Below are 288,358 nucleotides of genomic sequence, written 5' to 3'. Positions count from 1 at the left end.
TGAGTATGAGAAATCCAATTCTGCATTTAGCAAATCAAAATTATTGAATATTATGATGATACAATGGGAATTAAACGAAAAGATGGGGCAGATTAAGTCAATATTCCATAAGAATCTTTCACTTGGTGGTACAAGCACCAAATTTGGCACACATTATGTCCAGGATGTATTTCTATGAAAAGCACCTTATCCAGCTGAAAATCCAAGATGGCTGCCAGTATTCAAGATGGCCGCCTCGTCAAATGCAAGAAAACAAAACAACAAAAAGGTTTTCGAAGTAGAATTCAAATGTGTTAATGATCCAAACATCAAAATGAAAGTATTCTGACTCTAAGAACTTAATGGTGTTGGAATTGAATTCCAATATGGCCGCCAGTTTGCAAGATGCAGTTATTACGTGACTCAAAATGAGCGTTTTCGGAAGCTGTATGATCATAGATATTGTTGAAGGGCAACATCATTCGTTGATCATGCATTGAAATGCTGTGATCAAGCTCTATTGGTTTGTAATTTTGTATATAAGAGTGATGTCAAAGCACAACCAGGACACACTGGTGACATCACTGCTGTGAGACTCTGCATGGGGTTCAGTGTCGGCTTGTAGCGTAGCTGTAGTTGTGGTTTACTAACTGTTGTAGTGTACTCACTGTAGTTTGTCGTATACTTTAGTGTCCTAAATGCTAATTAGCCCCTGTATATATCTCCACTAGAAGTTTAGTTAGTTGTAGTATTGTAGTTAGATAGCCGCACCTGAATTGACAAGATGTGCCAGGAGGGAGAGCTGAGACAAGGGTAACGGGGCTTCAGTTACCTGGATGGTGTACAGATCGCACAGGACTTAAATGGCACTGGATGAACGGTCGGGCTAGGTGTAGGGCACCAGATGCTTGAACCTAGATCAAGGTTCAAGGTTGGACTTTATTGTTACATCTTATGTACAGGTATATAAGAGTAAAACTTCTTTTTGTTTGGCTTCCTTACAGACAATGCAGCGGCATAGATAGCATAATATTCAAACAACAAAAAAGCAAGCACAGCAAAACAAAGGGATAGAATAAAGAGTGCTAGAAAAATATTAATTAACATATGTACATGTTTCCCTGTAGTAGCAAAGTTAGGTAAACTCGCCCTGGTTCTTATCAGTGCGTTCATGTATCTGATTGTTTGGGGAAAGAAGCTTATTTGCAGTCTATTTCCAGTGGCTTCGAGACTGCGAAAACGTTTTCCATGTGGCAGCATCTCAAACAGTCTGCGGTTGGGATGGCTTGGGTCCCTCATAATTCCACGACGAGCTTTGCTGACACAACGATCGTCATACAGGGCTTCGATGGGGGGAGATCACATCCGCTGCACTGCACTCTTTGAATTTTTGCGTGTCCTTCACCAGGATCATTCTGAATTTCAGCTGCTCTCTTAGTGGAACGCTGGAGTTTCAGTTGCTAAACATTTGCCCGACAATTTTGGTGATACTTTGTACTGTTTTGCCTCAATGTATCCTCACTGCCACCTCCATCATCCAATCTGGATGAGTCTAACATGATGGGCAACAGGTGTATTGCCTGAAATACGGGGAGACTTCAACTCCTCTTTCGTATCTGTTTGACACTTCCTCCAATCAGTTTTAGTAGCGGAACATCTTGTGTTATACGGTTAAAGTCCGAGGGCTATATCCTTTTACCACCCAACCGTACAAAACATCAAAGCACATTGAAATATGGGATGCATCTAGGTTCAAGCATCTGGTGCCCTACACCTAGCCCGACCATTCATCCAGTGCAAGTCCTGTGCGATCTGTACACCATCCAGGTAACTGAATCCCTGTTACCCTTGTCTCAGCTCTCCCACGCTGACACATCCTGTCAATTCAGGTGCGGCTATCAACTACAATGCTACAACTAACTAAACTTCTATTTGAGATATACAGTATACAGGGGCTTATTAGATAGCATTTAGGACACTAAAGTATACTACAAACTACAGTGAGTACACGACTACAACAGTTAGTAAACCACAACTACAGCTACGTTACAAGCCGACACTGAACCCCATGCGGAGTCTCACAGCAGTGATGTCACCAGTGTGTCCTGGTTGTGCTTTGACATCACTCTTATATACAAAATTACAAACCAATAGCATTTCAATGAGTGGTGATGTTGCCCTTCAACAATATCTGTGATCAGACAGCTTCCGAAAATGCAAATTTTGAGTTGCGTAATAGCCCCCATCTTGAAAACTGGCGGCCATATTGGAATTAAATTGACACCATCGGAATACATTCATTTTGATGTTTGGATCAATGTGTGGATCACACATTTCTGTTCACTAAAGTTCTACTTAATAATTTGACGAGGTGGCCATCTTGAAAACTGGTCGGCCATCTTGGATTTTCAGCTGGAAAACATACTTTTCCTAGAAAGTACATCCTGGACATCAATTGTGCCAAATCTGGTGCTTGTACCACCACATGAAGGATTATTATGGAATATGGACTTAATCTGCCCACTTTATCGTTTAATTCCCATTGTATCATCATAATATTAAATAATTTTGATGTTCTAAATGCAGAATTGGATTTCTCATACTCAGAAACATATATTTTGATGTATAGGCCATCAAAATAGGATTTTATAGCTTAATATAACTCAAACACTGTTTAAAACCACCTCGAATGGCGGCCATCTTGAAAAATGGTGTCCATTTTGTTTTTTCAAGTGGACAACGTACTTTTCTGAGAGAGTAGGTTCCGAAGCACTTGTGTGCCAATTTTAGTGCTTGTATGATCAAGTGAACGATTCTTATGATATATTGACTTAATCTGCTCCACTATACGGTTGCTACTACAGGTAGTAGCAAATATAGTCCAGGCGCTTTTCAAGCACCTGGCAAAATGGGTTTTACATAAGTCAGCCTCCTGATATATAAAGGGCAGATATGAAAAATGCAGGGCAAATACTTTTCAGTGGCCTCTAGGGAGTGCGCATACAAAGTTTTACACAGATCACTGTGCATGCAGTTATAAGTAAAACAAAAATCGGCCTGTTATTGTGCCACCATGAGGCTGATTTGATGGCATATATGTCTTCCTCTGCCTAGTTTAATGTATGTGCAACCCTGTAAACTTTGGAAGGCAAGAGCCAATTGGGCTGGATGGGAAATATGACAGTGTTGATCACATGATATAGAGATCGTGTGTACCAATTTGCATTTAAAAAGTATAACATGTATAATAATAACAGACAGTACACCAACAATGTCTCGTGAATTTAGCACTGTCAAACTGTGAACCGTGTGATGCCGTTACAATGTTCTTGTGCAGATTATTTTAATACCATGTTAATATTTGGTTTTGATTTGCTTTGATGTATCCATGCCTCATTGGCTCAGATACACAATGCTGATTATTTATTTTACAGAGATGACCTTGACTATATGTGTGGTGGTTTGTGGCGTGTGCTAGCCTGGATCCAGCCCATAGACCCCCCCCACTCTCTAAGTGGAGTAGCTTCAAGAAGCTTCAGAGTCTGATACTCAGGCTAGGTGTGTGCTATATAATATTAGAGTCTGTCAATCAGAATGAAAGCGCTGTTGGAAATCAATAGCAAACCTTGTATGTAACATTACAACATAACATGATGACAACAGATAAAACTAGAACTGCACTCTGTCGAGTGCCTACTTGCGTTGCACACAAGTAGTGTGCAAGCAGAGGGTGCAAGTACTGTCGATCGCTACAAACTTTCAAATCTCAGCCTCTCTGTAAAACATTGAAATTAACTAGAACTGCACTCTGTCGAGTGCCTACTTGCTTGTTGCACACAAGTAGGCCTACTAGTGCGCAAGCAGAGCGTGCAAGTACTGTAGACCGCTACAAACTTTCAAATCTCAGCCTCTCTGTGAAAGAACGTTTCAATATTGAATTATTAGGTTTAGCTATTTGCTACGTACCTTGCTTTTGGAGGAAAAAAGGTAGTAGGAAATACAGTCCCATCGTTTTAGAAGTGTCCAGGATCCACTTGTAGTTTCTCAAAGAAAAATAAGTCATGGATATCAGATGAAAGAATATATATATTAATTGAAAAATAATATATGTTGTTACGTATACAGAATAATATTATTTATTTTAAACTCTCAATAACATTGCTTTCCTTGTCCAACTGTTTCATTTATTTGCTTTTCCTTACGTATTTTGGTTGTCCTTATGGTTTTGGTTTTTCTTTGTATCCATTTTTCGATCACACAGTTCTAGTTTATGAGTTTAATTTCTCCTCTAGTTTTTGTATTCCCATATTCTTGAGATTTTTGTTACGCATAACCAACTGTTCCTTTCGTCTTTCATCCGTTTCTTTTGTTCGGATATTTCAAAGTCGTCTGTTTCTCTTATGTTTTTTATTTTCTTGAATTTCAAGTGGTATTTTACTCAAAACAGACCTGCACAGTCTACTTCCGTATGTCCCGTGCCAGCATATGACGTCATATCATTATGCTGCTAAGGGACATTGGTACATATCTTCATCACGTCATGGGACATACGCTTCGTAGCATGAAGGAAAACATACCTGCGCGGTCTGCTTCCGTATGTGCCAGCATATGACGTCATATCATATGCTGCTAAGGGACATACGCATTGTAGCACCTGACTAATAACATTACTTGCACGCTCTGCTTGCGCAAGTAAATACTAAAGTCGGCTGTCAATGGTGACGTAATTTTGAAGTATGGTAAAATCTTCTATCTATATCTTAATTATGTCACCATCAATACCTACCAAGCATACACATGCATTCGTATCAGCACGACCACAATACTTGCGCGCTCTGCTTGCGCAAGTAATAAGATGCAGTGGTGTCACATACAAGTGAAGTCCTTCACTTCACATGTTCAATCATGTGCAAATTAGGTTTCTATAGTGACTTGATTGAGCATAGCTGCAGAGAGATACTTTGTATCACTTCATTGTACTTACACTATACCCAACGTGAATATTGAATTGACATAGCATGGTGTTAACAAAGTGGACAGACTTTGAATTCTAATGAAATGGCCCATAGCTTAGTGCTGAAACAGTCCAGAAACTGGATGGGAGATGATTGATGACTGTTGATGGGTTTGTCTAGGTGTGAAATACACCCAGATTAGGAGTGACACGTTGAAGTATTTCCTTCTAGCCTACGTACATTTCTTATATTCGTTTTATTTTGGTGCTATCTGGCTATGTCCATCTTTTAGTGTCTGTGTAAACACAAACTTTATCCTATTCCTAACACAAACATTAAATTAAATGTTATTGGCCACTTTTACGTCATTGTCCTAACACAAACATTAAATTAAATGTTATTGGCCACTTTTACGTCATTGTCCCAACACAAACATGAAATGCCATTGACAATGAATGGCCATTTTTTTTGCAAACATTACGTAAATTGTTATTGGCCGGAATGAGATGATGTATATATAATCAATCAATAAGGAGTCCATATCAACACAAAAAGACAAACAACATGGGAAAAGGATCAAAGTGAGCAATTAACACAAAACAAAGTACAGTAGTGCATATACAAGTACTGATCTACCTAATCAGCAGCAGGCTGCTGAGCCAGTGCTTGCGTAGCCTGGACATGACCCGTTAACAGCTCTTTATAGGGTTTGTTAGTGCCACTATGATAATGTTACTAGACACCTCCAGGCGTTGCATATAATTATACATTTTTATACAGTTTTCTTAAAAAAGCATCACATGTGGGCACACCAACAGAGGTAAACAACTGACTGGCACTGTGCCACCTAGGAACACGGAGAAGTAACCTCATGGCATCGTTATATGCCACTGAGCCGTTGCATGCTTTTTACTAGGTACGAGGATGTATGATAAGAGCGCCCCTCACTTCACACAGGTTTGATTTTATTGTCCCCACCAGGCCGAAGGCATGGGGAGAGAGTATGTTTTGCACTCCGTCCGTCCGTCCGTCCGTGTGTCCGTCCATCTGTGAACAGCTAATCTCTGGCACCGTTGGCTTGATCGCAGCCATACTCTGCACACACACTCCCTGAATGCCAGAGCTGAACCTCTGCTCCAAAGTTTTGGCATTGGCCTGTTATAGCGCCACCAGGAGGCCGCTTTGTGCAAAACAAATGTTTTGACAGTACACCTACAGATTTTGTCCAAACATTACGCAAATTGGTACACAGTCTCTCTAGAGCCATTCAACGAAACGAGTCTTTCAGATTTTTCAGACTCCTCCTGATTGGCTACGATTGGCTTCCAAAGTTCGCAGGAGTGCTCCGTTTCAAACAAAATGCTGCAAATCATGAACACATTGTGTGATTTCACGCACATTCCCACTAGGCAGAGGAAGAAATGCCACTTGAATATTTTCAACTCAGCCTCATGGTGGCGCTATAACTGGCCGATTTGTGTTTTTACCTATAACTGCACCGATCTGTGTAAAACCATGTATGCACACTCCCTAGAGGCCAAGGAAAAACCTTTGCCTGGAATTTTTCACATCTGCTCTTTATAGCGCCACCAGGAGGCCGACATATGTAAAACACATTTTCTAATATTACTCCTTCAGATTTTATCCAAATTTCACGCAAATCGGTAGACATGCTCTCCATAGTCATGTGATCATGTGATTTGTTTGATTTCTCATAATTATCCATCCTGATTGGCTACGATTGGCTTCTAAAGTTTTCAGGAGTAGCCCGTTTTGTACCCGTTTTGTGCAAATCGCCACAACTCCTCAACGCAGCGTCCGATTACGGTGAAACTGTGCATGCCTATTCCCACTACTAGGCTGAGGAAGAAATGCCACTTACAGTTTTCAAATCAGCCTCATGGTGGCGCTACAACAGGCCAAGTCACGTCACACACATACACACACACACACACAAAAACCCAAATAAACATGTTTATATTACTCCTAAACATTTTGCCAAACATCACACACACTCCTATCCTCCTGGTGGAGACCTGTGCCCAGAAGGGCACTTTTTCTAGTTACATTTGGTTTGGCAATCGATTTGTTTTCTCATGCCAATAATAGTCCACTTGCCAGAATGTGAACCCATAGGCATTGTTGAACAAAGCTAGCGTGTATAGCGTCAAACAAACAACAACCCAGAGCTAGCCGGAAACATGACGGAGGATAATAAAGAGACTCAGAGAGCAGATATGCCTTTGCTTCTTAGACCATGGCTGAGATGCGAGTGTGTTTATTTCACGTCATTATATACACGTCAACACAATTGACACATCCGGCATCCGGTTTCAGTATAAAAGTATATATAAATATACATACAATGACAATGATATATTTATATACACAGGCAATTAATGATCATGTTTAATACATCTCAACAGGCATGTTGGCTACACCAAAGTTTTATGTTCATACAACTCAAAGAGGACCTCCAGGAATCACTGGAGGCCTTAGAGGAGAAACTAGAGGACCTTAAAGAGATTAAAGCAGGATATCACCAAACAGCAGAATACATTAAGGTGCAGGCCCAACACACTGAGATACAGATTAAGAAACATTTCAAGAATATTCAGGATTACCTACATCAAGAAGAGAAGGCCAGAATCACTGAGGTGAGGGAGGAAGAGAAACAGAAAAGTCAGATGTTGATGGAAAAGATTGAGAGTCTGTGCAGAGAAATGGTGACTCTTTCCAACACCATCAGAGATGTCGAGGCAGATGACATCTCATTCCTGCATAACTATAAAACCACAGTGGAAAAGGTCCAGCGCACACTGCCAGATCCACAGCCAGTTTCAAAAGTAGTGATGGACATGGCCAAACACCTGGGCAACCTGACCTTCAGAACCTGGGTCAAGATGAAGGAGATCGTCTCCTACACTCCTGTGATCCTGGATCCCAACATCCAGTATACTGGATTCATCCTGTCTGATGATCTGACCAGTGTGTTGTACGATGTTGATGTACGTGAAGAGCTGTATACCAACCCGGACTCCCTGCACGTGGTCCAGGGTTCTGAGGGATTTAACTCAGGGACTCATAGCTGGGACATTGAAGTTGGATACAATAACTCCTGGGAACTGGGGGTGTTAGAAGAGTCTTTCCAGATAAACAATGCAGTTAATGGTTTGTTTTGGTGTTTAGGCTTTAGGAATGGCACATACACAGCAAATGTAGCAGGGTCGGCGACTGCTCTCTCGGTGGAGCAGAAACCCTGTAGGATCAGAGTCCAGCTGGACTGGAACAGAGGAGAGCTGTCCTTCTCCGATCCTGACACTAACACACACCTACACACCTTCACACACACTTTCACTGATAAACTATTTCCATTAATTTCTACTATGCACCATCTCCCTCTGAGGGTGTTGCCTGGGAATGTGATGTGTGTCACTATGGAACATGACTGTAATGTAATGACATTTAGATAAGAAACAAGAAAAAGAAAGAGAATTGTCCTCCCAGTCTTTTTATGGGTGTTGGAAATGTCTCTTAAGTGTAAATCCAGCAGGCTGTTTTTTTCATGTCAGTATTGGATATCACTGTTTTATATTGTATACTGTTGATAGTTTATTTTTAACTTTTTCCCATGCACAGTTTTTGCACGTAGGCAGTGTGGCTAGGCTGTAATAATGTCAGGGGTGGTATCATGGACCACAGCAACAGCTACCCTTTGCTGCTAGACTTAGTTTCACTGTATTTACTTATGACTTATGTTGTATTTTTGTCTTGTAATAAACATTCAGATAAAAGGTGATTTGTGGTGTGTGTGTGTTTTATTGGCATACTGTGTTCATGATAATGTCAGTCAGCAATTCACATGAATTACCATTTAGAAGTACTGTTATGAACACTACAACCAGGTTATTCCTTCACCACACCAGTTTATGTTGTTAATACGCACATCGACAGGCTAGGTGCTGGGCTAAAGAAACTTCAGTAGATATTGGATGGAGCCCGCACACCTGCAGGTACAAGAAAGACGTTCTTTATTGAAAATTCTGACAACGTTTCGATCTATTTGATCTTCATCAGGTCATGTGAACATACACAAAAGTTTGTACTTTTATAATAAGGGAGTGCCCCCATTATCCAATCAAAACACCACATTTTGGTGCCCCTCCCGTCACTGCAGGTGTGACACGTCAACCCTGAGTGAGTAGGTGGGGACCCAGACATATTGATATAAATATACTGTAATCTGTTCAGAAATGTTAGTGCACCAATTAAAAACATTTTAAAAACATTTTAAAACATACATGTATACCTATAATCATTTCACAGATACATCAAATCAAGATCTCACAAGTCCTATCTACTACAGTAGGTCTGTGGGCTTTTACATTTCCAATGTTTTTCCTTTTGTTGTATTGTTTCCCTTTTGTAAGGTAAACTCTGGCAACTAAACTGAAAAACTGAAAGATATGGATGTAAGATAGTATACTATGGAGACAAGAATTGATAAAGAACAATCAAGATAACAAACAATGAAACTACGGAAACCCCAAAAAATTATATAATACACACCAAATTATATACATGCAACAACAACATATGCACAAGGTTGGATTTATTCAACGCAGGAGGCCACCTTTTAAAGCTTAGAAACGTATATTTTTTAACCATATTTTTTACTTTTTAAATAAAAAATCAGTTGGAGAAGCAGAGCTTCACTCCTAACAAACCAAAAAGGTTTCTACAGAAAGTGTCTAATTTCATCTGCCTGGTTTAAGCCCCTCTGCATCATGGTTTGAAGAGTATGAATGTAGTAACTTTCTCTTCTTAATAAAAGGTTATAAACACCTTTAGATAAGCCAGTTCTGAAAGGAATGAAAATACACCGCACACTGTGTATCTGCTCGGTATATTTTCTTTTAATAATGCAACATTTCGGTCCCTCTGGACCTTCTTCAGGCAGTTCTAAAATACACTTTCTGGTGAGGATTTGTCTGAACTGTTGTCATGTTGTATTACAGTATAATTACTCACATTGGGTGAACTATATTGAATTTACATAGCGTGATGTTAACAAAGTGGGCAGGCTATTCAAATTGATATCAGATGAATTGAATTCCATTCTAATGAAATGGGCCATAGCTTAGTGCTGAAACAGTCCAGAAACTGGATGGGAGATGATTGATGACTGTTGATGGGCTTGGATGGGGGTTTGTCTAGGTGTGAAATACACACAGATGAGGAGAGACATGCTCTTCAGCTCTTCATCATCATGACCTTCATCATCTTTTATAATTTAAACTCTTTACACGTTGAAGTATTACATTTCTTATATTAGTTTTATTTATATTTTTGATGGGTGCTACCCCCCCCCCCCCTCATGTCCACTTGTCCAGCTTTTGAACACAAACTTTATCCTAACACAAACATTAAATGAAATGATATTGAATGTCATTGTCCCAACACAAACATGAAATGCCATTGACAATGAATGGCCAGTTTTTATGTTTGTGCAAACTTATTGGCCGGAATGAGATGATGTATGATAGCGTCCCTCACGGGTGTGATTTTATTACATTTGATTTGGCAATCCATTTGTTTTCTCATGCCAATAAAGCTTAAATTGAATTGAAAAAACAATGATGTGATACAAAAATGACACATTTATTGTATACATATCATGTCTTGTGTAAATTGACTTTACAATAATGTATTTTATTGTTCCTTATATTGGCTCAAATTCACTGTGCTGATTTATATCTAGCAGAGCTGTGTTGCATTAAGGCAGCTACCGGTAAATATGTTAATACATTATGAAGTAAAATATATTGGATACATTTTTCAGATCGAGAAAGCCACAGTTTGGTCAGTTTTCCAGAATAGTCTAGGAGGAATAGTAGAAATATAATATAAAGATAATGGGTAAATACAGACTTTAGCTGGCTTACTGGAATGATGGATTAAGTGGGGGTTAAGTGGGGGCAGGGGCTATTAACCAACAGTTCTCCAATACAGTTTCTGTCTATTGTTGGTGTGTCCCACCCTCCACTCTGATTGGCTCATCAGACCTCCTCTGTGAGTATTTAGCAGGGCTCTGTTTTATTTGGTGTCACTTCACTTTAATGTGTGTTGTTGTTAAGAGCTGAAATTCTCTCTTCTGGACTTGGTGAAGTTATCAGGTATGTTTATGATTTCATAATTCTTGTCTTCATTGACTTGCAGTGATTTTTTTGAAGGGCTCAAATTCTGGTTTCCATCTACTAGTACTGCTACTACTACAATTACTACTAAGGGTACAGTCACAGCTAACTTTGATTATACCTAATGTGTCCAAGACTGACACTGTTTGTCTTTTTGCAATCGTTTTAAATGGGAACGGAGTGCAACAAAACGCCCAATTCCCTTTGAAAATCATAGGCCACATATACAGAATCAAAGTTAGTTTAACAGTATCAAACCTGATTAATAATAATGAATAATAGTAATTAAACAACTATTACTACTAGCACCACTGCTACTCATAATGCTAACATTGTTGTTTCCCCTACAGAACGCAACGCAACACTGGTGACTTACAGCCATGTCAACCGCAGGGGATATTCCAAAGGAGGAAGTAACTGACAACATGGATTCCTATTTGACTCGGCAGGAAGAGGAACTCACCTGTCCTGTGTGCCGTGACATCTTTAAACACCCTGTTATCCTGTCTTGTAGCCACAGCTTCTGCAAGTCCTGTATGCAGCAATGGTGGACAGGAAAACCATCACAGAACAAGGCATGTCCTGTTTGCAAAACAAACTCCTCTCTAGATCAACCTCCTATCAACTTGGCGTTGAATAACCTGTGTGAGAACTTCTTAGAGGAGAGAAGTCACAGATGTATGTCTGAGGTTCTCTGCCCTCTACATGATGAGAAACTCAAGCTGTTCTGTCTGGATGATGAACATTTGGCATGCCTAGTGTGCCACGTTTCTGAAAAACATGCAGGACATAAGTTCAGACCCATTTACGAATCTGCAAAACAACTCAAAGAGGGCCTCCAGGAATCACTGAAGGCCTTAGAGGAGAAACTAGAGGACCTTAAAGAGATTAAAGCAGGATATCATCAAACAGCAGCATACATTAAGGTGCAGGCCCAACACACTGAGATACAGATTAAGACAAAATTCAAGGAGATTCGGGATTACCTACGTCAGGAAGAGAAGGCCAGAATCACTGAGGTGAGGGAGGAAGAGAAACAGAAAAGTCAGATGTTGATGGAAAAGATTGAGAGTCTGTGCAGAGAAATGGTGACTCTTTCCAACACCATCAGAGATGTCGAGGCAGATGACATCTCATTCCTGCAGAACTATAAAACCACAGTGGAAAAGGTCCAGCGCACACTGCCAGATCCACAGCCAGTTTCAAAAGTAGTGATTGACATGGCCAAACACCTGGGCAACCTGACCTTCAGAACCTGGGACAAGATGAAGGAGATCGTCTCCTACACTCCTGTGATCCTGGATCCCAACACAGTCCTTACTGGATTCATCCTGTCTGATGATCTGACCAGTGTGGTGTACAATCATGATGTACGTGAAGAGCTGTATACCAACCCGGACCAGCTGCACCTGGTCCAGGGTACTGAGGGATTTAACTCAGGGACTCATAGCTGGGACATTGAAGTTGGAAACAATGCCTTCTGGGAACTGGGGGTGTTAGAAGAGTCTTTCCAGATAACCAATGGAGTTGATGGTTTGTGTTGGGGTTTAGGCTTTAGGAATGGCAGATACACAGCAAACGCAGGGCCGGCTCTCTCTGTGGAGCAGAAACCCCGGAGGATCAGAGTCCAGCTGGACTGGAACAGAGGAGAGCTGTCCTTCTCCGACCCTGACACTAACACACACCTACACACCTTCACACACACTTTCACTGATAAACTATTTCCATTCATTTCTACTTATCACCATCCCCCTCTGAGGGTGTTGCCTGGGAAGGTGTGTGTCACTATGGAACATGACATTTATATATAGGAGCAATAACAAGAAAAAGAAAGAGAAGTTGTCCTCCCAGTCTTTTTATGGGTGTTGGAAATGTCTCTTAAGTGTAAATCCAGCAGGCTGTTTTTTTCATGTCAGTATTGGATATCACTGTTTTATATTGTATACTGTTGATAGTTTATTTTTAACTTTTTTCCCATGCACAGTTTTTGCACATAGGCAGTGTGGCTAGGCTGTAATAATGTCAGGGGTGGTATCATGGACCACAGCAACAGCTACCCTTTGCTGCTAGACTTAGTTTCACTGTATTTACTTTTGAGTTATGTTGTATTTTTGTCTTGTAATAAACATTCAGATAAAAGGTGATTTGTGGTGTGTGTGTGTTTTATTGGCATACTTTTACGTCATTGTCCCAACACAAACATGAAATGCCATTGACAATGAATGGCCATTTTTTTTGCAAACATTATATCACTGAGGTGAGGGAGGAAGAGAAACAGAAAAGTCAGATGTTGATGGAAAAGATTGAGAGTCTGTGCAGAGAAATGGTGACTCTTTCCAACACCATCAGAGATGTCGAGGCAGATGACATCTCATTCCTGCATAACTATAAAACCACAGTGGAAAAGGTCCAGCGCACACTGCCAGATCCACAGCCAGTTTCAAAAGTAGTGATGGACATGGCCAAACACCTGGGCAACCTGACCTTCAGAACCTGGGTCAAGATGAAGGAGATCGTCTCCTACACTCCTGTGATCCTGGATCCCAACATCCAGTATACTGGATTCATCCTGTCTGATGATCTGACCAGTGTGTTGTACGATGTTGATGTACGTGAAGAGCTGTATACCAACCCGGACTCCCTGCACGTGGTCCAGGGTTCTGAGGGATTTAACTCAGGGACTCATAGCTGGGACATTGAAGTTGGATACAATAACTCCTGGGAACTGGGGGTGTTAGAAGAGTCTTTCCAGATAAACAATGCAGTTAATGGTTTGTTTTGGTGTTTAGGCTTTAGGAATGGCACATACACAGCAAATGTAGCAGGGTCGGCGACTGCTCTCTCGGTGGAGCAGAAACCCTGTAGGATCAGAGTCCAGCTGGACTGGAACAGAGGAGAGCTGTCCTTCTCCGATCCTGACACTAACACACACCTACACACCTTCACACACACTTTCACTGATAAACTATTTCCATTAATTTCTACTATGCACCATCTCCCTCTGAGGGTGTTGCCTGGGAATGTGATGTGTGTCACTATGGAACATGACTGTAATGTAATGACATTTAGATAAGAAACAAGAAAAAGAAAGAGAATTGTCCTCCCAGTCTTTTTATGGGTGTTGGAAATGTCTCTTAAGTGTAAATCCAGCAGGCTGTTTTTTTCATGTCAGTATTGGATATCACTGTTTTATATTGTATACTGTTGATAGTTTATTTTTAACTTTTTCCCATGCACAGTTTTTGCACGTAGGCAGTGTGGCTAGGCTGTAATAATGTCAGGGGTGGTATCATGGACCACAGCAACAGCTACCCTTTGCTGCTAGACTTAGTTTCACTGTATTTACTTATGACTTATGTTGTATTTTTGTCTTGTAATAAACATTCAGATAAAAGGTGATTTGTGGTGTGTGTGTGTTTTATTGGCATACTGTGTTCATGATAATGTCAGTCAGCAATTCACATGAATTACCATTTAGAAGTACTGTTATGAACACTACAACCAGGTTATTCCTTCACCACACCAGTTTATGTTGTTAATACGCACATCGACAGGCTAGGTGCTGGGCTAAAGAAACTTCAGTAGATATTGGATGGAGCCCGCACACCTGCAGGTACAAGAAAGACGTTCTTTATTGAAAATTCTGACAACGTTTCGATCTATTTGATCTTCATCAGGTCATGTGAACATACACAAAAGTTTGTACTTTTATAATAAGGGAGTGCCCCCATTATCCAATCAAAACACCACATTTTGGTGCCCCTCCCGTCACTGCAGGTGTGACACGTCAACCCTGAGTGAGTAGGTGGGGACCCAGACATATTGATATAAATATACTGTAATCTGTTCAGAAATGTTAGTGCACCAATTAAAAACATTTTAAAAACATTTTAAAACATACATGTATACCTATAATCATTTCACAGATACATCAAATCAAGATCTCACAAGTCCTATCTACTACAGTAGGTCTGTGGGCTTTTACATTTCCAATGTTTTTCCTTTTGTTGTATTGTTTCCCTTTTGTAAGGTAAACTCTGGCAACTAAACTGAAAAACTGAAAGATATGGATGTAAGATAGTATACTATGGAGACAAGAATTGATAAAGAACAATCAAGATAACAAACAATGAAACTACGGAAACCCCAAAAAATTATATAATACACACCAAATTATATACATGCAACAACAACATATGCACAAGGTTGGATTTATTCAACGCAGGAGGCCACCTTTTAAAGCTTAGAAACGTATATTTTTTAACCATATTTTTTACTTTTTAAATAAAAAATCAGTTGGAGAAGCAGAGCTTCACTCCTAACAAACCAAAAAGGTTTCTACAGAAAGTGTCTAATTTCATCTGCCTGGTTTAAGCCCCTCTGCATCATGGTTTGAAGAGTATGAATGTAGTAACTTTCTCTTCTTAATAAAAGGTTATAAACACCTTTAGATAAGCCAGTTCTGAAAGGAATGAAAATACACCGCACACTGTGTATCTGCTCGGTATATTTTCTTTTAATAATGCAACATTTCGGTCCCTCTGGACCTTCTTCAGGCAGTTCTAAAATACACTTTCTGGTGAGGATTTGTCTGAACTGTTGTCATGTTGTATTACAGTATAATTACTCACATTGGGTGAACTATATTGAATTTACATAGCGTGATGTTAACAAAGTGGGCAGGCTATTCAAATTGATATCAGATGAATTGAATTCCATTCTAATGAAATGGGCCATAGCTTAGTGCTGAAACAGTCCAGAAACTGGATGGGAGATGATTGATGACTGTTGATGGGCTTGGATGGGGGTTTGTCTAGGTGTGAAATACACACAGATGAGGAGAGACATGCTCTTCAGCTCTTCATCATCATGACCTTCATCATCTTTTATAATTTAAACTCTTTACACGTTGAAGTATTACATTTCTTATATTAGTTTTATTTATATTTTTGATGGGTGCTACCCCCCCCCCCTCATGTCCACTTGTCCAGCTTTTGAACACAAACTTTATCCTAACACAAACATTAAATGAAATGATATTGAATGTCATTGTCCCAACACAAACATGAAATGCCATTGACAATGAATGGCCAGTTTTTATGTTTGTGCAAACTTATTGGCCGGAATGAGATGATGTATGATAGCGTCCCTCACGGGTGTGATTTTATTACATTTGATTTGGCAATCCATTTGTTTTCTCATGCCAATAAAGCTTAAATTGAATTGAAAAAACAATGATGTGATACAAAAATGACACATTTATTGTATACATATCATGTCTTGTGTAAATTGACTTTACAATAATGTATTTTATTGTTCCTTATATTGGCTCAAATTCACTGTGCTGATTTATATCTAGCAGAGCTGTGTTGCATTAAGGCAGCTACCGGTAAATATGTTAATACATTATGAAGTAAAATATATTGGATACATTTTTCAGATCGAGAAAGCCACAGTTTGGTCAGTTTTCCAGAATAGTCTAGGAGGAATAGTAGAAATATAATATAAAGATAATGGGTAAATACAGACTTTAGCTGGCTTACTGGAATGATGGATTAAGTGGGGGTTAAGTGGGGGCAGGGGCTATTAACCAACAGTTCTCCAATACAGTTTCTGTCTATTGTTGGTGTGTCCCACCCTCCACTCTGATTGGCTCATCAGACCTCCTCTGTGAGTATTTAGCAGGGCTCTGTTTTATTTGGTGTCACTTCACTTTAATGTGTGTTGTTGTTAAGAGCTGAAATTCTCTCTTCTGGACTTGGTGAAGTTATCAGGTATGTTTATGATTTCATAATTCTTGTCTTCATTGACTTGCAGTGATTTTTTTGAAGGGCTCAAATTCTGGTTTCCATCTACTAGTACTGCTACTACTACAATTACTACTAAGGGTACAGTCACAGCTAACTTTGATTATACCTAATGTGTCCAAGACTGACACTGTTTGTCTTTTTGCAATCGTTTTAAATGGGAACGGAGTGCAACAAAACGCCCAATTCCCTTTGAAAATCATAGGCCACATATACAGAATCAAAGTTAGTTTAACAGTATCAAACCTGATTAATAATAATGAATAATAGTAATTAAACAACTATTACTACTAGCACCACTGCTACTCATAATGCTAACATTGTTGTTTCCCCTACAGAACGCAACGCAACACTGGTGACTTACAGCCATGTCAACCGCAGGGGATATTCCAAAGGAGGAAGTAACTGACAACATGGATTCCTATTTGACTCGGCAGGAAGAGGAACTCACCTGTCCTGTGTGCCGTGACATCTTTAAACACCCTGTTATCCTGTCTTGTAGCCACAGCTTCTGCAAGTCCTGTATGCAGCAATGGTGGACAGGAAAACCATCACAGAACAAGGCATGTCCTGTTTGCAAAACAAACTCCTCTCTAGATCAACCTCCTATCAACTTGGCGTTGAATAACCTGTGTGAGAACTTCTTAGAGGAGAGAAGTCACAGATGTATGTCTGAGGTTCTCTGCCCTCTACATGATGAGAAACTCAAGCTGTTCTGTCTGGATGATGAACATTTGGCATGCCTAGTGTGCCACGTTTCTGAAAAACATGCAGGACATAAGTTCAGACCCATTTACGAATCTGCAAAACAACTCAAAGAGGGCCTCCAGGAATCACTGAAGGCCTTAGAGGAGAAACTAGAGGACCTTAAAGAGATTAAAGCAGGATATCATCAAACAGCAGCATACATTAAGGTGCAGGCCCAACACACTGAGATACAGATTAAGACAAAATTCAAGGAGATTCGGGATTACCTACGTCAGGAAGAGAAGGCCAGAATCACTGAGGTGAGGGAGGAAGAGAAACAGAAAAGTCAGATGTTGATGGAAAAGATTGAGAGTCTGTGCAGAGAAATGGTGACTCTTTCCAACACCATCAGAGATGTCGAGGCAGATGACATCTCATTCCTGCAGAACTATAAAACCACAGTGGAAAAGGTCCAGCGCACACTGCCAGATCCACAGCCAGTTTCAAAAGTAGTGATTGACATGGCCAAACACCTGGGCAACCTGACCTTCAGAACCTGGGACAAGATGAAGGAGATCGTCTCCTACACTCCTGTGATCCTGGATCCCAACACAGTCCTTACTGGATTCATCCTGTCTGATGATCTGACCAGTGTGGTGTACAATCATGATGTACGTGAAGAGCTGTATACCAACCCGGACCAGCTGCACCTGGTCCAGGGTACTGAGGGATTTAACTCAGGGACTCATAGCTGGGACATTGAAGTTGGAAACAATGCCTTCTGGGAACTGGGGGTGTTAGAAGAGTCTTTCCAGATAACCAATGGAGTTGATGGTTTGTGTTGGGGTTTAGGCTTTAGGAATGGCAGATACACAGCAAACGCAGGGCCGGCTCTCTCTGTGGAGCAGAAACCCCGGAGGATCAGAGTCCAGCTGGACTGGAACAGAGGAGAGCTGTCCTTCTCCGACCCTGACACTAACACACACCTACACACCTTCACACACACTTTCACTGATAAACTATTTCCATTCATTTCTACTTATCACCATCCCCCTCTGAGGGTGTTGCCTGGGAAGGTGTGTGTCACTATGGAACATGACATTTATATATAGGAGCAATAACAAGAAAAAGAAAGAGAAGTTGTCCTCCCAGTCTTTTTATGGGTGTTGGAAATGTCTCTTAAGTGTAAATCCAGCAGGCTGTTTTTTTCATGTCAGTATTGGATATCACTGTTTTATATTGTATACTGTTGATAGTTTATTTTTAACTTTTTTCCCATGCACAGTTTTTGCACATAGGCAGTGTGGCTAGGCTGTAATAATGTCAGGGGTGGTATCATGGACCACAGCAACAGCTACCCTTTGCTGCTAGACTTAGTTTCACTGTATTTACTTTTGAGTTATGTTGTATTTTTGTCTTGTAATAAACATTCAGATAAAAGGTGATTTGTGGTGTGTGTGTGTTTTATTGGCATACTGTGTTCATGATAATGTCAGTCAGCAATTCACAATTTGAAGCTATTGTATTTCCATATTAGTGATTTAATTTTCAATCATAGCTCAAGAAACTAAATAAGAAAAAACGACATAACATGCAGAATGGCCCAAAAGTGGTTCTCAACCATGTTCATGTCATTGTCCCTCAATTTGACGTGATGTGCACCCCCATTTAAAAAGATAGAGCATATATATTAAAAAGGGTATCTTTGAAAAACAAAGAAAAGGTCCCTGTCAGACACTTGCCAAAATGTTGCTCTTTTTTAGGTCAACGTTTTGGTCGATTAGACCATCAGGACAGACAATGTCACAATTTCTTCACTTATCCTTCAAAGTAGCAAATGTAGCATAATGATATGACGTCATATCATTATGCTGCTAAGGGACATTGGTACATATCTTCATCACGTCATGGGACATACGCTTCGTAGCATGAAGGAAAACATACCTGCGCGGTCTGCTTCCGTATGTGCCAGCATATGACGTCATATCATATGCTGCTAAGGGACATACGCATTGTAGCACCTGACTAATAACATTACTTGCACGCTCTGCTTGCGCAAGTAAATACTAAAGTCGGCTGTCAATGGTGACGTAATTTTGAAGTATGGTAAAATCTTCTATCTATATCTTAATTATGTCACCATCAATACCTACCAAGCATACACATGCATTCGTATCAGCACGACCACAATACTTGCGCGCTCTGCTTGCGCAAGTAATAAGATGCAGTGGTGTCACATACAAGTGAAGTCCTTCACTTCACATGTTCAATCATGTGCAAATTAGGTTTCTATAGTGACTTGATTGAGCATAGCTGCAGAGAGATACTTTGTATCACTTCATTGTACTTACACTATACCCAACGTGAATATTGAATTGACATAGCATGGTGTTAACAAAGTGGACAGACTTTGAATTCTAATGAAATGGCCCATAGCTTAGTGCTGAAACAGTCCAGAAACTGGATGGGAGATGATTGATGACTGTTGATGGGTTTGTCTAGGTGTGAAATACACCCAGATTAGGAGTGACACGTTGAAGTATTTCCTTCTAGCCTACGTACATTTCTTATATTCGTTTTATTTTGGTGCTATCTGGCTATGTCCATCTTTTAGTGTCTGTGTAAACACAAACTTTATCCTATTCCTAACACAAACATTAAATTAAATGTTATTGGCCACTTTTACGTCATTGTCCTAACACAAACATTAAATTAAATGTTATTGGCCACTTTTACGTCATTGTCCCAACACAAACATGAAATGCCATTGACAATGAATGGCCATTTTTTTTGCAAACATTACGTAAATTGTTATTGGCCGGAATGAGATGATGTATATATAATCAATCAATAAGGAGTCCATATCAACACAAAAAGACAAACAACATGGGAAAAGGATCAAAGTGAGCAATTAACACAAAACAAAGTACAGTAGTGCATATACAAGTACTGATCTACCTAATCAGCAGCAGGCTGCTGAGCCAGTGCTTGCGTAGCCTGGACATGACCCGGTAACAGCTCTTTATAGGGTTTGTTAGTGCCACTATGATAATGTTACTAGACACCTCCAGGCGTTGCATATAATTATACATTTTTATACAGTTTTCTTAAAAAAGCATCACATGTGGGCACACCAACAGAGGTAAACAACTGACTGGCACTGTGCCACCTAGGAACACGGAGAAGTAACCTCATGGCATCGTTATATGCCACTGAGCCGTTGCATGCTTTTTACTAGGTACGAGGATGTATGATAAGAGCGCCCCTCACTTCACACAGGTTTGATTTTATTGTCCCCACCAGGCCGAAGGCATGGGGAGAGAGTATGTTTTGCACTCCGTCCGTCCGTCCGTGTGTCCGTCCATCTGTGAACAGCTAATCTCTGGCACCGTTGGCTTGATCGCAGCCATACTCTGCACACACACTCCCTGAATGCCAGAGCTGAACCTCTGCTCCAAAGTTTTGGCATTGGCCTGTTATAGCGCCACCAGGAGGCCGCTTTGTGCAAAACAAATGTTTTGACAGTACACCTACAGATTTTGTCCAAACATTACGCAAATTGGTACACAGTCTCTCTAGAGCCATTCAACGAAACGAGTCTTTCAGATTTTTCAGACTCCTCCTGATTGGCTACGATTGGCTTCCAAAGTTCGCAGGAGTGCTCCGTTTCAAACAAAATGCTGCAAATCATGAACACATTGTGTGATTTCACGCACATTCCCACTAGGCAGAGGAAGAAATGCCACTTGAATATTTTCAACTCAGCCTCATGGTGGCGCTATAACTGGCCGATTTGTGTTTTTACCTATAACTGCACCGATCTGTGTAAAACCATGTATGCACACTCCCTAGAGGCCAAGGAAAAACCTTTGCCTGGAATTTTTCACATCTGCTCTTTATAGCGCCACCAGGAGGCCGACATATGTAAAACACATTTTCTAATATTACTCCTTCAGATTTTATCCAAATTTCACGCAAATCGGTAGACATGCTCTCCATAGTCATGTGATCATGTGATTTGTTTGATTTCTCATAATTATCCATCCTGATTGGCTACGATTGGCTTCTAAAGTTTTCAGGAGTAGCCCGTTTTGTACCCGTTTTGTGCAAATCGCCACAACTCCTCAACGCAGCGTCCGATTACGGTGAAACTGTGCATGCCTATTCCCACTACTAGGCTGAGGAAGAAATGCCACTTACAGTTTTCAAATCAGCCTCATGGTGGCGCTACAACAGGCCAAGTCACGTCACACACATACACACACACACACACAAAAACCCAAATAAACATGTTTATATTACTCCTAAACATTTTGCCAAACATCACACACACTCCTATCCTCCTGGTGGAGACCTGTGCCCAGAAGGGCACTTTTTCTAGTTACATTTGGTTTGGCAATCGATTTGTTTTCTCATGCCAATAATAGTCCACTTGCCAGAATGTGAACCCATAGGCATTGTTGAACAAAGCTAGCGTGTATAGCGTCAAACAAACAACAACCCAGAGCTAGCCGGAAACATGACGGAGGATAATAAAGAGACTCAGAGAGCAGATATGCCTTTGCTTCTTAGACCATGGCTGAGATGCGAGTGTGTTTATTTCACGTCATTATATACACGTCAACACAATTGACACATCCGGCATCCGGTTTCAGTATAAAAGTATATATAAATATACATACAATGACAATGATATATTTATATACACAGGCAATTAATGATCATGTTTAATACATCTCAACAGGCATGTTGGCTACACCAAAGTTTTATGTTCATACAACTCAAAGAGGACCTCCAGGAATCACTGGAGGCCTTAGAGGAGAAACTAGAGGACCTTAAAGAGATTAAAGCAGGATATCACCAAACAGCAGAATACATTAAGGTGCAGGCCCAACACACTGAGATACAGATTAAGAAACATTTCAAGAATATTCAGGATTACCTACATCAAGAAGAGAAGGCCAGAATCACTGAGGTGAGGGAGGAAGAGAAACAGAAAAGTCAGATGTTGATGGAAAAGATTGAGAGTCTGTGCAGAGAAATGGTGACTCTTTCCAACACCATCAGAGATGTCGAGGCAGATGACATCTCATTCCTGCATAACTATAAAACCACAGTGGAAAAGGTCCAGCGCACACTGCCAGATCCACAGCCAGTTTCAAAAGTAGTGATGGACATGGCCAAACACCTGGGCAACCTGACCTTCAGAACCTGGGTCAAGATGAAGGAGATCGTCTCCTACACTCCTGTGATCCTGGATCCCAACATCCAGTATACTGGATTCATCCTGTCTGATGATCTGACCAGTGTGTTGTACGATGTTGATGTACGTGAAGAGCTGTATACCAACCCGGACTCCCTGCACGTGGTCCAGGGTTCTGAGGGATTTAACTCAGGGACTCATAGCTGGGACATTGAAGTTGGATACAATAACTCCTGGGAACTGGGGGTGTTAGAAGAGTCTTTCCAGATAAACAATGCAGTTAATGGTTTGTTTTGGTGTTTAGGCTTTAGGAATGGCACATACACAGCAAATGTAGCAGGGTCGGCGACTGCTCTCTCGGTGGAGCAGAAACCCTGTAGGATCAGAGTCCAGCTGGACTGGAACAGAGGAGAGCTGTCCTTCTCCGATCCTGACACTAACACACACCTACACACCTTCACACACACTTTCACTGATAAACTATTTCCATTAATTTCTACTATGCACCATCTCCCTCTGAGGGTGTTGCCTGGGAATGTGATGTGTGTCACTATGGAACATGACTGTAATGTAATGACATTTAGATAAGAAACAAGAAAAAGAAAGAGAATTGTCCTCCCAGTCTTTTTATGGGTGTTGGAAATGTCTCTTAAGTGTAAATCCAGCAGGCTGTTTTTTTCATGTCAGTATTGGATATCACTGTTTTATATTGTATACTGTTGATAGTTTATTTTTAACTTTTTCCCATGCACAGTTTTTGCACGTAGGCAGTGTGGCTAGGCTGTAATAATGTCAGGGGTGGTATCATGGACCACAGCAACAGCTACCCTTTGCTGCTAGACTTAGTTTCACTGTATTTACTTATGACTTATGTTGTATTTTTGTCTTGTAATAAACATTCAGATAAAAGGTGATTTGTGGTGTGTGTGTGTTTTATTGGCATACTGTGTTCATGATAATGTCAGTCAGCAATTCACATGAATTACCATTTAGAAGTACTGTTATGAACACTACAACCAGGTTATTCCTTCACCACACCAGTTTATGTTGTTAATACGCACATCGACAGGCTAGGTGCTGGGCTAAAGAAACTTCAGTAGATATTGGATGGAGCCCGCACACCTGCAGGTACAAGAAAGACGTTCTTTATTGAAAATTCTGACAACGTTTCGATCTATTTGATCTTCATCAGGTCATGTGAACATACACAAAAGTTTGTACTTTTATAATAAGGGAGTGCCCCCATTATCCAATCAAAACACCACATTTTGGTGCCCCTCCCGTCACTGCAGGTGTGACACGTCAACCCTGAGTGAGTAGGTGGGGACCCAGACATATTGATATAAATATACTGTAATCTGTTCAGAAATGTTAGTGCACCAATTAAAAACATTTTAAAAACATTTTAAAACATACATGTATACCTATAATCATTTCACAGATACATCAAATCAAGATCTCACAAGTCCTATCTACTACAGTAGGTCTGTGGGCTTTTACATTTCCAATGTTTTTCCTTTTGTTGTATTGTTTCCCTTTTGTAAGGTAAACTCTGGCAACTAAACTGAAAAACTGAAAGATATGGATGTAAGATAGTATACTATGGAGACAAGAATTGATAAAGAACAATCAAGATAACAAACAATGAAACTACGGAAACCCCAAAAAATTATATAATACACACCAAATTATATACATGCAACAACAACATATGCACAAGGTTGGATTTATTCAACGCAGGAGGCCACCTTTTAAAGCTTAGAAACGTATATTTTTTAACCATATTTTTTACTTTTTAAATAAAAAATCAGTTGGAGAAGCAGAGCTTCACTCCTAACAAACCAAAAAGGTTTCTACAGAAAGTGTCTAATTTCATCTGCCTGGTTTAAGCCCCTCTGCATCATGGTTTGAAGAGTATGAATGTAGTAACTTTCTCTTCTTAATAAAAGGTTATAAACACCTTTAGATAAGCCAGTTCTGAAAGGAATGAAAATACACCGCACACTGTGTATCTGCTCGGTATATTTTCTTTTAATAATGCAACATTTCGGTCCCTCTGGACCTTCTTCAGGCAGTTCTAAAATACACTTTCTGGTGAGGATTTGTCTGAACTGTTGTCATGTTGTATTACAGTATAATTACTCACATTGGGTGAACTATATTGAATTTACATAGCGTGATGTTAACAAAGTGGGCAGGCTATTCAAATTGATATCAGATGAATTGAATTCCATTCTAATGAAATGGGCCATAGCTTAGTGCTGAAACAGTCCAGAAACTGGATGGGAGATGATTGATGACTGTTGATGGGCTTGGATGGGGGTTTGTCTAGGTGTGAAATACACACAGATGAGGAGAGACATGCTCTTCAGCTCTTCATCATCATGACCTTCATCATCTTTTATAATTTAAACTCTTTACACGTTGAAGTATTACATTTCTTATATTAGTTTTATTTATATTTTTGATGGGTGCTACCCCCCCCCCCCTCATGTCCACTTGTCCAGCTTTTGAACACAAACTTTATCCTAACACAAACATTAAATGAAATGATATTGAATGTCATTGTCCCAACACAAACATGAAATGCCATTGACAATGAATGGCCAGTTTTTATGTTTGTGCAAACTTATTGGCCGGAATGAGATGATGTATGATAGCGTCCCTCACGGGTGTGATTTTATTACATTTGATTTGGCAATCCATTTGTTTTCTCATGCCAATAAAGCTTAAATTGAATTGAAAAAACAATGATGTGATACAAAAATGACACATTTATTGTATACATATCATGTCTTGTGTAAATTGACTTTACAATAATGTATTTTATTGTTCCTTATATTGGCTCAAATTCACTGTGCTGATTTATATCTAGCAGAGCTGTGTTGCATTAAGGCAGCTACCGGTAAATATGTTAATACATTATGAAGTAAAATATATTGGATACATTTTTCAGATCGAGAAAGCCACAGTTTGGTCAGTTTTCCAGAATAGTCTAGGAGGAATAGTAGAAATATAATATAAGATAATGGGTAAATACAGACTTTAGCTGGCTTACTGGAATGATGGATTAAGTGGGGGTTAAGTGGGGGCAGGGGCTATTAACCAACAGTTCTCCAATACAGTTTCTGTCTATTGTTGGTGTGTCCCACCCTCCACTCTGATTGGCTCATCAGACCTCCTCTGTGAGTATTTAGCAGGGCTCTGTTTTATTTGGTGTCACTTCACTTTAATGTGTGTTGTTGTTAAGAGCTGAAATTCTCTCTTCTGGACTTGGTGAAGTTATCAGGTATGTTTATGATTTCATAATTCTTGTCTTCATTGACTTGCAGTGATTTTTTTGAAGGGCTCAAATTCTGGTTTCCATCTACTAGTACTGCTACTACTACAATTACTACTAAGGGTACAGTCACAGCTAACTTTGATTATACCTAATGTGTCCAAGACTGACACTGTTTGTCTTTTTGCAATCGTTTTAAATGGGAACGGAGTGCAACAAAACGCCCAATTCCCTTTGAAAATCATAGGCCACATATACAGAATCAAAGTTAGTTTAACAGTATCAAACCTGATTAATAATAATGAATAATAGTAATTAAACAACTATTACTACTAGCACCACTGCTACTCATAATGCTAACATTGTTGTTTCCCCTACAGAACGCAACGCAACACTGGTGACTTACAGCCATGTCAACCGCAGGGGATATTCCAAAGGAGGAAGTAACTGACAACATGGATTCCTATTTGACTCGGCAGGAAGAGGAACTCACCTGTCCTGTGTGCCGTGACATCTTTAAACACCCTGTTATCCTGTCTTGTAGCCACAGCTTCTGCAAGTCCTGTATGCAGCAATGGTGGACAGGAAAACCATCACAGAACAAGGCATGTCCTGTTTGCAAAACAAACTCCTCTCTAGATCAACCTCCTATCAACTTGGCGTTGAATAACCTGTGTGAGAACTTCTTAGAGGAGAGAAGTCACAGATGTATGTCTGAGGTTCTCTGCCCTCTACATGATGAGAAACTCAAGCTGTTCTGTCTGGATGATGAACATTTGGCATGCCTAGTGTGCCACGTTTCTGAAAAACATGCAGGACATAAGTTCAGACCCATTTACGAATCTGCAAAACAACTCAAAGAGGGCCTCCAGGAATCACTGAAGGCCTTAGAGGAGAAACTAGAGGACCTTAAAGAGATTAAAGCAGGATATCATCAAACAGCAGCATACATTAAGGTGCAGGCCCAACACACTGAGATACAGATTAAGACAAAATTCAAGGAGATTCGGGATTACCTACGTCAGGAAGAGAAGGCCAGAATCACTGAGGTGAGGGAGGAAGAGAAACAGAAAAGTCAGATGTTGATGGAAAAGATTGAGAGTCTGTGCAGAGAAATGGTGACTCTTTCCAACACCATCAGAGATGTCGAGGCAGATGACATCTCATTCCTGCAGAACTATAAAACCACAGTGGAAAAGGTCCAGCGCACACTGCCAGATCCACAGCCAGTTTCAAAAGTAGTGATTGACATGGCCAAACACCTGGGCAACCTGACCTTCAGAACCTGGGACAAGATGAAGGAGATCGTCTCCTACACTCCTGTGATCCTGGATCCCAACACAGTCCTTACTGGATTCATCCTGTCTGATGATCTGACCAGTGTGGTGTACAATCATGATGTACGTGAAGAGCTGTATACCAACCCGGACCAGCTGCACCTGGTCCAGGGTACTGAGGGATTTAACTCAGGGACTCATAGCTGGGACATTGAAGTTGGAAACAATGCCTTCTGGGAACTGGGGGTGTTAGAAGAGTCTTTCCAGATAACCAATGGAGTTGATGGTTTGTGTTGGGGTTTAGGCTTTAGGAATGGCAGATACACAGCAAACGCAGGGCCGGCTCTCTCTGTGGAGCAGAAACCCCGGAGGATCAGAGTCCAGCTGGACTGGAACAGAGGAGAGCTGTCCTTCTCCGACCCTGACACTAACACACACCTACACACCTTCACACACACTTTCACTGATAAACTATTTCCATTCATTTCTACTTATCACCATCCCCCTCTGAGGGTGTTGCCTGGGAAGGTGTGTGTCACTATGGAACATGACATTTATATATAGGAGCAATAACAAGAAAAAGAAAGAGAAGTTGTCCTCCCAGTCTTTTTATGGGTGTTGGAAATGTCTCTTAAGTGTAAATCCAGCAGGCTGTTTTTTTCATGTCAGTATTGGATATCACTGTTTTATATTGTATACTGTTGATAGTTTATTTTTAACTTTTTTCCCATGCACAGTTTTTGCACATAGGCAGTGTGGCTAGGCTGTAATAATGTCAGGGGTGGTATCATGGACCACAGCAACAGCTACCCTTTGCTGCTAGACTTAGTTTCACTGTATTTACTTTTGAGTTATGTTGTATTTTTGTCTTGTAATAAACATTCAGATAAAAGGTGATTTGTGGTGTGTGTGTGTTTTATTGGCATACTGTGTTCATGATAATGTCAGTCAGCAATTCACAATTTGAAGCTATTGTATTTCCATATTAGTGATTTAATTTTCAATCATAGCTCAAGAAACTAAATAAGAAAAAACGACATAACATGCAGAATGGCCCAAAAGTGGTTCTCAACCATGTTCATGTCATTGTCCCTCAATTTGACGTGATGTGCACCCCCATTTAAAAAGATAGAGCATATATATTAAAAAGGGTATCTTTGAAAAACAAAGAAAAGGTCCCTGTCAGACACTTGCCAAAATGTTGCTCTTTTTTAGGTCAACGTTTTGGTCGATTAGACCATCAGGACAGACAATGTCACAATTTCTTCACTTATCCTTCAAAGTAGCAAATGTAGCATAATGATATGACGTCATATCATTATGCTGCTAAGGGACATTGGTACATATCTTCATCACGTCATGGGACATACGCTTCGTAGCATGAAGGAAAACATACCTGCGCGGTCTGCTTCCGTATGTGCCAGCATATGACGTCATATCATATGCTGCTAAGGGACATACGCATTGTAGCACCTGACTAATAACATTACTTGCACGCTCTGCTTGCGCAAGTAAATACTAAAGTCGGCTGTCAATGGTGACGTAATTTTGAAGTATGGTAAAATCTTCTATCTATATCTTAATTATGTCACCATCAATACCTACCAAGCATACACATGCATTCGTATCAGCACGACCACAATACTTGCGCGCTCTGCTTGCGCAAGTAATAAGATGCAGTGGTGTCACATACAAGTGAAGTCCTTCACTTCACATGTTCAATCATGTGCAAATTAGGTTTCTATAGTGACTTGATTGAGCATAGCTGCAGAGAGATACTTTGTATCACTTCATTGTACTTACACTATACCCAACGTGAATATTGAATTGACATAGCATGGTGTTAACAAAGTGGACAGACTTTGAATTCTAATGAAATGGCCCATAGCTTAGTGCTGAAACAGTCCAGAAACTGGATGGGAGATGATTGATGACTGTTGATGGGTTTGTCTAGGTGTGAAATACACCCAGATTAGGAGTGACACGTTGAAGTATTTCCTTCTAGCCTACGTACATTTCTTATATTCGTTTTATTTTGGTGCTATCTGGCTATGTCCATCTTTTAGTGTCTGTGTAAACACAAACTTTATCCTATTCCTAACACAAACATTAAATTAAATGTTATTGGCCACTTTTACGTCATTGTCCTAACACAAACATTAAATTAAATGTTATTGGCCACTTTTACGTCATTGTCCCAACACAAACATGAAATGCCATTGACAATGAATGGCCATTTTTTTTGCAAACATTACGTAAATTGTTATTGGCCGGAATGAGATGATGTATATATAATCAATCAATAAGGAGTCCATATCAACACAAAAAGACAAACAACATGGGAAAAGGATCAAAGTGAGCAATTAACACAAAACAAAGTACAGTAGTGCATATACAAGTACTGATCTACCTAATCAGCAGCAGGCTGCTGAGCCAGTGCTTGCGTAGCCTGGACATGACCCGGTAACAGCTCTTTATAGGGTTTGTTAGTGCCACTATGATAATGTTACTAGACACCTCCAGGCGTTGCATATAATTATACATTTTTATACAGTTTTCTTAAAAAAGCATCACATGTGGGCACACCAACAGAGGTAAACAACTGACTGGCACTGTGCCACCTAGGAACACGGAGAAGTAACCTCATGGCATCGTTATATGCCACTGAGCCGTTGCATGCTTTTTACTAGGTACGAGGATGTATGATAAGAGCGCCCCTCACTTCACACAGGTTTGATTTTATTGTCCCCACCAGGCCGAAGGCATGGGGAGAGAGTATGTTTTGCACTCCGTCCGTCCGTCCGTGTGTCCGTCCATCTGTGAACAGCTAATCTCTGGCACCGTTGGCTTGATCGCAGCCATACTCTGCACACACACTCCCTGAATGCCAGAGCTGAACCTCTGCTCCAAAGTTTTGGCATTGGCCTGTTATAGCGCCACCAGGAGGCCGCTTTGTGCAAAACAAATGTTTTGACAGTACACCTACAGATTTTGTCCAAACATTACGCAAATTGGTACACAGTCTCTCTAGAGCCATTCAACGAAACGAGTCTTTCAGATTTTTCAGACTCCTCCTGATTGGCTACGATTGGCTTCCAAAGTTCGCAGGAGTGCTCCGTTTCAAACAAAATGCTGCAAATCATGAACACATTGTGTGATTTCACGCACATTCCCACTAGGCAGAGGAAGAAATGCCACTTGAATATTTTCAACTCAGCCTCATGGTGGCGCTATAACTGGCCGATTTGTGTTTTTACCTATAACTGCACCGATCTGTGTAAAACCATGTATGCACACTCCCTAGAGGCCAAGGAAAAACCTTTGCCTGGAATTTTTCACATCTGCTCTTTATAGCGCCACCAGGAGGCCGACATATGTAAAACATATTTTCTAATATTACTCCTTCAGATTTTATCCAAATTTCACGCAAATCGGTAGACATGCTCTCCATAGTCATGTGATCATGTGATTTGTTTGATTTCTCATAATTATCCATCCTGATTGGCTACGATTGGCTTCTAAAGTTTTCAGGAGTAGCCCGTTTTGTACCCGTTTTGTGCAAATCGCCACAACTCCTCAACGCAGCGTCCGATTACGGTGAAACTGTGCATGCCTATTCCCACTACTAGGCTGAGGAAGAAATGCCACTTACAGTTTTCAAATCAGCCTCATGGTGGCGCTACAACAGGCCAAGTCACGTCACACACATACACACACACACACACACAAAAACCCAAATAAACATGTTTATATTACTCCTAAACATTTTGCCAAACATCACACACACTCCTATCCTCCTGGTGGAGACCTGTGCCCAGAAGGGCACTTTTTCTAGTTACATTTGGTTTGGCAATCGATTTGTTTTCTCATGCCAATAATAGTCCACTTGCCAGAATGTGAACCCATAGGCATTGTTGAACAAAGCTAGCGTGTATAGCGTCAAACAAACAACAACCCAGAGCTAGCCGGAAACATGACGGAGGATAATAAAGAGACTCAGAGAGCAGATATGCCTTTGCTTCTTAGACCATGGCTGAGATGCGAGTGTGTTTATTTCACGTCATTATATACACGTCAACACAATTGACACATCCGGCATCCGGTTTCAGTATAAAAGTATATATAAATATACATACAATGACAATGATATATTTATATACACAGGCAATTAATGATCATGTTTAATACATCTCAACAGGCATGTTGGCTACACCAAAGTTTTATGTTCATACAACTCAAAGAGGACCTCCAGGAATCACTGGAGGCCTTAGAGGAGAAACTAGAGGACCTTAAAGAGATTAAAGCAGGATATCACCAAACAGCAGAATACATTAAGGTGCAGGCCCAACACACTGAGATACAGATTAAGAAACATTTCAAGAATATTCAGGATTACCTACATCAAGAAGAGAAGGCCAGAATCACTGAGGTGAGGGAGGAAGAGAAACAGAAAAGTCAGATGTTGATGGAAAAGATTGAGAGTCTGTGCAGAGAAATGGTGACTCTTTCCAACACCATCAGAGATGTCGAGGCAGATGACATCTCATTCCTGCATAACTATAAAACCACAGTGGAAAAGGTCCAGCGCACACTGCCAGATCCACAGCCAGTTTCAAAAGTAGTGATGGACATGGCCAAACACCTGGGCAACCTGACCTTCAGAACCTGGGTCAAGATGAAGGAGATCGTCTCCTACACTCCTGTGATCCTGGATCCCAACATCCAGTATACTGGATTCATCCTGTCTGATGATCTGACCAGTGTGTTGTACGATGTTGATGTACGTGAAGAGCTGTATACCAACCCGGACTCCCTGCACGTGGTCCAGGGTTCTGAGGGATTTAACTCAGGGACTCATAGCTGGGACATTGAAGTTGGATACAATAACTCCTGGGAACTGGGGGTGTTAGAAGAGTCTTTCCAGATAAACAATGCAGTTAATGGTTTGTTTTGGTGTTTAGGCTTTAGGAATGGCACATACACAGCAAATGTAGCAGGGTCGGCGACTGCTCTCTCGTGGAGCAGAAACCCTGTAGGATCAGAGTCCAGCTGGACTGGAACAGAGGAGAGCTGTCCTTCTCCGATCCTGACACTAACACACACCTACACACCTTCACACACACTTTCACTGATAAACTATTTCCATTAATTTCTACTATGCACCATCTCCCTCTGAGGGTGTTGCCTGGGAATGTGATGTGTGTCACTATGGAACATGACTGTAATGTAATGACATTTAGATAAGAAACAAGAAAAAGAAAGAGAATTGTCCTCCCAGTCTTTTTATGGGTGTTGGAAATGTCTCTTAAGTGTAAATCCAGCAGGCTGTTTTTTTCATGTCAGTATTGGATATCACTGTTTTATATTGTATACTGTTGATAGTTTATTTTTAACTTTTTCCCATGCACAGTTTTTGCACGTAGGCAGTGTGGCTAGGCTGTAATAATGTCAGGGGTGGTATCATGGACCACAGCAACAGCTACCCTTTGCTGCTAGACTTAGTTTCACTGTATTTACTTATGACTTATGTTGTATTTTTGTCTTGTAATAAACATTCAGATAAAAGGTGATTTGTGGTGTGTGTGTGTTTTATTGGCATACTGTGTTCATGATAATGTCAGTCAGCAATTCACATGAATTACCATTTAGAAGTACTGTTATGAACACTACAACCAGGTTATTCCTTCACCACACCAGTTTATGTTGTTAATACGCACATCGACAGGCTAGGTGCTGGGCTAAAGAAACTTCAGTAGATATTGGATGGAGCCCGCACACCTGCAGGTACAAGAAAGACGTTCTTTATTGAAAATTCTGACAACGTTTGATCTATTTGATCTTCATCAGGTCATGTGAACATACACAAAAGTTTGTACTTTTATAATAAGGGAGTGCCCCCATTATCCAATCAAAACACCACATTTTGGTGCCCCTCCCGTCACTGCAGGTGTGACACGTCAACCCTGAGTGAGTAGGTGGGGACCCAGACATATTGATATAAATATACTGTAATCTGTTCAGAAATGTTAGTGCACCAATTAAAAACATTTTAAAAACATTTTAAAACATACATGTATACCTATAATCATTTCACAGATACATCAAATCAAGATCTCACAAGTCCTATCTACTACAGTAGGTCTGTGGGCTTTTACATTTCCAATGTTTTTCCTTTTGTTGTATTGTTTCCCTTTTGTAAGGTAAACTCTGGCAACTAAACTGAAAAACTGAAAGATATGGATGTAAGATAGTATACTATGGAGACAAGAATTGATAAAGAACAATCAAGATAACAAACAATGAAACTACGGAAACCCCAAAAAATTATATAATACACACCAAATTATATACATGCAACAACAACATATGCACAAGGTTGGATTTATTCAACGCAGGAGGCCACCTTTTAAAGCTTAGAAACGTATATTTTTTAACCATATTTTTTACTTTTTAAATAAAAAATCAGTTGGAGAAGCAGAGCTTCACTCCTAACAAACCAAAAAGGTTTCTACAGAAAGTGTCTAATTTCATCTGCCTGGTTTAAGCCCCTCTGCATCATGGTTTGAAGAGTATGAATGTAGTAACTTTCTCTTCTTAATAAAAGGTTATAAACACCTTTAGATAAGCCAGTTCTGAAAGGAATGAAAATACACCGCACACTGTGTATCTGCTCGGTATATTTTCTTTTAATAATGCAACATTTCGGTCCCTCTGGACCTTCTTCAGGCAGTTCTAAAATACACTTTCTGGTGAGGATTTGTCTGAACTGTTGTCATGTTGTATTACAGTATAATTACTCACATTGGGTGAACTATATTGAATTTACATAGCGTGATGTTAACAAAGTGGGCAGGCTATTCAAATTGATATCAGATGAATTGAATTCCATTCTAATGAAATGGGCCATAGCTTAGTGCTGAAACAGTCCAGAAACTGGATGGGAGATGATTGATGACTGTTGATGGGCTTGGATGGGGGTTTGTCTAGGTGTGAAATACACACAGATGAGGAGAGACATGCTCTTCAGCTCTTCATCATCATGACCTTCATCATCTTTTATAATTTAAACTCTTTACACGTTGAAGTATTACATTTCTTATATTAGTTTTATTTATATTTTTGATGGGTGCTACCCCCCCGCCCCCTCATGTCCACTTGTCCAGCTTTTGAACACAAACTTTATCCTAACACAAACATTAAATGAAATGATATTGAATGTCATTGTCCCAACACAAACATGAAATGCCATTGACAATGAATGGCCAGTTTTTATGTTTGTGCAAACTTATTGGCCGGAATGAGATGATGTATGATAGCGTCCCTCACGGGTGTGATTTTATTACATTTGATTTGGCAATCCATTTGTTTTCTCATGCCAATAAAGCTTAAATTGAATTGAAAAAACAATTATGTGATACAAAAATGACACATTTATTGTATACATATCATGTCTTGTGTAAATTGACTTTACAATAATGTATTTTATTGTTCCTTATATTGGCTCAAATTCACTGTGCTGATTTATATCTAGCAGAGCTGTGTTGCATTAAGGCAGCTACCGGTAAATATGTTAATACATTATGAAGTAAAATATATTGGATACATTTTTCAGATCGAGAAAGCCACAGTTTGGTCAGTTTTCCAGAATAGTCTAGGAGGAATAGTAGAAATATAATATAAAGATAATGGGTAAATACAGACTTTAGCTGGCTTACTGGAATGATGGATTAAGTGGGGGTTAAGTGGGGGCAGGGGCTATTAACCAACAGTTCTCCAATACAGTTTCTGTCTATTGTTGGTGTGTCCCACCCTCCACTCTGATTGGCTCATCAGACCTCCTCTGTGAGTATTTAGCAGGGCTCTGTTTTATTTGGTGTCACTTCACTTTAATGTGTGTTGTTGTTAAGAGCTGAAATTCTCTCTTCTGGACTTGGTGAAGTTATCAGGTATGTTTATGATTTCATAATTCTTGTCTTCATTGACTTGCAGTGATTTTTTTGAAGGGCTCAAATTCTGGTTTCCATCTACTAGTACTGCTACTACTACAATTACTACTAAGGGTACAGTCACAGCTAACTTTGATTATACCTAATGTGTCCAAGACTGACACTGTTTGTCTTTTTGCAATCGTTTTAAATGGGAACGGAGTGCAACAAAACGCCCAATTCCCTTTGAAAATCATAGGCCACATATACAGAATCAAAGTTAGTTTAACAGTATCAAACCTGATTAATAATAATGAATAATAGTAATTAAACAACTATTACTACTAGCACCACTGCTACTCATAATGCTAACATTGTTGTTTCCCCTACAGAACGCAACGCAACACTGGTGACTTACAGCCATGTCAACCGCAGGGGATATTCCAAAGGAGGAAGTAACTGACAACATGGATTCCTATTTGACTCGGCAGGAAGAGGAACTCACCTGTCCTGTGTGCCGTGACATCTTTAAACACCCTGTTATCCTGTCTTGTAGCCACAGCTTCTGCAAGTCCTGTATGCAGCAATGGTGGACAGGAAAACCATCACAGAACAAGGCATGTCCTGTTTGCAAAACAAACTCCTCTCTAGATCAACCTCCTATCAACTTGGCGTTGAATAACCTGTGTGAGAACTTCTTAGAGGAGAGAAGTCACAGATGTATGTCTGAGGTTCTCTGCCCTCTACATGATGAGAAACTCAAGCTGTTCTGTCTGGATGATGAACATTTGGCATGCCTAGTGTGCCACGTTTCTGAAAAACATGCAGGACATAAGTTCAGACCCATTTACGAATCTGCAAAACAACTCAAAGAGGGCCTCCAGGAATCACTGAAGGCCTTAGAGGAGAAACTAGAGGACCTTAAAGAGATTAAAGCAGGATATCATCAAACAGCAGCATACATTAAGGTGCAGGCCCAACACACTGAGATACAGATTAAGACAAAATTCAAGGAGATTCGGGATTACCTACGTCAGGAAGAGAAGGCCAGAATCACTGAGGTGAGGGAGGAAGAGAAACAGAAAAGTCAGATGTTGATGGAAAAGATTGAGAGTCTGTGCAGAGAAATGGTGACTCTTTCCAACACCATCAGAGATGTCGAGGCAGATGACATCTCATTCCTGCAGAACTATAAAACCACAGTGGAAAAGGTCCAGCGCACACTGCCAGATCCACAGCCAGTTTCAAAAGTAGTGATTGACATGGCCAAACACCTGGGCAACCTGACCTTCAGAACCTGGGACAAGATGAAGGAGATCGTCTCCTACACTCCTGTGATCCTGGATCCCAACACAGTCCTTACTGGATTCATCCTGTCTGATGATCTGACCAGTGTGGTGTACAATCATGATGTACGTGAAGAGCTGTATACCAACCCGGACCAGCTGCACCTGGTCCAGGGTACTGAGGGATTTAACTCAGGGACTCATAGCTGGGACATTGAAGTTGGAAACAATGCCTTCTGGGAACTGGGGGTGTTAGAAGAGTCTTTCCAGATAACCAATGGAGTTGATGGTTTGTGTTGGGGTTTAGGCTTTAGGAATGGCAGATACACAGCAAACGCAGGGCCGGCTCTCTCTGTGGAGCAGAAACCCCGGAGGATCAGAGTCCAGCTGGACTGGAACAGAGGAGAGCTGTCCTTCTCCGACCCTGACACTAACACACACCTACACACCTTCACACACACTTTCACTGATAAACTATTTCCATTCATTTCTACTTATCACCATCCCCCTCTGAGGGTGTTGCCTGGGAAGGTGTGTGTCACTATGGAACATGACATTTATATATAGGAGCAATAACAAGAAAAAGAAAGAGAAGTTGTCCTCCCAGTCTTTTTATGGGTGTTGGAAATGTCTCTTAAGTGTAAATCCAGCAGGCTGTTTTTTTCATGTCAGTATTGGATATCACTGTTTTATATTGTATACTGTTGATAGTTTATTTTTAACTTTTTTCCCATGCACAGTTTTTGCACATAGGCAGTGTGGCTAGGCTGTAATAATGTCAGGGGTGGTATCATGGACCACAGCAACAGCTACCCTTTGCTGCTAGACTTAGTTTCACTGTATTTACTTTTGAGTTATGTTGTATTTTTGTCTTGTAATAAACATTCAGATAAAAGGTGATTTGTGGTGTGTGTGTGTTTTATTGGCATACTGTGTTCATGATAATGTCAGTCAGCAATTCACAATTTGAAGCTATTGTATTTCCATATTAGTGATTTAATTTTCAATCATAGCTCAAGAAACTAAATAAGAAAAAACGACATAACATGCAGAATGGCCCAAAAGTGGTTCTCAACCATGTTCATGTCATTGTCCCTCAATTTGACGTGATGTGCACCCCCATTTAAAAAGATAGAGCATATATATTAAAAAGGGTATCTTTGAAAAACAAAGAAAAGGTCCCTGTCAGACACTTGCCAAAATGTTGCTCTTTTTTAGGTCAACGTTTTGGTCGATTAGACCATCAGGACAGACAATGTCACAATTTCTTCACTTATCCTTCAAAGTAGCAAATGTAGCATAATGATATGACGTCATATCATTATGCTGCTAAGGGACATTGGTACATATCTTCATCACGTCATGGGACATACGCTTCGTAGCATGAAGGAAAACATACCTGCGCGGTCTGCTTCCGTATGTGCCAGCATATGACGTCATATCATATGCTGCTAAGGGACATACGCATTGTAGCACCTGACTAATAACATTACTTGCACGCTCTGCTTGCGCAAGTAAATACTAAAGTCGGCTGTCAATGGTGACGTAATTTTGAAGTATGGTAAAATCTTCTATCTATATCTTAATTATGTCACCATCAATACCTACCAAGCATACACATGCATTCGTATCAGCACGACCACAATACTTGCGCGCTCTGCTTGCGCAAGTAATAAGATGCAGTGGTGTCACATACAAGTGAAGTCCTTCACTTCACATGTTCAATCATGTGCAAATTAGGTTTCTATAGTGACTTGATTGAGCATAGCTGCAGAGAGATACTTTGTATCACTTCATTGTACTTACACTATACCCAACGTGAATATTGAATTGACATAGCATGGTGTTAACAAAGTGGACAGACTTTGAATTCTAATGAAATGGCCCATAGCTTAGTGCTGAAACAGTCCAGAAACTGGATGGGAGATGATTGATGACTGTTGATGGGTTTGTCTAGGTGTGAAATACACCCAGATTAGGAGTGACACGTTGAAGTATTTCCTTCTAGCCTACGTACATTTCTTATATTCGTTTTATTTTGGTGCTATCTGGCTATGTCCATCTTTTAGTGTCTGTGTAAACACAAACTTTATCCTATTCCTAACACAAACATTAAATTAAATGTTATTGGCCACTTTTACGTCATTGTCCTAACACAAACATTAAATTAAATGTTATTGGCCACTTTTACGTCATTGTCCCAACACAAACATGAAATGCCATTGACAATGAATGGCCATTTTTTTTGCAAACATTACGTAAATTGTTATTGGCCGGAATGAGATGATGTATATATAATCAATCAATAAGGAGTCCATATCAACACAAAAAGACAAACAACATGGGAAAAGGATCAAAGTGAGCAATTAACACAAAACAAAGTACAGTAGTGCATATACAAGTACTGATCTACCTAATCAGCAGCAGGCTGCTGAGCCAGTGCTTGCGTAGCCTGGACATGACCCGGTAACAGCTCTTTATAGGGTTTGTTAGTGCCACTATGATAATGTTACTAGACACCTCCAGGCGTTGCATATAATTATACATTTTTATACAGTTTTCTTAAAAAAGCATCACATGTGGGCACACCAACAGAGGTAAACAACTGACTGGCACTGTGCCACCTAGGAACACGGAGAAGTAACCTCATGGCATCGTTATATGCCACTGAGCCGTTGCATGCTTTTTACTAGGTACGAGGATGTATGATAAGAGCGCCCCTCACTTCACACAGGTTTGATTTTATTGTCCCCACCAGGCCGAAGGCATGGGGAGAGAGTATGTTTTGCACTCCGTCCGTCCGTCCGTGTGTCCGTCCATCTGTGAACAGCTAATCTCTGGCACCGTTGGCTTGATCGCAGCCATACTCTGCACACACACTCCCTGAATGCCAGAGCTGAACCTCTGCTCCAAAGTTTTGGCATTGGCCTGTTATAGCGCCACCAGGAGGCCGCTTTGTGCAAAACAAATGTTTTGACAGTACACCTACAGATTTTGTCCAAACATTACGCAAATTGGTACACAGTCTCTCTAGAGCCATTCAACGAAACGAGTCTTTCAGATTTTTCAGACTCCTCCTGATTGGCTACGATTGGCTTCCAAAGTTCGCAGGAGTGCTCCGTTTCAAACAAAATGCTGCAAATCATGAACACATTGTGTGATTTCACGCACATTCCCACTAGGCAGAGGAAGAAATGCCACTTGAATATTTTCAACTCAGCCTCATGGTGGCGCTATAACTGGCCGATTTGTGTTTTTACCTATAACTGCACCGATCTGTGTAAAACCATGTATGCACACTCCCTAGAGGCCAAGGAAAAACCTTTGCCTGGAATTTTTCACATCTGCTCTTTATAGCGCCACCAGGAGGCCGACATATGTAAAACACATTTTCTAATATTACTCCTTCAGATTTTATCCAAATTTCACGCAAATCGGTAGACATGCTCTCCATAGTCATGTGATCATGTGATTTGTTTGATTTCTCATAATTATCCATCCTGATTGGCTACGATTGGCTTCTAAAGTTTTCAGGAGTAGCCCGTTTTGTACCCGTTTTGTGCAAATCGCCACAACTCCTCAACGCAGCGTCCGATTACGGTGAAACTGTGCATGCCTATTCCCACTACTAGGCTGAGGAAGAAATGCCACTTACAGTTTTCAAATCAGCCTCATGGTGGCGCTACAACAGGCCAAGTCACGTCACACACATACACACACACACACACAAAAACCCAAATAAACATGTTTATATTACTCCTAAACATTTTGCCAAACATCACACACACTCCTATCCTCCTGGTGGAGACCTGTGCCCAGAAGGGCACTTTTTCTAGTTACATTTGGTTTGGCAATCGATTTGTTTTCTCATGCCAATAATAGTCCACTTGCCAGAATGTGAACCCATAGGCATTGTTGAACAAAGCTAGCGTGTATAGCGTCAAACAAACAACAACCCAGAGCTAGCCGGAAACATGACGGAGGATAATAAAGAGACTCAGAGAGCAGATATGCCTTTGCTTCTTAGACCATGGCTGAGATGCGAGTGTGTTTATTTCACGTCATTATATACACGTCAACACAATTGACACATCCGGCATCCGGTTTCAGTATAAAAGTATATATAAATATACATACAATGACAATGATATATTTATATACACAGGCAATTAATGATCATGTTTAATACATCTCAACAGGCATGTTGGCTACACCAAAGTTTTATGTTCATACAACTCAAAGAGGACCTCCAGGAATCACTGGAGGCCTTAGAGGAGAAACTAGAGGACCTTAAAGAGATTAAAGCAGGATATCACCAAACAGCAGAATACATTAAGGTGCAGGCCCAACACACTGAGATACAGATTAAGAAACATTTCAAGAATATTCAGGATTACCTACATCAAGAAGAGAAGGCCAGAATCACTGAGGTGAGGGAGGAAGAGAAACAGAAAAGTCAGATGTTGATGGAAAAGATTGAGAGTCTGTGCAGAGAAATGGTGACTCTTTCCAACACCATCAGAGATGTCGAGGCAGATGACATCTCATTCCTGCATAACTATAAAACCACAGTGGAAAAGGTCCAGCGCACACTGCCAGATCCACAGCCAGTTTCAAAAGTAGTGATGGACATGGCCAAACACCTGGGCAACCTGACCTTCAGAACCTGGGTCAAGATGAAGGAGATCGTCTCCTACACTCCTGTGATCCTGGATCCCAACATCCAGTATACTGGATTCATCCTGTCTGATGATCTGACCAGTGTGTTGTACGATGTTGATGTACGTGAAGAGCTGTATACCAACCCGGACTCCCTGCACGTGGTCCAGGGTTCTGAGGGATTTAACTCAGGGACTCATAGCTGGGACATTGAAGTTGGATACAATAACTCCTGGGAACTGGGGGTGTTAGAAGAGTCTTTCCAGATAAACAATGCAGTTAATGGTTTGTTTTGGTGTTTAGGCTTTAGGAATGGCACATACACAGCAAATGTAGCAGGGTCGGCGACTGCTCTCTCGGTGGAGCAGAAACCCTGTAGGATCAGAGTCCAGCTGGACTGGAACAGAGGAGAGCTGTCCTTCTCCGATCCTGACACTAACACACACCTACACACCTTCACACACACTTTCACTGATAAACTATTTCCATTAATTTCTACTATGCACCATCTCCCTCTGAGGGTGTTGCCTGGGAATGTGATGTGTGTCACTATGGAACATGACTGTAATGTAATGACATTTAGATAAGAAACAAGAAAAAGAAAGAGAATTGTCCTCCCAGTCTTTTTATGGGTGTTGGAAATGTCTCTTAAGTGTAAATCCAGCAGGCTGTTTTTTTCATGTCAGTATTGGATATCACTGTTTTATATTGTATACTGTTGATAGTTTATTTTTAACTTTTTCCCATGCACAGTTTTTGCACGTAGGCAGTGTGGCTAGGCTGTAATAATGTCAGGGGTGGTATCATGGACCACAGCAACAGCTACCCTTTGCTGCTAGACTTAGTTTCACTGTATTTACTTATGACTTATGTTGTATTTTTGTCTTGTAATAAACATTCAGATAAAAGGTGATTTGTGGTGTGTGTGTGTTTTATTGGCATACTGTGTTCATGATAATGTCAGTCAGCAATTCACATGAATTACCATTTAGAAGTACTGTTATGAACACTACAACCAGGTTATTCCTTCACCACACCAGTTTATGTTGTTAATACGCACATCGACAGGCTAGGTGCTGGGCTAAAGAAACTTCAGTAGATATTGGATGGAGCCCGCACACCTGCAGGTACAAGAAAGACGTTCTTTATTGAAAATTCTGACAACGTTTCGATCTATTTGATCTTCATCAGGTCATGTGAACATACACAAAAGTTTGTACTTTTATAATAAGGGAGTGCCCCCATTATCCAATCAAAACACCACATTTTGGTGCCCCTCCCGTCACTGCAGGTGTGACACGTCAACCCTGAGTGAGTAGGTGGGGACCCAGACATATTGATATAAATATACTGTAATCTGTTCAGAAATGTTAGTGCACCAATTAAAAACATTTTAAAAACATTTTAAAACATACATGTATACCTATAATCATTTCACAGATACATCAAATCAAGATCTCACAAGTCCTATCTACTACAGTAGGTCTGTGGGCTTTTACATTTCCAATGTTTTTCCTTTTGTTGTATTGTTTCCCTTTTGTAAGGTAAACTCTGGCAACTAAACTGAAAAACTGAAAGATATGGATGTAAGATAGTATACTATGGAGACAAGAATTGATAAAGAACAATCAAGATAACAAACAATGAAACTACGGAAACCCCAAAAAATTATATAATACACACCAAATTATATACATGCAACAACAACATATGCACAAGGTTGGATTTATTCAACGCAGGAGGCCACCTTTTAAAGCTTAGAAACGTATATTTTTTAACCATATTTTTTACTTTTTAAATAAAAAATCAGTTGGAGAAGCAGAGCTTCACTCCTAACAAACCAAAAAGGTTTCTACAGAAAGTGTCTAATTTCATCTGCCTGGTTTAAGCCCCTCTGCATCATGGTTTGAAGAGTATGAATGTAGTAACTTTCTCTTCTTAATAAAAGGTTATAAACACCTTTAGATAAGCCAGTTCTGAAAGGAATGAAAATACACCGCACACTGTGTATCTGCTCGGTATATTTTCTTTTAATAATGCAACATTTCGGTCCCTCTGGACCTTCTTCAGGCAGTTCTAAAATACACTTTCTGGTGAGGATTTGTCTGAACTGTTGTCATGTTGTATTACAGTATAATTACTCACATTGGGTGAACTATATTGAATTTACATAGCGTGATGTTAACAAAGTGGGCAGGCTATTCAAATTGATATCAGATGAATTGAATTCCATTCTAATGAAATGGGCCATAGCTTAGTGCTGAAACAGTCCAGAAACTGGATGGGAGATGATTGATGACTGTTGATGGGCTTGGATGGGGGTTTGTCTAGGTGTGAAATACACACAGATGAGGAGAGACATGCTCTTCAGCTCTTCATCATCATGACCTTCATCATCTTTTATAATTTAAACTCTTTACACGTTGAAGTATTACATTTCTTATATTAGTTTTATTTATATTTTTGATGGGTGCTACCCCCCCCCCCCTCATGTCCACTTGTCCAGCTTTTGAACACAAACTTTATCCTAACACAAACATTAAATGAAATGATATTGAATGTCATTGTCCCAACACAAACATGAAATGCCATTGACAATGAATGGCCAGTTTTTATGTTTGTGCAAACTTATTGGCCGGAATGAGATGATGTATGATAGCGTCCCTCACGGGTGTGATTTTATTACATTTGATTTGGCAATCCATTTGTTTTCTCATGCCAATAAAGCTTAAATTGAATTGAAAAAACAATGATGTGATACAAAAATGACACATTTATTGTATACATATCATGTCTTGTGTAAATTGACTTTACAATAATGTATTTTATTGTTCCTTATATTGGCTCAAATTCACTGTGCTGATTTATATCTAGCAGAGCTGTGTTGCATTAAGGCAGCTACCGGTAAATATGTTAATACATTATGAAGTAAAATATATTGGATACATTTTTCAGATCGAGAAAGCCACAGTTTGGTCAGTTTTCCAGAATAGTCTAGGAGGAATAGTAGAAATATAATATAAGATAATGGGTAAATACAGACTTTAGCTGGCTTACTGGAATGATGGATTAAGTGGGGGTTAAGTGGGGGCAGGGGCTATTAACCAACAGTTCTCCAATACAGTTTCTGTCTATTGTTGGTGTGTCCCACCCTCCACTCTGATTGGCTCATCAGACCTCCTCTGTGAGTATTTAGCAGGGCTCTGTTTTATTTGGTGTCACTTCACTTTAATGTGTGTTGTTGTTAAGAGCTGAAATTCTCTCTTCTGGACTTGGTGAAGTTATCAGGTATGTTTATGATTTCATAATTCTTGTCTTCATTGACTTGCAGTGATTTTTTTGAAGGGCTCAAATTCTGGTTTCCATCTACTAGTACTGCTACTACTACAATTACTACTAAGGGTACAGTCACAGCTAACTTTGATTATACCTAATGTGTCCAAGACTGACACTGTTTGTCTTTTTGCAATCGTTTTAAATGGGAACGGAGTGCAACAAAACGCCCAATTCCCTTTGAAAATCATAGGCCACATATACAGAATCAAAGTTAGTTTAACAGTATCAAACCTGATTAATAATAATGAATAATAGTAATTAAACAACTATTACTACTAGCACCACTGCTACTCATAATGCTAACATTGTTGTTTCCCCTACAGAACGCAACGCAACACTGGTGACTTACAGCCATGTCAACCGCAGGGGATATTCCAAAGGAGGAAGTAACTGACAACATGGATTCCTATTTGACTCGGCAGGAAGAGGAACTCACCTGTCCTGTGTGCCGTGACATCTTTAAACACCCTGTTATCCTGTCTTGTAGCCACAGCTTCTGCAAGTCCTGTATGCAGCAATGGTGGACAGGAAAACCATCACAGAACAAGGCATGTCCTGTTTGCAAAACAAACTCCTCTCTAGATCAACCTCCTATCAACTTGGCGTTGAATAACCTGTGTGAGAACTTCTTAGAGGAGAGAAGTCACAGATGTATGTCTGAGGTTCTCTGCCCTCTACATGATGAGAAACTCAAGCTGTTCTGTCTGGATGATGAACATTTGGCATGCCTAGTGTGCCACGTTTCTGAAAAACATGCAGGACATAAGTTCAGACCCATTTACGAATCTGCAAAACAACTCAAAGAGGGCCTCCAGGAATCACTGAAGGCCTTAGAGGAGAAACTAGAGGACCTTAAAGAGATTAAAGCAGGATATCATCAAACAGCAGCATACATTAAGGTGCAGGCCCAACACACTGAGATACAGATTAAGACAAAATTCAAGGAGATTCGGGATTACCTACGTCAGGAAGAGAAGGCCAGAATCACTGAGGTGAGGGAGGAAGAGAAACAGAAAAGTCAGATGTTGATGGAAAAGATTGAGAGTCTGTGCAGAGAAATGGTGACTCTTTCCAACACCATCAGAGATGTCGAGGCAGATGACATCTCATTCCTGCAGAACTATAAAACCACAGTGGAAAAGGTCCAGCGCACACTGCCAGATCCACAGCCAGTTTCAAAAGTAGTGATTGACATGGCCAAACACCTGGGCAACCTGACCTTCAGAACCTGGGACAAGATGAAGGAGATCGTCTCCTACACTCCTGTGATCCTGGATCCCAACACAGTCCTTACTGGATTCATCCTGTCTGATGATCTGACCAGTGTGGTGTACAATCATGATGTACGTGAAGAGCTGTATACCAACCCGGACCAGCTGCACCTGGTCCAGGGTACTGAGGGATTTAACTCAGGGACTCATAGCTGGGACATTGAAGTTGGAAACAATGCCTTCTGGGAACTGGGGGTGTTAGAAGAGTCTTTCCAGATAACCAATGGAGTTGATGGTTTGTGTTGGGGTTTAGGCTTTAGGAATGGCAGATACACAGCAAACGCAGGGCCGGCTCTCTCTGTGGAGCAGAAACCCCGGAGGATCAGAGTCCAGCTGGACTGGAACAGAGGAGAGCTGTCCTTCTCCGACCCTGACACTAACACACACCTACACACCTTCACACACACTTTCACTGATAAACTATTTCCATTCATTTCTACTTATCACCATCCCCCTCTGAGGGTGTTGCCTGGGAAGGTGTGTGTCACTATGGAACATGACATTTATATATAGGAGCAATAACAAGAAAAAGAAAGAGAAGTTGTCCTCCCAGTCTTTTTATGGGTGTTGGAAATGTCTCTTAAGTGTAAATCCAGCAGGCTGTTTTTTTCATGTCAGTATTGGATATCACTGTTTTATATTGTATACTGTTGATAGTTTATTTTTAACTTTTTTCCCATGCACAGTTTTTGCACATAGGCAGTGTGGCTAGGCTGTAATAATGTCAGGGGTGGTATCATGGACCACAGCAACAGCTACCCTTTGCTGCTAGACTTAGTTTCACTGTATTTACTTTTGAGTTATGTTGTATTTTTGTCTTGTAATAAACATTCAGATAAAAGGTGATTTGTGGTGTGTGTGTGTTTTATTGGCATACTGTGTTCATGATAATGTCAGTCAGCAATTCACAATTTGAAGCTATTGTATTTCCATATTAGTGATTTAATTTTCAATCATAGCTCAAGAAACTAAATAAGAAAAAACGACATAACATGCAGAATGGCCCAAAAGTGGTTCTCAACCATGTTCATGTCATTGTCCCTCAATTTGACGTGATGTGCACCCCCATTTAAAAAGATAGAGCATATATATTAAAAAGGGTATCTTTGAAAAACAAAGAAAAGGTCCCTGTCAGACACTTGCCAAAATGTTGCTCTTTTTTAGGTCAACGTTTTGGTCGATTAGACCATCAGGACAGACAATGTCACAATTTCTTCACTTATCCTTCAAAGTAGCAAATGTAGCATAATGATATGACGTCATATCATTATGCTGCTAAGGGACATTGGTACATATCTTCATCACGTCATGGGACATACGCTTCGTAGCATGAAGGAAAACATACCTGCGCGGTCTGCTTCCGTATGTGCCAGCATATGACGTCATATCATATGCTGCTAAGGGACATACGCATTGTAGCACCTGACTAATAACATTACTTGCACGCTCTGCTTGCGCAAGTAAATACTAAAGTCGGCTGTCAATGGTGACGTAATTTTGAAGTATGGTAAAATCTTCTATCTATATCTTAATTATGTCACCATCAATACCTACCAAGCATACACATGCATTCGTATCAGCACGACCACAATACTTGCGCGCTCTGCTTGCGCAAGTAATAAGATGCAGTGGTGTCACATACAAGTGAAGTCCTTCACTTCACATGTTCAATCATGTGCAAATTAGGTTTCTATAGTGACTTGATTGAGCATAGCTGCAGAGAGATACTTTGTATCACTTCATTGTACTTACACTATACCCAACGTGAATATTGAATTGACATAGCATGGTGTTAACAAAGTGGACAGACTTTGAATTCTAATGAAATGGCCCATAGCTTAGTGCTGAAACAGTCCAGAAACTGGATGGGAGATGATTGATGACTGTTGATGGGTTTGTCTAGGTGTGAAATACACCCAGATTAGGAGTGACACGTTGAAGTATTTCCTTCTAGCCTACGTACATTTCTTATATTCGTTTTATTTTGGTGCTATCTGGCTATGTCCATCTTTTAGTGTCTGTGTAAACACAAACTTTATCCTATTCCTAACACAAACATTAAATTAAATGTTATTGGCCACTTTTACGTCATTGTCCTAACACAAACATTAAATTAAATGTTATTGGCCACTTTTACGTCATTGTCCCAACACAAACATGAAATGCCATTGACAATGAATGGCCATTTTTTTTGCAAACATTACGTAAATTGTTATTGGCCGGAATGAGATGATGTATATATAATCAATCAATAAGGAGTCCATATCAACACAAAAAGACAAACAACATGGGAAAAGGATCAAAGTGAGCAATTAACACAAAACAAAGTACAGTAGTGCATATACAAGTACTGATCTACCTAATCAGCAGCAGGCTGCTGAGCCAGTGCTTGCGTAGCCTGGACATGACCCGGTAACAGCTCTTTATAGGGTTTGTTAGTGCCACTATGATAATGTTACTAGACACCTCCAGGCGTTGCATATAATTATACATTTTTATACAGTTTTCTTAAAAAAGCATCACATGTGGGCACACCAACAGAGGTAAACAACTGACTGGCACTGTGCCACCTAGGAACACGGAGAAGTAACCTCATGGCATCGTTATATGCCACTGAGCCGTTGCATGCTTTTTACTAGGTACGAGGATGTATGATAAGAGCGCCCCTCACTTCACACAGGTTTGATTTTATTGTCCCCACCAGGCCGAAGGCATGGGGAGAGAGTATGTTTTGCACTCCGTCCGTCCGTCCGTGTGTCCGTCCATCTGTGAACAGCTAATCTCTGGCACCGTTGGCTTGATCGCAGCCATACTCTGCACACACACTCCCTGAATGCCAGAGCTGAACCTCTGCTCCAAAGTTTTGGCATTGGCCTGTTATAGCGCCACCAGGAGGCCGCTTTGTGCAAAACAAATGTTTTGACAGTACACCTACAGATTTTGTCCAAACATTACGCAAATTGGTACACAGTCTCTCTAGAGCCATTCAACGAAACGAGTCTTTCAGATTTTTCAGACTCCTCCTGATTGGCTACGATTGGCTTCCAAAGTTCGCAGGAGTGCTCCGTTTCAAACAAAATGCTGCAAATCATGAACACATTGTGTGATTTCACGCACATTCCCACTAGGCAGAGGAAGAAATGCCACTTGAATATTTTCAACTCAGCCTCATGGTGGCGCTATAACTGGCCGATTTGTGTTTTTACCTATAACTGCACCGATCTGTGTAAAACCATGTATGCACACTCCCTAGAGGCCAAGGAAAAACCTTTGCCTGGAATTTTTCACATCTGCTCTTTATAGCGCCACCAGGAGGCCGACATATGTAAAACATATTTTCTAATATTACTCCTTCAGATTTTATCCAAATTTCACGCAAATCGGTAGACATGCTCTCCATAGTCATGTGATCATGTGATTTGTTTGATTTCTCATAATTATCCATCCTGATTGGCTACGATTGGCTTCTAAAGTTTTCAGGAGTAGCCCGTTTTGTACCCGTTTTGTGCAAATCGCCACAACTCCTCAACGCAGCGTCCGATTACGGTGAAACTGTGCATGCCTATTCCCACTACTAGGCTGAGGAAGAAATGCCACTTACAGTTTTCAAATCAGCCTCATGGTGGCGCTACAACAGGCCAAGTCACGTCACACACATACACACACACACACACACAAAAACCCAAATAAACATGTTTATATTACTCCTAAACATTTTGCCAAACATCACACACACTCCTATCCTCCTGGTGGAGACCTGTGCCCAGAAGGGCACTTTTTCTAGTTACATTTGGTTTGGCAATCGATTTGTTTTCTCATGCCAATAATAGTCCACTTGCCAGAATGTGAACCCATAGGCATTGTTGAACAAAGCTAGCGTGTATAGCGTCAAACAAACAACAACCCAGAGCTAGCCGGAAACATGACGGAGGATAATAAAGAGACTCAGAGAGCAGATATGCCTTTGCTTCTTAGACCATGGCTGAGATGCGAGTGTGTTTATTTCACGTCATTATATACACGTCAACACAATTGACACATCCGGCATCCGGTTTCAGTATAAAAGTATATATAAATATACATACAATGACAATGATATATTTATATACACAGGCAATTAATGATCATGTTTAATACATCTCAACAGGCATGTTGGCTACACCAAAGTTTTATGTTCATACAACTCAAAGAGGACCTCCAGGAATCACTGGAGGCCTTAGAGGAGAAACTAGAGGACCTTAAAGAGATTAAAGCAGGATATCACCAAACAGCAGAATACATTAAGGTGCAGGCCCAACACACTGAGATACAGATTAAGAAACATTTCAAGAATATTCAGGATTACCTACATCAAGAAGAGAAGGCCAGAATCACTGAGGTGAGGGAGGAAGAGAAACAGAAAAGTCAGATGTTGATGGAAAAGATTGAGAGTCTGTGCAGAGAAATGGTGACTCTTTCCAACACCATCAGAGATGTCGAGGCAGATGACATCTCATTCCTGCATAACTATAAAACCACAGTGGAAAAGGTCCAGCGCACACTGCCAGATCCACAGCCAGTTTCAAAAGTAGTGATGGACATGGCCAAACACCTGGGCAACCTGACCTTCAGAACCTGGGTCAAGATGAAGGAGATCGTCTCCTACACTCCTGTGATCCTGGATCCCAACATCCAGTATACTGGATTCATCCTGTCTGATGATCTGACCAGTGTGTTGTACGATGTTGATGTACGTGAAGAGCTGTATACCAACCCGGACTCCCTGCACGTGGTCCAGGGTTCTGAGGGATTTAACTCAGGGACTCATAGCTGGGACATTGAAGTTGGATACAATAACTCCTGGGAACTGGGGGTGTTAGAAGAGTCTTTCCAGATAAACAATGCAGTTAATGGTTTGTTTTGGTGTTTAGGCTTTAGGAATGGCACATACACAGCAAATGTAGCAGGGTCGGCGACTGCTCTCTCGTGGAGCAGAAACCCTGTAGGATCAGAGTCCAGCTGGACTGGAACAGAGGAGAGCTGTCCTTCTCCGATCCTGACACTAACACACACCTACACACCTTCACACACACTTTCACTGATAAACTATTTCCATTAATTTCTACTATGCACCATCTCCCTCTGAGGGTGTTGCCTGGGAATGTGATGTGTGTCACTATGGAACATGACTGTAATGTAATGACATTTAGATAAGAAACAAGAAAAAGAAAGAGAATTGTCCTCCCAGTCTTTTTATGGGTGTTGGAAATGTCTCTTAAGTGTAAATCCAGCAGGCTGTTTTTTTCATGTCAGTATTGGATATCACTGTTTTATATTGTATACTGTTGATAGTTTATTTTTAACTTTTTCCCATGCACAGTTTTTGCACGTAGGCAGTGTGGCTAGGCTGTAATAATGTCAGGGGTGGTATCATGGACCACAGCAACAGCTACCCTTTGCTGCTAGACTTAGTTTCACTGTATTTACTTATGACTTATGTTGTATTTTTGTCTTGTAATAAACATTCAGATAAAAGGTGATTTGTGGTGTGTGTGTGTTTTATTGGCATACTGTGTTCATGATAATGTCAGTCAGCAATTCACATGAATTACCATTTAGAAGTACTGTTATGAACACTACAACCAGGTTATTCCTTCACCACACCAGTTTATGTTGTTAATACGCACATCGACAGGCTAGGTGCTGGGCTAAAGAAACTTCAGTAGATATTGGATGGAGCCCGCACACCTGCAGGTACAAGAAAGACGTTCTTTATTGAAAATTCTGACAACGTTTGATCTATTTGATCTTCATCAGGTCATGTGAACATACACAAAAGTTTGTACTTTTATAATAAGGGAGTGCCCCCATTATCCAATCAAAACACCACATTTTGGTGCCCCTCCCGTCACTGCAGGTGTGACACGTCAACCCTGAGTGAGTAGGTGGGGACCCAGACATATTGATATAAATATACTGTAATCTGTTCAGAAATGTTAGTGCACCAATTAAAAACATTTTAAAAACATTTTAAAACATACATGTATACCTATAATCATTTCACAGATACATCAAATCAAGATCTCACAAGTCCTATCTACTACAGTAGGTCTGTGGGCTTTTACATTTCCAATGTTTTTCCTTTTGTTGTATTGTTTCCCTTTTGTAAGGTAAACTCTGGCAACTAAACTGAAAAACTGAAAGATATGGATGTAAGATAGTATACTATGGAGACAAGAATTGATAAAGAACAATCAAGATAACAAACAATGAAACTACGGAAACCCCAAAAAATTATATAATACACACCAAATTATATACATGCAACAACAACATATGCACAAGGTTGGATTTATTCAACGCAGGAGGCCACCTTTTAAAGCTTAGAAACGTATATTTTTTAACCATATTTTTTACTTTTTAAATAAAAAATCAGTTGGAGAAGCAGAGCTTCACTCCTAACAAACCAAAAAGGTTTCTACAGAAAGTGTCTAATTTCATCTGCCTGGTTTAAGCCCCTCTGCATCATGGTTTGAAGAGTATGAATGTAGTAACTTTCTCTTCTTAATAAAAGGTTATAAACACCTTTAGATAAGCCAGTTCTGAAAGGAATGAAAATACACCGCACACTGTGTATCTGCTCGGTATATTTTCTTTTAATAATGCAACATTTCGGTCCCTCTGGACCTTCTTCAGGCAGTTCTAAAATACACTTTCTGGTGAGGATTTGTCTGAACTGTTGTCATGTTGTATTACAGTATAATTACTCACATTGGGTGAACTATATTGAATTTACATAGCGTGATGTTAACAAAGTGGGCAGGCTATTCAAATTGATATCAGATGAATTGAATTCCATTCTAATGAAATGGGCCATAGCTTAGTGCTGAAACAGTCCAGAAACTGGATGGGAGATGATTGATGACTGTTGATGGGCTTGGATGGGGGTTTGTCTAGGTGTGAAATACACACAGATGAGGAGAGACATGCTCTTCAGCTCTTCATCATCATGACCTTCATCATCTTTTATAATTTAAACTCTTTACACGTTGAAGTATTACATTTCTTATATTAGTTTTATTTATATTTTTGATGGGTGCTACCCCCCCGCCCCCTCATGTCCACTTGTCCAGCTTTTGAACACAAACTTTATCCTAACACAAACATTAAATGAAATGATATTGAATGTCATTGTCCCAACACAAACATGAAATGCCATTGACAATGAATGGCCAGTTTTTATGTTTGTGCAAACTTATTGGCCGGAATGAGATGATGTATGATAGCGTCCCTCACGGGTGTGATTTTATTACATTTGATTTGGCAATCCATTTGTTTTCTCATGCCAATAAAGCTTAAATTGAATTGAAAAAACAATTATGTGATACAAAAATGACACATTTATTGTATACATATCATGTCTTGTGTAAATTGACTTTACAATAATGTATTTTATTGTTCCTTATATTGGCTCAAATTCACTGTGCTGATTTATATCTAGCAGAGCTGTGTTGCATTAAGGCAGCTACCGGTAAATATGTTAATACATTATGAAGTAAAATATATTGGATACATTTTTCAGATCGAGAAAGCCACAGTTTGGTCAGTTTTCCAGAATAGTCTAGGAGGAATAGTAGAAATATAATATAAAGATAATGGGTAAATACAGACTTTAGCTGGCTTACTGGAATGATGGATTAAGTGGGGGTTAAGTGGGGGCAGGGGCTATTAACCAACAGTTCTCCAATACAGTTTCTGTCTATTGTTGGTGTGTCCCACCCTCCACTCTGATTGGCTCATCAGACCTCCTCTGTGAGTATTTAGCAGGGCTCTGTTTTATTTGGTGTCACTTCACTTTAATGTGTGTTGTTGTTAAGAGCTGAAATTCTCTCTTCTGGACTTGGTGAAGTTATCAGGTATGTTTATGATTTCATAATTCTTGTCTTCATTGACTTGCAGTGATTTTTTTGAAGGGCTCAAATTCTGGTTTCCATCTACTAGTACTGCTACTACTACAATTACTACTAAGGGTACAGTCACAGCTAACTTTGATTATACCTAATGTGTCCAAGACTGACACTGTTTGTCTTTTTGCAATCGTTTTAAATGGGAACGGAGTGCAACAAAACGCCCAATTCCCTTTGAAAATCATAGGCCACATATACAGAATCAAAGTTAGTTTAACAGTATCAAACCTGATTAATAATAATGAATAATAGTAATTAAACAACTATTACTACTAGCACCACTGCTACTCATAATGCTAACATTGTTGTTTCCCCTACAGAACGCAACGCAACACTGGTGACTTACAGCCATGTCAACCGCAGGGGATATTCCAAAGGAGGAAGTAACTGACAACATGGATTCCTATTTGACTCGGCAGGAAGAGGAACTCACCTGTCCTGTGTGCCGTGACATCTTTAAACACCCTGTTATCCTGTCTTGTAGCCACAGCTTCTGCAAGTCCTGTATGCAGCAATGGTGGACAGGAAAACCATCACAGAACAAGGCATGTCCTGTTTGCAAAACAAACTCCTCTCTAGATCAACCTCCTATCAACTTGGCGTTGAATAACCTGTGTGAGAACTTCTTAGAGGAGAGAAGTCACAGATGTATGTCTGAGGTTCTCTGCCCTCTACATGATGAGAAACTCAAGCTGTTCTGTCTGGATGATGAACATTTGGCATGCCTAGTGTGCCACGTTTCTGAAAAACATGCAGGACATAAGTTCAGACCCATTTACGAATCTGCAAAACAACTCAAAGAGGGCCTCCAGGAATCACTGAAGGCCTTAGAGGAGAAACTAGAGGACCTTAAAGAGATTAAAGCAGGATATCATCAAACAGCAGCATACATTAAGGTGCAGGCCCAACACACTGAGATACAGATTAAGAAAAAATTCAAGGAGATTCGGGATTACCTACGTCAGGAAGAGAAGGCCAGAATCACTGAGGTGAGGGAGGAAGAGAAACAGAAAAGTCAGATGTTGATGGAAAAGATTGAGAGTCTGTGCAGAGAAATGGTGACTCTTTCCAACACCATCAGAGATGTCGAGGCAGATGACATCTCATTCCTGCAGAACTATAAAACCACAGTGGAAAAGGTCCAGCGCACACTGCCAGATCCACAGCCAGTTTCAAAAGTAGTGATTGACATGGCCAAACACCTGGGCAACCTGACCTTCAGAACCTGGGACAAGATGAAGGAGATCGTCTCCTACACTCCTGTGATCCTGGATCCCAACACAGTCCTTACTGGATTCATCCTGTCTGATGATCTGACCAGTGTGGTGTACAATCATGATGTACGTGAAGAGCTGTATACCAACCCGGACCAGCTGCACCTGGTCCAGGGTACTGAGGGATTTAACTCAGGGACTCATAGCTGGGACATTGAAGTTGGAAACAATGCCTTCTGGGAACTGGGGGTGTTAGAAGAGTCTTTCCAGATAACCAATGGAGTTGATGGTTTGTGTTGGGGTTTAGGCTTTAGGAATGGCAGATACACAGCAAACGCAGGGCCGGCTCTCTCTGTGGAGCAGAAACCCCGGAGGATCAGAGTCCAGCTGGACTGGAACAGAGGAGAGCTGTCCTTCTCCGACCCTGACACTAACACACACCTACACACCTTCACACACACTTTCACTGATAAACTATTTCCATTCATTTCTACTTATCACCATCCCCCTCTGAGGGTGTTGCCTGGGAAGGTGTGTGTCACTATGGAACATGACATTTATATATAGGAGCAATAACAAGAAAAAGAAAGAGAAGTTGTCCTCCCAGTCTTTTTATGGGTGTTGGAAATGTCTCTTAAGTGTAAATCCAGCAGGCTGTTTTTTTCATGTCAGTATTGGATATCACTGTTTTATATTGTATACTGTTGATAGTTTATTTTTAACTTTTTTCCCATGCACAGTTTTTGCACATAGGCAGTGTGGCTAGGCTGTAATAATGTCAGGGGTGGTATCATGGACCACAGCAACAGCTACCCTTTGCTGCTAGACTTAGTTTCACTGTATTTACTTTTGAGTTATGTTGTATTTTTGTCTTGTAATAAACATTCAGATAAAAGGTGATTTGTGGTGTGTGTGTGTTTTATTGGCATACTGTGTTCATGATAATGTCAGTCAGCAATTCACATGAATTACCATTTAGAAGTACTGTTATGAACTCTACAACCAGGTTATTCCTTCACCACACCAGTTTCTGTTCTGAAGGAATTTGAAGCTATTGTATTTCCATATTAGTGATTTAATTTTCAATCATAGCTCAAGAAACTAAATAAGAAAAAACGACATAACATGCAGAATGGCCCAAAAGTGGTTCTCAACCATGTTCATGTCATTGTCCCTCAATTTGACGTGATGTGCACCCCCATTTAAAAAGATAGAGCATATATATTAAAAAGGGTATCTTTGAAAAACAAAGAAAAGGTCCCTGTCAGACACTTGCCAAAATGTTGCTCTTTTTTAGGTCAACGTTTTGGTCGATTAGACCATCAGGACAGACAATGTCACAATTTCTTCACTTATCCTTCAAAGTAGCAAATGTAGCATAATGATATGACGTCATATCATTATGCTGCTAAGGGACATTGGTACATATCTTCATCACGTCATGGGACATACGCTTCGTAGCATGAAGGAAAACATACCTGCGCGGTCTGCTTCCGTATGTGCCAGCATATGACGTCATATCATATGCTGCTAAGGGACATACGCATTGTAGCACCTGACTAATAACATTACTTGCACGCTCTGCTTGCGCAAGTAAATACTAAAGTCGGCTGTCAATGGTGACGTAATTTTGAAGTATGGTAAAATCTTCTATCTATATCTTAATTATGTCACCATCAATACCTACCAAGCATACACATGCATTCGTATCAGCACGACCACAATACTTGCGCGCTCTGCTTGCGCAAGTAATAAGATGCAGTGGTGTCACATACAAGTGAAGTCCTTCACTTCACATGTTCAATCATGTGCAAATTAGGTTTCTATAGTGACTTGATTGAGCATAGCTGCAGAGAGATACTTTGTATCACTTCATTGTACTTACACTATACCCAACGTGAATATTGAATTGACATAGCATGGTGTTAACAAAGTGGACAGACTTTGAATTCTAATGAAATGGCCCATAGCTTAGTGCTGAAACAGTCCAGAAACTGGATGGGAGATGATTGATGACTGTTGATGGGTTTGTCTAGGTGTGAAATACACCCAGATTAGGAGTGACACGTTGAAGTATTTCCTTCTAGCCTACGTACATTTCTTATATTCGTTTTATTTTGGTGCTATCTGGCTATGTCCATCTTTTAGTGTCTGTGTAAACACAAACTTTATCCTATTCCTAACACAAACATTAAATTAAATGTTATTGGCCACGTTTACGTCATTGTCCTAACACAAACATTAAATTAAATGTTATTGGCCACTTTTACGTCATTGTCCCAACACAAACATGAAATGCCATTGACAATGAATGGCCATTTTTTTTGCAAACATTACGTAAATTGTTATTGGCCGGAATGAGATGATGTATATATAATCAATCAATAAGGAGTCCATATCAACACAAAAAGACAAACAACATGGGAAAAGGATCAAAGTGAGCAATTAACACAAAACAAAGTACAGTAGTGCATATACAAGTACTGATCTACCTAATCAGCAGCAGGCTGCTGAGCCAGTGCTTGCGTAGCCTGGACATGACCCGGTAACAGCTCTTTATAGGGTTTGTTAGTGCCACTATGATAATGTTACTAGACACCTCCAGGCGTTGCATATAATTATACATTTTTATACAGTTTTCTTAAAAAAGCATCACATGTGGGCACACCAACAGAGGTAAACAACTGACTGGCACTGTGCCACCTAGGAACACGGAGAAGTAACCTCATGGCATCGTTATATGCCACTGAGCCGTTGCATGCTTTTTACTAGGTACGAGGATGTATGATAAGAGCGCCCCTCACTTCACACAGGTTTGATTTTATTGTCCCCACCAGGCCGAAGGCATGGGGAGAGAGTATGTTTTGCACTCCGTCCGTCCGTGTGTCCGTCCATCTGTGAACAGCTAATCTCTGGCACCGTTGGCTTGATCGCAGCCATACTCTGCACACACACTCCCTGAATGCCAGAGCTGAACCTCTGCTCCAAAGTTTTGGCATTGGCCTGTTATAGCGCCACCAGGAGGCCGCTTTGTGCAAAACAAATGTTTTGACAGTACACCTACAGATTTTGTCCAAACATTACGCAAATTGGTACACAGTCTCTCTAGAGCCATTCAACGAAACGAGTCTTTCAGATTTTTCAGACTCCTCCTGATTGGCTACGATTGGCTTCCAAAGTTCGCAGGAGTGCTCCGTTTCAAACAAAATGCTGCAAATCATGAACACATTGTGTGATTTCACGCACATTCCCACTAGGCAGAGGAAGAAATGCCACTTGAATATTTTCAACTCAGCCTCATGGTGGCGCTATAACTGGCCGATTTGTGTTTTTACCTATAACTGCACCGATCTGTGTAAAACCATGTATGCACACTCCCTAGAGGCCAAGGAAAAACCTTTGCCTGGAATTTTTCACATCTGCTCTTTATAGCGCCACCAGGAGGCCGACATATGTAAAACATATTTTCTAATATTACTCCTTCAGATTTTATCCAAATTTCACGCAAATCGGTAGACATGCTCTCCATAGTCATGTGATCATGTGATTTGTTTGATTTCTCATAATTATCCATCCTGATTGGCTACGATTGGCTTCTAAAGTTTTCAGGAGTAGCCCGTTTTGTACCCGTTTTGTGCAAATCGCCACAACTCCTCAACGCAGCGTCCGATTACGGTGAAACTGTGCATGCCTATTCCCACTACTAGGCTGAGGAAGAAATGCCACTTACAGTTTTCAAATCAGCCTCATGGTGGCGCTACAACAGGCCAAGTCACGTCACACACATACACACACACACACACAAAAACCCAAATAAACATGTTTATATTACTCCTAAACATTTTGCCAAACATCACACACACTCCTATCCTCCTGGTGGAGACCTGTGCCCAGAAGGGCACTTTTTCTAGTTACATTTGGTTTGGCAATCGATTTGTTTTCTCATGCCAATAATAGTCCACTTGCCAGAATGTGAACCCATAGGCATTGTTGAACAAAGCTAGCGTGTATAGCGTCAAACAAACAACAACCCAGAGCTAGCCGGAAACATGACGGAGGATAATAAAGAGACTCAGAGAGCAGATATGCCTTTGCTTCTTAGACCATGGCTGAGATGCGAGTGTGTTTATTTCACGTCATTATATACACGTCAACACAATTGACACATCCGGCATCCGGTTTCAGTATAAAAGTATATATAAATATACATACAATGACAATGATATATTTATATACACAGGCAATTAATGATCATGTTTAATACATCTCAACAGGCATGTTGGCTACACCAAAGTTTTATGTTCATACAACTCAAAGAGGACCTCCAGGAATCACTGGAGGCCTTAGAGGAGAAACTAGAGGACCTTAAAGAGATTAAAGCAGGATATCACCAAACAGCAGAATACATTAAGGTGCAGGCCCATCACACTGAGATACAGATTAAGAAACATTTCAAGAATATTCAGGATTACCTACATCAAGAAGAGAAGGCCAGAATCACTGAGGTGAGGGAGGAAGAGAAACAGAAAAGTCAGATGTTGATGGAAAAGATTGAGAGTCTGTGCAGAGAAATGGTGACTCTTTCCAACACCATCAGAGATGTCGAGGCAGATGACATCTCATTCCTGCATAACTATAAAACCACAGTGGAAAAGGTCCAGCGCACACTGCCAGATCCACAGCCAGTTTCAAAAGTAGTGATGGACATGGCCAAACACCTGGGCAACCTGACCTTCAGAACCTGGGTCAAGATGAAGGAGATCGTCTCCTACACTCCTGTGATCCTGGATCCCAACATCCAGTATACTGGATTCATCCTGTCTGATGATCTGACCAGTGTGTTGTACGATGTTGATGTACGTGAAGAGCTGTATACCAACCCGGACTCCCTGCAAGTGGTCCAGGGTTCTGAGGGATTTAACTCAGGGACTCATAGCTGGGACATTGAAGTTGGATACAATAACTCCTGGGAACTGGGGGTGTTAGAAGAGTCTTTCCAGATAAACAATGCAGTTAATGGTTTGTTTTGGTGTTTAGGCTTTAGGAATGGCACATACACAGCAAATGTAGCAGGGTCGGCGACTGCTCTCTCGGTGGAGCAGAAACCCTGTAGGATCAGAGTCCAGCTGGACTGGAACAGAGGAGAGCTGTCCTTCTCCGATCCTGACACTAACACACACCTACACACCTTCACACACACTTTCACTGATAAACTATTTCCATTAATTTCTACTATGCACCATCTCCCTCTGAGGGTGTTGCCTGGGAATGTGATGTGTGTCACTATGGAACATGACTGTAATGTAATGACATTTAGATAAGAAACAAGAAAAAGAAAGAGAAGTTGTCCTCCCAGTCTTTTTATGGGTGTTGGAAATGTCTCTTAAGTGTAAATCCAGCAGGCTGTTTTTTTCATGTCAGTATTGGATATCACTGTTTTATATTGTATACTGTTGATAGTTTATTTTTAACTTTTTTCCCATGCACAGTTTTTGCACATAGGCAGTGTGGCTAGGCTGTAATAATGTCAGGGGTGGTATCATGGACCACAGCAACAGCTACCCTTTGCTGCTAGACTTAGTTTCACTGTATTTACTTATGACTTATGTTGTATTTTTGTCTTGTAATAAACATTCAGATAAAAGGTGATTTGTGGTGTGTGTGTGTTTTATTGGCATACTGTGTTCATGATAATGTCAGTCAGCAATTCACATGAATTACCATTTAGAAGTACTGTTATGAACTCTACAACCAGGTTATTCCTTCACCACACCAGTTTCTGTTCTGAAGGAATTTGAAGCTATTGTATTTCCATATTAGTGATTTAATTTTCAATCATAGCTCAAGAAACTAAATAAGAAAAAACGACATAACATGCAGAATGGCCCAAAAGTGGTTCTCAACCATGTTCATGTCATTGTCCCTCAATTTGACGTGATGTGCACCCCCATTTAAAAAGATAGAGCATATATATTAAAAAGGGTATCTTTGAAAAACAAAGAAAAGGTCCCTGTCAGACACTTGCCAAAATGTTGCTCTTTTTTAGGTCAACGTTTTGGTCGATTAGACCATCAGGACAGACAATGTCACAATTTCTTCACTTATCCTTCAAAGTAGCAAATGTAGCATAATGCTATGACGTCATATCATTATGCTGCTAAGGGACATTGGTACATATCTTCATCACGTCATGGGACATACGCTTCGTAGCATGAAGGAAAACATACCTGCGCGGTCTGCTTCCGTATGTGCCAGCATATGACGTCATATCATATGCTGCTAAGGGACATACGCATTGTAGCACCTGACTAATAACATTACTTGCACGCTCTGCTTGCGCAAGTAAATACTAAAGTCGGCTGTCAATGGTGACGTAATTTTGAAGTATGGTAAAATCTTCTATCTATATCTTAATTATGTCACCATCAATACCTACCAAGCATACACATGCATTCGTATCAGCACGACCACAATACTTGCGCGCTCTGCTTGCGCAAGTAATAAGATGCAGTGGTGTCACATACAAGTGAAGTCCTTCACTTCACATGTTCAATCATGTGCAAATTAGGTTTCTATAGTGACTTGATTGAGCATAGCTGCAGAGAGATACTTTGTATCACTTCATTGTACTTACACTATACCCAACGTGAATATTGAATTTACATAGCATGGTGTTAACAAAGTGGACAGACTTTGAATTCTAATGAAATGGCCCATAGCTTAGTGCTGAAACAGTCCAGAAACTGGATTGGAGATGATTGATGACTGTTGATGGGTTTGTCTAGGTGTGAAATACACCCAGATTAGGAGTGACACGTTGAAGTATTTCCTTCTAGCCTACGTACATTTCTTATATTCGTTTTATTTTGGTGCTATCTGGCTATGTCCAGCTTTTAGTGTCTGTGTAAACACAAACTTTATCCTATTCCTAACACAAACATTAAATTAAATGTTATTGGCCACTTTTACGTCATTGTCCTAACACAAACATTAAATTAAATGTTATTGGCCACTTTTACGTCATTGTCCCAACACAAACATGAAATGCCATTGACAATGAATGGCCAGTTTTTTTGCAAACATTACGTAAATTGTTATTGGCCGGAATGAGATGATGTATATATAATCTTTATTTCAGACAGGAGTCCATATCAACACAAAAAGACAAACAACATGGGAAAAGGATCAAAGTGAGCAATTAACACAAAACAAAGTACAGTAGTGCATATACAAGTACTGATCTACCTAATCAGCAGCAGGCTGCTGAGCCAGTGCTTGCGTAGCCTGGACATGACCCAGTAACAGCTCTTTATAGGGTTTGTTAGTGCCACTATGATAATGTTACTAGACACCTCCAGGCGTTGCATATATTATACATTTTTATACAGTTTTCTTAAAAAAGCATCACATGTGGGCACACCAACAGAGGTAAACAACTGACTGGCACTGTGCCACCTAGGAACACGGAGAAGTAACCTCATGGCATCGTTATATGCCACTGAGCTGTTGCATGCTTTTTACTAGGTACGAGGATGTATGATAAGAGCGCCCCTCACTTCACACAGGTTTGATTTTATTGTCCCCACCAGGCCGAAGGCATGGGGAGAGAGTATGTTTTGCACTCCGTCCGTCCGTGTGTCCGTCCGTCCGTCCGTGTGTCCGTCCATCTGTGAACAGCTAATCTCTGGCACCGTTGGCTTGATCGCAGCCATACTCTGCACACACACCTCTGCTCCAAAGTTTTGGCATTGGCCTGTTATAGCGCCACCAGGAGGCCGCTTTGTGCAAAACAAATGTTTTGACAGTACACCTACAGATTTTGTCCAAACATTACGCAAATTGGTACACAGTCTCTCTAGAGCCATTCAACGAAACGAGTCTTTCAGATTTTTCAGACTCCTCCTGATTGGCTACGATTGGCTTCCAAAGTTCGCAGGAGTGCTCCGTTTCAAACAAAATGCTGCAAATCATGAACACATTGTGTGATTTCACGCACATTCCCACTAGGCAGAGGAAGAAATGCCACTTGAATATTTTCGCCTCATGGTGGCGCTATAACTGGCCGATTTGTGTTTTTACCTATAACTGCACCGATCTGTGTAAAACCATGTATGCACACTCCCTAGAGGCCAAGGAAAAACCTTTGCCTGGAATTTTTCACATCTGCTCTTTATAGCGCCACCAGGAGGCCGACATATGTAAAACACATTTTCTAATATTACTCCTTCAGATTTTATCCAAATTTCACGCAAATCGGTAGACATGCTCTCCATAGTCATGTGATCATGTGATTTGTTTGATTTCTCATAATTATCCATCCTGATTGGCTACGATTGGCTTCTAAAGTTTTCAGGAGTAGCCCGTTTTGTACCCGTTTTGTGCAAATCGCCACAACTCCTCAACGCAGCGTCCGATTACGGTGAAACTGTGCATGCCTATTCCCACTACTAGGCTGAGGAAGAAATGCCACTTACAGTTTTCAAATCAGCCTCATGGTGGCGCTACAACAGGCCAAGTCACGTCACACACATACACACACACACACACACACACACACAAAAACCCAAATAAACATGTTTATATTACTCCTAAACATTTTGCCAAACATCACACACACTCCTATCCTCCTGGTGGAGACCTGTGCCCAGAAGGGCACTTTTTCTAGTTACATTTGGTTTGGCAATCGATTTGTTTTCTCATGCCAATAATAGTCCACTTGCCAGAATGTGAACCCATAGGCATTGTTGAACATAGCTAGCGTGTATAGCGTCAAACAAACAACAACCCAGAGCTAGCCGGAAACATGACGGAGGATAATAAAGAGACTCAGAGAGCAGATATGCCTTTGCTTCTTAGACCATGGCTGAGATGCGAGTGTGTTTATTTCACGTCATTATATACACGTCAACACAATTGACACATCCGGCATCCGGTTTCAGTATAAAAGTATATATAAATATACATACAATGACAATGATATATTTATATACACAGGCAATTAATGATCATTTTTAATACATCTCAACAGGCATGTTGGCTACACCAAAGTTTTATGTTAGAAATTTTGAGTATGGGTCCCCAGCATGTACAAACCTTTTATAATTGGCATAATATGTGACCATACCATTAACAAAGGGGGGGAAATCTTAATTTAAGTAGCATGTGATGTGTCAAACTAGGGGTTTTTCATGATGCTGAATCCATTACAAGCATTAGTTTTGCACAAAAACACTCCTTGGGCTAAAAACGGCCATAGCCGTCATCACAGCCAGCGACTGTGGCTCAGGAGGTAGAGCAGGTCGTCCAATTATCCATGGGTCGGCGGTTCGAATCCCGGCTCCTCCTGTCTACAAGTGTTCTTGGGCAAGACACTGAACCCCAAATTGCTCCCGATGTGCTGGTTGGTACCTTGCATGGCTTCCGCCGCAATCGGTGTATGAATGGGTGAATGTAATGCACAATCTATGTAAAGCGCCTTGAATGAAGGCACTATATAAATGCACCATTTACCACAAATGTGATGATGTCAGCAAATTGGCTATGGCTGTTTTTAGCCCAATTAGTGCCGTGGGTAAGCGTTGTGAGCTTGTAGATTAGTTATATTTGCCACGCGACACGCCGACACCAGCATACATTGAAGAATAAATCAGCTGCCTCGCACTCTTCCTAAACGCAGACTACGCAGGCTGGGTAGGTTCCCCGATTCACAAAAGGCCCCCGCCCGCCCTGCGCAAAGTCGGCAAAGAGCGCACTACGTTATTTGCGTACGGACGGTGCGCAAATAACGGTGAGCACAGGGCAGGCGGGGCCTTTTACGTTATTTGCGCAGTGAGTGTACGCTGCTCAGAAGGGTGAAATCTTCCGTCAACAGCGTACCTAGTGATCAGAATCAGAGACAGGCCTGGCCTACACCGAAACTTATTTTGCTTCGGTGTTGTTTCGGACGGACGGGAGAGTATATTTTTAGACAACAACACACAGATAGATCTATCACTCATCAATCTTCAATCATGAAGCGACTTTATCCTTCAGGAAATTATAAAAAGATAAATAAAATGCGTAAGGATGAACTGCGGCGCCGGTCCGGCAGCAGCAGCAATGCAGTGTTCTGTGAATTAATACTGCCTCAGTGCCGTGAAGTTTTACGGGAGAAGGGAGAATGCATGCGTTGTGTTCCAACTCGGTTTTCAGCAGCGCCAATGCGCGGAGAGAGAGAGTTGCGCCAGCAATGCGATCTTAAATGTTATGTCTCAGGTTGTATTGGTGTAAATATAATTATTAAAAAATACAAATGGCCCCGAATCGGAATCGAAATCCGAATGGGTCGAATTGCTCGAATCCACGTGGGTTTTTAAAACGAATATCCGAATGTAATTTTTGGACAATTCCGGCAGCACTAGTACTGTACTGTACTGTACTGGCACACCCGAACACTGCGTGAAAAGAGGAGTTAACGGGCAATTATGGGCACTGTATTTGCCCATAAACCTCAAGTTTAGCAGCATATACAGTTAATATACGCTAATATACAGGTGTGATGGTACAATTCGGGAGTTTACCGGAGTTTGTTGGAAAGTTTAACGTGAGTTTCCTGTAATATACACATCCGTATTCCATGCTTTTTGCGCAGTGGAAATCATCATATATACAGTTAATATGTGCATGTATGTTTGTGTGTGTGTTAGGTTGCGCACAGGTGGTGAAAAACAACCATGCTGTTTTCGTGCTCCGACCCACCCAGCCAGCCAGCCAGCCACCCATACACATAGCTCCGTAAGGGAGTGGTTGCACCACTCAAAAAACAAAACAACAACTAATGAATTATATACCTGTGAATTGATCCCAGTATCTACAATAAGATATAAAACGTTACTGGTTCCTCACTATAGGTTAAAACACCAGCTGAGTGTTAACTCTGTCTTTATGTATGTATCGTGAATCAATGTGACACATTGTGAGCTTGTAGATCGGCTATTTTCAAAAGATGTTTACGTACATTAACCGTTTCCGCGCCATTGCCATAGATCTAGGTCAATTGAAACCTATTATTGCGAACGCAGTGATTGCGAACGCAGTGATTGCGAATGCAGTGAGCATTTACTATGAGACCCAGCAGATCATGTCTGTGTTAACTTAACTTTAAAAAAAAAGTTAAAAAGAAAAAACTTTAAAAAAAACTTAACTTGAAAAAACGTAACTTAAAAAAAATCTTAAAAAAAAACTTAACTTAAAAAAAAGTTAAAAAGAAAAAACTTTAAAAAAAACAAAAAAAGTTAAAAAGAAAAACCTTTAAAAAAAAAAAAAAAAAATCTTAAACAAAAAAAATAGAACTTAAAAAAAAACCTTAAAAAAAAAAAAAAAAAAATCTTAAACAAAAAAAATAGAACTTAAAAAAAACCCTTAAAAAAGTACGTAATTTATTCTAATTGTTGTTATTGCAATTTACGAGCTGCGTTCGCTTCCCGTGTTCGCGCGTCTTACTTGTTTAATACTACGCTTACCGCCGTTGATCAATGGCAATTGCGCTTTTATAGCGCTTTCGATCGATCAAGCCATAATGCTACTTGCATTAGCATCGGGTAGCTACCTGTTGTTGTCATGACAATGGATCGCCCATCTTAGATCGTCCTCGCCATAATAATCCATTCTATCTGTTTCTTTCAATCGTCTGTATCTCCTATTCCTTGTCCCAGATGGCATTTTTGGTCAAAACAACGTTTCTTTGATGGCACAGAGCCGACGCTGTGGAGGCCTCCAGTGCCCCGGCATAGATCCATCTTGTAAACAACAGTTGAACGAGACCCGTTGAACTTACTAGGATATGTCTACTTCCGGAAGTCTGGAAATGTGGCTTTTCAAAATAAGAGCTCAACTGGGAAAAATGCTGGCGTGAATTAGATCCTAATTTTTCAATAAATGCTAGCGGGCTAAGTGTTAAGTACATTTGTATGCCAAAACCTTTGTGCTTTTACTCAAGTAAATTTTGAATTCCGGACATTTACGTCTAGGTTGCACTATTGATACTTTTAGTTAAGTAAAACATGTGAGTACTGGCCCGGGCGGTTAGCTCAACCATCTGGGCACCTAGGCTGCTGAGCCAGCCTGACGGCGTGCCGCGGGTTCGTGCCACGTGTCTTTCCCCTATCTCTCTCCCCATTTCCTGTCAGACTACTTTCATCATGTCAATAAAAAAGGCAGAAAAAGCCCCCAAAAAAGATCTTGAAAAAAAAGGTGAGTACTTTTTCCACCACTGGAGAGAATGTTGTCCTCATTGATTTGGAAGTTTATGTGGTACTTGTTTCCCTTTTTATATGCTTACTGGAGATTGGCTTTAGCTCCACTGAGATTCACAGCTGTTGAATCCCACTTCTTTTTCTAACTCATTTCTTGCATCCATTAGGCTCATATTTATCATATTGCATGTGGCATGGGACTAAATACTAGAATCATGCTAATCCAAACATTAGAAACAACCAATAGTGACAGTTATCATAACAGCTCGACATGAAATATGCAAATATATTCCATCAACAGTGTGATTGTCGGTATCCCCTTGTTGAGACATTAGCCTAAATGAATGTGTATGAGCATTTGATGTTTTTAATAGGCTTTGGTTCTCCAACGCAATATTATTCATTTCAAAGTTTGAAAACATATCCACATTCTTATTATCCGGGGTATACGGGATTAGTCCATGTCTACCATATTGTCACATTTGCAAAGTACACGTTTTAACATTAAACAACGGTTCCTTATGCATAACAAGGATTAATGCAGTTCCAAGGAGAAATTGCTTTCCTATTATTCTCAATTGAGTTAGTTATTCTGGGACAACACAATCGTTCCAATTTTGTTGATACTGATCCATAAGTTATTCATGGAGATTTAATGCAATTGAACAAACTAACAAAAACGAATCTTGACAAATGCTATCTTGCGGCCCTGGCAGCGCTAGCTGTTACAGAAGCTGGCAGTATTTCTCCTCATCATGTCGCCGTGCCATGCAGCATTCGTTCATTCTTCCTTCCCAGAGAAACTAGAAAGGTCAGAGCTGCATCATCACCAAGGCCTCCTCTTTCAAAATGTTCTCTCAGGTTGCCATGGCGCCAGATCCACCAAGTGAGCACAAGCGCCACATGTCCTGTGTGTCTGATGTGTGTCACAGTGGAAAAGTGATGCATGTGCATACTCTCCATTGCAGCATTAGTTTAAGTCACTGTTCAGCGTATTCTCCCCCCTGTGGTAAAGGGTTCACTGTCAGATCTATTAGTAAAGGTTAGGTCAGGGCAGGCCCTATAAACGTAATCCCGGTTGGGCCTGCCCTGGACCTTGCAGTCATTGAATGAATGAATGAATGAATGTATGAATGAATGATATAATATAATATCTGGGGGCAAAATTAATTATTGTATTTCATTTAGTTTCACTGTTGCTGGTTTGCTGGTCGATGCATGCATCAGCGCACAGCCGTGCTCACATGCACGCACTCACGCATGCACCTATGCACGCAAGAAATGTACACAATCATGCTGATTATGCAACTCTACCGAATTCCCACCTCACTCCCATGAATAAACACTCACACGGAGACACACGCTGTGTACTGCACTGCAGTGCACATGCACTACACACACACGTCCCCAAGGAAGCAAAATGATCCCCTGCTGGCATTATACAAAGCCTCCACTGATCTCCCCACTGAGAGGAGCCCCTGGGAGTTAGCAATCCAGTCCTCAGGCCTCCTCCTCCTCCTCCTCCTCCTCCTCCTCCGCTCTGGGGTGATACTCCCCAGTTCTGCTGGCCTGGTCCGAACAGGCAGGAGTTCAGGATAAATCCTCCGGGCCTTTACAAATCCACCTGACTATACCCTCAGTCCAGGAGGAGACACATCACAAACATGTCCCCCCCGGTATAGGGTCATGCCACTATAGGCTTGTTGCTGGAGCACTCTCCATATTGCAGCTGCAAGCATCCGTACAAAGCATGGCAGGGCCTCAACCACCCCAGCAGGTGAACGCTTTCAGTGTGAGGAGTACAACATTTTGTATACATTTGCAAACTTGAAATGGGACATTCTGTAGAATGATTACTTTTGGTACTTTAAGTATACATTTTGATGCCAATACTTTTGTACTTTTACTCTTGTACATTTTGAAATCCGGACTTTTACTTGTAGGCCTAACAGAGCATTTCTATATTGCAGTATTGAGTTTGAGTTTTTCCACCACTGGCAGCATCAGACAGCTCCAATACTCCATCATAATCCAACTCTTCTCAAGCCAAATAACTACTGTGCAGTGTGCACCCACCCACCCTGCTTGGCAACAATGCTAAACCTCCTCCACATGTTTACACTACACAAACAGAAAGAGCATTGCGAGGCCTGGGTGTGCATAAGCGGGCGTGTTTTTGAAGACTGTTGCACTGAACATTTACCCTCGGTGTGATATTGTTGTGTTTGGCTTCTGAAGACTTGGATTATGCCGCACAAGCTGTATATCAAATTGTATTGCAACTAAGGATTTTTGGCCAGTGTTCTGTTTTATAATTAAGTATTATTCTTGCCTGAGGCCACAATGTGATTACTCCTGCACAGTGCACACCGTGAGCTGGACTGTTTGTTGGTTTTGGTAGGTGAATAAAAACACCAAAACTACACGTATTCCTGGATTTCATCTAGTTTTTGGAGCCTGAATCATCAGCCAACCTTCTAGCCAACTTGAGCTAATGCTTTAAATAGAGATTGTCCCTGATCATTTTGAAGTGTACTGAAGTGAATGCCACTCGTGGTGAAATTAAGTGTAGGCCTAATCATAATTTGGGGAGAAAATTCTCTCTCTCTCTCTCTATCTCTCTCGTACTATTTCCCGGCACCACTCAGTGGCCTAACTGTGGACACACTGCAGAACAGAACACCCATGGCTGCAACAAACAGACGTGGAGACAAAACACGGCATGACCATTCATCAGCGCTAATAGGTCATAGTTTACACCGCTGACACCGATCATACATCATCACCTTGGACGCGGGACCAGGGGGAAATGGAACCTGAGGTGTGATGGCGGCGCCGGGAGTCTGGTGTGGAGACTGAATACGATGTCAGCTGCTTTCTGAAGAAAGCCAATCAGGGTCCTATCAGATCTATCGGTGGGGTAGGAGGTTAAGTCCTGCTCTTTGCACCAGCACACGGTAGCCTATGACCTTCTTCTGGCCTATCGGCCCCGGGCTGCATGCTCTCCTGTGCCTAACCATGTGCTTGTTTCCCCCTCTCAGCTGTCATGCTTCCTGCCAATAGAGAAACATTAGTAGCGGGTATCAAAAGTCGGCACATTCAAAAAAATCCATCTTAGATTCAAAATGAACTATAGTAGACCTATACAGCACAGTATAGCTCTATTGAGTCTATTGGCTCTACTGTTAACCTATTAACCCCTGTATTCTTAATTGACTGCGTCCTCCATTGGCCTAGACTTGATCCACTCAATTTTCCATCTGCATCCATCTATAACAACCTCACAAGTCACAACATGTCGATGGGCTTGTAGATCGGCTATCTTCACAGAATGATCGTCGATCATGATGACATGACCAGAATAGGGATGCTATGGGTTCTTGTGGTTAATTAAACACTGATACATCATCATCATCATCATCATCATCATCATCATCATCATCATCATCATCATCATACTATAATTCTGACAATGTCTGAATGTGTGTCTCTCTGTGTGTCTGTGTGTCAGAAACACTGCCGAAGCTCCTCACTGTTATTATTCCTGTCGCTAAAAAATCCTGTCTGAAGGAAAATAATGATTTCAGACCAGTAGCATTGACATCAATATAGTAATGAAATCATTAGAACGTATCATGGTAGGTAAATTGTGTGAGAAGGCAGAACACCTTTTACATCCTCACCAATTTGCCTACAATAGAGGTAGAGGTACTGATGACGCTTTGAACTCCACTACTCACACCTTGAGGATCCCTCAGCGTATGCTAGATTAATGTTCATGGATTTTAGCTCGGCATTCAATACAATTCTCCCTCAGACCCTGTTACACAGGCTGAAACAGATGGATGTCAACCCTTATATCATTAAATGGTACTGTGATTTTATTATAGAGAGGCAACAGCAGGTCAGGGTCAACTCCACTCTCTCTGACCTACAGGCCATAAGTACGGGAGCCCCGGCAGCGGTGGCCGAACGGATAGCTGCGCGGTCTTGATACCGGAAGGTTCCTAGTTCGAATCAGCCGTCCGACACGTTCAAATTACCACCGCTGAAGTGCCCTTGAACAAGGCATTGAACCACTACGATGAAATGTGTTCTATGAGCAGGGCCTGGCTGGAAACAAGTTCTTGAGCTTAGCCCAGATACCCTGGGTAAATATAGATTTCATTTCATTTCATTTCCCCCCAAGGCTGTGTAAGTTCGCCATTTCTGTTCATAGTATACACAAACCAACTGAGGAATCAGCATCCAAATGATTTAAGTTTTCGGATGACACAGTAATCCTTAGCTTATTGAAAAAAATCCTCTAACATCTTATATAAACAAGAGATAGCAGGGGCTGTAAGGTGGTGTGAGGAGCAAAACCTTATTTGAAATGTTACAAAAACAAAGGAGATCATCTTCGATCCAAGGTCTGTGGGGGATCATAGCCCAATCCTCGTCCACGAGGAGAGTGTGGAACAGGTGACCTCATAATAACAAGTACTTATTATTGTGTAATCCACGATCTCGACCGCGGTCGAAAAATGATGATGATGATGATAATGTGGGAGGGGTTAGGGTTATGATGTCACTAAAATCGTGTTATTTCGATTGGGCCTTTTGACATAAAAGGCTTTCAGCTTTCAGGAAGAAACCAAAAATACACAGGGAAGACATATTTGAATATTAATGTTAACTCCATAAACACATGCAAACAGTACAAGTACAAAAATCACAGCACGGCAACTTTAACCCAACTCTCTGCCAGTCCCCAGTCAGAGTTAGGAGTTTGAATGAATGTAGAAATATGTGCAGGATGTAATTTGTATATAGATGTGAGCATGATGGGACTTAATTTAACTGACTAAACGTTTTTGAATATTTAATTTGAAAAGAATGCCAATGCTGGCATCCCTGCTTAAGGTTGCCTACCCCTGCTGTACAGCACTGCTTCTCAAACACTGGGTCATGAGTCATGACCCATCTGTGGGTCGCTGACACCTTTTTATGGGTGCCTGTATTTTTTTGTATCCTACATTTAGTTTTTACTTTTTAATAATTATTTCAAAACATTTTCAAAAAAGTTCCCAAAATAAGCATTATTTTTCATGAATTTAGAAGAAAGTCAATGAATTTTGAAGAAATCCAACAAAAGTCTAAGAAATTCCATATATTAGAAAACAAATGTTTAAGAAGTATAGTGGAAATAGGTGATCTACAAGCTCACAATGTGGTGCAAGCTATTTTCACTAGTTTGGGTCTCTCTCTTTTGGGTCACGAGCTAAAAAGTTTAGGAACGACTGATATGCACAGCATACAAATGGAACCAAATGGACCCAAGTAATTTTGTTCCATTTGTAGTGCTCGCTTCAGAGTTGTTAAGTTAACAACCGAGGATTTTTATTCTGTGTTGAACTTGGCAGTGCCCTTGGCTAGCCCTTGATGTCCTATGAAAAGTTTTGAGTGAAAAAGTGTATTCATGGTCATACGCTGCTGCAGGTTGGAAAGATGTACGGTGAACTGAGTCTGACTCTGGAGGGACAGAGAGAGCTTGAGTATCTTTGATTCATCGTCTCCTTCAAAGGCTTGTTGGCTTTCTTCTGGGTGGTTCTTAGGCACTTTCTTGCTTTGGTTAAATTGGGTAAAAATGACTTGCTTCTAAGCTGTCACTCACTTGATCCTTATCCTTGCCGACACATCCATTCCTGCACTTCATTGCAGCTCACTACGTCTAACTCTGAGCAGCGTGCAAAGGAAGACTCCTCTGTTAATCTGTGCAGAGAGAGAGAGAGAGAGAGAGAGAGAGAGAGCGAGCGAGAGAGCGAGAGAGAGAGAGAGAGAGAGACATGTAAAAATCACCAACATGCATCTCCTAAATCCCAGAGAAGCAGAAGATCTCAATCTTAATGTTTTATTAGTGTGTTGCGTTTCACAGGGAACATCACATGGATGATCACAGAAGGATCTGTCTTGGCAGGGGTCTCGTCCCACGCCCCCTCCTCATTTAATAATGCAGTGGATTATTAGAAGATATTCTCTGTGTTTGATGATTGGTGGAGCCTTGCTTATATTGGTGTCCAGGCAGGTGCCTGTCATTAAGGTTTAATAAGACCGAGTGCATATATTCTCATTAACAGCTGAGCTGCCCATGGGGCATTCACATGACCTTTACACAGAAAACAGGCCCAGAAAGGGAGAGAGAGTCACAGGCCAACATGTCACGGTCTGTGCTCCACTACGGTGCACAGCAAACTGCTGCCTGTGAAATTTGACTTCAAAAGGCAAGCAATTACTAGTACAGTGAAAGGAAAGACTTTGAAATTCTGAATCCAAATATTTGAGCTGACCAAGAGTTTTGGGAGCTTTTTTTTGGGAGAAGTTCTCTGTGTAGGCCTGATAATGACTGATGTGGATGTGTGAATCTGTGTGTATAGACACAGACGTGTGCTCACACATGCACGCACGCACGCACGCACGCACGCAAGCACGCACGCGCACACACACACACACACACACACACACACACACACACACACACACACACACACACACACACACACACACACACACACACACACACACACACACACACAGAAACATTATTTCTCATTTCCAATACAAATAGAGACAGACAGACAGACAGACAGACAGACAGACGGTGGAAAAGGTACTCAAATGTTCTACTTAACTCATTCGGCACAGAGTTCGCCTTTTGACACCTTTTTTAATATCAATTGTACATGCTCATAACGCTCTGGTAGCGGTCCAATGGTGAAAAAAGTGAAAACCATCTCTGGCCCTGCATGGCCTTCAGCCAGCCAGGTGGAGATAATTAGCTATTTAATTAGTGCGCTTCATTTTATTTAATTTCCACTAATTCACAAGCCACCTTGTCCATTTGGCTGTAATGAGCATTGCCTCATGTGCCCACTAGCAGGGCTTTAGTACGACTTCTGCCCTGTTACAGTAAAAAGCCTGGGAAGCCAGGGAATTTGTTCCAAAAAACAGTTGTGCTTTTCCGGAACCAAAGTACCATGTCAGGGTTTTCTCTGACTCTCTGACTTATATTAAAGACAACTAGAGCTACTGTATACAGAAATTATTTGTCCAACTTTAAACACATGTTTGGCAATGCATGAGGCCTCCCCGCTTTGCATTAGTACTTCTGGGTTCTGGGTTCTCCAAACAACAATCTTGCTGGCATTGGGGGGCTTCAAACCTGGCTACTATGCTAATGCAATATGATGCACATCTACTGTACATGAGTTTGAATGTTCTTCGCTCTACCTCGCTCTCATTCCATCGCTCTCCCGCTCTCGTTCTATGCAATCCGCTATCCCTCTTCACTGCAGCCAGCATAACTGAATAAAGAAATGTAGAATCTGACAGAGATAGATTACAAGCTAACGGATACATGAAACAAATGGCCATCCTAACCAAATAATAAAATATAAATAAACAATGTTTCCTCATAATGGAGGGCTTGTGTTTGCTGTAAAACTGTCAAGAGTGAGTTGGCGAGGGGAGTGTGGGTGTGTGAATGACAAACCAAAAAAAAAAAGACAAATTCATTTTAAGTTCATCTCGCACACTGGGTAAAATGTAGTGGGATGCCAAATCTAGTGAGAATGAATTGGCATCAGATTTGCAGTAAGTACTGTAGGCTACAAAGAGCATACGGTAGAAATGTCAAGCACGCTCATGAAAAGGCCAAGTCTGTTGCCTTGTGTGATTTTCCACTGATCAGAGCCTCGTACAAAGTACCATCATGGCACAAAACAGCTTTTTTGACATTTCTAGAAATGTTCTACTTTTTATTTAAACGATATACCCAGCTAGATAATGACACTCTAGTTATAGGCTCTTGAGTTCTGGGCTTCACATTTTCAGCTACTATATGCACACAACAACATAAAAAAGAATCTGATATTCTGTTTCTTATCATACAGAGTTTCTTGCAAATTGAAAAATGAAACAAAATTCAATCTCTCTATTAAATCTGTAGCCATGCGGCGAGGCCCTCTCAATCGATAGATATATCTCTTCTCGCTATCAGTTCCAGGCGAGGGAGCATGGCGGTGGCATACTATTAGGTTATTACAAAAGCAAATCAATCAGCAGAATTAATTTTCTTGAAAAATGCGAGTCTGGCCAAAGGGAATTAATAACCATTGCTGGGCATGCACTGTAGTAGCTGACAGTGGTGGGAAAAGTACTCAGTTGTTTTACTTAAGTAAAAGTACCGACACTGCATTTAAGGTTTAATAAGACCGAGTGCATAGATTCTCATTAACAGATTCCCATGGGGCATTCACAATATGACCTTTACACAGAAAACATGCAGGCCCATAGAGGGAGAGAGAGAGAGAGGGAGAGGGACAGTGTCCCTCACTTTTGTGAGGGACACTTTTGTGCCTTTACTGGTAGAATAGCAATACAATCCAACTCACACACATGCACGCATGCGCACACGCACACGCACGCATGTGTGCAGTAAATGTCCGGAATTAAAATTACAAAGGTATTGGCATTAAAATGTACTTAAAGTAGTAATTACGCATTGTGAGCTTGTACTGTAGATCAGCTATTTTCAAATGGCCGAAATCTATATAGGGCTGAAGTGGTTAATGTAGCCTATTTTTTGTAATAATAATAATACAAATCTACAAAGTAACTATAGTAACTAAAGTTTTCAAATAAATGTAGTGGAATGAAAGTACAACATTTAGATCTGAAATGTAGTGTAGTAGAAGTAAAAGTATTGGAAATTGGAAATACCGGTATGTAAAGTACATAATACAAAATGAGTACAGCTGCACTATGTAAGTACTTAGTTACTTTCCACCACTGTAGTAGCTGCTGAATTTCCATCACCTCTGCCCAACCACACTACACTACCTACATTTGACTGAGGGACTGCCATTGGATTTTTTTGAGTTTTCGTGTTATCATGTCATATGAAAGCAGGGAATCATAGCTTCAAATTGACATATTGGTTGTCCAGTTTGACCCACCAGTTTTGGAGATATGGCTTACAGCGAGTTGAAAGGTTCACTTTTGTGGTCTCTAACATTACACCTAGCTACATGTTTGGTCATTTATTTCATATTCACATGTCGTTTTCAGCTCTGACACTTATTTCAGACATGCTCTAGTACAGTATGTGAAGAGTCACATACACATAAAAAAAAGCTATAATTTGCGCGATGGCAGGCTCTCAGTCAAATCTGGTCACCTATGTTCAGACATCTGAATCCTTTGATGATGTTTGTCTGTTGTTTATCATTAAATACATCCTGTTTAATAGGCAGGAGAATTTAGGACATTTACCAAGCAGAAATTCTCCAAGCAGTCTCTCTACCAAACACTGTCAATAGATCTATGTAACTATAATCTACTGTCAATAGATCTATGTAACTAGAATCTACTAACTACTAACTATATGTAACTATTATCTACTAAATACTGCAGTAGCTTTTGTAACTATACTATATTTTGTTTCATGGCATTGTGCAAACGTTGCAGACATTGGTGTCTCTCCGGTGATGTTCAGTTAGAACATGTTGGAGGTTCAAGAACTGCCAAAAAGCAACTTTTGCAACATATTAGCAAGAATAGGAATATCACGATAAGGTGATGGTGACTATATGAACCATACGTCTATAATCCACGTATCTCGAGAACCATCCTTCCGACCGACTTCAAATTCGCCACACATGACCCGATGAAGTACACTGCCCAGTGCCCACTGTCCAGAACTACCAGAAAAGGATCTGGCCGTGGCCCAAATGAGCCAATTGATTGCCATGGCAACCCCAGCCTAAACTTAATTTGGCTAATTCCCCACACCTGCCATTTGATTACTTAGTCAGTGTACTTCCAAGAGTCCGTTTGTACTCTTCAGACATTCTCCACATACAAAAGGACTTTCCACAACTCTGTGTTTTCTTCTGTGTTGCTTTTCAATGTGCACGCTGTATAATTTTATTGAGGTATATAAAGAGCAAGTACATTTCTGAACATTCCAAATGATGATCGTGAGACTGTCAATCATTGACAACCAAATCTTGCACCAGAAACAATGCCTGGCGCTGTTTAGATCACAGTAAATTTACTTTGTGTGCAGTTTGTGCACATCGAAAAACAAGTCTTCTTTTATATTCCTGAGACTATTATTATTATGTTATACTATAATATAACATAGTTAATGATTGTGACCTTTGTCATGTAATAATTATATGACAAAGGTCACAATCATTCATAAATAGTGTTAGTTCATAAGCTGGTCAGAGCCGGCTCTCATTGACTGCAAGTGCTTCACATGCGCTGCACGCTTCTGCCTTGGCATCCATTTGTTCGTCATAGTAGTAGTAGTAGTACAGTAAATGTAAGTGCAGTGTTGTTTATATACAATGTGGCATTGTCTGCATCTTCAATAAAACAATATTCTGCTGAACGTCGCTGCAGGTGCTACGATGATGAGGATGCACAAAGGTTGTCCTGCAATTACACTGGTCCATGACAGCTGAGCTAACTGAGTCTAAAACTAAATTCACAGCCAAATGTAAATGCTTGGAAGCTTAAATATTAAATATTTTCACAATTTCACAAGTTATGGACCATAGTGCAGTGATAGAGAAAGGTGCACTTGCAAATAACTGGCTTGACCAGCAATATCACATTATTCACATACAATAAAAAAAAAAATGCAGAAAATAGCAACTGATAAAGGAAACGGACAACACACAACATAAAACCCCAAAGCCCCTCAGAACAGTCTCAAAAACAGCAGCAAAAGTACACATCCTTTCCAGCGAAGAGCTCCCACAACCCATTCCCCACTTCCGCACCTACTGTACCTGAGGTCAAATACATTAACCAACCACATTGGTAATATTATTAGCATTTTATATGTTTGGGCTCCGGGGCTGCTGAAATCCCTGAAAAACTTTGTTGCATGTCGCATGCCAAAAAATAGCAGATCTATACAAGCTCACAATCGCAACATATTGTGACTCAGTTTTCGGCACACTTCACTGGTACACAACAAAGCATAAATCAGGCTTGAGGTGATTTCTGCCGAACATGCATGCATGCTGCTTCTACATACAAGCACGCAGATGAAGATGTAAAAGGCATTATAAATGCAAAGCCACACTGGCATCGGTTCTGTGAATAGCGTGACTGCAGTTGTGATGACCACATTTACATTCGACACGGATGCTGTGACATGTTTAGCTCCACCTAACCAATTCTGAGGAGTGAATAATAGTTTGAAGCTGATAGTCCGGGAGCCGTGGGGGTGAACGTGGTTTCGTCAGATAAAGTTTTTTTTTCAACTGATTCTTGTAGCTTGGGGTCACCTCTTAAGAATTCAAGAGGGTGCCCGGTGATATCCCTTGGGCATTTTTAGTTATTAACCCCTTAATGTCCAAAACACAAAAAATCCACCCAAAATAGAGTTTTATGATATTGCATGCAAGATACTTGATCTGAATACATCAAATTAGCTTTCTACAGTGTTCATGAATGTTGATATGCACAGTGTATTTCATTTAAGACACACAAACCTGAATTTGATCAGTTTTGTATTTGCACATTAACCACTTCAGCCCTATATACATTTGAAAATAGCCAATCTACAAGCTCACACTGCGTAAAGTCAGTTTGGCTGTTTTTAGCATCCATCGCTAGCCTCCAGGGCTCCCGTGGTGTGAACAGACTGAACACGCACGCACAAAGGACGATGTGTAGAGTTTAATATTACTTCAATCCAACCTCATGAGTGGTAAACCTTTGTTTACACTAACAGAACATGGCACACACTGTATATACTATCGCATCGCTGTTAAAATGTATCGTTAGACCCCTAGTAGGACCTACTCACAGTTCAAACTGTCACAGTAAAACAAGGAATATAGATGGCTTACTGGCTTATTTGATGCACATAACTGCATGTAAAGATTCTGCAGTTTGTGGTTCTTCCATTTCAATGTATTTGCGCATACTGCTGTGATCAAACGTGCTAATGGCCACCTATTAGGTATTGACTAGCTCAGATCACCTGTGAATGGCCATTATCATCATTAAAGGTGTGCTTCCATTGTTTTGTGGGGAAGCAACAATCTGTACCAATGATGGTGGCTCATTTGCAACAACTTGTTCTATTGTTCACCAAACCCTGAACACAGGACGTCAATGATGTCAAGCTTTGAGGCTGAGGGCATTACATTCTAGAAATGATTCTCAAAGGAAACGTGTCTGGACTGTACGACCACTTTTACCTGGGTCTCAATACAGAGCTCAGAGTCAAACACAACAGCCATCATTGTTGTGTTTGGGGGTTTAAAGAACTTACCAACAACAAAGCAGCATGCTTTAGTTACTCTTTGTATGTTTTGATTATTATTACAAAGCACATTAACCACTTCAGCCCTATATACATTACGGCCATTTGAAAATAGCCAATCTACAAGCTCACACTGCGTAAAGTCAGTTTTATTTAACTCATTTTGGGACGAGGGCCACATTGCGCGAAAGGTGACTTGATGAGGGCCGCGACCAGTTGCAGCTCATGTGCGTTGACTTACACAGTTGTCACTTGGCTTTGTTTTCTTTCTGTTTATTGACATAAATTGACTTTTTTGTATTACAGTTGTAGGCTACAAGACATTTTGTAGGAGGTGGTAGTAGTTGAATAGACTGTTAACGAGCCCGTCAGTGACAACATTCCACACCTGGGCAGAGACAAAGCCGTCAGGGAGAGGTCACCAGTTTGACACCCGTGTTCTAGAGAAATGATTCTCAAAGGAAACGTGTCTGGACTGTACGACCCCTTTTACCTGGGTCTCAATACAGAGCTCAGAGTCAAACACAACAGCCATCGTTGTTGTGTTTGGGGGTTTAAAGAACTTACCAACAACAAAGCAGCATGCTTTAGTTACTCTTTGTATGTTTTGATTATTATTACAAAGCACATTAACCACTTCAGCCCTATATACATTACGGCCATTTGAAAATAGCCAATCTACAAGCTCACACTGCGTAAAGTCAGTTTTATTTAACTCATTTTGGGGCGAGGGCCACATTGCGCGAAAGGTGACTTGATGAGGGCCGCGACCAGTTGCAGCTCATGTTCGTTGACTTACACAGTTGTCACTTGGCTTTGTTTTCTTTCTGTTTATTGACATAAATTGACTTTATTTGTATTACAGTTGTAGGCTACAAGACATTTTGTAGGAGGTGGTAGTAGTTGAATAGACTGTTAACGAGCCCGTCAGTGACAACATTCCACACCTGGGCAGAGACAAAGCTGTCAGGGAGAGGTCACCAGTTTGACACCCCTGTTTTGTCTGGACTGTACGACCCCTTTTACCTGGGTCTCAATACAGAGCTCAGAGTCAAACACAACAGCCATCGTTGTTGTGTTTGGGGGTTTAAAGAACTTACCAACAACAAAGCAGCATGCTTTAGTTACTCTTTGTATGTTTTGATTATTATTACAAAGCACATTAACCACTTCAGCCCTATATACATTACGGCCATTTGAAAATAGCCAATCTACAAGCTCACACTGCGTAAAGTCAGTTTTATTTTTCATCAATGTCACTTTGAGCCATCGTATAGTATAGTATTAGTATTTGACCGTGACAGGATTATATTGGGGTAAAATGGCGTCCTTCCATAATGTGATCATGAGCTGATCTATGATAACCAGTGGCCATTAACATGGTTTAATCTATACATTTGAATGTGTTATTGTTCACAATGAGGCAGCAGCCATCATCATTTAGATTTCAACCGTGATAGACTAGACTCTTCTAGAGAATCCTGGTGTCATTGTTTCCATTCAAAATGCATTGAATGAAATGATCAAAACCCTACTGACAACAGTCAACAGTCCTGTCAAAACTTGACTATTGTAACTCTCTCCTTACTGGCCTACCGGCATGTGCACTGAAGCCTCTCCAACTGATCCAAAATGCCGCAGCTCGCTTGGTCTTCAACCAGCCAAAATTCTCACATGTCTCCCCCCTGCTCCGCTCCCTGCACTGGCTCCCGGTCGCTGCCCGCACAGAATACAAAACTCTGATGTTGGCATTTAAAGCAACCAAAGGTATGGCTCCCCCATATCTTGCCAGCATGATTGAACCCTACAAACCCTCCCGCGCACTCAGATCAGCCAACGCAGGGAAGCTGGAAGTACCCTCACTAAAAACGCCGGGACAACGCTCCACACGTCCCAAACTCTTCTCCCTTCTGGCCCCAAAATTGTGGAATGCACTTCCCGTTGCAATCAGAACTGCAGCATCACTCCCGATCTTCCGCCGTAGTCTGAAAACCCACCTTTTCAGACTCCATCATGGCCCATAGCACTTACCCTACCCCCCTTAGACAGCACTTCTTAGACTTATATAGCATTTGAAACAGACTTATAGCATGTCATGTAGACAGCACAATAAGTGCATTGTATGTAGTCATAGCACTTCATAGTATATATATACAGCATAGTATAGCATATATGTATAGTTTATATGTATAGTGTCATTATATAGATATGTTCTAGTTATAGTTTATATGTATAGTGTCATTATATAGATATGTTCTAGTCACGTTCTTAGCTTACGCATGTTTCGCGATAAATGCATTTTTACATATGTGATGTATTCCCATGCTTTTTGTTCTTGCTTAATGTAAGTCGCTCTGGATTAAGAGCGTCTGCTAAATGCCTAAATTGTAAATTGTAAATTGTAAATTGTACTGAAGGTCATTTCACACATCACCACATTCCATTCCACTCAAAGCTTTGTCGTTTCATTGATATCATCAATGCAGAATAAGCTTAGCTACATATATTGGAAGCCCCTTTTCATTCTGGGCTGGTGAGTTAAATCAAATCAATTAAATTTAAAGGAGCTTCATTGGCATGAGAAAACATACGTTTACATTGCCAAAGCAAGTGTCAAAATACAATGAAAACGGTTGGATATGGGGAAAGTATATACAGTTGGATTTTGAAAAACAGAGCCATGTCACATTGCATCGTTACACACATGTTATAAAGGGTATAAAGCTGTTTTTTAAACAAATGGCAGCATTTGTTTGCAGTTACTTTGGGAAAATGGCAGCATTTCTTCTCAAGACTATTTAAGACAGATTTAAGATGCAGTGTTTAAAGGTAGTAGCTCTGTTTACATGTGCAGTAGGTCTACTTGGTACAGATAGTAGTATTATTAAATCACTTGGAAGTATAAAGTGATATGACTTCACTCAACTATTACTGTTCACACTGACAAGTATCACCTGCTGTGACCAATATTCACTTATTGTAACTGCTATACTTTTATTTTTCTCTCTTTAATCATAATTTATACTTTCCACTTCTTATGTTGCTGTGTACTTGTTTTTTCCATGTGAGAACACAAAGTCCAATTCCTCATATGTGGACATACCAGGCCAATATAAATACTAGTAGTTTTATTTTGGTCATCCCCCTCTATTTTTATATATTGTACACATATTCTCTTTTTCGAGGGGCGCAGGCCCCTATTATATTCAGCTATATTTCTGATGAATTGAAAATGGTGGACCTTGTTGTAAACAAGTGTAATGCTTTATCAGTTGGTTGTCCACAGTAACAGCCTTTGTTCTTTCATGTGAATTGAACCCATTCTGCAAACTGTTAATAAATACTTCAATCAATCCATCAATATAGTGTAGATTTTTCTCTAACATAAACATAAAATACCATTGACATTGAACGGAGAATTGACGTCATATGTGACAGCAAATCAGTAATTTTGTTTAAATTACCATTGTTGTTATGATGTTACGTCATGATGATGTACGATGATAAGAGTGCCCCTCACTTCACACAGGTGTGATTTTTGAACTGTATTTGATTATTCTTTTTACATAGGATGTCTATATTTGTAAATGGTAAATGGTGAATTTATCCAAGGCGCTTTACAGAGATTGTGCATTACATTCACACACCGATGGCAGCGGAAACCATGCAAGGCTGAAGGCACCAACCAGCACATCGGGAGCAAATAGGGGTTCAGTGTCTTGCTCAAGGACACTTCGACAGTAACTCTGGGGGAGCCCGGGTTCGAACTGGCAACCTTACGGTTACCATCCAGCCACTCTACCCCTGAGCCACCGCCGCCTGGTTGTATGTCTTTAATGTTGTGACAAATTCAAAATGGAGGACCCTGATGTAAACAAGTCTTATAGTGCTTTTTCTGGTTTTATCCTCTTAGCAGCTTTTGTAGTCGACCTGTACCTTCATTGAACTGTACACATTCTGCAAGATGTTAATACAATCAATCCCCCCACCCCCCTCACAGACACCTTGGGAAAGGTGTTAATGGTCAGAGAGGGGCCGGCCATGCTACTGTGACCAACCAGGTAACATCTTCCCTGAGTACCCTGACTAGACTGTCAAGGGTTAAGTGGGGGCAGGGGCTATTAACCAACAGTTCTCCAGTACAGTTTCTGTCTATTGTTGGTGTGTCCCACCCTCCACTCTGATTGGATCATCAGACCGCTCCTGTGAGTATTTAGCAGGGATCTTTTTTCTTTGGTGTCACTTCACTTTAATGTGTGTTGTTGTTAAGAGCTGAACTTCTCTCTTCTGGACTTGGTGAAGTTATCAAGTATGTTTATGATTTCACAATTCTTGGCTCATTAATTTGACTTGCAGTGATTTTTTGAAGGGCTATGTGGGGGTATCCGGCTCAAATTCTGGTGCTTGTAAACTATGTATCCAAAGTGCAACTTAGTTTAAACAAAGTGTCAACCAACTTAATTTCCGTGAAAGTTTAACATTATTAAACCTGATTAATAATAATGAATAATAGTAATTAAACAACTATTACTACTAGCACCACTGTTACTCATAATGCTAACATTATTGTTTCCCCTACAGAACGCAACGCAACACTGGTGACTTACAGCCATGTCAACCGCAGGGGATATTCCAAAGGAGGAAGTAACTGAGAAAATTGATTCCTATTTGACTCGGCAGGAAGAGGAACTCACCTGTCCTGTGTGCCGTGACATCTTTAAACACCCTGTTATCCTGTCTTGTAGCCACAGCTTCTGCAAGTCCTGTATGCAGCAATGGTGGACAGGAAAACCATCACACAACAAGGCATGTCCTGTTTGCAAAACAAACTCCTCTCTAGATCAACCTCCCATCAACTTGGCGTTGAATAACCTGTGTGAGAACTTCTTAGAGGAGAGAAGTCACAGATGTATGTCTGAGGTTCTCTGCCCTCTACATGATGAGAAACTCAAGCTGTTCTGTCTGGATGATGAACATTTGGCATGCCTAGTGTGCCAAGTTTCTGAAAAACATGCAGGACATAAGTTCAGACCCATTTACGAATCTGCAAAACAACTCAAAGAGGGCCTCCAGGAATCACTGAAGGCCTTAGAGGAGAAACTAGAGGACCTTAAAGAGATTAAAGCAGGATATCATCAAACAGCAGCATACATTAGGGTGCAGGCCCAACACACTGAGATACAGATTAAGAAACAATTCAAGAAGATTCGGGATTACCTACGTCAGGAAGAGAAGGCCAGAATCACTGAGGTGAGGGAGGAAGAGAAACAGAAAAGTCAGATGTTGATGGAAAAGATTGAGAGTCTGTGCAGAGAAATGGTGACTCTTTCCAACACCATCAGAGATGTCGAGGCAGATGACAACTCATTCCTGCAGAACTATAAAACCACAGTGGAAAAGGTCCAGCGCACACTGCCAGATCCACAGCCAGTTTCAAAAGTAGTGATTGACATGGCCAAACACCTGGGCAACCTGACCTTCAGAACCTGGGACAAGATGAAGGAGATCGTCTCCTACACTCCTGTGATCCTGGATCCCAACACAGTCCTTACTGGATTCATCCTGTCTGATGATCTGACCAGTGTGGTGTACAATCATGATGTACGTGAAGAGCTGTATACCAACCCGGACCAGCTGCACCTGGTCCAGGGTACTGAGGGATTTAACTCAGGGACTCATAGCTGGGACATTGAAGTTGGAAACAATGCCTTCTGGGAACTGGGGGTGTTAGAAGAGTCTTTCCAGATAACCAATGGAGTTGATGGTTTGTGTTGGGGTTTAGGCTTTAGGAATGGCAGATACACAGCAAACGCAGGGCCGGCTCTCTCTGTGGAGCAGAAACCCCGGAGGATCAGAGTCCAGCTGGACTGGAACAGAGGAGAGCTGTCCTTCTCCGACCCTGACACTAACACACACCTACACACCTTCACACACACTTTCACTGATAAACTATTTCCATTCATTTCTACTTATCACCATCCCCCTCTGAGGGTGTTGCCTGGGAAGGTGGGTGTCACTATGGAACATGACATTTATATATAGGAGCAATAACAAGAAAAAGAAAGAGAAGTTGTCCTCCCAGTCTTTTTATGGGTGTTGGAAATGTCTCTTAAGTGTAAATCCAGCAGGCTGTTTTTTTCATGTCAGTATTGGATATCACTGTTTTATATTGTATACTGTTGATAGTTTCTTTTTAACTTTTTTCCCATTCACAGTTTTTGCACATAGGCAGTGTGGCTAGGCTGTAATAATGTCAGGGGTGGTATCATGGACCACAGCAACAGCTACCCTTTGCTGCTAGACTTAGTTTCACTGTATTTACTTTTGAGTTATGTTGTATTTTTGTCTTGTAATAAACATTCAGATAAAAGGTGATTTGTGGTGTGTGTGTGTTTTATTGGCATACTGTGTTCATGATAATGTCAGTCAGCAATTCACATGAATTACCATTTAGAAGTACTGTTATGAACTCTACAACCAGGTTATTCCATCACCACACCAGTTTCTGTTCTGAAGGAATTTGAAGCTATTGTATTTCCATATTAGTGATTTAATTTTCAATCATAGCTCAAGAAACTAAATAAGAAAAAACGACAAAAAAACGACAAACATGCAGAATGGCCCAAAAGTGGTTCTCAACCATGTTCATGTCATTGTCCCTCAATTTGACGTGATGTGCACCCCCATTTAAAAAGATAGAGCATATATATTAAAAATCACACCCGTGTGAACTGAGTGGTGTAAGGTTTTATATAGCATGATCAGCTGTGGTCTGACGTAATGTCTGACGTAATGAAATAAGGTAAGGTATTATGTAGCCTGATCAGCTCTGATCTGACGTAATGAAATCACACCCGGATGTGATTTCACAACTGGCTTTTTTTGTGCAGAGAAAATGACCACGGTTGCTACGGTCATCCAGTTCACCCGGGTGTGATTTAATTACGTCAGAAATTATTTTGAACATAGCAACCATGGTCATTTTTTTATGCACACAAAAGCCAGTTGTAGGAGTGGTTTACACCACTCAAAAAAGCCAGTTGTAGGAGTGGTTTACACCACTCAAAAAGGGTATCTTTGAAAAACAAAGAAAAGGTCCCTGTCAGACACTTGCCAAAATGTTGCTCTTTTTTAGGTCAACGTTTTGGTCGATTAGACCATCAGGACAGACAATGTCACAATTTCTTCACTTATCCGTCAAAGTAGCAAATGTAGCATAATGATATGACGTCATATCATTATGCTGCTAAGGGACATTGGTACATATCTTCATCACGTCATGGGACATACGCTTCGTAGCATGAAGGAAAACATACCTGCGCGGTCTGCTTCCGTATGTGCCAGCATATGACGTCATATCATATGCTGCTAAGGGACATACGCATTGTAGCACCTGACTAATAACATTACTTGCACGCTCTGCTTGCGCAAGTAAATACTAAAGTCGGCTGTCAATGGTGACGTAATTTTGAAGTATGGTAAAATCTTCTATCTATATCTTAATTATGTCACCATCAATACCTACCAAGCATACACATGCATTCGTACCAGCACGACCACAATACTTGCGCGCTCTGCTTGCGCAAGTAATAAGATGCAGTGGTGTCACATACAAGTGAAGTCCTTCACTTCACATGTTCAATCATGTGCAAATTAGGTTTCTATAGTGACTTGATTGAGCATAGCTGCAGAGAGATACTTTGTATCACTTCATTGTACTTACACTATACCCAACGTGAATATTGAATTTACATAGCATGGTGTTAACAAAGTGGACAGACTTTGAATTCTAATGAAATGGCCCATAGCTTAGTGCTGAAACAGTCCAGAAACTGGATGGGAGATGATTGATGACTGTTGATGGGTTTGTCTAGGTGTGATACACCCAGATTAGGAGTGACACGTTGAAGTATTTCCTTCTAGCCTACGTACATTTCTTATATTCGTTTTATTTTGGTGCTATCTGGCTATGTCCAGCTTTTAGTGTCTGTGTAAACACAAACTTTATCCTATTCCTAACACAAACATTAAATTAAATGTTATTGGCCACTTTTACGTCATTGTCCTAACACAAACATTAAATTAAATGTTATTGGCCACTTTTACGTCATTGTCCCAACACAAACATGAAATGCCATTGACAATGAATGGCCAGTTTTTTTGCAAACATTACGTAAAATGTTATTGGCCGGAATGAGATGATGTATATATAATCTTTATTTCAGACAGGAGTCCATATCAACACAAAAAGACAAACAACATGGGAAAAGGATCAAAGTGAGCAATTAACACAAAACAAAGTACAGTAGTGCATATACAAGTACTGATCTACCTAATCAGCAGCAGGCTGCTGAGCCAGTGCTTGCGTAGCCTGGACATGACCCGGTAACAGCTCTTTATAGGGTTTGTTAGTGCCACTATGATAATGTTACTAGACACCTCCAGGCGTTGCATATAATTATACATTTTTATACAGTTTTCTTAAAAAAGCATCACATGTGGGCACACCAACAGAGGTAAACAACTGACTGGCACTGTGCCACCTAGGAACACGGAGAAGTAACCTCATGGCATCGTTATATGCCACTGAGCCGTTGCATGCTTTTTACTAGGTACGAGGATGTATGATAAGAGCGCCCCTCACTTCACACAGGTTTGATTTTATTGTCCCCACCAGGCCGAAGGCATGGGGAGAGAGTATGTTTTGCACTCCGTCCGTCCGTGTGTCCGTCCGTCCGTCCGTGTGTCCGTCCATCTGTGAACAGCTAATCTCTGGCACCGTTGGCTTGATCGCAGCCATACTCTGCACACACACTCCCTGAATGTCAGAGCTGAACCTCTGCTCCAAAGTTTTGGCATTGGCCTGTTATAGCGCCACCAGGAGGCCGCTTTGTGCAAAACAAATGTTTTGACAGTACACCTACAGATTTTGTCCAAACATTACGCAAATTGGTTCACAGTCTCTCTAGAGCCATTCAACGAAACGAGTCTTTCAGATTTTTCAGACTCCCTCCTGATTGGCTACGATTGGCTTCCAAAGTTCGCAGGAGTGCTCCGTTTCAAACAAAATGCTGCAAATCATGAACACATTCCCACTAGGCAGAGGAAGAAATGCCACTTGAATATTTTCAACTCAGCCTCATGGTGGCGCTATAACTGGCCGATTTGTGTTTTTACCTATAACTGCACCGATCTGTGTAAAACCATGTATGCACACTCCCTAGAGGCCAAGGAAAAACCTTTGCCTGGAATTTTTCACATCTGCTCTTTATAGCGCCACCAGGAGGCCGACATATGTAAAACACATTTTCTAATATTACTCCTTCAGATTTTATCCAAATTTCACGCAAATCGGTAGACATGCTCTCCATAGTCATGTGATCATGTGATTTGTTTGATTTCTCATAATTATCCATCCTGATTGGCTACGATTGGCTTCTAAAGTTTTCAGGAGTAGCCCGTTTTGTACCCGTTTTGTGCAAATCGCCACAACTCCTCAACGCAGCGTCCGATTACGGTGAAACTGTGCATGCCTATTCCCACTACTAGGCTGAGGAAGAAATGCCACTTACAGTTTTCAAATCAGCCTCATGGTGGCGCTACAACAGGCCAAGTCACGTCACACACATACACACACACACACACACACACACAAAAACCCAAATAAACATGTTTATATTACTCCTAAACATTTTGCCAAACATCACACACACTCCTATCCTCCTGGTGGAGACCTGTGCCCAGAAGGGCACTTTTTCTAGTTACATTTGGTTTGGCAATCGATTTGTTTTCTCATGCCAATAATAGTCCACTTGCCAGAATGTGAACCCATAGGCATTGTTGAACAAAGCTAGCGTGTATAGCGTCAAACAAACAACAACCCAGAGCTAGCCGGAAACATGACGGAGGATAATAAAGAGACTCAGAGAGCAGATATGCCTTTGCTTCTTAGACCATGACTGAGATAGCGAGTGTGTTTATTTCACGTCATTATATACACGTCAACACAATTGACACATCCGGCATCCGGTTTCAGTATAAAAGTATATATAAATATACATACAATGACAATGATATATTTATATACACAGGCAATTAATGATCATTTTTAATACATCTCAACAGGCATGTTGGCTACACCAAAGTTTTATGTTAGAAATTTTGAGTATGGGTCCCCAGCATGTACAAACCTTTTATAATTGGCATAATATGTGACCATACCATTAACAAAGGGGGGGAAATCTTAATTTAAGTAGCATGTGATGTGTCAAACTAGGGGTTTTTCATGATGCTGAATCCATTACAAGCATTAGTTTTGCACAAAAACACTCCTTGGGCTAAAAACGGCCATAGCCGTCATCACAGCCAGCGACTGTGGCTCAGGAGGTAGAGCAGGTCGTCCAATTATCCATGGGTCGGCGGTTCGAATCCCGGCTCCTCCTGTCTACAAGTGTTCTTGGGCAAGACACTGAACCCCAAATTGCTCCCGATGTGCTGGTTGGTACCTTGCATGGCTTCCGCTGCAATCGGTGTATGAATGGGTGAATGTAATGCACAATCTATGTAAAGCGCCTTGGATGAAGGCACTATATAAATGCACCATTTACCACAAATGTGATGATGTCAGCAAATTGGCTATGGCCGTTTTTAGCCCAATTAGTGCCGTGGGTACGCGTTATGAGCTTGTAGATTAGTTATATTTGCCACGCGACACGCCGACACCGGCATACATTGAAGAATAAATCAGCTGCCTCGCACTCTTCCTAAACGCAGACTACGCAGGCTGGGTAGGTTCCCCGATTCACAAAAGGCCCCTACGTTATTTGCGTACGGACGGTGCGCAAATAACGGTGAGCACAGGGCAGGCGGGGCCTTTTACGTTATTTGCGCAGTGAGTGTACGCTGCTCAGAAGGGTGAAATCTTCCGTCAACAGCGTACCTAGTGATCAGAATCAGAGACAGGCCTGGCCTACACCGAAACTTATTTTGCTTCGGTGTTGTTTCGGACGGACGGGAGAGTATATTTTTAGACAACAACACACAGATAGATCTATCACTCATCAATCTTCAATCATGAAGCGACTTTATCCTTCAGGAAATTATAAAAAGATAAATAAAATGCGTAAGGATGAACTGCGGCGCCGGTCCGGCAGCAGCAGCAATGCAGTGTTCTGTTCTGTGAATTAATACTGCCTCAGTGCCGTGAAGTTTTACGGGAGAAGGGAGAATGCATGCGTTGTGTTCCAACTCGGTTTTCAGCAGCGCCAATGCGCGGAGAGAGAGAGTTGCGCCAGCAATGCGATCTTAAATGTTATGTCTCAGGTTGTATTGGTGTAAATATAATTATTAAAAAATACAAATGGCCCCGAATCGGAATCGAAATCCGAATGGGTCGAATTGCTCGAATCCACGTGGGTTTTTAAAACGAATATCCGAATGTAATTTTTGGACAATTCCGGCAGCACTAGTACTGTACTGTACTGTACTGGCACACCCGAACACTGCGTGAAAAGAGGAGTTAACGGGCAATTATGGGCACTGTATTTGCCCATAAACCTCAAGTTTAGCAGCATATACAGTTAATATACGCTAATATACAGGTGTGATGGTACAATTTGGGAGTTTACCGGAGTTTGTTGGAAAGTTTAACGTGAGTTTCCTGTAATATACACATCCGTATTCCATGCTTTTTGCGCAGTGGAAATCATCATATATACAGTTAATATGTGCATGTATGTTTGTGTGTGTGTTAGGTTGCGCACAGGTGGTGAAAAACAACCATGCTGTTTTCCTGCTCCGACCCACCCAGCCAGCCAGCCAGCCAGCCACCCATACACATAGCTCCGTAAGGGAGTGGTTGCACCACTCAAAAAACAAAACAACAACTAATGAATTATATACCTGTGAATTGATCCCAGTATCTACAATAAGATATAAAACGTTACTGGTTCCTCACTATAGGTTAAAACACCAGCTGAGTGTTAACTCTGTCTTTATGTATGTATCGTGAATCAATGTGACACATTGTGAGCTTGTAGATCGGCTATTTTCAAAAGATGTTTACGTACATTAACCGTTTCCGCGCCATTGCCATAGATCTAGGTCAATTGAAACCTATTATTGCGAACGCAGTGATTGCGAACGCAGTGATTGCGAACGCAGTGAGCATTTACTATGAGACCCAGCAGATCATGTCTGTGTTAACTTAACTTAAAAAAAACTTAACTTTAAAAAAAAAGTTAAAAAGAAAAAACTTGAAAAAAAACTTAACTTGAAAAAACGTAACTTTAAAAAAATCTTAAAAAAAATCTTTAAAAAAAACTTAACTTAAAAAAAAGTTAAAAAGAAAAAACTTTAAAAAAAACAAAAAAAGTTAAAAAGAAAAAACTTAAAAAAAAAAATATATATCTTAAACAAAAAAAAATAGAACTTAAAAAAAAACCTTAAAAAAGTACGTAATTTATTCTAATTGTTGTTATTGCAATTTACGAGCTGCGTTCGCTTCCCGCGTTCGCGCGTCTTACTTGTTTAATACTACGCTTACCGCTTTTGCCGTTGATCAATGGCAATTGCGCTTTTATAGCGCTTTCGATCGATCAAGCCATAATGCTACTTGCGTTAGCATCGGGTAGCTACCTGTTGTTGTCATGACAATGGATCGCCCATCTTAGATCGTCCTCGCCATAATAATCCATTCTATCTGTTTCTTTCAATCGCCTGTATCTCCTATTCCTTGTCCCAGATGGCATTTTTGGTCAAAACAACGTTTCTTTGATGGCACAGAGCCGACGCTGTGGAGGCCTCCAGTGCCCCGGCATAGATCCATCTTGTAAACAACAGTTGAACGAGACCCTTTGAACTTACTAGGATATGTCTACTTCCGGAACAAAATAAGAGCTCAACTGGGAAAAATGCTGGCGTGAATTAGATCCTAATTTTTCAATAAATGCTAGCGGGCTAAGTGTTAAGTACATTTTTATGCCAAAACCTTTGTGCTTTTACTCAAGTCAATTTTGAATTCCGGACATTTACGTCTAGGTTGCATTATTGATACTTTTAGTTAAGTAAAACATGTGAGTACTGGCCCGGGCGGTTAGCTCAACCATCTGGGCACCTAGGCTGCTGAGCCAGCCTGACGGCGTGCCGCGGGTTCGTGCCACGTGTCTTTCCTCTATCTCTCTCCCCATTTCCTGTCAGACTACTTTCATCCTGTCAAAAAAAAGGCAGAAAAAGCCCCCAAAAAAAATCTTGAAAAAAAAAAAGTGAGTACTTTTTCCACCACTGGAGAGAATGTTGTCCTCATTGATTTGGAAGTTTATGTGGTACTTGTTTCCCTTTTTATATGCTTACTGGAGATTGGCTTTAGCTCCACTGAGATTCACAGCTGTTGAATCCCACTTCTTTTTCTAACTCATTTCTTGCATCCATTAGGCTCATATTTATCATATTGCATGTGGCATGGGACTAAATACTAGAATCATGCTAATCCAAACATTATAAACAACCAATAGTGACAGTTATCATAACAGCTCGACATCAAATATGCAAATATATTCCATCAACAGTGTGATTGTCGGTATCCCCTTGTTGAGACATTAGCTTAAATGAATGTGTATGAGCATTTGATGTTTTTAATAGGCTTTGGTTCTCCAACGCAATATTATTCATTTCAAAGTTTGAAAACATATCCACATTCTTATTATCCGGGGTATACGGGATTAGTCCATGTCTACCATATTGTCACATTTGCAAAGTACACGTTTTAACATTAAACAACGGTTCCTTATGCATAACAAGGATTAATGCAGTTCCAAGGAGAAATTGCTTTCCTATTATTCTCAATTGAGTTAGTTATTCCGGGACAACACAATCGTTCCAATTTTGTTGATACTGATCCATAAGTTATTCATGGAGATTTAATGCAATTGAACAAACTAACAAAAACAAACCTTGACAAATGCTATCTTGCGGCCCTGGCAGCGCTAGCTGTTACAGAAGCTGGCAGTATTTCTCCCCATCATGTCGCCGTGCCATGCAGCATTCGTTCATTCTTCCTTCCCAGAGAAACTAAAAAGGTCAGAGCTGCATCATCACCAAGGCCTCCTCTTTCAAAATGTTCTCTCAGGTTGCCATGACGCCAGATCCACCAAGTGAGCACAAGCGCCACATGTCCTGTGTGTCTGATGTGTGTCACAGTGGAAAAGTAATGCATTGTGCATACTCTCCATTGCAGCATTAGTTTAGGTCACTGTTCAGCGTATTATCCCCCCCTGTGGTAAAGGGTTCACTGTCAGATCTATTAGTAAAGGTTAGGTCAGGGCAGGCCCTATAAACGTAATCCCGGTTGGGCCTGCCCTGGACCTTGCAGTCATTGAATGAATGAATGAATGAATGAATGAATGAATGAATGAATGAATGTATGACTGAATGAATGATATAATATAATATATAGAAATAATATCTGGGGGCAAAATTAATTATTGTATTTCATTTAGTTTCACTGTTGCTGGTTTGCTGGCCGATGCATGCATCAGCGCACAGCCGTGCTCACATGCACCTATGCACGCAAGAAATGTACACAATCATGCTGATTATGCAACTCTACCGAATTCCCACCTCACTCCCATGAATAAACACTCACACGGAGACACACACCTGCTGTGTACTGCACTGCAGTGCACATGCACTACACACACACGTCCCCAAGGAAGCAAAATGATCCCCTGCTGGCATTATACAAAGCCTCCACTGATCTCCCCACTGAGAGGAGCCCCTGGGGAGTTAGCAATCCAGTCCTCAGGCCTCCTCCTCCTCCTCCGCTCCGCTCTGGGGTTCTAATCCCCAGTTCTGCTGGCCTGGTCCGAACAGGCAGGAGTTCAGGATAAATCCTCCGGGCCTTTACAAATCCACCTGACTATACCCTCAAACACAAAGTCCAGGAGGAGACACATCACAAACATGTCCCCCCGGTATAGGGTCATGCCACTATAGGCTTTTTGCTGGAGAACTCTGCCAGTTCTCCAGAGGCACTCTCCATCTTGCAGCTGCAAGCATCCGTACAAAGCATGGCAGGGCCTCAACCACCCCAGCAGGTGAAGGCTTTCAGTGTGAGGAGTACAACATTTTGTATACATTTGCAAACTTGAAATGGGACATTCTGTAGAATGATTACTTTTGGTACTTTAAGTATACATTTTGATGCCAATACTTTTGTACTTTTACTCTTGTACATTTTGAAATCCGGACTTTTACTTGTAGGCCTAACAGAGCATTTCTATATTGCAGTATTGAGTTTGAGTTTTTCCACCACTGGCAGCATCAGACAGCTCCAATACTCCATCATAATCCAACTCTTCTCAAGCCAAATAACTACTGTGCAGTGTGCACCCACCCACCCTGCTTGGCAACAATGCTAAACCGCCTCCACATGTTTACACTACACAAACAGAAAGAGCATTGCGAGGCCTGGGTGTGCATAAGCGGGTGTGTTTTTGAAGACTGTTGCACTGAACATTTACCCTCGGTGTGATGTTGTTGTGTTTGGCTTCTGAAGACTTGGATTATGCCGCACAAGCTGTATATCAAATTGTGTTGCAACTAAGGATTTTTGGCCAGTGTTCTGTTTTGTAATTAAGTATTATTCTTGCCTGAGGCCACAATGTGACTCCTGCACAGTGCACACCGTGAGCTGGACTGTTTGTTGGTTTTGGTAGGTGAATAAAAACACCAAAACTACACGTATTCCTGGATTTCATCTAGTTTTTGGAGCCTGAATCATCAGCCAACCTTCTAGCCAACTTGAGCTAATGCTTTAAATAGAGATTGTCCCTGATCATTTTGAAGTGTACTGAAGTGAATGCCACTCGTGGTGAAATTAAGTGTAGGCCTAATCATAATTTGGGGAGAAAATTCTCTCTCTCTCTCTCTCTCTCTCTCTCTCTCTCGTACTATTTCCACACTGCAGAACAGAACACCCATGGCTGCAACAAACAGACGTGGAGACAAAACACGGCATGACCATTCATCAGCGCTAATAGGTCATAGTTTACACCGCTGACACCGAGCATACATCATCACCTTGGACGCTAATAGGTCATAGTTTACACCGCTGACACCGAGCATACATCATCACCTTGGACGCGGGACCAGGGGGAAATGGAACCTGAGGTGTGATGGCGGCGCCGGGTGTCTGGTGTGGAGACTGTATAGCAGGGTTCCCCAATTCATTTTCCTCAAGGGCCATATTTTGACTAGGGAACCAGGCTGGGGGCCGAGTCCGCACGCGCGAAAAATTGGGTTTTTTATTTTTTCATTAATTAATTAAAAATTGTTCTCAACCAGTGGTCCGGGGACCACCAGTGGTCCTTGAGGGGGTGCCCAGTTTGAGGGGGTGCCCAGTTTGACATGCATAGCCTACTGACCCCCATTTAATGCCATTTATATCTGGGACACCCCCCCAAAACAAAACAAAAAACACACAAGGGAGCGCTCCGCGGGCCGCAAATGGCCCGCGGGCCGCCTATTGGGGAACCGTGCTGTATACGATGTCAGCTGCTTTCTGAAGAAAACCAATCAGGGTCCTATCAGATCTATCGGTGGGTAGGAGGTTAAGTCCTGCTCTTTGCACCAGCACACGGTAGCCTATGACCTTCTTCTGGCCTATCGGCCCCGGGCTGCTCTCCTGTGCCTAACCATGTGCTTGTTTCCCCCTCTCAGCTGTCATGCTTCCTGCCAATAGAGAAACATGAACTATAGTAGACCTATACAGCACAGTATAGCTCTATTGAGTCTATTGGCTCTACTGTTAACCCATTAACCCCTGTATTCTTAATTGACTGTGTCCTACATTGGCCTAGACTTGATCCACTCAATTTTCCATCTGCATCCATCTACAACAACCTCACAAGTCACAACATGTCGATGGGCTTGTAGATCGGCTATCTTCACAGAATGATCGTCGATCATGATGACATGACCAGAATAGGGATGCTATGGGTTCTTGTGGTTAATTAAACACTGAAATCATACTATATCATCATCATCATCATCATCATCATCATCATCATACTATAATTCTGACAATGTCTGAATGTGTGTCTCTCTGTGTGTCTGTGTGTCAGAAACACTGCCGAAGCTCCTCACTGTTATTATTCCTGTCGCTAAAAAATCCTGTCTGAAGGAAAATAATGATTTCAGACCAGTAGCATTGACATCAATATAGTAATGAAATCATTAGAACGTATCATGGTAGGTAAATTGTGTGAGAAGGCAGAACACCTTTTACATCCTCACCAATTTGCCTACAATAGAGGTAGAGGTACTGATGACGCTTTGAACTCCACTACTCACACCTTGAGGATCCCTCAGCGTATGCTAGATTAATGTTCATGGATTTTAGCTCGGCATTCAATACAATTCTCCCTCAGACCCTGTTACACAGGCTGAAACATTCAATACAATTCTCCCTCAGACCCTGTTACACAGGCTGAAACAGATGGATGTCAACCCTTATATCATTAAATGGTACTGTGATTTTATTATAGAGAGGCAACAGCAGGTCAGGGTCAACTCCACTCTCTCTGACCTACAGGCCATAAGTACGGGAGCCCCCCAAGGCTGTGTAAGTTCGCCATTTCTGTTCATAGTATACACAAAGCAACTGAGGAATCAGCATCCAAATGATTTAAGTTTTCGGATGACACAGTAATCCTTAGCTTATTGAAAAAAATCCTCTAACATAGACTTATATAAACAAGAGATAGCAGGGGCTGTAAGGTGGTGTGAGGAGCAAAACCTTATTTTAAATGTTACAAAAACAAAGGAGATCATCTTCGATCCAAGGTCTGTGGGGGATCATAGCCCAATCCTCGTCCACGAGGAGAGTGTGGAACAGGTGACCTCATAATAACAAGTACTTATTATTGTGTAATCCACGATCTCGACCGCGGTCGAAAAATGATGATGATGATGATAATGTGGGAGGGGTTAGGGTTATGATGTCACTAAAATCGTGTTATTTCGATTGGGCCTTTTGACATAAAAGGCTTTCAGCTTTCAGGAAGAAACCAAAAATACACAGGGAAGACATATTTGAATATTAATGTTAACTCCATAAACACATGCAAAACAGAACAAGTACAAAAATCACAGCACGGCAACTTTAACCCAACTCTCTGCCAGTCCCCAGTCAGAGTTAGGAGTTTGAATGAATGTAGAAATATGTGCAGGATGTAATTTGTATATAGATGTGAGCATGATGGGACTTAATTTAACTGACTAAACGTTTTTGAATATTTAATTTGAAAAGAAAACTCTGTCTCATGCCAGTGAGAGACCCTCCTCTGTGCCAATGCTGGCATCCCTGCTTAAGGTTGCCTACCCCTGCTGTACAGCACTGCTTCCCAAACACTGGGTCATGAGTCATGACCCATCTGTGGGTCGCTGACACATTTTTATGGGTGCCTGTAATTTTTTGTATCCTACATTTAGTTTTTACTTTTTAATATCAAAACATTTTCAAAAAAGTTCCCAAAATAAGCATTATTTTTCATGAATTTAGAAGAAAGTCAATGAATTTTGAAGAAATACAACAAAAGTCTAAGAAATTCCATAAATTAGAAAACAAATGTTTAAGAAGTATAGTGGAAATAGGTGATCTACAAGCTCACAATGTGGTGCAAGCTATTTTCACTAGTTTGGGTCTCGGGTAAACGTCTAATCTCTCTTTTGGGTCACGAGCTAAAAAGTTTAGGAACGACTGATATGCACAGCATACAAATGGAACCAAATGGACCCAAGTAATTTTGTTCCATTTGTAGTGCTCGCTTCAGAGTTGTTAAGTTAACAACCGAGGATTTTTATTCTGTGTTGAACTTGGCAGTGCCCTTGGCTAGCCCTTGATGTCCTATGAAAAAAATTGAGTGAAAAAGTTTATTCATGGTCATACGCTGCTGCAGGTTGGAAAGATGTACGGTGAACTGAGTCTGACTCTGGAGGGACAGAGAGAGCTTGAGTATCTTTGATTCATCGTCTCCTTCAAAGGCTTGTTGGCTTTCTTCTGGGTGGTTCTTAGGCACTTTCTTGCTTTGGTTAAATTGGGTAAAAATGACTTGCTTCTAAACTGTCACTCACTTGATCCTTATCCTTGCCGACACATCCATTCCTGCACTTCATTGCAGCTCACTACGTCTAACTCTGAGCAGCGTGCAAAGGGAGACTCCTCTGTTAATCTGTGCAGAGAGAGAGAGAGAGAGAGAGAGAGAGAGAGACATGTAAAAATCACCAACATGCATCTCCTAAATCCCAGAGAAGCAGAAGATCTCAATCTTAATGTTTTATTAGTGTGTTGCGTTTCACAGGGAACATCACATGGATGATCACAGAAGGATCTGTCTTGGCAGGGGTCTCGTCCCACACCCCCTCCTCATTTAATAATGCAGTGGATTATTAGAAGATATTCTCTGTGTTTGATGATTGGTGGAGCCTTGCTCATACTGGTGTCCAGGCAGGTGCCTGTCATTAAGGTTTAATAAGACAGAGTGCATAGATTCTCATTAACAGCTGAGCTGCCCATGGGGCATTCACATGACCTTTACACAGAAAACAGGCCCAGAAAGGGCGAGAGAGTCACAGGCCAACATGTCACGGTCTGTGCTCCACTACGGTGCACAGCAAACTGCTGCCTGTGAAATTTGACTTAAAAAGGCAAGCAATTACTAGTACAGTGAAAGGAAAGACTTTGAAATTCTGAATCCAAATATTTGAGCTGACCAAGAGTTTTGGGAGCAAACAAGTTCTCTGTGTAGGCCTGATAATGACTGATGTGGATGTGTGAATCTGTGTGTATAGACACAGGCGTGTGCTCATACATGCACGCACGCACGCACGCACACACACACACACACACACACAGAAACATTATTTCTCATTTCCAATACAAATAGAGACAGACAGACAGACAGACAGACAGACAGACAGACAGACAGACAGATGGTGGAAAAGGTACTCAAATGTTTTACTTAACTCATTCGGCACAGAGTTCGCCTTTTGACACCATTTTGAATATCAATTGTACATGCTCATAACGCTCTGGTAGCGGTCCAATGGGAAAAAAAAGTGAAAACCATCTCTGGCCCTGCATGGCCTTCAGCCAGCCAGGTGGAGATAATTAGCTATTTAATTAGTGCGCTTCATTTTATTTAATTTCCACTAATTCACAAGCCACCTTGTCCATTTGGCTGTAATGAGCATCAGCACAGCCTCATGTGCCCACTAGCAGGGCTTTAGTACGACTTGCCTGGGAAGCCAGGGAATTTGTTCCAAAAAACAGTTGTGCTTCTCCGGAACCAAAGTACCATGTCAGGGTTTTCTCTGACTCTCTGACTTATATTAAAGACAACTAGAGCTACTGTATACAGAAATTATTTTTCCAACTTTTAAACACAAAAATGGCAATGCATGAGGCCTCCCCGCTTTGCATTAGTACTGCTGGGTTCTGGGTTCTCCAAACAACAATCTTGCTGGCATTGGGGGGCTTCAAACCTGGCTACTATGCTAATGCAATATGATGCACATCTACTGTACATGAGTTTGAATGTTCTTCGCTCTACCTCGCTCTCATTCCATCGATCTCCCGCTCTCGTTCTATGCAATCCGCTATCCCTCTTCACTGCAGCCAGCATAACTGAATAAAGAAATGTAGAATCTGACAGAGATAGATTACAAGCTAACGGATACATGAAATGGCCATCCTAACCAAATAATAAAATATAAATAAACAATGTTTCCTCATAATGGAGGGCTTGTGTTTGCTGTAAAACTGTCAAGAGAGTGTGTGTGAATGACAAACCAAAAACAAAAAGACAAATTCATTTTAAGTTAATCTTGCACACTGGGTAAAATATATTGGGATGCCAAATCTAGTGAGAATGCATTGGCATCAGATTTGCAGTAAGATACTGTAGGCTACAAAGAGCATACGGTAGAAATGTCAAGCACGCTCATGAAAAGGCCAAGTCTGTTGCCTTGTGTGATTTTCCACTGATCAGAGCCTCGTACAAAGTACCATCATGGCACAAAACAGCTTTTTTGACATTTCTAGAAATGTTCTACTTTTTTATTTAAACGATATACCCAGCTAGATAATGACACTCTAGTTATAGGCTCTTGAGTTCTGGGCTTCACATATTCAGCTACTATATGCACACAACAACATAAAAAAGAATCTGATATTCTGTTTCTTATCATACAGAGTTTCTTGCAAATTGAAAAATGAAACAAAATTAAATCTCTCTATTAAATCTGTAGCCATGCGGCGAGGCCCTCTCAATCGATAGATATATCTCTTCTCGCTATCAGTTCCAGGCGAGGGAGCATGGCGGTGGCATACTATTAGGTTATTACAAAAGCAAATCAATCAGCAGAATTAATTTTCTTGAAAAATGCGAGTCTGGCCAAAGGGAATTAATAACCATTGCTGGGCATGCACTGTAGTAGCTGACAGTGGTGGGAAAAGTACTCAGTTGTTTTACTTAAGTAAAAGTACCGACACTGCATTTAAGGTTTAATAAGACCGAGTGCATAGATTCTCATTAACAGATTCCCATGGGGCATTCACAATATGACCTTTACACAGAAAACATGCAGGCCCATAGAGGGAGAGAGAGAGAGGGAGAGGGACAGTGTCCCTCACTTTTGTGAGGGACACTTTTGTGCCTTTACTGGTAGAATAGCAATACAATCCAACTCACACACATGCACACACGCACACGCACGCATGTGTGCAGTAAATGTCCGGAATTAAAATTACAAAGGTATTGGCATTAAAATGTACTTAAAGTAGTAATTACGCATTGTGAGCTTGTACTGTAGATCAGCTATTTTCAAATGGCCGAAATCTATATTGGGCTGAAGTGGTTAATGTAGCCTATTTTTTGTAATAATAATAATACAAATCTACAAAGTAACTATAGTAACTAAAGTTTTCAAATAAATGGAGTGGAATGAAAGTACAATATTTGGATCTGAAATGTAGTGTAGTAGAAGTAAAAGTATTGGAAATTGGAAATACCGGTATGTAAGTGTAAGTGTTTCTCCTCTGGTGAAAAGCTGTAATTTGCGCGATGGCAGGCTCTCAGTCAAATCTGGACACCTGTGTTCAGACATCTGAATCCTTTGATGATGTTTGTCTCTTGTTTATCATTAAATACATCCTGTTTAATAGGCAGGAGAATTTACCAAGCAGAAATTCTCCAAGCAGTCTCTCTACCAAACACTGTCAATAGATCTATGTAACTATAATCTACTGTCAATAGATCTATGTAACTAGAATCTACTAACTACTAACTATATGTAACTATAATCTACTAACTACTGCAGTAGCTTTTGTAACTATACTGTATGTATACGCATCAAATAATACTGTTCATTGAAGGTTCCACACCTTCTGTGTGTGTGTGTGTGTGTGTGTGTGTGTGTGTGTGTGTGTGTGTGTGTGTGCGTGCGTGCGTGCGTGCGTGCGTGCGTGCGTGCGTGCGTGCGTGCGTGCGTGCGTGCGTGCGTGCGTGCGTGCGTGCGTGAGAATAAACCATTTATGTGCTTTATCAAGATGAATGTCTTTATCTAGCCCTGTTCTACAAAGACAAGGGGTGATCAAGCATGGAATGGTGATGTGCAGAGAGATGAAAAGCCTTGTGGCTCTAAAGGGTCCAGCTGTCGTGAGAGCCAGCTGGTAGACTGGACAGTTCTACTGGAGGTTTAAAGTGACTATAGCCTTGCGTTAAGTGTCTGGTTGGGAAAACATCCTAGCCATTATCAAATTGTGAACCCTGTATTTTCAAAATACCACAGCATATTATCATAGCTTAATACGGCAGACAATTTAAATGGTACTCTTATAGGGGACATGGAGATTAAAAGGAACCATGTAATAACCATGGAATCATTTCCATACATTTGATTAATAATATACGGAAACATGCTTTAACCCATTTAGACCTGAGACCGATTCTAAAAACACCTTCTAAAACCTAACCTAAGGTTTCTGAAAACATATAACATACATACAACTAATGAGACACAGAGGTATAGCATCCGGATTGAAAGATATAACTTACAGTATGTTGCAACAGGTCTAAATGGGTTAAACTGCAACATTCTGGGAGAAAATGTACTTTAATCCCTATTTTATATTTTGTTTCATGGCATTGTGCAAACGTTGCAGACATTGGTGTCTCTCCGGTGATGTTCAGTTAGAACATGTTGGAGGTTCAAGAACTGCCAAAAAGCAACTTTTGCAACATATTAGCAAGAATAGGAATATCACGATAAGGTGATGGTGACTATATGAACCATACGTCTATAATCCACGTATCTCGAGAACCATCCTTCCGACCGACTTCAAATTCGCCACACATGACCCGATGAAGTACACTGCCCAGTGCCCACTGTCCAGAACTACCAGAAAAGGATCTGGCCGTGGCCCAAATGAGCCAATTGATTGCCATGGCAACCCCAGCCTAAACTTAATTTGGCTAATTCCCCACACCTGCCATTTGATTACTTAGTCAGTGTACTTCCAAGAGTCCGTTTGTACTCTTCAGACATTCTCCACATACAAAAGGACTTTCCACAACTCTGTGTTTTCTTCTGTGTTGCTTTTCAATGTGCATGCTGTACAATTTTATTGAGGTATATAAAGAGCAAGTACATTTCTGAACATTCCAAATGATGATCGCGAGACTGTCAATCATTGACAACCAAATCTTGCACCAGAAACAATGCCTGGCGCTGTTTAGATCACAGTAAATTTACTTTGTGTGCAGTTTGTGCACATCGAGACTATTATAATATAACATAGTTAATGATTGTGACCTTTGTCATGTAATAATTATATGACAAAGGTCACAATCATTCATAAATAGTGTTAGTTCATAAGCTGGTCAGAGCCGGCTCTCATTGACTGCAAGTGCTTCACATGCGCTGCACGCTTCTGCCTTGGCATCCATTTGTTCGTCATAGTAGTAGTAGTAGTACAGTAAATGTAAGTGCAGTGTTGTTTATATACAATGTGGCATTGTCTGCATCTTCAATAAAACAATATTCTGCTGAACGTCGCTGCAGGTGCTACGATGATGAGGATGCACAAAGGTTGTCCTGCAATTACACTGGTCCATGACAGCTGAGCTAACTGAGTCTAAAACTAAATTCACAGCCAAATGTAAATGCTTGGAAGCTTAAATAAATATTAAATATTTTCACAATTTCACAAGTTATGGACCATAGTGCAGTGATAGAGAAAGGTGCACTTGCAAATAACTGGCTTGACCAGCAATATCACATTATTCACATACAATAAAAAAAAAATGCAGAAAATAGCAACTGACATAAAACACAACACAACATAAAACCCTAAAGCCCCTCAGAACAGTCTCAAAAACAGCAGCAAAAGTACACATCATTTCCAGCGAAGAGCTCCCACAACCCATTCCCCACTTCCGCACCTACTGTACCTGAGGTCAAATACATTAACCAACCACATTGGTAATATTATTAGCATATTTATATGTTTGGGCTCCGGGGCTGCTGAAATCCCTGAAAAACTTTGTTGCATGTCGCATGCCAAAAAATAGCAGATCTATACAAGCTCACAATCGCAACATATTGTGACTCAGTTTTCGGCACACTTCACTGGTACACAACAAAGCATAAATCAGGCTTGAGGTGATTTCTGCCGAACATGCATGCATGCTGCTTCTACATACAAGCATGTAGATGAAGATGTAAAAGGCATTATAAATGCAAAGCCACACTGGCATCGGTTCTGTGAATAGCGTGACTGCAGTTGTGACGACCACATTTACATTCGACACGGATGCTGTGACATGTTTAGCTCCACCTAACCAATTCTGAGGAGTGAATAATAGTTTGAAGCTGATAGTCCGGGAGCCGTGGGGGTGAACGTGGTTTCGTCAGATACAGTTTTTTTTTCAACTGATTCTTGTAGCTTGGGGTCACCTCTTAAGAATTCAAGAGGGTGCCCGGTGATATCCCTTGGGCATTTTTAGTTATTAACCCCTTAATGTCCAAAACACAAAAAATCCACCCAAAATAGAGTTTTATGATATTGCATGCAAGATACTTGATCTGAATACATCAAATTAGCTTTCTACAGTGTTCATGAATGTTGATATGCACAGTGTATTTCATTTAAGACACACAAACCTGAATTTGATCAGTTTTGTATTTGCACATTAACCACTTCAGCCCTATATACATTACGGCCATTTGAAAATAGCCAATCTACAAGCTCACACTGCGTAAAGTCAGTTTGGCTGTTTTTAGCATCCATCGCTAGCCTCCAGGGCTCCCGTGGTGTGAACAGACTGAACACGCACGCACAAAGGACGATGTGTAGAGTTTAATATTACTTCAATCCAACCTCATGAGTGGTAAACCTTTGTTTACACTAACAGAACATGGCACACACTGTATGACTCATCACACAAACACTTCCTGTTCAATGAAAGAGTTCACAGCTGCTGTAGGCCCGAAAATTAAGGCCCGGACCTACCTGGGTTCTCATCAAACCCTGTACACTCAAGACACTTCCACCCGAACAAACAATGATGATTTCTATCCCTTACAGCATCTTCAACATTTCACAGAGGGTCATCATTTCCAATGTGATTATGCCAGTTTAGCTGAAACTCACCAGGCTGAAAAGCACCATCAAAACCCTACAGAAACAAATTCCAAATATTTCAAACAACTGAGAACAGCACAACACTTATCCCAAACCTTTTATTGTCAGGTTTCCCAAAACACATTGCTGTTATTGTTGATACTGTGCTGTTCACTGGACATGTAGTAGGCCTACATTGGTTGATAGAACACTTTATTAACAGTTTGCAAAAAGGACAGAGGTACAGTACACCAATGCATCAATTGATACATAAAATGCATTAAATACTAAGAAGCCATCCATAAAAGCAATACAATATAGCAATAAAGATATTTTTACATAAAAACAGTGACACTTTCTGATTGCTGGTGTTAGGGCGTTCCACATTTTAGTGCCATAATACTAGAACAGTAAAAGAGTCATACTATAACATTTAACACAAACTGTATGTATGAGTCTGAATTGGAACACTTATTGTGATACCTACTAAAATAGGCTTATATTATCATTGTAATACGACAGTAAAAAGGCCTACATAATAACTTGTGAAAAATCACCCCTTTATATTTTAAACTTTATAATCATATCTATCGATTTCGTATTGTATTGTCATAATGAACCAATAACATCCATGTATTGTATCGTCAACCATGTATCGTGATACTATCGCATCGCTGTTAAAATGTATCGTTAGACCCCTAGTAGGACCTACTCACAGTTCAAACTGTCACAGTAAAACAAGGAATATAGATGGCTTACTGGCTTATTTGATGCACATAACTAGTTGAGTTGGATACTCTCCTCACACTCTGATGCAGAAGGACATGGAGAGGCTAACCATAGTTGTTATAGCTCAGTAGAGTTTCATGTCAAGTTTCAAGTGAGGAATATATAGTCTACTTCCACACGATAGTCAAAGCAAAGAGATGCAAAGTGTCAGATTTAATGATGGCTACACCATGTCAATTTGCCATTTTGGATATTTTTGACAAAATAATAATTGCATTTTTAACTAGTCAATTTTCGAATGTTTTTTTGGGTATTTTTTTCCACCTCCTACAAAATGTCTTGTAGCCTACAACTGTAATACAAATAAAGTCAATTTATGTCAATAAACAGAAAGAAAACAAAGCCAAGTGACAACTGTGTAAGTCAACGCACATGAGCTGCAACTGGTCGCGGCCCTCATCAAGTCACCTTTCGCGCAATGTGGCCCTCGCCCCAAAATGAGTTAAATAAAACTGACTTTACGCAGTGTGAGCTTGTAGATTGGCTATTTTCAAATGGCCGTAATGTATATAGGGCTGAAGTGGTTAATGTGCTTTGTAATAATAATCAAAACATACAAAGAGTAACTAAAGCATGCTGCTTTGTTGTTGGTAAGTTCTTTAAACCCCCAAACACAACAACGATGGCTGTTGTGTTTGACTCTGAGCTCTGTATTGAGACCCAGGTAAAAGTGGTCGTACAGTCCAGACACGTTAACTTTGAGAATCATTTCTAGAATGTAATGCCCTCAGCCTCAAAGCTTGACATCATTGACATCCTGTGTTCAGGGTTTGGTGAACAATAGAAGAAGTTGTTGCAAATGAGCCACCATCATTGGTACAGAACAAAACAATGGAAGCACACCTTTAATGATGATAATGTGGTCATTCACAGGTGATCTGAGCTAGTCAATACCTAATAGGTGGCCATTAGCACATTTGATCACAGCAGTATGCGCAAATACATTGAAATGGAACAACCACAAACTGCAAAATCTTTACATGCAGTAGTTGAATAGACTGTTAACGAGCCCGTCAGTGACAACATTCCACACCTGGGCAGAGACAAAGCCGTCTACAGCAGGGCCGTTAGCGGGGCAGGCCCAGGGAGAGGTCACCAGTTTGACACCCCTGTTCTAGAGAAATGATTCTCAAAGGAAACGTGTCTGGACTGTACGACCCCTTTTACCTGGGTCTCAATACAGAGCTCAGAGTCAAACACAACAGCCATCGTTGTTGTGTTTGGGGGTTTAAAGAACTTACCAACAACAAAGCAGCATGCTTTAGTTACTCTTTGTATGTTTTGATTATTATTACAAAGCACATTAACCACTTCAGCCCTATATACATTACGGCCATTTGAAAATAGCCAATCTACAAGCTCACACTGCGTAAAGTCAGTTTTATTTTTCATCAATGTCACTTTGAGCCATCGTATAGTATAGTATTAGTATTTGACCGTGACAGGATTATATTGGTAAAATGGCGTCCTTCCATAATGTGATCATGAGCTGATCTATGATAACCAGTGGCCATTAACATGGTTTAATCTATGCATTTGAATGTGTTATTGTTCACAATGAGGCAGCAGCCATCATCATTTAGATTTCAACCTTGATAGACTAGACTCTTCTGGGCTGGTGAGTTAAATCAAATCAATTAAATTTAAAGGAGCTTCATTGGCATGAGAAAACATACGTTTATATTGCCAAAGCAAGTGTCAAAATACAATGAAAACGGTTGGATATGGGGAAAGTATATACAGTTGGATTTTGAAAAACAGAGCCATGTCACATTGCATCGTTACACACATGTTATAAAGGGTATAAAGCTGTTTTTTAAACAAATGGCAGCATTTGTTTGCAGTTACTTTGGGAAAATGGCAGCATTTCTTCTCAAGACTATTTAAGACAGATTTAAGATGCAGTGTTTAAAGGTAGTAGCTCTGTTTACATGTGCAGTAGGTCTACTTGGTACAGATAGTAGTATTATTAAATCACTTGGAAGTATAAAGTGATATGACTTCACTCAACTATTACTGTTCACACTGACAAGTATCACCTGCTGTGACCAATACTCACTTATTGTAACTGCTATACTTTTATTTTTCTCTCTTTAATCATAATTTATACTTTCCACTTCTTATGTTGCTGTGTACTTGTTTTTTCCATGTGAGAACACAAAGTCCAATTCCTCATATGTGGACATACCAGGCCAATATAAATACTAGTAGTTTTATTTTGGTCATCCCCCTCTATTTTTATATATTGTACACATATTCTCTTTTTCGAGGGGCGCAGGCCCCTATTATATTCAGCTATATTTCTGATGAATTGAAAATGGTGGACCTTGTTGTAAACAAGTGTAATGCTTTATCAGTTGGTTGTCCACAGTAACAGCCTTTGTGCTTTCATGTGAATTGAACCCATTCTGCAAACTGTTAATAAATACTTCAATCAATCCATCAATATAGTGTAGATATAGTGTAAGTTTTGAGTGAAAAAGTTTATTCATGGTCATACGCTGCTGCAGGTTGGAAAGATGTACGGTGAACTGAGTCTGACTCTGGAGGGGCAGAGAGAGCTTGAGTATCTTTGATTCATCGTCTCCTTCAAAGGCTTGTTGGCTTTCTTCTGGGTGGTTCTTAGGCACTTTCTTGCTTTGGTTAAATTGGGTAAAAATGACTTGCTTCTAAACTGTCACTCACTTGATCCTTATCCTTGCCGACACATCCATTCCTGCACTTCATTGCAGCTCACTACGTCTAACTCTGAGCAGCGTGCAAAGGAAGACTCCTCTGTTAATCTGTGCAGAGAGAGAGAGAGAGAGAGAGAGAGAGAGAGAGAGACATGTAAAAATCACCAACATGCATCTCCTAAATCCCAGAGAAGCAGAAGATCTCAATCTTAATGTTTTATTAGTGTGTCGCGTTTCACAGGGAACATCACATGGATGATCACAGAAGGATCTGTCTTGGCAGGGGTCTCGTCCCACGCCCCCGCCTCATTTAATAATGCAGTGGATTATTAGAAGATATTCTCTGTGTTTGATGATTGGTGGAGCCTTGCTCATACTGGTGTCCAGGCAGGTGCCTGTCATTAAGGTTTAATAAGACATATATTCTCATTAACAGCTGAGCTGCCCATGGGGCATTCACATGACCTTTACACAGAAAACAGGCCCAGAAAAATAACCTAGATTACAGGCGGAGATGAAGTTCAATCAGTGGGTTGAATCAGTAGCTACGCGCTAAGCTAACGATCCCCGACCCTACACTAACACTAGCAGCCTGTTTTTTATTTTCCCCCCGACTTCACGGGTGGCGCATTGGGATTGTGATGAGACACGAGACAGCAGTGTGCATTCTGTTGTGACTGTATATTATTAAACTGCATGGGTCTGGACTCCGGAGCATAAACAACATGTAGGCTACAGTACAGTAGCCTCCCTCGGCTCGGTCCCTCCCAGCCTTTACTCTGGCTGCCAGAGTGTTCCCCGATGCTGCGGTGCGGGGACTGGGAGCATACATTATAACGGAGGAGGGGTTTTCCACCCGGCCCAAAAGAAAAAAATCGTCCCGACTGTTTTTTTTTGGTGAACATCGACTGAGAGGTTGTCAGTCGACTGAGACCCGTTCCGATCGATTAGTCGACTATTCGACCAATCGAGGTCAGCCCTAGTGTATAGACACAGGCGTGTGCTCACACATGCACGCACGCACGCACACACACACACACACAGAAACATTATTTCTCATTTCCAATACAAATAGAGACAGACAGACAGACAGACAGACAGACAGACAGACAGACAGATGGTGGAAAAGGTACTCAAATGTTTTACTTAACTCATTCGGCACAGAGTTCGCCTTTTGACACCTTTTTTAATATCAATTGTACATGCTCATAACGCTCTGGTAGCGGTCCAATGGGGAAAAAAAGTGAAAACCATCTCTGGCCCTGCATGGCCTTCAGCCAGCCAGGTGGAGATAATTAGCTATTTAATTAGTGCGCTTCATTTTATTTAATTTCCACTAATTCACAAGCCACCTTGTCCATTTGGCTGTAATGAGCATCAGCACAGCCTCATGTGCCCACTAGCAGGGCTTTAGTACGACTTCTGCCCTGTTACAGTAAAAAGCCTGGGAAGCCAGGGAATTTGTTCCAAAAAACAGTTGTGCTTTTCCGGAACCAAAGTACCATGTCAGGGTTTTCTCTGACTCTCTGACTTATATTAAAGACAACTAGAGCTACTGTATACAGAAATTATTTTTCCAACTTTTAAACACATTTTGGCAATGCATGAGGCCTCCCCGCTTTGCATTAGTACTGCTGGGTTCTGGGTTCTCCAAACAACAATCTTGCTGGCATTGGGGGGCTTCAAACCTGGCTACTATGCTAATGCAATATGATGCACATCTACTGTACATGAGTTTGAATGTTCTTCGCTCTACCTCGCTCTCATTCCATCGATCTCCCGCTCTCGTTCTATGCAATCCGCTATCCCTCTTCACTGCAGCCAGCATAACTGAATAAAGAAATGTAGAATCTGACAGAGATAGATTACAAGCTAACGGATACATGAAATGGCCATCCTAACCAAATAATAAAATATAAATAAACAATGTTTCCTCATAATGGAGGGCTTGTGTTTGCTGTAAAACTGTCAAGAGAGTGTGTGTGAATGACAAACCAAAAACAAAAAGACAAATTCATTTTAAGTTAATCTCGCACACTGGGTAAAATATAGTGGGATGCCAAATCTAGTGAGAATGCATTGGCATCAGATTTGCAGTAAGATACTGTAGGCTACAAAGAGCATACGGTAGAAATGTCAAGCACGCTCATGAAAAGGCCAAGTCTGTTGCCTTGTGTGATTTTCCACTGATCAGAGCCTCGTACAAAGTACCATCATGGCACAAAACAGCTTTTTTGACATTTCTAGAAATGTTCTACTTTTTTATTTAAACGATATACCCAGCTAGATAATGACACTCTAGTTATAGGCTCTTGAGTTCTGGGCTTCACATATTCAGCTACTATATGCACACAACAACATAAAAAAGAATCTGATATTCTGTTTCTTATCATACAGAGTTTCTTGCAAATTGAAAAATGAAACAAAATTAAATCTCTCTATTAAATCTGTAGCCATGCGGCGAGGCCCTCTCAATCGATAGATATATCTCTTCTCGCTATCAGTTCCAGGCGAGGGAGCATGGCGGTGGCATACTATTAGGTTATTACAAAAGCAAATCAATCAGCAGAATTAATTTTCTTGAAAAATGCGAGTCTGGCCAAAGGGAATTAATAACCATTGCTGGGCATGCACTGTAGTAGCTGACAGTGGTGGGAAAAGTACTCAGTTGTTTTATTTAAGTAAAAGTACCGACACTGCATTTAAGGTTTAATAAGACCGAGTGCATAGATTCTCATTAACAGATTCCCATGGGGCATTCACAATATGACCTTTACACAGAAAACATGCAGGCCCATAGAGGGAGAGGGAGAGAGGGAGAGGGACAGTTTCCCTCACTTTTGTGAGGGACACTTTTGTGCCTTTACTGGTAGAATAGCAATACAATCCAACTCACACACATGCACGCATGCGCACACGCACACGCACGCATGTGTGCAGTAAATGTCCGGAATTAAAATTACAAAGGTATTGGCATTAAAATGTACTTAAAGTAGTAATTACGCATTGTGAGCTTGTACTGTAGATCAGCTATTTTCAAATGGCCGAAATCTATATAGGGCTGAAGTGGTTAATGTAGCCTATTTTTTGTAATAATAATAATACAAATCTACAAAGTAACTATAGTAACTAAAGTTTTCAAATAAATGTAGTGGAATGAAAGTACAATATTTGGATCTGAAATGTAGTGTAGTAGAAGTAAAAGTATTGGAAATTGGAAATACCGGTATGTAAGTGTAAGTGTTTCTCCTCTGGTGAAAAGCTGTAATTTGCGCGATGGCAGGCTCTCAGTCAAATCTGGACACCTATGTTCAGACATCTGAATCCTTTGATGATGTTTGTCTGTTGTTTATCATTAAATACATCCTGTTTAATAGGCAGGAGAATTTACCAAGCAGAAATTCTCCAAACAGTCTCTCTACCAAACACTGTCAATAGATCTATGTAACTATAATCTACTGTCAGTAACTATACTGTATGTATACGCATCAAATAATACTGTTCATTGAAGGTTCCACACCTTCTGTGTGTGTGTGTGTGTGTGTGTGTGTGTGTGTGTGTGCGTGTGTGCGTGCGTGCGTGCGTGCGTGCGTGCGTGCGTGCGTGCGTGAGAATAAACCATTTATGTGCTTTATCAAGATGAATGTCTTTATCTAGCCCTGTTCTACAAAGACAAGGGGTGATCAAGCATGGAATGGTGATGTGCAGAGAGATGAAAAGCCTTGTGGCTCTAAATGGTCCAGCTGTCGTGAGAGCCAGCTGGTAGACTGGACAGTTCTACTGGAGGTTTAAAGTGACTATAGCCTTGCGTTAAGTGTCTGGTTGGGAAAACATCCTAGCCATTATCAAATTGTGAACCCTGTATTTTCAAAATACCACAGCATATTATCATAGCTTAATACGGCAGACAATTTAAATGGTACTCTTATAGGGGACATGGAGATTAAAAGGAACCATGTAATAACCATGGAATAATTTCCATACATTTGATTAATAATATACGGAAACATGCTTTAACTCATTTAGACCTGAGACCGATTCTAAAAACACCTTCTAAAACCTAACCTAAGGTTTCTGAAAACATATAACATACATACAACTAATGAGACACAGAGGTATAGCATCCGGATTGAAAGATATAACTTACAGTATGTTGCAACAGGTCTAAATGGGTTAAACTGCAACATTCTGGGAGAAAATTTACTTTAATCCCTATTTTATATTTTGTTTCATGGCATTGTGCAAACGTTGCGGACATTGGTGTCTCTCCGGTGATGTTCAGTTAGAACATGTTGGAGGTTCAAGAACTGCCAAAAAGCAACTTTTGCAACATATTAGCAAGAATAGGAATATCACGATAAGGTGATGGTGACTATATGAACCATACGTCTATAATCCACGTATCTCGAGAACCATCCTTCCGACCGACTTCAAATTCGCCACACATGACCCGATGAAGTACACTGCCCAGTGCCCACTGTCCAGAACTACCAGAAAAGGATCTGGCCGTGGCCCAAATGAGCCAATTGATTGCCATGGCAACCCCAGCCTAAACTTAATTTGGCTAATTCCCCACACCTGCCATTTGATTACTTAGTCAGTGTACTTCCAAGAGTCCGTTTGTACTCTTCAGACATTCTCCACATACAAAAGGACTTTCCACAACTCTGTGTTTTCTTCTGTGTTGCTTTTCAATGTGCACGCTGTACAATTTTATTGAGGTATATAAAGAGCAAGTACATTTCTGAACATTCCAAATGATGATCGCGAGACTGTCAATCATTGACAACCAAATCTTGCACCAGAAACAATGCCTGGCGCTGTTTAGATCACAGTAAATTTACTTTGTGTGCAGTTTGTGCACATCGAGACTATTATAATATAACATAGTTAATGATTGTGACCTTTGTCATGTAATAATTATATGACAAAGGTCACAATCATTCATAAATAGTGTTAGTTCATAAGCTGGTCAGAGCCGGCTCTCATTGACTGCAAGTGCTTCACATGCGCTGCACACTTCTGCCTTGGCATCCATTTGTTCGTCATAGTAGTAGTAGTAGTACAGTAAATGTAAGTGCAGTGTTGTTTATATACAATGTGGCATTGTCTGCATCTTCAATAAAACAATATTCTGCTGAACGTCGCTGCAGGTGCTACGATGATGAGGATGCACAAAGGTTGTCCTGCAATTACACTGGTCCATGACAGCTGAGCTAACTGAGTCTAAAACTAAATTCACAGCCAAATGTAAATGCTTGGAAGCTTAAATATTAAATATTTTCACAATTTCACAAGTTATGGACCATAGTGCAGTGATAGAGAAAGGTGCACTTGCAAATAACTGGCTTGACCAGCAATATCACATTATTCACATACAATAAAAAAAAATGCAGAAAATAGCAACTGACATAAAACACAACACAACATAAAACCCTAAAGCCCCTCAGAACAGTCTCAAAAACAGCAGCAAAAGTACACATCATTTCCAGCGAAGAGCTCCCACAACCCATTCCCCACTTCCGCACCTACTGTACCTGAGGTCAAATACATTAACCAACCACATTGGTAATATTATTAGCATATTTATATGTTTGGGCTCCGGGGCTGCTGAAATCCCTGAAAAACTTTGTTGCATGTCGCATGCCAAAAAATAGCAGATCTATACAAGCTCACAATCGCAACATATTGTGACTCAGTTTTCGGCACACTTCACTGGTACACAACAAAGCATAAATCAGGCTTGAGGTGATTTCTGCCGAACATGCATGCATGCTGCTTCTACATACAAGCATGTAGATGAAGATGTAAAAGGCATTATAAATGCAAAGCCACACTGGCATCGGTTCTGTGAATAGCGTGACTGCAGTTGTGACGACCACATTTACATTCGACACGGATGCTGTGACATGTTTAGCTCCACCTAACCAATTCTGAGGAGTGAATAATAGTTTGAAGCTGATAGTCCGGGAGCCGTGGGGGTGAACGTGGTTTCGTCAGATACAGTTTTTTTTTCAACTGATTCTTGTAGCTTGGGGTCACCTCTTAAGAATTCAAGAGGGTGCCCGGTGATATCCCTTGGGCATTTTTAGTTATTAACCCCTTAATGTCCAAAACACAAAAAATCCACCCAAAATAGAGTTTTATGATATTGCATGCAAGATACTTGATCTGAATACATCAAATTAGCTTTCTACAGTGTTCATGAATGTTGATATGCACAGTGTATTTCATTTAAGACACACAAACCTGAATTTGATCAGTTTTGTATTTGCACATTAACCACTTCAGCCCTATATACATTACGGCCATTTGAAAATAGCCAATCTACAAGCTCACACTGCGTAAAGTCAGTTTGGCTGTTTTTAGCATCCATCGCTAGCCTCCAGGGCTCCCGTGGTGTGAACAGACTGAACACGCACGCACAAAGGACGATGTGTAGAGTTTAATATTACTTCAATCCAACCTCATGAGTGGTAAACCTTTGTTTACACTAACAGAACATGGCACACACTGTATGACTCATCACACAAACACTTCCTGTTCAATGAAAGAGTTCACAGCTGCTGTAGGCCCGAAAATTAAGGCCCGGACCTACCTGGGTTCTCATCAAACCCTGTACACTCAAGACACTTCCACCCGAACAAACAATGATGATTTCTATCCCTTACAGCATCTTCAACATTTCACAGAGGGTCATCATTTCCAATGTGATTATGCCAGTTTAGCTGAAACTCACCAGGCTGAAAAGCACCATCAAAACCCTACAGAAACAAATTCCAAATATTTCAAACAACTGAGAACAGCACAACACTTATCCCAAACCTTTTATTGTCAGGTTTCCCAAAACACATTGCTGTTATTGTTGATACTGTGCTGTTCACTGGACATGTAGTAGGCCTACATTGGTTGATAGAACACTTTATTAACAGTTTGCAAAAAGGACAGAGGTACAGTACACCAATGCATCAATTGATACATAAAATGCATTAAATACTAAGAAGCCATCCATAAAAGCAATACAATATAGCAATAAAGATATTTTTACATAAAAACAGTGACACTTTCTGATTGCTGGTGTTAGGGCGTTCCACATTTTAGTGCCATAATACTAGAACAGTAAAAGAGTCATACTATAACATTTAACACAAACTGTATGTATGAGTCTGAATTGGAACACTTATTGTGATACCTACTAAAATAGGCTTATATTATCATTGTAATACGACAGTAAAAAGGCCTACATAATAACTTGTGAAAAATCACCCCTTTATATTTTAAACTTTATAATCATATCTATCGATTTCGTATTGTATTGTCATAATGAACCAATAACATCCATGTATTGTATCGTCAACCATGTATCGTGATACTATCGCATCGCTGTTAAAATGTATCGTTAGACCCCTAGTAGGACCTACTCACAGTTCAAACTGTCACAGTAAAACAAGGAATATAGATGGCTTACTGGCTTATTTGATGCACATAACTAGTTGAGTTGGATACTCTCCTCACACTCTGATGCAGAAGGACATGGAGAGGCTAACCATAGTTGTTATAGCTCAGTAGAGTTTCATGTCAAGTTTCAAGTGAGGAATATATAGTCTACTTCCACACGATAGTCAAAGCAAAGAGATGCAAAGTGTCAGATTTAATGATGGCTACACCATGTCAATTTGCCATTTTGGATATTTTTGACAAAATAATAATTGCATTTTTAACTAGTCAATTTTCGAATGTTTTTTTGGGTATTTTTTTCCACCTCCTACAAAATGTCTTGTAGCCTACAACTGTAATACAAATAAAGTCAATTTATGTCAATAAACAGAAAGAAAACAAAGCCAAGTGACAACTGTGTAAGTCAACGCACATGAGCTGCAACTGGTCGCGGCCCTCATCAAGTCACCTTTCGCGCAATGTGGCCCTCGCCCCAAAATGAGTTAAATAAAACTGACTTTACGCAGTGTGAGCTTGTAGATTGGCTATTTTCAAATGGCCGTAATGTATATAGGGCTGAAGTGGTTAATGTGCTTTGTAATAATAATCAAAACATACAAAGAGTAACTAAAGCATGCTGCTTTGTTGTTGGTAAGTTCTTTAAACCCCCAAACACAACAACGATGGCTGTTGTGTTTGACTCTGAGCTCTGTATTGAGACCCAGGTAAAAGTGGTCGTACAGTCCAGACACGTTAACTTTGAGAATCATTTCTAGAATGTAATGCCCTCAGCCTCAAAGCTTGACATCATTGACATCCTGTGTTCAGGGTTTGGTGAACAATAGAAGAAGTTGTTGCAAATGAGCCACCATCATTGGTACAGAACAAAACAATGGAAGCACACCTTTAATGATGATAATGTGGTCATTCACAGGTGATCTGAGCTAGTCAATACCTAATAGGTGGCCATTAGCACATTTGATCACAGCAGTATGCGCAAATACATTGAAATGGAACAACCACAAACTGCAAAATCTTTACATGCAGTAGTTGAATAGACTGTTAACGAGCCCGTCAGTGACAACATTCCACACCTGGGCAGAGACAAAGCCGTCTACAGCAGGGCCGTTAGCGGGGCAGGCCCAGGGAGAGGTCACCAGTTTGACACCCCTGTTCTAGAGAAATGATTCTCAAAGGAAACGTGTCTGGACTGTACGACCCCTTTTACCTGGGTCTCAATACAGAGCTCAGAGTCAAACACAACAGCCATCGTTGTTGTGTTTGGGGGTTTAAAGAACTTACCAACAACAAAGCAGCATGCTTTAGTTACTCTTTGTATGTTTTGATTATTATTACAAAGCACATTAACCACTTCAGCCCTATATACATTACGGCCATTTGAAAATAGCCAATCTACAAGCTCACACTGCGTAAAGTCAGTTTTATTTTTCATCAATGTCACTTTGAGCCATCGTATAGTATAGTATTAGTATTTGACCGTGACAGGATTATATTGGTAAAATGGCGTCCTTCCATAATGTGATCATGAGCTGATCTATGATAACCAGTGGCCATTAACATGGTTTAATCTATGCATTTGAATGTGTTATTGTTCACAATGAGGCAGCAGCCATCATCATTTAGATTTCAACCTTGATAGACTAGACTCTTCTGGGCTGGTGAGTTAAATCAAATCAATTAAATTTAAAGGAGCTTCATTGGCATGAGAAAACATACGTTTATATTGCCAAAGCAAGTGTCAAAATACAATGAAAACGGTTGGATATGGGGAAAGTATATACAGTTGGATTTTGAAAAACAGAGCCATGTCACATTGCATCGTTACACACATGTTATAAAGGGTATAAAGCTGTTTTTTAAACAAATGGCAGCATTTGTTTGCAGTTACTTTGGGAAAATGGCAGCATTTCTTCTCAAGACTATTTAAGACAGATTTAAGATGCAGTGTTTAAAGGTAGTAGCTCTGTTTACATGTGCAGTAGGTCTACTTGGTACAGATAGTAGTATTATTAAATCACTTGGAAGTATAAAGTGATATGACTTCACTCAACTATTACTGTTCACACTGACAAGTATCACCTGCTGTGACCAATACTCACTTATTGTAACTGCTATACTTTTATTTTTCTCTCTTTAATCATAATTTATACTTTCCACTTCTTATGTTGCTGTGTACTTGTTTTTTCCATGTGAGAACACAAAGTCCAATTCCTCATATGTGGACATACCAGGCCAATATAAATACTAGTAGTTTTATTTTGGTCATCCCCCTCTATTTTTATATATTGTACACATATTCTCTTTTTCGAGGGGCGCAGGCCCCTATTATATTCAGCTATATTTCTGATGAATTGAAAATGGTGGACCTTGTTGTAAACAAGTGTAATGCTTTATCAGTTGGTTGTCCACAGTAACAGCCTTTGTGCTTTCATGTGAATTGAACCCATTCTGCAAACTGTTAATAAATACTTCAATCAATCCATCAATATAGTGTAGATTTTTCTCTAACATAAACATAAAATACCATTGACATTGAACGGAGAATTGACGTCATATGTGACAGCAAATCAGTAATTTTGTTTAAATTACCATTGTTGTTATGATGTTACGTCATGATGATGTACGATGATAAGAGCGCCCCTCACTTCACACAGGTGTGATTTTTGAACTGTATTTGATTTTTCTTTTTACATAGATGTCTATATTTGTAAATGGTAAATGGTGAATTTATCCAAGGCGCTTTACAGAGATTGTGCATTACATTCACACACCGATGGCAGCGGAAACCATGCAAGGCTGAAGGCACCAACCAGCACATCGGGAGCAAATAGGGGTTCAGTGTCTTGCTCAAGGACACTTCGACAGTAACTCTGGGGGAGCCCGGGTTCGAACTGGCAACCTTACGGTTACCATCCAGCCACTCTACCCCTGAGCCACCGCCGCCTGGTTGTATGTCTTTAATGTTGTGACAAATTCAAAATGGAGGACCCTGATGTAAACAAGTCTTATAGTGCTTTTTCTGGTTTTATCCTCTTAGCAGCTTTTGTAGTCGACCTGTACCTTCATTGAACTGTACGCATTCTGCAAGATGTTAATACAATCAATCCCCCCACCCCCCTCACAGACACCTTGGGAAAGGTGTTAATGGTCAGAGAGGGCCATTGTACTGTGACCAACCAGGTAACATCTTCCCTGAGTACCCTGACTGCATATAAAGAGTGGTCAGTGTTTCCTTCAGAGCAGATCATTTGAACCTAGGAAGCAGCAGGAGAAAGAGGACTCGACAAACACACCATGGATACATTAATGACCACGAGACAACAGGAGAGCAACAGATTAAAACTCAAACTAGAAGGCCTGAAAAACCATCGCTTTGCACCATACCAGCGCTCTTCAAGGACATGTAGGCCTACAGGTAAGGGTTAATGAACGAATTAAAATGCATGCAGACACGCAAACTCTGAATACAAACACTAATACAATAATCACTCAAATAATATTGCAAGCGTTTTCATGCTCAACTGTGACCATAAGAGCTTGTCATTTAATATGGTGGCATGCAGCCGCATGATATGTCTTCATGTCTTTATATGTTGTGATGTTATAATGAAAATAAATAGTTATGATGGCATTTTATTAGATTTCAAGTGAGGCTACTCGAGCAAATGAACTGTTAAATGTGATTGATTGGAAGCAAATTAACTGTTGAATGTGATTTATTGGATACACAACAGTACAGATGTACAGTTTACAGTTCATACAATAATGACAAGGAAGCTAATAATCAGTGTGACAAAAGCCTAAATAATCAGTGTGATCATGGCTTCTCTGGTCTGGTATTTTGTTTTAAAATACACAATGTGGTCATGGGTGGTGTGGGAAGGAAGGGAACTGTAGATCTGGTTGATTCTTCTTGTGTGTATAATGATAACTTCTCCCTCTGTCTCTTCACTCTCTCTAGGCACCAAGAAAAAGCAGCAGCTTTCTGAACCCTCCATGGACAAATCCGTGTTGCCCCGACACTCCAGCATGTCCAGCTCCAGTGGATCTGAACCAGAGTTGGACACAGGTGACCAAGGGACCACATCGGCCCCCCAACAACACGCCGTCGTGTCCTGCTCAGCTGTCTCTTCCCCAATGACGCCACTGACCAAAGTGATCACCAGCTCCTCCCAACACTATGATGGACTCTTGGATTCAGAGAGTTGCATAGTCGAGCAGGACATGCTGGATGGAGGCCAGTACGTCGTCCAGAGCTTCATGGAGGAAGGGAGCTATGGGATGGTGGCCAAAGCCATCAACACGCGTACACATGACAAGGTGGCCATCAAGATAATAAAAAAATGCTCCAATTACGATGAAGTGGCAGAACACGAGGTGAGCATGGCTTTGAGAGTTTTGGCATGGTTTAGTACCTGTCTAAATAATACGACCAATGATGATTTTTAATACCTGTCTCTAAATCTGTCTTCTTGAATTTGCAGATTACCATGTTGCGAAAGCTGCAAGTCCTGGACCCAGACGCGTGTGGAATAGTGAGATATTTCGACAGCTTTGTGCATAACGGATTTAAGTGCATGGTGTTTGAGTCTCTGGATGTTGATCTCCTGGAATTCGTGGAAGGGAGAAATAATCCAATGTCCATGACGGAGATGAGGCCCATCATACGGCAGGTATGAGTTTGAAATGTGATACAAAAACAAAACATTTGGTTAAATTTCACACCACCTTGTGTTGCACATATTCATATTAATCATGGTCTTTATTCTGGACTTGCAGCTTGCCATTGCACTCCAGGCCCTGAAGGGCATCGGTCTGATCCACACAGACATAAAAATGGAGAACATCATGCTGGTGAACCAACGAGAAGAACCCCTCAGAGTTAAACTCATTGACTTTGGTCTGGCCGTTCCTGCCTCCGGGCAATGGAGGATTGTGCCAAATCTTGAGTATAGGTATGTGTGCTACATTTATGTGTTGAATTGTATTTATCCTGGCCTTATCTGCTCTCCAGAAAGAACAAGAATTGTTATACAGTTATTATACCGCTAACATTCTGTTATTTTAAAACCCACAGAGCACCAGAAGTATTCCTGGGTCTCCCGCTCACAGAGGCACTTGACATGTGGTCACTGGGCTGTGTCGTGGCCAATGTGATGCTGAGCCGGCATTTATTCCGTGGAAAGACTGAATATGATTTGGTGAGTAATCTACAGATGCACATTACAACACGCATTCTTAAGTGATCACACATGATTATGTGAAATATATCCTGGTGTTTTTTTCTGCAGGTTCAATCCATCTTCTTGACACTTGGTATGCCAGAGCAATCTCTCTTGGATGCTGGAAAAACAACCTGCAGCTTTTTCATTCAGGACGACGATACATGGAGATTCATGGTATGACACACACACACACACACACACACACACACACACACACACACACACACACACACACACACACACACACACACACACACACACACACACACACACAGAGAGACAAACATTGTTCTTCATTCAAATCACTGAAACTCTAACTTTTTGTTTATTTATGTACTTTGTCTAGAAACCGGAGGAGTATTCCGCAGTGGTAGAGTTTGGAGCAGAAGATGAAGACCTCTTCTTGGACGATAGCTGCTCCCTGGAAGAAGTGTTCGCCTCCCTGTGTGACGATGCTGATGAAAGCGGCAACGCGTGGGTCTTCATGGACCTATTGAAACAAATGCTTCATCTGGATCCAGAGGAGAGGATAACACCTGACCAGGTGTTGGACCATCCCTTCATCACCACCAAGCCAAGTCCCACCAAACCACTGCGTCGTAGCAAGTCCACACAATAGTGTGCGATCTTGAGGTGGAGGTTTTTGTTTTGAGGAACAATTAGAACTTTCGACCGAATCAATGGAGAGATTACACTCCACTGCTGTTGCACTGGTACTGTCATGTACAGTGATATTTCTCCCACCTGTACAAGAGACTGCATTGATATCTCTGCTGCTACTCATTGCTGCTGCAAATCTTTCTCTGTACTTGTGCAAGAATTTGTCAAATTTGACCATGCATACTTGATATTGTAACTTGGACATTGTATATTGGACCATGCAGCTTATAGTATATAAGACATTTTATATTAGACATTTTATATTTATATTAGACATTGTGGCACAAGTGAGTGTTGTGATGTGGTCAAATGTGGTCAGTGACACAGAAAAGACCAGGTGTTTCTTCCACCCTCTGCCAGTTCTCTGGTTTCTGTTTCACATCATTGTCTGCATTCCAACTGAGAGAGAAGAAATTAGCATATAAATGCATTGCATAAATGTTTTTGTGATCTATTTTGTAAGCCCAAATCGTAAGCATGATTGAAATAAAACTTGTTGAAGGAAATATTGTGTACTTTCTTATTGTGGTACAGCCTGTGGTTTCATAGTTTCTTTAAGACGCATAACTGTTGCTTAATTACATTTCATTATAAGGGATATTTATTGGTTAATTTTAATGTGTACTATATCAGCTTCACAAACACCTGCACATCCAAGTATCTGTTAAAATCATCAAATTTCATCAGATATAACAGATTTAACAGATTTTTGAGAAAACATTGAGGACTATAATTTTTATTTTTAAACTTGTTTTTATCCATGGTATAGTTTCACTGAGCACCAGGCCTAGAATTCCGTCATTTTAGGGGCAAGGCCTTTTATTTAATTATTTATTATATGATAACCAGTGACCATTCACATGGTTTAATCTCTGCATTTGAATTTGTTATTGTTCACAATGAGGCATCAGCCATCATCATTTAGATTTCAACCTTGATAGACTTGATTGAGTATAGTCCGGGAGCCGTGGGGGTGAACGTGGTTTCAACTGATTCTTGTAGCTTGGGGTCACCTCTTAAGAATTCAAGAGGGTGCCCGGTGATATCCCTTGTGCATTTTTAGTTATTAACCCCTTAATGTCCAAAACACAAAAAATCCACCCAAAATAGAGTTTTATGATATTGCATGCAAGATACTTGATCTGAATACATCAAATTAGCTTTCTACAGTGTTCATGAATGTGGATATGCACAGTGTATTTCATTTATGATTAATGCATTATTAATAAATGCATAATAACCCCTTCATGTCCGAAAACCCTCAAATCCCATAAAATCTATATCTTTTGAGATCTAAATGCATCAAATGTACTTTCTGGAGTGTTTATCCATGAATGTGGATATGTACAATATTTGATTTAAGAATAGGGCATGTTTTTATATTAGCCCCTTCATGCTTAACGGAAAAATCCCATAAAATACAATAATCAATGTAAATGCATTCTAAAAAAATGCTTATTTGGAAGTGGTCATGTCCACCACATCTCCTTTCTTATGAATTAATTATTTCAGGCCTGTCATGAGCATTCTACACCAAAACATCAACAGAACATTATGTGAATGACTATGTACACAGGTTTTCGCTCTTACTTACAGCCACACTTTATAATCTTCAGGTAGTGGTAGGGCTCAGTGACCTGATAGATCTGTGTATTTCCATTCAAATTACTCTGGGTCCCATGCTGGTGGAAGATGCCCATCAATATTTTGCCACAAAGCTGCTTAAAAGTGGGCCTTCTGTTTAGTTTGTAAATACATCAAAGATGCGAATATAATCCATTTCTAATGGATGCCTTGGCCTGGAAGAGAGGTCATCAGGTGGTCTCCAACCTTCTTAGAGAGTTTCAACCCTCAACCACTACACTCTCCAGTTGGCGGGTCAGCAGTGATTGGCCAAGTCACTGCTCCTCTAGGCTTCCAGCTATAGACAAGTCTACGGAGGGGCACCCCGCGAGCAGCCATCACCGAGGCGCAACCTGCACCGGGAGAGAGAGCCACACCCGGCCAACAGGGAAGTGCGAAAAACCTGCCGGCCAGGTGCAGCAAACCAGTGCTGACCACACCCCAGCGACCGCCGCGCCCAGGGCACCCCCTGCGGACCCACCCACTGTCCTTTCTCTCCTGCCAGAACTAGCAGGAATCTCTCTCTGCCTTGTGTGTTCTTGGGGGATATCAGGCACTGAGAGGCCTCCTGCCTAGTGTCCTCCTACGTCTCACCAGACTGTTCATCTGTGCGGTGTGCATGTTTGTTTGTTTGATTGATTGATTGATTGATTGAAATATTTATTAACAGTTTGCAGAATTACAGTACATTTCAAGCACAAACTCAATACAAAGGCTGTTAACTGTGAGTGGACGACCCAATTAAGCATTACACTTGTTTACAAGAGGGTCCACCATGTTCAATTCATCAAAACATTTAGAGACGTACAAATTTCTCTATAATATAGACAAAGAACAGAACAGGAATTCATCATAATGGAGGTAAAAAGGGAAAAGAAACATATACAGAGAGGGAAAAAGGGGGGGGGGGGGTATTCACGTTCAGCTCCGTTCCTTTGTTTGTTTGCCTTGGAGGAGCTGCTTTGGGTCCAGGGTGGAATAGGAACGTTACACAACGCAGCTGTAACTTTATATTTTACTGAATCTGATTGCACTTTTATAATGTTTCATTTTCTTAATGTTTTATATAAAACACATTGCATTGCCTTGTTGTTGTGAGCAGTGATTGGCCAGTTTTGTTCTTGGTGTGTCCCTCCCCACTCACTCTGATTGGCCCACTGTTAGTATTTAACAAGAGCTTGGTCTGCTTGGTGTCACATTAATCTCTGCTAGTTGTTAAGAGCTGAACTTCTCTCTGCACTAGCTGAAGCATTTAGTCTTTGTTTTGGTTCTACTTTACTACATACTTTTATAATATTTGCGCTCTATTTAAAAATCTATTTGGGCACGTTTTGAGTTATGGCTTTACTAGAAACATTGAAGTCATTGGTCAACCAGAGAGTATCTGCTGCGGCTGAAGAGATATTTGGGGTCGTTGGAAGAATTCTAACAGAGTACGAGGATGAAGCTTTCCACATCAAGCAAGAAACTGACCGCCAACGCAGACTACTGGATATGGTTTTACAACCAATCGTCAAACTATACAGAGCCGGTTGGTAAAACCTTTACTATGTTTAATCTAACCGTTAATGTTTGAACACAGTTGGAAGAGGAACTGGTTGAAACTTTGCATCGATCCATTCATGTTAGGGTTAAACTTGCATTCAAAAACATTCTCTGTGGATATATCTGATAGCAATAGGTTGTAGCTAATGATACATTATATTTGAGGAACAAGGCGCTTGTTTTAGAAATGAAGCGTTATTGAGGTAAGAAACAATCATTTTGTGACACTTCACACTGGAATCAAAACAACATTAGGACCGATACGGAACTAACAGCAGAAGTTTCATGTAATAATGTGTTTCTATTCTGTATCTTCTGTCTAGACTCCATACACCTCCTTGTGTGTAAAGAGGAGGTATTTACTGAGCAGCAGCAGGAGAGAACCTCCAGTCTGGTCAAAGAGGAACCAGAGTCTCCACAGATTAAATATGAACAGGAGGACAGAACCTCCAGTGTGATCAAAGAGGAACCAGAGTCTCCACAGAGTAAGGATGAACAGGAGGAGATAACCTCCAGTGTGATCAAAGAAGAACCAGAGTCTCCACAGATTAAAGATGAACAGGAGAACGAGGATGAAGCTTTCCACATCAAGCAAGAAACTGACCGCCAACGCAGACTACTGGATATGGTTTTACAACCAATCGTCAAACTATACAGAGCCGGTTGGTAAAACCTTTACTATGTTTAATCTAACCGTTAATGTTTGAACACAGTTGGAAGAGGAACTGTTTGAAACTTTGCATCGATCCATTCATGTTAGGGTTAAACTTGCATTCAAAAACATTCTCTGTGGATATATCTGATAGCAATAGGTTGTAGCTAATGTTAAATTATATTTGAGGAACAAGGAGACGCTTGTTTTTAGAAATGAAGCGTTATTGAGGTAAGAAACAATCATTTTGTGACACTTCACACTGGAATCAAAACAACATTAGGACAGATACGGAACTAACAGCAGAAGTTTCATGTAATAATGTGTTTCTATTCTGTATCTTCTGTCTAGACTCCATACACCTCCTTGTGTGTAAAGAGGAGGTATTTACTGAGCAGCAGCAGGAGAGAACCTCCAGTCTGGTCAAAGAGGAACCAGAGTCTCCACAGATTAAATATGAACAGGAGGACAGAACCTCCAGTGTGATCAAAGAGGAACCAGAGTCTCCACAGATTAAAGATGAACAGGAGGAGATAACCTCCAGTGTGATCAAAGAAGAACCAGAGTCTCCACAGCTTAAAGATGAACAGGAGAGAACCTCCAGTCTGGTAAAAGAGGAACCAGAGTCTCCACAGATTAAAGATGAACAGGAGGAGATAACCTCCAGTGTGATCAAAGAGGAACCAGAGTCTCCACAGATTAAAGATGAACAGGAGAGAACCTCTAGTCTGGTAAAAGAGGAACCAGAGTCTCCACAGATTAAATATGAACAGGAGGAGAGAACCTCCAGTGTGATCAAAGAGGAATCAGGGTCTACAAAGATTAAAGAGGAGCAAGAGGAGAGAACCTCCAGTCCAGGAGTCTCTACATATTAAAGAGGAACATGATGAATTATTTCAAAGATCAGAGGAGGATGGTGGATCAACAGAGACATTACTGTCAGTGAAACATGAAGATTATAAAAACATACCAGCAGAACCTGAACCTGTAGCCAGCACCTCATCTAAACACATGGAAACACAAGCTGATGTAGAGGATGGTGGAACATCACAACCAACTAGTGATGACCAGCTCCTGTCTTCACGCTGTTCTCAATCTGACATCACTGAAGACAGTGACGAGTGGGATGAGACCAGGGATGACCAGTCAGGTTTAAACCGGCTGAAATCACACAATACACAACACATGGGAGGAAATAGTTTGTCTTTGAGCAACAAGCTGCTCCATGACCTCAAACCACCAAAACAAAGTCACTCCACAAGGAGTCACACAGGCAAGGAATATTTTAGTTGTGCAGATTGTGGCAAAATGTTTAATCATAAGGGAAATCTGAAGATACACACAGTGATTCATTCAGGGGAAAAAACATTTATGTGTACAGTTTGTGAACAAGGCTTTAGTCAGAAGTGCAATCTAAAAAGACACATGAAGAGGACTCATAAAGAGGAACATTTTTTTTTCCATCATCATAGTGTATTTCATCATTGACTTAGTTTGATTATATGTTTAGATTATCTGTATTATGTTGTCTTCATAAAATGTATTATTTTTCAAATAAAAGGTTGACAGCTACACATCCTTTGTGTGTTCATTACAGAAAGCTCACCACAACACGTGGTGCTTCACCTCCTTTAAATATGGACATCTTGTACTGTGAACAATACAGTGACACAAACGTCTTCATTTTACATCATGCATACCAAACTAGTACTAGAGCATGATAGGAGTATTCATTAAATTAAACAGTCTACACATATTTTACTTGAACTTTCTACATTGAACATGACAGGAGTTAAGTATTAATGTTACAGTGTGCTTACTGTCCATTGTACTTAACCTGTAACTACATGTAGATCTAGCTAGCATATAATAAGGAATGTTCTTCATGTTCTAACAATTGTGTGTAAGGATGGTGACACATCCCTTAGTCATACTGTGATGATGGTCGAACTATGACAGAATAATAGTAGTTGTGGACATGGAGTTGATATGTTATCTGACAATTGGTATGAATGAAACATGTGAAACATGTCTTTCAGATTGACCATTTACTCTTGATGGACAATTGAGTCAGTTGTGTGTAGATTTGTCTTTACATGTACGGTAAGCATGACGCTACTGTACAATACCAGTGCATTGTTATTTCTAGTCGTAGGCTATGGGAATTCCACCTAATCCTAAATTCAAAGCACCCACTGCACACAGCAATAGTCATTGTATGAAGTCATTCTCTCATGGTCAAATAGACATTTCACACATGCATGTTTTAATGGCCACTTCAGCCTCTTTGCAACCATATCTTTCCTGGGGGGTTTATGTGGTAATTTGTGTTTTTAGACATTTATGTCTCTTTCTGAGACAACATGTAGTTCAGGAAGGAAGTGAGACCAGTGCCCATGACATCATTGGCACTTTGAAATACTAAAATATCTAAAAACACATATTACACACAACAAGTGTGTCTTGTTTCCCAAAGATCATTAAAATAAGATATGGTTGCAAAAGGGGTGAAATGGCCATTTAAACGCAAGACAGACTCAACTCGAGGAGGCGCAGGGCCAGAAATGTCATTGGCCAGCGGGCCATTGTTGAGGTCCCCGGCCAGCACCGTGGGAACAACACAATGTGTGCTGTAATGAACCACCATGGGATCATGCCCACCTAGGGGCCTAAGATTAAAGATGAACAGGAGGAGAGAACCTCCAGTGTGATCAAAGAGGAACCACCATGGGATCATACCCACCTAGGGGCCTATAACACTGCCCCTTCTCTTCGCCTTCCTAGATGGACTGCATGAGCTGCTGGTACCACCTGACCACATCATGACCAACAGCGGATCGATTTTGTCGTCATCTGGGACAATGTGAGCTTCCACCGGGCTGCTCAAGTGTGTGTGAGTGGTTTCAGCCCCACCCATATTTTTCCGTTCTATTCCTTCCACCTTACTCTCCTTTACTGAATCCCATTGAGGAGTTATTTTCAGCTTGGAGGTGGAAGGTATATGAACGGAACCCACAGAGCCGGGTCACACTGCTCCATGCCATGGTGGAGACTTGAGGCCTGACAGGGCTTATGCGCCACTCAAGGCGTTTCTTCCAATGCTGCTTGGACAGGGAGAACATCGCCTGCGATGTGGATGAGGCCCTCTGGCCAGACAGGACCCATGGGCATGGTGCCTAAATTAAAGTATTTTTTGTGGAGAAGCTGAGGGTGTTGAAGGTGGACACTGGTACCAGCTCAGTGGCCTTGTGGTTAGAGTGTCCGCCCTGAGACTGGGAGGTTAGGGTTCGATCCCCGGCCGGGTCATACCAAAGACTCTAAAAATGGGACCCAATGCCTCCCTGCTTGACACTCAGCATCAAGGGTTGGATTGGGGGTAAGTCCCTGCGACATACTAGCGTCATGTCCAGGGGGTGTACTTGTACATCAAGCTGCCTCACGCTACAGAAGCAGGAAATAGGCTCCTGCCCCATGGGCCTCATGGCTCGGCAAGGCTACTTACTACTGGTACCTGCAATTGGATCCTGGATTTGTGGAGAAGCTGAGGGTGTTGAAGGTGGACACTGGTACCTGCAATTGGATCCTGGATTTCCTGTCACAGAGGAGGCAAACAGTCAAAGTAGGCAACAAAACATCTAAAGCCATTGAAGTGAACACAGGATCTCCTCAGGGATGTGTTCCAAGTCCCCTATTAAGGCCAGGTTCAAAAGCAACATTCTTGGGAGTGCTGCTGACGGACAACCTGGCCCCAAGCAGCAACACCACTGCCATCATAAAAAAGGCCCAGCAGCGTCTCTATCCCCTCCGTCAGCTGAAGAGAGTCGACATGCCTGTCCCAGCCCTGACCATGTTTTATAGAGGCACCATTGTAGCATTCTCACCTACTGCTTTACCTCCTGGTATGGAAACAGCACAGCTGAGGAGAGAAAACAGTTGGACAGGACGGTGAGAACAGCTAGCAAGATCATCGGTACCTTGCTGCCCTCCCTGGCAGATATACCAGCAGAGATGCATGAGGAGAGCAACTGGCATCATTGAGGATGCCACCCACCCCTCTCACAGCCTGATCTCCCTTATGCCATCTGGGAAACGGTACAGGAGCATCAGTACCAGGACGGAAAGGATGCAGAGCAGTTTCTTTCCCCAGGCGATCAGACTTTTGAACTCTAGTCTCCCTGGCAGATAGGACATGAACTCTATGTTCAGTTTTTAAATGTTTTTTATTATGTATCTGGCTGTGCTTTTTTTTTTTTTAAGGATTCCTGTAGAGTATTGTCTTGCACTTGATATATTTATTCTTGTATGAGTCTGTGTTGTCTTTTAACTAGGAGAAACATAATTTCGTTTTTTTTCTGCTGCTGCAGTTGGAAAGTGACAAATAAAGCAATCTTGAATCTTGTGAAGGGGGGCGTGTTGAGCAGGCCGGTTTACAGTAATGTAAAATAAAACATGTTTTGGCTGCATATTTGTGTGCTGTTTTATGTTTGACTATGAAAAAATATCTAGGCCTACACTGATTTTACGGAGAAAATAAATGGCTCATTCTCCAGTCATTGTGATTCTTGTGTGTGTTCCATTACTATGATTGTGTTTTCAATTTTGCACTTCATTGTGCTGTAAATGCTTGGTAGTGTGCAGCAAATGCTTAGTTGTGTGTGTCATTTGAAAATATGGCCAGTGGCGTGCACAGATAAGGGGGCAGATAAGGGCAGGGGGTGCTAGAGTACCCCCTGCCCTTTTGAAAAAAAAAGTGCCCTTTTATTTTTGTACACTGTACAAGTGTACAGTATATGTGGACCATGGTGACATTGATCAATGCTTGATAAAAAGCTTCTAATATATTATTTAGGCCCCTAAATCTCAAGGCAACCGGCCGGTTCCACGCGCTGCACAAGGTGCCCCTTTTTTCACTTGAGCACCTGCCCCTCTAAATGTCTGCACGCCACTGAATATGGTTGTGAGTACCAAGGTCCGTTCGCCATTGAGTTAATTAATTCCAAAATACTTTTTGTAAACGCGTTCATGATCATCGGTTGTTTAGTTTCTTAGTTCTAACCTGTGGTCCGTTGTTTTAAGTTTTTGACGGACGAAGGGAAAATAATATGGGAGGCAATCTTTTTTTCCAGTTTATTTATTTATTTTCCTTCCGGTTCAATGGTCGGCTCTCCTAGGTAACAAAGGCCCAATTCCAATCCGCTCCCTTGCTGACTCAATGAGCCCTCACTGACTTAGGTGCACGTTCATGTGAAGTCTGTGGCGTACACACATATCAGACGAACATGCTCTGTGCTGTCTGTGTTTCATGGCCGCCTCAATGCTTTTCAAATGGAAGTCACGTGGTTTGACCAAACAGTTGTGTGTGATGGGGGAGGGGGGCAATCAAACACAAGTGTTTGGTCAAACCATGTGACTTCCATTGGAAAAGCATTTGGGCGGCCATGAAACACAGGCAGAGCACAGCACAGTTGTTCTTTATGAGTCGACGGCCTATACCCTATACCCTGGAAAGAGTGTCAGGCATAAGTAAGTAAGTAAGTAGGCACTGGCTGTGAATAAGGATAGTTTTTATAAAGTGATGCAAAGTGTCATGAATGGCGGACTCATATTTAAGTGCTGTCCCATTCACAACAATTTGGAGCCCTTGCCCTGACGTCACTAAAGTCAATGAGGGTTCAGGGCTCAGGGCTTGATCGGGAGGCAATTGGGATTGGTCCATAGGATACTATGTGTGGGTTGGCAGTTGTCCGACCGACATCCCCCACTTAAAGCAGGCACCACTGTCAATGCACCAATGAAATCATGAAACATGTTGTTAGGAGCGGAACAGGGCTGCAAAGAGTGTATTTATTCTTGACTATTTGTTCAATGGGGATGGGGGCGCCTAGTCACCCACCAGAGATTTTATTTGATTTCTGTATTTTTATTTGATTTCAGAAAAATATATTTTTGGAGGGCTACAGCGCTGCCCCTAATGACCTGGCGCCCTAGGCCCAAGAGCCGGGCCTGTAACACATGACATCACATTAATTGAGGGTGTTTAGAGCCAGTCCCAGAGCTGGAAATAGCATTCAACCTGGCATTATAATAATAGGCAAAAACTAAATTCAGACTTTTTCCAAAGTGGCAGATCTACATGTTTGTGAGCTTGTAGATCGGTTTCTTGGTAGACACCATGAGAACTGGTTGTAAAAACAATAATAGCCTATACTTTATTACTCCAGCAGAGTAAGCAAATACAGTCTAAATGTCTGTTTAGTTTCTTGCTGCTTTGCCTTGCATTGCCGTGTGTGTGTGTGTGTGTGTGTGTGTGTGTGTGTGTGCGCATGTGCGTGAATGTGCATGCTTATTTAGTTAGAGGACAGCATGAAATTGTGCCCTGTACACGTGGGCGGGGTGCGAGGGAGGGAGACAAATGCTGGTATAAATGTGAAGCATTGCGTTCTGCTTGATTCAACACCAAACCTGTGATTAATGAACAGCACAACAATGCCAAAGCTTATTTTACCCTGAAAGTGTGATCCATCCACCCCATTACAAGCCTGACGCTTCACAAAACAAAACAAAACACTGAACACTTGTTCATACAATCAGAGCGGATCATTTGAAAGTGAACAGTCCCATTCTGTATGTCTAAAAAGATATTAAATGATGAGAAGCAAAATGATAAACAAAGAAAGAAAGAAAGAAAGAATCCACAACATGCAGACAAGAAATACGTAATAGTCTATTTTGTGACAACTTCATAAATAACATCACGAAACCCTCTGATTTTGCAGACGGCAACGCGACTAAAACTAAGAAAATAGGGTGGAAAAATGCCAGTGTCAGGTTGTGTTTGATAGACAATAGCTAAGCTTAATTAATTACTTAATACCTGACAGTCAAATTATGTTAAGGGAAATTGAGGCCCAATGCATTACAATGGCGGCGGTGCCGCGCAGGCGTCCTCCTCCGAGATGTTGTTGTGATCACCACTTTGGAATACTTTTCAACACTACGACAAGCGATTACACCCCTTTAAAGCGGATTTTCATGACAAGCAAAGTCGGCACAGTGGTCAGAGATCTTGAAACACGATTGTTTAATTACCGCAGGGAAACTGAAAACAGCAAAACACATTCATCTCTTGGAAAGATAAAGTGTTCTTGTCCATTCTTATAATTAAGAGCACTTTCAGAGTTCTATCGTGGCTGTCTGAGACAAGGAGTATCCACTGGGATTGTGTTTTTCCGGTGATCAGTTGACTTAACCGTATCACTGCCACCTGGTGGACGCAAGTGCCAACTGTGTGCTTGACTGCCGACCCGGATCTACTTTGTTATAGTGTGATGCGCGTCCGGTTTGGGCGTCCATTTTAGATACTAAATAATTTGCGTCAATGCTAGCGAGCTAAAATGAGGCCATCCTTGCTCTAGAAAGCACCAATGTTCCAATCGGGATCACCAGACAATCAGAAATAACCTCCGAACATCACACGTTTTGCCTAAACCATGGAGTTATTCAGGTTTTTAGTCCGCCTGTATACAAGAAGTGAACGGCATTGCGCATGCGCAAAACCGGCCTAGGATCGCTGAAGAATTAAGGAAAGGCCAAGAAAAAAAAAGAAATCAGCGATCCCGTTTGATATCAATAATAAAGCTTAACCTATCTGATGGAACGTTCCGCCAGAAGCAGTTGCCGGTTGCATTCTATATGGCGGAACGTTCCGTCACGAGCAGTTTTTGTGTTAAGTGTCGTCTGAAACCAATCAGCCTTGAGTGGAAGTGGCTTATAAAGCCCTCAAGGGTGAGTCTATGCTGATCTAAACTCGATTGGCTTGTACAGCTCTCTGAGCTGTCCGAATGGAAAAGGCGACCTACAAAGAGTAAAGTACCACCACAAATAAATGACATTTGCGTTGTGTAACTGCTCCAAAACAATCTTCATCTGATGCAGAATAGACAAAGCTCCAACTGATGTTCACAAGTAAAGTGCTCTTTATTTACCCAGTGTGAGACACTGTGAAAAACTGTAAATGAAATCAGAAAACAAAACACCCTTTAACACAATGAATTATAAACACCATGAATTATGAAATGTCCATGAATTGTCCATGTTGATGCAATCCACACGTCACACAAACAAATACACGATGCAATATAACTGTACAAACAAAATGACACGTAACATATGCGCCTTCTGCACGGATTATTTTCAGTTTCAGAGTTCTTGTTCCCTTTTCATATTTTCTTTGTTTATCAAATAGTCTACCATTATCCAACACGGATTTATCACCTTTATTCAAACTTGAACGCTTGAGTTAACAAATAACACAACATAAATATAGCCCCTTAGATGTTGCAGAGCTAGATCTCACGTCAGTGTTTGTTCTATAGGACCTGAAGGCACTGCCGCCGGCACTGGGACGGACCAGGGGGAGCAAACCCCAGCCACATGGACTCTTTGGGAGGATATGCATGAGGCAGTGGGGTGAAAGCCATCTGTGACCCCAGCTGTCACCAAGTCCATGCTACCTCCCTCTGGTCCGTCAACCCCCACAGCACGGGCGACCCCCACTATACCGCCAGCGACACCCGCGGCACCATCTGCCACCCTGCCATCCACAAGCGCCATGGTGTCCACCCTTGACCTCTACTCCCCGCCTGCAAAGAAGAAGGAGGCATCAGTCGATGCTATTCTGGATGTCCTGGTCCAGGAGGCGGAGAAGGAAGAGACCAGATCTTCCAGCAGCTGATGGAGGAGACCAAGAGGTTCGTCAACATTTTTTTAAAGATTGTGGACAAGATGTAGCCTTGTAATAAAAATCACACCCGTGTGAACTGAGTGGTGTAAGGTCTTATATAGCCTGATCAGCTGTGGTCTGACGTAATGTCTGACGTAATGAAATCACACTCGGGTGAACTGGGTGACCGTAGCAACCATGCTCATTTTTTTAGCACAGACAGACAGACAGACTAACAAAGCCAGTTGTAGGAGTGGTTTACACTACTCAAAAATGGCTACATCTTGACCACCATCTTTAATAAAAATGACTTTAGTTACTGAAGTGACCAATAGTGCAGGGGCCAACACTGCTATTTTCATGAATTGGTACACAAATAAATGAAATTATAATGACAATGAGCATGCCTAAGAAGAGCAGCATCCTGTTTCTGGACACACTGGAGAGTGTTTTTGTTGCTGTTTTTAATTCCTGTTGTGTTGTCCCCTGTATTGTTTATTGTTATGGACCTTGGAGCCTGAAATAAAGATTAATTGTCTGGAAGACCAAGAGCACAAACATCCCAAATGGCTTCCTCCTCCTCTTCACTCATATCATGGCCGAGCTCTTTCTTCATTTTGCATCTAAGCAAACATACAGGAGGAGCATTGTGTGATTTGAACTTTGACCCACACAAAGTCCTTTGCATTTGGACTGCAGAGTCCAAACTGCCAGATGAAGTGTGATTTGTGTCAATTTGCATTAGAAATCTAACTTAGTATTAATGCGAAATGTATTTTAAGGTGAATAAGAGGCTCTGTGAAGCCCTGGAAATGGAGCGCAGCTTCTCCGCACCATAGGCCTACCATCCCCAAACAAATGGCCAGGTGGAGAAAATGAACAGCACCATCCAGAGGTAATAAGTTAATTGCATCTCTGTCAAATTGGCAGATACACCCACACAACTCATGTTGTAGAATGTAGACTGGTGTAGACTACATTAAATGCATCTGAATGTCTGCTATTATGTATATGGACATTTTCAGGTCTCTGGCACTCTCCCTCCTCTGGCAGCCCTGTGTGCCAAACAACCAAACAAGTTGGACAAATACCTGCAGGCCCCTGTGTTTGCCCTCAAGACAAAAAAAACATCTGACTACTAAATACTCCCCCTACTACCTCATGTTTGGTAGAGGCGAGATATCCCTCGGGGGTCCTTGTGGACTATGATGTAAATGGCTCTTTTTGTTAGCACCAAGTCAGTTCAATTAACCCCCTTATACATTTGATATTTGAAAATAGCCAATCTACAGTCTCTCAGACCCCCAACTCAATGCAGATTGAGTTGGGGGTCCTTGACATGAATACAATTGAAAACCATGTGATGCAGGAGAGGGTCTTTGAGGGGCTTGAGGATGGTTGGATCCCTCTTAAAACCTCCTAAATGAACCAGCAGCAAGCAGGACTGCAGCCATCCATGGGTTTTATTATTGTCTCCAGGGTGGGGAGAATTGAGCATGAAATAAAATAAAACAAACTAAATATTCTAATCCTAACTGAACTACCCCAAATTAGTAAACCAAAATACAATCACTACTCTGCCTCCTGTTAATCAAAACATGAGCATAAAGGGGACCCCAAAATGAATAAACTCCCCACGGCCCCACCCTTACCAAACCCAGCTGTTAAAATCATTATAAGGTGATATCACTCATATCCGGGGTAATAGTTCAGTTCTTTCAGTTCAACAGTGATGTGCACCACTTCAATATGAGGCAGGCAAACCATTTACATCTCCCAAAGTTCCGTACTGGTCAGTTCTCCATCAGATACAGGGGGCCCAGCTATGGAACACCTATACAGCAATCTCATCTAATTCTATTTCATTAAATAATTTCAAACATAAGTTTAGGACCCACTTAACTGACCAGATCACTTAATTATATTTATTTGTATTATCTCTTCTTTTCTCCAATCATGTAGATAACCAAGTATTCTAATCATGTTGTCATTTTTTCTTGTTTTTTATACTGCAATCATGTATTCTGGATATTCAATATTTCTTGTACAATGTTTCATTGTGTTTTACATAGGTAGAGGCCTCGTATAAGCCCCTTGGGCTTTTTGCCTCCGCCTAGCACTTTACCCTTCTTATATTTGTATGTTCACTGTATTGTTTTTATACTGTGCTGAATAAATACATTAAATAAAAATAGTAGGCACCTACAGAGCACACAACTATGAGAGGTGGGTTGCTGGCAGTCCACAAGGGAGTGATGAGAGGACACCTGGTGTTGAACAGAGCTGGCCTTTTATCCTCCTCCAACACCAGCCAGAGACCAAGCACCTCCTCAGGCTCTGAGTCACCACCTACTTTCTCAATCATCACTCACTCCCTCAGCTCAGCCTCACACACCTGTCACACATCACTCTCAGCAAGTCACCTCATCCCAGGAAGAATAATTCAAGGTTGCATTCCAACTTCCCATTTAGCTATACCAATTGCATACATTTTGCCTGCACCCTGTGAATAAAAAAGGCTCTAGTGCCAATACCTTCATATTGTGATGTGTCTTGGTTTTAATAATTTAAGCACTTAATTTAATATGGTTCAAGAAAGGAAAATATAACTACAAGGTAGAAATGTTTTGTGATTAGACGTACATTTATGCAAAATAAAAAAAAGAACAAGTAAACATTTGTATTTTATCACAATATTGTGTTATACTTTTTTGTAAAGAAGCCAGAGCCAGAGAGAGGAGCACTATAGGCAAGTTTATCAAACATTCTATCAAAGGCTGGAGGGATAATTTGGAACATCCCATCTCTTTGTTGTGGCCATGAAATAATGTGCATGTGGTCTGCTCACTTAGAAAAATCAATCACAGTACTTTTGGGTCCACAAACCTGATCAGATAAATAGTCAAAAGTCATTGTGCTTGAGCTTGACTAATGCAAATACTTGTCAATGAGAGGGACAGATGGGGCACCCATTGTGACGAGAGATGGAAAATGAAGCTTGCAACGGCTTCCACTTGCCGCGGGGGCAAGCGTTTCCGGATTTCTGGCCGACGCAGCATTTTGCAGCGTGGGTGGAGCTTCATTTCCATCCACCAGCTGTCTAAAAATCAGGAAGAGACTCCTGCCGCAAGCATCTTCATGACGAGACTGTGCAGAAGCACCTATGAGCCCTCAGGCCTCATACACACGTATCGTTATCAAACGAAAATGTATACTCTATTTCACCAGCAGAACAATATTGGAGCACATTCCTTAATTCTGTTTAGGCCGATACAATTTCTTTTTTATAGGCTGTTTTGAGATACCATTGAGACTTATTTTTTTTGTGTTTTTTGTGTCTTGTCTGTGTTTAATGGCAATGTTTTCCAGTGGGAGTCACATGGTTTGACCAAACATTTGTGTTTGATGGCTGCAGTGTTCTGCACCCCTCCCCCCATCAAACAAAAATGTTTGGTCAAACCATGTGGCCTCATACACACATTTCAAACGAACATTCTGTGTTCCATCTGTGTTTCATGGTCGCTCAATGCTTTTCCAATGGAAGTCACATGGTTTGGCCAAAAACTTGTTTGATGGGGGGGGGGGGACGACGGGGGACGACGACAATCAAACACAAGTGTTTGGTTAAACCACGTGACTTCCATTGGAAAAGCATTGAGAACAGACGGAACACAGAATGTTTGTTTGAAATGTCTGTATGAGGCCTGTGACTCCCCACCCAAGCATTGTGGTGGCCATTAAACACAGACAAGACACAGAACATGTGTTTGATATGTGTGTATGGGGCCTCAGGTGACTGGGGACAGAACAATATCAGAAGTGCGTGGCTTCAGTAACTGTCTCTGTTTTGATTACAGTACGGTCATACAGTACAGTCAAACACTTCAGATGCACACAATATGTAACTGTTTTTAGATTGTTTTAAATTTGTCTTGGGTTTTTATTAGTAAACTAATAAAAACTACTATATTTCACATTGTATTACTCAAATGCAAATGAGTTTAATTACTCAGTGTATTTTTGGGAATAAATAAAACTTGAATGAATGAATGAATATCTCCGGAAAAAAGTCCTTGCAGTCTTAACTTCCATTCAGGTCCTGGGTATTCAATTCATAATCATGACGTGAAAAATAACAACAAAATTCAAATTATCATAACAAGAAATAATAAAGTGTACAGGTTGGGTGAAAAGAGGAGGGTTATAGAGGTGGGGGGTAGTCACTTGACTATGGGAGGAGAAATCCTTTCCTCTCCCTTTGGCTGCTGAAAGGTGGTCTAGTGGTCTAGACATCCGACATTGAGTCCAAACTTCACAAGTTCAAACCCCACGGAAAGGTGGATGTTTAGTGTCAGACATTTTGGTTGTCATCGATAGGTCCTAGTGGTTTAGGTACAGGTGCAGTTACTGTCTCTGGTCAGACATGAGGGAGACGGTAATGGCAAACTGTCACTTGAAATGTTTTTTTAACTGTCTTCTGTTTCTTCTTCGTTGGAAACACAGCCGTTTTGCAGCACGAACAAACCTGATGAAAAAAAGAAAGAAATCTAAGGAAATACAGTTTCATTTTGTGTGCTATAAACTACCTCCTACCTCTGCCGATGTTGTTAGGGGACATATAATAGCGTGGCACAGCCAGACGCTGTTATCAAGTTACTGTGCTGTGTTAGTTCAAGTTTAATAAAGAAGGCATCAAAACATCTCTGTTTGGTTTGGTTAACGTGGCCAGATTTTGAACCATCGTGTTAGACATTGTCACGTCACGTTCCTCCTCCTCCATCTTGTATCACAGTTGTAGTCATAGAGTAATAAAAGGATAGAGACCGAACCGGAGCGTTAGCCCCACCCCCCCACCATTAATTTCGATGGAAGTTGCTCAGTGGCGTTTTGAAGCACCCGGAAGACTGTCGGAAGTACAATTATAACTCAATGGCTCGAGTGAGCGGAAGTTAAGCCCGGACCTCAAATTTGAGGTCCGGGCAAACTGTAATAGTTTGCCACTGATATAGATGCTATCAATATACAAACAACGATTAACAATACAATTTACTAATGAATTATAACAGCACAAGTCAGTGTTTAAGCCAAATTACACTAAGATTGCTTCCTGGAAAATAGAATCAAAACCATGTTGATTCAGTAACAGTTTCATATCCAGAGGTCAAGTATTTATTCACAGAGTTTTAGGCTAACTTGTTCTCCTTTTGAGATGAATATACAGTGTGGTTTAAAGTTATGGCTCATGCTATAGAGCAGTAGAGCAGAGACTGGGAGACACAAATCCAAATGAACTGCCTTCACACAGATACTCCCTCATTGAGGGTAATGTATAGCTGTTGGACGGCACAGGGAGTGCAGACAAGGTACATGAACCTACGAACCCATCCATGTGTGTCAGAGAGCCAAAGTGATCATAGAAAATAATGGAGACCACAACCTTGACTCACTCTCATACACTCTCTCTCTCTCTCTGTCTGTGTCTCTCTCTCTTTCTCTCTCTCTATCTCTCTCTCTCTCTCTCAAGAATTTATGTACTTTTCTTTTTGTACGTTTGATTTGTAGAGATGGAAAACTGAGAACGACATTTTTTGAAGAATGTCAGACCTGCATGGAAATGAATAATAGCTCAATTTAAGCTGCTATACACAGCTCTAGCGTTTGCAGACGCGCGCACACACACACACACACACACACACACACACACACACACACACACACACACACACACACACACACACACACACACACACACACACACACACACACACACACACACACACACACACACACACACACACACACACACACACACACACACACACACACACACACACACACACACACACACACACACACACACACACACACACACACACACACACACACACACACACACACACACGTAGGCCTCAAAGTAAGCAGTGGTCTCCACCATCGGGAACGACTGGTCTGTCTGAGGGATCAGGTCATTTGTGTTACTCTATAGCAGGGGTTCTCAACCTTTTTGGCTGCGCATTGTACTCACGGTGACATTTTTTTCTTTTTCAACAGAAAATTATACTTATTGTCACGTAAACAGTGGTGCTACCATGTATAAGCTGTGTAACATTTATTACACAGCTTCTTTCTTTAGAAAAGAAAATTACTGGGCCAGGATTTGAATGAAACAGTGTTGATGACCTCATGCATCCTTAGCAACTAGCAAGTGTCTAAGGACATGCCACTTTTATCATCTCACCTGTATTGTCACCAGCTTGTCTCTGCTCTCCATTAGACACACTGTAGGGTCTCACCTGTATTGTCACCAGCTTGTCTCTGCTCTCCATTAGACACACTGTAGGGTCTCACCTGTATTGTCACCAGCTTGTCTCTGCTCTCCATTAGACACACTGTAGGGTCTCACCTGTATTGTCACCATCTTGTCTCTGCTCTCCATTAGACACACTGTAGGGTCTCACCTGTATTGTCACCAGCTTGTCTCTGCTCTCCATTAGACACACTGTAGGGTCTCACCTGTATTGTCACCAGCTTGTCTCTGCTCTCCTCAGAGAAGATAAGCTGGACCCGGCCATTCTGCAGCTCTTCAGGGTCACGCTGTGACACCGTGGCCAACAGGAAGGTCGTGACACACGGAAGGCAGACCAGGGACCCGTAGAGCAGCCTCTTCCAGTTCTGCCAGCGTACAAACTGTTGGGAGAAAGAATAGGGCGGTACTATATTACCAAATTATATTACATGTATTTGTCATATACCGTATACAGTCAAACAAAGTCTGTCAATATCTATCAATTCTAGAGGTTGCAACAGATAATTGAACAACTGCAATTAAATTAATTATGCAAAAACATTTGAGCATAGGTGAAAATGCATGTTTAAATGTTTAAAGGAGCATTCAGTGATTTGGGTGATTTGGAAAACCACCCAGTCCGCCCGGTAACATGTAATGTGCACATGCACGCTCTACAGTGGGGGGAAGTGCAACAGGCCAACAGCATGTGCACCCCACATGCGAATCCCTTGACTCCTTCAAAACCGCTCTCAAAGGGCACCTACGGATGGCTGCAATTCGAAACTGGCCCCCGTAAAATCTGAATCCCCCCCCCACCGCCCCCCCTTTTTTCCCCTCACTGTATATGTTTCTTTTCCCTTTTTACCTCCATTATGATGAATTCCTGTACTGTTCTTTGTCTATATAGAAGTGTCTATTTGTACGTCTCTAAATGTTTTGATGAATTGAACATGGTGGACCCTGTTGTAAACAAGTGTAATGCTTAATTGGGTCGTCCACTCACAGTTAACAGCCTTTGTATTGAGTTTGTGCTTGAAATGTACTGTAATTCTGCAAACTGTTAATAACATTTTCAATCAATCAATCAAAACACCAAGGCCCGCCCCCACTCGATCATGATTGGAGGAAGGCCCCTCTCATCCTGATTGGATGAAGGTTTTGCCACCCGCCACCAAAACTGAAACTAGGGTTTTTTGACCCCAGGGGCTCACTGGGGACAGGGAGGATTTCCTTATATGGTCAGCACACTCTATAGTAGGGAGGATTATCCAGAAAAAAAGAAAAAATAAGTGATATTTGAATTAAGTCAAATCACTGAATATACCTTTAATAGTTGTCAGTTTGCTGTATATTTTTGCATGACACCATTATACAACAAAGTATAAATTAAATACGGCTTAAGTGGTTAATCAGACTAATTCATTATAAATCAATCAGCATTGTTTTGCACTGATTCAGCGTTTCTTCATTTTTTTATCAATCAAAACTAAATATTTATATTATAATCAATAGTCGCAGCCCTAAGCAATTCCATAAAGAAATGTGACGAACGTGTAAGCATATCACAGTTATAATTAATTAATATCTTTCTATTTATCTATTGTCTTTTCATATTTCTAGAGTCATATCGAGGACTAGACAATTTGACATTAAATGTTATTTTTCCACAAAATAAGTCATGAAGAATGGGGGTCGTCTTATATTCGGCATATTGAGTTGGCTCTCTGTGATTGTGTACATTTTTATTTTGATCTACTATTGGTGATGAGGTGACCACCTCACCACTGAAACTGTGGTCACCTCATCACCTAAAACTGGAGTATGAATAGGCCTTCAGTCGAACGCTCGAGGGTCGGAGGAGGAGGAGGATATAAGAAGTAACCTTACAGGCAGAAGAGCACAGCGGAGAGTTTTCAGGTCTCGGGCACAAACCTAGCTCGGTGCTAGGACCCCTCCTCCTCCTCTGTGTTCCCCGGGGGAGCGTAGTAGCCCGCCAGCTGCTTGAAGCGCGGCCCCCAGTCACCGAGGTAGGAGAAATCCTGCTCCGAGGTGGTGGACAGCGTGTGGATGGAGCTGAGCGAGAGCGCCGGCGAGCTGTTGCCCTCGAAGGCGTACGTCTGGAAAGAGTCGTACGGCGGGACCGACAGGTCTGCGTCCGCCTGCTCCACCTTCTTGCGGATGTAGCCTTTGAAGACGGTGAAGTCCGCCACCGCTGCCCCACCTCCTTTTGTGCCGCCCCCTCCCGCCCCCGTCCGGCCTGCCGTCTGGACCCACTGGGGCAGCGAGCGTAGGTCCGCCGGCCCAGAGTCGGAGGAGCAGCTCTTGGCCTCGGGGAAGTCGTAGAGGTTCCTCAGGGCGCTCATGTCGTACGCCTGCGTGTCCTGCTCACCTCCGCCCTCGTCGTTGTACTTGATGACGTTGTCGCGCATGTCCTCCTCGTCCTCGGACATCCGCTGGACCTTCCTGTGCCGCTTGAGGCTCACGATCAGCAAGACCAGGACTTTGAAAGAAAGAGGGAAAGGGGAGTGAGAGGTAGCGAGAAGTGGCCGTGAGAGAGACATAAAACTAAATATTACCATCTGGCGGGTATTGTGATATTAAATCACATTGAGAGTGGATGTTTATGTAATGGGTTTTTGTTCAGCATTACACACGTTGTTAAATGAGGCGCCCGATATGGGTTGAGGTTAATGCACAAATCATGATGTTGAAAACTGTCATTAAGTGCTTTGAAATCATGTGACTTGAATGAGGTTCAGGGAGTGCATAATATATTTGGAGTACGAGCTTTCAGGCAAAAGGTTTGAAGAGGTTGATGGAAAAGAGGAAGTGCACTTCATCAAAGTAAATATAAAGACATAACCAACTGAACCCCTGGGATTAAAATGCAAAGTCAGGTCCTTCAATAAGGTTTCTGTCAAACAGGTTTTACTGGAATGTGCAAAATTGTTTAATGTGAGTATGAAAATTTACTTCATGGAGGCTAAAATCACACACGTTCTAATTTGTGTAACTTACTTTGATTCCCCCCCTATAAAGACCATTAGCTTTCTCAAATAATATTTCATTTGCATGAGAATTGATTTTCCACAATCCTAATTGCTTTGCCCAGAATCTTAAGGAATGTCAATCTTTCCTTCAATAATTATGTGAGTCCACCAGAGTTCAAGTTTACTGTACATCACTGAGAAACAGAGGACACCAACTACTGTACCTACATCGATAGAACAATGGCGAGGTCAATAAAGTATGGATATAAAAAAGAAAATAATATAGATGGATCCCTTAATAGACTAATGAGACGAGAGGAACACAAAGGCTGCACGCATCTAAATAAATCAATGAAGGTTTAATCTGAGTTTAGGTATAAATCTGGATAAATAAAAAAAAAAGAGTTTGGATGGATCTCTTAATGGACTAATGAGATGAGGAAAACAAAGGCTGTATGCATCTGGATAAATCAATGAAGATTTAATCTAATTTTAGTTATTTTAATGACTACATACAGTATGTGATTAAGCCGATCTCAATTCACTCAGACGCTCGAGCCACTAACCGCCACACACACACACACACACACACACACACACACACACACACACACACACACACACACACACACACACACACACACACACACACACACACACACACACACACACACACACACACACACACACACACACACACACACACACACACACACACACACACACACACACACACACACACACACACACAAGCAAGACCCAGTGGAGAACAAACAAACCCGTTCCAAATGGATTACGTTGTTAATTTTGAGACTTTCGTAAAACATTTACAGCCCGGTGCATTTTATAGCCTACTTTGTCGCACGACGATATCATGCGCCGAAAATAGCCGATCTACAAGTTCTCAACGCGTCACCACCGCAGCGCGTTGTAACCCTGTAGATCAGATATTTTGGCCACGCGACCTATACCTCAGAGGATATTGGAATTCATCCCATTGCACCGAGCCGGCTTTAACAGCTCAGCTGTGTTGACTGGTGATCGAGACAGAGCCTCTGTGACAGAGAGCTGCTACTTTGAATCAACAGGGACTATAATGCCTCAGTCAGATCAAACTCTTCTATTTTTTTATTTTGATAGTTCATTGCCCCACAATATGAATACACTGATGTGTTTTGCTTTGTTGGTAACTGTATAATCACAATATTACACTCGTGGGTGTGCTTTACCTAGATTATTGGTTCTTGAGTGATACTTGCCACATCACTGCCGTGCCAATAATCACGGTAAAGCACACCCTTGAGTGTAATATTACTTAATTCAGATCCTTCCCCAATCCCCACCTACAGACAGTTTTACAAATATGTACTTAATCTAATCTAACAACTATAAGATATTTTATGGGTGTCCCGGCCTGGCATCAAATCTTTTGAAATGGTGGTCCGCAGCACAATATAACATTTGGGTGTTTGAGAACCACTTTCCACCAGCTTTCAGGAAGAAACCAAAAATACAATATTCTAACCATACCTGGGGGTCTATTAGTAATGTTAACTCCATAGACACATACAAAACAGAAAATCACAGCACTCCATCTTTAAGCCATCTCCTTAGGCCACTTACTGTAGGTGGAGCCCGTAGAATTGTGGCTCAAACACAGGACCGGTGGGATTCTAGATATTAGTATGATGACAAAAGACTGAGGTTAAAGGACATGGCTGTTTAGTTGTAACAACCGTGTGGAATGATTGTTGGGCTTTTTATGTTATCATTAACATCACTGCATACAAATGTGAATCATTCACACTAAAGTGTTCTTTTATCAACCAAGGCCTTAGGTTACCTAGTAATAATGGGAATTATATTGCTTTAATCTTGTGTGATCATTCATTTTACAAGGGTAGATGTCAAGTCAGATTGTTTTGAAGCAAGGACTCTCCATGCGTTCCTTAATTTTCTCTTCTCTCTCTCTCTTTCACAACAGGGACCTTGAGCAGGACCCCACTTTGAGAAGTATGCAACCCCACGTTACCTTGGAAGTTGGTATGTGGCTCACGATATTTGTTTTACCCTTTTTTTCTCCAATTCTGGGTCCTTCCTTTCCACTCACTAAGCACTAAGAGAGTCTGTGACAAGCATATTAATCTATACAAATGACTTGTTGCAGGTCCCAGGAATTGTCTTTATTTGGTGTAAATGACCTGAAAAATAACTTAATACTGAGGGGAAAACGGCCCGCTCGGAAGAGCGGCGCCCGGGCGAAGAGGAAAAACTCACTGAAAAGCGTCTGGGGGCTTTTTATGCAACATCTCTGACTGATAATGTACAATCACACTCATTGTTTGGTGCGTTCCGTCGGGACCGCCAGCATCTCAGCTCATTGTGTTTATTCTCCTCCTCTATAAATGGGTAGAGTTAATTGCCACAGGGTCCAGGAAGCCATCACAGCTACGTGATAGGCTCTGGAGCGTGCCAAGCATTCGCTCAGACAATTACTCTCAATTCTCACTGATGAGGAGAGTAATGGGAGGTGGGGACCTTGACACTGCAAACTGTTTTGTACATACAGATCAGCTGCTTCCTGTAAATGCAGGCCATGTGATTTCCATCACATCGCACTGCGGGTGGTGGTAATGTGCTTTTGTTTGGGGATAATTATAATTATTTATTTTACTACGTATACTGCATGCTATTGGCAGGATTGGTAAAGGCAAGATCATTTAATGTCAGGCTGTAATCAAAGTGGCTTGTGTAAAACAACGGGATCAATAATTTACAGTCTGACATTCACTTTTGACTTAAATCTTTCCAGTGTGCGTGCGTCAGACTCATACATCACTGTATCTGTTATGAACACCACAAACGCCAGAGGCCCACTACTGCTGCCACGGGTTGCCTACAAGATCTAGCTACAGGTACACAAATAGCATGTCCAAGGTAATGTACAAGTGCATAGCTACATGCTCTACCTCTGTAGGAACCATAATGTACCTGTATACATCCATTACCTCCACATACAATGGCCCCGGCCCCCCTTGTGTACAGGTGTTTCGATAAGCGTTCCTGACAAGACGGCTCATTTCCCCTTGGGCCACGCTGGCTGAGCGAGCCCAGGAGTTCATCACGGCAGATGGGTGGTAATTGGAACGGATACGTGCAGATGCTGCAGCGCAGTGGAATGGATTCATCACAGCGGGCCCCCTTAAATTAACTGATAGCGGGACTGTTTGCTTGTAGGGTAATTAGGCAGAAAATGTGTTTTCATTTCTCTCATCAACCAACAATTGATGTAATAGGGGTGGTCCGGCCTCGGGAGAAAGAGCGCGCTCTCTGCTTGGGCTAGGTGGTTAATGGCTGTGTGCTTGTGTGGGCGGGGCTGCTCCCTCAGTCCCTCACTACTATGCAGTTATGCACTTACTTACTTACAGATTTGACATACATTTTCGATATTCTTTTTTATAAATGTTTCGCCCAAACTTTTGGACTCCAGGGATAAATCCGTTAAGGGTGGAAAGATGCTTTTGTGTCCGTATATGTGTGCATTGGAAGTGTGTGTATTGTCCGTGCAAGAACAGGACAAAGCATATCCATCTGTGTGTACATTACAGTATGTATGCTTTTAGAGGGAGCAGCAAAGTATTGGCTAATATGATGATTGCTGTAGCTTTCACATGGCGGCTCACTCCAGTCCAGCTAGCTACTCTATTAATACCAGCGAACAACTGTTGGAACACTGCTGTCCATTTTCATTCCCCTGAGCCCGGCACTTGCAGCTCCTACATTCTACTGTCCACACAGTGGACAGTCAGGCAGCATCAGGTGCTTCCACTCAATCTGTGCCTCCAGCCGTGAGGGAGTGTTTTCTACCACTCAACAGCACTCAGTGGAATCTGTGGTGACTGGTTTGTCACAACCAGTGCAATCCGACTAATCCGATTAACTGTTGCAAGTGCAACAGTTAATACGACTAATTGATTCAATTAATTTAAATGAATAATACCAATAATAATGATACTCAGATTTACAAAATTCATTGATTTTGGAGGACTTTTATTTTATTTTATATATAATTTAGCTTTTTCAAAGTATCGGAATAATTAATTATGAATTAATTATTATTATAGAATATAAGAATATAATTAATAATTAACCATTAATAATATAATAATAATAATTATATTATGAATTAATTAATTATTAATTAATTGTCAAAATGATTGCTAATTTGCAGCCCTAAATCTGACACCATGACATAAAGAAAGGAGTCTCCATAGGGAACCACTGCACGGTAGTTAAATTATTGGCTTAGGAATGTGACAAAGAAAACAAAAAATATATATACACATATCAACAAATTCAAGTGTCCATGGGCTGAGTAATCGCTAGACAAAAAAAGGGGGGGGGGGGGTGAACTTGAGCTTCTTGGCAAGTTTAGACGCTTACATTAAGTTTGTTTGTATAAGTTCCAGAGGCCAGAGCAACAAACCTTGGCGCTTTACCAACAACAAATATATATAACCTCTGGAGGCCAGTGTCTACATGTTCCATACAGTATGCAGCATTTCTGGCTTTTAGAAACTTGATGAATAAATCATGCTCCTTCTTTCGACGTCGCCACACCGGAATATGTCTTAACACGGCTTTAACTCGCCTCATTACAGAGGCTGTTTCAAAGCAAGAAAGCAAAACAAAACAAGCAACCCGTTATTCAAAGTTGAAGCGAACCCTGTGTCACGCCATCCATCATTCACAGCCCACATAATGTAAAACATATGTAAAGTGTTGCGCGCCAGGGAGACAAAACATCTTGATTCTTTATCTGTGGCTCAGAAGAGCGGGATGAGGAGAGTGAGAGAGCCGGCTCATCAAACTTTCAGTGATGACAATACTAACCCTCTCAGGTCCTCCTCTTCCTCTGAGAGAGAGAGAGAGAGAGAGAGAGAGAGAATGTATGAGTATGTGTGGTGCGTGTGTGTGTGTGTGTGTGTGTGTGTGTGTGTGTGTGTGTGTGTGTGTGTGTGTGTGCTCACATGTTTGTGTTTGAGTGTAATATATAGCATATGTGTTAGTTTGTGTTTGTATGTATCTGTGTGCACGTTGGGGTGTGTGTTTGACGCGTGTGTGCGTGCGTATGCGTATGTGTAGGGCTTGCGTTCGTACAACTTTGTAACAGAGAAAGTGAGGAAAGGCTTGTCTATTTAAAGCCTTCTGTTCCAGAGGGATACAGTGCTGAGGCAGCTCTTTTTGCCTGTTTGCAGCCCCCCTCCCCCCTCTTCCATCCCATCTCCAGTGTACATGGCACAGAACAAAGTGACTTGACATCACTGATAAAGCCAGGCGGCATCGGCTGTACGTCGTACAGGCAGAAGAAGCTGTCCCTTCGTAAAAAATAGCACGGAATGTCCGACGTGAGTCACCCGTGAAGGAATGATGGAAAATGTATCCCCTTTCATGTATTTTTGTCCCTTGTTTTTCTGCTGCTTTGCGTGTGTGTGATTTCAATGCTGAAATATAGATAACTTCAAAAAAGTGGCTGTTAAAGTATGCTTGGTTGCATGAATTTCTGAGTGGAGTGAACCTTTTTACAGTACTTTCTTCATACACAGCATGTAATATCTGACCCTAAGAGTCCATTTGGTTAAATGTATACACTGTGAGTTACAGCACTTAGCACTCAGGATTTCACTGTTTACTGTCATATTAACAGAATTGCGGGAGTGATCTTGGAGCTTCACCGATGGCTGATGGCTGTGGTTCTTCACAATGAGCGCCCAGGGGTAGCTGTTAATTGCCTTGCTCAGGGACACTTTGACACATAGACATGGGCTCGCCGGGAGGCGAACCGATGACTTTATGATTACCACTAAGCTACGGTCGCCCCTAGAAACCGTTTATTTCCACTTTAGAGCACCTTTCTGACGGGAAATGTGATGGACGTGCTGTTGTTGAAGGTGTGGTCCGTGATGAAGAGGAACCCTGTGCCCCTTCATCATACTTATGATGAACACTTACCGATAAGGATGAGCATGCAGACCAGCAGCGCTATGAGAGCTCCGGGGCTGAGAGCAGCACTCATCACATAGGCTGTAGCGTTGCAGGATTGGATGGCTCCATCTGTAGTGCAAAGAGACAGAGAGAAAGAAGCACTCCATTTGTATTCAAAAAGCGGCCCTTGAATCTTACTAATGCACCGCCATCTACCGCTGTGTTTTACCACGTTTTGACACCAGTTATTATTACATTCCCAGTGTAAACTCAATCATACCCCAATGTAGGTAGTATAATATCCAACATGACTGATTAATCCCAATCAAGGTCAAGTCTTAATCACAGTAAGCAAGCTAGAGACACAGCTATTAGAGTTGTACAGTTCATTACTCACACCATTATGCCAATTGGCAATGGAACTGTCATGAAACTTATAGTGCTCCAGGAAAATAATTAACTGTTGGATTGAAAAGGTCAAACGTAAAGGTCCCAATCAAAGGCAAGGTAAACATTGAGGACAGAGATCTCACAATTGTATAGGATTAGTTAGAGGATGTATGCACTCGACTGCAAGACTGCAAGTGCAATGTTTTTAGTTTCAGCATATAAACTCCATAATCAGATTTTGTCTGATTTTGTTTGTTTGTTTGTTTGTTGTATGTGTAAAACATCACTGGACACAGAACGAGAACAGCATCATATTCAGGAAAGAATATACATAAAAAGCCACTGTACAGGTATAGTATAATCTATGTATATACGTGTACTATGGAATCTCGATCACCAATGGATTATGCTGTAAAGCATTCAGGAATATAATATTACTAGTTAGTTGCAATTACACACCACAGGTAAGCACTTTAAATTACTTATTGCTGTAGGCCTAGTGTAAACCAATGTTTTACTGTCATTTGAGTGTTATGTGTTCACATGTAAGAGATGCAGTAAGACTTAACTGACTTGACTTAGTCCTCTTTGCCCCCTTGGGAGCATAGGGCATCCACCATGGATCTCCACATCACTCGAGACGAGAGCCAACTTGATGCCGTAACTTCCGTAAGGATTGGCCAAAAAATAGCCGACCCATAATGTTTGGTTATTTATGGGTGTGCGAGATTTGTACTCATAATGAGAAATTATATATTGGGTCAGATTGATTGGAGATATAAGCAGCTCCTCTAGAGTGGGAGAGCTCAGGTCCCCACATTCCATTCTACAAACAGACCGGTGGTTTTCGGGGGTTTTACGGCCCTCTCCTGTTGTAAGACAGGCCATTATTGACTCCTTTCACAGGGCAGAGTCAACTCAGCTAGAACATACAATATTGAAGTAACCAATCTTTAATTCCTCTTCAATTGTTTAAATGTGTTCTAATAACCTATTATATATTGGGTTGGTAAAAAGGCTAAATGATAAATACCTGTAATAATCTAAACAGTTTAAAGTAGTTGGGCATTACAGAGACTGTAATAGGAGCTGGCTGCTGTAGCCAGAGGTGCAGGCAGGATGGTCTGTGGCTTCTGATTGGCTGAAAGTGTTAGCATGAAGGTGTGACTTCAGTCAGGGCCCACTGTGACTATTCTGTATGGCACAAAGTGTAATTAGATTCACCAATACCACCGAACGTGATGCATGTAGCAGACAGAGACCAGCGGTAATTATATGCTATAATGTATTATGCGATATATAATTGTGCATTATTAATAATTGATGTGATATGATGTAGATGGTAACCAAGTGTTATTTGTGTCTCTTTTCTCCATTGATTAGATTTAAAACCACTTCACTTAATGTGCCACACTTAATGTACCATTAATGTGTCACTGAACTAAGTCTGAGAGTCAACAATGACAAGCTAAGCTGTACCATGATCTGGGAGATTAGAGTGTTCAAATGATAGCTAGAATTCCTACCAACAGAGCAGATAGAACTGTACCAATAGGACTGTAACCCAGAATCCGGGATACTGAATTCATCTTGTGTTGGGGGAAGTTAGGGGAAGTGTGAACAGAACGTGTGAATGTATGATTGTAAGTGTTTATGATTAACATGAATTAATAAAAACCCTATAAAATGCACGTTTGAGTTCATCAAATATAAGCTATCATTGGAGCATTTAGTTCACTGTGCGTGTTAGTCACTTTAACTCTGCCTACTGCATGGGCTGGTCGGAGCCCGGGCACAACATCGCCAAATAACCGAACAGTTTTAAATCGTTGCTGGGGGTTTAAAGCGTAATATAGCCTATAATCTAGGCATATTACGGCTTTAAATCGTTGTGCACTAAAGTGCACAGGTTTAAATCATAGCGCTACTACAGCGCACAGTTTTAAATCGTAGTGCGTCACTGACGTGACTTGACTTAAAACAAGATTTGTACCGTGCGCATCAGCGCACAGTTTTACATCGTGGCCGGGCGGTTTGACTCGTAATATAGCCTATAATCTAGACATATTACTAGTTTTAATCGCTGCGAGCAGCGACTTATACTTTAAAGCGGAATACAGTTAAACTGAGACAGTTTAACATATTCGGTTTTAAAGTGCTGCGCTACTAAAATGCGCAGTTAGCTCGATAAGGCCACTACGAGGCCTACTGTAACCAAATTAAAGTAATTCGCCGCCGTGCGAAAGTTAATTCGCCGCCGTGCGAACTGTTTAAACCATAGAGCCACTAAAGTGCCTAGTTTAAACAGAAAGAAAGAGCCGTACGCTGGGATCAGCGTGCAGCAGCAACACGCGCCCGGGCATATTTAAGATATAATATAGTCTGAACCGAAACCGTTTGACATATTACAGTTTAAATTGCTACCGCGTTGTAAAGGGCTTTAAATAGCAGTCACTAAAGGGATCTGCAATTTAAAGTTGTTTAATTCAGAATATAGTTCAACTGCGACGGTTTGAACTTATTCGGTTGCCGTGCTGTTTAAACTAAACAGCGTAGATCGGTGTATAGTCACTAAAGTGACCACAATTTGTAACAAAAATAAATTACCGTGTGTTGGGACCAGCACACAGAGTTGAATTGTGCCACACTAATAACCACAAGTGTGGTTATTATTGTCTGGTGTGACGTTATTCAACTGAAATTTAAGCCGTGCGTTGATAGCAGCGCATGTGAATGCGATGCCGCAGTCGTTAGTATCCACAGGATTAAATCAAACTATAAATGCTGCCGTGACGGCATGCCGTTTTGATTTGTGCTACTAAACTAAGCGACACCGTTAAACTGTTTTCATGTGGGTATGGGTCCATGTGGAGACAGCTGTTAAAACCGTAAGCCACAAAAGTGACTGCGGGTTTAACAATAGTTTGGGAGTCATTGTTCGATAGGGCAAAGTTCTAATCGACGGTCAGTTTAGGAAACTGATTAGAAAGACTATTTGTAACCAAACATAAAGTTTAATTGAGACCGGTTAAGACACCGGTCGTTTAAACCAAGAGAGGTGCTTTTTATAGTAACCACAATAAAAGTGTTTTCCTGCTGGGTGCTGAGACCGCACCAAGAAGAACAGCAGTTTAGTGCATGTGAGGGGGGGGGGGGGATTCCTCTTTCCCACTGTCATGCAAATGTCCCAATGTGTCACTGGAGTGACAGGGGGACTGGTAATTACTGCGGCGGTATAATCTACCAAAGTAGTAATTAATAGCGGTGATAAATGTTTAGAACAAAATAGGGTTTTAAACTCAGCATTAAAGGCGATGTAATAATCTTACCAGTCAATAATGTTTAACGCTGAAAGCGTGCTTTGAAGTGCGCATAAAGGAAGGGCGTGTCTATAATAACTGTTGCGTGACGCATCTAGCAAAACCTGTGATCCAGGTTTACGGAAGGCTATAGAGTTTGACCGCCCACGGCCAATATAAATCTAGATACTTATATTATATATAATCTATATAATATAAAAAAGGTTTATTTGGTGAAGGTATTAACAGGGAAGTATGGGCTTCTCTGAGTACAAATAATAGGCACATTTGTGTCAGAGTCCGCTAATTAAAGCTGGGCAAAAAACTAACCATTTACTTGAGTGAATGAATGATTTGTGAAGTCGACTAAACCACTAACCCAGTCCAATTAGTTCCTGTACTGTTGTTAAGGGGAGGGACAGAGGGGGTGGAAAAATGGCTTCTTTAAATGAGCTACAGATACAGAGCTCACAGGCTCAAGCTATGTTTGATAGCACAACCTATAGGGTGGATCTTTGTATTGACAAGGGTTCATTCAGTGAGATAACTGAAAGTTTTGCTGAGCTGGACAGGGCGATGGACGATGTGATAGACGCGTCGTCAGATTACGAGATGATCCTTCAGGAGCAAAACGAAGATAGACTCGCACACATAGAAAATGAATTACTGAATTGATATATTAAACAGTACAACAGGGAAAGTTACCGTGTAATCAGGGCTGCTATCTGTCAGGAGAAAGGCAGGGTAGCCAAAGGTGTCATATTCACCACAGCAGGGTGCCACCAGATAGGCCTCTGTGAGTGTCCTGCAGAAAGCAGGAACAAAGAAGCCAAGGAGAGGGGCATCCAGCCCGCAGACGCAGCGCCGTGGGGAGACGGATGTGACATCCAGCCTACCGTGCCAGCGGGGACCGAGTCGACCACCCCAGAGGGGCGAGGAGAGGACACGGTGCCAGGGCGAAGAGACGGGTCAGCTACCAGCCATCCAGGCTGGGAGCAGATAGAGCCTGTCACAACGGAGGAGCCTGGTGCCTGCAGTATCCATGCAGGGAAGCCAGAGCCCTCTACCGTGGGCAACGAACCCACGACAGGACAAGCCCTCAGTCAGTACCGTAGCAGGCCAAGAGCGGCTACGGGCAGAGCTGAGGGAACCGACGAGAACCACGCAGTTCCGCAGCCTTCGACAGAGGAGGAATGGCCGAACATCGAAGTGGGAAACCAACGAGCGGCAGACGTCGCACCTGCGAACGACGCAGGACAAGCAGAACCGACAGCAGCAGCAGAGCAGCTGTCAACAGGAGCGGAACAGGTGAGCAGCCTTCCAGAGGAACTGGAGGCTGCCTACGCCTCACCGTTCATCATCAGAGCCATGCCCGCAAACGTCGTGGGCAAGGCCGACGGGTCGTCGATCCTCATCACCACAGAAACGCTGAGCGTGATTTGTGGCATTACTGGTGCCAGTCTACGCGGTCAACGGGCGGAGGAGCATGACGCACACACCAGGAAACCTGGGGTGACTTTCGTGAGGGGTCACCCGAAGATTGCCCCCGTGAAGGGTGGCAAACCGGGAATGGCAAAGTCCAGTCTGGTACAGAAAACCGCAGTGTCGACACATTTGTTGTGTCGAGTGTGTAAAGCGGCTGAGAAGAATGCCACGATGGCTCCTGTCCTTTTAGATCCTAGAAAAGGAAAAAGATGGGGGTGGGTGAACGCTTTCATGCCAGCGAGATCAGAACTGGGTCAGAAAGAGTAGCATGTGAAATGCTTCTCTACCCACTTTGTTCCTACAGCAGGGAACACTTGGGGCTTCAGTGACAACAAGATGTCACACAAACAGCACACACACACACACACACACACACACACTCACACACGAGATGTGTGTCTACCAGTGCATATAAATGTGATGATGTATGTGGGTTCATTATATCTGTACTAGAACGAGTAGCAGATAAGTGGATTTAATTTGTGCCAATTAAGTCCTTATGGAAAATGGACAAAGGTAAAAAAGAATGCTGGTAAAATGATTACGTTTCCTTCGATTGGGAGGGGGGAACACTGTCTCTCAAAGTGCAAGTGGGTTTTGTGCGTGAGCGCGTGTGCGCGCACGCACAAACTAACACACAGACACGAGCACAAAGACTGCATGTGTGAAAGACACATAATGTGGTTAAATATTGCAAGGATTTGCAATTTTCAATTGGGTTGCTTTTGGGAAAGTCAAAGTAAAAAATCCAAAAAGTCAAATGACACCAAGTTGTTGAGATGCAAAATCGATTATTTTGTTAAAATCACAATTTGAGGTTCCTAACACGGTGACAAAATACTAAGGCAAGTTTGTGATCATGATTGGTTAGGAAACAACCAGGGGTAATAAACTGCATTGTTTAAACTTTGTTAACCAACTGGGCCCGTTCTGCAACCAAGAGTCGTTTGCAGAGGTGGGGGAGCACGGGAAGAATGTTTCTTAAAGATAAGGAACCAGTCTTGTGTGGAAAATAAACTGTCTTCTTCCTCAAAACAAGGGGGTTGTTTAGATAAGTCTGAAGCTTTGTCCGGGCAAACAGCCATCAAATTAAACGGACAGGTGACCAAAAGTTCATGTCAGTTAGGTGACCCCTAACTGACATGACAGAAACAGCTTCTCTCCTACAAAAGTGGAGATGCACTGTATCACATTATTACAAGTATACATAAGTTTGATTAGCTGTAACTGAATTTAATACTTAAGGGTGCGTTGGGATAATTACAAAAAATGTCCACGATATCGACGCATGTAAACCTTTTATTATTTTCATTGTTTTATTGATTTATGCAGTTAATGGGTTGTGTTTTATTTTAATGTGTTTTTCAAAGTTGTATAATGTTATAACTTCAGTATGTGGATCCAGTATTATTTAACAGGTTCCGAAATTACTAAAAATGGCATGCGCCCAAATATCAAAAAATAATATTTCCGAAAAAAAATTAATATCAAAAATAATCTTTCAGTTTATGAAAAATGAATATCCAGATCAATTTTCATCACTGACGTGAGGAGTGTTTGGTTATTTATGGGTGTGCGAGATTTGTACTCATAATGAGAAATTATATATTGGGTCAGATTGATTGGAGATATAAGCAGCTCCTCTAGAGTGGGAGAGCTCAGGTCCCCACATTCCATTCTACAAACAGACCGGTGGTTTTCGGGGGTTTTACGGCCCTCTCCTGTTGTAAGACAGGCCATTATTGACTCCTTTCACAGGGCAGAGTCAACTCAGCTAGAACATACAATATTGAAGTAACCAATCTTTAATTCCTCTTCAATTGTTTAAATGTGTTCTAATAACCTATTATATATTGGGTTGGTAAAAAGGCTAAATGATAAATACCTGTAATAATCTAAACAGTTTAAAGTAGTTGGGCATTACAGAGACTGTAATAGGAGCTGGCTGCTGTAGCCAGAGGTGCAGGCAGGATGGTCTGTGGCTTCTGATTGGCTGAAAGTGTTAGCATGAAGGTGTGACTTCAGTCAGGGCCCACTGTGACTATTCTGTATGGCACAAAGTGTAATTAGATTCACCAATACCACCGAACGTGATGCATGTAGCAGACAGAGACCAGCGGTAATTATATGCTATAATGTATTATGCGATATATAATTGTGCATTATTAATAATTGATGTGATATGATGTAGATGGTAACCAAGTGTTATTTGTGTCTCTTTTCTCCATTGATTAGATTTAAAACCACTTCACTTAATGTGCCACACTTAATGTACCATTAATGTGTCACTGAACTAAGTCTGAGAGTCAACAATGACAAGCTAAGCTGTACCATGATCTGGGAGATTAGAGTGTTCAAATGATAGCTAGAATTCCTACCAACAGAGCAGATAGAACTGTACCAATAGGACTGTAACCCAGAATCCGGGATACTGAATTCATCTTGTGTTGGGGGAAGTTAGGGGAAGTGTGAACAGAACGTGTGAATGTATGATTGTAAGTGTTTATGATTAACATGAATTAATAAAAACCCTATAAAATGCACGTTTGAGTTCATCAAATATAAGCTATCATTGGAGCATTTAGTTCACTGTGCGTGTTAGTCACTTTAACTCTGCCTACTGCATGGGCTGGTCGGAGCCCGGGCACAACATCGCCAAATAACCGAACACATAAACTCAAAATGCATAATGCGTCGCGACGTGTTGTGAACTTTTAGATAAGCTATTTCTGGTGCATGACACCCAGAAGAAGAACACAACTTAGTATAAATGGCGGTTAACTCACCACGGTCGCAGCCACATATGCGAATGGTCAGCGTGCCTGTGGAGCTGAGGGAGGGAGGCCCACTGTCCACCACCAGTATGGGCAGGAAGTAGACGTTCTGCTCATGGCGGTTGAAACCTGAACGCTGGGTGCGGATACCAGCCGTGTTGTCTGGCATGGTGGGGGCGGAGGAAAGGTGACAAATAGATGGGAAGAGAGAGAGAGAGAGAGAGAGGGAGAGAGAGAGAGATCAGAACTGCAGCCTCACTCTTCCACCGTAGTCTGAAAACCCACCTCTTCAGACTCCATCATGGCCCGTATAACTTGTCCTAGCCCCGGCGACCTTACAGGCATATGCAAAGACTCAACTTATGTAACTTAGATAGCATTTCATACAGACTTATAGCATTTTATGTTTTATTTTATTTGTTTGGTCCAAAACATTGTGTAAGTTGTCATGATTTGTCACAACTCCAGTTGGCTTTGTCCGCTGCGTAACTTTTTGAAATGTCTATGGGAAAAATGCATTGGGAATCATTTCCTGGGCCTGGCGTCGTCATGAAAGGGGGCGGGACTGCGACGCTCTATAAAGTAGTACTATAGTATTATTATTTTTTATTATTTTGCAACTGAATGGCGGGGTGGGGGGTGCGAGACATGGCCAAAGCATTGCCAAAAACGTTGAGAACCCCTGATGTAGATTAGTCATGTACTGCACGTTTACGCTCTTCTCTCTATATATCTTTTAACTGCAATGATGAGCTGCACAACCAAGAATTTCACCCACGTTACTTCAACCGTCGTTATTTAAATTTACAGCCTTTCCCAAATGAAGTCCTATTATTACTGCAAGCAAGACAGTGTGCTACTGAACGCTTCTAGCCTCGGCTCACATCCTCACTCAGTCCACTTTCAGCACCCTGACATCCAGAACGTCGATGTTAGCGGCTGATTACTAAATCGTCGCTACCTCGCGATTACAATATTAACAGTTTTAATACCGGTCAATTAACAGTAAATTAACTCGTGTTCATGAGTCAAAGTGTTAACGCTTCGGATGACTTCGGATGAAAAATACGGCAGCCAAATTAGTTTTGGCCGATTTAGCTTGTGTTTCATTTTGGGGTGAATGTTGGGGTCTTCAGAGAAAAACATGTGGCTGCATGGCTGCGGCAGGGAAGGGACTACAGACTGAATCAATTCTAACAGTAAATGAGTTCAAGGTATTGTATAATTGGGTCCCTGATTGGATGAGAGGATGTTGTGTTTGCTGTGTGATAATAAATACATATATTTTTGTAGTCCTCGTCATCGCTGGAGCGGAAGAGTTTTTGTTTTGTTCACTGCATGGCGACTCGAATAAACAAACAGGAACGGAACAAAAGCGTGGCATGACAAACCCCAGAGATAATCCAACAATATAAGCAGTTCAAGGACCACTCCATCTGGGGGAGCTGGCACAGCCTAGGCATTGTCACACTCAGGGTTGAATCATTCCAACAGCAAAGTGAATTGGCTGCGTGGTGTTAACATTCACCGGGTAATCTTTTTCAGTCAAATAAAAGGAAGGGTCACTGTTTGAAAATTAAACTTCAGCATGTGTGTGTGTGTGTGTGCATACACACTCTTCACAGGAGACATAGACAAATGTATCACAGCATATACGGGAGGAGGATTTGACAAATAATAGTCAGAGCAGCTTCTGTGGATAGACTCGGATAAGGGATACAAAGCAATCCATCTCCTGGGAACATATATCACTGTCATTCTCTCCATCCACAAGCACTTCTCTGGCACGTGTGGTGTACAATCTTCATGTTACTGTTTATGCAGCGGAACTTGTGCTGAGTGCAACTCCCATGACATTGTCCTTTTGACTTTTACACAGTGGTCTCGTCCATCAGTCTCTCCATCTGCCTCAGAGGAGACTCCCTCTTGTCTTACGCTTCATTGACACTCCATGGTGTGAGGATGTCGCTCGCTGAAAATAGCTGATCTGCAAGCTCACAGCGCGTCGCAACACTGTCATTTGACAAAGCATAAATGAGGCTTTAGACAGTCTATAGGACAGATTCAGGCATTTTGGCTTGACTATTTCCAGCGACTCCACTAAACTTAGCATTAATCAACACACAAACAAGTTTGATTTAAACAGTTTGACTAAAATGATCAATAATGTAAAAGGAAAAGAAAATATCTCCTTTAAATCATGCATTTAAAGCATCATTTTAAAAGGAAGAGTAAAGATCCCGGATTTTTAGCGACGTTTCTCCATCGGTTTTCCGAAAAACGCGTCCAGTGTGCAACCACCTTTAGTATTATGTTTTGGTTAAAACAACAAGTTTTTTGTTAAAAGGTTAAATCACTATATTCTGATAGTAATCATTGCTATCAGAATTTCAGCCAATTTCAGCCAATCAGGAGAGAGCAGCTATTTATGAGCTTAATTTTTTATAAAGGTCCAGTTCCAAATTTGTCTGCTCATTTCTCTGTGTCATCACTTACAATTCCACTTGTTTAATCTGTATCCTGACTGCGTACTCTACCCTGATTAGATAAAATTGGTATCCCAGTTTCAGTTTCAGTTTCTGAAAATGCATTTTCTGTTTAATAAAAAGCTGGAGAGACATGGAGACTCCTGTACAGCACTCTATACAGCAATGAGTACTATGACAATATAGAGCTTTTTAACACTGATGTTAATCAAAGAAATTCACTTCCATTTTAGGGGTGAAATGTCACATTGTCAAGATAATTGAATTGACATTATGTTTGTCACAGGTACGGAGACATGAATGTGATGTGAGGCCGTGATAGGGAGAACACGACAGTGACAGATTGAGTGTGACAGGTTGACAAATGTAGAGAAGACACTGGAGTGGAAAATAGGGAGGTGGGAGGATAAAGGTCTGTGCTGCGCTCTGCCTGTCTTTGTGAAGATATACATATACCGTATGTTGTAGGGAGAGACAGACAGACAGACAGACAGACAGACAGACAGACAGACAGACAGAGAGAGAGAGAGAGAGAGAGAGAGAGAGTTAACCCTAACCACAATTTAAAGATGAATTCCGGATTTCCTTAATCTGATGTTATTACAGTATATCCAATAACAGATGGTGCGTTACACGACAACATCCAGAGCACAGCACAGCTCTGAGCGTGCACGCTGGGTCTTAAAAAGCCCAAACCACACCAGTAGAGACTGCTTGGGACTAAACCGTTTTAAAGGTCAAACACACTAATGCAACTCGTTGCAACTCAATGAGTTGCATTGGTGTGGTTGACCTTAAAACGCTTTTGTCCCAAGGAGTCCCTACCGGTGTGGTTTGGACTTTAGGCCAAATTTCTTATTTTGATCGCTCGGATATATTTCATTTCTTTCCCAGGCACCCGCAAACATCGAATCCAACTTGGCTCTAAAGGCACAATGTTTTTTAATAACAGTACACAGAGGCGGCCAGGCGGGAAAAAGTTTATGTCCAAATAAAGTGGCAGCAGTATGAGGGATCTTTTGTAGCCTTACATTATGCAGTTGCATCAAAAACAGCCCGGGTTACTCAGCAATAACGTGAAACAGAACACACCCGATGAGTATATTTGGCTACACGCAGTCTCTCACTCTCTCTCTCTCTCTCTCTCTATCTCTCGCTCTCTCTAGCATGCATGTGTGCGCTGCTGCGCAATGTCTGTGACTGTGAGACTGTGACACAATAATAATATATATAGCATAATAGGCCTAATAAAACACGTTTCCTCTATCTGTGACTGTGATCAGCTCCTCACACACATAACTCCTCTCTCGTGCATGCACGCCTTCTCAATCTCAGCAACTGTTTGGGTAAATTTATTTTTTATCCCAATGGAAATATTGCTTAGCAGGACGAAACGATACAATTGCCGGATGGTGCGGGACTAAATGTGACTTAATTTTTTGTTGTGGGCAGGCGCTCACCGCGGGCGGTCAAAAATAAAATCATTGCGGGCGCGGGCGGGATTGGTCTGAAATTCAATGGGAGCGGGCAGGATCAATAAATCACTCCCACGCAGGGCTCTAATGTGGAGTACCGAGTATGCAATTATTGGGAATTTACTGCAACAGGGCAGGGTAAATGGTCAGTTACTTAAAGAATTGTAGTGGTCTTTAAATACTTCCCTGTGATTATGTAAACTTTCTGAAACACCAAAATTGTTCTGTACAGCAACCATATCCGCCATGTTACTACTTGCCAAGAAAAACTTATTCACAAACGCTATTTGGCTCTATAGTTTCCCCTTTAGGTATTCACTTGACCTTTGACTTTAACTCTTGTCTTGTACAGTAGTTCCCTGGGAGATAAATGGTTAGTGCAACTTGATGTTAACACATTGCTCTCCAGTCAGTATGACCTTATGGTGAAATGTCAGTGAAATACAGCAGTGTTTATCATTATGTAGTGTAGTCGGCTACTGTGTACTGTTCAGTTTCTCTTATTTTACATTTTACTACTGCCTGCCACATTTTACTGCTGCCTGCCACGTCTCTGCCAGTAACCTTTGCCCTCTCACCTTTGACATCCCAGAGAGTGAAGTGTCGATTGCTGGAGGCTTCGGGGGCCAGCGTGAAATAGAAGCGATGTCCAGACTGGGGTTCATCTCTGTCCACCACGCTGATGGTGTGGATTAACTGGAGAGTGAGAGATGGAACACATAGAGAAGAGAAGAAGTGTCAGTAAGACACAGGTTTACCCCCCCTGGCGCCTGATGGAGGGGAAAGGAACTGGTCGGAATAATGTGTTCCTTCCACACGCTACGTCCGGCCGGGAAACTCTCCCCTGTCAGGTGAAAATAATCAGCTTGGACTTTTCATGCATAGATGGAAGCATGAGGTCAGTCCGCTGCCTCCCCAGGTTGACAGAGGAAGTGTAGCGCCCAGGATTACATTAGATAATTGACACTGGGTGGAAAAAATGGGTTGCAAAATCGTGGGATAAAAAAAAAAAAAAGAAAGTAAGAAATGCCACGTGAACATTTTCAACTCAGCCTCATGGTGGCGCTATAACTGGCCGACACAGGTTGCCACTGGGGGCCAGTTGTAGACAGGCATTCATTTTTTTAATTATAATGTATTATCTATTATTTTCTGTGCAATGTTACTACTTATTATTAAATTATTATTAAATTATAAATATATTCACAAACGCGATTTGGCTATTTGTATTATTATTACTATTTTTTATTTTTTTACCCGGCCATTTCACACACCTGGACACTATTGCTATTTTGTGGTCCACTATTTTGGTGGAAACACTGATAATAATATACAGTGCAACATAAATTAATACTTTAAAAAGAAAGACTCAACTTGAAAGCTTACAGTATGATATATTAATAGATTTGTAAGTAAGATTGTAGTAAGAGGTTTTTGTCTGTGGCCTACAGCATATGGCTCTGACTCTTATTCCTTACTCCTAAAAACCTTTTTTTAATTGTCTCCACCAGGCCGAAGGCATGGGGAGAGAGTATGTTTTGCACTCCGTCTGTGTGTCCGTCCGTCCGTCCGTCCGTCCGTCCGTGTGTGTGTCCGTCCGTCCGTCCGTCCGTCTGTTAACAGCTAATCTCCGGCACCGTTAACCTGGTCGATGCCAAATTTTGCACACACACTCCCTGGATGCCACCAATATGCCCCAAATTGTCCTGAACTGGCTGTTATAGTGCCACCAGGAGGCCGACTTTTGAAAAACATTTTTTTTGATAATACTCCTCCAGATTCTGTCCAAAGATCCCGCAAATCGTTACACACTATCTCTATAGTCATGTGTTCAAGCCAGAACTGTCCGATATTTCATATCCCATCCTAATCGGCTAACGTTGGCTTTCAAAATTTGCAGGATTGACCCGTTTTGAACAAAAAGCCTCAAATCATGAACGCAGTGTGCAATTTAAGTGAAATCTTTCACAGACGTTCCTACTAGGCTGAGGAATATATCCCACCTTTTTCACATTGGCCTGTTATAGCGCCACCAACAGGTGGATTTTTGCAAAACACATTTTTGGAACAAAATACTTCAAATCATCCAATTGCCATCCAAGGCGTAAGAAGAAATGGCACCCTTTTCACATTGGCCTATTATAGCGCCACCAGGAGGGCACAACCTGACCTGCCCTGGTGGAGACCTGTGCCCCGAGGGGCACGTTATCTAGTTGACACTCATTCTATGGTCACACTTAAGTTAAGTTTCATTTATGGTCCATTGTACAATGTTGTTTCTTCCTGGAAAAATGATTTGGCTTGAAAATAGTTCCTTTCGGCAAGCGACACCATTGCAGAGTATAAATTAGGCTTGGCTAACCGTATAAAATAGCCTACAGTGTTATGTAAAACAATTTCCTATGGTTGATGTACTGTGTCCTCATTGTCTCCACCAGGCCGAAGGCATGGGGAGAGAGTATGTTTTGCACTCCGTCCGTCCGTCCGTGCGTCCGTCCGTCCGTGTGTCCGTCCGTGTGTCCGTCTGTGAACAGCTAATCTCCGGCACCGTTAACCCGGTCGATGCCAAATTTTGCACACACACTCCCTGGATGCCAACGATGAACCTCTGCCCCAAAATTTCCAGAACGGCCTGTTATAGCGCCACCAGGAGGCCGCTTTGTGCAAAACAAGTTTTTGGACAGTACACCTACAGATTTTGTCCAAACATCACGCAAATTGGTACACAGTCTCTCTAGAGCCATTCAACCAAACGGGTTTTTCAGATTTCTCAGACTCCATCCTGATTGGCTAAGATTGGCTTCCAAAGTTCGCAGGAGTGCTCAGTTTCAAACAAAATGCTGCAAATCATGAACACATCGTGTGATTTCCGTGAAATTGCGCACGCACATTCCCACTAGGCCGAGGAAGAAATGCCACGTGAACATTTTCAACTCAGCCTCATGGTGGCGCTATAACTGGCCGAAAAGTGTTTTTACCTCCAACTGCACGGATTTGTGGATAACTTTGTATGCCAACTCCCTAGAGGCCAAGGAAAAACCTCTGCACATCTGCTCTTTATAGCGCCACCAGGAGGCCGACATATGTAAAACACATTTTCTAATATTACTCCTTCAGATGTTATCCAAATTTCACGCAAATCGGTACACATGCTCTCCATAGTCATGTGATCAAGACGGGTTTGTTTGATTTCTCATAATCCACCTTCATTGCCTATGATTGGCTTCTAAACTTTTCAGGAGTACCCGTTTTGTACCAATCGCCACAACGACTCAACGCAGCGTCCGATTGCGGTGAAACTGTGCATGCATATTCCCACTAGGCTGAGGAAGAAATGCCACTTGACAGTTTTCAAATCAGCCTCATGGTGGCGCTACAACAGGCCAAGCCGTCACACACACACACACACACACACACACACACACACACACACACACACACACACACACACACACACACACACACACACACACACACACACACACACACACACACACACACACACACACACACACACACACACACACACACACACACACACACACACACACACACACACACACACACACACAACACTAGTGAAGAAAATATATTAAATGAATGTTAAATTTGCATGGTTGCCTCTGACATTGGTGCAGAGACGAAATGTATTTATAATCATCACGAGGGCCCGCTAAATTGCGCCAACGGGCGCGGCGCGACCTGGTGCGGTACAAACGGGACGAACCGAGGCGAATATATATATCCAGGTCTAATTTCCCATGGGGGCTGGAGCCCCGCCGCCCCACAGAGTCTACGTCACTGAATGGGTGAATGTTATGCATAGCTGGTTCACGCATTTAGCATTTAAAGCAACAACAGTGACCTGTGCTTGAAGTCGGACACAAAGGAAAACATCCTGTAGGAGGAACTGCTGGGCAAACAAATGGCAAGCTGTCCCCCAGAGACGCCTCTCGCCTCAACGGAGGTGAGAATTCATCCACCCTCTCATCCCACCAGCCCTTTAGCAGCATCAGAGCACAAGCTGATACTGTAGGTGACGTTCACACCCCGACTGTGCAATCTGTTTCCTTAGTAGTGGAAACAGTAGTATGGCAAAATTGTTTTTGCACATAAAGGCTACGTCTGGACATTAGATTGGCATTTACCATATTACAGAGTTTTTCAACCCAAATTCTCAGCTCCGTAGGTTGCTGGAACTATCGCAGGCATCACCACATGCAAACGCTGCTGGTGAAGATAGAGGGAAGCCAGCCAGAGTTCTGGTCAAACTGAGACATTGGGCCAGCAAGCCCCTTCTGCCCGTCATCCTACTGGCAACAATTTATGTAAGGTATGGCCATGTAGCCAATAGCACCAGGAAACAAGGGACAACTTCAGTAGTTCAGTAGTCCAGGTCCTACTCTACTAAATCCGGCTTTCAGAAATGACATCATGTGGCAGCCAAGTCTATGAATTTAATGTCCCAAAAAAACAGGACCCCAAGTGACGGGTGCTCTTATCATCATACATCATCTCATTCTGGCCAATCACAATTCAATTAAAAAACATTCAATGTTTAACACTCAAAGCTGGCCATGCCTAGCGCCCCTCAATTCTATGGAAATAACAGGACCCCACTGGCGACGTCATGTGGCAGCCACAGTGGGTGCCCCTCACTTCACACAAGTGTGATTTTTATATTTCTGTGGCAGGAAACTTTAACAAGGCTCATAAGAAAAAAAACTCTCCTGAAATATTATCAACCACTGATGATGGTAGAGCTGGCTGAATATCACACTGGCCTTAGAGGAATCCACAGAGCACTGCCCTGTAGCTGTGGTGCCACGCGGTGGATCGCACTTATGCTCTGTCTTCGTCTATAGGCTTCCTGTACATGTGTTGAATGAACACATTTCTGTGACACGGTGTGATACAATGTGCCTCAGGCTTCCAGGGGATTCTCTTTTTTTTGTTTTAGTTGATGAGTTATATCATCCTTTCTGATGTCACTTTATTTCTGTCATTCATGTATTCTTCCTTGTAATCAGAGCCATCAGATGTGTATGGATAGACTTAACAGCATAATGCAGTCATTAGGTAGTCAACAACTGTCAACTGTCCTCCGTGTAAAATATCATATGTACTCATTTAACAACAGTACTGTAGATAATGGTATTCTAGAGTTGCCATGACAACAATGAGGTCAAACTTCAAAGTAAATCAACACAGCAGTGGACACAGTGATCATTAGTATGCTGCCAGAATGACAATCACTGAAAGCATAAGCTGTTGATCAACTGTGATCATTGCCAGTTGCAACACTAGCAAACAGCCAGCTATAATCTGATGATGACTAAAATGTGTTTACTTGCTAGATGATCCTGCTTTCCTATCCATTCACATCATCCAGAGTGTTAAATTAGCCCTGAAAACACTCCAGGTTTTACTGTGTCAAATGTGGCACAAACAGACCAATGCCGAACACCAGCAGCGGCGAGGTTCAATAACCACATTGACCATGTGGACAGGAGCAACTGACACTGTCCCACTGTGTGGCGAGACAGTGAGAGTGGCAGCCAACCAAAAGCACGTTTTGCTCTGACGTACTGTAGGTGTGAACTAGGCATACACACTCGACACCACAGAAACTGACTTGGAAGTATAGCAACTATTGATTTGATTTAATTGATTGATTGTAGCCTATTTATTCATGACGCCAGCAGCATGACTGCCTGTTGCCGTCATATGCTACGATCACCACAAACCAAAACAAACAGGATTGCCAGATTTCACATAAACAAGCAATCAGATCTACGAAACGACATACTTTGGCCATGGTTGCCAGATTTTGTGCTTAGAGCAAGCACATACTTTGGCCATGGTTGCCAGATTTTGTGCTTAGAGCACACACACACACACACACACACACACACACACACACACACACACACACACACACACACACACACACACACACACACACACACACACACACACACACACACACACACACACACACACACACACACACACACACACACACACACACACACACACACACACACACACACACACACACACACACACACACACACACACACACACACACACACACACACACACACACACACTAGATTTCCCCCTTTTCATCCAGATACAGTATATACACGTTTCCCTACCATATTTACATGCCATATAGTAACAAAAACTCCAAAAACTGTAGCATATTTGTTCATGATGCCAGCAGAATGACTGCCTGTTGCCGTCATATGCTACGATCACCACAAACCAAAACAAACATTTGTCTGTTTGTTATCAGAGCCTGATCTCCCAATAAATCTATCCTATATTGAAACTGGCTACTGGGAGGGCTGGCAGAAACATGGCCACGTCACCTTGAGTGACAGATTGGACCACTATGCCCATATGAGATGAGATGATGAGATATACTTTATTGTCCCACAAGGGGAAATTTGTCTTGGGCAAAAGTGCAGTAGTACATCAACGTTTTAAGGACGCAGACAGACATTACACAATAGCAGCATTGTACAAGGTAAGCTATAGTATCACAAGAGAACAGTGCAAATTTGCAATCCGAAAAGGTATATGAATATAAAAAGTACAAGAGTATTCACAAGGTAAAGTATCACAAGAGTATCACAAGGTAAGAACAATCAGATACAGACGAATGGTCAAGAAGTCCCTTCCCCACTAAGAGCTATGAACTATGTGGCGGTTGTTCAGTAGAACAATTGAAGTGGGAAGGAAAGAAAGTTTATTATGTGCATGCAACGGCATGCACATAATGGTCATGCACATAATCCACCTATACGAGACAGACCGTCTTCAAACTGGGCTACTATGAATCCGCATATATGAGACTGACCGACTTCAAACTGGGCTACTATGAATCCTCATATATGAGACTGACCGACTTCAAACTGGGCTACTATGAATCCGCATATATGAGACTGACCGACATCAAACTGGGCTACTATGAATCCGCATATATGAGACTGACCGACATCAAACTGGGCTACTATGAATATGCATAATATGAGACTGACCGACATCAAACTGGGCTACTATGAATCTGCATATATGAGACTGACCCGACATCAAACTGGGCTATCCTATATTGAAATTGGCTACTGGGCGGGCCATGTCACTCAGACATAACCATAAACAAACCCATATATATAATGGTGGTAGTGTCTCACACTCAGACATAACTATAAACAACTATAAACTGTGTATCTGTCTGTCCTTGTCCCTTTCATGTCTTAAAGAGTTAGTTCCCATTTTTTTACTTAAAGCGTAGGACATACTTGCCATTAATATAGTCGTTGCAAATGTATTAATTGATTGCCTGGGGTGGGAGTTCTGGTCTGGTTTTGGTGAATATTAAGTAGTTCCGGTCATTTTGCGGGGGGCACTGGGGGCCACCCATTACAAAATGTATTAATCCACACAACTAGCGTTGTTACCGCAATTTCCTTCTTCCTATTTGCGACACGTGGCGCTAGAAGTGAGCGGGCTGAAGGCCTGCGAATTTCTAGTTCGAAGACAAATGTAATTTGTCTGTTTGTTATTAGAGCCTGATCTCCCAGTAAATCTATCCTAGCCCTTGAGCTCACTGAGGTGTGCACTGTTCGTAGAGCCTCTGCGTAGAATTCTCACTCTGCAGAAGTAGAGAAAATGAGGTAAAGACTCACATCCTATATTATTATAATGTACCATCCTTGAAATATTACTTCTGTGTCCTATTTATGTGGTTCCTATATGTGCATTCATGCACAGGCACCTGCACGCCTGCACGCCCACACACAGACACAAGCACAAAGCAGAGGCAAAAATCATAATGACGCAAACCATCTGTGACACAAAATCGAACTTCTTTCCATGCACACATTATCGACAGCGATGTGTTCACGCTGCAGCAGAGAAAGCATCGTACTTTATGCTCAACCAGCAAATGGCTGACTGGGTCAGATATGCACCCCATGCAATGATACATGTAGCATATACTTCGTGAAATAAGAATATGGTTGGGACCAGTACTGCTGTCAGAAGTAGGTGTAGTGGTAGAAGGAATTTGCATTGAAATCATAAAGAACCCAGGAGACTGAAAATTATGCTTAATATGATATTATTATTGAAAAACAAAAGTAAAACAAACAACAACAATCAATCAGATAAACAAAGTAAATTCAGGTCGAGGTCAGAGTCAATTGTTCAGCTTCAATTGTTCAAAGTCAAGGTCAGAGGGGTAATGTGTGAGGCAGTGTTTTGAGTGTATGGAGTAGTTATGGGGGGGGGGGGGGGGGGGAAGTGTGTGTTTGAGTGCGTTTCAGGTTCTTGGACTTAGCTCGCCATTGTATTCGTCTTCATCATCATCATTCATGGTTTCATGGAGTAAGGGGAAAAACCTGGCCTGAATACAAAAAGGCCAAATTAAATATCTTGTAAAAATAATCAAAGTAGCATACAAATCAAACATTTACAAATGTCAAATCAAATAGTTCATCAAAAACATCAAATGAAAATAACCAAACAAAACAATTCAAACATTTCAAACAAACAATAAACTCACCAATTCAGTCAATTCAATTCAGTGCAGGTGCATCCAGCTCATCCGTTCACCAGTGTGTATTGAGGTCTAAAACCAATGTTGATCAGTGTTAATATAGAGTTTGGTAATAAAGATTGGTAAATAGTAAAATGTTTGTAGAGGGGATACAGACCTGCCACAGCCAGTGATGTGCACCTCTCTGACTGAGACAAAAGTGCTGTGCTTTATACTAGGGTGTGGTGGTGATTGCTGATTGCTGATTTCAAACTGGTGTGACTGAGTGAGTGAGTGAGTGATCGGTGTGATGAGCTGTGACCTGATGCAGATGGCACCGTGACCATACAAAACAGGGATGCAAATACAGACAATACAGACAATTATAAACCTGGGTTACATACAGGAAAAACAGACATAACCATAACCATCCATTACTATCCTATATTAAAATTGGCTAATGGGTGGGCGGACGGTGCCGTGCCATTGTTCCGACATCGTGTTTGGACCGACTCGCCGCATTAGTAACCCTATATCTAACCCTATAACCCTAAACCTAACCACTCACAAAGCCATGTAGTCGGAGTAATGGGATGTCGGAATAATGGGCAGTCTCCGGACGAACAACATACACCGATGACAGATACAAACAAAAAATATAGCTGCAAGCAGCGATAAAGCGGGACCAAGATAGAAGAAGAACAATGCGCAATAAGAACAATATGCACAAATAAGACCGACGAGCTGAGTTGTCAGAACCGGGATTTGAACTCACAACCTTGTGGACCGAAGGCGGGAGCTCTACTGACTGAGCTACACAGAGACAATCAGGGACTACATTGTAAACTGTAAAACAATTCAGTGATTTGGTAACAAGAAGGTGTGCTCATTTTGGGCATGTCTTTATCGATTACTACAGTGTGTTTTCACGCACAGTTAAGCTGCCTGCCTGCCTGCCTGCCTGTCTGCCTGCCTGCCTGCCTGCCTGCCTGCGTGTTAGGCAGACAATCGTTCATAACTACTTCAATATTTCTATAGTTGAGTCATCACAAATCTTGCAGCACACAATGCATACACTGAGTTGTCTTTACCCAGATTTGAACACACAACCTTGTGGTCCAACGGCGAGAGCTCTACCAACTGAGCTATGCAGACACAGTCAGTTGACTCATTCTAAACAGTAACATCATTCAGTATAAACTTTAGTGTGTGTGTGTGTGTGTGTGTGTGCGTGCGCGCAATTTTCATTGGCTCATAAAAACTTCATTTTTTCACTTAGAAAAAATGTGCTACGATTATTTGTCCGTATAGGTCCAAAGTTCACGTGTAGAAGTTTGCGTGCATTTTGAGCAAAGATTCTGGGAGGAGTTACATTTGAACTTTTTTTCATATAATTCAAAATGGCGGGTGATCTAAAGGTCAGAGGTCAAAAGTCAGAACACGAAAGTTGTTCGGCATGAGGAGACACATATGTGTATCAAAGTGTCATTGCCAACGGTCAAACGGTTCATGAGATATGCACGTTCAAAGTTTGCAAGTTTGCAAGTTTTGCATCAATTGAGTGCTATAGCGCCACCATTTGGCCAATCGTGATGGGCTTCGCATAGTAAAGTGACATAAGCATATGTGTGTATTAGAGGTAGAAGAATAATTTTCACAAACCAGCAATTTTCATTGGTTCATAAAAACTTCATTTTTTCACTTAGAAAAAATGTGCTACGATTATTTGTCCGTATAGGTCCAAAGTTCACGTGTAGAAGTTTTCGTGCATTTTGAGCAAAGATTCTGGGAGGAGTTACATTTGAACTGTTTTTCATAGAATTCAAAATGGCGGGTGATCTAAAGGTCAGAGGTCAAAAGTCAGAACACGAAAGTTGTTCAGCATGAGGAGACACATATGTGTATCAAAGTGTCATTGCCAACGGTCAAACGGTTCATGAGATATGCACGTTCAAAGTTTGCAAGTTTGCAAGTTTTGCATCAATTGAGTGCTATAGCGCCACCATTTGGCCAATCATGATGGGCTTTGCATAGTCACCGTTTGGCATGGTCTTCTATCATGTTGACAAGTTTTGCGAAAACCGACTGCACGGTTCAGTCAGAACAGCTATTTTTGGCGGAAGGAGAAGGAGAAGAAGTACTGATCATATAATTCAAAATGGCGGGTGATCTAAAGGTCAGAGGTCCAAAGTGAGAACACGAAAGTTGTTCAGCATGAGGAGACGCATATGGGTATCAAAGTGTCATTGCGAACGGTCAAACGGTTCATGAGATATGCACGTTCAAAGTTTGCAAGTTTGCAAGTTTTGCATCAATTGAGTGCTATAGCACCACCATTTGGCCAATCGTGATGGGCTTCGCATAGTAAAGTGACATAAGCATATGTGTGTATTAGAGGCAAAAGAATAATTTTCACAAACCAGCAATTTTCATTGGTTCATAAAAACTTAATTTTTTCACTTAGAAAAAATGTGCTACGATTATTTGTCTGTATAGGTCCAAAGTTCACGTGTAGAAGTTTTCGTGCATTTTGAGCAAAGATTCTGGGAGGAGTTACATTTGAACTGTTTTTCATAGAATTCAAAATGGCGGGTGATCTAAAGGTCAGAGGTCAAAAGTCAGAACACGAAAGTTGTTCGGCATGAGGAGACACATATGTGTATCAAAGTGTCATTGCCAACGGTCAAACGGTTCATGAGATATGCACGTTCAAAGTTTGCAAGTTTGCAAGTTTTGCATCAATTGAGTGCTATAGCGCCACCATTTGGCCAATCGTGATGGGCTTCGCATAGTAAAGTGACATAAGCATATGTGTGTATTAGAGGTAGAAGAATAATTTTCACAAACCAGCAATTTTCATTGGTTCATAAAAACTTCATTTTTTCACTTAGAAAAAATGTGCTACGATTATTTGTCCGTATAGGTCCAAAGTTCACGTGTAGAAGTTTTCGTGCATTTTGAGCAAAGATTCTGGGAGGAGTTACATTTGAACTGTTTTTCATAGAATTCAAAATGGCGGGTGATCTAAAGGTCAGAGGTCAAAAGTCAGAACACGAAAGTTGTTCAGCATGAGGAGACACATATGTGTATCAAAGTGTCATTGCCAACGGTCAAACGGTTCATGAGATATGCACGTTCAAAGTTTGCAAGTTTGCAAGTTTTGCATCAATTGAGTGCTATAGCGCCACCATTTGGCCAATCATGATGGGCTTTGCATAGTCACCGTTTGGCATGGTCTTCTATCATGTTGACAAGTTTTGCGAAAACCGACTGCACGGTTCAGTCAGAACAGCTATTTTTGGCGGAAGGAGAAGGAGAAGAAGTACTGATCATATAATTCAAAATGGCGGGTGATCTAAAGGTCAGAGGTCCAAAGTGAGAACACGAAAGTTGTTCAGCATGAGGAGACGCATATGGGTATCAAAGTGTCATTGCCAACGGTCAAACGGTTCATGAGATATGCACGTTCAAAGTTTGCAAGTTTGCAAGTTTTGCATCAATTGAGTGCTATAGCACCACCATTTGGCCAATCGTGATGGGCTTCGCATAGTAAAGTGACATAAGCATATGTGTGTATTAGAGGCAAAAGAATAATTTTCACAAACCAGCAATTTTCATTGGTTCATAAAAACTTAATTTTTTCACTTAGAAAAAATGTGCTACGATTATTTGTCTGTATAGGTCCAAAGTTCACGTGTAGAAGTTTTCGTGCATTTTGAGCAAAGATTCTGGGAGGAGTTACATTTGAACTGTTTTTCATAGAATTCAAAATGGCGGGTGATCTAAAGGTCAGAGGTCAAAAGTCAGAACACGAAAGTTGTTCGGCATGAGGAGACACATATGTGTATCAAAGTGTCATTGCCAACGGTCAAACGGTTCATGAGATATGCACGTTCAAAGTTTGCAAGTTTGCAAGTTTTGCATCAATTGAGTGCTATAGCGCCACCATTTGGCCAATCGTGATGGGCTTCGCATAGTAAAGTGACATAAGCATATGTGTGTATTAGAGGTAGAAGAATAATTTTCACAAACCAGCAATTTTCATTGGTTCATAAAAACTTCATTTTTTCACTTAGAAAAAATGTGCTACGATTATTTGTCCGTATAGGTCCAAAGTTCACGTGTAGAAGTTTTCGTGCATTTTGAGCAAAGATTCTGGGAGGAGTTACATTTGAACTGTTTTTCATAGAATTCAAAATGGCGGGTGATCTAAAGGTCAGAGGTCAAAAGTCAGAACACGAAAGTTGTTCAGCATGAGGAGACACATATGTGTATCAAAGTGTCATTGCCAACGGTCAAACGGTTCATGAGATATGCACGTTCAAAGTTTGCAAGTTTGCAAGTTTTGCATCAATTGAGTGCTATAGCGCCACCATTTGGCCAATCATGATGGGCTTTGCATAGTCACCGTTTGGCATGGTCTTCTATCATGTTGACAAGTTTTGCGAAAACCGACTGCACGGTTCAGTCAGAACAGCTATTTTTGGCGGAAGGAGAAGGAGAAGAAGTACTGATCATATAATTCAAAATGGCGGGTGATCTAAAGGTCAGAGGTCCAAAGTGAGAACACGAAAGTTGTTCAGCATGAGGAGACGCATATGGGTATCAAAGTGTCATTGCCAACGGTCAAACGGTTCATGAGATATGCACGTTCAAAGTTTGCAAGTTTGCAAGTTTTGCATCAATTGAGTGCTATAGCACCACCATTTGGCCAATCGTGATGGGCTTCGCATAGTAAAGTGACATAAGCATATGTGTGTATTAGAGGCAAAAGAATAATTTTCACAAACCAGCAATTTTCATTGGTTCATAAAAACTTCATTTTTTCACTTAGAAAAAATGTGCTACGATTATTTGTCTGTATAGGTCCAAAGTTCACGTGTAGAAGTTTTCGTGCATTTTGAGCAAAGATTCTGGGAGGAGTTACATTTGAACTGTTTTTCATAGAATTCAAAATGGCGGGTGATCTAAAGGTCAGAGGTCAAAAGTCAGAACACGAAAGTTGTTCATCATGAGGAGACACATATGTGTATCAAAGTGTCATTGCCAACGGTCAAACGGTTCATGAGATATGCACGTTCAAAGTTTGCAAGTTTGCAAGTTTTGCATCAATTGAGTGCTATAGCACCACCATTTGGCCAATCGTGATGGGCTTCGCATAGTAAAGTGACATAAGCATATGTGTGTATTAGAGGCAAAAGAATAATTTTCACAAACCAGCAATTTTCATTGGTTCATAAAAACTTCATTTTTTCACTTAGAAAAAATGTGCTACGATTATTTGTCTGTATAGGTCCAAAGTTCACGTGTAGAAGTTTTCGTGCATTTTGAGCAAAGATTCTGGGAGGAGTTACATTTGAACTGTTTTTCATAGAATTCAAAATGGCGGGTGATCTAAAGGTCAGAGGTCAAAAGTCAGAACACGAAAGTTGTTCATCATGAGGAGACACATATGTGTATCAAAGTGTCATTGCCAACGGTCAAACGGTTCATGAGATATGCACGTTCAAAGTTTGCAAGTTTGCAAGTTTTGCATCAATTGAGTGCTATAGCGCCACCATTTGGCCAATCATGATGGGCTTCGCATAGTCACCGTTTGGCATGGTCCTCTATTATGTTGACAAGTTTTGCGAAAACCGACTGCACGGTTCAGTCAGAACAGCTATTTTTGGCGGAAGGAGAAGGAGAAGAAGTACTGATCATATAATTCAAAATGGCGGGTGATCTAAAGGTCAAAAGTCAGAACACGAAAGTTGTTCAGCATGAGGAGACGCATATGGGTATCAAAGTGTCATTGCCAACGGTCAAACGGTTCATGAGCTATGCACGTTCAAAGTTAGCATTTTCAATTGAGCGCTATAGCGCCACCATTTGGCCAATCGTCTTGGGCTTCGCATATTCACCGTTTGGCATGGCCCTCTACCAGATTACCGCGTTTCGCGAAAACCGACTGCACCATTCAGTCAGAACAGCTATTTTTGGCGGAAGGAGAAGGAGAAGAAGAAAAAATATAGCTGCAAGCAGCGATAAAGCGGGACCAAGATAGAAGAAGAACAATGCGCAATAAGAACAACATGCACAAATGAGACTGACGAGCCGAGTTGTCGGTACCGGGATTTGAACTCACAACCTTGTGGACCGAAGGCGGGAGCTCTACTGACTGACCTACACAGAGACAATCAGTGACTATATTGTAAACAGTAAAACCATTCAGTGATTTGGTAACAAGAAGGTGTGTCCTCATTTTGGGCATGTCTTTATCCATTACTACAGTGTGTTTTCACACACAGTTAAAGTGTGTGTGTGTGTGTGTGTGTGTGTGTGTGTGTGTGTGTGTGTGTGTGTGTGTGCGTGCGTGCATGCATGCGTGGCTGCATGCGTGCGTGTGTGTGTGTGTGTTAGGCAGACCTACATGCTCATAACATGTCCCGGTACGGTACAGTACAGTACGGTACGGTACAGTACGGTACAGTATGGTACAGTATGGTGCAGTACAGTACGGTGCAGTACGCTACGGTACAGTACAGTACAGCACAGTATGGTACAGTACAGTACCATATGGTACAGTACGGTACAGTACAGTACGGTATTACACATTGCACTTATTACACTATTACACTATTACACTACTATTAAACTATTACACTACTATTACACTATTACACCTATTACACTACTATTACACTATTACACTATTACACTAAATACACTTATTACACTATTACAAAATTTGACTCAATACACTATTTCAATATTACACTATTACACTTATTACACTATTACACTACTATTACACTATTACACTACTATTACACGTATTACACTATTACACTACTATTACACTATTACACTAAACACACTTATTACACTATTACAAAATGAGACTTATTACACTATTTCAGTTACTAGTAACTCTATTATTGTGATGCCATGTGCCTGATGGGTAAAATGTAATCTACTTCAATATTTCTATAGTTGAGTCATCACAAATCTTGCAGCACACAATGCATACACTGAGTTGTCTTTACCCGAATTTGAACACACAACCTTGTGGTCCAACGGCGAGAGCTCTACCAACTGAGCTATGCAGACACAGTCAGTTGACTCATTCTAAACAGTAACATCATTCAGTATAAACTTTAGTGTGTGTGTGTGTGTGTGCGTGCGCGCGCAATTTTCATTGGCTCATAAAAACTTCATTTTTTCACTTAGAAAAAATGTGCTACGATTATTTGTCCGTATAGGTCCAAAGTTCACGTGTAGAAGTTTTCGTGCATTTTGAGCAAAGATTCTGGGAGGAGTTACATTTGAACTGTTTTTCATATAATTCAAAATGGCGGGTGATCTAAAGGTCAGAGGTCAAAAGTCAGAACACGAAAGTTGTTCGGCATGAGGAGACACATATGTGTATCAAAGTGTCATTGCCAACGGTCAAACGGTTCATGAGATATGCACTAGAGACTGACATTTTGTCGGGACTCCCGCGGGTCACGGGATTCCCGCGGGATTCCCGCGGGATGGGATTAATATTTGTATTAATCCCGTGATCGTGACGGGACGGGATTGAAAGTCAACAGGAGCGTGCAGGAGCGGGAATGACATCGATGTAGTCATCTTTCTGTGAGCCAACACTACATTACCCATAATCCAGCAGTGCTAGTGCTTCCACAACACAAACACCTCCTCCAATTGCAAACCAGTCGGGCTGGACGTCTTATAAAGTTTTATATGAAGACATCGTAATGCGGCCGTGTATGATTCTGCATCGCGCCGGTGCCGTGATTTAATCGATTATTTATAGCCAGATCATCCTGATGCATTTGTTTCCCCTGGCAGTGGCAACGTTGCAACTTTCAATTGTGATGCTATGTTAGCTACATGCTAACGCTGTTACAGCTCTCTGAACAGCTGTTCTGTTCTGAGCGAATGTTCTACAATACATCGTCTCCTTTCTTTCTCCCAACCGAGTCCCATACACCAGTGGTTCCCAAACATTTTCATGTCAAGGACCCCTAAATCGACATTTATTAGCCCGCAGACCCCCATTTGAAAAGATGCCAGGGGCAGGGACCCCCATAAGAGAAGATTTGTATTACGGTTCTAGCTGTGATTCTCAACCATTTTATTTTCAAGGACCCCCAGTTTGACATGCATTAGTCTATGGACCCCCATTGAATGGCATTTTTATCGCTGGGACCCCCAATTTATATTGTAAAATCTATGTTAATTTAACTCTTGAGTGTACAAATGGAACAACATTTGGTTCCATTTGTACACTCCCATAACATAATTTGTTACAGACCCATAAGGGTCCATTTGGTTCCAAACTATTAATTAGCTGGGGACCCCCTGGAGCTCTCTCAAGGACCCCTGGGGACCACTGCCATACACATAGACTTGTACACTGAATAATTAATCATATAGAGTTAAATTGACACTGAGGTTTTTTTTTTAATCTTAATTGACAAAGCACTTGTTAACTGTTAAGCTTTAAGTTCTGTTCAGGGAAAAACCGTATAGGACTTAAATTAAGTGCCATAACTGTATTTGGTAGTCAAAGTTAAATCCAACATTGCCCACTTTATTTATTTTAATTAGATAGATAGGCCTATAGATAGATAGATGGATAGATGGATCGATCAATCAATTGCCTTTCCTAATGACTAACATAAAAAAAAAAAAAAAAAAACAGGAGCGGGATGGGAGCGGGAGTCATTTCGAGTGGGAGCGGGATGGGATCAGGAGTCATTCTACAGGAGTGGGACAGGACAGGATTTTTTTTTAAACTCTGGCCCAGGATTGGGACAGGACAGGATTTTTTCTGTGGGAGTGGGACAGGACAGGAGTGAAAATCCACTCCCGTGTCAGTCTCTAATATGCACGTTCAAAGTTAGCATTTTCAATTGAGCGCTATAGCGCCACCATTTGGCCAATCGTCTTGGGCGTCGCATATTCACCGTTATATTCACTGCGTGACTTCTTGGTCCCTAATAAACACAAAAACAATAAGTGACCAAAGTCACTACGTGACTTCTTGGTCCCTTAATAAACACAAAAACAAATATAGCTGCAAGCAGCGATAAAGCGGGACCAAGATAGAAGAAGAACAATGCGCAATTAGAACAACATGCACAAATGAGACTGACGAGCTGAGTTGCCGGTGCCGGGATTTGAACTCACAACCTTGTGGACCGAAGGCAGGAGCTCTACTGACTGAGCTACACAGAGACAATCAGTGACTACATTGTAAACTGTAAAACCATTCAGTGATTTGGTAACAAGAATGTGTGTCCTCATTTTGGGCATGTCTTTCCATTACTACAGTGTGTTTTCACGCACAGTTAAAGTGTGTGTGTGTGTGTGTGTGTGTGTGTGTGTGTGTGTGTGTGTGTGTGTGTGTGTGTGTGTGTGTGTGTGTGCGCGTGCGTGGCATGCGTGTGGCATGCGTGGCATGCGTGTGGCATGCGTGGCTGCATGCGTGTGTGTGTGCGCGCGTGCGTGCGTGGCATGCGTGGCTGCGTGTGTGTGTGTGTGTGTGTGTGTGTGTGTGTGTGTGTGTGTGTGTGTGTGTGTGCGTGGCATGCGTGTGGCATGCGTGGCTGCATGCGTGTGTGTGTGTGCGCGTGCGTGCGTGGCTGCATGTGTGTGTGTGTGTGTGTGTGTGTGTGTGTGTGTGTGTGTGTGCGTGCGCGCGTGCGTGCGTGCGTGCGTGCGTGCGTGCGTGCGTGCGTGCGTGCGTGCGTGCGTGCGTGCGTGGCTGCATGTGTGTGTGCGTGGCTGCATGCGTGTGTGTGTTAGGCAGACAATCGTTCATAACCATGGATTTGGATTGAAGATCATCTCTTTAGTTTTTGTGGTGTTTAACATAAGGTGGCTATTATCACACCAGTCTTTAAAGTTATTGATCTCACTGATATAGCCCACAGGGCGTTCAACAATATGTACAAATACGACTGACAAGCTGAGTTGTCAGTAGCTGGATTTGAACACACAACCTTGCGGTCCAAGGGCAAGAGCTCAACTGACTGAGCTACACGGAGACAATCAGTTACTCCATTGTTAACAGGAAAATCATTCAGTGTTAGTTCAGCATAAGTACTCAAACTTTAGTGTGTGTGTGTGTGTGTGTGTGTGCGTGTGCGCGCAATTTTCATTGGCTCATAAAAACTTCATTTTTTCACTTAACAAAAATGTGCTACGATTATTTGTCCATATAGGTCCGAAGTTCACGTGTAGAAGTTTTCGTGCATTTTGAGCAAAGATTCTGGGAGGAGTTACATTTGAACTGTTTTTCATATAATTCAAAATGGCGGGTGATCTAAAGGTCAGAGGTCAAAAGTCAGAACACGAAAGTTGTTCGGCATGAGGAGACACATATGTGTATCAAAGTGTCATTGCCAACGGTCAAACGGTTCATGAGATATGCACATTCAAAGTTTGCAAGTTTTGCATCAATTGAGTGCTATAGCGCCACCATTTGGCCAATCGTGATGGGCTTCGCATAGTCACCGTTTGGCATGGTCATCTATCATGTTGACAAGTTTTGCGAAAACCGACTGCATGGTTCAGTCAGAACTAGGGTTTAATGCCGGGATCCCGGGATTTCGGGTCTCCCGGGCATAGGTCACGCAATTTCCCGCCCGGAAATTTCTTCGGGACCCGTCGTCCCGGAGTTTTTTTTTTTCTTGTAGGGAAATTACACTAAAGGGGTTTTCACACAGTGCGCGTTCTTTCCCCTTATCTATGAGTGATCAAATGTCCAATCTGAACCCTCCCATCATTTTCAAACATGTTTGATGATATTTATATGGAATTATGGATTACACTCGAGGGCTGCAATGGGAACTGGAGCCAGCGGGACCCAACGTAAATGTTGGCGGCGCGGGCGGTATTTAAATAGCCTACCTGCGGACGGGCAGGCACGGCCGGTCAAGATGAAATCAGTGGGACCCCGCAAATCCTGCATCCTCCCGCAATTAATCAGATAGGGCCTACCGAGTTTATATACACTTTAGCAAAATATGAATGTCTGACAGTCAGACATCTTCAGGCACGCTCCCAAAGCTGCTGCACCTGTCAATCATTAGCCTAATCAGTCACTCTGTGAGAATTGTGTGTTTTACGGACGGAGCGAGGAGTTTCGTTTCTCTGTGATGGACATTGTCACTTTTTGCTTTTGCCTGCATGTGTGCAGCAATAACGTGAAACGGAACACAAACAAAGATGAGTAGGCTACACTTTGTTTTATAATAACCACCAGCACGCAGCGTCTCTCTCTCTCTCTCTCTCTCTCTCTCTCTCTCTCTCTCTCCCTCTCCCTCTCCCTCTCCCTCTCTCTCTCTCTCTCTCTCTCTCTCGCTCTCTCTCTCTAATAATCAGTGTGCTGTGCACTGGACGTGCTGGCTAATTTAACACCCAATCGGACTTTTCATAAAGTACAAAGCGGGATGATCACATTCTCTGCAGCGGAGAAGGGGTCCGGGGACCCACTGCATGCTCAAAGGGTGAAAGACCATAGCTAAGGTATCTATGTGAAAGACGTGAGGTCGTTTATTTTTTTCCCCGTGCTTAGTCACATTAGTGCAAACTCCTGTGTCCCTTTTTCTGAATAGCGTAGTAGGCCTAATACATTATTAATATTTTAATGTAATACTTTTATTGTAGGCTATATGTTCATATTTCGTTCAAATAAAACGTTTTAAACCAAAAAATATCACTATTCTATTGAACATATGAAGTATCTATACATATAAATGCATTTTGGTGGGCACTTTCTTTCTTTTTTTTCTGACGGGAATTCCCGCGGGAGCCCGGGAAAAGGTCCGCAAATTCCCGGGAATTAAAATGAGCCAAATCCGGGAAAATATTAAACCCTAGTCAGAACAGCTATTTTTGGCGGAAGGAGAAGGAGAAGAAGTACTGATCATATAATTCAAAATGGTGGGTGATCTAAAGGTCAGAGGTCAAAAGTCAGAACACGAAAGTTGTTCAGCATGGGGATACGCATATGGGTATCAAAGTGTCATTGCCAACGGTCAAACGGTTCATGAGCTATGCACGTTCAAAGTTAGCATTTTCAATTGAGCGCTATAGCGCCACCATTTGGCCAATCGTCTTGAGCTTCGCATATTCACCGTTTGGCATGGCCCTCTACCAGATTACCGCGTTTCGCGAAAACCGACTGCACCATTCAGTCAGAACAGCTATTTTTGGCGGAAGAAGAAGAAGGAGAAGGAGAAGGAGAAGAAAAATAAACACAAAAACAATAAGTGACCAAAGTCACTGCGTGACTTCTTGGTCCCTAATAAGTGACCAAAGTCACTGCGTGACTTCTTGGTCCCTAAAAACATTGCCTAATTTGCCAGATTTGTGCATGTGAGGCGCTCTGCCATTTTTGGTGAAGAGATCACACCCAGTGTGAAGTGAGCGATGACTTTGATGAGTTAATTTCATTAAAGTACAGGAACAATATTAACAGTATCACTGCCACCTGGTGGACGAAAGTGCCAGCGGTTGACTGCCGACCCGAATCTACTTGGTTTTAGTGTGACGCACGTCCGCTTTGCCGGTCCATTTTAGATGCTAAATATGTAGCGTCAATGCTAGCGAGCTAGAATGAGGCCATCCTTGCTCTAGTCTAGAAAACGCCAATGTTCTAATCGGGATCACCGGACCATCAGAAAAGACGGGTGCAAACAACAAACCTAGTAGAGCCCTGGCAGCAAAGAGGAGAGAACAATCCTCTTGTTTTCAGTTGAAATATCAACAGTATTTCTCTGAAGGAATACGAGCATCAGAGGATGAGGCGAGTCATGATCTGTTTTGGACGACGGTGCCCTTGCATCGTCTCAGGGTCCTGAGCAAACCACAGAGGCCAATGTGTGGGAGTTTATCGAGTGGCAAAAGCTCTCTGAAGCACAATCACCTAATTCAATTGCAAGCGGTTCCCTTGTCTGACCTCCTTAAATCTCTAGCATCATTGGAAAGATGGACACAGAAGACTTCACCAAAACTATCCCATCTGTGGAAAGGCCATCCATGGGTCAGAGAGGACAGCAAGGGCAGCCGCTTTCTTCTCGGAAAAAGACATTAACTACTTTCACACAACGGCTGCAGCAACAGAACTTGAAAGGAAGAGAGGCGCTCAAAGCAGCTGTTTCTAGGATTAAGCCATCAAAGTAAAGTAAGTTAAACATTGAATGCTGTAATTGAATACAAGTATTCAAGGCTATAGCGTTGGAGTGCCTTTGTTCATCTGCTGGTAGGTCTGTGTGTTTGTCTGTATGTTTGGTTCATCATTCAAGTCCATGTCCACAGCCTGGCCTGGTGTGGTTCAATTCCTCAGAAGAATCATCCATGTTCAATAAATGTATATGAATTACACATTTTCCAGGGTTGATGAATTATGTGTACGTTTGATATCATATCATCTGTCGGGTGGAAACCCCATGTCCACATCTGTTACTTTTCACGATTCAAGTTCAAAAACAGCAAAAGTAGCAGATCTACAAGCTCAAATGCTGCTTCGCCCAGCGTTTCGAACGGCACCTTTTGTATGACGTTGTAGTATGATCGAGTGTAGGGCATTCATTTACGAAAACAGAAGTTTGAATAATTATGGGGATAAGAGGTTTCTGCCTGACAGCAACGATAAGCTGCTTACTTGCACTTCTCCCTGTGGATATTGTCTGTGTATGAGTTCTTCAGTGTGTGGGTGGAGGAGGTGGTCCCAGGTCCCTAGCATTGAGTGTGTGGTTGGAGGAGGTGGTTCCAGGTCCCTATAGCATTGAGTGTGTGGTTGGGGGTGGTTCCAGGTCCCTAGCATTGAGTGTGTGGTTGGGGGTGGTTCCAGGTCCCTATAGCATTGAGTGTGTGGTTGGGGGTGGTTCCAGGTCCCTAGCATTGAGTGTGTGGGTGGGGGTGGTTCCAGGTCCCTAGCATTGAGTGTGTGGTTGGAGGAGGTGGTTCCAGGTCCCTATAGCATTGAGTGTGTGGTTGGAGGAGGTGGTTCCAGGTCCCTAGCATTGAGTGTGTGGGTGGAGGGGGTGGTCCCAGGTCCCTAGCATTGAGTGTGTGGTTGGAGGAGGTGGTTCCAGGTCCCTAGCATTGAGTGTGTGGTTGGAGGAGGTGGTCCCAGGTCCCTAGCATTGAGTGTGTGGTTGGAGGAGGTGGTTCCAGGTCCCTATAGCATTGAGTGTGTGGGTGGGGGGTGGTTACAGGTCCCTAGCATTGAGTGTGTGGGTGGGGGTGGTTCCAGGTCCCTAGCATTTAGTGTGTGGGTGGTTTGAGGTCCCTATCATTGAGTGTATGGGTGGGGGTGGTTCCAGGTCCCTAGCATTTAGTGTATGGGTGGGGCGGGTGGTTCCAGGTCCCTAACATTGAGTGTGTGGGTGGTGGTTCCAGTTCCCTAGCATTGAGTGTGTGGGTGGGGAGGTGGTTCCAGGTCCCTAGCATTGAGTGTATGGGTGGTTTGAGGTCCCTAGCATTGGCCCTTTCTCATCATCATCATCATTTTTCGACCGCGGCCGAGATCATGGATTTCAAAATGCCATGCCAGACTTCCCGGTCCTTCATTGCCATCCCCAGTTCCTGCTTAATGATGCATGTGTCCCTAGCGATGACATCAGGGAACGACCTCTGGACTGCTATGAGGAGGAAAGCAGGATTCCAGAGAAAAAGGGAAGATGATCAGCTCTGTAGCAGTGGCCAGCAAACTGTGTTCTTCTGGATCGTACTACTGAACAAACACAAGGTTGCCGTATATTAGAGAAGTTGATGGGTGGCTCTTCCAAGAGAGATGTTGCGCTCTCATTAGAAGTCGGCTGTTACAAAGTGTCATCTAGTCATTTCTCTAATTTCTTTGAAAGTGTCCATGTCTCTGAGCCATAGAGTAGAATCGGCTCAACGGTCATCCTAAATATTCTTTACTTTTTGAACCTCTTAGTAAGCTGGGATGATCTTATGCATATCATTGCAGGCTGATCAGGCCATACCCTTCCTACTTTTTACTAGCTCTCTGAGAAGAGGAGGCGGAGGATGGAAGAGGTGAGGAGGCTAAGCATGAGACGTTCCGTCACGGTGACCCACCCGGCCAGCCGTGAGACGGCTAGGCAGAACTGACAGGTCTCCGTATCCCCCAGGGCACACTTTGTATTTGGCTTCCTCCCTGCGCACACACACGGCACTATATGGTATCTGTCCCTCTGCATTCAGTCAGACAAATACCACAGGGTGGGCGAAAGAGCTGTTCAAGAGACCAAAGTTATTTCGGTGCGAAGTGTCAGGTAAGGTTAGATCAATAAAACAAAACACATACGATGTGGGACATCAGAACATTCACAAATTATGAGGGTGCATGTAACAGTCAGTAAGAGTCAAATGTGATTTTACTGTCTAACCACTTAAGCTAGATCTTATAATTTGACATGCTCAAACTAGGGACACCAGATTGAAAGTGGTTAAGTGCCCTTAGTAGAAGAACTTGGCAATGTCTGTTACATTCTGCCATTCATGTGTGGATGAATGTGAACGGCGTGTTGTAGTACTCCAGTCCGGTCTAGAGTCCACATTTTCATATTCTCAGTCTTGTCTCGGTCTCACACATCATTTTATTTGGTCTTGACTCGGCCTCGCACCAAGGGACTCTGTACTCTTCCCCCACCTAGTCCACTCGAGGCTCACGAGTCACTACTATGCAATGAAATAAATGTATTATACAGTTGGAGGCCATCGATATTGTCCTTTTCTTTTTGCTGAGGTTTGCGTGATCTGCGCAAAAGGACAGTTAACCCATTTTGGGCGGGAACCCCTTTTGTTATAATTTAGCTATTGAAAAATAGCAGATCTACGAGCTTGTAGGTCTGCTATTTTTGAAAAATCGTGAAAATATTTATTTCAGAAAACTGGAGGATTTAGAAGGATTTATTTTAAATTTTGAGGTCAGGCCTAAATGGGTCAAATGATAAGGGACAATATCGGTGGCACCCAACTGTACCCATATTATGAGGAGCCCATTCACATTAACATTATAAGAGAGCTGTCTGGCACTTATAGACAGCCATCTTGTTAAGTAACGGATGTAGCTGACGTGCCTGCCTGCTCGCAGTGTTTTCTGTACCCATCAAATGACAAAAAAGAAAGAAAATCTGGTCTCGTTCTCGACTCAGTCTCGACTCAGGCTCGACCCCCTCCGACACTCGGTCTTGACTCGGACTCTCCCCCCTCAGACTTGGTCTTGATGGACTCGACTACAACAACTGGCAGTAGAGGCAACCATGCAAGGCACCAACTTGTGAACAGTTCACAGGTTCACTGTCTTGCACAAGGACACTTGGCCCATTATACGGGAACCTTCCAGTTCCCAGATGGCCGCTCTACATGGCAATCGTGGCATCCCCCTACACCCAAAAATGCCTCATTCCGTGACTCTCTGGCATGTCTGAAGATCCACCTGCATGAGTCCTAAAGCTATTTGACACTCTGTGTCGCACCCCTGGCTTGAACTGCGTTTCCGAGCTAAAGCTGCTTAGCTTCTGTCACCGGAGCGGCGTAGCCTTTTATTCACTTCTCAGGCAGCCCTCTCCCATCTCCCACTGGATGCGCTTTGCCTCTAAACACAAACAGTACGCTAGTGTTGCCAGCCCCTCAAATGGGATCAAACCCAACGCAGTTAAAAGGCATAGGCTAATCTAATTTTCTCTGTGGTTCCACCGAGAAACCTAGAGCTGAGCCTCGGAGCTGACACTCCACTTGTGACACAGGGTGATAACACAGTACAGGAGAGGAGTCAATGGATAGATCCTCATTAGCCCAGTCAATTCAAGGCTGATCTGAAAACAGGCTAATATGAGGGTAAGCGTGTGTGTGTGTGTGTGTGTGTGTGTGTGTGTGTGTGTGTGTGTGTGTGTGTGTGCGTGCGTGCGTGCGTGCGTGCGTGCGTGCGTGCGTGCGTGCGTGCGTGCACGTTTGTTTACACACAGATTTGGGACAGAGAAAACATAATATTTCATGAATAGACACAGGTTGTTGCATGAAGAAGACAACATGGAATGCAGACTCTTCGTTCACTAGCAACGGTTGTTTTACGAACAGAGTGGATGCATTTGTGTTTCTGCACTGTTCAAAAGGACACAGAAGAAAACATTGTTCTAATAACAATATATTTGTTTTACATGAAATGATAATATTTGTTGCAGAGAAAGATCAGTTGAAGTACTGTAGGCTAAGAAGCAAGTTCTGTGTTCATTAGTTTTTTAGACTTGCTGATTTTCAGATTCAACTTTGTTAGTGAGTTTGTGGCAATTTTGTAAGAATACAAAGTTTCTAAAAATCTGCTGAGCAAAGAGCACTTTAATTTAAAGACAACATTATTTAAAATTCTGGCCTAATTAAGTGCTGTTTTGTTGTGGTTACACTGCTGTGAGACTTTTTTTAAGTGAGACTTTTCTAAGCAAAACTTCAAACATAGCCTGTTTTTAGTTGTGTTTATAACAACGGTCTCATTACTGATCTGGTTCATTATTTTTTAAATGCAGGGTTTGTGCAGATGTTTTTTGGGAGGTGGGTGAATAGCAAACAGTGTGGTTGACGTTAGAGCTGACCTGCACAGCACTAAATCCAAACTAAAGCAGCAAACAGTGTGGTTGATGTTAGAGCTGACCAGCACAGCACTAAATCCAAACTAAAGCAGCAAACAGTGTCAACCTCCACTCTATGGATATGTCAAAAAAAGACTTGTTTTTGTTCTCCATCACAGAACAAACAACAACACAGGAAGGTTATTTACATAATACTGGCTTCTGAATGCAGGGCAAGAGACCCCTCAGACAGTTAACAAACTTAACATTCACCAAATATATGCACTACAGCCATTTGTGGGTGTAAAATAAATGAGTTTGCTTCTAATTAGTCACACTTAAGTGCTATTATGAATGATCCCTGCTGGGTTTAGCTTGACATCATGTACTGTACCACAGCATGTTTCTTCTGAGTGATGTGTTTAATGCATGATTACAGCACTCACTACATCGCTCACAATGTCATGTGATGCATTGTGAGCTTTAGTTGTGTATTTATTATATATTTTTTTACAATTTGGGTTTATTGGGCCTGGTTTATTGGAGTTTTCTGAATGTAAAAATTGTCACCTGGGACACTACTTTGGAAGTGGTTAAAAGAAAATAGAAACACTAGTCTCTCACAGAGGTTTGACAAAGTGATCTAAGTGCATTTTCTATGGGCACAGGGGAGGAACACATATAGCATTAAGAACTGCCATTAAGAACTGCCATTATACAGCAGATGAAATAAAAAACTGTGATCATTTGGCGTGCTTCTGAGAATGTTGACGTCATCGATGTTTCCAAACTCATTAATGGCGTTCGGGGTAGTTGATGCAAAAATGGCTTATATTTTACAAGCAAACAACTGCTGACTGCTGCTTGATGCCTGCACCTCTGGGAGAACCGTTTACTGAAGAAATAAGAGCATTATAAAAAACAGACACCCCAGCACTTCAGAATGGCATGCCGATAGCACATTGTTATTACCATTATCAATATTTGTATTACTGCTGTTCTATTGTTTAGATCCAAGACTTAAATCTGACTTATTCCTACTTGGAATATACGAACGGTGGAACCCTCACGCGGGCGCCAGGATTTCTACTCTTGCGCTAAACAGAGAGCCCATTTGGGAAGGCGATATATTTCCCTTTGAGCTTTATGCAGTACCTCTTGTCAAGAGGTACTACATAAAGGTCCTATACCCAGGATCTAAATGACCACCTCCACCCAATGCAGAAGTTATTGTATTAACATAGCCTACGCTAAGTTTGATAACATGCTAGTGTCCATATTCTGGGCATGTCATAATAAGCGAACATTCAGGAAATCATCATATATACAGTTAATATGTGCGTGTGTGTTTGTGTGTGTGTTAGGTGGTTGCGCGCAGGTGGTGAAAAACAACCATGCTGTTTTCGTGCTCATACCCAGCCAGCCAGGCAGGCACCCACCCAGCCAGCTATACCCAGCCAGCCACCCACACATAACTCCGTAAGGGAGTGGTTGCACCACTCAAAAAGGAAGGGGCCAAATACACAGACCCCTGGCGGCCTGTACTGGGGTCTGGAGTTTAAGTGGTTAAAATTGTATTCACTGAAAAGGTTATGGATTGAAACGTTAATGCCCTAGACAAGCCAAGACAACATCATCATGTTAATTGATAGATTTCATCCACATGCTCATCAAACAGATAGCATCAACCTGGCACAGATCTTAAAGCTGCTCTGCTATCAGATAGTGTCTGATGTACCGACGGTAAGAGACGGCCCTCTTCATCGGGAGATTTCTAATGGACAACAGAGATTCATCAGCCATTCATGCTTCTGCTTTGAGACACGATGAGAAGAGATCATTTTGCCAAGAAGATAATTTTTCCCAAGAAAAGTGGCATCTGTTGGTGAAGATATTTTTGCAGTATTGGGCAGATTACTGGCAGATTAAAGCCTGGTTCAAATCAAAGATTGAGGGTATGTGCATAATCGAGTGGCAAAGTGAGTGAGTTATGACTTCATTGCTGCCAGTCGCTCTCTACGGGGAGGTTTGTTTTCAACCACCATCTATATGGCTGGAGTAATTCATTAATGGATTGATTCAGTGATTCAGTTTTCCCTGAGCGCTGGAACTTGATCAATACAAATAAAACCCTATCCCTGCCACAAAAACAGAGCGAGAAACAATAAACTACCACTGTACAGTAGCTCTGCTGCATTAAAGACAGAGACCTGCACAAGGCAAATCCCTGGGTCTATAACATTATTACATTCTAAAACATACGCCCAACCGTCTCATTTTTCATTATTATTAGCTTTTGTTTTGTTATCATAAAAATAAAAAAATAAAAAACAACAAGATGGAAGAGACAGCGTTTCCTCAAAGGCTCAGCCGGTTGTATTCCCTCAGGGGCGAGAATGATCGCTGGAAAGTCTCTGACCCCAGGCTAACACATTTTCAATCTCAGCAGTCAAGTCTGACAGAACTCCCCAGAATATATATTAAAAGGACAAACACAGGGTTAGAGAGTGAAAGACCACAGGACTGAGACACTAAGTGCAAAACCAATTGTACGACAGACAGACAGACAGACAGACAGACAGACAGACAGACAGACAGGTGTGTCCCTCCAGGTGTGCAGATCTTTCTTCCTCTGGCTCATAATTACTCTGTGAAATATTTAAGTGCATTCCTCTCTGATGAGAACATTAACAAACCTTTTTTTTTTTGGTCGGAAGACTAATTGTCTCTGTATGATTAGGAGTTGAAGGTTAATGTGGCCTCTCCCAGATGGAAGACGTAGCAAGGTGGGAGTGAGCGAGATCAGACCAGACAATGTTCATGGGGGGGGGGGGGGGGGGGGGGGGGGGGTGCAGAGCCAGGTGGTGGGGTTGCGAAGGCACAGAGAAGCTATAAGCAGTAAAGTCTGCAGATCAAGAGGAGGGGAGGCCTAAGCCTCATTACACATGTAAATGTAGCTTCCAGCATGGAGGGCCCCACTTTAATGCCTTGCTTTTTTAATTATTCCTCTGCTCTGCAAATGTTAATTGGGTCCAACTGAGCCTCGGGCCTGTTGACTATAAGTACAGAGAGTAAAATACTGTTTCTAAAGGTGATTGGTGGGAGGACGCAGGAGGTATACGGCTACTAAACAATTAAACTACACATGGACTGTTCTTCAGACTGATTAGACAGATTGTTTTTGTGTTGTTTAGTGACCTTTTTTAACTTAAGTGACCCTTGAATTCAATTTGATTATGCATTACGCACCATTTAATACGATTATTATCACTGGGACCCCCCAATCTACAGTGTTATTTAAACTCTGAGAGAGTTTAAATGGTTACAATATCATCACGGTCCATTTGGTTCCTAACTATCAACCATTTAGCTGGGAACCCCCAATCTGCAGGGAACCACTTTCTGGCATCCCGTTGTGGAAAAAGTACTCACATGTTTATCTATCAATACTGTAATATATTATAAATAGTAAAAGTAAAAGTCCGGAATGTAAAATGTAGTAAAAGTACAAATGAACCTAAAAGTACCATGTACCCGTTTCATGTTTTCAAATGTATACAAATTCATTGTGAGCTTGTAGATTGGGTATTTTCAAATGGCCAAAATGTATATAGGGCTGAAGTGGCTAATGTATGTTTTGTAATAATTATAATAATAATAATAATAATCAAAATATATTTTATTTTATTTATTTAACCTTTATTTAACCAGTAAAAACCACATTGAGTCTCTTTTACAAGTGTGATCTATAAAGTAACTAGTAACTAAAGTTTTCAAATAAATGTAATGGAGTAAAAGTACAATATTTGGATCTGAGATGTACAGTAGTGGAGTAGATGTAAAAGTATTGGAAATTGGAAATACTCCAGTAAAGTAGCATAAAAGATACCTCAAAATTGTACTTAGGCTAACTGCAGTACTTAACCGCCTGCCCGCCGCAAACGAGGAACAAGAGGGTGTAAATTAGTACCCTAGTCCGCCAAACCCGAGATTCTCGGGTTTGTATTGTTTAATCAATTTTTTGATCGGATCGTAATGCTAGCTGATGTTGCTACCCGCATCAACACAGTGGGACACTGTGGCCGCGGCCATTTTGAACATGCGCGCGCATCCACTTCCAGTCTAAGCCAACCATTCACAGCTCTGTATCTCAGAAACGACATTGAGGGGCCGTTTCTGGTGAATACAAGGGTTTTCAACGGGCTGTAGCAGGCGGGCTGACACTCACGGTCGCCTTTTTCCACCACCGACCGACACAACAACATCCGGGCATGAGACCACACATAGCAGTTTGTCATTGTAACATGACATTACGGATATACGGATACGGAGTGTTACGCGTGATAAAACCTTGGCAATACGCTAGCGAGGGATTAATTAATGCTGGCGGTTAAAGTATTAAGTAAATGTACTTAGTTATTTTACATCACTGCTGGCACCAGTACACTTTGTCAAATTGTGCCTTCCTGCGCCCAACGGCAGAGTTTCTAAATTGCCTCTGGAACAAAGTGTCAGATAGATCATGCTGTCCAATTGAAAAAAGAGCCAAACCAGCAGCATGCCATAATGAAACAGTTCAGACAAGCGAGGCGAGGCATGGTGATTGGCTGTCGTAGTAGGAAGAAAACAAAAGAAGAAGAAGGAATATAAATGACAAGATGATTGCTCTCCAAACACCAGTACCTGGCAAGACCCTGGTGGAAGTACAGCGTCTGAAATGATTTATCAGAGGTGGATACATACCATAGACACGTTATCTTCACCAGAAACAATGATTTATCAGAGGTGGATACATACCATAGACACGTTATCTTCACCAGAAACAGAATGATTTATCAGAGGTGGATACATACCATAGACACGTTATCTTCACCAGAAACAATGATTTATCAGAGGTAGATACATACCATAGACACGTTATCTTCACCAGAAACAATGATTTATCAGAGGTGGATACATACCATAGACACGTTATCTTCACCAGAAACAGCATTTCCTATTTCTGCACAAACCGTGTATTTCCATATTTCAATGTTTTATGTTTGAGATTTGATGATCAAGATTTGATGATCTAGAACTGCTATTTTTATTTTATTCGTTTTGCGGTGCCTAACCACTCCAATGAACAGGTATGTGTGTCCGTGTGTAAGTATGTATGTCTCTGTATGTCGGCTTGAATACGGCAATACCGTTCGGTGACCTAAAGTGGCACTGTTGAGCTGCCTAGTAATTGGGGCGAGTCGGACCAACGCGCCATCGGAATAATGTCGCTAACCTGAGTTAATGTGACAAAACAAAGTATATCAAACATGCCTAAAAATATAGTGCCTACCGCCTACCTCACTTTGACTATGTTCTTTTATATTTTACTGTAGTTTTACTATTGCTGCTACAAGGCTGTGCTGGGGAATCCAAATCAAACTATTTTATTCACTTCTTGAATCTTTGACATACAGGAACCAAAGGCACCAAGGCTAGGACAAAGTGCTCACAAAGCGCTCGTGATTCTGTTTCCGGACCATTTTGAAAAGCCTACCTGACCAGGCTTGGCGTCTTCACAGATGGAAGCTTCATATGGCGTTGCCAGTTCTGGAGGATTGTCATTCACATCCAGGATACGGATACTGACCACTGAGTGGGACATCATGGTCTGGTTATCTAGAGAAGACAATGAGACATCATGGTCTGGTTATCTACAGAAGACAATGAGACATCATGGTCTGGTTATCTAGAGAAGACAATGAGACATCATGGTCTGGTTATCTAGAGAAGACAATGAGACATCATGGTCTGGTTATCTACAGAAGACAATGAGACATCATGGTCTGGTTATCTAGAGAAGACAATGAGACATCATGGTCTGGTTATCTACAGAAGACAATGAGACATCATGGTCTGGTTATCTACAGAAGACAATGAGACATCATGGTCTGGTTATCTAGAGAAGACAATGAGACATCATGGTCTGGTTATCTACAGAAGACAATGAGACATCATGGTCTGGTTATCTAGAGAAGACAATGAGACATCATGGTCTGGTTATCTAGAGAAGACAATGAGACATCATGGTCTGGTTATCTAGAGAAGACAATGAGACATCATGGTCTGGTTATCTACAGAAGACAATGAGACATCATGGTCTGGTTATCTAGAGAAGACAATGAGACATCATGGTCTGGTTATCTACAGAAGACAATGAGACATCATGGTCTGGTTATCTACAGAAGACAATGAGACATCATGGTCTGGTTATCTACAGAAGACAATGAGACATCATGGTCTGGTTATCTACAGAAGACAATGAGACATCATGGTCTGGTTATCTAGAGAAGACAATGAGACATCATGGTCTGGTTATCTAGAGAAGACAATGAGACATCATGGTCTGGTTATCTACAGAAGACAATGAGACATCATGGTCTGGTTATCCACAGAAGACAATGAGACATCATTGTCTGGTTATCTAGAGAAGACAATGAGACATCATGGTCTGGTTATCTAGAGAAGACAATGAGACATCATGGTCTGGTTATCTACAGAAGACAATGAGACATCATGGTCTGGTTATCTAGAGAAGACAATTTTGAGGTTTTTGTACTTTACTTGATTATTTCCAATTTCCAATACTTTTACTTCTACTCCACTACATCTCAGATCCAAATATTGTACTTTTACTATTTATTTGTATTTTTTTGTATTTATTTATTCAGCACAATATAAAAAACAACACAGTGAACAGTGTTGAAGAGGAGTAAAGTGCTAGGCTGAGGCAAAAAAGCCCAAGGGGCTTATACGAGGCCTCTACCTATGTAAATAAAAAATGAAACATTGTATAAGAGATATAGAACATCCAGAAGACATAATTGCAGTATATAAAACAAGAACAAAACAAAACAAAAAAACAACAAGAACATGATTAGAATTATTGGTTATCGACATGATTAGAGAAAAGAAGAGATGATACAAAGAAATATAATTAAGTAATCTGGTCAATTAAGTGGGTCCTAAACTTATGTTTGAAATTATTCAATGAAGTAGAATTTGATGAGATTGCTGTATAGGTGTTCCATAGCTGGGCCCCCCTGTATCTGATGGAGAACTGACACAGACCAGTTCGGAACTTTGGGAGATGTAAATGATTTGCCTGTCTCGTATTGAAATGGTGCACATCACTGTTGAACTGAAAAAAGTTTTTACATGGCAAAGAAAATGAAACTGGCTGGAACAATACTTTGAAAATAAAGTTGCAGGTTTGGTATGTATTTAAATTAAAAATTGGTAAAATATTGAGTTGTTTGAAAAGAGGGGCAGAATGAGCAGACCAATCACTGTATGTGGCAATCCTGCAGAATCTTTTTTGCAACATGTGGAGTTTGTGAAGATGAGTATTATAAGTAGCTCCCCAAATGATATTGCAATATATAAGATATGGATAAATTAAGCTATAGTAAAGAGTTGGGAGACAGTTTTGATTTACCAGACTACGGAATTTGCCAATAATGCCAATAGATTTTGATATTTTCTTACAGACATGGCTAATGTGGTTTGTCCAGCTTAGTCTTTCATGGATAATTACACCAAGAAAGGTTGTTGATGTAACCTGAGAAATTGGATCATCTCCTATAGACAGACAGATGTTAGAATTACAATACTTTTTATTTTTTGATGTAAATATAATAAAATTTGATTTTTTTATGTTCAGTGATAATTTGTTTAATTTAAACCATTTTGAAATATTTTCAAGATCGTGATTAGCCTTTGCCATTAGAGCTGAGAAATCAGTATGTGAAATAAATAAATTAGTATCATCTGCAAAAAGTACAGGAACACAGGAAGTACTCCACTACATTTATTTGAAAAGTATAGTTACTAGTTACTTTGTAGATTTTGATTATTATTACAACACAAGAAGATGAAGAAAGAAAATTAACCCCATTTTGTTCATTTTCTTGTGAACCTTTTTTTTGTTTATGGACTTTCATGCTAGCCTCTCGCATCCATCTTCAGTCCTAGTAAGCCTTGAATTTACAGTGCAAACTTCTCTATATTTTGACCATTCAGAGTCAGACATCATTTCCATCATGAGGCAGCCGGTTGAGGTTTGGCATTGGTGCTGAGGGATAAGAGGTTTTAAATCTCAAGACTCCAAAAGTTCTATCCATGACCTCAATCACTTTCTAGACAAACCTTAAAGCTGCAATCTGTGAGATTCACCTCCTACCCATGCAGGATACAAACCTAGATCCCCCACCCCCACGCCAGCACCACAATTTATACTGTTGTTCTACAACTTGGCAACGACTCAACGAGTGACACAAGCATCACCCCTGTGAGCCCATTTTCACTCCCCGGGCCTTATACGAAAAAGTCCTTCTGCACACCTACAAAGGACAGGTGCGTCGGATAACAGGAAACTGATAGGTAGAAAAAAGAGAATCCCGCACACTGTCTTCACTTAGGTTGGTTTTTATTGCAACGTTTCGGTCGTCAGACCTTCATCTTTAATTAGTTGAAGTGCAACAGACACCTCTTGGTTTGAATGCTAATGACAAATAAATGTCACCATATGTTGTACCTTTTTCTTTTAAGATTAAAATTAGTGCAATAATAGAATATAGTTAGTTAACACACGCAACACCCTCAAAGCTATGGCTACAATCTTAAACATAGGAGGCAAGAATATTGCCTAATTAACACAATTAAAACGCACTTCAAATTTGCTTTGTACTACTCCTTGAATCTTAATTCCCATTGTTAATCGCATGATTAAGAGAGAGAGGGGGAGAAAGCGGGCGAGGGAGGAGAGATTTAAATAAAGGACCCATTCTCCTCTAAATAAGTCATCTACTTTCTTTATGTGCGATCACCCCCTAATTGCAATAGCCACAGGGTGTAGATATGCTGGCTAATTACAGCATAGTTTATGTGTATAACCAACAGCTGTTACCATGCGGTTAATGTACTTAATGCACTTTGAGCAGCACTTTCAAACCGAGAGGATGACGCCTGGGTAATACTTAACTGCACACAGTTGAGCGTGGGTGGTGTGCACAAAGAAAAGCCGATCTACAAGCTCACAACAACACGTGCACATCTCTGGCGCACAGCTAAGTATAGTTATGGATCACAGCAACAGGGAAACTGGCACAAACTGTATACTGGTGGAAAAAGTACTCAAATGTTTTACTTAAGTAAAAGTATCAATACTGCAATACTACAAGTAATAGTCCCAGTATTCAAAATGTACTTGAGTAAAAGTACAAAATAATTGGTAACAAAATGTACTTAAAGTACCAAGAGTAAAAATACTCATTATGCATAACTTCCTCAAAGTGTTAAATCCAGTACACACGTGGCGTCGGCATCTAAAACAATAGGTCTCGAGTTTTTACTTCCTTTACTAATAACATATTGCTGCTGTTTTATCTTTTCTTCACTGGCTCCCAGTTAATTTTTTTTTTTTTTTTTTTTTTAGATATTTTTTTGCGGCTTACGCCTTTTATTGGTTTTTGAAGGGACAGACAGTAGGCTGACAGGAAACGGGAGAGAGATGGGGGAAGACATGCAGTAAAGGCCGTGTCGGGCTCGGGAGTCGAACCCGCGGCACACTGCGACTGGATTACCAGTCGGGTGCCCAGACGGTTACGCCACCGCCTGGGCCAGTTAATTGTTTTTAATAGATTTTAAAGTGCTTCTCATTGTCTTTAAATCTATAAATGGCTTAGCTCCTTCCTATGTTTCTGACATGCTTGACCCATACATTCCAACCAGAACCCTTAGATCAGAGGTTCCCAAAGATCGCAATCTATAGATCACAAAGGCTGTCCAGTTAGATCACATGACATGCTAACATCTAACTGACATTATATAATTATATAATTTAAAAATAATAATAATAATAATTTGGCATTTGACACTTGAAGTAAGGTGACTTGATTGATTGATTGACATACAAATTGTGCCTGTTAAGCCACAATGGAATACTGTTTTCGAGACTGTTGAGCACAAACATCAAAAAGTTACAAAAACTATTTCCATCTCCCCTCAAAGTGAGTTTGTCATGTTATGTAACACCAGCTCCGCTATTCCAAAGCCCCCTCAGGTACATTTTTTTAAAAACTATTTTCAGCAATGATATGAATATCTTTTGGTGGGTAGATCTTGTTGAGCAGGTAATTTTGAAAGTACAATACAGTACATACAAAGATCATACAATCTCCTCACTAAGCACGGGACAAACTCTACATCAGGTTATGGTGCTTTCAGTCACTATGGTCCCACTCTGTGGAATTCTATACCAGTTGATTTAAGGTTTGTTACAACATTGTCTTCTTTTAAAAGCAAACTAAAAACCTACCTATTCTCACAAACTTTCAGCTAGGTGTGTAGTTATTTTTAAAAACTCGACTTTCTTTTTATTAATTCATTCTTGCATGTTAATCATATGTAATTGTGTTAAATTTGTGTCACTGGTGACTTTTGCATTTTATTATTTTTTTAAAGCACATTTAGTCTGTGCTTGTCATATGAAATGTGCTAATAAAGTGACTTGATAATAAAATGGCAATTCAGCTATTTCTATGTCAGTAAATGTTTATGAATTTCCACAATGGGACCAAATTAATGTAAAAGTCAATGAGTTGCTCTTCATATAGCTTTGAGTGCCAGGAACTTAATGGACGCGTTGCAGTGGCACTCCATGTCTCTCATTAGAAGCAATACAGCCAAATGAATCCCAGCTAACACTCACATGTACATAGGCTACGTAGTATACTGTACTTAAAACACTTCAAAACTACACATGGAGGTTTGACCTGGTCCTCCGCACCAGCTGAGAGCTGTTGACAACGAGCTCATGTGGATTGGCAGATTTGACAGTCTTTATTTGGCAGATTTGACAGTCTTTATCGTCCCAGTGGGACAGTTTGGTTTGCAAACTATTAGGCAGTCACAGGGGCCAATAGGCCTATCCCACAGCATTTCCCCGCCCCCTTTCCACGCCCCCTTTTGGAGCTAGTGGTGTTATTTTTTTTGCGGTCCATAGGCTTCCATGTTAAAAGAGGTATTTTCACAAGCCACAAACTACCATTTTGTAAAGGTAAGGTTTATTCTACTTATTTGAGTTGTTATACCATTGTGTTTTCTTCATATTATTATCAGTCTTTGACATTTTAACATTAGGAAATGTACTTAGATTCTCCAGAGAAAAAAAGTGTAAATGCCTAATGTTAAATGACACCACTATCTACCGGAAGTGGGCGTGGAAAGGGGGCTGTGAGATAGGCCAATTGGAAAGGAGAAGAAACAAATACATATATAAAAACATTAAAAATATATATTTAAACATAATTTAATTAAAATAAATTATTTATCTAGCAAATAAACGCTCTGCAAGTTGTGTTGTGAACTCTTTGATAGGCTATTGTTGATATTTTCATCTTTTTAAAGTAATTACACAATAACAGTGTAATGTAGTGTAACTATTTGGGGGCCTTTCCTCTGCTTTCAACTGCATGCAGCCTCACATCCTCTGCACTATAAGCTGAAAGATCTCCAGGTTGATCCCCACACGATCCTCTGGATAATAGATATCCTCCTCAAAAAGGAGCAGTTTCTTTAAGGTCAACAACTCCTTTCCTGTCACAATCACATTGACAGGTGTCTATGATGCAATAGGTTTGGTAAATAAAATAAATGGTAAATGGTGCATTTATATAGCGCCTTTATCCAAGGCGCTTTACATAGATTGCGCATTACATTCACCCATTCACACACACATTCTTACACCGATTGCGGCGGAAGCCATGCAAGGTACCAACCAGCACATCGGGAGCAATTTGGGGTTCAGTGTCTTGCCCAAGGACACTTCGACATGTAGACAGGAGGAGTCGGGATTCGAACCGCCGACCCATGGATCATTGGACGACCTGCTCTACCTCTTGAGCCACAGTCGCCCTATATGGGGAGTGGCAACAGTTAAGGCTGATTTTTTACTAGGAGTGCCGTGGCTCGTGACAGTGCAGTAAAGGAGACAACCATGCAGTACTGTGGCTCGTGACAGTGCAGTAAAGGAGACAACCATGCAGTACTGTGGCTCGTGACAGTGCAGTAAAGGAGACAACCATGCAGTACTGTGGCTCGTGACAGTGCAGTAAAGGAGACACCCATGCAGTACTGTGGCTCGTGACAGTGCAGTAAAGGAGACAACCATGCAGTACTGTGGCTCGTGACAGTGCAGTAAAGACAACCATGCAGTACTGTGGCTCATGACAGAGCAGTAAAGGAGACATGCAGTACACGTGTATGTGTGTGTGTGTGTGCGTGCGTGCGTGCGTGCGTATGTGCGTGTGCGCGTACGTGTGTATGTGCGTGTTGGCTACTTTCCAACACCCTCAGGGTGTGCCACAGAGTTGTGCCACTCTGTGGCACAATCCCTAATTATTCACCTGCACCACAGGTGTTCAAAGGGCCAATTGGAAAGTAGCCAAGAGGTCAGGGTGTCACCCTGTCCTCTTGGCTCTGCAGGCTTATAATGGCTGAGCTCTACTATGAATAAAATAAGAAAAATACTAAAATAACAAAATCACTATGGAGAAAATTAAGCCTTCAGTCAAAAATATTCTTATACTTTACTGCTTCACACCCCCTCTTTCTCCCACACACGCCTTCCTTCACTCTTTTGTCTATCTCTACACCTCTCTCTCTCTCTCTCTCTCTCTCTCTATCGCTGCTCATAGCACACTCTGGACTCAATGAGCAAGTTGCAGACTTGCCGATAAGCAACGCAGGCCCATATACAGGATTGTAATTCCGATGGAATCAACCAATGACTCCACTTGTCTGGAAGTTTCCTTCAAATGACAGTGCGAGAGGCTTTATCTGTCAAGTACAGGCTTGTGTGTTGTGTTTATGCTCAATATTGGAAGCGCGCGCACGTGTGTCTGTTTGTGTATGTGCGTGCGTGCATGCATGTGTGCACCCTTGTGTTTGTGTGTCTGACAGCCAATTAACATTAAAATGTGCCTACAGTCATGACAAGCATAAAGAGGAATACAAAATAACACAATTTGTCTTGAGAATTATGGCTCTAAATTTATGCCTCACAAAACTAATTTAAATTTCATTTGAAAATGTTTTGCTGAGGGGCTACAGTTGCATTTTATTGTTTGCATGAATCTATTGTATCTATGGCTACACGGGATGGTAAAAAGGAACCAAGAGACGTAAGGAATTCAGAGGAAGAAAGACTGCTCCATTTCATCGTGCACTCTCTCTCACCTGGTGTCGAGCAGGGGAACTATTACAATGCAGAATGCAATCTCTTTTGCATTACATACAATCCCCAAATCACTACATCCACTCCTTAGAGATTGCATAAAGGTAGAGAATACATACAGCCATCCTTCCACGCACATAGATGCACGCACGCACACACTCATTCACGCACGCGCACGCACGCACGCACGCACGCACGCACGCACGCACGCACGCACGCACGCACGCACACACACACACACACACACGCACACGCACACACACACACACACACACACACACACACACACACACACACACACACACACGTAAAGGTTACTGCGAATGCCGCAGCATATAGAGTTATTGCATTGTTCACTCTCTGTCTATCTCTTACTTATGACAAAACTATCCCGGAAGATCAAGCGAGATCACAGGATTGTTTCCACTCACAAGTCGTGAGAAACAATAATGTTTTCTTTCTCCTCTTCCAGAAAGACGGATGCCATAACACCAGCAGAATATTGCATTACATATTGAATTTATGCTACAATGATGTATTAACCAATTAAACCCTAGATACTTCCCATTGCCGCCCTCTTTTTTTCCCTCTACACTTCTCTTTGCCAAAGATTTGCCACACTACAAATCCCTAGGGATGCTGCATGGGTTCATGTGGTTATTAGACAAAGATTACTGTAGGAAAGACTCAACGCCATGCCCTACACAGTAGACTACAGACATACATTGTGCTCGCATGAAGAACATCTAACTATTGCATTATAGAATGGTTTATTTTATTCGTGTTCCTATTCCATTATATTTTCAAATCAGTGACCCTTATTTTCCAGTGGGTGTCAGCCCTGCAGGGGGCGCCCTAGGGTGACCGTCTACGTGGTCCATGTCTAGAACCGCCCCGGGGAAGCTGCTGGCTATTTTGGCAGCTCGAGTCAGAAAGTGTTTGGACGCTTGATTCGACAGGTGCAATGATTTGGCAGTCAGTGAGTCTGCGTGCTTTAACTGCGTTAACAAAGCCAACTTTACTTTTTGAGAGAACAATTTTAAATGTAAAATAATCCCCCTCAGAGCCATGTTTTTCCCATAAATTGTGCGTGGGCTTTTCCTTGATTTTCTCCATCGAACGATTTAAGCCAGGAGGCAGGAGCACATTCGCCTGCCAGACATTTAATAATTGTTGTTTTTCATTTTGTTTGCTAATTAGCGGATCACTTGGGCACTGACTAACTAGTTGTGCAACGTGCATTTGGAATGCATAAACATTACTGTTTTCTAATGTGTTACATTTGTCAAGATGCAACATGGTCACAATACTGATCACTGAAGAGGAAGAGTTATTATTTCTAATTTCTCTGATTCAAGCCTTGAAGCTTGAATTTGCTTCATTTTCTAGGCTCAATGTGGTGGTCATTGAGGGAGTTCCAGGGCATCCCAAGCTAACCATTTGACAGAACTGACAACTATATAAACCAACTGGAACTGGTCCATTAGGTTCTTTTGTAAACGTTGCTATTTTGCACGTCTTAATTACCAGGTCTTACGTATTAACTTGAGACCTGGAGGCGTGACCAAGGCTATAAGGCCATTCAAAATGGATAAACAGCATCGACCAAGCCTCCAGATCTTAACGCCATGAGACCTGATAATTAGGAAGCGCAAAGGGGGTCTGTCTGTGGTCATACTGGGGGTCCTGGAAATACAAAAATGTAATCATTTGGACCTCAGAATCCACATTGGAACAGCGTGGCTCCATTGTGGATCTCAGACATCAGTGGCCAGTCTGTGACATCAATCATCTATGGGCAAGGTGTCAATCTGATCAGAGGACCACGTTTGACGCAATCAATCAATCAATCAATCAGACAGACAGACAGACAGACAGACAGACAGACAGACAGACCCCACACACACACACACACACACACACACACACACACACACACACACACACACACACACACACACACACACACACACACACACACACACACACACACACACACACACACACACAGACTCTCCTATACATGGTAGCTAGCCTATATTCCTACAGAGTCAAACTGTACAAAATAAAAAAAGAAGTGAGAATCCCTGTTGAGTCTAACAGAGTGTGGGAGGGAGGGGAGAGTACAGCAGCTGCATATCCCAACCTTGATTCACCTGATGTGCAGCTGAGTTTCATTCACCGTACATCACGTCACGGAATGTATAACTTTGAAAGTGTACCGAATGGACCCGTTTTACTGTGCCTAACGCTAACCGACAATCACACAGCACTTCTACTGAGATGAACTGTCTGGAGAGAAGTGCAGAAAATGTACTGCTGTAAAATAATGGAGTCACTATAGGGGAGGACTTTGATGGTGTCTCGAACACACTGGTTCTCACTGAGGGATACCAGGACCCCCAGGGGGTCCTTGAGGAGGTTCCAGCCTGGGAGTCTCCAGCTAAATGACTGAGAGTTACCAACCCAGTTAGTGGACTGCAAGAAGTGGTAGGAAAGGTACTCAAATGTTTTGCTTAAGTAAAACTATCAATACTGCAATATATAAATACAGTAAGTATTGGCATCAAAATGTACTTAAATACTACAAGTAAAAAAGTACTCATTGTGCAGAATGTCCTATTTCAAGTTTTCAAATGTATAAAACAATGTAATAAGCTCACATTGCGAAACAAATGTTGAGCTTGGAAGTTGTTGTCTCCACCAGGCCGAAGGCATGGGGAGAGAGTATGTTTTGCACTCCGTCCGTGTGTGTGTGTGTGTGTCCGTGTGTCCGTGTGTGTGTCCTTCCGTCCGTCTGTTACCAGCTAATCTCAGGCACCGTTAACCCGGTCGATGCCAAACTTTGCACACACACTCCCTGGATGCCAACGATGAACCTCTGCCCCACATTTTCCAGAACGGCCTGTTATAGCGCCACCAGCAGGCCGATTTGTGCAAAACAAGTTTTTGGACAGTACACCTACAGATTTTGTCCAAACATCACACAAATTGGTACACAGTCTCTCTAGAGCCATTCAACGAAACAGGTCTTTCAGATTTCTCAGACTCCATCCTGATTGGCTTAGATTGGCTTCCAAAGTTCGCAGGAGTGCTCAGTTTCAAACAAAATGCTGCAAATCATGAACACATCGTGTGATTTCCGTGAAATTGTGCACGCACATTCCCACTAGGCCGAGGAAGAAATGCCACATGAACATTTTCAACTCAGCCTCATGGTGGCGCTATAACTGGCCGAAAAGTGTTTTTACCTCTAACTGCATGGATCTGTGGATAACTTTGTATGCCAACTCCCTAGAGGCCAAGGAAAAACCTTTGCCTGGAATTTTTCACATCTGCTCTTTATAGCGCCACCAGGAGGCCGACATATGTAAAACACATTTTCTAATATTACTCCTTCAGATTTTATCCAAATTTCACGCAAATCAGTACACATGTTCTCCATAGTCATGTGATCAAGACGGGTTTGTTTGATTTCTCATAATCCACCCTCATTGGCTACGATTGGCTTCTAAACTTTTCAGGAGTAGCCCGCTTTGTACCCGTTTTGTACAAATCGCCACAACTACTCAACGCAGCGTCCGATTGTGGTGAAACTGTGCATGCATATTCCCACTAGGCTGAGGAAGAAATGCCACTTGACAGTTTTCGAATCAGCCTCATGGTGGCGCTACAACAATTACTCCTACACATTTTGCCAAACATCACACACACTGGTGGAGACCTGTGCCCGGAAGGGCACTTTTTCTAGTTAGTGTATGTATTGTAATGATAATCAAAGTAACTAGTATCTAATGTTTTCAAAAAAAATTATTTGCCTCTGGAATGTAGTAACTCCACTACATAAGAAGAAGTAAAAGTATTGGAAATACTCAAGTACAAATACCTCAAAGTGGTACTTAAAGGGACACTTCACCCTTTTTGCAAAAAATATCTTAATGACATTTAGAAGATTTGGAACACTTTCCTGGGGGTCTATGTGTGTAATATGTGGTTTTAGATATTTTAGATTTTAGCAGTGAGCCCGGTGTCTCTGATGTCATGGACACTGGGCTCACTTCCTTCCTGGACTACAATTCCCATAATGCTTTGGTGCACTGCTCCTCCTTGTGGATAGGGGGAGGGCTGTCTTACTGAGACAACATGTAGTCCAGGAAGTAAGTGAGCCCAGTGTCCATGACATCAGAGACACTGGTCTCACTGCTAAAATCTAAAATATCTAAAACCACATAAGACCCCCAGGAAAGTGTTCTAAATCTTCTAAACGTCATAACGTCGGCAAAAAGGGTGAAGTGTCCCTTAAATCGGCCTACAGTACTTAATAAATAAATGTAGTTACTTTCCACCACTGTCTGCAAGTCCATGGGTCTAAATTCTCAGAGTTAAAATAACACTCACAGTGTAAATCGAGGTCCCAGAGATAAAACCGGAAATCTTATCAACTGGTCGCCCATTGCGTATCAAACTAAAAAAGGAAGCCTTTGAGGATGACTCTAACAGGTCGGCCTGACCAGTACAGTATGAGGACGTAATCCTATTGAGTGCCTCTGTTCACTAAGCTCTACAGGACATGGAAGGTGATGCACCTGCTTCCACTGCAGTCACTGTGATGTTGTGCCAGCCTGCAGTCTCTCACCTGCTTCCACTGCAGTCACCGTGATGTTGTGCCAGCCTGCAGTCTCTCACCTGCTTCCACTGCAGTCACCGTGATGTTGTGTCAGCCTGCAGTCTCTCACCTGCTTCCACTGCAGTCACCGTGATGTTGTGCCAGCCTGCAGTCTCTCACCTGCTTCCACTGCAGTCACCGTGATGTTGTGCCAGCCTGCAGTCTCTCACCTGCTTCCACTGCAGTCACCGTGATGTTGTGCCAGCCTGCAGTCTCTCACCTGCTTCCACTGCAGTCACCGTGATGTTGTGCCAGCCTGCAGTCTCTCACCTGCTTCCACTGCAGTCACTGTGATGTTGTGCCAGCCTGCAGTCTCTCACCTGCTTCCACTGCAGTCACTGTGATGTTGTGCCAGCCTGCAGTCTCTCACCTGCTTCCACTGCAGTCACTGTGATGTTGTGCCAGCCTGCAGTCTCTCACCTGCTTCCACTGCAGTCACTGTGATGTTGTGCCAGCCTGCAGTCTCTCGATCCAAGACCTTGCCCAGAGTGATGGCACCCGATACGGGATCAATATGGAAGATCTTCTCCTGGTCCGTGCTGTGATCAATGGAAAACCTGCAACCGGAGACAGAGACAGAGAGACACACAGAGAGACAGTAAAGCATGAGGAGCACAATACTTACAATTACTCACAATACTTACAAGTGAAATACCAATTCTGAGACATTTAATGAATACAGTCCTTTTTCTTTTCTTCTCACGTATAATTATTTTTGGGCTCTCCTTCCGTTCGATGTGACAAACAAAGAGGTTATCTAAGGACTGGCAGAGTTGATATCAGGTTACTTTGAGCGGGAGCAACTTGTAAAAAATATTTAATGATGAGAGAGAGAGAGAGAGAGAGAGAGAGAGAGAGGAGGGTGAGGGGGAGAAGAAAGATAGAGAGAGGGAAAAAAAACATATCCACCAAAGAAATGGATAAAAATAATCATCTGTTACAGTGCGTTTATTAGAAAGCTGTCACAGTGTGTGCGACCCTGCTTAGTTACTCACTGCCCACCCCGGAGCAAGAAAGCAGACATTCAAATTTCATAGTGCGCTCCAGCAAAATCAAAACACATCATCGGGAAGTCAACAGAAAACCCAATGGCGGTTTTCTTTTTATTTCCACTTTCCAATTTTCTCCTTTCTACTACAGTATTCTGGCTGACTCGCTCATGCCCACAGAAACCCTAAACCTAAACCAGCGAGGGCAACGGCAGCTTTTTAAATATCTCTCCCACAAAGGCTCCTCACAGTCACACCACCCCCGCAGCCATCGTATGACAGCTAGAGTTATATAAAGTATTATTAATAAAGAGAATGTCAACAGCATCATGTACTGTTCTCAAATACCATTCATTTGAGAGGAGTGATGCTTTCAACACTTGAAACACAGTCCACATCGTAGTCAACAACTGTGCAGCTCTAATATCTGTTCTCTCTCTAGTGGCACTGTGCAAGTTTTTGCGGTGGAGTTATCCACTCTCTCAGTTGTGTCCAGCGGTGGAACAAGTATCTTAACACCCCGAACGCCCGGGGTTATATAATCCATTAAATCAGAGTGCCCAGCGATTTATAGCAGCGGAGCACATTTAGCGACGGACCGGATGCTATCCTGGATGTGGCTGAAGTAGCTTGATGTAGCCAAAACACTCTCGATGCGTTCGACAACAACGGGAGGTATGATTAATTCTAACGCGACTAGCGACGGGACCGTGATGGGCTGTCTAACACATAATCTTTTCTTAGAATTGAACGGAATGATTTAGTTCAAGAGTTATTCACGTTTTAAGATTTTCGATCTCGTCAGCTAAAATGGGGGGGAACATTTTCTATGATGTCCCAACGGAAAATAACATTGAATGTTGCGCAACAGACACTCCCAGCCTGTGGAGCGATACGATCGGTTTTGATAAATAATCTCCGTCCTTTTGATCAATCTCTGTCCTGAGCGCTGGGCGTTACTAATTGATAGGACGGAGAACTCCGTTCATGCCGCTCGGGGTGTTAAACAAGTACGTACGTAATACAGTAGTACTATATTAAAAAAGTTTACTTGAGTATTTTGATTATTATTACAAAACTGTACCAGTTAAGCCCTATTTTATACTTAGGCTATTTGAAAATAGCCGATCTACAAGCTTAGGTCTGCTACTTTGGAACGATTTAGATAAATATGGTACTGAATACAGGACATTTCCTCGGAAGATGGTATTTCTACATTGTGGTATTGATCTAAAGAGCTGCAGAGACAGGGAAACTCCCGTTACCCAAAACGCTATATCAATACTACTCAGAATCAGAATATTGAGCTATAACTACTTATTTTAACCAACAAAATACCACTTACCCTTCCTTAGTAAAAACATCTGAGTTTTTTAGTTATTATTATTATTATTATTATTACAATACACAAATCACATTAGAATAAAATAGATACACAATGTACAATATTATGTACATCTAACTAATAATTTAGCGCTCGCTCGCTCGCTGTCTATTTCGCTCGGTCGCTGTCTTTCAGTCAGAATACTTCCTTAGCATAGAGCAAGACAGCTGCTCGCTTCCAGCGCCTCCTCACAACGCCACGACGCACGGATAGCCTCACGGAACCTAGCGCCGCACAGCCCTGTCCTCCAACCTCAATCTGCCCTGCATTACACATCTTAATTAAATTAATTTGCGTCAAAAACAACTCATCTGCCCGCACATCACGTGTCACCAGTGTCACCAGTGTCACCAGTGAAATGCATGTTGGGACGGACACAGATTAATACTGGGACACACTTTTCCGCGCAACCCACACGGGGAAAACAACTCGGACCCTGATACTACAGCTACTCTTGCGTCAGTCGACATAACATCTTCTTTGGGGAAGCATCGCGGCCAACGCGCAGGTTGCGTGGCACAGGCACCTGAAAGCCAGCTCTGACAGTTGGACGGGGGCATGTTAACGTGAACACACGCGCTGTTTCGACACCACACTGTCCGCTCCCTCCTCAACCACCGTGCCATAGGCTACATGCACGCTGAAAGCCTGGACACTGACTACAACAGGTTACAGCCCTGCACGCACCCAGCGTGACACACTGAACATCACCATCACAAGTATTCATATGTTATGATCCAACAGATATACAAGTGCACAGGATTGTAACTGTTGCCAAGGCAATTAATTCCCCCCTCCCTATCACATTACCCACACTGAACATCATTTGCTGTTCATATATTCAGAACGGGTAAGGACTAGTAAATAAATATGTACTGTAGGTACTAGGCCTACACAGAGGCTAGTACACGTCCGGACATGTGCAAATGTTGGAGTGTACATCTGAGGTGATCCTTTTGAAACTACTTTTTTTTTTCCAAGGCCAATTTGAGTCTGGTCTGCAGGTCGTTCCACGACCAGGGGGGCCAAATATATTTTTTACCCCCCTCAAATGTAAACGAGGGTACTACACACCGTAGCCTGGCATTTCATCTGAGGTATGTATGAAATGTAGAAAGGGAGATCACCAACAATAGCTTTGCAAATTAAGATATAAATGATGCAGCCTGCGAGATGTCAATGACAACCAGCATACAGCGTACAGTGATGAGTTCTGAAGGGTAAGGTTGTTATGAACCTCTGTGCAGCATGGTACAATTTGGCCAAAGTGGAGGAACAAGCAAACCTATGTATCATCATAGTCCAGCTGGGACAGAACGAGGCCACTGATCAACTGTTTGCGAGAGGAAGGGGTAAAACAAGCATTTTTAAGCTAAAAATCAATATGAATTTTAAAATGTAGGTGTTTATCCAAGCAGAAACCAAGGTATTTGTAGCGCCCCACGGTCTCCACCCACTCCATGGGAGTTCCATTCAGAGTGGTGATATTAACAGTGATATGAACCAACATAGGCATGCACAATGTGGCCTCAAGATCAGTGGTTCCTAAACGTTTCTGGTCAAGACCTAGAAGAGAGTAGACGTTGTGAGCTTGTAGATCGGCTATTTTCACTACTTTTTTCGTTTTGATTTTTTGTTTGTTATAAATGATGGACAAGAACATTTATTTTTACTCGACTTGTGACCTATAAGAATTGGTCTGTGACCACAAATGGGTCCCAACCCACTGTTTGTGAAACAGACATGTACACTGAATGTTCACCTGCTCATTTAATATATGTACTAATGAATATCAAGCCACTGAATTATGACAGCATAATTACATAATTACGACAGCAGAATTATGACAGCATATCAAGGTTCAAGAGGCATTTCAGGTTCAAGAGGCTATAATACAAATGTCAACATGCTATTAGTACACACACACGCACGCAGCACGAATGACCGGACGAACACAACGCACACACCACACTGTACGCACACACATTAGAGAATATATGTACAGTGTATACTATATTATAGTAAACAATATGCTTATGTTCTTACTACGTATATATGCAGATGCTTGCACGCACGCACACACACACACACACACACACACACACACACACACACACACACACACACACACACACACACACACACACACACACACACACACACACACACACACACACACACACACACACACACACACACACACACCTTTGCGAGCCCATTTGTGTGTATGCCCATTTGTGTGTGTGCGTGCGAGTGAGTGATAATGCCGGAGGCTCTGATGGGGCATTGCAGGCTGTTAGCTGGCTATCTCTGCCCAGTAGATAGCTCATTGCCAAATGATTTCTCTCTCCCTCCCTCCCTCCCGCACGCACACACACACGCACGCACGCACCTTGACACCTGAAACCTGGCTGCACTGGAACTCTTTCAGATCAGCCTCATGCATTTTTAATGGAGGTAATTTGCACGGGGCCTGCGTGTGGTGTCACCGCGTGTCTGTCTTAGTATTCATCTACATTCCTCCTTTCACACCTTGCATTTGTACCTTACGTCTGAGGAACACTGCATGGGTCACAGATCTGGACACTGAAGACTGCTTTTCTTTCTTTTTTTATCCCACCATTTTGCAACCCATTTTTCACCCAGTGTAAATTATCTAATGTAATCCCTGGGCTCTACACTCTCTCCGCCAACCTGGGGAGAGCAACGGACTGACCACATGCTTCATTGAATGCATGAGCGTCCAAGCCACTTCTGTTCACCTGACAGAGGGGAGTTTCCCCGGTTGGACGTAGCGAGTGGAAGGAACACGTTATTCCAACCAGATCCTTTCCCCTTCAGGTGCCCTGGCTGGCCTGGGGGAGGCAGTACAGAGACATATATGCATTCTGTACAGTACCTGACAGGTGCGTTCTGTACAGTACCTGACAGGTGCGTTCACCACAACAGGGTCCTTGTTGGTACAGTACCTGACAGGTGCGTTCACCACATCGGGGTCCTTGGCGGTGACCGTCCCGACCAGCGCTCCCACCTTGGCGTCTTCCTGCACCTCCATGACGGCGCCCTCTGCCGGACTGAAGGCGGGCGGCTCGTCCTCGTCCGACACGCTCACCCGCACGATGGTCTGGTCCCGGAAGGAGCCCAGGTCCACGAAGCGAGGGTCTGCATGCTTGTTCACTGCCTCCACCACCACGTTGTGCGTGCGCTTGCTCTCAAAGTCCAGGGCCTGGAGATGAATGAAACAAGGTGGAGACATCAAGGAGGGGGTTGTGTGGAGGTCGCATGACGTGGACTCCCAAACAATTGGCAAAACACTTGACTCACTCACGGCCAAGGATGAGTTTTTCCTCAAAGGCGCTCCCTACCAAGGACTCATGGAGCAAAATGTTCTGTGGGTCTTGAAAGATTAGTACTAAAAACAGTGGCGGTGTGAGCAGACTGTTCTAGAGAAACTGTAATGTTTACCCACAACCCATAAAAATGGTTCCATGATCCAAACATGCAGGTCCCGACCCAGTGTAGAAAACTACAGCATATTGTTTTGAAGACCTTTGGAAGATGGCCTGCGATCATTCTAATTATCGCCATACTGTGGAATAAAATTCATTGACAGATGCAAAAAAAGAGCAGGATCACAACTATTCTGAAAATCCCTTTGAAAATTGTACATCTAACTTGTGAAATGCTGGAAAGTATTTGCTTCTTACAGTACAAGGTCAATAAACATCCTTATCTTCATTGATATTTCTGGAATGATTCACAGAGTAAAATCCAAAAATCGATTTTGACATTAACAACAACGCGAAAAACAGTAACAATGTTGTTACCACTAGCCTGCAGTAGCCTGGCCAGTACAATACCTTGCTAAATGGCTAACCTTGTAGTTTACAGATTGTCCCCTCAGTGAAACCTGCTAGACTTCCACCAAGGCTGCAAACAATACATCCAATGCAATGCATGATGGCTGCCTTAAAGACAACACTAGAGAAAATTAGGTTGTGTGATTTAATGATTTCCCTTCTTGGGCTGAAGGTCAATCCATCTGCAGCCCTTCACATGCAGAACTGTGTGTAACTTGAGTGACAGGTTGGATACATCTGGGTAAGATGTAAAAAGGCCATATCTCCAGCTGCACAAACTAGGAACTGCATTCCTTTATCAATGCTGGGTAAGTCCTTTGTGCTTTGCTAACAAAATGGAAGTGAAAAAAGTGGATATTGCAGTCTGCTGAGTCTGACTGCTTCTACCTCAAATCCAGTTGACAGCAGGTGCTGTGAATGTTTTTAATCTCACGAGGAACACACCATGTGGCCAATAGCATTTCAAAGAAAAGAAAGGCAATGTCACAGCTGACTTCAAATCTATAAAAAATAATGAGTAGCGACAACCTTTATGGAAATTGAGAATTGAGCATGCTAGGATTGACAAGATCAGTAATGCGTCAGCCCAGGTTATAAGATTTGTGGATAAAACAGAGAGGCGAGTAGCTAAACCGCTAGCTATGCTCCTCTGTGTCCCTGTCCGGTCTTGGCTTCCGAGGCCGGGTCTATTTTCTACCCAAGGCCGGGGCTGCATGGACAGGGCCTACCAGAGCTACTGGGACCAGTTAGCCACTTTGATTAGCGCCTATAGCTCCGGTTTCTGTGTTTCAGGGCAATTTTCCGCTCTGTTGTGCGGCGGCGCTTACATGCCTACTTACATTACTAATATAATATGGTAATACGGTATACCTTTACATGCCTACTTACATTACTAATATAATACGGTAATACGGTATACCTTTACATGCCTACTTACATTACGCCCTGCTCTGCCTTTGACATTTTGCGGTGACATCGATGTTACCCTGGTTTTTAACCAGCCAAAATTCTCTTATGTAATTTAGATGGCATATTATGTACACATAGTCATTGTACAGATATTCTACTGTATGATAGGTTCTTAGTTTGCGTATGATCCTTGATGACTATTTTTTTATATATTTCATGTATCATGTGTTGTTCTTGCTTACTGTAAATCACTCTGGATTAAGAGCGTCTGCTAAATGCCTAAATTGTAATCGCTGCCACCACACTACCACCCAAGTCTCGGCTTGTGTTTCAGACACGTTGGCTGAACACATGTGTGAGTCCAGCCTCAGGCATCAAGCTCTTTCCAGGGAGACACATTTCTAGTGTGTGCCATTTTCACGCATATGCAGTCATCATAATCATCATCAAGTATCAATATTATGGCGGCAATTACATATCTGTGCTAATTTTGTAGAAGGCTTATGGAACCTCCCAGTGGGCATGCAGTGTATGTCTGCATATCACATAGATAGACTACCACTGATAATAAGAAGCAGAGCTGCTAGCTCAAGCGTATTCAGCCTTTCATCTGTCATGTTATCTAATGTTGTAGCTTGAAGGTTTCTTGCGTTAAGCATGCAAAGGTTGCTATGCTCCATATAATTGCTAACTATCAGCTGTAATGCTTTACTTAGTGATGACAGCAGACTAAAGAGTCCACTATTGGATGTAATGAAATGGACTTCCCTACAGCTTTAGGAATGGAGCACCGCTGACCAACTGCTAACAGAACCCTTACCTTTTTGACGGAGATCACCGCCTCCTGCGTATGTGGGTCTGTGGTGACCTTGAAGAGCTCCCCTCCCTCTTGGTCTTTGATCAGGTAGCTCATGTCTGTGTTCTCTCCCATGTCGGCGTCGGTGGCGATGACGCGGCCCACCGAGGTCCCCACGGGCGCCCCCTCCGAGACCGCAAACTGGTACATCTCTGGTTGGTGACCCGGGTAAGTGTTACAGGAGGAAAGAAGGGCAGAAGGAAAATAAATAAGTGATGGAAGGTGTTACGAGGAAGAAGAGGAAAGGTGGATGACCGGAAGAGGGTGAGGTTAGAGGGAGAGTGCTTGTGGAGAAGATGAGACAGAACAGACAAAAAATTAAGCAGGCACAGGAAAAAATAAATATCACGTGTCAAAGAGATGAATTGAAGAAACAAGAGGGGAGAAAGGGTGAGAGAATGCAATAAAGGAAAGAGATCAACGGGATCAGGGTGAGTTAAGCGAGGTCTGTGGTCAATATGTTCACAGCATACCATCCAGTTCAATTAAATTCATGTTGAACATAATACTGTATAACATTATGCCATTGCTGTTAGCTGCACTGACAGCTCCTATTGAGTTCCTGTCAGGGGTTATGCACTACTATATCTCTGGCAGGTTTGAGTGTTAATAGTGCATATGCTAAACTGTCAGTCCATGTCAGTATTAAGACTTTCAGTACTGTCTGCCAGGGTTCATTCACAACACTGAACATAACAACTGGTTTATATATTCAAGCACATTCTTTTGTACAGTTTGCGAGGTGTGCATGGATCTGCTTTCCAAACTGAATCTGTGGCCATACAGCAGTGAGAATTACTGAAGCTAGCCGTATTCACACAAGCAGCTACAAAAGTGACAGGCTACTATTCCAATGGAAGCCAGCAACATAAAGATGACACTCGTAACTTCTGACACAGGTCTGCTACAAAAAAGATGAAATGGCTTCCACATTTTAAACACTCTTTTTCCAATGTAAGTCGATGGGAATTTTGTATTCACTAATACATTAATTATTAATTTAAAATTGTTTAAATGGGGAAAAGGGCTCTCTTAAGACGGCAATGACAGTGTTTCAGATATTCAGACATTCATTCATTCATTCAGACATTGAGTGAATTTTAGTTAGATGTTTATGTTTGATCAATTCCACTGATCTTGCACTGACTTTGTCGTCGGCCAGTTCCCAGTTGTTTTTAAGCTGAGCCTTTCTATGTTCCTTCATTGTTTTTCTCACTCGCTCCCACACAGACACACTTTTTGACAAGATTAGTTGCGCAACAGTGACTCATCGGCAATGTAGCTCGTTTTTCAGCTTTTGTAGCGGCTAGCGTGAACGCACCATGAGGTGAAACATATATATATTAATAATATAATTTCACAGAAAGTAAAGAAAACCAGTGACACAACCTAAGCTACACAAAAACCTGATCTAAAGTAACACAGCAAACAATACAACTTTATTGAGCTAGCTTGACAACTCTTGATGAGTTGAGAAAACAGGCTTGAAAGGTTCACTTCTGTGGTCTCTAACATTACACCTAGCTACATGTTTAAGCATTTATTTCATATTTACATGTCGATTTCAGCTCTGACACTTAAATGGTAAATGGTGCATTTATATAGCGCCTTTTATCCAAGGCGTTTACATAGATTGTGCATCAATTCACCCATTCACACACACATTCATACACCGATGGCAGTGGAAACCATGCAAGGCACGAGCCAGCACATTGGGAGAAATTAGGGGTTCAGTGTCTTGCTCAAGGACACTTCGACACTAACTCTGGGGGAGTCCAGGTTCGAACTGGCAACCTTGTGGTCCCCATCCAGCCACTCTACCCCTGAGCCACCGCCACCCCTTATTTCAGACATGCTCTAGTATGTGAAGAGTCGGCCTGTGCTATTAACTCATTTTGAAAAAGAAAAAAAAGCGAGTAATGTTTTAGAGACAGGGAGAAAGAGAGACGGAGTCTTATGTTGTACTTATATGAAATTAATATTATTATGGAATATTATTCCATAATACTGCAGCCCTTTTCTGATAATTGTATACTATCTTGATGTTTTTGTCATAGTTCTTTTGCCCTGTACCTATTGTATTGCGCATAATTGTCTCCACCAGGCCGAAGGCATGGGGAGAGAGTATGTTTTGCACTCCGTCCGTCCGTCCGTCCGTCCGTCCGTCCGTCCGTCCGTGTGTCCGTCCGTCCTTCTGTCTGTGAACAGCTAATCTCTGGCACCGTTAACCCGGTCGATGCCAAATTTTGCACACACACTCCCTGGATGCCAACGCTGAACCTCTGCCCCAGAATTTCCAGAACGGCCTGTTATAGCGCCACCAGGAGGCCGCTTTGTGCAAAACAAGTTTTTGGACAGTACACCTACAGATTTTATCCAAACATCACGCAAATTGGTACACAGTCTCTCTAGAGCCATTCAACGAAACAGGTCTTTCAGATTTCTCAGACTCCATCCTGATTGGCTAAGATTGGCTTCCAAAGTTCGCAGGAGTGCTCAGTTTCAAACAAAATGCTGCAAATCATGAACACATCGTGTGATTTCCGTTAAATTGTGCACACACATTCCCACTAGGCCGAGGATGAAATGCTACATGAACATTTTCAACTCAGCCTCATGGTGGCGCTATAACTGGTCGAAAAGTGTTTTTACCTCTAACTGCACGGATCTGTGGATAACTTTGTATGCCAACTCTCTAGAGGCCAAGGAAAAACCTTTGCCTGGAATTTTAAACATCTGCTCTTTATAGCGCCTCCAGGAGGCCGACATATGTAAAACACATTTTCTAATATTACTCCTTCAGATTTTATCCAAATTTCACGCAAATCGGTACACATGCTCTTCATAGTCATGTGATCAAGACAGGTTTGTTTGATTTCTCATAATCCACCCTCATTGACTACGATTGGCTTCTAAACATTTCAGGAGTAGCCCGCTTTGTACCCGCTTTGTACAAATCGCCACAACTACTCAACGCAGCGTCCGATTGTGGTGAAACTGTGCATGCATATTCCCACTAGGCTTTGGAAGAAATGCCACTTGACAGTTTTCAAATCAGCCTCATGGTGGCGCTACAACAGGTCAAGCCGCATCACACACACACGTTTATATTGCTCCTAAAAAAATTGCCAAACATCACACACACACTCCTATCCTCCTGGTGGAGACCTGTGCCCAGAAGGGCACTTTTTCTAGTTCCTATTGGGATTGACTGACGGGTCGACAGTGAATTTGGCATCTAAGATGACCTTAATTCACTAAACTAAATCTAAAATTACCACAAGAGCTGTGAGGATAAAACAAAACATCAGTGTCACTCTCTTGAATATTGATTCAGACCTCTCTAGAGTCCCATGTACCGGGCCAGACATCAGTTCCCATCACTTGATGGCCAGTTATGGGTTGAGTGTTGGACCAGCACATGCATTAATATGAAATGATTTTCTCTGACAGTATTTGGGCCAGTCAGCACGGCTGAGACCATTCCCTGATTGGTGTTAGTGCCTCTCTCTCTCTCTCTCTCTCTCTCTCTCTCTCTCTCTCTCTCTCTCTCTCTCTCTCTCTCTCTCTCTCTCTCTCTCATTTTATTTTAATTTCTTTGCTGAGTGGAGTGGTTTCTCCAGCAAAATCTCTGGGACAAATTATGTCAAAGCATGTTGGGGATGATGTAAACAAACGATCCGTGGTAAAATAAATAAATCAGCACTCCATCACTGTAGCACTGTATACAGTGGGCGGGTCTAACATTCAGAACTCAGAGCCCATAGGGGCCCATAGGGGCCACTGCTCATTCTCTCTCTCTCTCTCTCTCTCTCTCTCTCTCTCTCTCTCTCTCTCTCTCATCATGCACCACATTTCCACTAATTTTCTTTTCAGGAAATGCAAAAAAGAGCCAGTGTTCCAATGGATCCGATATAATTATTATTTTGTCACAAGCACTTGTTAATACTTAATCGCTAGAAAAGACAAAATCTCGTCTTTGGCATTGTGGACAAATTGATAAATGACGAGAAATCTGTAATGCTCACAACGCAATGAATCTCTGAAGACAGAATCTGCTAACAGCAAGCTCTGTCAGCACCACTGCCTTAAACATTGTAACATTGTTGTTAGCAGGAATAGAGGAAAAACTGTCTTCACTTACAGAATTAGATTTATTGAGCAACGCTTCGGTCGATCAGACGGTCGATCAGGCAGACCTTCATCTGATGCCTGATGAAGATCTGAACGACTGACACGTTGCTCAATAAATCTAATTCTGTAAGTGAAGACAGTGTGCGGGATCCGTTTTTCTCTACTTCTACCGTTATCCAACGCACCTGTCCACTGTAGGTGTGCATAATGGCTTTTTTCTTCTAATGTTAGCAGGAATAAACACAGATCTGCACCAGGAGGAAGTGTAGCCTACTAAGAAACTGCGTTTTTAAACAAAAAAGAGGCATGAACTGAATGGGTTCCCAGATTGCAATTCTGTGCGTTGTCGCACATTTTGCATGACTTGAATTGTATGATGAAGAAAGTCATTAATTCACAAAAATATAAGTTGAATATATTATATATTAAGTTGAAATATGGAGATACAAGGTTTCGGCCCGACAGTGATGATACAATTATTCTGCCCCACAAGATGAACACTAATCTCTCTCTATCTCTCTGTATCCCTCTGAAAATATGTGTGTGTGTGTGTGTGTGTGTGTGTGTGTGTGTGTGTGCGTGTGCGTGCGTGCGTGCGTGCGTGCGTGCGTGCATGCGTCTGTGTGCAAGAGGCTCACTCTGTGGAAAGCGTGGAGGGTTGTCGTTAACGTCGGTGATGACGATGGTCACCGTAGTGGAGCCAGAGAGACCGCCCAGTTGACCCGCCATGTCCGTGGCCTTGACCACCAGCTCGTAGCGGTCCTGGGTCTCACGGTCCAGGTCTGCCACAGCTGTCAGGATGATCCCTGATGATGGCGGCATGGAAAGGGACACATGAGAAGTGGGAGAGAGAGAGAGAGAGAGAGAGAGAGAGAGAGAGGGGGGGGGGGGGGGGGTGGGGGGGGGACACCGAGAGAGACAAAATAAAAGTACACAACAGTTGTTAGAATTCCTGCAACTTGATAATATCCCTGACGCCGCCCATTTTGAATATCAACTTCAGCTGAGCACTCTATTACAGATGAGACGCACTAGTGCAGTGCATTCCAATTCCCCTCCATGAGCCCTCCGGATAGACGAGATTGTGTCTTTGTTTCCCTTCTTCTTTCTTTCTTTACCTTTTTTTCTCTTTTTTTTTTAAAAACACTGTGCTTATACCATTATAGGACTGGGCTGTATTAAAATGAATAATATATAGGCAACGGAATGAAGGCCTGCCTCTGCCAGAATTAAGCTTCAAGACAACTGCTCTATACGGTGAAAGCCAAGCCTGTGTCAGGATGTACCTCTATAGTGCAAGCAGTGGGTTGTAGACAAAACAATCACAATGGCTTCTCTTAATCTGCCCAGGGAGCGCATTCAGTAGTTGCATTTCAACAGGCTCTGTGCTGAGTTGAAAACAGGCTGTCTACTGCGTTAAGCCACACCAGTCTTACACTTCAAAGAGAGGAAAGAGTTCTGCAGAGTTTGAAAAGAAAGAAACAATCCAATCCTCTGCATGCTTCCAGAAATTGGATATTTGTGAAAAGATGACTGCAGTGTATTGGTCGCTGTGACTGACCCACTATGTGGACTAACTACAGTAGCAACACTCAGGTCAGGTTGCCCTGTCCAATCACAGGCAGCTGGGGATGTCATGGCTGACATTGTGACCAAGACACAGGAGAAGAATGGGGGGAATTTCAGCTCCATATTTTTAGTTTTGCATTTTAGTTTGACAATAGTATGGCATAATACCGGTAAGCTCTGTATAATTGGTTGATTGACAAACAGCAACATGTATAAGCTCACAAGACATCATAATGTATATAGGCATTGGGAGCTTGTAGATTCTTTATATAAAAAAAAGTAATGTCAACTTTCATTTATGTAGGTTTTGTATAGCAGCACATTGCAGCAACAAGGCAATTCAAAGTACTTTATGTAAAACATCAGGGCATTAAGATATAGAAACTCTATTGTAAGCTCTAATCTTCTTTTGTGAATAAAATGTTATTTTGTCCAATAGTAGAGTATGTGAATACAATATAACCTATACAATTGGGCTGGTTGTATTGAGCCATTTAGATCCTGTGTCTACAGTCTAGGTTGAACACAATCCTGTTTCTGGTTTGACCCGAAGGTCAAAATAATATTTCTCCCCAGAGCAAGCAGTGCTAAAAATGTCAGCACTTTTGCAGGAGTGCCTGCGTCATTCTGGCGAGAGACACTGGCGAGAGAAACTAAAACATGATTTGTTTTAGTTGTCAAAAACACTTGTTCTCTCCTCCGCACCCATACCCTAGGTGGGGTTGGTGAAAGGCCTTTCTGTGAGGAGTTTACATGTTCTCACAAAAAACATGCAGTAATCCTGGTCTCTACTGCACCCCCCTGGTCAGCTGGGGCACCTGATGGAGGGGAAAGAAACTGGTTGTAATAACATGTTCCTTCCACAAGCTATGTCCTACCATGGACACTCCCCCCTGTCAGGTGATAAAAAAGCGGTCTAATCACTCCTCGTGCATTGAAGGAAGCATGAGCTCAGGTTGGCAAAGGGAGAGTCATGCCCAGGATTGCAGTCTAGGTAATTGGAACCGGGTTAAAAATGGGTTACAAAATCCTGGGGTGGAAAACATTTATGTGGAATGGTTAAAGTGAAAGACCATTCAAAGAGTGTGAAAATACATTTGTTTAGAAAAATTCAATGGCATGATAATATCACTGCATTCCATGTGGGAATAATATTACACAGTCATGCACACTGCCACACACTGCCACCCGCCAGCCCTACAGCGGTGGCACAACAGAAGCTAGCCGCTTCACTGGGTGGTAAGATAATATTTATATTCTGCCCCTCTCCTGGGATTTTACATGTCAAAATCTATTGTTGCATTTCCTGGGCTTGTGCTCCTCTCCCTCCCAGAGGTTTACATTGTGTTGAATACACAACTCAGTGATTCTAGTCACATTTGGCTCCCAAGTAGCTCCGGGTCATGTTTGTATGCGAGTAGCCAAAAGTACATGCAGCAGCGGAGCTAAGGAGGAAGGCAAATGACATGGTCCTCTTTCATCCACAGGAAGCCAGAGGGGATGCATTTATGATGCATTTCCCCCCTATCTCAACCCTAACTCCCTGCATTGAATAAGATTTTATTCAACACATTTGAATGTAAAATTCCGTTACAGGATTTATATTCATTATATGTCTCCCATGCTGACTGAAAATGAACGTACACGACACAGGGGGAAGCCAGTGTGGACGTCAAAAACGCCAAAACCCTAGTTATTAAGGAGCTCGGAAAAAGCTAGCCTACATAGGAAAGGAAAGAAAAGTGAGCATGAAATGTAAATGACGATAGCTCTATTTCTTCCTCAACAGAACTTGGTCTGTGAATCCACAACCGACCATGAATGGCAGTGTTTCGCTTTTGTTCAATTCATCATACTGTCTCTTGAAACATAACACATGATCTGTGGAGAGTGGTATTGCCTTCATACACAATATCATAACAAAACAATCCCTGAGAGAATTTTCTTTACAGAGAAAGACACAAAGAAAGATGCCTCAATACTGTCATAACAATCCAACATGTGAGAGATGTCTTTACATAGACACCGATTCTTAACCGTTTTCATTTCAACGACCATCGGTTTAGATTATATTTTATCTTTATTGATCCCACAAGGGAAATTCAGTTGTCGGGTACTGCACTGCAGTACCGCACTATGAAGCATAGGACAGATCAGAAATACATCTATATTATCTATATTACATTTTGTGACATCAACTGTCCAATCATATGAGGGCAATAATGTATCCTGTGGAATTTTAGGCAGGGGGGTGTAATTGTCGTACAATCAGAGGAGCGAAAAAATAAATAAATAACAATAACAATACAATAATAGTTAGACCACGGATCCTCATTTGATACAGTAGCCCAAGTCCTTCACCGGCAGGTCGTGAGACGAGGAGCTGGTCTCCCGGCTAGCCCCACCGAGGCAGAGCCATTTATCATCCCGGCACCGGGGCCGACCGAATCAAAGCAGCAGGGACCAAAAAAAAGAGGGATCATTAAAAGTTTAGCGCTTCTCCCACGGGGCCATTTGCAGGAAACACCAACGCTGGGCTATGCCTGAGAGATCGCGGCTCAGGCCTTATCCCCGCCATCCGCCTCACCAATAGAATACCAGCAGGGAATTCAGCCATATCTGCTGACTGGGGACGCACGTCTCTACAGTGACACTATCTGCATCTTGGGGGATATTCAACGTATAACCCTCTGGAGATTTAACTGTCTGTGCCCAATTAGCATTTTTATTTGTGGAAATTAATGATGGGTTTAAGTGTTTAATAGAACACAGGGGTGATTGCCAGTGCATTGCAGTATATCTGCTGTAGACTAATAGTTGTGTCTTAGATGGCAGGGCTTATTTCTTATTTTTGAGTGTCCATACCATGCAGGAAGGTCCGTCTGAACTGAGTGATGCTGAACTGTACTTGTTGTACTGTACTCACAGTGTGTGTGTGTGTGTGTGTGTGTGTGTGTGTGTGTGCGTGCGTGCGTGCGTGCGTGCGTGCGTGCGTGCGTGCGTGCGTGCGTGCGTGCGTGCGTGCGTAATGCTGTGCAACAGTGACACTTGGTGGTGAAAAAACGCTATTTCCATGCACAGACAGACAGACATACAGACAGACAGACAGACAGACAGACAGACAGACAGACAGACAGACAGACAGACATGCCTTGGGCACATAGTAAAAAGAAACTAACATTGCAAGTAATTAATGCTTACGGCTATATACGGCAGTGCATAAATCTCCTTGAGCAAGTTGGTTAATCCTTCATCTGTATGCCTGTGAATATATGGGGAGGCTGTATCCGTGTAATGATCATTTCTGCAACTTGTTTAGCTCTGCCTAACTGTTGTCCCTGCCTATGTCTAACCTCAAGTCACCAGGCTTTCCACCTCAGAGGTGGTTTAGATTGGATGATAAGAACATTGTCGCTACAAGTTGGAATAAAAGATGAATATACCAAACAAACTATTCCAGGAAGCACTTGAAGAAACCTGTTGGATTCATACGCTGCATCAAGGCTTTTATTGGGTCTGACCTAAAATGATGAGGCCCTCGATAGCAGGGGATTATTTAGGGTAGTCCTTATTACCGGTTTGGGTTCCAGCCTTATGACTACAAACCAGTGACTACAACATGATGTGTAAGATCGAGAGAGAGAGAGAGAGAGAGAGAGAGAGAGAGAGAGAGAGAGAGGTTATGTACATGGTAAATCAAGCAGCTTACCAGTGTGTTTCTCCACAGAGAAGAACTTCTCCCCGTCCAGAACGCTGTACACCACCCTGGCACTGCTGCCATACGTCGGGTCATCTGCATCCGACGCTATGACCTTCATCACGGATGTTCCTATTCAGAGAGAGAGAGAGAGAGAGAGAGAGAGAGAGAGAGAGAGAGAGAGAGAGAGAGAGAATGAGAACACACACACAGGCTCAGATGAAGAGAAGTTCAGAGCCAGGCCACCTGGGATTAAGCCACAGACAGACACTGACATCTTAAAGAGTCAGGGCGAGAGAGAGGATAGTTTATGTACAACAGCAAAGCAGGTGTTTGGGGACCTCTGGGTTCTCCATGTCTGTGTGTTTGCTGCGTGTGCCTGAGTGACTGCATGCCTACTGTAGGACTTATTATACTAGAGAGAGAGAGAGAGAGAGAACAAGGTTAATGCATTGAGGAACTGGCACGCCAGGGAAACGATTCATCTCTATGTACCTAATTTTCCAAACACATTTTTTTATGTTTCAAATTACCTCTTGCCACAAAACCGCCGCAGACGGTTGCTCGGCCTCTCCCAGGCACACAAGCTGTGCTCGGAAGATGAAAGGAAAACATCAACTTATTTAACATCTCTATCTTCAAAGTCCGATATAATATAAAGGTGCATGAAATCCACAACAACAAGCAATTATCGCTGATTGCTGGCACTTATGGAAATATGGCGGTAATTTCCATAAGAACCTACTGTTCTATATTATTCGTCAGCTGTGTGCAAGCCTCAGGCAGCCAACAAACAAGCACATATTTACATTTAGTCACACGCTTTAGTTAAAGCTCAGATAAAGCCTGTAAAGCGTAATGGGCAACAGCTTCCTCTAACTGCTTTGGGAAAAGAACCAACCACTGACTATAGCCTTTTAGTGGCTGAGCTGTTTCCCTCCCTATAAATAAAAACACCTTACATTAAAAGGGCGGAAGGACAACAAATTAGGGAAAAAAATGAAAACGAGAAAAGAAAAGGCACAGAGAATCCTGGCACAGGCAGCCATGAGTCCTCAAGGACGAGGAGTCTGTCTCCATTCCCCTGGCAAGGTCCATAGGTAATTACTGACAGCTGGTGTTGTCCACCAAAGGTCACAGCTGTAGCCTCTCTCAGAGCCCTGTCATGCTACTGTCCAGCCACATAATGGCCGTATGCTAATGATGCTAATTAGCAGAACGTGTCAGAGCACTGTTTGTTTCCTGTCGTCCATTGGTGCTCCCAAGGGTCGGGGAGGGAGGAGACAGGTAAGACAGAACAGTGGATTATCATTAAAGCCACAGGGCCATTACCAGCCCAGATCACTATCCTGCTGCTGTCGCCAACAGCAGCATTCCCTCTCTTTTTACTGGAAGCTGGAAAGCTTGCATGCAAACACAGCTAGTGCCATCTATGCATATGCTCATAGAGCAGGGGTGCCCAAAAGGTAGATCGTGATCTACCAGTAGATCACACAGGCTGTGCAGGTAGAACAAATGACATGGCCCCTAAAAATATACAATTAAAAATAAATAATAAACTATTTTTGGCATCTGCCACACATTAAGGTGACTGCACTTGATTGATCGACATCAAAAAGGGCAGCGCAAACCCACAATGCAACAGGCCTACCGTGTTTTCAAAAGTGTTCACACAAACATCAATATTACAAAAAAGGAAAAGAAGTGCATTTGTATTTTCAGCAATGGGATAATATATGTATATATTTTTGGAGGGTAGATCTGGTTGAGCTGGTCATTTTGAAAGTAGCTCTCAAGTCTAGAAAGTGTGGGCAACCCTGTCATAGAGTCTAGGGCATACACATGTGAGGCAAATATTACAGTTAAATCCAACAGCAGCTGTGCTTTTCATCTCCTGCTGTACTGTACCTACCGCAGTATGTATGTATATGTGTGGTTCTTAATGCATGCTCAAACAGTATAAGTAACATAATTCACTCATTATTATCTCGCCAGAATATGCAATTAATTGGCCCATGTCTGCCTGATCCTTAGAAGATCACGCACACGATATACTGCACGGTTGGAGGAAGATCAATGGGATACAGTGTTTCTCATATTGAAAACAGAAAGCCATATAGAGACAAGGCAGTTTCATTACTGGCGACAGACAGAACCCCTGCCTTTGCTAATTCTGTCTACCTGGTTGTCTCTGTGCGTCCAGCAAAGCCATTTCCATCCATGGGATTATTCTCTTATCTTAATTTTCCCCGGGTATAACAATCAGCTCGACACTCAGCTGTTTCTGGGTCCTAGCTGGCAGCTTGGAGGAACTATATAAATGCAAATGCTACTTTATTGTGTTTATATTAAAAGGGAAGGGAAGCAGGGAGTTTGCTGCCTGCCTGGGTCATTACTAACGCTCTGGTTGGCTTCTGTTTCATTAGGAGAAGTCGTTACTAGTTGGCAGCTCTCAGATCCTACTGGTGAGGGATCTCTACAGCAGTGAGTCGTTACTAGTTGGCAGCTCTCAGATCCTACTGGTGAGGGATCTCTACAGCAGTGAGTCGTTACTAGTTGGCAGCTCTCAGATCCTACTGGTGAGGGATCTCTACAGCAGTGAGTCGTTACTAGTTGGCAGCTCTCAGATCCTACTGGTGAGGGATCTCTACAGCAGTGAGTCGTTACTAGTTGGCAGCTCTCAGATCCTACTGGTGAGGGATCTCTACAGCAGTGAGTCGTTACTAGTTGGCAGCTCTCAGATCCTACTGGTGAGGGATCTCTACAGCAGTGAGTCGTTACTAGTTGGCAGCTCTCAGATCCTACTGGTGAGGGATCTCTACAGCAGTGAGTCGTTACTAGTTGGCAGCTCTCAGATCCTACTGGTGAGGGATCTCTACAGCAGTGAGTCGTTACTAGTTGGCAGCTCTCAGATCCTACTGGTGAGGGATCTCTACAGCAGTGAGTCGTTACTAGTTGGCAGCTCTCAGATCCTACTGGTGAGGGATCTCTACAGCAGTGCTTCACAAACGTTTTAGCCCACGACGCAAAAGAGACATTTGATGTTTGCCCGGGATCTAGTGAAAATAGCAGATCTACAAGCGCACAGCATGTCGCTTCGTGCCACATTAATGAGCTTGTAGATCGGTTATTTTCACTACTTCTTTGTTGTCTAATTCGTGGAATGTCTTAAATTTGTATTTGATTTATTGAAATTACTTTCGTGAAATCATTGAATTTGTCTTTAATTCATGAAATATTTTAGACACAGAAAAATGTGTCCGTGACCCACAAATGGGTCCCGACCCACTGTTTGGGAACCAGTGCTCTACAGTAGGGATGGAAGTTTCTGAATTGACAAAAAATGTAACACAAACTGTTAAATAAGGAGAAAAACGAAGGGAAAAAAGTGTGTCTAAGTATGGCTAATGAAGACCATTTCTCATTATTAAATACATATTTTTCTCTCTCTACAGTACAGTAAATAAAGATAAAGAGCATGGTAAATTGTTCTGAGATGACACAGTAGTCGCAGCAGCAATGATTTAGCTGTTTGTCGTAATGGTGTAAAGCAGCATATAAACAAACATGTTTTCCTCTGTGCCTCTTCTTGAACACACCTTTTTTTCTCAATTCCTCAAATTACTTTTTCCTTTCTTTCTTTTTAAATTACATTTTTACCCCATTTTTTGGTGCTCATTATGCTAATTAATCCTCCCCACACATTTGTGTTGCCACTGCTGTTGTACCTACCAGTGAGGAAAGCCCACTGGGACACCACTGCAACCAGCCATGTATAAGTATTAAGTAAACATAAAGCGACGTTGTTGTATAGTGCAGCTTCACAATGTTTTCGGCAGCAGTAATTTCACTTTGTGTTTCCTAATCACAGCCAGTAGGCCACAGTAGAGCTTGCACCATTGCATGGTCTTGATGAGTAACCTACTGGTGATTATGGGCTGATAGCATTCAAAGTGGGTGTGCCAGTGCTGACAGGTGCCGCTCCAGCCCGTAAGATTAGGTGCATCGTGGTGGGCCCCCTGCTCCACCTGAGCACCCCCAATTACTCAAATTACTAATACTAAGTACCACTACCTGACATGAAGCTACAGTATAGCATGCATTACTAATACTATGTAGTAAGTACCACTACCTGACATGAAGCTATAGCATGCATTACTAATACTAAGTACCACTACCTGACATGAAGCTATAGCATGCATTACTAATACTAAGTACCACTACCTGACATGAAGCTATATCATGCATTCCCAACTAGGTTGGTGCACGTGTATAAATAAGCCATTGATTGTACTATCTAACGTTATTAGTACTCTGGTAACGGGTACTATACACTGGGGGTGTTCTAACTACACATTGGGTATTGCATAACCTGGTGCGGCATGCATTCCCAACTTGTATCGTTCCCAACTTTCCCAAAAGTGTTCCTGACTTGCGTGGTCAGGAAGGGCATTGGTCTAGTTTATATGAATAATTGCTTATTTTCTTGACACTACATTGAGAGGAAGCTCAAAGTGCAAGAATGTTTGCAATGTTACGATCAGCTCTATTGCATATGCAGGTGAAAATGAAAGCCTTGCTGTATTTGTCTTGCATCCCTAAAATAAAGTGTTCCACTTGGGAATCACAGTCGTTGTCATTGTCTCTCATGACGGGGCAGCAGCAGCATGCAGGCGGGTACTGACTCAACATGATGTCTGTGTCCATCTCTATTAGGTGTCTGAAGTGGGACCCAAATTGGACATCCATGTCCCCAATCTCACTCCCTATAGAACTTGTTCCCTGTTCAAACAGTCCAAGCTAATTATGTTCGCCTGGCAATGTCATAAAAGTTACATTAAAACGCTGAAGCTCCAATTCTGTCATTAGTGTTCTCTTCTCTCACCTGCTTCAGTTAAAGTTGTCTCTTCGCTCTGCAAGTAAGTTGCATATAACCCCTGAGGCCTAGATCAGGGCTGCTGAGCTCACAGCCATCTGCATACTGCCCAACAGGCTTAATGTAGAAGTGGATATGGCTTAGCTATTTCAATAGGATTCAATAACAGGGAGAACTAGAAAAAGTGCCCTTCTGGGCACAGGTCTCCACCAGTGTGTGTGATGTTTGGCAAAATGTTGAGGAGTAATATATAAACGTGTGTGTGTGTGTGTGTGTGTGTGTGTGTGTGTGTGTGTGTGTGTGTGTGTGTGTGTGTTTGTGTGTGACGCGGCTTGGCCTGTTGTAGCGCCACCATGAGACTGATTTGAAAACTGTCAATTGGCATTTCTTCCTCAGCCTAGTGGGTATATGCATGCACAGTTTCACCGCAATCGGACGCTGCGTTGAGTAGTTGTGGCGATTTGTACAAAACGGGCTACTCCTGAAAAGTTTAGAAGCCAATCGTAGCCAATGAGGGTGGATTATGAGAAATCAAACAAACCCGTCTTGATCACATGACTATGGAGAGCATGTGTACTGATTTGCGTGACATTTGGATAAAATCTGAAGGAGTAATATTAGAAAATGTGTTTTACATATGTCGGCCTCCTGGTGGCGCTATAAAGAGCAGATGTGAAAAATTCCAGGCAAAGGTTTTTCCTTGGCCTCTAGGGAGTTGGCATACAAAGTTATCCACAGATCCATGCAGTTAGAGGTAAAAACACTTTTCGGCCAGTTTTAGCGCCACCATGAGGCTGAGTTGAAAATGTTCACGTGGCATTTCTTCCTCGGCCTAGTGGGAATGTGCGTGCACAATTTCACGGAAATCACACGATGTGTTCATGATTTGCAGCATTATGTTTGAAACTGAGCACTCCTGCGAACTTTGGAAGCCAATCTTAGCCAATCAGGATGGAGTCTGAGAAATCTGAAAGACCCGTTTCGTTGAATGGCTCTAGAGAGACTGTGTACCAATTTGTGTGATGTTTGGACAAAATCTGTAGGTGTACTGTCCAAAAACTTGTTTTGCACAAAGCGGCCTCCTGGTGGCGCTATAACAGGCCGTTCTGGAAATTCTGGGGCAGAGGTTCATCGTTGGCATCCAGGGAGTGTGTGTGCAAAATGTGGCATTGACCGGGTTAACGGTGCCAGAGATTAGCTGTTCACAGACGGACACACGGACGGACGGACACGCGGACACACGGACACACGGACGGACGGACGGAGTGCAAAACATACTCTCTCCCCATGCCTTCGGCCTGGTGGAGACAACAATGTGTTCATTACAGACCATGTTATAGTATTGTTATTGTTGGTTGTTTGCTGCCAGTTATAATGATCTATTCCTGTCGTTAGAAGGCCTGACTGAGACGTGAATAAGCTACTAATGATAACACAGAAGGGGTTACAAACCATGTACTTACTGTAAGTAACCCTACACTGGTTAATGAGGTGGAATAAGGTCACTCTTTAACCCTACACTGGTTAATGAGGTGGAATAAGGTCACTCTTTAACCCTACACTGGTTAATGAGGTGGAATAAGGTCACTCTTTAACCCTACACTGGTTAATGAGGTGGAATAAGGTCACTCTTTAACCCTACACTGGTTAATGAGGTGGAATAAGGTCACTCTTTAAGTAACCCTACACTGGTTAATGAGGTGGAATAAGGTCACTCTTTCCAAGGTATTGGTTTCTTTCCAATGTTTGGGTAATGTATAATTTCAATCGATCACACTTTAAGACAAGCACAAAATACCAATGCATTGGATTAGGAAGAAATAAACAAATATGGATTTTAATTAAAACCTAATTTTGGGGGCCATCTCCTGTGAAATAAAGTGAGGAAGATTTTCCTTCGAGGGAGGACAGTGATAGCTTTATATCGGCCCCTACCGACTAAGATTTATGCATGAGTTCTGTTTAATGGTATCAACACAGGCGGTTGGAATGGCTTCCCCTCACCATTTCAGCACTCTGGGAGAGACGGTTTAATTACCGATAGGCGAGCCACAGGAGTGCACCATGTGTGAAGACACTAGACTGACAGCTATTTAAGAGGCAGCCTCGTAAAAGAGATTTGTGCCCAACTCGACTGGTGCGGTGGCGACACTGGCTCCGGCGGAGGGGGCATAACGGCTGAGCTGGTGACTTTCTCTCCGGCTTCCTCCCGCCTTAATCTGCAGGACTGAGTGCTCCCCGCCCGCATTATGGATCATTTTAGTAAAGACATAAAAGCTGAGGTGTTTTCACATGAAAGGTTATTTCTTCACTACTTCCAACGTGATTCATTCCTATCATCATTCCTAACATCCACATAAATGCACATAAAGAGGGGGGGGGGGGGGGGGGGCATGTGGCAGACAGAGAGAGGGACAGCTTAAAGCGCAAATAACATGCATTTTAAAACTGCTTTTAATATTTAATATCATATTGTCTATGTCCCTCAAAGTTATTTCTAATGGTTTGAGCCTTAATCACAACTCTGATATGCAGTCCTTGTCATTTCTTTCTGGACTTTGAAAGCAGTTTTAGCTGCAGTACCACAATGTCCTGAGGTGGTGGGGGTGCTGATATGCAGATTATTTAATATTTGAGTCATTATAATACTGATAATACTGATGCTAGATAAACCCAGGCTTGTTTCCATTCCATGCCAGCTTGGAAAATCAACAATGGTGGACATTGTAAACAAAGTGGAAATGCAAATTTGGAACTGCAGACTGTAGAAGAGGAGGAATTATACAAAGTAGGGTGACATTGATGACATCACGATGAGGACAAAATCAGTTGAGCTGTTCCTGAGAGCAATTTCCATTAAACCACCTATATTATATGAAAGCCTGATTGTTCAACATTGGTTATTTGTGGGGATAGAAAACACATATGGGAGCCCCAAAAACACAAAATAAATTGAAGGTTGAATTTTATGTTATAGGTCCTTTAATTAAATCTCGACCGTAAAATGATGCCGTCTCCTTTAAATCATCTTATAAAGACATGGCCCTAGTTAAACTGCCTGGTGAACTACAAGGTCTAAAGACATGGCCCTAGTTAAACTGCCTGGTGAACTACAAGGTCTAAAGACATGGCCCTAGTTAAACTGCCTGGTGAACTACAAGGTCTAAAGACATGGCCCTAGTTAAACTGCCTGGCGAACTGCAAGGTCTAAAGACATGGCCCTAGTTAAACTGCCTGGTGAACTGCAAGGTCTAAAGACATGGCCCTAGTTAAACTGCCTGCAGTGCCTGGTGAACTACAAGGTCTAAAGCACATGGAGCAAGTGCAAATGGTCGTGTCCAACTCCAGTTATGCTAGTTTAATGGCATATAATCTGGGTGCAAAGGGGTCGTGTTTAGTTTCTAAATGAATCATGGGAGTGTCTCCCATTCCCTTTAGCCAGGTGCACCTGCACAATGCTATTTAAGCAGGTTGGAGGAGACGTGACCAGGAAATGGGTGCTGCTGCTCATGCACATCTATGGGAGCAGCAGGTATCCACCAAACAGGAGGTAGCGGTGACTGTGAGCAAGCATGTCCATCTTCTGACATCACCAGAACGGATGTCTGGTGATGTCAAAGTGATATGAGATGGACAAAACACAAGCTCTCTGCTCAACAAAAACATAAAGTGGAAACAGGAGGTGGACCACGGCTATGCTGGGAATATTAAGGGATTTCAGTTCAGAAGCGTTCACTAATATTAATTCCTGTAGTGTGTCTGAAATTTATGTCCAAGAAACATCTTTGAAATCTTGACATTTGAACTTTAATATTTACATGCTCAGCTTACTGCATGGCAATTCATTCACACCAAGAATGATAATTTGAACTATAATGATGATGATGTGAACATCCACACTGATTAACTAACGTTCTGTAACCACTGGCTGTGTCGGAGCCTCAACATGTATATTGATGACTTCTCCAATATTCATAGTTATCATTATAGTTAATGTTCTTGGTGTGGATGGAGGCAGATAAAGAACACCAGAAGGGCATATGTTCACAAAATGCTTTAAAGATGAGAGGTCCTTGAACAGATTTCATAGTCGATTGGATATTCCTTTGAACGTGTTTTCTATCAGCAATAAAGTGTACTTATTGAAATAAACACCCCGCCTCTCTATCTCTCCTCCTCCATGGTGCTGAAAGACACACACCAACCAGTAGATACATTTTAACTGGTATCTCATTCTCATGGTGAGTCTCACAGCAATTGCATCTGCAATGTTTAATGTGAGTAATGTGTTGAATGTTACGCCCTGTACATTTGGATGAGTTCTGATTATAAGCAGAGTGCGTTATATTTATAAGCAGAGGTGAGCTTAACATCGCACGCTTTAAATTGTGGGTAAGTCTACAGATCTCAGGGAAAACTGTTTTAAAAATGTGGGTCATGTGATAAAATCAATGCTTTTAATAGCGTTTCACAGTGCGTTCCCTTTACTGCTACATCTGCAGAGTGGATGTGGTCTGTTTTTTCTTCCTATACATATTCTACATGTCATTCTGACTTTCAGTCAATTACAATAACCTTGATTTTTCATTGTATAGCGTTCTCCATATTTGTTTCATTTGGGAGCTAGGATCTCTGGAAGCACTTAGTGTAGGCAGTTTTACAATGATATTGTAAAACTGCCTACACCTTTGACACAGCAGCATTTGACACAGTGAACCACCAGCTGCTCCTAGACACCCTAGCTGATCTAGGCATTGGTGGGACGGCACTAAAGTGGTTCTCCTCCTACCTAACCGACCGGACCTACCAGGTTTCTTGGAAAGGTTTGCTATCATCCCCCATATGATATGATGATGCATATCCTTGTAATTGTTTATAGGGAGTATACGTGAGTTTGCCATGTTGGACGTCTCTGTTGGGGGTGGGGCAGAGTTAGCTGTTCAAACACTTTTTTCAATTGTATAAAACATGAGAATGCCAAATTAACATAAGTTGTCCTCTGAAGGTGAGGCGAAGGTTGCGAAACGCCCGCGGACACGCAGAAAATAGAGCAAAAAGGATTCACACGCGGAGCTTATGCACAACCTGCACACCGAGTTCCATTGGTTATAGTGGCAGCGTCAATGCTGTCCCCAGTGTAGCCCGGGCCTTAGGCATTGCAAAAGTAGAAAGAAGAAAAAAATCCCCAATGCTAGTTTCACACCTCAGGCAGCGGTCAGAAGTTGCTTTATAGATTTGTACATACAGTACATTGCATTGCTATAAATAAACACACACACACACACACACACACACACACACACACACACACACACACACACACACACGCACACTGACCTAAAAAAGTTCCTAGCCATCCCAATGAAAGCAAAGTGACATATATAATGCAGTTCTTCTTCAGGTAGTACAGTGTTTTCTCATCTTCTGTGTACTACTTTCAAAGGTAAATCATGTTCTCACATCCCGAGCCTCACGGCAAGCATTTATCCAACCACACAGCCCCACCCCCAGGCCTTTTAGCTGTTCCACCTCCTACTATGTTTGGCCTTTACAAACTGCACAGGTCTAAGTGGACTCCATGAATACTATTCAACCATTCAGTGGGCCACAGGGCGTCGTCAGGGCTTCACTACATTAGAGGAATTTGAAAAGTAAAAGCCCTCCTCATTTTAAATGGACAGACCTGTGCCTCTCAGCAAATGGACAGCTTTTAACATGGCAGGTGATTTACATTACGGTGACATCCACTTTTGGAAAATAAAGAGGTTGGCGAACCATAATGAGAAACATGATGACCCCCACAGTTTTTAAGTGAGAAACCATTTATCAAAGAGGTCTATATGTAGAGTACAGCCTGCAACACTTCATTTGAGAGAGATATGCATGGCGGCAATGAACCGAACAGCTGCATGCAAACCACGGTAAAACAAACAGAAGAAGAAGAAGAAAAAGAAGAAGAAGAAGAAGAAGAAGAAGAAGAAGAAGAAGAAGAAGAAGAAGAAGAAGAAGAAGAAGAAGAGAGAGATATGGATCTCTCTGTCCAATTAGCCATTGTCCAAAATGTTATCACTGAAGTAATAGTACAATATTTGGAGTAGAAGTAAAAGTATTGGAAATTGAAAATACTCAAGTAAAGTACGGTACTTAAATGTACTTAGTTACTATACACCACTCAAGCCTCATGGTAAATGGTAATATAGCGCCTTTATCCAAGGCCCTTTACATAGATTGTGCATTACATTCACCCATTCACTCACACATTCATACACCGATTGCAGCGGAAGCCATGCAAGGTACCAACCAGCACATCGGGAGCAATTTGGGGTTCAGTGTCTTGCCCAAGGACACTTCGACATGTAGACAGGAGGAGCCGGGATTCGAACCGCCGACCCATGGATCATTGGACGACCTGGTCAACCTCTTGAGCCACAGTCGCCCCATCATTCATCATTAATTTATTGACAGTTCACTTTGCCTGTCCTCATCATTGAGTTAACCAAGGCTAAACAAAAACAGCTTTTGAATGATGTGTAAACTATTTTAATCTTTAGTAGCAGATGCCAGTCAAACAGACAGACAGACAGGCAGGCCAGGCCGCTGCCACTGCCCAGTCTCTGCCCAGTCTCTGTGTGTGTGTGTGTGTGTGTGTGTGTGTGTGTGTGTGTGTGTGTGTGTGTGTGTGTGTGTGTGTGTGTGTGTGTGTGTTGTGTGTGTGTGTGTGTGTTACTCTGAAAATGAATATGCCCAAGGCAGCTTCCTGATTACTTTCTCATTATAATGGCAGAGCGTTTGTCATGGCGCTGGGCTCTACGGTTGGCCATGAAACAGCAAAGTAAGCATAGCTCTAGTGTGGCTATAATGCTTGCAACCTGCTGCAAGTCTAAAGCCTCGCTTCACATCAATGGTTCTCACATTTGTCCGATTAGGTTGCACACGATCATTATCCTTAACTCCATGGAATTGATTGGCCCAACAGGTGCGATGGCACCACTACAAAGGCAATTAGATCAATGCTTGTTCAAGTGTCAGATAGAATTCAGACCAGTTGCACTAATATACGAATAGTATCATTTAACACCAGGAGACGATGGATTCGTCATTACCTCCTGCAAAGACGTTATTATTAGACATTACTAAACAGCCCAACGGTGACAACAAATAAATAGGCACACAATAGTCACAAAAACAGGATATTTTGCTGCTATAAATTATTTAAGTGCAATATAGGCTTGTGCAATAACATGAAGTATGGTTGTGTGTGTGCATTTGTTGTACTAGTTTTATAGATTTTTAGCTTTTAGTGATTTGATGAACTGATCGGTTGGCACTTTTAATTTCGTTATACACATTGCAATGACAATAAACATCTATTCTATTCTATTCTTTCTTACAATACTGTTTAATATTACTGCGTGTGAACTTTGTGAAGATAGTGATTTCAAGTCAACCTTTTTTTGAGGGGCGCTAGCCACTCATAAACAGCTTTTTGTCATAACTCGTGTCACATTTGCCATTGACAATGAAAGGCGAATTCACGTCAGATGTGTCTGAGCAAATCGGCTAACCGGCTATGTATATCATTCTCGTTAATATTATTTGCGTCGGTATAACATGACCGAGAAGTGGTATAGTGTGGTGTAATGCCCCACACTTACCCGAGACGTGAAAGAACTAGGCCATGTGGAGGAGGTCGGCGAAGATGATAAGAGCGCCCCTCACTTTTGAGTGGTACAACCACTCCTAGACAGCTATGTGTGTCCCTGGGTCTGTCCCTTGGTCCCTGGCTGGCTGTGTTCAAGCACGAAAATCCACCACACGGTAGGGCTGTCAGTTCACCTCTATAATCCAATTCGAATTTCATTGCTTCATTATTTGTAATTTTCGAAAATATTCGAATATTTACATTGTTTATTTTAGCTCATATTTAGCCTATAATAATACACAGAATAACAAGGTTGACGATGCACGTTCTGTCCACTAGAGGGCCCCCCCATCCAAACGACAAAGCAGTACTTTCAGCACATGTAATAATGGTTGTCACGGCACAAAATAGCGTTTAAACTGTTGTTTTATTGAGAACAGTGCACTCAGCACGGTCAGATTGTTGTCTGTCTATAGTGCAAATGCATTTCATCATCCTAGCCTGCTTTATCCTGGGTTCGTCCATCTCCGCCAACGCTGCAAATTCAACGGGGTGTATTGTGGCAGCATGATTTCTCAGGTTGCTTGTTGTTGTGTGGTATTTCATTTCGACCCGGCATAGTCTGCAGATGGCGTGATCTCTTGTCGTAACTTTTCCGTTTTTGGATGGAAAACCAAAAATCCTCCACACATCACTCCTAAAATGTTCAGGTGTGGTTATCTCTGGTGCAGCCTGAGACGATTCCTCCCCGTCGCTTTGAGCCTCTGCCATGTTTGTGTTTACGATCCGCGCTTGCTAAAGTTGCTTGTTGTCTCGCTCAGGTACTACTGTTGATATCACGTGACCGGACGTGCACCTTTTCACATGCAGTGGAAGCGGCCGGGGAGATTTCACAGCGGTATATTCGTTACTCAATACATTTAGTGAGCGGGTAAAATAATATAAAACAAAATAAAAATATGAAATAGAATTAATAAATGATAAAAGCTCCATTCGAATGGCAATTTTAGCTTTCGAATATATATATATTTTTTAATATTCGAATTTCTTTCATATTATGAAATTCGTTCTGACAGCCCTACCACACGGTAACTCTGTCATTTCTCAACCATTTCGGACGCTGGACAGCTCGCTGGAACCGGGCCGCCCCTCTGGGCGCGTTACTGTGGGTCAGGAACTTCCGGGGACCCCCACACAGAGTTGCACCACTCACTTCACACGGGTGTGATTTTTTTCTTCCACATTATTCAGACTATTTTGTGTAATTCCCAACTGGGCATTCGTTTCCCCTGCATCCTCCTCACTGCAGACACTGCAGAGCTGCACAGAAAGCCTGTCTATATTTTGGAACTCCTGCTAATGACGCTCGCTCATGTATTGAGGTGTGTGCCCACCTGTTGGTGCCATCAGTCCTGCAGCTGACAGGCAAGCGGGTGGGCAACGTGAAACAGCTACAAACAGCAGGTGGGCAACGTGAAACAGCTACAAACAGAAGGTGAGTGATGTCTAGCGTATGTCAGCCCGTCCAGCTCTACGCACACACACCGCAACACTGATTAGCATAGTTTAAGTAATTCAATTCAATACAGTACGTTTTAACAGCGGGCGACAGCCTAGTGTATTTTCCGAAAGTGCATTATTTGTCTATGGGATGCGGCAACTACTGGCGATAGCAAGCGAAGAGGTGATAGTCGAAAAGTGGGCGGAGGAACGTCGTTCAAAAACAGGAAAATATTTTATCTTTGGACGACATCGTCCGACGATAGCCAATCAATGCGCACACACACACACCCACACACACCCACACACACACTCTTATCCCATTAGGTCAGTTGCTCCAGTTCTATGTTTTAAACATGACCCAGGGACACACATAGCTGTCTAGGAGTGGTTGCAGGCTGTGAAGTGGAAGTGATTTGAACAGGGGGAGGTGCTGAAGGGTGTATTAGCATTAGTTAATGAACATTCACTTCAACAAACCCTGGTCCCTATAACTGGGTTTTTCTCTCCCTCTTCTCTTTGTGGATAAGATAAGTTAAAGCTTCTGCCGGTTTTGTATAGTCTTCGTCTTGTGTTCTTTCAATTTGCTTAGTCTGTTATTATATTCATTATTTATTTTATTTTTATTATTTTTGGGGGGAGGGGTCAACTATTTTATTGCTTCCCGTCTGTTTCACCCGCTCGTCTTTTTAAGAAAGCAGTGTAGGCAGAAACGCTCATGGTCTGGATCATGCTGAAGAAGCAGGAATTAATTCTAATCAGGCAGCGAAGAGACATTCCATTTAGTCTTGCATCTGGGTGTCGCACGCACGCACGCACGCACGCACGCACGCACGCACGCACGCACGCACGCACCTGCACTGACAGTATTGTCCCATGCATGCTTCCATGCACGCACACAATAGCACATACTGTAATAGCACATAATAGCATTCTTACATTTTATGCCTATAAGGTTTGCTTTTGCAAGACTGTGCTATCGTTTGACAACCCTCCCAGAAGAAAATTGCAGTCTGCGTCCTCTCGACTGAGGATTGAGATCTCTAACGAGATGCTAATGACCCTCGCCACAACCCCAGAACCTGACTCACAATCTTTCTTACCTGCTTTTCTTTCCACATATTGTGCATTTTCACCAAGATAAGATCTGCTACTCTAGCTCACAGCATATAATAATCTAGATGAAGGGCTTTTGTCTGCAAGAGTGAAAACATGACATTTGCACTGTGTGAATGGTTTCTCCTCATTCAGAGTGCACTCAGCATTACATTCTGCTCTTCCTTGTGTGTCAATTTGCTCTTATCCATGTATCTCTTAACACGTTAATGGCGCTGGGTACAGATGACGAGCAGGCTCGTCTTAAGGCGTTTGATATCGCTATAGCATTGTTTATAGTTTGATATCGCTATAGCATTGATATCGCTATAGCATTGATATCGCTATAGCATTGATATCGCTATAGCATTGATATCGCTATAGCATTGCCTCGATGGGTTTCATTTTTTGAACCGCTCCGGTTGCTATGCACGGTTGCCAGGGCCACATTGCTTGTGTCTCAACAGCCATTAGCTTCTGTTTTAGGCCGCGCCTTTGCAGGCTTTTTTTTCGGAAACTAATGCGTCCGTGGTGTTGACCAGATCGGCGATGTTAGGATGTCTTTTCAGCTCGGTAGCATTAACGCTAATACATTAGCATCCAAGACGGAAGCCAAAACCGGACACGAGTCATAGGGGAATAGCCTGAAAACACCCGGGACCCTGAAGCACCACCACTTATATCCACCACATGGGACTCAATGTGTTAATGATGGGTGAGGACGAGGCCACGATGCTCATCAGAGAGTAGAGCAGAACAGTGGAAACCCCCTGGTCCCTAATCCTGTCCAACTGTAAAGTACAGTACAGTACAGTACAGTACAGTACAGTACAGTACAGTACAGTACAGTACAGTACAGTACAGTACAGTACAGTACAGTACAGTACAGTACATCTCTCAGTCGATATGCTCTCATCTCTCAGTTCCTTGATAGCTAGGCAACAGCTCAGACACTCTGTAACTCTGTAACTCTCTGTACCTTCCTCCTCCTATCTGAGATTGATTTCCCTGTCGCATTTTATCTGCTATCTCTCTTCACCATTATTTTGTGTTCTTTTTTTTAACCACATGAACCCTAGCATTGCTTTTCTGGGCATGTCATAACAGGCCAACATTTGACAAAAACAGACAACTTGTAGATTGCCTGTAGGCCAAGTAGAGACCCCTGGGTTGTTCCACAACAAATTTAGGGTTTAAGTGGTTAATATGGAGGAGAATCCTACCATGACACTCTCCTTTGCCTCTTCTCCTCTCTGTGACAACGTTTCAGCACGTCCAGGACAAAGGAAACAGGAAAACATGAAGACAAATCATCGTACTTACCTATCGGCGATAGTTCAGGCACGCTGCCGATGTACGGTCCTTCCAGGAACTTGGGCTCGCTGTCGTTGATGTCCTGGACCTTGATGACGAACTCGGACTCGGGTTCCAGCGGGTCGTCAGAGAGCCGGTCTCGGGCCTGCGCGCGCAGAGTGTAGAAGGCCTTCTCCTCGCGGTCCAGCCGCTCCGTGGCGTGGATGTCTCCCGTCAGCTCGTCGATGATGAAGATGGTGCCCGCTCCCTCCCCGGAGACGATGTACTTGATGTTCCCTTCGCCCTCATCCGAGTCCGTGTGGATCTGAAAATGGATGCAATTAAAACTTTGCTTTTCTTTGTTTGTTTTGTTTTCAATAAAAACAATTACATGACATGACATTACATTATCTGGCTTCAGCTTATTAAAAGTAATTCATTTAGAAAGGTTGAAATCCCTGTACATTTCTAACAGCACTGGCCCATATCAATGGAGTGAAGCTCCAATGTAACGAACTACCACTGTGGATAGCAGTGCTTTATGTGAATGATTATTTCCACATAATGACATCTGGAGATTGAAACATGACCACAAGGCGTACGACACGGCGTGTTTCAACCGCCTCCATTTTCTCATCTATTTCCCAGCAGCCAATGCAGCTTAAGGTCCATTCTCAACTCCCCCTGGGCCAGCCATCATCACACTGCCATGAAAAAAAGGGGGAAAAGACAGCAGTTCCTATGATGATTTACACCGTCTCCACACGGCATGCCCTTCACAGGATATGATGCCCAAACTAGAAAAAGTGCCCTTCTGGGCACAGGTCTCCACCAGGAGGATAGGAGTGTGTGTGATGCTTGGCCTGTTGTAGCGCCACCATGAGGCTGATTTGAAAACTGTCAAGTGGAATTTCTTCCTCAGCCTAGTGGGAATATGCATGCACAGTTTCACCGCAATCGGACGCTGCGTTGAGTAGTTGTGGCGATTTGTACAAAACGGGTACAAAACGGGCTACTCCTGAAAAGTTTAGAAGCCAATCGTAGGCAATGAAGGTGGATTATGAAAAATCAAAGTCTTGATCACATGACTATGGAGAGCATGTGTACTGATTTGCGTGAAATTTTGATAACATCTGAAGGAGTAATATTAGAAAATGTGCTTTACATATGTCGGCCTCCTGGTGGCGCTATAAAGAGCAGATGTGAAAAATTCCAGGCAAAGGTTTTTCCTTGGCCTCTAGGGAGTTGGCATACAAAGTTATCCACAAATCCGTGCAGTTGGAGGTAAAAACACTTTTCGGCCAGTTATAGCGCCACCATGAGGCTGAGTTGAAAATGTTCACGTGGCATTTCTTCCTCGGCCTAGTGGGAATGTGCGTGCGCAATTTCACAGAAATCACACGATGTGTTCATTATTTGCAGTATTTTGTTTGAAACTGAGCACTCCTGCGAACTTTGGAAGCCAATCTTAGCCAATCAGGATGGAGTCTGAGAAATCTGAAAGACCCATTTCGTTGAATGGCTCTAGAGAGACTGTGTACCAATTTGCGTGATTTTTGGACAAAATCTGTAGGTGTACTGTCCAAAAACTTGTTTTGCACAAAGCGGCCTCCTGGTGGCGCTATAACAGGCCGTTCTGAAAATTTTGGGGCAGAGGTTCATCGTTGGCATCCAGGGAGTGTGTGTGCCAAATTTGGCATCGACCGGGTTAACGGTGCCGGAGATTAGCTGATTAACACGGACGGACGGACGGACACACGGACGGACGGACGGAGTGCAAAACATACTCTCTCTCATGCCTTCGGCCTGGTGGAGACAATTAGGAGATCAAAGTCATTTCAGAGATTGTTAAAGGTGGGGAAGTGTAGTGTAGCTGCCGAGGTTGAAAAGTGAACTTAAAGAGCTCATATAAATCAGATCTTCTCCCCTAATGTGATTAGAAGACATTCTGGAAGCTGCGACGAACGAAAGCCCCAACCTCCCCTTTGGGTCTTTACAAAGACCATGGGGTCTGCAGGCTCTCTCTCCATGTCCCTCATGAATACTCTCTCCCTCTCTCTCTCTCTCTCTCTCTCTCTCTCTCTCTCTCTCTCTCATATTCTATCTTCTCTCACACACATTCACTCCTCTGTTCATCTTTCACTCTCATTTATCTTTATTCCCAATCCCCCCCTCTCTCTCTCTCTCGCACGCGCACGCACACGCGCACGCACACGCGCACGCACACACACACACACACACACACACACACACACACACACACACACACACACACACACACACACACACACACACACACACACACACACACACACACACACACACACACACACACACACACCTCTCACTCTCTCCGTTTAGGTTGGATGGCACTTACACCCGTCTTCTAATGGGAGCGCAAAATCTGTCTTGGAAAAGCCACCCATCGACTGATCTAATATACGGCAACCTGCCCCGTGTTTCTTCACTAGTCCAATTCAGAAGAACACAGTTTGCAATGAGGTTATATCTTCCCTTCTTCTCTGGAGTCAGAGCAGACCAGAGGTAGAAAACTGTCGTACCCTGATGTCATCGCTAGGGACACATGCATCAGTAAGCAGATACTGGGGATGGTAATGAAGGACCGGGAAGTCTGGCGTGGCATTGTGAAATCCATGATCTCGACCGCGGACGAAAAATGATGATGAGTTGCCTTCTACCAGAAATTATAATTCCGAGCCCTCTCTGCAGTATAACCGTGTTTCAATCTACCGAACAGGCCCAGGGAGAGGAGAGGGGGGAAGTGGGGAAGTAGAGAGGTATGGTAGAGATCACCCAGCCTCCCTGGTTAATACTTTATAAAGGCTTAATTAAATACAGGCTTCTTTCACCCTCACAGGGGTTTTCATTAAGTATTTGTCGTAAAACCGCAGAATAATGCAAGCACGTGCCTCCATATTGCTTCGCTCAACCTTTTGCCCCAACCTTTTCTTATTGGCCTTTCTTTGCCTTTTCTCTTCATTCCGAAGTCAAATAAATGAACAGAGAAAGTACCGGTATACACTTTTGGCGCCATTAATATTTCAGTGATAATAAAATAAGCTTGAGAGAGAGAGAGAGAGAGAGAGAGAGAGAGACATAGACAGAGAGACAGCGAGAGGGAGAGAAAGTTATCCAATGAAAGTGTGACTGGAGATGTATCACTGTTTACGTACTGTAGTTTTCTGGCTCACTGTCTTTGATTCTCAATATAAAAACATGAATTTACTTTCATGTCTATTTAAATCACATTAATTCCATTAAACATACCCAACCGCCCACATAAACAAAAATACTACATTGAATAATTGTGTAGCGCACACACACTCACACACACTAACACACACACTCACACACACTCACACGCACGCACATAGTTAATGATTCTGTTGTGATGCATGCTTCTGTTTCTCTCCCCTCAGGGTAGATGTGTCCATCCATCTGTCAGTCCGTCCTCACTGGAGTGATTCAGGCTGGCGGTTTCTCACGCGCACACTAGGGCATTCACTTCTAGTCATTTTTACTAGTTGACTAGTTGCCTAGTTTACTAGTCGACTAGTCGACTAGTTGTTTAACTACCTATTATGTAAAAAATAAAATAAATTAAAAAAATACCCTTTTTTTTTTTTAATAAATATTTGTACATTGAAAAACTGTGTACATGGTGACTATAACTATAATCTACCTGATCTTGAGGCCTACAAAATCGGGGAAAAAATTAAATAATAAACTTTTTTTTTTCTTTTTCTTTTTCCAACAAGGTCGACTAGTGGATTTACTAGTCGACTAGTAAATTAGTCGGCTAGTTGCTTAATGCCCTAGTGCACACACACACACACACACACACACACACACACACACACACACACACACACACACACACACACACACACACACACACACACACACACACACACACACACACACACACACACACACTAAAGGTCATTGCCAGGACGTACGTCAGCTTTAAAGCAAACAGAACCATTAGTGGTTCATGTAAATGTAAGGTTAGCATTGTGTAAAATGTAAGGTGCTGTAACCAAACATTAAAAGTCCAGCTCCCGATGTGCAGGTTGGTGCCTTGCATGGTTAACCTAACCCATGTGAATGGTAATGCACAATCTCTGTAAAGTGCCTTGGATAAAGGCGCTATATAAATGCACCATTTAGCAGAGCCTGAATGCCAAGGTCAGATATAATATTCACACATTATTTACATCATAAATAACATGTTTTCCAATATATATACACGCAAGTTATCCCACTGAACAACATTTGATATAATTGGCTCACATTATATAGCATGTCTCAGGGCGATTATGTAAATGACCATCATTATAGTAACACATTTAATTGAAGCCAATGCAAACCAGCTGGGAGTGAATCATTTCTGTTATTAATTAGGAAGAAAGTTTTTCCTTCTTTTTAAATATTTTCTTTCACGTTGTTATAATGATCATTAGACTCAGAGCAATAACAGAGTTCAGTTTTAATGAATGTAGAATGCAGGATGTAATTTACACACAAATTGTGAGGGACTTCATTTATTTGACTGCATTTTTTAAAATACCGGTAGTTTATTTAAAACCAAAAATACTCTTTCACACACTTGCCAGTGTGCCAGTGATCACCCTCCTTTGTGCCAATGTTGCCACTGGTGCCTAAGGTTGCCTACCCCTGCTATAGAGTGTGCTGACCATATAAGGAGTTCTTCCCTGTCCCCAGTTCACCTGGGGTCAAAAAAGCTTAGGTTTCGTTTTTGGCCCCTGCTGGACAACAATTTGCATTCTCTCGGGCAGAGACGATGTACTCCGAACCAATTCTGGTCTGGAGGCGGGATCAATGCGAGACTGATGACATATTGAAGCTGTGCCACAGCACAATGTAAACACAACCTAACAAGACTACAACTCAAAATTATTATGGAGATATCAGATTGTTGTCCCGCTGCTTCCGGGTTCATCGTTTCTGCTTGAGAGAGCCCAGATGCAGGCAGGAGAAGGGAACTTGTGAACTCAATACTGCTGCAATCTGGCAGTCAGGTTACCATCCTTCATCCAATCAGGATAGGGAGGGGCCTTCCTCCAATCATGATCGAGCGGAGGCGGGCCTTGGTGCGCATGCTGTTGGCCAGTTGTACGCCCCCCCCCCCCCCCCCCCCGTAGAGTGTGTGCATGTGCACATCTTGTTACCGGGGCGGACCGGGAGTTTTTCCAAATCACCCAAATCACTGAATGCTCCTTTAATGCACTCTGAAAGTGTTATGGATGAAATTTCACATATATCTTCTTTATGAAGTATAGTAGTATATGGCATGGGACCAGCCTGAACTTGGATGCATTAGATATGGCCTTTCTCCGAGTTGGAAAGAGTGTTTGAAAGCTAATTTTATGTTTTGAATAGCAGCAATCAAAACACAAAGTCTACTACAAAGTCAAGAACATTTTCTGAAAAACTTCAAATATTTATATAGCAGCATCAATTTTTTTACATTTTTGAATACTGTACATACTGTACAGAACCCAAAAATGGGTTCCCGGCCTGAGGGGGTAAAACACCAAAAGGGGTTCCCGCCCAGAATGGGTTAACCAATTTAGACCTGAGGCAGATTCTAAAGACGCCTTCTAATTTCTGAAAAACGTTATCCAAAAATGACAAAAAACTTGCTATATACTGTACACATGAATAGCAACTCCAAAAGGGGTTCCCGGATTGAAAGGTACAGGACAGAAAGTCTTATTAGCTAAACGAGGAAAAGAAACAAGAAGAGAAGAGGAGAGGGGAGGGGAGGGGAGGGGAGGGGAAGGGAAGGGAAGGGAAGGGAAGGGAAGGGAAGGGAAGGGAAGGGAAGGGAAGGGAAGGGAAGAGAAGAGAAGAGAAGAGAAGAGAAGAGAAGAGAAGAGAAGAGAAAGAAGAGAAGAGTGATACTGTTTATTTTTATATGGATTCAGCAGAATGCAGCTTACACTGAATCTGTGGGTTTACAGGGTCTCAGAGTGAAGGCAAATTGGCCGTCTTATATCCAAGTCTGTGTAATCAGGAGTATCTCTGCCACATTTCACTGCTGTGCTTGTCAAGCTCTCTGATCTTAACTGCCAACGGTGCTAACGAGGTGACTGTATCAGAGACACGACAGGTGCAGAGATGGAAGGGAACGGGCACGTTGAACTCGGGAGTCTGAGATGTAAAAGGCAAGAAAGTGGCAGTGAAGCGAGACCACAAGACAAAAGAGGAGAGATTACGAGAAAGAATACGGGGCATGGAGATTGGCACAAAGGAGACAATGTGGAACCTCAGACAGAAAGAACAGGCTGGTCCGTCCATATGAGGGAGAGGGCGGCCAAGAGGAAGGCAGAGAGAGAGAGAGAGCGGGAGCGAGGCAAGAAACACTAATAACAGTATTTGAAAGATAACAAACCAGAGCAACCTAAATTTCTCTCTCATCTTTCCAGGAGATGTGGATCGGTGAAAGCCCTTCATGCCCAACAGCCGTGCACTTTCCCTTCTCCGTTCTAAAGCCACTTTGTACCTCTTTGATAATGTGCCATGTGATGTCACAGCTGGATCGAGATTTGACTAGCTTGGATCATTACGGCGGGGAGAATTGCTGAAGAAGGCTTGCGTGCGCTGCACGTGTGCATACGTGTTTGTGTGCATGTGTGTGTGTGTGACGCACGCACATGCACACGGAAACAGATTTGCTATCAAAGACTGTGATATCATCACACCCAGTAACTGAAGAATAACATGTCTCTAATCTCTATATGTTCAGCGAACACTGATGTCCATAACCATTCCTAACTGCGAGATTCACACTCGTCCATTGCTATTTATACAGTACATTTTAGTTGGCAAAGGCAAAAGCCAGTTGGACATCTCTGTTTGAGTTTCAGATATGTTTTAACAGTATATATTCTAATTAAAACAGACATGTTTAAATGCTTGTAAGGCTGCAATATACACACAGACAGTTCTGATGGACAGGTCACGCAGACAGTTCTCATGGACAGGTCACACAGACAGTTCTCATGGACAGGACACACAGACAGGTCACACAGACAGGTCACACAGACAGTTCTCATGGACAGGTCACACAGACAGTTCTCATGGACAGGTCAGATAGACAGGTCACACAGACAGTTCTCATGGACAGGTCACACAGACAGGTCACACAGACAGTTCTCATGGACAGGTCACACAGACAGGTCACACAGACAGTTCTCATGGACAGGTCACACAGACAGGACACACAGACAGTTATCATGGACAGGTCACACAGACAGGACACACAGACAGGTCACACAGACAGTTCTCATGGACAGGTCACACAGACAGTTACCAAGAAAGACCTATTGCTGCACAGACCACAGACCATCTGCATAGACAGATGTCTGCCTATGGTCTGCTTTCCTTCCATGTGGACATCCATATTCAACCCAAACACGGACTGACATCCGTACATACACTACTAGAAAACCCCCAATCCGTACATATTACACTGAAATCCTCCCCATTAACGGCCCTATAGTTTTAGACCACGACAGAGGGCGCCGTCTCAAGCGAACTTGAGCAACGAGAGACACCACCGAGTGAGCTAAAGCGAGCAAGCTGCCTTGGCGAACATTGCGAAGTTCGATTGAGTCGACTCAGCCCCGTCCGAGTCCTAACCAGACTATATACACCCTAGCCTGGTTAACCAGACTATATCCACCCTAGCCTGGTTAACCAGACTATATCCACCCTAGCCTGGTTAACTAGACTATATCCACCCAAACACACAGCCTAAATTATTTGGAGGATATGAATTAAGCTTCTGAACTGGGCTCCAATGAGAAACGCATCTCATAGGACCCAATGTCAGACAGTATTAACTACAGTATCTCATTTCCTCCTGAGAGCATTCTACATCATCTGCTCTTGGCGGTCTGATGTGCTGTGACTCTTGTTGTTTGATGATGAGCCTCAACATAAATAAATAAACCTGCTCTTGTTACGTTTTGTTAGTCTACATTAATGCTGTGCAAGGGACAGTGGTATATGTGTAAAAAGATGATTCATTATTAAAGGAGAATTCCATATTAGAAGGGTTTCTTACCTTTATTTGTAGTTGTTACGTCCACATCAAAGAGGTCCAGGTGTTATTTTGTGCAAAAGCGCATTATTGGCTATTTCCCCTACCATAAGCCCTCAATGAATTGCATTGAATTGAATAGGGCTATGGGGTGTTGTGCTAATTCGCTTATTTCCATCGCTCAAAAATCAACGGCACACTTTACTACTTATTTCGATGGAAATATGTGAATTAGCATAAAAACCCAACCCCCATTGAGGGCTTATATTAGGGGAAATAGCTAATAATGCACTTTTGCACAAAATAATACCTGGACCTCTTTGGTGGGGACGTAACAACTACAAATAAAAGTAAGAAAGCCTCTAGCATGGAATTCTCCTTTAACCTTCTGCTCATAGCAGTTTAGAATGACTGCAGGCAAGGTTTTCTTAGATACGGAAATGGTTCTTTCTTTTTTTTCTATTCAGACAAAGATGAAATAAGGACGTCAACCCAGAACAAGTCAATACTGGCTGGAGGGCTAGGCCAATACATAAAGCACAACAAACCTTCAATACATAGACTGCCTGCTGTGACACAGACAAGACACACTTTAACCTTTTCCCTAACCTTAACCTAGTCCTCCTGCAACTCAAGAACAACTTCTTGAGAAGTGAGCTTTAAAGGAACATTTCACCTCTGGAAGAAACTGCAGTCACTCAATGATAATAGTATTCGCAGTAGATAACAGTAGAACAATTTGAAATTTGCACTCTATGGCCAGAAAAATAATCAAGTCTGTGTGTTTATAGGGGACTGGATTGCTGGATTACTACAATGACCATATTGCTTTGGTCATGTTGTCTCTGCAGGTTTGTCTGACTGAGACAATGTAGTCCAGGAAGGAAGTGAGATCAATGCCTGATGAGTCATCAGGCATTTGAAATACTAAAATATCTAAAAACTCATATTACACATAAAAGGGAAAGTGTTCCCAAACATCATTCAAATAATCTGGTTGCAAAAGGGGTGAAGTGGCCCTTTTAGTGGTTTCCATATCTGACACCGCCATATCTCAGCAAAATTACATTCCCATACATTTCATAATGCCTATACCTCTCTCTGCATTTGTCACGGAGCACATTAGGGAAGTAGACAGGGGGGAAAGTGAGAGTCGTGGGAGCAGTTCGGTCCAACAGGATTCATTATCCAAATGTACTGAACGTACTCATACGAGGGAGCGTTTACTGGGAAATCATATTCCATTAGCAGAGTAATGGTGGCTGTACTGTGAGACAGACAGGCTTGGCAACGTTGCCCAGTTGGAGTGAAATAATTAACACGTGAAAAAAAAACGCTTGTTGTAAATGGACAGAGATTGTCGGAGGCGTGACGCATGCATTTAATACTTGTGTGTGATTGTGTGTTTCTCTCTCTCTCCCTCTCTCACACTGTATTGATATTCTTGGCCGTGCCCTGGTACCTTGGAGAACAACTCTGGGTCATTATATTAATAAAAGCATTTCTGTCCCCCCCTTCCCCCTGCTGTGTTGCACGGTAAGACTACGCCTACGGTCATTAGTATTCACTCACCTGGGTGGGTCAGTCGCATAACTTTCTCGACGTTAAGCCGTGTATACGTTCAACAACACAGCCATGCAAAATAACATTGACAGCTATGAGGTGGCGAAAGCTAGACCTGCATAGCAACAGTTGCTAAACTATTTGGCTCTGTCTGTCTGTCTGTCTGTCTGTCTGTCTGTCTGTCTGTCTGTCTGTCTGTCTGTCTGTCTGTCTGTCTGTCTGTCTGTCTGTCTGTCTGTCTGTCTCTGTCTCTCTCTCTCTCTCTCTCTCATAGGCGGCGGGTGTGTAAGGCTAGGGAAGGCTTAGCCTTCCCAAAAATGTTGCTGGGTATTTTTTTAATATATATAATATATGTGCGCAGCATTATATAGAAGGCTATTGTGTGTGTGCGTGTGTTGTCGCTGCCCCCTGGTGATCGCTGATCGGGTCATATGATCTCTCTCTCTCTCTCTCTCTACAGCGTCTCTGTATGTATGCACCTCACTGCCTCCCCCTCAGACTGATAGTTGTGCCTGCTGGCTATGTGGTCCTCACGCCTCCCCAGCAGGAATGCCATGCAAGTGGCAGACAAAAAAATCACCAGGGGTGTAATTAGAAACGCCCAGCCTGCTGTGGAGCACATCACGAACATGCATTTTGTAACAATTTAGAGAATTACAAATGTACGCATGAATGTTGCCAGCGCAGAGTTGCCAAGCCCATAGTCGAAAAACTTATAACGAACGCCCACAAGATCGGCACGCGCGCGACTGGGACTCATCCACGTGTCTGGGTCTCTGTCGGCATTAATATTCCATCTTTTCACATCACGTCAAATATAAGCCAACTGAATCATACATTCCGTCCAGTCTCATCAGCTCATCCAGTCTCATGACCGAGACGCCAACGAGGAGAGACAAGGGTTCGGCGGAGTGGTGCGAACATTCCCAAATTGAAAATACGGCACGCTTGCCAACAGCAGTCAGCTGTGGTTTGACATGCATTCGTTATCCATGATTAGGAAAATGTCACACTAATGTCACACTTACTCAGGACATTGGCTGACAGTACCCCCCCGACTCTAAAGCTTAAATTAATTCTGTGCAGGTGCTGCTTGCTGTATCTGACGACTTTTCAAGTAAAAAATCTGTTCTTGTCAGCAATTGAAACAGGTGCACGTTGGAATATGTAAACAGACCCAGAAATTGACCAAACATGTTCCAGATCCACTCTCAGATTTAAGTATTGAGTACACGCGCGCGCACACGCACACGCACACACACACACACACACACACACACACACACACACACACACACACACACACACACACACACTCTAACATTTAACAGGCTGGATCATCCTGCTTAGGCTGAAATATGGAGTAGGTCTAACTCAGTTTCTCTCAACTTGTTATTATAACTAATTTAAAATAAGTTAATTGGACTTTCGGTCAAAAAAGATGTCTAACTTGATGTGTTTGATTTGGGTTAATTTAGAAAAAATAAGTTTTGAACATTAAAAATTAGTAAAAGTAAGTTACTTTAACATTAGAGTCGAACGAGTTGGGTCAACTTGGTAAAAGTAATTTGAACCATTCTTCACGCATCAATCAATCAATCAGCAGGGCGGTACTTCTCTGAAAGCCCGCGCTGCTGTTCATTGAATGCACTTTCAGGAAGACTGAACAACACAACCGGTCATGCAACTGTCTCCACTCTCTGCAAATACGTTTTAGATTTGGTGAGTAGTATTTTATCATTTCTCAAATCGTTTCACTGTGTTGAAATTGTGTGAGTTTTATCTGCTTCCCTACGTTTATCTGCTTCCCTGTTCGCCCGTCCACAACGGGCACGGTGTTGTTGGCTACAGTGTTTGATGGCTGCTTTATAAAAACACCGCGCAAACGGCGCTATGTAGTAGTTTTTACTTCGTAAAACAGTATTTACCAGACTCACTGAAGGGTATATAAAAGGCCCTTCTACCAGCGTGTGTGTACGGGCAGCAAGTGAAATGATTTCGCCCATGTTTGAGTGACTGCGAGACATGACGAAAACGTAGCCTTTTGTCAAGCCTTGTTGTTGTTACGTTCTGTTCGGTACCGTAACGTGTCTCTCTATAAACGGCAGCAGCACACGTGTCTGCTGTAACATTTAGCAGTATGTTTATTTGTGTTCATTAAATTGCCACGTTATGTTTATGGGTTACATCCCTTCACTTATATTTGCACGTATATCTTATTAGCTTTCAGGCTAGCGCCTAGCCAAAGCCACAAGGGCAAGTCAGTGACGTCACACAGCCCACATGCCCCAGACACATACTGTGTCTTCCGTGTGACTGTGACGTCACGGTGAAATCCTTAGTTGACTGTGTTGGCGTCTGTCTCGGTCATCAAATGGTCGTCCGTGGCTATAATTGCCAATAAATAATGGATCTTGAAATGAAATCGGTTGAAAACCACTGACTACTAACATTGATCTCATGAACTTGTGTCATTGGGCAAATGTTGTGAGCTTGTAGTTGTAGACCAGTTGTTTTTGGAGAAGTTTATACTGTAGATGAGGGGTTCTCAAGGGGGGGTCGCCAAATTATTTTGGGGGGTCCCCAAATAATAATTTAAAAAAAAGCTTAAGACATGGCCAAAGCATTTATGGGGGTCCCCAGCCAAAAACGTTGAGCCCCTGCTGTAGCTTAAAATCATTCAGTGTTGTGTCACATTCATTGTCTATATTTTATACAGGGGTTTACACGTGATTCTCCTGGCGTTTGATTGATTGAAAAATGTATTAACAGTTTGCAGAATTACAGTACATTTCAAGCACAAACTCAATACAAAGGCTGTTAACTGTGAGTGGACGACCCAATTAAGCATTACACTTGTTTCCAATAGGGTCCACAATGTTCAATTCATCAGTCCACCTGATCAACGGGGCCATCCATCGACAGTGATAAGGTACTCATTCACCCTGTGATCACTCACACTTTTGAGTCACTGGGTCATACAGCTGCTGTAGATTAAGAGTTTTAAAGGACATGTTTTGAATCCTACACTAATGTTCCTGTTTAAAACATTGAATTCATTGTAGATGTATTGTAGCTTAACCCATTCAGGGCGGGAACCCCTTTTGGTGTTTTAAGCATTATGTTATACTTTAGCTATTGAAAAATAGCAGACCTACAAGCTCGTAGCGAGGCACTCGGTGCCGCGCTACAAGCTTGTAGGTCTGCTATTTTTGAAAAATCGTGAATGTGGCGCAAATCTTTGAATGCATAAAAAGGTTGAGCTGACCGCTGACATAGAAACAGGTTTTTCAGAAAACTGTTAGGATTTAGAAGCCATTTGATTGCCTCAACAGCTGATTTGAAGTGGAAAGACATGAATGTGTGTTTCCATTTCATATCGGCAGCTGAGCCAAGGTATGGGAAACGTATATGCCTCCTGCACAGTAAGATGACATTCAAACCTGAAATATTTTGTGCACCTGCAAATGTACTCGAAGATGCCCCTAATCTCGATGTTGAACCTGTGGAGACTCTGGAGAGTGTCCCTGAAGCTGATGATGAGTTTGATGTGTTTGAATTCAGTGACAATGTGGAAGACTTGGAGTGTCAGATGGAAAAGAATTTAGCTTCTCTACTTCTGAAAATGTCATCGATTCTAAACATCACAGAAATTGCCTTGCAAGAGGTTTTAGCGCAGATCAACCAAATATTTGTGCTCTCACAGCCATTGTTGCATTCCTCAATTAAGAAAATACTGGGTCAGCATTGTGGTGTTGTAGATGACACTTTGGTCGGTGAGATAGCTAGAGAACTTGCAAAGAATAATGTATTTACGAAATACACTTCTCCTGGGGGATCATTGTCAACTACTAGCAAGCGAAATTCGTACATATTAAGGGAATTCTCAGTGGTTGAGCCTGATGAGTTCAAACTCAAAAACAATCATACCTTTATGTATGTCTCTGTGATAAAAATGCTGCAGGCACTGCTAAGCAATAGAGACATTTTGGATAAGGCCATGTCACCTGAGACAAACCTGTCACCATCACAGGGACACAAATACAAGTCTGAAAGAGATGGTTCCCACTTTAAAGAAAATTCACTCTTGACAGGGGAAGAATTCCGAATTTCTCTCCGCTTTTACATAGATGATTTTGAGGTTGCCAATCCGCTAGGAACCTCCAGAAATAAGCACAAGCTATGTGCCATCTACTGGGTACTTGGTAATCTGGACCCTAAATATCGCTCCTCTTTACATTCTATTCAGCTTGCTTTACTTTGCAAAACTGACTACATCAAAGAGTATGGTTATGCAGAAATTCTTCGCCCTCTCATTCTGGACCTTGTGTCTCTTGAGCAACGTGGTGTACAGTATATATAGAACAGTTGGGAGCCAGCATAAAAGGCACTGTATCATTTGTTGCAGCAGACAATTTAGCCGCTCATTCTTTGGGAGGCTTCATGGAAAGCTTCACAGTAAGTCAGATGTGTCGATTCTGTATGGCCAGGAAGTACGACGAGGCTCATTCCAACCAAGAACCAAAGAAAGTCATGACAGACATGTGTTGGAGGTATTGCAGGATGCTACCCTGGTTAAAAAATATGGGGTAAAAGCAAGCTGCCCACTCAGCAAAAGCTTAGAACATTTTCATGTCATTGATGGTTTCCCCCCAGACCTTTTACATGATCTCCTTGAGGGCATTGTTCCTGTTGAATTGGCCTTGGGCTTGAAGGCACTGATTTCTAAGGGATACTTCTCACTGCGTACCCTGAATTTGGCTATTAAAGATTTTAAATACACATTTTCAGATCTAACAAATAAACCCCAGCTCATTAAAAATACCTTTTCCACCAACGGAACAATTGGAGGAAATGGACATGAAAATTGGGCGCTTATCCGCGTTCTACCACTACTGATAGGTCATCACATCCCAGAAGGGGATGAAACCTGGGAGGTGTTGATGAACTTGAAAGACATAGTAGAATTGTCTGTGTCCACAAACTTTACTGAGGAGTCCGTCTGCTATCTTGATTGCAAGATTTCAGAACATAGAGAACTGTTTCTGAAAGTTTTCCCCAATGAGAGAATGAGGCCGAAGCACCACTACGTTGAGCACTACCCTCAATTAATGAGATTTGAGGGAAAGCACAAATTCTTTAAAAAAATTGTCCGTTATTCTCTGAATTTTAAGAACATAGCCCTTACTTTGGCAGTGAAACACCAGAAAATGATGGCCTTCAATTTAGCTAGTCCCAACTATTTCAAGCCATCTGTCGAAATTAACAAAGTTAAGCCTGTGATGGTTGCTTCATTTCCTGAAAATGTGCAGCGCTATGTTTATCACAGGAATGGCCAGCAGAACTCAGTCCTTCAAGCATCTTCGATCTCCATAGATGGTATTAAGTACAGTGCTAATATGGTCATACCAGTTGGATCATGTTCAGGGCTCCCAGACTTCCAACAAATGGCTAATATTTTAGTCATCAATACTGAAATAGCATTTGTTTGCAGAACTATGACATCATGGTATGACGATCATCTTAGAGCATATGAGCTCTGTAAAAGCCGTTTGGCTTCCCGCTCAGTCACCCAGATGTCTGAACTGAGTGATGTTTTCCCCCTGTCACTTTACAAGGTTGAAGGCAAAAAGTTTGTTACACTTAAACGGTACATATGCTGCCCATAGGCATCTGTGCAAAAGGGTGAACCTTGGGCAAATGGCAACATGTATTTCAACTGTTTTAAGTCTTTTGTATTATTGAAACGATGTATAAAATAAAATTTACTCGTGTCAGATATGTGCGCAAACACTGATACATAATTATTTATCGACAGTCAATTTATTTATTTATGACAGTTTGGGTTCAGTAATGAATGGTAATATAGATGGTCTGATATTTTACAAACTTATGATAATAAGTGTTAACTTTTATTTCACATGGAGCTTTAAGTGATTCACACAACACCGGACATTAACATACTGAGGGCTTGGAGCACCAATGGCCTAAGTGAAATTCAAACGTTTTTACAGGACAGCTTTTCATTTATTGCAATAATTAAATTCAAAACTTCATACATGTTTAACCCATTTTGGGCGGGAACCCCTTTTGGTGTTTTAAGCATTATGTTATGCTTAAACTATTGAAAAAATAGCAGATCTACAAGCTCAGCGTGGCACCGAGTGCCGCGCTATGAGCTTGTAGGTCTGCTATTTTTGAAAAATCGTGAAAATGTGCCTCAAATCTTTGAATATATTATTACAGTGAACATTTTAACACAAATCTTTGCTTCTGGGGACAGTGGGGAGGTCCCCGGAACAACATATTTTCAGATCGGGGGGTGGAGGCCAATTACATATAATATTTGGGGTCCTTGACATGAAATATTGAGCACCACTGATACAGAAACATAAGGTTTTTCAGAACTGTCAATTTTGAATACATTTTTTTAAATTTTGACATCGGGCCTAAATGGGTTAAGCATAACATTGATTACAAAAGTTACAATCAATGGAAAGCTCTCCTGTAAATTTATGAGACTTTCACTTAAAGGACCACTTTTCAACATCTCTTCATATAATTGGTCCTCACTAATGTTCATGATAAAACACCACCATTTTTTCCTACTCAGCCTCTCATAGGAGGGCTTTGGGCAGTTCGGACACCCTTACCAGTGACATCATCATAAGGCAGATTTGTTTTAAAACAAGATTTGTTTTAAAATATATATTTAGATCTTTTCAGGAAAAGAAAAGCCTGCCGTTTCTATTCGCTTGGATTCACCATCGATGTCACTGGTGGACGGGTTTCTGAACTGCCCACAGCCTTCCTATGAGACACAGACTGAGTAGGAAGAGAAGTTGAAAAGTGGTGAAGTGGTCCTTTAAGCCCTTTGTGCTCCAAGCCCTCGATTATAATCTGAAACCAGCTAATATCGTTGCTGTTGGGAGGAAACCTCATAACTCTATTTTTTAGGTTTTGGATTTTTGTTCTCTAAATCTGTGCTATTTACATTACATCTGTGTTTCGAAAATATTGAACCAATGGAAAGTAGTACAGTTGGACAAAACCCCTTAACTCTATTAGACCTTCAAACTGTCTGCTAAAGCAGCTAACTCCACCACCTCTCTCATTCTCATGCAAGTAATTCTAAAGTCAACAACTTGTTTATATATGTTTTTTATTTGAAGGAGAGGTAATGCCTGTGTCAGGCGCTGTTGAATTGCTTATTTGTTACTGTCTGATGTTTCACCTTTTTTGTTAAATTCCCCCTGTCGGGCGTCTATCTCCAAATACGTGATCGAAGGTCAGCCCTACTTCAGACCACTTCTGAGCAACTTATCATGTTGCACAATACCTTATTTTAACAGGGTCAAACACTGACATCTGACACAGTTCTGCTTGTTCTTAGGACGTCAAAATGGCCCGAAGATTACTGCTGAGAGTTGTCATCAATGGAGATGATATTAGGAAGATAAGTCTTGATGAGAGACCAGATTCCATTGAAGAATTGAAAGTCCAACTGAATGATAGACTGTCGCTGCCATATGACTTTCTCATTCAGTTTGAAGATCCAGACTTCAATGACAAATTCTGCAATTTGACTGACATAGCAGAATTGCCCGATAGAGCTTCGCTGAAAATCATCCCTTTGGCTGTCATGACTATCGATTACACAATCCTGCCATCAACATCATCAGCGCCCCCAGCAACACCCACCGCAATGGCCACAGCAACACCGACGGAAACACCCACCTCACCAGACTCAGACTGCAACACAGATGACACGGAGATCCTGTCCATTCCAGAGAGAAGAGAACAATGGCCGGAGTCCTTCGACATGCACATACCTAAGTTTGCAGTGGATGTTAACTTCAAACTACTCCAAGGAAATCGTGACCATGAGAGAGATGGAACACTTCTGGCCATAACACGAGATATGAAGATTAACATATTACACCATCTTTCAGAGAAAATATTAAGTTTCAAAGCTTATCCCTTGGGAGAAGAGCTCACCTGTGTGGCAAAAGCACTGATTGCCAACCATCCCTGCCTTGCTGAGCGTGGTTATGATGTACCATGGCAAGGCTGGAAAACATATCTTAATACTAAGATGGGAAACTACCGCTCAAAGCTTAGAAAAGCTAAAATTTCAGATGAAATACTAGCAAATGGGGGTAAAAGAAGCCGATCCAATCCAGCGTTGCCGCCATCAAGCAAAGACATCAAGCGGCCAAAAAGGGGTGAAGCTAAATATCTCCCTTCTTTACCTGACAAAGACGATCCAAACAGCCTTGAAATTGCCAGAAAGGTTCTCACAGAAGAAATGAAGAAGAACTGTCCAAATGCCACACTCGTCTCCAAACTAATGGACCAAACATTCCCACTACGCAGACGAGAGATAGTACATCAGAAGCCTGCTGTAGCGATAGTGGTAGAACGATGGCCATCAGTTTTCAGAGAGAGTCAGGTAAGCTACTGTTTTACTTAGAAAAGTGTCTGCAAGGTTGAGCTTCCTCCAAGGCAGCATTGTACTTATATCAATAGCTGTTAGCTTCGCGGCACGAAGCACCGCATTGTGAGCTTGTAGATCTGCTGTTTTCACTAGTTTTGTCCTCTTGAGTCAAGCTAAAATGTTTGGGGACCACTGGTCTAGTCTATACTTAATGTGCTGATTTGCCTTCTCCCCCTTGCCCCCATCTATTTGTTCAGGTATTTGCTGAGTTCACCAGAATTTCCAGTAAGAGTCTTGAGGGAGGCTTCTTTGACGCTCTGGACCGGCACACCCCACGTTTCCTCGAACTGTTCAACTCCAAAAAAGGAGCTGTTGGACAGAAACTGACTGAAGCAATGAAGGACATCAACGCTGTGGTAAGTGGTTTCATTTAGCAACTTTAGACTCATCCATCCATCCATCCATCCATCTTCAATGCTTATCCGTAGTCTGGTCGCGGGGGCAACAGCTCCACCAGAGAGCTCCAGACTTCCCTCTCCAGAGCAACATTAGTGACTTCCTCCTGGGGAATCCCGAGACCTTCCAAGGCCAGTGAGTCGATGTAATCCCTCCATCTGCGCCTTGGTCTGCCCCGGGGTCTCCTCCGAGTGGGACGTGTGTCGAGGACCTCCCTAGGGAGACGCCTGAGAGGCATCCTAACTAGATGCCCGAACCACCTAAGCTGGCTCCTTTCCAGGCGAAGGAGCAGCGGCTCTACTCCGAGTCTCTCCCGTGTGACTGAACTTCTCACCCTATCTAAGGGAGATGCCAGCCACCCGTCGGAGAAAACTCATTTCGGCCGCTTGTATTCGTGAGACTAATCCTTAAACTCAATTTTTAATATTGATTGTTTTTGTAAATCTGGTAGCATCACACTACAGGTACTGTACATGATAATCTTTTAAGATTCTCATGTTATTTTGTCTGGACAACTCCAGACAAAATAACATCTAGCCTCATTTTCCTACTTGTATTGATCCCAAATGACTAGGCAGAAATGCCCCTATTGTCCAGTTTCCCAAGCAGAACCCAGCGGCCCTCATAGTGGAGCCAATAAGCCTATTGCATTTATGCCATTTTTAGCGATAAAAAGTTTTTTAATTGTTTGATTTAGTTGTCATTACACACACATCCATATACATACTACCAGAAGTTATGCTGTTATGTGTTTTCCCAAGGCCCGGAAAAGACATGCTGTGATTGGCCAGTACAGTCCCTTTGATTGGCAGTTATGCCGAATGCTCACCCCAAAACATGATTCATGATACTGGCTTATGGGCTCCACTCTATGCTGTGAGGGCTGCTGGGTTCTGCTTGGGAAACTGGACAATCGGCAGCATACAATTTCAAGATACTCAGGAGGGTGTCTGATCCAAAATTACCCCGATTATGTTGTAATCTTTTAACTGATCTTTTCTGTCTCTATCATTAGGCACCAGATGTGACTGTAGTGCGTGCTGTAGTGCTCAAGGGCATGTCCATTTGGCTGGGCGACGACTGCAGTGGATTTTATAAGACGTGCTTTGCAGTAAGTAATTGGCAGATTTGGCACACAAATGTTTTCATGAGAAGAGCAAATCCAGTGGATACCAAACATAACATGTTATGCTTAACTTGTGATTCTTTGCAGGGTACAGGACACAGCGCTGAGGAGCTACCGGAGGTTACTGTTGGTGTGCTGACTGTTCTAGAAGATGATGCTCCTAACAAGGTCCCCCACACAGTCCACCTAGAGCCCATCTCCACTGCCATAATACTGGAGGGGGAGATAGTCATGGGTGATGTTAGAGACCTGCCTCAGGCAGTTTGTCTTCTATTTGGGCTCACATATGCCCTCAATTTGGAGTACCCAAAATGCATGCACAAAACGCTCACGTTCATTCAACAGGTCATGCTGGGATTGGGGAAAAAAGCTCTCGTACCAAAACTACAAACATTGAAAAAATGTTTACTTGAATAGTCGGGTCAGGAGGTGGGGAGTGTGTTTGAACAGTAAACAGTAAAAGAAGAAAAGAGTTATATACCAATTACATCCAATCAGGAGAGAACTCATACAAGATACAGAATAAATTAAATTGAAAGTGATCAAAATACAACTACTACTAATAATTATGATAACTGGAACACCACAAAAAAACATTTAGCTGATAAATTATCGCTGTGGGGTTCTCTGTCCTGGTTGGATTTTTTTTGTTCATGTGTTTTTTTAAGTTGCGTTTACTTAAGTTTTAAGAGCTGGAGCTCTAAAAAGAAAACACTTCAATTCTCTGACAGGTTGGACCCTAGCCCCTCTCGGAACCCTCGTAAAAGGTTTCTGACATTTGGATGTTTACCTTTTACGGAGGGTTCCTTCTCAGTTGTCGCCCGCAACATGGCGATTCTGGGATACACACGGACTTGGCCTCGGATATGTCCTTGCTGCGCTATTTGAGTGATGGTTATATGTCTCTAAAGAAGCATATATCAGCAATAGGAGACAACGGAGACAACGGAAACCTCAGCGAACGGTGCAGAAGCCGTTAAGTATTTTTTAATGTTTGTTAGACCGTTTTGGCAGCTCTGAAAAACATCCTGCATGTATGCGGTCGGCCAATCAGAGGCAGTAACTAGGACGTGCAGCTAGCCAGGGAGGCGGGACATTTCAGAGAGAATTTCAGAGCTGCCAAAACGGTCTAACAAAGATTAAAAATACTTAACGGCTTCTGCACCGTTCGCTGAGGTTTCCGTTGTCTCAGTTGTCTCCTATTGCTGATATATGCTTCTTTAGAGACATATAACCATCACTCAAATAGCGCAGCAAGGACATATGCGAGGCCAAGTCCGTGTGTATCCCAGAATTGCCATGTTGCGGGCGACAGGGACCCTCCGTAAAAGGTAAACATCCAAATGTCAGAAACCTTTTACGAGGGTTCCGAGAGGGGCTAGTTGGACCCCAGCCCCTAGGATTATGTGGTGTCAAAATGTGTATTGTTTACATGCAGATTGATTTTTGTTAATTTTCTCCCTGTCAAGTGATTTTGTCACACTCTACTCGAGTTGTAGTTAGGTAAAGTAGATTAAGTTCATAAAGGTGTCTACTATCACAGACATTTTCTTTCCAACCCAACTCCCTTGGGAAACTTTGTGACAAAAAAAATCCAAATTTCATTATACTTTAAGTAGCATGTGACATGTCAAACTAGGGGGTTTTCATGATGCTCAATCCATTCCAAGCATTAGTTTTGCACGAAAAACACTCCTTGGGGTAAATTCGACCATAGCCACTTGCCCAAATGTGCTGACCTCATCACATTTGTGGTGATGGCTATGGCCATTTTTAGGCAAAGGGGTGTTTTTTGTGCAAAACTAATGCTTGCAATGGATTCAGCATCAACCCCCTAGTTTGACATGCTACTTAAAGTATAATGAAATTTGGAATGTTTTGCCTTATATTGGTTGATAATGGTACCCCAACTTTCAGCAGCTGTCACAAAGTTTCCCAAGGGAGTTGGGTTGGAACACATTTTTCTGTGATAGTAGACACCTTTATGAACACATCTGTGAAAAAAGATGCTTAGAAACATGTTATGTTTGGTATCCACTGGATTTGCTCTTCTCATGAAAACATTTGTGTGCCAAATCTGCCAATTACTTACTGCAAAGCACGTTTTATAAAATCCACTGCAGTCGTCGCCCAGCCAAATGGAAAATTAGCTTAAGTTATGGCAAATCTGGAAAAGAAATGCTTACCACTAGGTAAGCATTTTTTTCTTCCAGATTTGCCATAACTTAAGCTAATTTTCCATTATTATTGGGACTTTGGGAGTCGACCATTTTGTGCCACGTGGAAGTTGGAACAGTGTCAGAGTGTTGAGAGATTTTTACTGTCAAATGGGAGCAAATGCTTTTTATGCAAGCAAGGAAAAGAATGTGGAAAAGGCACAGTATTGTATGTTTACTGTTCAAAACAGTGTTGTTGTTTACTGTTCAAAACAGTGTTTACTGCACAGACAGTATTGTTTACTGCACAGACAGTATTGTTACTGTTCAAAACAGTGTTTACTGCACAGACAGTATTGTTTACTGTTCAGAGTCAAGACAGTATTGTTTACTGTTCAAAACAGTGTTTACTGGCAGCTTACTGTACGAAACAGTATTGTTGGAAATATTTTGGAAAATAAACAGTACTTAATGCATCTTTATTGGATTATTGTTTTGCACATGCATGATGTAATTTTATTGTAGAATTAATTGTAATGCATTTGTTATTGGATTGTCAGGAAAGGAAATGTAATTAAGGGATTCAGGCTACATATAATGTTTAAGTACTGCTAACTCAGAATAAACATGTTTTATAGTGCTGCACACTCAAAACAAGGTAGTACTGCTAACTCAGAATAAACATGTTTTATAGTGCTGCACACTCAAAACAAGGTAGTACTGCTAACTCAGAATAAACACGTTTTATATTGCTGCACACTCAATATGAACTAGTACTGCTAACTCAGAATAAACATGTTTTATAGTGCTGCACACTCAATATGAACTAGTATTGCTAACTCAGAATAAACATGTTTTATAGTGCTGCACACTCAATATGAACGAGTACTGCTAACTCAGAATTAACATGTTGTGTAGTGCACACTCAAACTAAATGGGTTCTGCTTACTCAGAATAAACGGGTTGTGGTACTGCCCACTCTGAATAACCAAGTTCTACTAACTCAGAATGAACAAGTTACTTCAAGTTACTTGTACTGCTTACTCAGAATGAACGAGTTACACTAACTCACTATTCTGAGTTAAGGTTAACTTGATTCGATTGAGGCAATGAGTTTCAGCACTTTTATTGAGTTAACTCAACTCGTTCAATTTTACAGTGCACACACACACACACACACACACACACACACACACACTGCTGGAACCGGCCCGGCCCCCTGGGCTCGTTCCTGTGGGTCTGGACGTTCTGGGGACTCCTCAGTTCACACGGGTGTGATTTTTACTACTTTTAATTGGTTCAATAATTTCGAAACAACACACAGTAAAGGGTGTTCAATTGCACTGATTTATGCAAAGAAAAATCTAAAACCTCAAAAGTGGAGTTAGGTGGTTTCCTCCCAACAGCAACGATATGTTTAACAATAATTTGACTGTTGAGAGTGTAAAATGTTACACTCTCAAGAGTTAAAGATCTATAAGGCTCCATTTGGTTACCAACTCTCCATCATTTAGCTGGGGACCACCTGGAACCTCCTCAAGGACCACTGGTTGTCCCCGGACCACTGGTTGAGAACCACTGTTATATAGAGGACAACCACGTAACGTAAAACTTCAGTTATGAGAATGTGAACCATCACACGTCAATAGCACAGTTTGAGGCGCGCAAGCCCCTCCTATATCCAGCTTTTGGTGTCTGTCCACAAGCTTTGTCCTACACAAACATTAAATTCCCATTGACAATGAATGGACAATTTTACATCATAGTGTCTGAGCAAATAGACATGATGATGTACGATGATAAGAGCGCCCCTCACTTCACACTGGTGTGATTTTTAAACTGATAAAGAAAATGTATTAATTGTTTAAACCACTGAAAAGACCGGACGAACATGTACGTCTTTGGCACGGAAGCGTTGGATTTGACAGAACGTCAATTCAATCAATGTGTTAAGTACAGTACTTAAAGATGTATTTTTCCAGTTTTTCATGTGAATGTCATGAGGTGACAGTACTTCATCCCTGGAGTCGTTTTTATGTGCAATGGTGTATTAACTTTGTATTTAGGGTTTAGGGTGACTTGACAGTCAAACAGGCCAATGAAATAAACAGTAATATAGTGACATCACATTAACAGCCCCTACCCTAACCCCTCCCCCTTTATCATACAACTACAGCTGTGGGTGCGGCTTCAGTTCAGGTGGATCATCACCCATCACCACCCACCAGGCAAACCAGGCATACTTAATGAACTGGTGGGCGTGTCCACATAAAAGCATGATTTTAACAAATACTGTACACTTTTTGGAACAAGTTCTTCCTCCTTATATTATAATACCTGATGATCATGTTTTAGGGTGGAAAAAATCGTGGCACTCCATCTTTAAGTAAATGCACTTACCAGTTACTTTCCACCACAGAAAACATGCCTTACCTTTCCTAAGTAGAGGGGCTCAGTTCCGGTGTACTCCTCCACAACAAAGAACTGGTTCCACACCCATCCTCTCTTCACTCGTTCATGGGACATGGATCCCTGTTCCAGGCTACTCCCTCCTGGGGCTGAAGCACTAGTCCTTGTCGCCTCACACCAGCAACAAGTACAACTAAGAATAGCAAGCGCTACAAACACTGTCCAAGCTCTTACTGTCCAGCACAGAGCCATTTTAAGAGGGGGGGGGTCAAATTGCTCTCCTGCTCGGCTCTACATGTGATGTAGGAGCGAGATAAATAGTATTTTTGTATTTATATGTGCATACATATAAAAGCTGTTGTCTGTTATCTATTAAATTGCCACAACTTCAGCTGGGCAGACAGGTCTTGATTATACGTTAATCCACAAGATTCTGGAACATTCTAAAGACTCAAAGGGCAGGTCATGCAAGCTCTCCATGAGTCTGTTGGATATAGAATAGTTGTCCTGTGAGAGTCTTCAGTGAGACACAGCCAGTCATTCTTAGTCTATATTAGTCCTTTCACTGCCCTGTTAGAGGCTACAAGGGGGCATTTGCTTTTTGCAGCAGAAGTTTCTGAAGTCAAGAGAACGGGAGAGAAAAGTTTGTCCTATGTGGCCACAGGTAATTTCACTGTGTATCACTGATATAAATGGAATATGGAAATGGGAACGGCATAGAGAGAAACCTCCCTAAGCGAAAATACCAGCCTTCATCCATCCTTGGGTATGTCTATGTGCTGTCAAAAATATGACTTATAATATACTGTTAAAAGAAAAAAAAAACGTTGATCCCTCAGGATCATTTGCACGGTTCCATGAGCACATGAGAAGAATGATGACAGAGGTCCTTTCAGTAACTAAAACGCTGAAACTGTTCCAGAGCTTGGTGTCTCACAAACAATCCCGTCTGCCTCCTGAATTCTTGAGTGGAGAAGCATTTAGTTGATTTTTATTTTTGCTGACACCGATTGATCTAGGAGAGCTCTACCCCGAGGGCGTTTTCCATCTGTCTGGGGTGTTCACTGTTGCAGAGTCCGCTGGCGTTGCTCTGGCTGTGAGGTCAAGTGAGTTTGTTTGTCCAGGCAGTGATTAGAAGGAAGCACACCTGTAAGAGAGGAAAAGAGAAGAGCTGTTACTGGAAATGTTAGATTGTGCTTGCGTGCCTGCATGCGTGCGTATAATCCATTATAGATATGTGTATAATCCATTATATATATATATGCGTGTGTATATTATATACACGCGCACGCATACATACATATTTTACTAGGGGGTTCCATCACTTTATCAACCTGATAAATCTGCAAGCACTTCACAGTGTTGGAATGATTTATTGTATCTCAAATTTTTTTATAAACGTACAGATTTCCCCATTATACATCACGCATGCTGCCCATGTCATTTCAGCACTATAATGTGAACACAGCGAAATTCACTGTGTGATTTATTCAATGTACATCACTGTGGCCATAAACATTGATAAATAACTGTGCACAATGCCTCTCCCCTAAAACCATCTGTCCATTACACACACCCAGCACTTTTCTATGCCTCTCTGATGTACAACAAAAACGGGTTGGGCTTTCTGGTCGGGATTATCTGGACCAAACGGTTCTCGGCCAGCGATTGTTGTGCTCAGCAAGAATGCTAACAATCAAGTGAATCAACAGTGAGCAGGAGAGCAATGGTGGAGCCTGGAAAACAGGACAGGAAACCCATAGAGTATATAAAAGGATAGAGACTGAACTGGCGCGAAGCTCCGCCCCCCCAGCTATTCATGTCAGTGGAAGTTGCTCAGTGGCGTTTTGAAGCACCCGGAAGACTGCCGGAAGTACCTCCTCCGGACCTCAAATTTGAGGTCCGGGGTGACGTAGGGAGTGATGGTCCTACATGTTAAAGCCCAGCTGCACGGGGTTTCCCGGTCATGAATCCACGGGTCCGCCTGTAGTCCCTCCTCCTACCACTAGGGCCCAGAGCTTCAACGTTGAATAGCCTCACTGGCCCCTTGAGGACACCAGGTGTGTGGAAGATGGTGGAGTGAGAGAGAGAGAGAGAGAGAGAGAGAGAGAGAGAGAGAGAGAGAGAGAGAGAGAGAGAGAGAGAGAGAGACAGAGAGAGAGAGAGATAGAGTTCTTCATCACACACCAGACCTGTAGCATCTGTCTGCCTTTCGCCGGCCCAGAGCAGGCCTAACACCTCACCAGCTGATTAATTGCATGAGGGAGCACTAATTGGATAAAAAGGTATTAATCAATTAGTTCTACCCAACGATGCAACAGCCCCACTAATAATTCAAACAAACACAGAGGGAGTAACAGGGTACAGATACGGTCTGCGGCATGAAACATGCACTGAGGTAGACATGGGGGGGGGGGGGGGGGGAAACAAGAACGACGATGACAATGGCAGTAACAATCTAAGAGAATGAGCAAAGGAGAATGAAAGAGACAGAGGGAGAGAAGTATGAGACCATTGGTCTGTTTTTGAAACTTTTAGATGAGGAGGGGGGAAAAAAAAACAATAAAGCAATAGCATTCGTATGTCTGTGGTGTTTACAAGCCTCCAGAGAGTGGGAGATTGCAGGAGCAGAGAGAGGAAAGCAGCACCCTCTGGCCGCTTGTTTAACCTACTGTGCCTCTGCTTGTTTAGGGAGGACTTCTAATCTAGCTCTCCTCCTGCCTTCTAGCGAGCTCAGACCTCCTGCTAATGATTCCTTCTCAGACTGCTGGTCAAGGCAGCATCCATGCTATTGGAAAGCCTGCTCTGGGGTGAGAGGGCAGCATCCATGCTATTGGAAAGCCACTGCTCTGGGGGGAGAGGGCAGGGTATACGCATTCTCCACAGAAAAGTGTTTAGGGAAGTAGTTGTACTTTCACTCAATTCCAGACTTTTACTTGTAATAGAGTATTTATATAGTGCAGTATTGATACTTTTAATTAAGTAAAAAAGAAAGAGTACTTTTTCCACCACTGTCAATGTAGACATGAATTGTAATGTTTAAAAAAAGAACATAAAGAGTAAATGTACACGTAAATACATAAATGCATACCTACATGAATACAGATGTGACAAATTGATGGTAAGCAGATGCTTCCATACAGGTGGACTGCATGATACAATTAAGCAATTAACATAATATCATGATCTGTGCCATTTAAAAAAAATGCTGAGCATGCCTAATTGTCTTCGATTTCGTGGCGTGATGGCAAGACAAAAGGATCTTAAGTGACATTGAAAGAGGGTTTGTTACTGGGACACAGATGGCTGGGAGATTCAGTCACTGACTGCTTTAAATGGGAACAGTGATTAAATGTCTTCTGCATTATGATCTATGGGAAAGACATTAATGAATAGCGACAGAGATTGTGGTTGAAAGCTCACATTCGGTGACAGTGATGCATGTGCATTAGTGTGATGTTAGGGGAAAAACAATAGAGCAACTCTTCCTCGGGTGACTGAGAAATTGAATGTCAATGCGGGACGTGATCAGACTGTGTCAGCATGAACGGACGGTGCATAGACAACTTCATAGACTCTGTTTTGCTGGGGGGGGGGGGGGGGGGGGGGGGGGGAGCAATCTTCTGGCATTGCTTCATTGGGGCACTTGTCGTTTTAACAAGTTGTTTAATATTATGGGACTCGGCAACTACTGGCGATAGCAGGCGAAGAAACGATAGTCGAAAAGTTGGCGGAGGAACGCCGTTAAAAATGTGTTGCGTTGTTTACAACAATTTATTCCAGTTTGACTGGCAGTGGATCAAAACAAACAAATAATCTCATGTCCCTTGTTTCACTCTAATTGATCACAAATGTTTCTTTTCATGTCTCAAATTAGACTCGTTCACGCTACTTCAAAGAAAAGCAAGCTGTTTATTTGTCTCTGCCTCAAAGGCCACCAGCTTCGGGAGGGAAAAATAATTCCTTTCTATCTATCTAGACTTACCCTGCTCCACATACAGTAGATGGCCTTAACTGGAGCACCAGGCCATTGGTGGTGTGTGAAAAACAAAATCCACTCTTCTCCCTCTCCCGCCTTATGTTCTGCCTCCTCCTCACTAAGGGTACTTCATTAAGTGTGCACACATTTACTCATAATTAAGGTCTAAATATTATGGAGAGAGAGAGAGAGAGAGAGAGAGAGAGAGAGAGAGAGAGAGAGAGAGAGAAAGAAAAAAAAATCAGAGATGTCTGCTTTCACTGTCAGTTGGCTGCTACACCAAAATAGTAACCACTACCGAAGGCTAATTATTAGCATTTCAATTAATGCCCAGTGCTGGCCTAGATGATATACACTGTAAATATGTCGGACAACTCCGCTTCCCGTGCTCACCAGCAGAACCCCCCCCCCCCCCCCCCCCCTCACTTTCTCCAAACTCCAACATAAAGGCTATTGGCAAGCACTGTGCAGCCATTCGTGACCTATTAGAGTGTTGGATTGATTCTAGAACATGGCCGTAGCTTCCCATCTGTGGGGCCTTGCCCAGAGCAGGCCCTTTGACAGCTGGCAGTGTGGGCAGACCACGGCCAGGGAAGACTGATCAACGTAAAGTGATGGGCATGAAGACAGGGACCACGCACGCACGAACAATGTTGAGGTATTTGTAGGCTACTTTACTTGAGTATTTCCAATTTCCAATACTTTCACTTCTACTCCACAAATATTGTACGTTTACTCCACTACATTTATTCGAAATGTGCCAGCATCTCTCCATCAGATGGATGAAAGCTACCCATCAAAGCCGGGCCCAGGAGGAGTTCAGCCTCTCTGCTTATTCAAGTGAACCCAATGCCAGAGTCCAATCCCCTCCACCATGCTTGTTAAAAAGACTGTTTTGTCATCTCCAATCCCAATTTGACACGGTCGCTTGGCTCAGAGTCCCTACCGTGTCACAGGGGGAGAAGAAAAAATAAATAAACAAACATAAATAAATACAACAAAGCTGAAGACACAATAAAATATTACATAAAAAGCCTCACACACGTCTGTATACTGTATGTGTGAAGCAGACGCATTTGACACTGGCAATGATTTAATGGCTTGTTTGCACTGAGACTGACAGGATAAAATGTTAGCTTTGGCGTACAGCGAGGTTGCTGTTAAAACAAGCATGTCAACAAAAGGAGAGAACATTGCAAATATGCTGCGTAGGCGATATAGCACACTCTTTCTCAACATGGTTTCCGGTGACAGCCAGGGGTCATTGAGAGGGTTACAGGGGGGTCCCCAGCTAAACCATTGATAGTTAGGAACCAAATGGACCCTTAAAAGGGTCTGCAACTCCGAGTTCAATTAACAGAGGATTTTACCGTGTAGATTGGGGTCCCAGAGCGAGCTACAAATAGTATTAAGCGGGGGTCAGTGGTCTAATGCATATCGATATACTATATACTGCATATCGATTCTCAATTAAAATCACACCTGTGTGAACGGAGTGGTGCAACTCCGTGTAGGGGTCCCCGGTGGGTCCCCGGAACTTCCAGACCCACAGGAACACGCCCCGGTTGCCAGCCCGGTTCTGGCGAGCCGCCCCGCGTCCGAAACGGTCGAGAAATGACAGAGTTACTGTGTGGGGGAATTAGCATTTAGCAGACACCTCTCTCTCTCTCTCTCTCTCTCTCTCTCTCTCTCTCTCTCTCTCTCTCTCTCTCTGTAATTAGCAGGGAACAGTGCAACACTATCTCTCTCTCTCTGTTTCTAGCACAACAGCGCCACTTTTGCCCCTACTGGTACTCTAAACATTGTGACATAGGGACATAGGGAGGGACATTGCTGTTCCTTGGAGTGGTTGCACCACTCAAAAACATTGAGAACCACAGTCCAGACCTATAAAATGATGCTGTTGCTATTTATAGCCTGCAATAATCTAAACACTACTTGGGCCCTATTAAGCAAGTGGAATCTAATTACATATAATTTTACAGTTTTTAAGACGTGGGGGCGGGTGCAATGTCATATTACAATTATGGGCCAGGTAAGAAGCGCTTTCGACACCCCGTGGTGTGAGCAAAACGGCCTTGAATTAGTCATGGGAGTGTTTCAGGGAGTTTTGAGGCTTACCCAATGAACATGTCCGTACTATTCTCTTTACGACACCAGCTGATGTCCTCATGGAATGCGCCCTTTTCGGCAAGTGGTATTACATTTCTGCAGACTGGCACCATAGACATGACATGACTTTGTCACATTTGGGTTAATTATTCATATTGCACTGCATGCTGTCACCTTTATGCCTCAAAAGAACAGATCCACAAGCTGTCACAGCCATGATGTGCATAGCTTGTAGGCCTATGTCTCTATTTTGTTAAGTAACTTGCAGTTTTCATTGGAAAGTCATTACAGCGGCGCAGCCATATGCTAAGGGAGGGAGATATACGCACATCATCACTTAATTTGTTTCTGTTCTAAGCATGAAAAACAGCTGTAAAAATCTTTATTCTAGTTGATTTACTAGAAGACTTTGAAATGGCACCTACCTATACCTTTCAGATCGGAATGGAACTGCGAGTAGATACGCAGCATTGGCTGGCAAATTGGCTATCCATGCGTAATGTTCCCAGAATCGTCTAACCCCCGAACATACAAGTTCGTTTGATATTGTTTAATTCGATAAAAATAGAACCATGTACCATACAGCGAATGAAAGCAAGATTCCTAAGGAATATGGGGATTTTTACATTTTAAAAAACGGTTGAGAAATGAGAGAACCATGAGTGTTTATAATATCAAATATTATAAGAATATAATATGAAAGACAAACGGGCTGTGAAGAGCTCAGCTCACCATCCCGACAAGGAGGAAATATAGCCTATAGTGCATGCACGTATATGCACTGACTGTTGCACACACGCTCTTTATTTGTTTCTATTGAAAAACACCAGTAAAATAACGTTTATTTTATTTTATTTCATTCGAGTCACGACGAAGGAATGAGTTGAAATGCCATACGTGCGCCATGCGTATTGCTGCGGCCCCAATGTTATGGTCTTCGCTCGTAGCATTTGATTGAAGAAGAATTGAGTCGGGTGTGATACAGCGTATGAAAGCAAACTTCCCAGTGATTATGGAGATGTTTTATGTTTTACAATCTAAACGTTTGAACGTTTGAGCCAGAAAGCTCGTCTCCTGCTGTTGCCATGTCTCATAGAAACAAGTAAATAGATCTATAAACATACTCCCTAAAGAATCGCATATAACAGGGGTCTGCAACCTATTTTAAATGAAGTGCCATGTTTTTATTTTCTAGATAGTGAGTCTGCCATATCAAGATTCCTTTTAATGACACCACATTAAAATTTCCAGCATATTTTGATTGTCCACAAATAAATAATGAATAAAGTTCTTCCTTCTTTTTACATATTTTCTTGCACATTGTTATAATGATCATTATAAATATATATCCCCCTGCAGTCAGAGTTCATTGTTTTAATGAATGAATGTGATGCATTGTGAGCTGGTAGATCTGCTATTTTCAAAAGTAATCTTTGAAAAAAGTGACAATAAGAATATTTTTGAAAAATGTTATTGAAACATTTAAAAACACAAATCTGTCATGGGGGTCACTGGCTTAGTTGGGCAAATGCATTCATCTGGGGGTCCTTGACATGGGAATGTCGCTGTGTGAGGATCACTGGTTTAAACAACATTAGGAGGAAAGCCCAAATAAGCACTTTAGAAACAAGAAAAGCAACCACAACTACCAATATTTACAAGCAACTTTGCAGAAAAAGAAGCCGCTTATAATAAACAGCAAACAGACATGGCAACACTCCAGCAGCACTCCAGAGCCGCTCAAGTGTAAAATCAAACAGTGCTTTTTGCTTTTAAGACGTGGTCAGACCCAGGCGGAATCGGTATGCGCTGAGTGTTTTTAGGTCAAGGGGCTTAATAGCAACTAGCGCAAAGCGAAAATAATTAACATATGGACACTCCCCCAATGCTAAATTATGCAGGAACGTGGTATTCCATATGAGTGAGCGCTCACCACGGCTTCCATAATACGAAAAGGCGCAGAGCGAGGGCGAAATCTGTATTACCGCATGGGTTTTTCGTCTTGCTTAATAGGGCCCCTTGAGTCCAAAGTACACATAAAGTAACATTGAGTGTACAAATGGATACATTATCATTAACATGTCCTTTCCGACCAACGGATTTGAGAAACTTGTATATGTAGCTTTTTAGCGTAGGTTCAATAAGGAAGATCTTAACCAACGCTTTCATTCGGCCTTACAGCACTATCACGGCTCATCATTATCTGTTCTCAAATCCTAGCACTTTGCAGTAGCCAATCAGGTGATTTGACTCCGCCTTTAAATATCTCTGCCTCTGACACTTCCATTCTCTTTTCAGTTTGCAACAAGCAACCCACCTCCATCCCCATCTCCACCTTGCCATCTAGTGTTGAGAAGGAAGGGGGTTCATCTGCTCAGCTGCCACCACCAGCGTCTAGACTCCAATGCTCCAATGGGGGGTTCTCCCTATTAAAAGCAATTGGAGTCTAATTGCCAAAATAATGCTCTGCCATCATTTTGCCATTGCCATTGCCGTTTGCCATTTTGCTAAACTGCTGCCAAATCTCTCCTTGCTAAACTGCTGCCAAAATCTTTCCAATAAACATTCGCTTATTCCATATTGGTGTGTTCTCTCCTTTATTGAAATAGTTCTCTGAAATGAAGTCTAAATTGATAGATTAGGATTGATTTAAGACATTTGCGGTTAAATCGGCCCAACTACACAATGAGGTCATGAAACATACAGTAGGCTGTTTTCAAAACCAGACAGTTCCATAGTATATGACCCATGTAGAGTAATTTACATTTTATTTAACAGGGAGGGTGAACATTTACTTGTTTTGCCACAGGGTAAAGCTGTTCTACCAGACACTACTCCAGCACTGGGACATTGTGAAAGCAGTGTGTAGTAGAGATCTGGGTAGCGAGACATTTGCCTAGAAAGAAAAATATCCTTTAACATTTGAACAAATTGTAACACATTTGCATGTATTCAAGGAGATGATTGAACCATAACTTCACATACAGGTATACTGTAAGAGTACGGTACACACATTTTGCATTTCAGTGAACAACCCTTCAATCAGCCAATTCATTTGAAGCATTTCAACTCCTCCAACCATGAGGTTGTATTCCTCCACTAATTGCTCCAAAAACATCAATTCAGTCTCCACCACAACATCTAATCCTCTATTCTAACCACCCCTAATAAAAATCAGCCCACACGTTTCATTCATTTGAATTAATCAATCCCAGCGTGGCTTAATGAGGACCTAGAGCCCTTATCTATTATGCTGCCAAACTTCCAGTGCTCGGCAGCAACATAGCTGGCCTCTCTCTCTCTCATTATTGTTGTGGACCTCACCTTTGGATATTGTTAATCCGAAGCCCTTATGTTGTATTGGCAAGTCAATAATATGCAGTGAAGCGTGGCCAAAGAGAGCAAAATGTGCACTGACACAAGGAACCGTCTAAAGAATGAGTGTTGCCTTGCATTAGGCTGCCGTGTTTACTTATGGGTCATAATGAGAGGTGACATATTGTCAGGGCCTATAACTAAAGCCAGTCTCCTAATTACACTAATTGCTTCTTTTCCGCCACACCCCCTGCTGTCTCATGCCAGTGACTGCTGCTTCCACTCTGGGCTCTGAATCATACACCCACAGAGCAAGATGAGCCTACAGCCCATCTCTATCCCTTTCTATGGGCCTTTCCCAGGGACCACCCCCACCCAAATCCTCTCATTTTCCACTTCCATCTTGCACTGCAGTCTGTCTTCCACCTCTCTCTCGATATCTCTCTCTTTCTGTCTTCTCCTCTCTGTCTCTCTGTCTTCTCCTCTCTGTCTCTCTGTCTTCTCCTCTCTCTCTCTCTCTCTCTCTCTCTCTGTCTCTCTGTCTCTCTCTCTCTCTCCCCATCTCTTTGCCTGTTGGCTTGGCCCCTCTGCATGTGCGCGGGTGGGTATACATGCCAGACGTTGGCATGCCAAGGCACAGGCATGCACGCGTGTGCCTGTTCTGCCAGCCGCACAATTACTAAATCGCTCCTCTCACGGGTGGCTGCGGCAATGTTTCTCTGGCTTTGGTGAAGAGGAAGGGAGGAAAAGAGAGAGAGAGGGAAACACGAAGCAGTGTAAGAAAATGGGACGGAATGAGAATATGAATGAGAGGGGGAGGGGGTCACTGTAATCTGGATGGAAATGCTTGGCAAGGAGCCAAAGCCCGAAGCTGGCCCTACTGTCAATGTGTGTGTGTGTGTGTGTGTGTGTGTGTGTGTGTGCGTGCGTGCGTGCGTGCGTGCGTGCGTGCGTGCGTGCGTGCGTGCGTGCGTGCGTGCGTGCGTGCGACTGTGTGTGTGTGTAAACAGTAAAACTACACTAAATAAATGCAGATAAACAAATTATGCTAATGACAATATTAATTATTCTTTCTATTCGTTAGTGCTCTTTGTCTTTAGGCAAGGCAAGTTCATTTGTATGACACTTACATACAAATGATACAAGTGGTTTGCATAACGCAGCGCCTAAAATAAATGTAAAGTGGGAACAGATTTGATTAAGGTTTTCTTATTGACAGTCAAAAGGAACCTGTCTAAGTATATTCAACACAGCGTGGTATTCAATTAGCAGAGATTGTAGGATATTACCGAAGGTCTAAAGACTGATGGATGATGGACAACGCCTTCAGAGGGGAAACAAGAATACAAACCCATCTGTTTGTTTACTCTGTGGCTCTCTTCATGTTTATTTCAAAACATCCTGTTAATGTTTTGTTTTCATTATTGAAATAATCCTGTATTCAAATAATCCCATAATCTCTCTCATAATCTCTATCCCTCTGCCTCTCTTTACTTCTCTCCCACCCCATCTCTCCTTTTTCATGTCCTCTCACTTTGATGCCGCTTGGGATGTTTTGCTGATAATCATGTTACATACAGTCTCTAATCCCTTAATATATGCAATCTTCTAAATATTTCATGAGGACTTCAGAGGCGATTGTGCCCCATGTTTATTTTATTTCCTCTCTTTGTATCGCCACATGAATCAAAAGCTCCGAGTCGACATCTCAGCCAATATCAGATCTCAAAGTGCTAGAACAATATGTACAGGACAACAAGGCAACTATTGTACAAAGCTTTGTCTCTGTTTGCAGAAAATAAATTACCACTGATTTTACTGTGTTGTCTACAATACCTTCCTTCTGCTGGTCTGGCTGAGGCTTTGATTTGGCTTTGAATTTTGAACAGCAGAGAGAATTATTGAAGTTGTGAATGCAGTTGGAGCAAGAGAAGGAGTTGGAATAGGAATTAGTGTGACAGCAGGCAGAACTGACACTGGAAAAGAATTAGACATGAAGTTGAAATTGGAAAAGAAATTACAAGAGGTTGAAATGGAAAAGGACAAAATAAGACAGCAAATGGAAGGGGCTAAATTGGACTTAGAATGTGAGAGACCAAGTCAGCTCGGGTTGTGATAGTTCATGACATTTATTATATATAGTTAGTGTGTGCATTTAATGAGGGCCATGCTGGGGGGATGTGTGCTATGGCTGTTGGTAAAGAACATACACTAGAGCCATGCTGGGGGGATGTGTGCTATGGCTGTTGGTAAAGAACATACACTAGAGCCATGCTGGGGGGATGTGTGCTATGGCTGTTGGTAAAGAACACAGGGCCATGCTGAGGGGATGTGTGCTATGGCTGTTGGTAAAGAACATACACTAGAGCCATGCTGGGGGGATGTGTGCTATGGCTGTTGGTAAAGAACATACACTAGAGCCATGCTGGGGGGATGTGTGCTATGGCTGTTGGTAAAGAACACAGGGCCATGCTGAGGGGATGTGTGCTATGGCTGTTGGTAAAGAACACAGGGCCATGCTGAGGGGATGTGTGCTATGGCTGTTGGTAAAGAACATACACTAGAGCCATGCTGGGGGGATGTGTGCTATGGCTGTTGGTAAAGAACACAGGGCCATGCTGGGGGGATGTGTGCTATGGCTGTTGGTAAAGAACATACACTAGAGCCATGCTGGGGGGATGTGTGCTATGGCTGTTGGTAAAGAACACAGGGCCATGCTGGGGGGATGTGTGCTATGGCTGTTGGTAAAGAACACAGGGCCATGCTGGGGGGATGTGTGCTATGGCTGTTGGTAAAGAACATACACTAGAGCCATGCTGGGGGGATGTGTGCTATGGCTGTTGGTAAAGAACATACACTAGAGCCGTGCTGGGGGGATGTGTGCTATGGCTGTTGGTAAAGAACACAGGGACATGCTGGGGGGATGTGTGCTATGGCTGTTGGTAAAGAACATACACTAGAGCCATGCTGGGGGGATGTGTGCTATGGCTGTTGGTAAAGAACACGGGGCCATGCTGGGGGGATGTGTGCTATGGCTGTTGGTAAAGAACATACACTAGAGCCGTGCTGGGGGGATGTGTGCTATGGCTGTTGGTAAAGAACACGGGGCCATGCTGGGGGGATGTGTGCTATGGCTGTTGGTAAAGAACACAGGGCCATGCTGGGGGGATGTGTGCTATGGCTGTTGGTAAAGAACACAGGGCCATGCTGGGGGGATGTGTGCTATGGCTGTTGGTAAAGAACACAGGGTCATGCTGGGGGGATGTGTGCTATGGCTGTTGGTAAAGAACACAGGGTCATGCTGAGGGGATGTGTGCTATGGCTGTTGGTAAAGAACATACACTAGAGCCATGCTGGGGGGATGTGTGCTATGGCTGTTGGTAAAGAACACAGGGCCATGCTGGGGGGATGTGTGCTATGGCTGTTGGTAAAGAACACAGGGCCATGCTGGGGGGATGTGTGCTATGGCTGTTGGTAAAGAACACAGGGCCATGCTGGGGGGATGTGTGCAATGGCTGTTGGTAAAGAACACAGGACCATGCTGGGGGGATGTGTGCTATGGCTGTTGGTAAAGAACATACAGTAGAGCCAAGCTGGGGGGATGTGTGCTATGGCTGTTGGTAAAGAACACAGGGCCATGCTGGGGGGATGTGTGCTATGGCTGTTGTTAAAGAACACAGGACCATGCTGGGGGGATGTGTGCTATGGCTGTTGGTAAAGAACACAGGGCCATGCTGGGGGGATGTGTGCTATGGCTGTTGGTAAAGAACACAGGGCCATGCTGGGGGGATGTGTGCTATGGCTGTTGGTAAAGAACATACACTAGAGCCGTGCTGGGGGGATGTGTGCTATGGCTGTTGGTAAAGAACACAGGGCCATGCTGGGGGGATGTGTGCTATGGCTGTTGGTAAAGAACACAGGGCCATGCTGGGGGGATGTGTGCTATGGCTGTTGGTAAAGAACACAGGGCCATGCTGGGGGGATGTGTGCTATGGCTGTTGGTAAAGAACATACACTAGAGCCGTGCTGGGGGGATGTGTGCTATGGCTTTTCCGAAGGCCATTTTCTTTCGGAGCAGAGAGTTGTTCATGCTGTCCGTGACTCTGAAAATGTTTGTCATTTCTGCCATAAAGAAGGTAATTGGAAAAAATACTGCACTGTGCTCAAGTTGCGGCACAACTACAATAGGGCGCGTGCATGTGAACTTGTGAAGCCAGCAGCAAAAGCGGCAACCAATTACCAATGTAGTTATTGCTGACCAGCCGAGTAGTGAAGTACAGTCTGTCACGGCCAAGCCTGATTTAAAGGAGCACTTCACCCACTTTCAACCTAATCTTCAAGTAATTGGTCTTCATTAATGCTCATTTACATGATGGCAGCATCTCTGTCTAGTTTGCACAGCAGTGGGCTGAAACCTACAGTGCCCACTAATAATGACATCATTGTTGTAATTTCAAACAAGATTTATAAAGTTAAATAAGTGAAATAAAGTGGTTATTTCTCGTTTGAGCAAAGTATTTGTTCACATTTAGCTGAAAATAGTCCCTGGAGTAAAGATTGCTTTATAGGAACTTAATGTTGAAGTTAAACATGCATTGATGTTTAGCCAATATTGGCTCAAAATCCAAAAATAAATGAGGAAATAAGGAATATGGTCTTTTTACGTACAATATACAGTATGGTAAAAGCCGTGAATGGATAATATAAAACGGCATTTCAACTGTAAGAGATTTCACTACACAGGACTGAATGAATGCACTGGCTTTTATTACGAGAAGGGGATTACATTGAGAATGAATGAATGGAACATGATAAAGTCAAGAATGAATGCATTCGTATTGGCATGACGTTAGGTGCTTTGGCGCGGGCCCCAGCAGAGGCTCTGATCGGGAGCCTCGAATCGGATCCTGCCTGATGGAAGGCAGGGGCTCCGGACCCGCCCCCGTGGGGTCATCCTGGTGGTGCCTGCTGCTGGGCGGTGTCGGGGAGGTGGCGGGTTGACCTGAACGGAAGGCATAAGTGAGACAAGGAAGTAGGAGGCACCCTTTTAAGGGGCCCAGACGTGAGATGCACTGATCTGGTTGGAGCAGGGCAGAGGGTCGAATAGGGGAACTGAGTTGGGTGGTGGCTGTTCGTTCCACCTCTCAGTTGAACTTTCGTTTATAACTTACACTTCAACTGTAAGAGATTTCACTACACAGGACTGAATGAATGCACTGGCTTTTATTACGAGAAGGGGATTACATTGAGAATGAATGAATGGAACATGATAAAGTCAAGAATGAATGCATTCGTATTGGCATGACGTTAGGTGCTTTGGCGCGGGCCCCAGCAGAGGCTCTGATCGGGAGCCTCGAATCGGATCCTGCCTGATGGAAGGCAGGGGCTCCGGACCCGCCCCAAAGGAAGGAGTAAAATGAATGTTTTACCTGGAAGGAACTATACAAACGACGTTGGTGAGATTCCCTCGACGAGACGGTGCCTTCGGCGAGAAGGGATCCATGGGAGAGTGAGGAAGGCCCCGCTCATAGGAGCCTCACGCTAGATGACTCGCGGGAGTTGGCTTGGAGGGGATGAAGCTGACGCTGCCAGTATGGGAGCCCTGGCGGAAGGGGCTCGTGGGAGAACGATTAGTAGGCATGGTTGGTAGGCGAATAAGCCCGATGGTTAGCGAGCCTCTGGATGGCTAGCCGGACATCGTTTGCCGGCAGAGTCTATTGGAATGAGAGTAAAGTTGATTAGCATGGCATGAATGAAACGTGAATGGGATGATTATTTCGCGGGGCAGGCGTCCTCACGATAGAGGCATCCTCACGATAGAGGATTTGATTATTTCACGAGGCATCCTCCCGACGGAGGATTTCGGAATGGTGGCCGATTGTGGCAAGATGAGATGAATATTCGCCGGCGTCCTCACGATAGAGGATTTCGATATGGTGGCGTGAATGAGGTGCGTGGAACGTGCTGAGAATGATAATTACGTGGTATTTGAGAATTTGGCAAATGGCTGGCGGATTGTGTTTACCGGGAGAATCTATTAGGTGAGAAAGAGAGGATACTCATTTCTTGGGGCATCCTGCGAGGATGAGGTGGTGGAAGGAAGCATGAATGTTAGACGTGAGCACGTTGCCTGCTGGAGAGTGAGACCTCTCGACGGAGGTTTCCGAGTGATGGTGAGACGGGACGATGGAGTGACGTGGATGTGAAGCCGCTGAGGTCAGCGGGTAGATGCGACTGTAGCGACGGGTCAATGCGAAGTTAGTAGATATAGCACCTTGATGAAGATCCATTGCGGAATCTTAACATGGAGGCATCTTTACAGTGGAGGTATGAAAGATCCGGGGGGATGAATTCTGCGAGCCTGGAGAACGCTGGGGTGAGAGAAAGACTGGACTTTGCGAGAAACTCTTAACGAGGTGTGAGCGGGGATATGTTAAATGAATGAGCAGGAACCCGGCCACCTATGGCGACCACCAGTCGTTGTAGCGAGTACTGTGAAGCGCAGCGGTTGACGGGGGACCGTGAGATTAGGTTGAGCCATTTAGTAATGGAGACTGGAGATGCGTTTTACGAATAGAGAGATGAGCATGGAACGTGGGGACGGAATTAATTGAGGTCGAAGGAGATCAGTCTGCTCTGCAGATGGACCCTGCGAGACCTGGGGATCAGGTTTGTTTGACGAATACGGGGCAGACCGAGGGGAATGGTTTAACGACGTTATGTTTCTTGGGTTATGACTAACGCAGCGGACATTGAAATCAATATTATTATTAATAATATTATGACCGACTGGCGGGAAACTATTCCGCTTGGAAAATTCCCCCCCAAAACCTGAAGTGGGAGCTTGCTGCGTTTTTTGGAGCGTTGTAACGATAGCCTGAGCTCTCTGAGCAACGGAACTGCGAATAAGTTATGGCTTATGAGCGAGTGGTTTGAGTGAAAACTGAATGCCGCTGATCTTAGGGGAGCGGGACACCTGTGGCTGCTTGGTGAAGAGACATCAACGTCGAGCTGGTTCTTACTAGGGAAATGAGTACCTGATGTCGTAGATTGAAATACCAGTTGTGATGGCAGATTACGATTAGACGTTGTGTGGATGGCTGCCTATGTGTTTAGAAATTACAGTGCAGTTAGGACGTTACGGTGCATGGCTGCCTATGTGTTTAGGAATTACGGTGCAGTTAGGACGTTACGGTGCGTGGCTGCCTATGTGTTTAGGAATTACAGTGCAGTTAGGACGTTACGGTGCGAGGCTGCCTATGTGTTTAGGAATTACAGTTCAGTTAGGACGTTACGGTGCGTGGCTGCCTATGTGTTTAGGAATTACAGTGCAGTTAGGACGTTACGGTGCGAGGCTGCCTATGTGTTTAGGAATTACAGTGCAGTTAGGACGTTACGGTGCGTGGCTGCCTATGTGTTTAGGAATTACAGTTCAGTTAGGACGTTACGGTGCGTGGCTGCCTATGTGTTTAGGAATTACGGTGCAGTTAGGACGTTACGGTGCGAGGCTGCCGAGTTTAGCTGATGCAGTGCATGGCTGCCGATGAGTTTAGCTGATGCAGTGCGTGGCTGCCGATGAGTTTAGCTAATGCGGTGCGTGGCCGCCGATGAGTTTAGCTGATGCAGTGCGTGGCTGCCGATGAGTTTAGCTGATGCAGTGCGTGGCCGCCGATGAGTTTAGCTGATGCAGTGCGTGGCTGCCGATGAGTTTAGCTGATGCAGTGCGTGGCTGCCGATGAGTTTAGCTGTTGCAGTGCGTGGCTGCCGATGGGATTAGATATTGCGGTGGATGGCTGACGAGGAGTTTAGCTCGGTGGGGTCCGTGTTGAAGAAGACCGGTAGACGAATGAGGCCTGGCTGAGAACCTGACCTTCCCGGCATGCGTGAACGGTACTCTTATCCCAGATGATCGCCAAGCAGGTAGCTGGACATGGAGGAGCACAAAGCATGGAATTAGTGTGGTCGGACCGTCATAGCAGTTGAAGTGTGAGTAGAATTATTAAGACTTAATTGACACTGGAGCAGGAGAAGCAATGAAGTTGACGGGGTGAGTATGGTCATCGAGGTCGTGTTGTTAGCGCGTATGGACGGAGTAGTGTTGACTGAAGCAGTGGTAGCGTTGCGTTTGGAGTTAACGTGACCATCGTGTTGAAAGCGGAGGAGCGGTTGAAGAGGATGAAGGATCGTGTTTCATGCTGCGGTTTAGTCATGTCGTGACCAATGTGAAATGACTGAATGTGTAGCATTAACTGAAGCTGGAGTCTGACGGACACATGAATTAGGCAAATCGAATTCCGCAGTTGAAAGTGTAAGCATGACGAAGTCCTAAATGTGCGATTATGGAGACAGCGGGAAGCCGCTCCACGCACTTGAGCCAATTCCTGCGCAAACGCAATGTGGATAATCACACCCGTGTGAAGTGAGGGGCGCTGATGTATGGAAAGCTAACTCATGTTGACTAGGTGATGAAATGGTGATGTGAAACGAACGGTGCCGACATGAACATTAAATGCCATTACTGATGAGGAGACGATATGGCGTAATGAGGGACAATATGGCATGCATTTTCCCTTCATTTTCGATTGTCAACGACTGACCTTATAATAATAAGCTGCGGAACTGGCTAGTGATTGGAGAGTGAGGCCTAAAGACGTAGAAGGAGTTGAGTAAAGTCCTTCGCCAGCGGAAGCACCAGTTCTTAACTAACTAAAGCTAACCAGACATGATGGAGAACCTATGCTGAAATAATCAGACGAGCTGCGAAGCAATGTTCTGAGGTGTAGTGAGGCTACGAGCACGCTTAGACCCTCAGACACCAGTTACTGTACTTGGAGCATTCTTTCTTGCTCCTTTCTTGGCCACTACAGACGTCGAAATGGCAGAGCTACGAGCTCACAACGTGAGGGTCTAACGTCAATCAGGGTTTGTCATATATGCAATATGTGTAGCTGCACCTTTAAGATAACTGTGTTGCTATGGCTACGATGCTGCCGTAAAGCACATCGTCTAGTGTTGATGTTTTGAATGTGACCAACGTGTGTTGTGATGGACAACCGGTGCATGCTGCTGCCTGCTGTGATGTTTACGTGCCTAAAGTTTAGTGAACTGCTACTTGGATTATACACATGCGTGGACAATGGGACTTCTAGAAAACTGTTACAAGTGACCGAAGCACTTGGCGGACGCATCGCTTCGGAAAATGGCTAAGTTTAATACCCCGGACAGTTTGCATTCTACCGTCCAAAGAATGGGAAGACTGGAAGCGGCGTATCCAGCCGTATCGTCTGGCGACGAAACTAGCGGAGGATGGGCGAGGTTCAGGTCAGTTCCCCGATATAGTTTGGGAGTCGCTGCGCTAGAAGCGTACGGTAGCGACGAGCGGTAGACGAGAGGGCTAATGGTAGCTGTTGGATAATGTTTGGTAGCAGGTAGCTGCGGCATATGGCTAGTGAAAGCAGTATGAGCTGCTGGAAATGTTTGAAAAGCATGTGGTTGCAACCTAAGCTAATGAAGCGGAATGTTTGGTAGAACGAAGCGCCCCCACTAGCGGAATGATTGAAGCATGAATCTGAAACACTAGCAGATTACCATGGCATGAATTAATTGGAGCAAAGTGTTAGCGATGGGGAAAATAGGACGGTATTGCGTCCGCGGATGAGGCAGCATCGGAACGGAATCGAAGTTAGGCTGTTAGCAGTTACGTTTGCGTTGTGAGTTGGACCATTCAAGTGAATAAATAGCAGTGCGAGCAAGTAGTGTAATACTGTATCTGATGGAGGCATGCAGGGCCTGGGACGCTGGCGAGGCACCCGTCGGTGTGTCCTAGGATGAAAGCTGCGGGACCAGGGCGGTGAGGGCGCCTGGTCGTGGAAGCAAGATGTTGTCTTCATGTTGAACTACGAAGTTGGTTGGAAAGAAACGACGGATGGTGAGCTGAGATGAGCTCTCGTGTCTGTGTGTGACCTGAACGGAAGGCATAAGTGAGACAAGGAAGTAGGAGGCACCCTTTTAAGGGGCCCAGACGTGAGATGCACTGATCTGGTTGGAGCAGGGCAGAGGGTCGAATAGGGGAACTGAGTTGGGTGGTGGCTGTTCGTTCCACCTCTCAGTTGAACTTTCGTTTATAACTTACACTTGAATACAAGGTTGTGTTGTGTTCGCAAAACATGTACAGGAAAATGAAAATCAGATTTGAAAAGGAGATAATCAAGGAGATGATCAGTATGCATTCAAAGAGGTAGACATAATAAGCCCTGCATTTATCTCACATTCACACTGGAGCAGACTACTGGGATATGAAAGGAGTCTGCAGTAAAGACATGCTGCACAAGCTGTTTTACAGGATATGAGGCTAAGAATACAGATCACACAGAGTCATTTCAACATGATAGCAGCACTACCGCACCTCCTCATCATCTCAAGAGAAAGCGAGGGGCCTTTCCCAAGTAAAATGGTTGCCTGTGCACGCACGCACGCACGCACGCACGCACGCACGCACGCACGCAGGCAGGCGGGCGGGCGGGCGGGCGGGCGGGCGGGCGGGCGGGCGGGCACGCACACACACACACACACACACACACACTTGACGAATAGTCTCTAAAACTATCTGGGGAGTCAATGAGATGCATGGAGGCCAAGCACAGCCGTGTGCCGGGCTACACAACTCACTGGTTTCTCGTGGATTAACAGCACATGCGTTCTCATAAATACGCACCGTAGATCACGCCCTCAAACTAAACTCTGGCAGTGAGGGTCATTATCGCACCCATTTGTTTTCTGTGCCAACCCTCTCCTTGATTAGGGGAAGCAGAGCTGACAGTTTATGAGGCGAGAAGTTGAAATAAATTGCCTCAGTATCAGATAAAAGTAATTTTTGCTCTCCGTGCCGAGCAGTCAGACAAATAGGACAACATGGCGCCGGTTTACGCCCTTTTAGGTTTATATCCTCTGAGACACATACTTACTTTATTGTGTGTGTGTGCGTGTGTGTGTGTGTGTGTGTGTGTGTGTGTGTGTGTGTGTGTGTGTGTGTGTGTGTGCGTGCGTGCGTGCGTGCGTGCTTCACAAGCGGTATTTACAACAGAGAATAGACCATTGGACATCTGGTCATTCATTAGGTGTGTACAGTAGCAGTACACACAACACAGCCTCTGGCTCTCTCTCCCTGAATTAGAGAGAGAGAGAGAGAGAGAGAGAGAGAGAGAGAGAGAGAGAGAGAGAGAGAGAGAGAGAGAGAGAGAGAGAGAGAGAGCGCACGCGAGAGAGAGAGGATAGACCAGATGACACATCTTGATGTACAGTATCAACCGTAGAAGTGCTGCTGCTATGAATCTCAGTGTTGATTTATATCCGAGTGTGTAAATGGAGCCAAATGTGTGTTACGGGTAAATGTTTTCTCCATTGTACACTGGATATTTTTACTGTGTAGTAGTGTTTGTACCACTACTTTCCGCTGTCAGTTCCTTACAAGCGAGACAAGGATGTTGCGCTCCTGTCAGGGCGGCCACAGCTGAGTGGGTAGTGACTAGTGAGGCTATCTGGGAATCATAAGGTCACCAGTTTGAACCTTTTGCTCGCCCGACTATGTCGGAGTGTCCCTTGGCTTAAACCCTAACTGCTCGCTGCATGGGGCACTGTAATAAGTGTACACTGCATGCTCCCGATACTGGTTGATGATTTAATGATGGTTAAATATAGGGGATATATTTCACTTACAGCATGTGCAACTGCAAATGTAATAGTTTGATGATCTTTTCACTGAGTGAAAACCACATTTCCAACTGTAACTGACTAACTAGGAAGTCTTAACCCGGATATCCACTGGCTACAACGGAAGGATATCCACTGGCTACAACAGAAAGGATATCCACTGGCTACAACGGAAGGATATCCACTGGCTACAACAGAAAGGATATCCACTGGCTACAACGGAAGGATATCCATTGGCTACAACAGAAAGGATATCCACTGGCTTCAACGGAAGGATATCCACTGGCTTCAACAGAAGGATATCCACTGGCTTCAACGGAAGGATATCCACTGGCTTCAACGGAAGGATATCCACTGGCTTCAACGGAAGGATATCCACTGGCTTCAACGGAAGGATATCCACTGGCTTCAACGGAAGGATATCCACTGGCTACAACAGAAAGGATATCCACTGGCTACAACGGAAGGATATCCACTGGCTACAACAGAAGGATATCCACTGGCTACAACGGAAGGATATCCACTGGCTACAACAGAAGGATATCCACTGGCTACAACGGAAGGATATCCACTGGCTACAACGGAAGGATATCCACTGGCTACAACAGAAGGATATCCACTGGCTACAACGGAAGGATATCCACTGGCTACAACAGAAGGATATCCACTGGCTACAACGGAAGGATATCCACTGGCTACAACAGAAGGATATCCACTGGCTACAACGGAAGGATATCCACTGGCTACAACGGAAGGATATCCACTGGCTACAACGGAAGGATATCCACTGGCTACAACGGAAGGATATCCACTGGCTACAACGGAAGGATATCCACTGGCTACAACGGAAGCCCGGAAAAATCACCCCTTGCCCCGAGAGTCTAAATCGGCATCAGATGATAACCGGCGGGTTCCAAGATTGCCTACATCGATGATAACAGAATGGCTGCCACATGGTTTAAAGTTAGATAAAACTACCTGGGCTGTTACTTATATTTGAACAATGTTCTTCATTATAATTGTCCTTTTAACCTCTTGTGTTGCTGCTCAGACAGTTTACATCCTGGGCCATCCTCATCCTCGTCATTAAACTTCACAGGCTTCTCGCACACTCGTTGCCCACTGGCACAGTGAGGGTCATTTCTGCTGCCTGGACACATTTTCTCTGTCAGACACTGTCCCCTCGGATGACTGACAGGCTCATTACCCTATCCCAATTATGATATTGCCTAATCAATCTATTCATTGTGAATTTGAGGCCGAGGGGAGCATCAGGGTTTAGTGACTGATCAATATCAATGACACCAGGAGCTCTGCGAGACTCACCTTATCTATCCCTAATGCTTCATTTATAGTCCGTTGCTTAAAAAATGGAAGATCTACATTCTTGCGTCGCATCGCATCACGCCACGTTTTGAGCTTGTAGATCGGCTCATTTCAGCATGAGAGAGTACAGTATGTCAGAATGAAGGTGCAGTGCATTCACCCCAACATCAGCATGCTGCTAACGTCAGAATTAAGCTGGACTATTCGTGCAACCTGTACTGTGCACACACGCTAGGGCATTAAGCAACTAGTCGACTAGTTTACTAGTCGACTAGTAAATCCACTAGTCGACCTTGTTGGTACTAGTTGACTAGTTGATAAGGAGAAGAGAAAAAAAAGTAAATTTTTTGTATTTGTTACACAGTAATGTACAAATATTTATTTAAAAAAAAAAATACATAATAGGTAGTTAAACAACTAGTCGACTAGTCGACTAGTAAACTAGGCAACTAGTCAACTAGTGAAAATGACTAGAAGTGAATGCCCTAACACACGCACGATAATAAGTAATGGCATGGAATGGACAGTCAAAGGAGAGCCAAGTTTTTAGTTTCTTCAGTTTGCCATTATTATGAGTGACAGGTGCACGAATAGAAAGTCCTATTAAAAGATGGTCTACTGCGTTATATATACTGTACTGGTGGTGTTAATAAATGTATGTCCATAATACTGTACATCCCTGACATAACAGGAGCTCTGAATACAGCATGGCCTTGAAATGATCTCTGTCTTTTACCACAAAGACACTGATATGGCATGTGCCTTTCTGTGGTAATAATACATGTAATAAACCTTTCCATGATACCAGAGACGGTTGATTGTAATTCCTTTCATCACGTTGATACTTGACAACGCAGAAATGTGTGATCAACAAAGTATCATTGCCTCTTGCTGGACTTTACTCTAAAGTACCGTATGTCAACACAGCTCATTGAATTAGCATCAGCTGTGACTAAGTCGGTTTTATTTATTTCCAAAAAAATAGGGTGATGGTCAAATAGTCAGTGATGATATAACTGAACAATGATTAATAATAAAACTGTGTTATAATAAGCTTTAATTTCATATCACACACACCCTATCAACTCCTCTAACGTTCACCAGCATACAGTACCGTATACTGTATATAGTAACTCATACCTGGGTCTGGAAGTAATGAATGCCACCCACCTGAACTACAGTACCTCTCCACCCTCCACCCTCCACTAAATCATACCTTTGAAAACCAGCGGCCAACTCACACCCTACTGTACTGTACTGTGGTCACAAACTATCAACACTCTATGTCGAGCCCTATGATTACTATCATTAGGGTGGGGCATTACAACTGTTATTGTCTCCACAAAAAGAATAATGGAAATCACTAGTCAATCTAAGCCACAGCATGTGGCCCCGAGTGGACCAGCTTGGCCGTGTGGACTTTCATCTGCTGGGTGAGCATTTTGTTACAATTATGGTGAGAACGGCTGGGGGTAAAGAAATATACCCATGTTGGAAGTTCCCATTTTCACAGCATACTACAGTACGTACTTTCCATGATTTGGATGCAGCTCTTTTAAAAGTGATACTGCTGACAGAAAACAGAAGCAAATGGACATTTGTGAGGTTTTTTGGGGGATGATGTCTATTATAATTGTAACGCACCTGCTCAGAGAGACTGTCCAACATTTGAGATAATGTTGTATGGAGCAATAACAGATAGATTCATGACTTTTACTACTGTACTTTGTGAGTAAAAACCCTCTAATGTGTTTAAAATAACATACTTTTCTTCATTAACACTTCATTAACGACCTATTAGGGGGGAAAGAAAAGAACATTTCTATAGTGATGCCCAGACATTAGCACTGCCTAATGAAGATGTGAAGATGTGGGTAAAGGTCATATCCTGCACTCGCGTTAGTACATTTGTCATTTATTTTCCCTGAAAGCTCTTCCTCATCAAGTTTATCTTGCAATAACATAATGGTCCCTCGTTGCACATGATTAAAAGACGGGAACTTCGGGCACGGTGGTGCA

At 42.2% G+C, this 288,358-nt stretch overlaps 1 protein-coding gene and 1 long non-coding RNA gene across 4 annotated transcripts; both read right to left on the bottom strand.

Annotated features, from left to right (window-relative positions):
• Nucleotides 1-138,212: 138,212 nt before the first annotated feature.
• On the bottom strand, nt 138,213-264,183 carry LOC306929392 (cadherin-22-like). 3 transcript variants are annotated; one of them, XM_079509910.1, is made up of 14 exons: nt 263,923-264,183; nt 239,690-239,984; nt 223,266-223,385; nt 218,626-218,793; nt 213,818-214,005; nt 211,198-211,454; nt 206,276-206,412; nt 193,450-193,571; nt 162,368-162,485; nt 157,841-157,990; nt 149,908-150,009; nt 142,714-143,405; nt 141,130-141,303; nt 138,213-139,141 (listed from the first exon to the last, which is right to left on the bottom strand). In XM_079509910.1, exons 1-12 carry the CDS (start codon nt 264,148-264,150, stop codon nt 142,849-142,851), a joined length of 2,442 nt encoding a protein of 813 aa, XP_079366036.1. In that variant the 5' UTR covers nt 264,151-264,183; the 3' UTR covers nt 138,213-139,141; nt 141,130-141,303; nt 142,714-142,848. The 3 variants fall into 3 exon arrangements, with proteins under 3 accessions (XP_079366036.1, XP_079366035.1, XP_079366037.1); XM_079509909.1 differs by having other exon boundaries at nt 142,793-143,405; XM_079509911.1 differs by having other exon boundaries at nt 142,838-143,405.
• On the bottom strand, nt 169,910-170,656 carry LOC306929394. Its single transcript, XR_013790779.1, has 3 exons — nt 170,516-170,656; nt 170,365-170,430; nt 169,910-170,205 (listed from the first exon to the last, which is right to left on the bottom strand). It is a non-coding gene; the product is annotated as an uncharacterized lncRNA (long non-coding RNA).
• Nucleotides 264,184-288,358: the final 24,175 nt, after the last annotated feature.

Source organism: Electrona antarctica, assembly GCF_951216825.1.
Source record: "Electrona antarctica genome assembly, chromosome: 9".
Classification (NCBI taxonomy): Eukaryota; Metazoa; Chordata; class Actinopteri; order Myctophiformes; family Myctophidae; genus Electrona; species Electrona antarctica.
The sequence above is the reverse complement of the archived record's forward strand: the minus strand, read 5'-3'. Positions and strand labels throughout refer to the sequence as shown.

Excerpts from the sequence above, each read along its gene's own strand:
- LOC306929392 (XM_079509910.1), bottom strand. The coding sequence starts at position 264,150 with ATGGCTCTGTGCTGGACAGTAAGAGCTTGGACAGTGTTTGTAGCGCTT. Across the intron at positions 162,486-193,449 it reads AAGACGCCAAGCCTGGTCAG|TTAATCCACACCATCAGCGT; the intron begins GTAGGCTTTTCA and ends CTCACTCTCCAG. Across the intron at positions 157,991-162,367 it reads CACTCTCTGGGATGTCAAAG|ACAACACGGCTGGTATCCGC; the intron begins GTGAGAGGGCAA and ends CCACCATGCCAG.